This window comes from Saccopteryx bilineata, chromosome 2 (assembly GCF_036850765.1).
Source record: "Saccopteryx bilineata isolate mSacBil1 chromosome 2, mSacBil1_pri_phased_curated, whole genome shotgun sequence".
In the NCBI taxonomy this organism is placed as follows: Eukaryota; Metazoa; Chordata; class Mammalia; order Chiroptera; family Emballonuridae; genus Saccopteryx; species Saccopteryx bilineata.
The window spans coordinates 358,394,920-358,678,385 of NC_089491.1; the positions used below are offsets into that span (position 1 = coordinate 358,394,920).

At 47.7% G+C, this 283,466-nt stretch overlaps 5 protein-coding genes, 1 long non-coding RNA gene, 2 other non-coding genes and 1 pseudogene across 12 annotated transcripts; 4 read left to right on the forward strand and 5 right to left on the reverse strand.

Moving 5' to 3' along the window:
* Positions 1-1,382: 1,382 nt before the first annotated feature.
* CYB5D2 (cytochrome b5 domain containing 2) lies at positions 1,383-18,007 on the reverse strand. Of its 2 annotated transcripts, none has more exons than XM_066262977.1 (4): positions 17,418-17,988; positions 11,183-11,323; positions 5,388-5,574; positions 1,383-2,186 (listed from the first exon to the last, which is right to left on the reverse strand). In XM_066262977.1, the coding sequence occupies exons 1-4, from the start codon at positions 17,665-17,667 to the stop codon at positions 1,970-1,972; spliced, it is 795 nt and encodes a 264-aa protein (XP_066119074.1). In that variant the 5' UTR covers positions 17,668-17,988; the 3' UTR covers positions 1,383-1,969. The 2 variants fall into 2 exon arrangements, with proteins under 2 accessions (XP_066119074.1, XP_066119075.1); XM_066262978.1 differs by having other exon boundaries at positions 2,113-2,238; positions 17,418-18,007.
* Positions 18,008-18,093: 86 nt separating this feature from the next.
* Positions 18,094-151,330, forward strand: ZZEF1 (zinc finger ZZ-type and EF-hand domain containing 1). 2 transcript variants are annotated; one of them, XM_066262972.1, is made up of 55 exons: positions 18,094-18,585; positions 40,901-41,045; positions 45,155-45,349; positions 47,353-47,524; positions 48,479-48,678; positions 50,914-51,124; positions 56,693-56,809; positions 57,439-57,617; positions 59,430-59,528; positions 66,292-66,383; positions 70,091-70,239; positions 74,543-74,654; positions 75,733-75,948; positions 77,018-77,118; positions 78,402-78,571; positions 79,189-79,322; positions 81,294-81,364; positions 82,290-82,404; positions 84,014-84,173; positions 85,120-85,241; positions 85,343-85,465; positions 87,309-87,475; positions 87,558-87,639; positions 88,435-88,636; positions 89,634-89,782; positions 91,462-91,702; positions 94,913-94,992; positions 97,727-97,820; positions 98,654-99,122; positions 99,994-100,158; positions 101,726-101,845; positions 102,716-102,877; positions 105,192-105,321; positions 106,659-106,797; positions 110,717-110,882; positions 111,463-111,725; positions 113,261-113,430; positions 123,179-123,326; positions 125,292-125,431; positions 125,747-126,027; positions 126,757-126,931; positions 128,342-128,474; positions 129,371-129,570; positions 131,379-131,498; positions 132,916-133,107; positions 134,321-134,421; positions 136,113-136,248; positions 136,357-136,716; positions 138,657-138,800; positions 140,257-140,425; positions 141,440-141,538; positions 141,914-142,079; positions 145,936-146,089; positions 146,746-146,817; positions 148,654-151,330. In XM_066262972.1, the coding sequence occupies exons 1-55, from the start codon at positions 18,232-18,234 to the stop codon at positions 148,732-148,734; spliced, it is 8,907 nt and encodes a 2,968-aa protein (XP_066119069.1). In that variant the 5' UTR covers positions 18,094-18,231; the 3' UTR covers positions 148,735-151,330. The 2 variants fall into 2 exon arrangements, with proteins under 2 accessions (XP_066119069.1, XP_066119070.1); XM_066262973.1 differs by having other exon boundaries at positions 125,750-126,027.
* Positions 34,051-34,126, reverse strand: TRNAA-UGC (transfer RNA alanine (anticodon UGC)). Its single transcript has one exon. It is a non-coding gene; the product is annotated as a tRNA-Ala (tRNA).
* On the reverse strand, positions 46,820-47,183 carry LOC136324810 (large ribosomal subunit protein P1 pseudogene; annotated as a pseudogene).
* On the reverse strand, positions 120,698-120,804 carry LOC136327855 (U6 spliceosomal RNA). Its single transcript, XR_010729916.1, has one exon. It is a non-coding gene; the product is annotated as a U6 spliceosomal RNA (small nuclear RNA).
* A 33,307-nt stretch (positions 151,331-184,637) lies between the features above and the next one.
* ATP2A3 (ATPase sarcoplasmic/endoplasmic reticulum Ca2+ transporting 3) lies at positions 184,638-219,732 on the forward strand. 2 transcript variants are annotated; one of them, XM_066262987.1, is made up of 21 exons: positions 184,638-184,901; positions 194,257-194,274; positions 194,520-194,602; positions 195,985-196,089; positions 196,261-196,399; positions 196,679-196,759; positions 196,852-196,937; positions 198,445-198,909; positions 200,909-200,997; positions 201,160-201,262; positions 202,477-202,608; positions 202,999-203,124; positions 204,244-204,462; positions 204,575-204,910; positions 207,633-207,853; positions 208,867-209,069; positions 209,623-209,708; positions 213,723-213,856; positions 214,373-214,490; positions 215,016-215,133; positions 218,264-219,732. In XM_066262987.1, the coding sequence occupies exons 1-21, from the start codon at positions 184,784-184,786 to the stop codon at positions 218,281-218,283; spliced, it is 3,000 nt and encodes a 999-aa protein (XP_066119084.1). In that variant the 5' UTR covers positions 184,638-184,783; the 3' UTR covers positions 218,284-219,732. The 2 variants fall into 2 exon arrangements, with proteins under 2 accessions (XP_066119084.1, XP_066119085.1); XM_066262988.1 differs by having other exon boundaries at positions 218,267-219,732.
* A 1,576-nt stretch (positions 219,733-221,308) lies between these two features.
* LOC136326695 (uncharacterized) lies at positions 221,309-225,857 on the reverse strand. The gene is made up of 3 exons (XR_010729505.1): positions 225,756-225,857; positions 225,059-225,245; positions 221,309-221,551 (listed from the first exon to the last, which is right to left on the reverse strand). It is a non-coding gene; the product is annotated as an uncharacterized lncRNA (long non-coding RNA).
* P2RX1 (purinergic receptor P2X 1) lies at positions 225,809-244,236 on the forward strand. The gene is made up of 12 exons (XM_066263001.1): positions 225,809-225,945; positions 237,211-237,358; positions 237,643-237,714; positions 238,173-238,242; positions 238,490-238,586; positions 238,900-238,980; positions 239,232-239,373; positions 241,344-241,471; positions 241,919-242,009; positions 242,421-242,486; positions 242,804-242,905; positions 243,017-244,236. The coding sequence occupies exons 1-12, from the start codon at positions 225,809-225,811 to the stop codon at positions 243,080-243,082; spliced, it is 1,200 nt and encodes a 399-aa protein (XP_066119098.1). The 3' UTR covers positions 243,083-244,236.
* Positions 244,237-248,002: 3,766 nt separating this feature from the next.
* Positions 248,003-275,621, forward strand: CAMKK1 (calcium/calmodulin dependent protein kinase kinase 1). Of its 2 annotated transcripts, XM_066262979.1 has the most exons (17): positions 248,003-248,134; positions 253,415-253,521; positions 254,901-255,302; positions 256,538-256,585; positions 257,047-257,100; positions 257,507-257,558; positions 257,810-257,943; positions 258,295-258,331; positions 259,303-259,324; positions 260,529-260,617; positions 263,717-263,916; positions 265,787-265,840; positions 266,568-266,641; positions 268,319-268,406; positions 268,615-268,743; positions 270,724-270,827; positions 273,599-275,621. In XM_066262979.1, exons 3-17 carry the CDS (start codon positions 254,943-254,945, stop codon positions 273,669-273,671), a joined length of 1,518 nt encoding a protein of 505 aa, XP_066119076.1. In that variant the 5' UTR covers positions 248,003-248,134; positions 253,415-253,521; positions 254,901-254,942; the 3' UTR covers positions 273,672-275,621. The 2 variants fall into 2 exon arrangements, with proteins under 2 accessions (XP_066119076.1, XP_066119077.1); XM_066262980.1 differs by lacking the exon at positions 253,415-253,521.
* Positions 275,622-283,466: the final 7,845 nt, after the last annotated feature.

Here is a 283,466-nt window from a genome sequence, read left to right on the forward strand (position 1 = left end):
AATTAAGAGTGGAGGGTGTTAGGGAAGGTGTTGAGGTGAAGGCTCAGATCAGGAGACCATGAGGGTAATACAGCACCAGGTTTTATTCCTCATCTGTGAAGTAGAAACACTCCTTGACCCCTCTACTGAACAGAATCCAGGAGGTAATGGGTATGAAACCTGTGAAGTGTAGATTACAGATGACTGGGACACAACCCACTGAAGAAGCTTTGAGCCCCGCCACCATTAAGTTGAGGCTGTTTGTATTGGCATTTGCAGCCTTACCCAAATTTTGATGCTGCGCTAACCAATTATCTTGTTAGAGCTCTGAAACTACCTTTTGCCAAAAATGCCAAATTCTCCCTTTGAAAACACACCACACCTTATTTTTAGTGTTTCAAAGAGAAACAGTATCCTTTAAATTTAAAGAGGCATCTGGATTACCTGGCCTGTGGTGGTACAGTGGATCAAGCATCAACCTGGAATGCTGAGGTTACCGGTTCGAAACCCCATGCTAGCCCAGTCAAGGCACAAACCAGAACTACTGCGAGGTGATGCTTCCTGCTTCTCCCTCCTTCTCTAAAAATCAATAAAATAAGAGGCATCTGGATCTGCTGCATCCATATAAGCAAAAACTTTTCCAACTTCTGGAATTCTGTTCTCTTTTATTGTCACCTCTCACTGCATTGGCCCAGCTCATATCAACTGAAGCAGCTTCTGGCTGTAAATTCAAGCTTGCCTCAGTGAAGCGGTCTTAATATGAGAAATTACACAAGTCAGGGTAACAAGTTAAGCCAGTGCAGAACCTGAAAGTTAGTATTGATGCTTTTTGTTTTTCCTTTTTTTCTGGATGTGTCTTCTGGTTTCTGAGTTGTCAGGGAATGATGGAGTCCCTTTCTGCCAGCGCCCCAACTGGGCCAGCAGCTGATCCGGGCAGACTGGGAATCTATGGGAAGGATGCTATTGGAGTTCAGAGCCCATTGCTTGTCTGTCCAGTTAGTTTTTTGTTTGTTTTGTTTGTTTTTTTATTTATTCATTAGAGAGGAGAGAAAGAGAGAGAGAGAGAAGGGGGGAGGAACAGGAAGCATCAACTCCCATATGTGCCTCGACCAGGCAAGCCTAGGGTTTCAAACCAGCGACCTCAGTGTTCCAGGTCGACGTTTTATCCACTGCGCCACCACAGACCAGGCCATCGTCCAGTTAGTTTTGAGTTGGTCATATTTGTGCCTGTTAATATTTGAGGGCTCTGAAGGAGGGTGGCAAGTAGATCTAGGGAAATAGTGACACAAACAGGCTGACCAGTAGTAGGCAGATTGCCAAGCTCTGGCCTCATTACCAGAATGGTGAGCCCACGATATGGGGTCATGGGCAGTGGAGGGATTCAAATAATTTAACAATCTCTGTCCTGGAAAACGATATACCAATAGGTATTTTATTATTTCATGCATTTAATACTTAAATAACAATAAAAGAGGTACATAAAACTAGATTATAAGAGTTTTAAAATATTAATGAAGAAATATTAAATAATACCTGACAAAAAACAATAAAACTGTTAAGATATTTCCATATTGCTCCTTGATTGGTGTCCTCTCTTGCAAATTTTTTTCACTTATGGATGGAATGAACATTACTGTGGGTGCTTAGAGTACTCTGTTGTGAAGATGAACACAGAGTAACACTTAAAAAAGAGTAAGGAATGTAAATCTGTGATTTCCACATTGGATGGCTGCCCAGGTGCCCACCTTAGAGAGAACCCTGAGTACAAGTGTGATTTTAACAACCGGTTCACCGAACTCAACAAAAAATTAGGTATCAGTTCTGCCGAATTGGTGCAAACTGGCTGAATCCCACCACTGGTCATGGGTCACACTTGTAGAGGCCAGAGTCTTTCCAGACCCTCTTGTTTGATGTTGGGAGCCATCCTTGGGTACACGAGTCAAGGATCCATTAGGCTTCTCTGTGGGTTACCTACATATGGGGCACCAGCTTAGGGTGGGAAGGAGCATGTGATGGCCAGGGATGGGCAGCCTGCATATTCCTCCAAGTTGGGGTGGTCCAAGTCCCCACGATTTCTGTGTGCAGGGTTGTCTGGCACCTGGTCACTAGGGGGACCAGTTGTTCTCACACATACACAGTGGGGCTCCTTGGCACCTGGCTTATACAGCTTCCTGGGGACACCAATCCAGTCTCTGCTCACACCTCCACTGGAGACAGAAGGAAAGGGGACTTCTTAGAAGCATGAACTCATGAATCTGTCTGGGAAGGGGATGGGAGGAAGCAGTGAGTGGAGCCTGGGGAAAAGGAGAAGTCACTGCACTCGCCATCATGACATTCTCCCAAGGTGGTGGTCTGTAGAGTTCAGACTCTGAAACCTTGTGCTCTAACTTCCTCCAGCTTCCCCTGTCCAGGGCATCGTCCTCTTACTGTGCCTGGCCCTTCCCCTGTGCCTTTCTGGGAGGCAGCACTTCCTGCACTGGTGTAACACCTGTGAAAGGCTTTTCCCACTGGCCTGTGAGCTTCTCAGAAGCAGTGTCTGGCTCTGAGTCTCTCCTCCTTCCTCACCACATATATCCTAGTGCTGGGCTGTGTCTTGATCTTAGGGTCTTGGGCACTTGGGTAGGGGTGGACAACTGAGGCAACAACACAAGGCCTAACAATTAGCCTTCTCTGAGAGGCCCTTTCCTGCCCCTTGCAAAGGTGCAGTTCTTGATGTCACCTGGTCCAGCATAGCCTGAGTAACCTCCTGTTCTGGGAAGAAGGAACTAAGGGTACTGAGTTCGGTCTCCATGGACTCACAGGCTTTACCAAAAAAAGAGGAGACTCTTGGCCCTGGCCAGTTGGCTCAGCAGTAGAGTGTCGGCCTGGTATGTGGAAGTCCCAGGTTCAATCCCCAGTCAGGGCACACAGGAGAAGCGCCCATCTGCTTCTTCCCCTCTCCTGCAGCCATGGCTCATTTGAGCAAGTTGGCCCTGGGTGCTAAAGATGGCACCATGGCCTCGCCTCAGGTGCTAATAACTTGGTTGCCTGCCGAGCAGTGGAGCAATGGCCTCAGATGGGCAGAGCATCACCCCATAGGGGACTTGGGTGGATCCCAGTGGGGGCACATGCGGAAGTCTGTCTCTGCCTCTCCAATAATAATAATAATAATAGACTCTTGGAAGTGATGCCCCACATAGGTTCCAGATACTCTGCCACCCAGTCGGAAACCAACCCACTTGTAGCTTCCCCAAGAACAAGGCTGTCTGGTGTCAGGGAAGGGCAGACATGCCTCCCCCTTCTTTCCAACCATCCATCCCATGTCAGTGAGCCTTACTCCACACACACCCAGTCCTTGCCTTCTGCACTTGCTTCTCCCAGTCTAACAATGAACTGGGTGGGGGTGTAGGGGTAGGGCCAAATTCCAGAGCTGGTCTGGAAGAGCTTTGTGGGGAAGGCAGAGCCTAAGCAACTTGGTTGTGAAAGCATGAAGGGGTTACACAGAGACAGAGATGAGGGCTGTGGGGGGCAGAGAGGGAGGCAGGCTCTCTAAGGCAGTGGTTCTCAACCTGTGGGTCGCGACCCCGGTGGGGGTCGAACGACCAAAACACAGGGGTCGCCTAAAGCCATACATATTTTATATGTATTTTCTGATGGCTTTAGGCGACCCCTGTGTTTTGGTCGTTCGACCCCCGCCAGGGTCGCGACCCACAGGTTGAGAACCGCTGCTCTAAAGGAACAAAGTCGGGCATCTAAACCCACACAAGCCTCTGGGTTCCTCTTCTGTAGGACCAGCACTCCCTGAAGCCACCTGCGCTCAGACATGTGCCCCAGCAAGGCCCACGTTTGTCCTCGCTCCTCTCCCTAAAGTGGGCAGGCCAGGTTCTCATAGCACCCCTCTTTCTGGGGTTTTACATGATAACTCTGGAGAAGCTATCTCTTCAAAACTGTTGGCCAGGACGGCCCTGGCCAGTTAACTCGGTTAGAATGTCGTCCCGATACACAGAGGTTACAGGTTTGATCCCCACTCAGGGCACATAACCATCAACCAATGAGTGCGTAAATAAGTCGAACAACACATTGATGTTTCTCTCCCTCTTCCTCTCTCTTTAAAATCAATACAAATAAAATTTAAAAATTCAAAACAAAACACCTGGTGGCCAGGAGAGAAGGAGCTTTCCTTCCTGCTCCCTTCGCCCTGCAGCCCTGAGCTGAGCTGGAGGAGATAAGCGATGGATGTGGTGGCTGGACCTAGAGAACGCAGTGGCTTTGACTGCTCTCATCCACCCCAAGCACCAGCCTCAAGGAGGCCACAAACGTACAGCCTCTCCCCGCAGGAGAGCGACACTTGGATAAGCACCGGCAGGTCCCACCAACCACCCCTAGTAAGAGCTGGGCTCTTACTTTTGGGCCCTTGGACAGAGGAAGGTTTGTCCAGTTTTAGCCTGCCTTTCCCCCTTCTCAAAGCTAAAGGAGATGTGAGGGGCCTGAACTGTATCTGAATCCAGGTTAAAGCAGGAAAAAGATTTTCCCCGCAGCTTCCTCTAACCAACTGGGAATAATCCCTGTGACATCTAATCTAGCTCACCTCAGTTTCTTGTTACAAGAAAGGACTCCTACTGGAATTACACAGAATTCAGTTTTAGGACAGCAATTCAGTATCCCTGCAGTGGCCAGGCCCACCTCCTCAGCCTGTCTCCTACAGGCAGGAAAGATTTGTGCTGACAAATACAAACGGAGGCCCTTGGAAGGACGAATAGGCCAAAGTAAGAAAACAGGACTTCTTCCTTCCCGTTCCCAGGCCAGAGTTCTTCAGCAGGGTCTTTGGGGAATTAAAAAAAAAAAAAAAAAGATGCCCAGATCTCATCCCTAATATTCTCATCCAGTTGTCTAGAGTGAAGTCCCACTATCAGTGATTTTTTTTTTTAAATTGCCCAGGCCCCAGAAGATTGTAACAGGTAGCCAAAAATTGAGAATCACTATATCAAAGCACATATATTTTGAAAAAGTTGCCCTGGGTTAAGAATCAACTCATGGCACCTGACCAGGCAGTGGTGCAATGGATAGAGCGTTGGGCTGGGATGTGGAGGACCCAGGTTCGAGACCCCGAGGTCGCCAGCTTGAGCGCGAGTTCTTCTGGTTTGAGCAAGGCTCACCAGCTTGAGCCTAAGGTCGCTGGCTCGAGCAAGCGGTCACTCGGTCTGCTGTAGCCCCCGGTCAAGGCACATATGAGAAATCAATCAATGAACAACTAAGGAGCCGCAACGAAGAATTGATGTTTCTCATCTCTCTCCCTTCCTGTCTGTCCCTATCTGTCCCTCTCTCTGACTCTGTCTCTCCCACAAGAAAAGAAAAATCAACTCATGGCTTCACTGAGTAACAGACAACCTAGAAGTTGGATTTGGGTGCACGGCAGGCAGCCTGCTTACCTCTTCTGGGAACACCAGAACCGGCTGCCCCTCGCTGAGCTCCACTCCGCATTGCAAGGTGGAAACTTCTGCTTCTCTTTCACTTCCTGTTTATTTGCCTCCAAGCCTTTGGTGATCATGGCTTCCACCTGGGTCAGTTCTGGCGTAGGTAGCCCATCCTCTCCGTAGAACCTTCCTACCACCCTTCCTGTGGTGACAGGAAAGCTGATGTCAGTAACAGTGGGAGGTGGGCATGAAGAGATGCTTAGCTTCTCAGGCAGCTGTAGTAAATCTCCAGTTCCCAGGGTTTCTGATTTCACGGCTACAGCAGCCTACTGGGTACTTCTTTCTTTCTCTTCTTTTTTTAAAATTGATTTGAGAGAGAGAAACATCAATTTGTTGTTCCATTGATCTATGCACTCATTGGTTGATTCTTGTATATGCCCTGACTGGGGATCAAACTCATAACCTTGGCATTTCAGGATGATGCCCTAACCAACTGAGCTATCTGGCCAGGGCCATTGGGTGCTTAAGAATTCATATTGGAGCCCTGGCCGTTTGGCTCAGCGATAGAGCATCAGGCGGGAGTTTGGAAGTCCCAGGTTTGATTCCCAGTCAGGGCACACAGGAGAAGTAACCATCTTCTCCACCCCTCCCTCTCCCTTTTTTCTCTTTCTCTCTCTTCCCCCCTCCAGCAGCCATGGCTCATTTGAGCAAGTTGGCCCATCACTGAGGATGGACCATGGCCTCGCCTCAGGCACTAAAATAGCTCAGTTGCTGAGCAACAGAGCAACGGCCCCAGATGGACAGAACATTGCCCCATAGGGGGCTTGCCAGGTAGTCCCCAGTCAGGGCACATGTAGCAGTTTGTCTCTGCCTCCCTGGCTCTCACTTAATAATATTAAAAAAACCTCACATTGCAGGGACTTTGGCTCCTTCTTTCCTGATGTATCTAACATCTTACAAGATTCCAGATAGAAGCATCCCTTTTGTAGTTGTAGCATGTTCTGTTGAGGAAATTCTAAAATATCTCACTTCCAGACATCAATTCCCTGAGAGCAATGTGTGATAAATTTTTTAATGCTCCACAGTGCTTGAGGCACACAGTAGAGGTTCAATAAGTGTTTGACAAATAAATGGCATACTGTGTCACATTTTTGTGGCTCAGTTCTTCCCCACATTGAATTATTTTGTCTCATATAACTATAAATCAGTCACTTATTGAGCATTTTCTCAGTGTCAGGTGCTATGCTGGTACTTCACTAATATTTTGTTAATCTTCATAACCCTATAGAGAGTAATCATTGTTCCCACATTCATAGGAGAGAGACGGGGGGGAATCTATGAAACTAGTAGTGGGGCTGACCTCAAGCGCATGCTCTCCCATACACCATTCTCTTCTTGCTCAATCCTTTGGTGGATATACTGAGTAGAAACTGGTTTTAGTTTAAATTATTGTCAGCTTTTTAAAGGTCTAAGCTATGGCAGCAGCCAGCAAGTGGTCAGAGAGCTGTAGGCCAAAGCCAAAAGGGAACCAGTTCTCCGTAGGTGCAGGAACTTCCATTTCCAAGCCCTGAGTGTAAGTGGCCTTCACAGGCAGCACCTGTCACAGGGCAGGAGAATCACAGAAAGCACTTTTAGAAGGTTTGATCAGGTAGGACAAAGTAGTGTTTCCTGCCCCGGCTGTGTCAGTCCCTGAGAACTGACTTAGATCGCAGCGGCACTACATTTAGTCATCCAAGATTGAGTTCATCCTCTCAAATTCAACTCCCTATCCAGACTTTTCCAATTGTATTTCCATCACTTTTGGCTTTCATTACTTCGATTAGGATCATTGGATCTCTAATGCCTCCTCCTTCACATCCAAATGTATGCTTCTATTTGTTCATGTCTAATCTATTAGCAAATCTTGTCAGTCCAGCCTTTTAACAACACCCCGATTCTGTTCTTTCCCATATCTACTGCTACCTCACTAATTCAAACTATGGATTACAATAGCCTTCCAACTGGTGTCTCCTTCAGCTCATACCTTCCCACAGTTCTTTCTCCACAAAGAAGCGACCATCTGCTTCTCCTCCCCTCCCCCTTCTCTCTCTCTTCTCCTCCCGCAGCCATGGTTCAACTGGTTCAAGCACATTGGCCCTAGGCACTGAGGATGGCTCCAAAAAGCCTTGCCTCAGGCGCTAAAATTCGCTGGGCTGCTAGCATGGCCCCAGATGGGCAGAGCATTGCCCCAGATCAGGGGTCTCCAAACTACGGCCCGCGGGCCGCATGCGGCCCCCTGAGGCCATTTATCCGGCCCCCTGCCATACTTCCGGAAGGGGCACTTCTTTCATTGGTGGTCAGTGAGAGGAGCACAGGATGCGGATGCTGTATGTGGAGTACTGTATGTGGTGGCACCGCAAAGCACGGCGTTGCTCACGTACAGCACTACTTCCAGTGACGTGAGACACACACGTCACGGCTCCGGAAGCGTGTCATATCACTTGTTACGGCTAGCAGTGACAAATATGGAACAGGACATTGACCATCTCTTTAGCCAAAAGCAGGCCCATAGTTCCCACTGAAATACTGGTCAGTTTGTTGATTTAAATTTACTTGTTCTTTATTTTAAATATTGTATCAGTTCCCATTTTGCTTTTTTACTTTAAAATAAGATATGTGCAGTGTGCATAGGGATTTGTTCATAGTTTTTTTTTATAGGTCTGGCCCTCCAACAGTCTGAGGGACAGTGAACTGGCCCCCTGTGTAAAAAGTTTGGGGACCCCTGTCCCAGATGGTGGATCCCAGTCAGTGTGCATGCAGGAGTCTATCTCCCCTCCTCTCACTTAAATAAATTTAAAAATAAAAAATAAAATACAAACTTCTTATCAAGGCCTCCCAGACTCCACAACCATCTGACTTGTTTGCTTTCCAAACCTCTTCTCAAGCTATCCTCTCCCTCCTGCATGTCAGTCTCCTGCACACTGGCCTCCTTTCTGTTCTTTGACCATGCTTAGCTGCTCCTCACTTGGGCACCACTGTTCTCTCAGCCTGAAATACTCCTTTTTCAGATCACAGTATGGCTGGCTCCTTACTTTCCAGGTCTCAATTTAACGATTATCTCCTTCAAGAGACCTCCCTGACCGACCATCTTCTCTAAAGGTACCACACCCCCAAACGTGCATCACATTAGTTTTATTTTATTCACAGCCCTACCTGGACTTGTCTGATCTGCTTACTTATTTATGATATATCTTTCTCTACCATGAGGTCCCAGCTTAGTACAGAGCATTCATTTTAAATGCTTATTAGAATAAATGAAGGGGTCAGGGCCTTCTAGTCCCAGGCCTGTGATCTATAACTTGGCCTAGCACAAGAATTTCTCCTATAGAGGGTCTCTGTATGCATGGTGACAGGCTGTCATGGTGACTTTTAGACATGAGACCCTAAAAGAGGGCAGTAGTAGTAAAGACAACAAAGGGTTTTAGCAGCTGCTAAATGTGAGAATGTTGGTTGCCATTGGCTGGGTCTTCAAGTCATTGCTGTATCCAGAAAACGAACATCATCTCATTTTCCCATGAGGCCTGGCCATCTGGCTGCCAAGATGGCTTCCTGGTTGTTTTTACTTCGGTGTGCACCCACATAATACACCTTCATCCTCTGACATGTCCTGAGGGTTTCTAGTGCCCTGAAAGAGCCTACCACAACCTCTTCTTAAAGAATGAGTTAACAGAGGGCAGGAACTGCGTTCGGCTCATTCTTGCTCCTCATGAGGACTAGAACCATAGCTTGCCCACAGTAGATATTTAAATATACCCTGACAAACTAAAATCCTTCTGGAGCATCTCCAACCATATATCCCCCTTCTACCCTTCTCCCACATATTAACACCATTCAAACAAGAATACTTCACTTATCTCACCAAACACACCAGTATGACATGTTTGGTCTGGCATCCTTTGCCCACTCACAGGACTCCATTCTTACTCTTTTGTTTTGGGTTTTCTTCTTACTAACCCAGTAAGTAGTGTTTCAACCTTGGTTTGCAAGCTCATGGGAGAAAGGGAGAATCACACCTTCTGAAAGACAGATGGCTAGAGGCCAGTGCCTTCCATGGCAGACATGACTGTGGTCTCAGGAATGAACTGGGACAGACTGGGTGAAAACAAACAAGGGGTGCTACAGGTTGGGGTGACCAAGGCCAACAGTGGTGAGTATGGAGGAGGGAGGAGATGAAAACAAAACTTTAGAGGTTATGAAAAAAGCCATGGCCAGTTGGACATGGAGGGAGCAGAGGAGTTAGTAAAAATGGCAAGGTTCTCAGAAAAGGTAACCCAAGTAGTCATGACAGAAGCAGTCACTCAGGGGCATCAGGGGCAGAGAAAGCACTCTTCCAATTTAGACTTGTTTGAAGGTGAAAGGACACTGACATTCCTCAGGAAGTCAGCTATGTCCAAGTGGGGCTCTAGCGGGAGGCTGCAGCTGCAGCAGATAGGGAAAAGGGATCCAGTCATCCCAGTTTCTTTTTTTTTTTTTCTTGTTTTTTTTTGTGTGTGTCAAGGGCTGACTTTCAATAGATCGCAGCGAGGGAGCTGCTCTGCTACATACGAAACCCCGACCCAGAAGCAGGTCGTCTACGAATGGTTTAGCACCAGGTTCCCCACGAACGTGCGTTGCGTGACGGGCGAGGGGGCGGCCCCCTTTCCGGCCGCGCCCCATTTCCCAGGACGAGGGGCTCTCCGCACCGGACCCCGGTCAGACCCGCGGTGGGGCATGCTGCACCACGCCGGGGCGCGCGCGGCGGCCCGCCAGCGGGGACGGCGGGGGACGACTATCTGAGGCCAACCGAGGCTCTGTGGCGCTGCCGACATCCCAGTTTCTATGACTAACATTTTCTTAGGACACTGTTAGGTATTCCACTTAAGAGGTGAGTTCTGCCCTGGCCGGTTGGCTCAGTGGTAGAGCGTCAGCCTGGCGTGCGGAAGTCCTGGGTTCGATTCCCGGCCAGGGCACACAGGAGAGGCGCCCATCTGCTTCTCCACCCCTCCCCCTCTCCTTCCTCTTTCTCTCTCTCTTCCCCTCCTGCAGCCAAAGCTCCATTGGAGCAAAAGATGGCCTGGGCGCTGGGGATGGCTCCATGGCCTCTGCCCCAGGCGCTAGAGTGGCTCTGGTCGACAGAGCAAAGCCCCAGATGGGCAGAGCATCGCCCCCTGGTGGGCGTGCCAGGTGGATCCTGGTCGGGCGCATGCGGGAGTCTGTCTGACTACCTGTTTCCAACTTCAGAAAAATACAAAAAAAGAAAGAAAGAAAAAAAAAAAAAGAAAGAGGTGAGTTCCCTCATATCTCACCAGTAAGTACCGAGTGCCATGCCCTACACAACCACCTTTAACAAATGTTTGATCAGCATAACTTCCACCTGAGACACAATGCATTAATGATGGACACAAGCTAACGTTTGTCTCCTTAGAGGACAAAACAAGAGGATACTTGTCAAAACTGCACACAAACTTAGGCTTCAAGCCTTCCTGCCCGTGAGCTGAAGCCAGAGGCCTGGAACACAGTGAGACAAGGATGCTGCCATCCAGGAGCTGGCTGACAGGGTGGAGCAGGCCACCACTGGCGCTGGAGCACCAGATTAGGAGTGAGGGAGATGGTGCCCAGCCATTTCCTTCTGGGACTCACTGCCACACTAACAACCAGAGGTCAAGGTGCAAAATTCTTGGGTAATTTTCAGTTTTTAACCTTGAATCTAAGCCCTGAACAATTCTAGTCCCTTAAAAAAAATTGCAAGAAAACTAAGTGAAATCTTTGGAAACGACCTGTGGAATACCTACCAACAAATTCATAGTTCTTCTCATAGAATGACAGCCAATTCTGAAGTGTCAGCATCTCAGAAAATGACAAGTCAGATATATCATCCACAAGGCCTGCTTCGGAGTAGTCCCCAGTCACAAACGCTCTGGACGCGTCTCGGCCTGCAGGAGAGAGGGTTCCGGTAGATTAACTTATAAATCACTGACATCGTAGCAACTAAAGAATCTCTTTTCTGAGAAATATCTGAAAACCCCACTCTCCACCCCCAAGCAAATCTAATCCCCCTCCTCTGTCACAGATGCTTGTAGATCTTGGACACACATTTTGGCATTTATCACATTCTGTCATTTACTTTTAGCAACACTTAATTTAGCTGACCATGTCCCTTGGCTTCTATGATGCTACGCTCCTGGTTTTCCTCCTCCCTCACTAGTTCATTTTCTACCAGCCTTAGAGATCAATTATTGTATACCTCCTCTACTCCATCCACACCCTCCACCTGACAATCTCATCCACTCCTGTGGTTTCAAATAGCACTTCTGCACCAAAGATTGCCTAATTGGTATCTTTAGTTTAGGCTTCTCTAGAGATGCAGAGCTGTATATCCAATTGTCTACTCAGCATCACTTAGATGTATTATAGACATCACAAGTTCAAAATGTCCACAATGAACATTTTCATCAGTACCCATAGGCCCAGTAAACATACTAGTCTAGTAATCCCTAGTTCAGTAAATACTAACCAGTTGCTCAATCCAGAAATGCAGTCCTTGACATCTCCTTTATCCCTTACATCCAATCCGTCCCCATGTCCCATAATTTCTTCCTAAGTAGTTCTTGTATCCATCTTTCTCAATCTACCACTAAGCCAGCCCAGACTGTCATCATTTTTCATCTGAATTACTATAATAAACCCCTAGCAATCCTTTCTACATCCCTTCTCTCCCCACTAATCTATTTTCCATAGAACACTTAAGACTGATATTTTAAACACAAATTGACCATGTTGTTCTCTCTCTTTTTAGTGTGTGTGTGTGTGGGGGGGGACAGACAGGGACAAACAGGGAGAGAAATGAGAAGAATCAACTTTGTTGTTGTGGCACTTTAGTTGTTCACTGATTGCTTTCTCATATGTGCCTTGACCAGGAGGCTCCAGCTGAGCCAGCGACCTTTGGGCTCAAGCCAGCAACCATGGCATCATGTCTATGATCCTACACTCAAGCCAGTGACCCCACACTCAAGCTGGCGACCTTGGGGTTTCAAACCTGGGTCCTCAGCATCCCAGGTTGATGCTCTATCCACTGCACTGCTGCCTGATCAGGCTCATTCTTTTTTAAGTGTTTCCATTGATTTGAGAGAGAGAGAGGAATGGGAGGAGGGAGAGAGAAGCATCAATTCATTGTTCTTATTTGTTCCATTTAGTTGTGCACTCATCAGTTGCTTCTCATTTGTGCCCTGACTGGGGATCAGAGCTGTGACTTTGACTCTCTGGAAAGACATTCTATCCACTAAGCCACCTGGTCATGGCCGATGTCATTCTCTTGCTTAAAAATTTCTCAATAACTTCCTTTTGCTCTATTATAATGTCAAAATTCCGTAACATGCCAGTCCAATCAGGACCCTGCACCAGCTGCCACCAACCATGCCTCGCTTCTGTGCTCTATGACCTCTGGTAACAGCAGTATGTTTTCCTTTTAACACTCATCACAAAGATAATTCTTTGTTTATGTGATACCTGTTGAATATTTATCTTTTCTACTAGTCTGCAAGTTTTATAAGGGAAACATCAAACTCCCTTAGTATTGATTACTCGGTGTCTGGTAGTGCTTGTTCTTTAGTACAATAGTAAGTATTTGACTGAAAAGTCCAACTGATTTTCAGAAAGAATGTCAAGACAATTCAAAGAGGGAAAAAATAATCTTTTCAATAAATGGTGCCTGAACAACTGAATAGCCACATCTAAAAGAATGAAATTAGGTCCTTCTTCATACGATACATACTTAACTCAAAAAAGATCAGCTTGTACCTGACCAGGCGGTGGCGCAGTGGATAGAGCGTCAGACTGGGATGCAGAGGACCCAGGTTCGAGACCCCGAGGTTGCCAGCTTGAGTGTGGGCTCATCTAGTTTGAGCAAAAAGCCCACCAGCTTGAATCCAAGGTCGCTGGCTCCAGCAAGGGGTTACTTGGTCTGCTGAAGGCCCGCGGTCAAGGCACATATGAGAAAGCAATCAATGAACAACTAAGGTGTCGCAACGCGCAATGAAAAACTAATGATTGGCCTGACCAGGCGGTGGCGCAGTGGATAGAGCGTCGGACTGGGATGCGGAAGGACCCAGGTTCGAGACCCTGAGGTCGCCAGGTTGAGTGCGGGCTCAGCTCATCTGGCTTGAGCAAAAAGCTCACCAGCTTGGACCCAAGGTCGCTGGCTCCAGCAAGGAGTTAGTCGGTCTGCTGAAGGCCCTCGGTCAAGGCACATATGAGAAAGCAATCAATGAACAACTAAGGTGTCGCAACGAAAAACTGATGATTGATGCTTCTCATCTCTCTCCGTTCCTGTCTGTCCCTATCTATTATCCCTCTCTCTCACTCTCTGTCTCTGTTAAAAAAAAAAAAAAAAAAAAAAAGATCAGCTTGACTAGGCAGTGGTGCAGTGGATAGTGTTGGACTAGGATGCAGAGGACCCAGGTTTGAAACCCCAAGGTCGCAGGCTTGAGCACAAGCTCATCTGGCTTGAGCACAGGCTCACCAGCTTGAGCACAGGGTCGCTGGCTTGAGCAAGGGGTCACTCGCTGTGTTGTAGCACTGTGGTCAAGGCACATATGAGAAAGCATCAATGAACAACTAAGGAGCCACATGAAGAATTGATGCTTCTCATCTCTCTCCCTTCCTGTCCATCTGTCCCTCTCTCTCTGTCTCTGTCACACACACACACACAAAATTAAATTTAACAGGGTGACACTGAGCAGTAAGAGTACATAGGGCATGACCTGTGGTGGTACAGTGGATAAAGTGTCGACCTGGAACACTGAGGTCGCAGGTTTGAAACCCCAGGCTTGCCTGGTCAAGGCACATATGAGAATTGCTGTTTCCGGCTCCCCCTGCCTTCTCTCTTTCTCTCTCCTGCCTCTCTAAAAATAATTAAATAAATAAATCTAAAAAAAAAAAAGAAAAAGAGTGCATACGTTTCAGGTAAACGTTTCTACAGCTTTTGAATTGTTGATTATGTTGTATAACCATCACCCAAAGTGAAATAATTTTCTGTCACTGTATATTTGTCTCTCTTTACCAAAATTTAAATATAGATTTACTTGGCAATTCGACTCCTAGGTAAGTACCCAAGACAACTGAAAACACACCCCCACAAAAACTTGCACATGAATATTTATAGCAGCATTACTTGTAATAGGCAAATGTGCAAACAACCCAAATTCCAACAAATGATGAATAAGCAAAAGTGGTATATCTATATACAATGGAATGTTCTTTAGCCGTAGAAAGGAATGGAGGAACTGGCTGACTACTCAGTGGATAGAGCATTATCCCAGTGCGCTAAGGTCACGCGTTCAATCCCCAGTCAGGGTACATATGAGAAGCAACCATTGAGTGCACAACTAAATGGAACAATTAAGTGGAACAAGTTGATGCTTCTTTCTCTCTTATGCCCTTCCCCTGTTCCTCTTTCCCTCTCAAATCAATGAAAAAATTAAAAAATTAAAAAAAGCAGCCTGACCTCTGGTGGCGCAGTGGATAAAAGCGTCGACCTGGAATACTGAGGTCGCCGGTTCAAAACCCTGGGCTTGCCCAGTCAAGGTACACATGGGAGTTGAAGCTTCCTGCTCCTCCCCTCCTCTCTCTCCCCCCCCCCTAAAATGAATAAATAAATAAAAATAATTTAAAAAAATTAAAAACAGCAACGGTGGCTCTGGCCAGGTAGCTGGTCGGTTGGAGCATCATCCAGAAACATCAAGGTTGCAGGTTCGATCCCGCGTCAGGATACATATCAGAACCAACTAGTGAAGGCACAACTAAATGGAACAACAAATGAATGCTTCTCTCTCTTCCTCTTAAGTCAATCAATTAAAAAAAGAAAGAAAAAGAACAGAGTTCTGATACATGCTGATACACCATGGATGAATCTTGAAAAATTCTAACTAAAATAAGTCAGTCACACAGACCACATGTATGATTCCATTTCTATAAAATGCCCAGAATAGGCAAATCTTTACAGACAGAAAGTAGATAGTGGTTATCGGGGTTTGTGGGTAGAAGGGAATGGAGAGTGACTGCTAATGGATATGGGGTTTCTTTTTTGAAGGGAGGGTGGTAGAAATAAATGTTCTGGCATTAGATAGCAGTGATGTTTGCACAACTTTCTGACTACATTAGATACCACTGAATTATCCATGCTAAAGGAATGGATTTTGTATTACATCTTAATAAAAAAATAAAATATTGAATTAACAAACAAATGAATAAACCAATTTAATCTGCTTCACTGCTAGACTATGGGCAGTGGGGAGCATGTTATAACCTTTGATTCCTCAGCACCTGGCACAGGCAGGCTACATGGTAGTGGGTCAATAAATGAATGAATAACTGGCACAAAGGAACTTAGCAGACAGTAGAGCACATTGCAAAAGAAATATCACCCCAGAAACGGGTTGTGTTCTCCCACTTGTAGATACAGCCATGACAGCTGCATCAGGGTAGGGCAGGAGAGTGCACCAAAAAGTACCCTCTTCCTGACAGGTAAAATAAAACCCTGGATTCCAGTCCCAGCTCCGCCTCTAACTCACTGTGTAGCTCAGAGGTCCCCAAACTTTTTACACAGGGGGCCAGTTCACTGTCCCTCAGACCGTTGGAGGGCCGGACTATAAAAAATACTATAAACAAATCCCTGTGCACACTGCACATATCTTATTTTAAAGTAAAAAAACAAAATGGGAACAAATACAATATTTAAAATAAAGAACAAGTAAATTTAAATCAACAAACTGACCAGTATTTCAATGGGAACTATGGGCCTGCTTTTGGCTAATGAGATGGTCAATGTCCGGTTCCATATTTGTCACTGCTAGCCATAACAAGTGATATGACGCGCTTCCGGGGCCGTGAGGCGTACATCCTGCATCACCGGAAGTAGTACTGTATGTGAGTGATGACACACTTTGCCACGTCTCACTGACCACCAATGAAAGAGGTGCCCCTTCTGGAAGTGTGGCGGGGCCGGATAAATGGCTTCAGGGGGCCGTAGTTTGGGGACCCCTGGTGTAGCTCTTGGTGAGCCCCCCTGCCTAACTGGTTGAGGAGCCTGGCAACACCAACTGAATTCCTTTTCTGTCTATGCTTCTGTTTCTGAAGTTCTCCCTACATACAAGGAAGTGACTTGTATTTAAGTATGAGAGACAGCTTCCCAGTTTCCCTAAGGTAAGGAACGACAAGTGTAAAGCTAGCTCTGCATTTTTTTTTTCTTTTTAAATCTGGGAGATCGTCATTCCTCTAGGCTGGTAAGACAAAATCTCTAAAAGTAATAAGCTGGTGGTCTTAGTCCAAGTCCTGTTAGTACTTAGATGTGAGGGTTTTAGGCAAATGATATCCTTTTAATCCCCTCAACTGTAAAATAAGGTCAGCAGAATAATCTTAATTTGACATGAGTTCTTTAGGTTTAACATACGCACAGCTTTAAGTGCTGAAGGATTGTAAAGATGACCAGCCTCCTTCCCTGCCCTTTAACCTCATAATCTTTTTTAAAGAAAGGAAGACAAGTGCATCTGTTCTAGAAGCAAGAACTACTCAAGCCAAATGTACCATTCTTAGGGGAAACTCGGGGTAGGGGAAAACTTGGATCCGCACATACTGAGGAGATGATTGGAATCAGCAGGGAAACTCTTGACAGGGGCAGGGTCTCATTCATCTCTGTGCCCTGAGAGCCACGCAGTGTGGCTCCATCTAGGGGTTTCTGTGGGTGGGTCATGGGTAACTAACAAGAGGCGGGCGACGCGTTTCTCCCCGGTAAGTCAGGAAGAACGACGGGACACGACAGGGAGAGGAGGCCAGGAACTGTTGGCTATAGCCACGCCGAGTGACAGACTGGAAGGGTGGTGCAGCTGAGCCCGGCCCCCACGCTGGTCTGATGAATACAGGGAGGAAAAAAGCAAATGAATGAATGAATGAATGAATGAATGAATGAAGGCCGCGCAGGCAGCTACGCGCTGGAGTCGGAGGGGGAAAGGGCGTGAGCCACGTCGCTAATACCTGCGAAGCCGCTATAGTGAGCCCCAGGCTCGTAATGCCTCCGGCCAGAGGACACATCGTAGACGCGGCCGAGCAATGCCAAGTAGAGGCCTGGGTCCCCAGCGCCGCCCCGGTAGCGGGCCAGGTCCTCGGGTATGAGAAGGCGAAAGCCAGCGCGAGGACTCCACCAGCCCGGCAGCCGCGCTACCATCACGGCTGCCGCCACTACGGCCAGGCCCAGCCAGAGGCCGCGCCCGCCCCAACGTAGCATTCAGACGGCCGCACTCCCTCCGCTTCCCAGGTGCCGCCTCTCCGCCCACAACTAAGATGGCGTAGACGCTGGCTGCGACGTCACCGGCGCTATGCTCCCCCTCGTCCGCCTGTCACTGAGGTGTACGGACTTCTGAAGGGAAAGCCTCTGGCGAAAGCTCACTCCCTGGCTCCGGCTCTTTCAGCACAGCTAGTAAACGTGGAAGGATACTGAAGAACTGAGCAGCGAAAGGCCTTCTTGGCTTGCAGGTTGTCCGCCCCCAACAAAGATGGTGGCAAAGGCTGCGGGATGACACAGAATCTGACAGCCGCGCCTTCTCGCAACTCGGAGTTCCACCCTTTGCTGTTCCACGCTTCGGCGAGCTGTCTCACGACAGCGGGTAGAATCCGCTTGACGGCTCCTTAGCGACAGCAGTCCTCGCTTGACGGCGAGGAAGCCGGAAGCCGCAGCCGCCGCCGCGTCCCCTCCCCGTCCCCGCCCGCCGGGTACTGGCTGAGGTTGACAGGTCGAGGCGGGGAGGCGGCGGCGGCAGAGGCAGAGCCGGGAGCCCGGGACCGAGACCCCATGGGGAACGCTCCGAGTCATAGTAGTGAAGACGAAGCGGCACCCGCGGGGGGCGAGAGCTGGGGCCCGCACCAGGACTGGGCCGCGGACTCCGGCATGACCCCCGGCCCGGGCCCTGCCGGACCGGCGCTGCCACCAGCCCCAGCACTGCTGGAGCCGGCCCGGCTGCGCGAGGCGGCGGCAGCGCTGCGGCCCTCGCCGCCCTGCGAGTCTCTGGTGTCCAGGCACCACGGCGCTCTGTTGCGCTGGCTGGAAGAGCGGCTGGGTCGCGGTGAAGAGTCCGTCACCCTGGAGCAGTTCCGGGAACTGCTGGAGGCTCGCGGCGCCGGCTGCTCCGGCGAGCAGTTCGAGGAGGTTAGGGCTGACTGGCGACGGCGGGCTGGGGGGCAGGGCGGTTGCCCCCAAGGGCGGGAGGAGATGGGCTGTGGCTTTGGAGAGGCCAGGCAGGAACCCGTGGAGTCCGCAGGGTCAGAGGATGGAAGCAGGGGGTTGCCGGGACTTAATTTACATGGGGTGCTTACAGCCTGTGCACGACTGGAGGCGGCTACAGATTTCTATAACCGTTTACTTAAAATGTGGGAAGCCTAGATTAGGCCGTTATTGCTGTGAGGAAGTGAACAAGACCAGTGTCTTTGCATTTTGTTGTAGTAAAGATAATTGTGCAGTTGCCGGACGCTTGATCAGCTGTTCTCTGGAGCTTTAGGATCTGGGTCCAGAACAGTTTAAGGGAAAGGAGATGAAGTGAGCAAGAGAGTGGCAGTGAAAACCATTCTGCTTTATTGGCCGTGGAGTTTTACAGAGCACCTTCTGAATTCAGTGTGGGCACCTAGCAAAAGTGGGAGGGGAGTAACATATACTGGAAACACATTCTAAAAGCCATTTTCCTCAGGCAAAAACTAGCTTTTCCAAGATCACATTTGCCTTTAGATCTTTGAAGACCATATTTTAGGCTAATTTAAACCTCCATAGAACCTAAAACTTATAGGCAAATACTAGGTTTCCTGTGAATGCTTGTAATTATATAGTTTTTGGCATAATTACCAACATTGTCTCTATTAAATCATTAACAGCAAGTTGAGCCCTGACTGGATGGCTCAGTTGGTTAGAGCATCGTTCAGAAGCACAGAGGTTGCCCATTCGATCCCCAGTCGGGGCACATAGTAGCAGATCGATGTTCCTGTTTCTCTCTTCCTCTCTCCTTTCCTCCCGCTCTCTCTCACTCAAATCAATACAATAAACATTAGAAAAAAACCCCACAGCAAGTCGATATGGCAACAAAATATTTTCCAGGGAAGAGTTCTAAGAAATTACCTGTACTTCATTTTAGAGTTAAGAGAACTGATCCAGGGTCACACAGTAAATCCTTGGCAAAACGGAGACAGTCATTCAGATCTTTTGATTTTTGTTTGTGTTATCCTCTCAACCCTTCTTGGGACCCTATTTATTTAACTCTACAATGTTATAACAGAAAGGCGTTTAATTTTTGAAAATGAGTAAGCCATCTACAATGTCAATGAAGGGTAAATATATAAAACAGTAACTAACAGCTACTTGTAATGCCATAAAGGTGATGTACACTTTAAAACCAAAGGCTTGTAAAATATTTTAAGTATGTTTTCCTATACATGGCCATAAAATTCAGATAATGTGGTTTGAATGTTTCTTATATTTTCCTTTATTTATTTACTTAAAATCAATTTGTCATTCCATTTATTTATGCATTTATTGCTTGATTCTTCTTAAAAATTTTCCCTTGACTTGAGAGAGAGAGAGAGAGAGAGAGAGAGAATAAAATAGAGAGAGAAGCATCAACTTGTTGTTCCACTTAGTTCCATTTAGTTGTGTACTTACTGATTGCTTCTTGTGCCCTTACTGGAGATCAACCCTGCAACCTTGGTGTGTTGGGATGCTGCTCTAACCAACCGACCTACCTGGCCAGAGCTCTTACATTTTCCTTTTTTTTTAAAAAAAAAAAAAGACCTTTAAGACTTCCCAGCTCTAGAAAATGTTGGTCATATTAGTTAGTGAAAGACCTCCATGTTTTTTTCAGTCACAGTTCCTATTCAATATTATTTTGTATTAGTTTTAGGTGTACAGCATAGTGGTTAGACAGACATATACACTTTATATAAAGTGTTCTCCTTGATATTTCAAGTACCCACCTGACACCATAGATAGTTATTACAATGTTACTGACTATATTAACTAGACTGTACATACCTATGACTGTTCCATAACTACCAATTGGTACTTCACCTTTTTAACCCAGTCCCCTAACCTCCTCCCCTCTGGCAAACATCAGTCTCTTCTCCATATCTATGAATCTGTTTCAGTTTTATTTGTTCTATTCTTTAGATTTTACATGTAAGTGAAATCATATGCTATTTGTCTTTCTCTGGGTGCCATTTCACTTAGCATAGCACCCTTCAGGTCCATGTATACTGTCACAAATGGTAAGAATTCATTCTTTTTTATGGTCGAGTAATATTTCACTGTATATATGTACCAATCTTTTTTATCCACTAGTCTACTGATGGGCACTTGGGTTGCTTCCATATCTTGACTTTTATAAATAACACTGTAGTAAACATAGGGGTGCATATATTATTTTGAATTAGTGTTTTGGATATCTTCAGATATATACCTAAAAGTGCAATTGTTGGATCATAAGGCAATATCATTTTAATTTTTTGAGGAAGCTACACACTGTTTTCCATAGTGGCTGCAACTAATCTACATTCTCACCAAAAAGTACATGAGGGTTCCCTTTTCTCCACACCCTCATTAACACTTATTTATTGATATATTGATGATAGCTATTCTGACAGTTGTAAAGTGATATCTCATGTGGTTTTAATTTGCATTTCCCTGATGATTAGTGAAGTTGAGCATCTTTTCATGTGTCTATTGGCCATCTGTATATCCTCTTTGGAGAAGTGTCTATTCAGGTCCTCCGTCCCTCCCCCCATTTTTTTTTTTTATTTTTATTTTTTTGTATTTTTCTGAAGCTGGAAACGGGGAGGCAGTCAGACTCCCGCATGTGCCTGACTGGGATCCACCCGGCATGGGGGCGACGCTCTGCCCATCTGGGGCGTTGCTCTGTTGCAACCAGAGCCACTTTAGCGCCTGCGTCAGAGGCCATGGAGCCATCCTCAGCGCCTGGGCCAACCTTGCTCCAATGGAGCCTCGGCTGCGGGAGGGGAAGAGAGAGACAGAGAGGAGAAGGAGAGGGGGAGGGGTGGAGAAGCAATGGGCGCTTTTCCTGTGTGCCCTGGCCGGGAATCGAACCCGGGACTCCTGCACGCCAGGCCAATGCTCTACCACTGAGCCAACCGGCCAGGGTCCCCCCATTTTTTAAAAAAGATTTTATTTATTGATTTTAGAGAGAGGAGAAAGAGGCAGGGGGAGGAGCAGGAAGCATCAACTCATAGTTGTTTCTTGTATGTGCCTTGACCAGGCAAGCCTGAGGTTTTAAACCTGTGACCTCAGCATTCCAGGTTGATGCTTTATCCACTGTGTCACCACAGATCAGGCTCCTCTGCCCATTTTTTAAATTGAATTATTGGTGTTTTTTGGTGTTGACTTGTACAAGTTTTTTATAAACTTATCCTTATCAGATGTATCAGCAAGACATTCTCCTATTAAGTGGGTTATCTTTTCATTTTGGTGCAAGTTTCTGTTCCTTGCAAAAACTTTTTAGTTTGATGTAGTCACATTTGTTTATTTTCTCTTTCGTTTCCCTTGAACAAAGAGATACATTAGAAAAAATATTGCTAAGAGCAATGTCAGAAATTTTATTCCCTATGTTTTCTTCTAGGATTTTTATGGTTTAAACCTTACATTTAGGTCTTTAATCTCTTTTTAATTCATTCTTGTGTATTGTGTAAGAAGGTAGTTTCATTTTTTGCATATACCTGTCCAGTTTCCCAACACCATTTATTGAATAGATTGTCTTTATCGCATTGTATGTTCTTGCCTCCTTTGTTAAATATTAACTGACTCTATAAGCATAGGTTTATTTCTGTACTCAGTTCTGTTCCATTGATCTATGTGTATGTGTCTGTTTTTATGCCCATACCATACTGTTTTGATTACTCTAGCCTTGTAGTATAGTTTGACATCAAGATTGCTATTTCGCCTGACCAGGCGGTGGCGTAGTGGATAGAGCATCGGACTGGGATGCAGAGGACCCAGGTTCGAGACCCCAAGGTCACCAGCTTGAGCGCAGGCTCATCTGGCTTGAGGAGAAAAAAAAGCTCACCAGCTTGGATCCAAGGTCGCTGGCTCGAGCAAGGGGTTACTTGGTCTACTGAAGGCCCACGGTCAAGGCACATATGAGAAAGCAATCAATGAACAATTAAGGTGTCGCAACGAAAAACTGATGATTGATGCTTCTCATCTCGCTCCGTTCCTGTCTGTCTGTCCCTATCTATCTCTCTCTCTGACTCTCTCTCTGTCCTTGTAAAAAAAAAAAAGATTGCTATTTCTTTTATTTACTTATTTATTTATTTTAAGTGAGAGATAGTGAGACAGACTCCCACATGTGCCCAGCTGGGATCCACAGGGCAGCCTCTATCCGTGGCTGATGCTTAAATCAGCTGGGCTATTTTTAGCACCTGAGGCCAACATGCTGGGACCAAATGAGCTATCCTCAATGTGTGGGCCAGTGGTCAAACCAGTTGAGCCACTGCCTGCAGGTGGGGAAGAGGGAAAGAAGGAGGGGAGGAGAAAGGGGAGAGAAGCAGATGGTCATATCTCTTGTGTGCTCTGACCAGGAATTGATCTTGGGATGTCTGTACACCAGGCTGATGCTCTATTCACTGAGCAAACTGGCCAGGGCCTCATTTTAATTTTTAAATTCCAAGAATACCCATAATACTTGCTACTCTAGTCCTATATTATGCTATATATGTATATAGTATATTATGAGACAGTGAAACCATGCAAGAAAGCTGTGTGGATCTGTTGAGGGGATTGGCACATTTCCAAATTGTCCAAAAGAGAATGTAGACAAACAGTGTATTATGAGAGTGTCTGGCAGGAATAGAGCTACAGGTGAAGTTTATGGGAGTCTTGTAATGTAAAGCCAAGAAATACTAGAGGTGTGGTCCAGAAATCACACAAAGACTTATGTTATTTATTAAGTCATTGAGCAAATATTTGTTAGGCATTTACCGAGTGCCAAACAAGAGTATTTAACTCCATCAAGGGAATCAAGGAAGACTTACCTGTGAGGAACATTTCAGCTCTGATTTGAAGGATGAAAGCAGACAAGGAGCAGAAGGTGTTAGCAGTGTTTAAAGCAGAGGGAATTGCATGCATGAGTCCAGATAATGGAGAATCTGGAAGAATGGTATGATATTAGGGTTAAACAAAACTGCTTCAGCCTGACCAGGCGGTGGTGCAATGGATAGAGTGTCGTACTAGGATGCAGAAGACCCAGGTTCGAGATCCCGAGGTCGCCAGCTTGAGCGTGGGCTCATCTGATTTGAGCAAAACAAAAAACAAACAAAAAAAAACCTCACCAGCTTGAGCCCAAGGTCGCTGGCTCAAGCAAGGGGTTACTCGGTCTGCTGAAGGCCCACAGTCAAGGCACATATGAGAAAGCAGTCAATGAACAACTAAGGTGTTGCAACGCACAACGAAAAACTAATAATTGATACTTCTCATCTCTCCGTTCCTGTCTGTCTGTCCCTGTCTATCCCTCTTTCTTCTGACTCTCTCTCTCTGTCTCTGTAAAGAAAAAAAAAACTGCTTCAAGGGACAGAAAATTCAGTGCAACAGTAGTTTAAACAATAAAGAAGCTTCTTATGTAAGAGGCCAAGTAGGCAGTCCAGGGTTGATATGGCAGTTTCACAGTTATCAAGAACCTGGCTTTATCCATCTTGTGCTGTTATCCTCCATAGGCACTTTCTACCTAGTGATCCAAGTGACTCATTCAGTTGTTACTTTCCACATTCCAACCAGTAGGAAAAGAAAGAGAGAAGGAAAGGCCACGCCTCCTTTCTTAAAGGTATGGCTCCTATCCCATTGTCCAAATCCAGTCACATAGCTGCAAGGGAGCCTGGGAAATGTCCTTATTCCATGGCCATATCAGCTAAAATTCAGGATTTCATTACTGAGAGAGAAAATGATTACTGGGTTATTTAAAATAAAAAATTTTTAAGCTAGGGAGAGAGAGAGACAGACAGACAGGAAAGGAGATGAGAAGCATTAATTCTTTGTTGATTCACGTTAGTTGTTCATTGATTGCTTTCTCATGTGTTCCTTGACTGGAGGGCTCCAGCAGAGCTAGTGACCCCTTGCTCAATCCAGCAATCTTTAGGCTCAACCCAGTGACCATGGGGTCATGTCCATGATCCCATGCTCAAGCTGGTGAGCCCATGCTCAAGCCAGCAACCTCAGGGTTTCAAACCTGAGCCTTCAGCATCCCAGGCTGATGCTCCCTGTCCACTGTGCCACCGTCTGGTCAGGCCAGATATGATTAGCAGTGTTTTACTCATGTGGGTAGATCATAGATTACAACAGGAGAAGAACAAGGTTAGAGAAGTAGGCAGAGATCAGATTATGGAAGTTTCTTGCATACTTTGTTAATTAGGAGTTTGGAAACAGTGAAGTTTTAAATCAAGTGCCATAATGGTTGTGGCTGTCTTGTAGGAGAATCGGGGACAGGCGGAGAAGGGTCAGAGTAGACCCAAGCAGATCAGTTAGGAGGCTAGTATGACAAATTTGGGATAGGAAAGGTTGGGGCTTGGGTTGTTAATAAAATTTAATGTTTGATGACTCTTACTGGTTACCACTGGTTATTTGTTTTTATTTTTATTTGTTTTTTTATTTTTTTTAAATAATTATTTTTATTTATTTTATTTTATTTTTTTACAGAGACAGAGAGAGAGTCAGAGTGGGGGATAAACAGGGACAGACAGGAACGGAGAGATGAGAAGCATCAATCATTAGTTTTTCGTTGTGCATTGCGACACCTTAGTTGTTCATTGATTGCTTTCTCATATGTGCCTTGACCGTGGGCCTTCAGCAGACCAAATAACCCCTTGCTCGAGCCAGCAACCTTAGGTCCAAGCTGGCGAGTTTTTTGCTCAAGCCAGATGAGCCCGCGCTCAAACTGGCAACCTCGAGGTCTCGAACCTGGGTCCTCCACATCCCAGTCTGACGCTCTATCCACTGCGCCACTGCCTGGTCAGGCTTATTTGTTTATTTTTTAATTAAGTGAAAACAGGAGAGGCAGAGAGACAGACACCCACATGCACTCCAAGTGGGATCCACCAGGCAAGCCCTCTATGGGGTAATATTCTGCCCATCTGGGGCATTGCTCTGTTGCTTGGCAGCTGAGCTATTTTTAGTGCTGGAGGCAGAGGCCCTGGGGCCAACTTGCTCAGCCAATCAAACCATGGCTGTGGGAGAAGAGAGTAGGGTGGAGGGGAGAAGCAGATGGTCACTTCTGTGTGCCCTGACCAGGAATTGAATCAGGGACATCTACCCACCAGGCTGACACTCAACCACTGAGCAAACTGGTTATTTGAAGAGAATGGTTCTGACTCAGAACGAAAGCTTAGCCAAGGTTTAAAAACCTCAAAATCATCTCACAGTTGTAGTCCTGTTTATATTATATTATAAGTAAGGAATAATTATATTGGTAATAAAAAATATTAGCTATGCATTTGATTCTGGCTTTAAAAATAAGTCTGTGTTTGATTTGATTAAGTACACATTTCTGTGTTTTAGTTAATTCCAAATGTAAGGTTCTGAAAATGTGTTTTAATAAAATTTAAGCATTTTTGTAAAATAATAAAATGTCTTTATAGAGGCAACTAAAATGATGAATTATTTTTCGTTATTTTACGAGAGCTAGCACTATGGAGCGGGTTATTATCAGTGTACATTATTTATTATTGTAACACTAAGAGTTTCTAAGTTATACGTGTTGGTTCTTTGGGTTCCTAATTTGCATTGCTTTTCATGTCCACCCAGCTGTCTTGCCTTCACATTTCTGTGACCATAATTGCTTGAGGTGGTGTCCTAAAGAAGTTCTTGGATTTGTTCCATGGACCAAAGTCTGAAATGTTATCATTTTATAGTACAGCATGCCTTTTCTCATGGTAGGTGTGGTCCGTGGAGAAGGACTCTGGTTTGCTCACAGGGAGCAGTGTTTAATTGACTCCTAGGTAGAAGAAAAATAGAGTTAAAATTAAATTCTTATTGACATTAGAGATTAGAGATTAGATATTGTGCTTTTAATATGATATGCTTCCAGAAAAATCATGTGGACTCCAGGGCAGAAAAACTGCTGAGCGCAGGCTGATAGCAGATGGCTTTAAGATAGCGTCAATGTAGGATACACCCAAACCTTAAGAATTTTTATGGGTTTATTTGAGCCAAACTGATGACAGTTGCCGGGAAGAGCAAATGGAAAATGGCATTTTTACTGCTTATTTTATACATCAGAATCAAAGGGGGAGAGGAAAAGAGTTACATGAAATCTATTGTGGATAAATTAAGGAGGCAGGAGATAGAAATCTGGTATTGGATAAAAAGTAACTATTTTTTTTACATAGGCAGGTATTGGATGGTGAAATTAACATGACAGTAACGGGCTTTATGGGCATTGCTCTATTGGTTGTACCCTGAGGGGTCTGGAAAAGAAAATTACTTTTACTTTTCAAAGGCATGTTACTCTTATATTTTAAAAATATGTTATCAGGTATGTATTATAGATGCAAAAAGACAACAGGCTCAAGTAAGGTAAACATTGACCTTTGTTAGGGAAAATACTGCCTCAGGACATGACTACCTGTCAGAATCTGCTTTTAGTTAGAGAGTTTTAATTTTGATCTATCCTCGGTGGTTTTTTAGGTCTCTTGAGTTTGTAAGGCTGCCTTGTAGGCCTCCCCTGTGCTTGTCAGGTTTCGTCTGTGGCTCCTTTTTTGTCCATAGTAGGAATTTAATATGAATAGGCCTTAATTTATTAATTTGCCAAATTAGCATTGGTGCCTGCTTTGTGAAATTTATTGGGTTGTAAACCCTGAGGGAAGGACCATTTTTATTCATTTATTGTATTAGCAGTCTTGGCTCCTAGCTAGCACTCAGTGTTTTCCCCCATAGTGCCCTCGTTTTAATTTTTTTTTTGTTTTGTTTTGTTTTTTGTATTTTTCTGAAGCTGGAAACGGGGAGAGACAGTCAGACAGACTCCTGCATGCGCCGGACCGGGATCCACCCGGCACGCCCACCAGAGGCACGCCCACGAGGGGGCGATGCTCTGCCCACCAGGGGGCGATACTCTACCCCTCTGGGGGGTCGCTCTGCCACGACCAGAGCCACTCTAGCGCCTGGGGCAGAGGCCAAGGAGCCATCCCCAGTGCCCGGGCAGTCTTTTGCTCCAATGGAGCCTTGGCTGCGGGAGGGGAAGAGAGAGACAGAGAGGAAGGGGGGGGGGGGTGGAGAAGCAAATGGGCGCTTCTCCTATGTGCCCTGGCCAGGAATTGAACCCGGGTGCCCCGCAAGCCAGGCCAACGCTCTACCGCTGAGCCAACCGGCCAGGGCCCCTCGTTTTAATTTTAACAGGTTGGATATGGTGTAGTCTTCATTCTCCAATCTCATATATTATAGTCAATCTATAACCTTTTCATAATTTATTTCTTGATGTTGGAGGAATCAGTTAAGTATAATTTTAGTGAAAATTTTTATCATGTTGGAAGTATTAATCAAATAATTTAAAATGACTCCGAGCCCAAGAACCATGCAAACATAAGTACACAATTGTTATTCTCTACTCCAGTGGTCCCTAATCCCCAGGCCATGGACCAGTACCGGTCCACAGAGAAAGAATAAATAACTTACATTATTTCCATTTTATTTATATTTAAGTCTGAACAATGTTTTATTTTTTTAAAATGACCAGATTCCCTCTGTTACATCCGTCTAAGACTCACTCTTGACGCTTGTCTCGGTCACGTGATACATTTATCTGTCCCACCCTAAAGGCCGGTCCATGAAAATATTTTCTGACATTAAACCAGTCCATGGCCCAGAAGAGGTTGGGGACCACTGCCCTTCAAGACAGTGTGAGATGTCTGTATGCGCAATAAAGATGAGGCAGGCTACAGGCATTGCTTACCCTTAGCTCAGAGCCCGCAGGGCCCCCACTGCCTGAGGAATCCTCTGAATGAGTGGGAGCCCACAGGCTGGCCTGTCTCCCTGTCTGAGCTCATCTACCTCTGTCCCCCTGCACAAGCCCTGTGCTCTGCCCAGTGGAATACCTCCCTTGCCCTGCATGTGGACCTTGCTTTACTCAGTTCTTGCCTTAGTACTGTCACCTGGCCAGGACCAAGACTTTCCTGTGGCATAGTTCTGATGGCTTGTATATAATGGTGTTTCTAGCCCCACCTTTGAGGATTTTGTTTCCTGTTCTGTATAGGTCACTGTCACTTGGCACTTAGAGCACACTGTGTGATCTTGTTCTGCAACTAGGCTGTGACCCCCCCCCCCCATACTACTCTAGCACACAGGAAGTCATCAGTAAGTGATGGCCATAAACGGTGATGAGGCAGTTTAGAAGAGAAAGATCCTGGGTGAACTATAGGTTATTTTGGCCCTGGGTGCTTTGCTGGGGGGTGGGGAAGATGGTGGTATTGGCTTCTTTTGGAAAAATTCATGATCTAAGAGAACTATGGAAGAAAGGTCATATAAGGTCATATCTATTTTGCCTTTTCCTTATTTCTAAAATGTCACTTCATCATGGACTATCTTGCTTTAGAAACTTCAGTGTCAAATACTAGCCTGACACTTTGGTATTTCCACAGCCACGTCCATTCACTGTTTCTCCTGTATGTGGGAGTTTGCCTTCTGTTTCTCTCCCCTTCAGCCCTTTGCTCCATCCTAAGCCCTTCTCACTTTCAAGGACCACAGAGAAGCATTTACTAGTAGCATGGAGTTTGGGAAAGGCTTCATGAAACCAGGGCTTGAGAGGCTGGAAGAATTTGCCAGGCAAAGGAGAAAAGAGATACAGTTGTTCCTCGCCATATCGCAGTTCACTTTTCGTGGTCTCACTGTAACGCAGATTTTTAAATTGTATATATCTAATTTTGTATCACGTATTTTTCCCTATTTGTGGGATTTTGTGGTATATAGGTATTTTTATATATTTATTATTTTAATTATTTTTGTGGTAAAATAAGCATTTTCTAGCCTAAAAAATTGAAAACAATAAAAAATATAAAAATGTCAATTAAAACATCATTTAAGTTGTATATTCACTGGTGAGTACCCATATAGAATTTTATATGTTGTTAAAATTAGGTAGGTTTCAGAGTATAGAAAGTGTTTAAGAGCATAGGAAATATTTATAAGATGTGGGAAAGGTTAATAACAGTGTGGGAAAGGTTTATAAGAGTGTGGGGAGGGTTTATAAAGCCTTCAAATATATATAAATAATAAACATAAGGTCGCTACTTCGTGGATTTTCACCTATCATGGGGTGTCAGTCAAATAAGTTTGTAAATATGATATATATGTTTGCTCGCTTATAGTTTGCATGGGGTGTGGGAGACAAGCTGTAAGCTGGCAAAGTCATTATAGCCTAAGATCTTTTCAAAACTAAGCTTTTCCCCACACCCTTGACTGTTTCATGATAGGGGGTGGTGCACTCTTATGAGGAATCCCATTTACGCCTCAGATAAGTTGCTTTGTATCAGAGACTTTCTTATTTATATATTGGCTTAAAGGCTATAATTTCTACACTATAAGATAAGGCAGACCAGGGGCACTCTCACTCAGATCCTGTCATCAGCATTGCAGAGAAGAGGCAGCCAAGATGGTGGAATGCTGAAGTAGAAGCCAGTTTGTGCAGAGAGAAGGAGATGGGGAACAGAGGTGAATAAGGTTGGTGAGGTAGAAACCTTTGATTCTAGGAATACTCGGATGAGTCAGTGGTTTTGGGAGCCCTGACTGGAAAGGGAAGTGTTTTCCCACTGTGTGTATTTTCTTGCCCACCGGGTGCAAGCTAGGATTAAAGATAATGGCCCACCAGTTCTTGGCTCCGTTGTTTAATTACCATCTGTCTGAATCAAATGCGAACCTGCACAGGCCAGGCAGCTGTGATGGTGGCTGTGGCTACTGGCTTTACATGGGGGTTCTGGAACCTAACCCCTGCAATAAACGAAGGACCACTGTATTCCATTTGAGAGGTATACCATGTGCAAATATGTTGAGGTGAGAAAGAACATGGCAGATTGGGGGAATGATACCCCTTTGGCACCTAGTCTAGAGTCTGAGTTGGCTTGGATTTTAGTAACCATTGCATGCAACCTGTTTCCTCCTCCGTTATGCCTTGATTAGTATAGCCTTTGAGCACATTAACTTTTTGGATAATCTTGTCACCTTAATTAGAGACAAAAGAATACTGAGATCTTTTTGCTTTCGATCTCTGTCCCTCATCCTACATTTATGTTAGAGTTGCAATTAAGCAAGACACATGGAGACAAAATACCTCCACAAGGCAACTTTAGTAACTTCTGCAGAAGGGTGCGCTGCTGCTAGTGAAAGCTGGCCAGCAAGCATGTGGGCAAGGGGGTAGGTTCTGTTTTTATCCCTAATGCAGGCCCTAGGCTGGGTCCTGCCCCCTTGGCTCCGGTGTTGACCGTATAATCTTACTTTTAACTGGTTGGCTAGTTTAAATGGCTTCACGAAGGGAGGAGGGAAAAGTGGGGATAGAGAAACCAGATGAAGAAGAGGGTTGGGGAAATTCCTGTTGAAGAAAAAAACATGAGGTAAACTGTTTTTCCTTCAGTCCCCCCTATTCTTAATATGTTTTCATTCTTTTCTTCAAACTTGGTAAGCAGAAGTTGGCTCTGGTCATCGGTGTTCATTAATAGCATCTCAAAGTAAGGGGGAGGGCTCTGCTTCATTATGGCTGTTTTGATCAGTCTCTGAATTAGGCCTTGAGCATATGGGATGATGCAGCATTCTATAAGAATCAAGACTTCAATAACAATTATTAGGGCAGTGACTACAGAGGTACTGGTCCTTTCCATTTTCCAAACCATTGTTCAAGTTTTCAGCTAATTCATCTGTTAGAGTTGTCAGTCCGTGTAAGGCTTTGGTAATGGTACCATCAGGGGCTGTGTTATTGGAGATGTAGGTACAATGTTGAGTTTCAGTCATAACACACACTCTACGTTGCTCTGCTAGTATCATCTAGAGCTAGTCTATTCTCCCAGGCCATATGGCTGGTAGAACCAAACTGTTCTGCAATTTTCTTAATCACATCCCTACTGTAATTGACAAATCTTTGTTGATTATAATATATAATATATAGTTTATCCAATTTACATTCTTGTTTATGGTTACTCACCAGAATAAGGCTGATTTAAATCCAGCTACAATTTGATTCCATGCCTTGAACTTGTTGGGAACCCACTGTGGAACTCCAATAGAGCGTGTGTGTGTGTGTGTGTGTGTGTGTGTGTGTGTGTGTGTGTGTAAGGGTCGAATGACTCTCTGGTAGTAACCATACTCCTTTTGCTTTGCCTGTTCTGTGACAAGTTAGGAGGGGAGGCAGGGGAAGCAAATGCCAGGGTAAAAGGGATGGCCAGTTATATTGGGGAGCAAATGCTGCCCCAGCTAACTGGTAAAGTCTCATAGATCCTTGTCCCGTAATACCACCAAACGTCAGCTCTGGGGATTATAAGGGCAGATTGATTTGTCAGCCCTGTAAACTGTCAGCTTTCACTTTACTGAGTTAGATTTCCTACAAAGGCCAAATTGTACCCTCACCTTGAGAAGCATGAAGAAAAATTGGCTGTAGGAATAGGCATTCTAATAGCCCTCGGGGGCTGACCTGCAGGGCCTTTGACCTCAGGAAATAGCAGCAATAACGACTGACGTGACTTGTTTTACCAGGCAGTAGCATGTCGGAACAGGGCTACCATGCAGTTCAGACCATCAGGGACCAAGGACCACCCAAGTAGAAATGGGACTAGCTGAGCCTCTGGTCTTCCTGTAGCACAAGCATAACAGTTACTTTTGTTTAGGGTGCTGACAGAATATTTGATCCATTCTATCCAGGAATTTGCATCTTGGTATCCTGTTTCTATTACTCGGGTTTGTTTTATATTAAGTGAGAGGCAGGTAGGCAGCAAGACAGATTCCTACATGCGCCCCTACCAGGATCCACCTAGCAGCCCACTGGGGGTAATGTTCTGCCCATCTGGTGCTGCTGCTCTGTTGCTCAGAGCACCTGAGGTGAAGCCATGGAGCTATCCTCAGCACCTGGAGCCAACTTTCTTGTACCATTTGAGTCATGGCTGCAGGAGGTGAAGAGAGAGATGGAGGAGGGGGAAGTATGGAGAAACAGATGGTCTCTTCTCCTATGTGCCCTGACTGGGAATTGAACCTGGGACTTCCACATGCCAGGCTGATGCTCTACCACTGAGCCAACTGGCCAGGGCCTGGTAGGGTTTGTTTTAAACCCTTCACTTCTACTATGGTTACTAGGTAGAGAAAGGCTTGGAGGGCCCCCTTTTCAGTTTGGAGTCCTAGTCCTACTTTTACCATTAAATCTCTTCCCAATAAATTGGTCCCATGTCTAAGTTTACAAGGGGCTCTGGGTAGGACCCATGGGAGTAGAAGAGCCTCAGACACTGCTATTCTTCGTTGAACATCAGGAGGGGAATCAGGTTTTTCTCTTTATCCCATTCTGGGCCTTCTTTCTTAAAATGACCAGACTTTCTACATTTAAAGCATTTGTTCTCTCCCTTTCCTTCTCCTTGCCCTAGTCAACTTGCATTTTTCTCCTTCCCCTTTTTTCACCTTTGCTCACTTTCTCAGTTCCTTCCCTCTGCACAAACCTTCTACAACCTGCACAAACCTTATTCTCTATTCAGAAATAACCATCTTTCAGAACAACTTACCTTCTTCCTTTTCCTTTCAAAAGCATCTTCGTATCTTATACCTTTTATCATTAAAACTATACAGTTTCTTTCTAATTAATCAGAATTCTGTTTCTAAAACCCTTAACTTTCAATGAGGACTAAGTTAGTAATTAGCAATTTTAGATGGATACTTTTATGAACTGTGGATTAAAAAAAAAAAGATGGGGCCATGAACTAAACCTGACAAACTCATGTGAGCCCTGCAAACTTTTGAGACCCAAAGTAAACACTCAGGGTGGTCTAAATCAAACCCTTTCAGCCGAAAGTAGTTCACAGCAGGCAGTCATTTCCTAGGGAGGGGTTCCCTCTCAACAAAGGTCAATGCTCACCTCCACTCAAGCCTGTTTGTTGTCCTGCACCTACAATAATGTACCTGATAACATGCTTTTGGAATGTGAGGGTCTTTTTTTTTCTTCTTTTTCCATCAGACCAGACATCCCACCAGAGCAGAAGCCAACAGATCCCCCCATTGTTACTGTTATGTGAACCATTAACTGCTAACTTTGCCTTGTTCTTCCCTATATACTTTACTTTTTACCCAATCCCTTTTTTTTTTTTTTTTTTTTTTTTGCATTTTTCTGAAGCTAGAAACAGGGAGAGACAGTCAGACAGACTCCCGCATGCGCCCGACCGGGATCCACCCGGCACGCCCACCAGGGGCGACGCTCTGTCCACCAGGGAGCGATGCTCTGCCCATCCTGGGCGTCGCCATGTTGCGACCAGAGCCACTCTAGCGCCTGGGGCAGAGGCCACAGAGCCATCCCCAGCGCCCGGGCCATCTTTGCTCCAATGGAGCCCTGGCTGCGGGAGGGGAAGAGAGAGACAGAGAGGAAGGCGCGGCGGAGGGGTGGAGAAGCAAATGGGCGCTTCTCCTATGTGCCCTGGCCGGGAATCGAACCCGGGTCCTCCGCACGCAAGGCCGACGCTCTACCGCTGAGCCAACCGGCCAGGGCCCCCAATCCCATTTTTAAATGTGAGGTAACCCAAGTATTTTATTGTAGGTAAAGAGAATCAGAGTTTGTCCTAGAACATAAAGTATATTATCTATATATTGGATTAGAGTGAAGTCTCTGGAAAATTCAGCACTATTCAAGTCAGCTTTTAGTATCTAAAACAATAGGGGGGACTCTCCGTATATCCCTGGGGCATTACTGTCCAACTAAACTTATAACCTTCCCAGGTGAAAGCAAAGAGGTGTTTCTGTCCTTTTATTTTACAGACATGCTCAAACAGGCACTATGTGATTTGATTATTGTTGAAAAATATTGGCAATCCACAGGAATAGCTGGTAATAGATTATGTGGATTTGTAACCACAGGATGTCTGGGAATAACTAACTTATTTATAGCTTTGAGATTCTATATAAATATGTTCTACTGGAAAGTTAGAATTACAAGGGCTTGTACATAGAATTATAAATCCCCCTTTTAAGTAACCTAGTATAATGGTCTTAATTCCAGCTACTCATGCATCAGATCTTTTTTTTTTTTTTTCATTTTTAGAGAGGAGAGAGAGAGAGACAGAGAGGGAGGAAGAGGAGAGAGAGACAGAGAGAGAGAGAAGGGGGGAGGAGCTGGAAGCATCAACTCCCTATGTGTCTTGACCAGGCAAGCCCAGGGTTTCGAACCGGCGACCTCAGCATTTCCAGGTCGACGCTTTATCCACTGCACCACCACAGGTCAGGTCGTGCATCAGATCTTAAAGGATATTGGCAAGTCTTGCCAATATCTATACTGAAAAAGGCCCAAAGTTGCTTTGGAATCTCCTGCAATAAACCTTCAGCTTCAAGATTATTTTCCTTTCATGGAAATTTCTTTAAAATTATTATTTTCCCAATTGGTGCAGTATTTGATTTACTTCTAAATACATTTTACCCTATTAGATTAACTGGGGCAAATTTGATTAACAAAATATATATCACCCCTCAATATTTCCTCCTTAGAAAGGGAAAGGTTTTGATTTAACAGTCATTGGTTGATTACATATTCCTACCATTTGCACATAAGCTTTACTCTGAACTAGGATGCAACTTAGTTGGGTAAGGTTAAGAACAGATAAAGTAGCCCCCAGTATTTACAAGGGCCTCAGCAATTTTCCTTTGTAATGATAATTTTAATTTCTCCTAGTAAGGAGAAAGGAAAATGTCTTCCATAGTCCTTGGGACAACCATATGCTTACTTCTGTTTCCATTATTATACATATATATGTATCTATCTATATCTATATCTATATATATTTATACAGTGGTGCCTTGAAATACAAACAGACCAACATACGAATTTTTTTTAAGACACAAGCTGCAACTTGGTCCATATTTTTTTTCGAGATCCAAGTGAAATTCCGAGATACAAGTCATGATTCGGGAAGCTGCCCCTAGTTGACGTGTTGGCGCATGGGTCCGATATCGGCAGTTTGATATACTAGTTGACTGATTTACGAGCTTGGTTACAGAATGAATTAAATTCGTATCTCAAGGTACCACTGTGTGTGTGTGTTTATTTATTTTTGGTATTTTTCCAAAGTGAGAAGTGTGTGGAGTGTGGGGGGGGAGACAGACAGACTCCTGCATGCGCCTGACCAGATCCATCCCACATGCCCACCAGGGGGTAATGCTTGGCCCCTTTTCTGCTGCAGTCAGAGCCATTCTAGTGCCTGAGGTAGAGGCCATGGAACCATCCTCAGCCCCCGGGCCAACTTTATTCCAGTGGAGCCTTGGCTGTGGGAGAAGAGAGAGATAGAAAGGAGAGAGAGAGAAGTGGAGAAACAGATGGGTGCTTCTCCTGTGTGCCCCGACTGGGAATCAAACCCGGTACTTCCACACGCCAGGCCAACGCTCTACCGCTGAGCCAACCGGCCAGGGCCTGTACTATATATATATTTTTAATACCATTTCAGTTTCCTATAATTTGTAAGGTGACCTGGCTTTTTACAGTGAAAACAGACTCCAGACTACTCTACAAGGGTTTCTCAGCAAATCCTATTTAGTAATTGTTGCTTGGCTCTTAGAAACCAGTAAATATATTTTTTGGAATAAGTCAGAGCAGCCAGGACCACATGTTCTAACAGTTAAAATTTAAATTTCTTTGCAAACCCACTTTGGCCACTTCAAGCTGAAAATTTTCCATTTCAATAGATACTTGAAAGTTAACCTGCAGGATTATTAACAGAAGGCTGGTGTCCTTCGTGCTTGTCAACCTTAAAGGTATGATTTCCCATGTTAATTTTAGTTTTCTTTGTATATCTGCAGAGTCTGAAGAAATTTCTAGGGATATTGTGTAGTGGGTTCAAGTGTGCTGGTTGTGAATTGAGCTCCAAGGGAATTGCACCTCCCAAGTCTTCTCAAACCCTCTTACTTGTCTCTTCTCTCCCTGTCTGCCTAATACAGCCGTGAGGACTCCAAACGCTGGGTAACCAACCTTCATGTGCGCATTCCCAGATGAGTCAGTTATTCAATTACAATTAAATTTGGAAGTCCCTGTGGGGCAACCTACACATTATGAGGAGTAATGCCCTCTTGACACCTGCACAGAGATTCTTATTCACCTAAGAATACCCAAGATTTGAGCTGAAGGGAGGAAGTGCCCCTTATCTTTGGAGCTGAACGAGTTCATGCTCTCATTTATCCAGCAAAGGTCTTCTTTGTTCAGACTCACAGTTAATAGTTCCAATTGAAAAGGCCAAAATTAAAACCAGCCGTCCATTATTTATCCCCTGTCCTGCCTTAACCTAGGTCCTCAAACCTTAACCTTTAGGTTCATCTTGAGGATTTCCAAAAACAGCTCAACTAAATTAATTTTAAAAATTCTTACAGGTTTAGAAGTTGTTTTACATGGACAGAACATATTTCATTAGCAAACAAACATATCTTCAAAAGATATAACAGAGGTAACAGGAACCTTTTTTAAACCCAGGCAAACATTTAAGAACTTTAAAAAACATTAATTAAATTAAACTAGTAGTAGTATTATATGCTTTTCTAGACCACCAGGTTAAAAAAAAGTTTGGAATAACTTATATTTTACAGCATTATTAATAGTTGCAGAGAAGGCAAGACTCCTTATCTGTCCTTAGCGGCTTTCTAGGATGACCGAAATGAAGGGAGGGGATGGGCTACTGAACTGCTGCTTGGATTTTATTTTATTTTATTTTATTTATTTATTTTTTTGTATTTTTCTGAAATGAGAAGCAAGAAGGCAGAGAGACAGACTCCCGCATGCACCCAACCGGGATCCACCCAGCATGCCTACTAGGGGACAATGCTCTGCCCATCTGGGGCGTTGTTTACAACTGGAGCCATTCTAGCGCCTGAGGCGGAGGACATGGAGCCATCCTCAGCGCCCGGGCCAACATTGGCTGAGGGAGGGGAAGAGAGAGACAGAGAGGAAGGAGAGGGGTAGGGGTGGAGAAGCAGATGGGCGCTTCTCCTGTGTACCCTGGCCGGGAATCGAAGCCAGGACTTCCACACACCAGGCTGGAGCAAACCGGCCAAGGCCTTAAAAGTGCCTTTTTTTCCCTTTACATTGAGGTCCTGGCATGACCCCTCCCATTTTCATAGTCTGCACAGTCCTGACAGGTGTTAATTCTCCTATTCTCAAAACTACAACAGGTTTTAGACCTCCAGGAAGAGGCTTTAAGATATTTAAATAGCCTGGGTTGGTTTTTTTTCTAAGTTTTACTGTCTGGAAAGAGGGGTGAGATCTTTCCCCACTTTGAATTATTAACTTTTTTTTTTCACATAGAATAGTAAGAATTTCAGACAGATGAGACAGACTAGAGCTCTCAAACTGAAATTGATTCCTCCTGTTTCACAGACCTGAGTACAGTTTCACATACAAACAAGACAATTACAGTACAGAGACATGAGCATGACACATAAATAAAACCTGCAAAAACCTAATAGCGGAGTTGCTACTTGGCCCTTAACTCTAAAAACAATGAGCACAGCCCAGTAATTAGTATGGCAAGACCTTACAGAGTACAAAACCAAGAAACAAGTTGAGGATCCAAAATTCCATTGTATTTAAGTTTAAATGAGCACTCCCTACATATTCTAATTTAAAGCAAGGATGCCCAGAGCATTTGAATACAGGAATGAAACTATTTTATTTAGTTCAATATTAGGGCCGACATTTGCAATTTTGCATACAAGAACTTACTTTAGGTCTCAAAAGATCCACATCTTGGCTCTCCTAGGTTGATATCATTTGTTGCTTCTTTTTCCCCATCATTCAGAGATTATCCCAGTAACTGGGCATTTGGCCCAGTGAAACATTGGGAAGTTTCTTTCCCTTTTGTTTGGTACCATCTTTGTCTCTAGTTGTTATCTTAGAGGTGCGACTTCCTATCCTAACTGTGACATGACTTCTGAGAGAGGCTCAAAACCCCTCCCTGGAGGTTTCTTGCATTTTTGTCATTTTCTTCATCAGTCTCCAGCCACCCCCCTTATGGGGATGTTGGGTGCCTCTTAGCAATTAGTGGGTAGGTATAAACCCCCATCTTGGATCAAGCATTGCCTGATACCACCTTAAACCATGTGAGGTCACCAGAAAACTGTGAATCGGATCAGGACACTCCACACTCACTCTGTGCTTCAGCCCTACACATGCACACCACCTCCTGCACCTCTCCCCAACCACCAAGGAGTTCTTTGCTGCACCTGCAACTTGTCTTACCTTGGTCCATGCACGGAGTTGCCTGGTCGCCACAGTATCACCTTTTAGGGCCCCTTCTCCTCATTGCTGAGAATCTGGGGTTCATTCACTACCTGGGATGACTCATCCCTTTAGTCGAGGGCCACTGCAAGGGAGCAATGAGATGTGTCTCCCTCAATAGAGGGCCAAGACCCATCCGGAAGGGAATGGAGGAACCCCCAAATTGTTAGAGTTGCAATTAAGCAAGACTCGTGGAGACAAAATACCTTGGCAAGGCAACTTTAATAACTTCTGCAGAAGAGCGTGCTGCCGCTAGTGAAAGCCAGCCAGCAAGCGTGTGTTGGGGGTGTGTGTGAATTCTGTTTTTATCCCTGATACAGGCCCTAGGCTGGGTCTTGCCCCCTTGGCTGGGTGTTGACCATACAATCTTACTCTTTCCCAATTGACTAGTTTAAATGGCCGTGAGAAAGGGGAAATGGGGATAGAGAAACCAGATGAAGGGGGTTGGGGAAAATCTTATTGAAGAATAGAACATGAGGTAAACAAGTTGTTTTTCCTTCATTTATGTCCTTGGTTTTTAGAACCAAAGACAAGGGGTTGTATATGTTCCTATTCAACTTTGCATTGTTAGAAGTCTGTGATGAAAATGGGGTATTTGTGTCAGTCATGAAAATTCAATGAGACATTTCCCATGAAACCTCAATGAGACATTTCTATATTTCATGAAGGAGGAAAATAAAGAAAAGGAGCAGGAACTTTAACAAAGAGAGAGGATTACTTAGAAAAGAAGGCAGAAGACTTCTAAAGTATTTCCTAGTGAGGGATGTCTGTGAGTGAGTGTATCATTAGAAGGAAAGAAGCCACTGATGAGGGAGGATTTGAGATCTGGGGAGAGGGGAATAGGACGTCTTATAGGATGTGAGAGGGGGTGGGGTCAAGAGCAAAGGAGGGGGCAACATTGCAGATTAGATAGAAGGGGAATGCCTGCACTGCTGCTGTGCTCTCACTCACTCTGTTGGGCTCTGTTCACATGTTACTTACACAGGCAGCAGCCTGTGAGTTTGGTAATACTTGCTTCATCTTTCAGATCAAGAAGCTGAGGCTTATGGAGGTGAAGAAATCTTTATAAAGTCACATAGCCAGTTAGTGACAGAGCAGGATTCAAACCAAACCCCATACTGTACCCAGTTCCCCAGAAGGCCCTAACATGGGTAGAGTGCAAGTTAGATTATGGTTAAATGTCAGTGAAAACAGGTCTGTGAAGTAGGTAAATCAAGGTAGCTGTCATGTCAGAAGAGTGTTTAAAAGGAAAAGCCTAAATAAAGGTGAGATGCTACTCTAAGCCAGTTCTATCTAATTCTAACTTTGTATTTAGCACCTTGTAACCAGTTGAAAAATTCTGCATTGGTTGCTTTCTTCTGAAATTATTTAGGGGAGGGGAGAATACTCTCTCAAAAGAGGTGAGATGATGCAAAAAAAAAAAAAAAGGTGAGATGATAAAATTGTATATACATGTAATAATACTTATTATATACATACATTCTGCAAACACAGTGATTTGCTCTCCTGAATTTATTTGTTCTTTGAATTACATATGTGGGATCTTCCTGCAACAACAAGATAATTGATCTTAAGAATTGTAAAAAAAAAAAAAAAAAAAAGCCTGACCAGGCGGTGGCGCAGTGGATAGAGCATTGGACTGGGATGCAGAGGACCCAGGTTTGAGACCCCAAGGTCGCCAGCTTGAGCACGGGCTCATCTGGTTTGAGCAAAAGCTCACCAGCTTGGACCCAAGGTCGCTGGCTTGAGCAAGGGGTCTGCTGAGGGCCCGCTGTCAAGGCACATATGAGAAAGAAATCAGTGAACAACTAAGGTTTCGCAACGAAAAACTGATGATTGATGCTTCTCATCTCTCGCCTATCTTCTCATCTCTGTCCCTATCTCTCTCTCTCTCTCTGACTCTCTCTCTGTCTCTGTAAAAAAAAAAAAAAAAAAAGAGAGAGAAAGAATTGTAAAAAAAAATTTTCTTTACAAAATTTGGAGTGGACCTGATTTTCTTGTATCTCTTTTTTGTAGGCCTTTGCCCAGTTTGATGCTGAAGGTGATGGTACAGTTGATGCTGAGAGCATGTTGGAGGCCCTCAAGAATTCCAGTGGAGCTAATCTACAAGGGGAGTTGAGCCACATCATCAGACAACTGCAGGCCTGTTCTCTTGTCCCAGGTAAGGCCCTCAACTGAGTGCCGAATGCTAAAGAGCACTCCCTTCGAGCCAACTTGATCTTTGCTATACTCTGGGTTGTAAGTAGACAAGCTTGTGGGCCCCGTGAAATAGAAGAGCTTCATGAGGAACATGATCTGATTTACTGTTCAGTGTACTCATCTCTTTCGGCCCCCAATACAATGATGGCTGAGCAGTTCTTCCATTTTTATGAACTTTTGTCATGAGACTACCTTTCTTGTGGCTGTCTTTATTTCACTCTCTCAAGAGGCCTTTTCTGGCCCCTATTGAATGTTCTCTTAGCATCCTGCATTTTTTTTTTTTTTTGCAATATACCAGCATTGTAATTAGCTAATTAATCACTTATTTGTTAATGCTTGTCTTTACTCTCTCTCTCTCTTTTAATGTCTATTTTATTGATTTTAGAGAGAGAGAAAGGTAAACAGAGAGAGAGACAGGAATATAAATCTGTTCCTGTATGTGCCTTGAGCAGGGATAAAATCGGCAACTTCTGTGCTTCAGGAAGATCAGATAACCAACTGAGCTATCTGGCCAGGGCTGTTTTTACTCTTATACTGTGAGCTCTGGGAAGTCAGGGACCTTTTCTTTTATTTCTGCTGTGTCCCCACATTTAGCACATTTTTTGGCACATGGTTGACAGTGTTTTGTTTTGTTTTTTTTAGAAAGCTTTCACTCTGAAGTTTAAGAATAAAAATAGCTTGAAATTAAGTGATACTTTTTCTACACCGTACATTTGGAAAAACTTTGCCTTTTTTTTTTTTTTTTAGTGAGAGAGACAGAGATAGAGAGGGACAGGCAGGAAGGAAGAGAAATGAGAAGCATCAGTTATTCATTGCAGCACCTTAGTTCATTAATTGCTTTCTCATATGTGCCTTGACTGGGGAGGCTCCAGCCAAACAAGTGACCCCTTGCTTTAGCCAGTGACCTTGGGCTTCAAGCCAGCAACTTTTGGGCTCAAGCCAACAACCATGGGGTCTGTCTGTGATCCCACACTCAAGCTGATGAGCCCACATCTAAGCTGGATGAGTCTGTGCTCAAACCAGCGACCTTGGGGTTTCAAACCTGGGTCTTCTGTGTCTGAGGCTGACACTCTATCCACTGCACCACCGCCTGGTCAGCTGTCTTATGTTTTGTATGTTTTTTTTGGGGGGGAAGGCTAAGAAGATAGACTCATCATGATAAAATTGCCTTTTATTTTTTCCCAGAGAGAAAACAAATTTGAAAGGAATAAAAAAGAACTTTTCACCATCTTTTTAGTTTCTGATTATCTTATATAAGAATTTTTTCTGCTTTGTGTGTTTGGTGTCATAATACTTAGTGTAGAACCAAGATGGAGCAGAGACAGAGGCAGATTTGATAGATACATACTTATAAATCTGTTGCCCTTAACCTATCTGACTTACTGCTGAGAATGTATTAAGCTAGGAAAGGATGGTTTCTCTACAACGAAGAATGCATATTTCCATTCTTCCTCAAATTGTCTTTAGTTATATAATTTTTATAAAACATTATAGATAGCCTATACGTGTTAACTTTTTCCTACTCTCATGGCAGTTAAAATTATGCTTTGAGTTACGTTTAGCTGCTTTATATCTTTGTATTTACATATTACTCCCACTTTTGCATTAATAGCTTGTGACAGCATTAGGAATTTTATTTGGACACCTCAAAGAGATGTTTTGGGAGGAGAGGAAAGAGGGTGCAGAGACCAGGAATCCATCAACAAATAATACTAAGGAGTCGTTTCTCTGGGTGACTTTAGCAAGAGGGGGAGATGAGGTTAGAAGAATTTGGGGTCCAGATCCCAAGACACTTACATAGCAGGGTCATGACTTCAGACTTTCAACTCACAGTGTTCTATCAACACCCAACCTAAAAGAATTGTTTTATCACAATCTTAGGACAAACCTTAGTAGACTAGGGTCACCTCTGTGGTGGGGTTTCAGCTTCCCAGTCCCTCTTTCTAACCCAGGCTGAAATTTGTTCCTTTTATATCTCATTGCATTGGTGTTTAGTGTTTAAAAGAGAGATGGCACCTTTATTGAATTCATTGTTTGTTTCAGCATATGAAAAAATATTTCCTATTACAGAATCAGTCTCTTTTTTCACTTGGGTTCTGAGCAAATCAGTGTATGAGCAGTGTCATAATATGAGGTTTGGGCGTTACGAAAAGAAAAACTGGAGAAGGAGGGCAAGGGATGGCATCTACCTTTGAGTCTTGAGAGGTCAAACCACTGTCTTCTGGGTTTGCCTAGGGGGCATAATCAAAATGAGTAGCTTCAAGTGCAAAATTTCTCCTCAGCTTCACATTTTATCTTAATAACTATTGCAGCATTTCATCCACTCTAATATATGTTTGTTTTACACATAAAAACAATTTCAAGTACAGACTTCTGGAGTTTTGCTCTGGGTGTTGGTTAGGTTTGTGAAAGTTTATCAAGTGATACAATTATAATGTGTGTACTTATTGTTCTATATGTTACAATTCATTAGAAAGTGAAAAAAGGGCCTGACCTGTGGTGGCGCAGTGGATAAAGTGTTGACTGGGAATGCTGAGGTCGCCTGTTCGAAACCCTGGCTTGCCTGGTCAAGGAACATATAGAAGTTGATGCTTTCTGCTCCTCCCCCACTTCTCTCTTTCTTTCTCTCCTCTCTAAAAAAAAAAAAAAAGGTAAAAAAAGAAAAAATCCCCCCAAATCTACGAGTATATCTGATCTCCAGAAAAAGCTGCCTTGTTTCTCCTCTCTTCACTTAATCCTAACCCTCTTCTTGGTTATGGGCATCTAAAATCAAGTAATATTACTGTAGGTTATGGAGACCCATAAAAGGATTTTAAACAGGTGTAGACATGGTCTATTTTATGTTTCTGTAAGGATCTCTGGGTTATTGTCAAACAAAGGGCAGCGTAGGGAGCCATGTGGGAAATCTGGGTAGGTGAAGGTCAGAGCCTAGACAGTGTCCAGAGGGAAGGGCAGATGGCACAGAGTCCAGAGGAGGCACGTGGGAAAGAGAAAACTCAAATCGTGGAAGGAACACTTGAAGGGAGTGCAAAGGGGTGTTCCCAGGCCTACCCTTTTTTTGTTGTCTCGGTGTGTCACTCGAACCTCATGTTCCTCAGTTGCACAACAAGGATGCCAGTACCTTTTCTGCCCTCCTTGATCCTCCCCAGCCTTTCTGTGAGACCCAAATGAGATGAAATGTGTGGAAATACCTGACAAACTATAAAATGCCATTGGAAATTGTGGTCAGTGTAGTGGTTGTGTTATTATTATTGTCTTATTTAGCTTTACGTATAAAAGCTTTTATGCTTTTATGCTCTAGTGTGAAAAGCTATTCCTAGCCCATATTCTATATGTAAAACTTCTTTAAAAACTTATAATAATTATTTATTTACTTATTTATTTCAGATTTTTATTATTGATTTTAGAGAGAAGAGAGAGAAAAAGGAGGGTGGGTTGGAGTGGAAAGCATCAGCTCATAGTGTCTTCTTACATATGCCTTGAACTGGGCAAGCCCAGGGTTTTAAACCAGTGACTTCAGTATTCTAGATTGATGCATTGTCCACTGTGCCACCACAGACCAGGCAAAAACTTATAGTTAATATTTAAGTGCTTGTAAGTTTTTGACGTTTGGATTGAAACAAATAATCATTATTCTAAGTCTTCTAAAGTTCTACTGAATGCAAATGAAATTATTTTTGTGTAAAAGATTTTGTTTATTGACTATAGAGAGAGGAGAGAGAAAGAGAGAAATTGGAGGGGATGAGCGGGAAGCAGCTTCCCGCATGTGCCTTGACCAGGCAAGCCCAGGGTTTTGGACTGGCAACCTCAGCATTCCAGGTCAATGCTGTATCCACTGCTCTACCACCAGTCAGGCAAATGCAAATGAAATTAATTTTTAAAATTGAGATTACCACTGGTCATTTCTTAAAAACTTGTTTAGAGTTTTAAATGACTAAAGTTGAAAATATCAATGCAGATTTTTAATGGCTGCTTTTAATTTAGCCAGTTCAGCTAGGCCACCAGGCAGGGGATGTGGAAACTATTGTGGTGGGTTCCTGCAAACAACAAAAATAGATTTTGTGTGCTTAGGTTTCATAGACATATTTTCGGAGTCCAAGGAGGGCCTGGGTGTTCACTCGTCAATGATACTGCGCTTCCTGCATCGCAATCGGCTCTCTAGTATGGTCATCCCCTACCCCATGTTGGACCACTGCAATAACATGTGCACCATGAGGTCTTCTGTCCTGAAGGAGGCTCTGGAAGAACTGGTACAGAAAGAAAAGGGTATGTGTGTGTGTCGGAGTGTCCTGAAAATGCTCTGTCATCATTTCTTTTAAAAGTAGTATTTAGTAACAGGATGAGCCACCCCTTCTCCCTGCCTTTATTTCTTAAAATATAATAGTGACCAGTTTGTCATATAAGAAAGTGATCTACTCACTCTTACTTCCTTCTTCCTCCCCTCTTCTCCCCACTTCCCTCCCCTTCTTGCTCCCCCTTCCTTTCTTCTTTCCTTCCTTCCTTCCCTTTTAACACACCGGTTTCTCGTCATTCAGGTGTCTGCTCAGGTGTGACTTCATTACTCTATCTAATTAATGTCCCCCACACCCCATCCCCCACCTTTCGGTTGCTATCACCTTTGCAGGTCTAATGTTCTAAATTGCACTTACCATTATCTAAAGTTGTAGCATTACTATTTACTTGCATTTTGTTTGTATTGTTCACTTCGTTACCCTTAGCACCTGGAACTGTACCTGCCACTTAATTGGTACTCTATGAGTAGCTGTTGAATAAATGAGAGAAACCACTACAGACTCACTTAGTAATGGCAACAAAAGTTGATAATGTGAATAGTCAGGCCTGTGGAATAGTAGAGTCCAGTAAGTGTGGGAATGTAGCAGCAGACATAGTATTACAGATCAGATGGCAAGATGAATTAGTCAGTATATGGGGTAGGACAACTGGTTAGCCATTGGAGAGAAAAATAAAACTAAGTTCTTAATATTCCCTCAAATGAATTTCAGAAATTTGTCAAATTCAGCTAAAATGAAAACTTTTAAGTATAAAAACCCTGACAGAAAAACCTTTCTAAGCAATACAGGAAACTCAGAAACTATAAAAGATTAATAAATGAGACTATGTGCAGATTTAAACTTATGTATAGCAAAAAGTATAAACAGTAAAAAGACAAATGACCTTCTAAGGAACAAAAATATATTTTGTAACATATTATGACAGACTCAATTTTTTACTAACACTGACCTTGGGCAATTACTAAATTCTCTGTGCCTTAGTGTCCTCATCTCCAAGTGAATTAAAAATAGAACATGTATGGAAAAGTGCCCAGCTCACAATAAACACTCGGTAAATATTACCTATTATATATATGTATATACATATTATATAATGTATGTAAACTATTTAAATTGATAAGAACACTTGTAACCTGATGGGAAATAGATAAGGATAGATAGGACCAGCTAGCTCATACTCAGAAAAATAAAAACAAGTGGCTTAAAACTATAATTAATTATAAGTATAATTAAAGACATGTAAATTAAATTATAAATACCATTTTCTTCTCTTGGCGTAGTTTTACAAATATATCAATCCTTCACCAACTTCTGGTTTATATGGGTTCTTTGGACGGAGGTTTTAAGGAACTTTTTTTTCCCCCTATGGCCAAGTACCAGTCATATTTCTGTTAGATTTTTTTCCCAGAGTTCAGCTTTTTATTGAATGTGTTACAAAAGAGATTTAGTCATAAAGACAAAAACCTATTTCATCATTAGACTCCTCAGATTCTTCTTTCTTGGCCCCCACTTTCTTCTCCACACCTTGGGTGCAGTGGTGGAGAGGCAGGACCTCCTGCTGGTGCAGCACCAGCTGCTGGGCGGATCCACTGCAGATGAGACTCCTGATGTTGAGATTGGCCAGAGCCTTTGCAAATCAGCCTGGCCAGTAAGGTTCAACACTTAGTCCATCTACTTTAATAAGACATTAATCTTATCCTCTGTCACTGTCACCTCATCATGATGCCGATGATGGCCAAGTAGATGGAGGCGAGCTCTGAGAGGGAGGCCGTGGTGTGGGCAAGTGTTGGGCAAGCGCTGCCTGGCATAGTGCTGGTCGCTGGATGAAGTGAGGGCCTCACCCCAATTTGGCCTTAGCTTCCTTGGAAGGACCGAGCACCTTATTGGCAGCTGGGGAAATGGGCTAGATATTTTAAATACCCCCTTTATTCCCTTTGTGAAAGAGATGTCATATGGTAAATCTGGTTTTCCTTGCAGAAAGCCCTGGAGATCTAACTAGAATCCCAGAGATGGATAAACTCAAGTCAGTAGCAAAGTGCTATGCTTATATAGAAACATCTTCCAACCCTGCAGACATCGACAAGATGACAAATGGAGAAACGTCATCCTTCTGGCAGTCAGATGGCAGTGCCCGCTCACACTGGATTCGGTGGGTGGTATGATACCAATTTTTGAGTGAAAGTTCAAGAAAATTACCTGTTTTCTTTCTCTTATCCTATCAATGTGTTCAAAATTTATATTTTAAAATTTTAGAGTATTTTCTACTTAACTGCCTTGTGTTTTTCTTATTGTGACTATGAAGAATCAAGAATCAAGTAAAGGGAATCATGTAATGTTATTGTAACTTGGTTCATATAGTCATAAACATAGGTAATTTCTTTACTTGGCATTTTAAAGGAGAAAATAGCATTTGACTAATATTTTATGATACTAATTTCAGATCTTTTTCACTAGGTTCTTAGGAAAATTAGTATCACAAGGGCAAGTACTTTCTAACAGCAGATATAGTTTCACTTTTTAAGCTTTCTTTTATACATTTAAAATCTGTAAGTCAACTAAGCTGACTACTTTAGAAAAGGAGGAGAGAATGGGATGGTCAGGAATCCGGGAGTGGTATTGATAACAGTAAACTCTAATATTTCTAGAAGTTCTGAAGCTAATATCTTAATTTTTATCTCTTCCTTTAGAGAATGGGCTTTCAGTTGGTAGAAACAGAAATAATTGTCATGTCTTCTCATAGAGGATATATATGGCTTTTAACCATCTAATTTATAGATGAGGAAATATCCTTAGTTATTTGGAGACAGTTTAGAATTTACTTCCTGCCAGGTAGAAGGATTTTGTTAGAATGTTCTATTGTACTTCCCTGCCTGTACTGATAGCTAAAAGTGAATATAAGATTAATCTTGTAGAGAAATGAATTTTAGAGACTTGGGGAAGCCATAGGGACTTCGAAACTAATAGCCAGCATTTCAAGTTAGGTGGTTTTAGGAAAATCATCTTTGGGAATATCAAATATAAGTTCATGGAGATGAAACTTGTGGAACCTGCCAGTTCTCAGCTTACATAAATATTTGTAGTTTCTGTTCTCCATTTTTTCCAGTTTAAAAATGAAGCCAGATGTTGTGCTTAGGCACCTATCCATTGCAGTGGCTGCTACTGACCAGAGCTACATGCCACAGCAGGTGACAGTAGCTGTGGGGAGGAATGCCAGCGATCTTCAGGAAGTCCGTGATGTGCACATTCCTAGCAATGTCACCGGCTATGTGACACTGCTGGAAAATGCCAACATCAGTCAGCTCTGTGAGTCAACCAAGAGGCATCTTGCCCTTTTAACTGAGGGGACTGGGTGGGAAGAGGGAAATAAACTCTTTTAGTAGGAAGATCTCTGAGGTATAGAAGCTGTCAGTTGTTTGGAGATTTGATTTGCTTCTCATCATGCACATGAAATTATTTCATCTGTTCTCTGTTTTTAAAAGTTATAGAAAAGCAATAAAGCCATTTTTAAATTAAGAATATTTATTCTTGTTTCTTACTAGAAAATTAGAAAAATATGGATTAACAATGATTACTCAAATTCCCCCTCCCAGGGGTATTGTCACTGTGAATTTGTTGGTGTGCATCCTTCCAGACCTTTTCTTGTATTTGTGTATTTACATGTGCATGTGTGTATGTGCTTACACACATATACATATACACACATACATATATATACATTTTTAAAAATAAAATATATGGTTGTATATATATATGTATTTACTTCTATCTCTATATATATATCTTTTAACAAAAATATTGATACTCCATACATGCTCTTTGTAATTTTTTAACATGTTGTCATATCATATATTCATGCACACCTTTATTTAGTGTTGTAAGAATATGCCTTAATTTTAACCAGTCCTTTTAGTCTTGGACATGTAGGTTGTTTCCATTTTTATACTATTATCACCTTGCTTTACACATAGCACTTTGGAAATAATCACAATTCTGTGATTTCTTTCCAGGCTTATTTCATTCAGAGAGCCGGAATGCTTCATGTTTTGTCTCATTTCTTCTAATGCTTTCCTGGGCCAAAAGAAGTGTTCTTACTTTGCTCAAAGGAACTGAGGCCTAGGGAGGTAGAGTCTTTGTGTCTCACCCCTAGGCAAAGAAGTAGTTAAGCTTGTGGAATAGAAGCTTCCTCGCTTATACTGTGGTGGTCTTTTCTCTAAGTCTGTCCTTTTTAACTTCTCACCTTCTCCTCTCCAACCCAAATAAGAAATTATGACAGCTCTTAAAAGTAAGCCATGCCTTCGCAGTGGATAGAGCGTCGGACTGGGATGCAGAGGACCCAGGTTCGAGACCCCGAGGTCGCCAGCTTGAGTGCAGGCTCATCTGGTTTGAGGAAAGCCCACCAGCTTGAACCCAAGGTCGCTGGCTCCAGCAAGGGGTTACTCGGTCTGCTGAAGGCCCGCGGTCAAGGCACATATGAGAAAGCAATCAATGAACAACTAAGGTGTTGCAACGCACAACAAAAAAACTAATGATTGATGCTTCTCATCTCTTTCCGTTCCTGTCTGTCTGTCCCTGTCTATCCCTCTCTCTGACTCACTCTCTGTCTCTGTAAAAAGTAAGCCATGCCTTTGTCACCTATTTGGACTTGATTATTAAAAAGAAGTTCTTACAACTACTATGATCTAGCTACTATTTTAGAATTAAGTCCAAAATTCAGAACTCAATGAAAAATTCTAAAAATTTTCTTACCACATATTTATTTATTTGTATTTTTCCAAAGCTGGAAATGGGGAGGCAGTCAGACAGACTCCCACATGCGCCCAACTGGGATCCACCCGGCATGCCTGCCAGGGGGCGATGCTCTGCCCTTCTGGGGCGTTGCTCTGTTGCAACCAAAGCCATTCTAGCGCGTGAGGCAGAGGCCATAGAGCCATCCTCAGCGCCCAGGCCAACTTTGCTCCAATGGAGCCTTGGCTACGGGAGGGGAAGAGAGAGACAGAGAGGAATGAGGGGGGAGGGATGGAGAAGCAGATGGGTGCTTCTCCTGTGTGCCCTAGCTGGGAATTGAACCCGGGACTCCTGCACACCAGGCCGACGCTCTACCACTGAGCCAGCCAACCAGCCAGGGTATCTTACCACGTATTTAATAAGAATTTTTAAAATGCTCTATGTTAATAAGACTCATAAATTCCTGAGGAGTTTTGTGATGTAAAGATTTAAGACACCCTTAGTATTTTTAAAATGACTTTATTGGGGTGACACTGGTTAACATAATTATATAGGTTTTAGGTGCCCATTTCTAAGCCATCTGAATTTTGTACATTATTCCATAATTCCTTAGATTGGTCAATGCTCTTTTGACAAGTTTATTATATCCTAGCTCCATTGCTCACATTATTTATTTCTGGCATCAAGGAATATCTTCAGAATTACTTTTGAAATGTGAATTACTATTTTGCTCTTTTTTTTTTAGTTGGGAGCCTAGCTTTGCTGAACTGAAGAAGTTAATCCAATACTGAATTTGTTGTTTGCGCTTGACAGATGTCCAGATTAACATAAAGCGTTGTCTTAGCGATGGATGTGACACTAGAATTCATGGTCTGAGGGCTGTTGGCTTTCAGAGAGTTAAGAAGTCTGGGGTCTCAGTCTCAGATGCTTCTGCAATATGGTATTGGTCTCTGCTGACTTCTCTGGTGACGGCTTCCATGGAGACAAATCCTGCCTTTGTCCAGACAGTGCTGCGCAATACTCAGTAAGTCATTCTCTCTGCTTTCCAGTTATGGTAAGGTGCACTCAGTCTCCTCTAACCCGATAGGGGCTGTTCGTGAGCACCCTTTGATCATTCTGATCATGGAGACTTAGTTAACAGCTTGGCTCCACATGCTGTGTTGTTTCCTGTTTATGCCTTCAGCTCCAGTGCATTCTGTTTCTTATCCATTGGGGAACAATTGCTCACATTTATATACACTTCATGTTGGATAAAGCACTTTCAGCTATTTTATGTTATTTACTGACTTGTATTGTGAAATGTACCTGTAAAAATTATCTTTATTTTATAGATGAGGATATTGTGACCTTCCCTGAGTATATGAACAATCAGTGATAGACCAGTTTAAATCTAGGACTTTGGACTCCAGAGTCCAAAGAGGGCTCTTTTCACTAATGAGTGAAATCTTTTTTAAGGCTACTAAACTAACATTTTTAAATGTAGAGTACTTTTGAAAATTTTCTTTTAAAAACCTGTTAGGGAAAAAAGACCCCGTAGTAACATACAAGGCGAAACAACCAGCTTCACTAGAAATGAAGTAATGAAGTATTGGTATTGTATAAGGTCTACCGGAAAGTTCTGTTCGTTTTTGTAATAAAACAAAATACAAATTTTTCTTACCGTCAATAAACTTTATTAAATAATATAATTGCCATTATTATTAATGATTTCTTGCCAGTGTGAGGGCAATTTGTATATTCCATTTTTTTTTTTTTTAGAAGATACTTTATCTTTTATTTATTTATTTTATTATTTTTTTTCTGAAGCTGGAAACGGGGAGAAACAGTCAGACAGACTCCTGCATGCGCCCAACCGGGATCCACCCGGCACGCCCACCAGGGGTGACGCTCTGCCCACCAGGGGGCGATGCTCTGCCCCTCCGGGGCATCGCTCTGCGGCGACCAGAGCCATTCTAGCGCCTGGGGCAGAGGCCAAGGAGCCATCCCCATCGCCCGGGCCATCTTTGCTCCAATGGAGCCTTGGCTGCGGGAGGGGAAGAGAGAGACAGAGAAGAAGGAGGGGGAGGGTGGAGAAGCAAATGGGCGCTTCTCCTATGTGCCCTGACCGGGAATCGAACCTGGGTCCCCCGCACGCCAGGCTGACGCTCTACCGCTGAGCCAACCGGCCAGGGCCAGCATCAATTCTTTGTTGCAACACCTTAGTTGTTCCTTGATTATTTTCTCATGTGCCTTGATGGGGTAGGAGGTGGGGGGTCGCTGCATCAGAGCCAGTGACCCTTTGCTCAAGCCAATGACCTTGGGCTGAAGCCAGCGACCTTGGGCTTCAAGCCAGGTTTGGTTCATTTGAGCTCAAGCCAGTGACGATGGGGTCATGTCTATCATCTCACGCTCAAGCCAGAGTCCTCTCACTCAAGCTGGTGAGCCCACACTCAAGCTGGATGAGCCTGCACTCAAGCTGTTGACCTTGGGGTTTTAAACCTGGGTCCTCTGCATTCCAGGCCAGAGCTCTATCCATTGCATCACCACTTGATCAAGCAGAATTCTTCTTTTTGTTGTTTTGATTGATTGATTGATTGGAGAGAGAGAATCATCAATTTGTTGCTCCACCCTTATGCATTCTTTGGTTGATTCTTGTTTGTGCCAACTGGGGATCAGACTGCAACCTTGGTATATCTGGATGATGCTTTAACCAACTAAGCTAACTGACCAAGGCTGAAAGAATTCTTTTTCTCTGTAATTAACAAATATTTTGCGAGGAGGTACTTTTGGACTATGTATATATCCCTTTCTTCATTAAACTTTGTTGGTATGAATGCTTGATTCCTATTTTATTTATTTATTATTAATTATTTAATAATTTGTTTGCAATTATTCCCATATTTGGCCAATGGAAACCCTTTCAATCTGGTTCAGGTGTTCTTTTGACATGTCCTAATTATTCTTGAAGCACTTCCTTACTTTCAAGAACAAAATATTCCAGACTTATCTTGAATGTTCCCCGCTTTTGTCCTTTAGCCAGCCATTTTTCTAAGGCGTCGTGGTCCCTTTTAGTGGAGAATGGTATTTAGAAACTAAACTCATTGCTTTTGGGGTGTTGCTTCTCTCAGGCCCTCTCTGTGGACACAGGTAGGAATGTATGTTTGTAGCCCTGGCTGGATAGCTCAATTCATTGGAGCTTCGTTCCAGAGCACCAAGGTTGAGGGTTCGATTCACTGGTTAGGGCACATATACAGGAGCAGCTCAATGTTCCTGTCTTTTTCGCTCCCTGCCTCTTTCTCAAAGACAGGAGGGAAGTGAGGGAGAGAGGGAGGAATATATGTTTGTATATAAATAATACACATGGATATACATGTACACATTTATACCTATGTTTATTTTTATATCTGAACACTGAAAACTAAGTTTATACTGATACTTCCAATTCTAACCCAGCACTACGGTGTTCTAGTTTTCTCCCTTTCTGTATTTGTAACTTCTTCTCTGATAGTGAAAATCCTGGCTGTTAACATTTCTGATATATTTACTTTTAAAATCAACCCCCTTATAATAAGTCTCCCATCTCCCAGCCCTTGTCTGGATGCCTTCCTCACCCCATTCCCACCCAATACCTTTTGTAGGGCTGCTGGTGTGGCCGCCCTTTTTGTCCTTGAGCTAGCTGGCCCAGTGCTAAGTCATTTTCTTCACCCTGCTTGGCGCTTACCTTTTATGCCAGGCTGTCCCTTTGCACAGATAGCATTTTCATCCTGCTCAGTCCCCCAGTCCAGCACCCCATTATGGGCCACCCTGGCACCCCATCCACCCAAGTGCACATGAGTGCCTACAATGTACAGCCACACTTTATGGATTGAATTTTTAGGGAAGGGAAGAAGAAGAGCATGCTACCTTATTTTTATGAAGATAAGGGAAGTTGTTGAAAATAGGTATATTTAAAGTTTATATTCCTAAACATTTATAATAGTTCATTTGCCATGGTATTTTCACTCATAACTTTTAAATATCAGTGATCTAAAATTATTTAAAAAGTTAAGAATTATTGAAAAAAATCAATGAGGAAAAATAAGTGAGAGAAATAATATTATGAAACAAAAGTATTTACCTGTATTAGTGGAAATAAATGTAGTAGACCATTGCATGCCACTCATTGCATTCAGTCTCATTGATCAACTGCATTTTAGTGTAGCTGCCCTACTAATGCAGCTCACTGTATAGAGAGGAAACTGACATATTAACCTTGCTGTGCCTGACCTGTGGTGGCGCAGTGGGATAAAGCATCGACCTGGAACGCTGGTTCGAAACCCTGCACTTGCCCAAGGCACATATGGGAGTTGATGCTTCCTGCTCCTCCCCCTTCTCTCTTTCACTCTCTCTCCTCTCTAAAGTGAATAAATAAATAAAAACTTAAAAAAAAAAGATTTAACCTTGCTGTATTGTCTGTTTTAAAATGTGGAAATAAAATTGTTTCAGGGATTCTTATTACTGTTATTATAAAATGGCTATGAGTTATAAAATTTTGAACTTTTTTTTTACATTCCTTCAAGTTGTTTGTGATACGCTCATCTAGCACAATTGCTGGCACAGAGTAGGACTGAGTAACTTTTTTGTTGCATAAATTTGTTAGATGACTGCTAGCCCAGAGAAGGTGAAGATATTGGGGGATTCATAAAGATAAATGTAAGAGAAGACAAGAGAGAAACGTTTAAGTAGACATTAAGATACAAAGGGTATGACTGGTGATGGCACAGTGGATAGAGAGCATCAACCCAGGACACTCGGTTCCCCAGTTTGAAACCCTGAGGTTGCAGGCTAGAGCACAGGCTCATGGGCTTGTGGGCTCATGGGCTCGAGCGCAGGCTGGCTGAGCATGGGGTCATTGGCTTGAGTGTGGGATCATTGACATGATCACAAGGTCACTGGCTTGAGCAAGGGTCATTGGCTTGGATTGAGCCCCCTGGTCAAGATATGTATGAAAAGCAATCAGTGAGCAACTAAAGTAAAGCAACTATGAGTTGATGTTTTTCATCTCTCTCTTTCCTCTCTCTCTTCTTTCCTGTTTTTCTCCTTTAAGTCAATTTTTAAAAAAAGATAGAAAGGTCAAGAAACACAAGCAGGAATAGCCTGACCTGTGGTGGCGCAGTGGATAAAGCGTCGACCTGGAAATGCTGAGGTTGCCGGTTTGAAACCCTGGGCTTGCCTGGTCAAGGCACAAATGGGAGTTGATGCTTCCAGCTCCTCCCCACCTTCTCTCTCTGTCTCTCTCTCCTCTCTCTCTCCTCTCTAAAATGAATAAATAAAAATTAAAAAAAAAACACAAGCAGGAATAAAGAAGGTGATAGATGCTAATGTTTACTTGAAAATCAAATTCATGATACATCTTTAGAAACCATAGATGTTAAGATCATATGTGTATGATGATTTAATTTAGTTATTTCTTTTCATTTTTCTTATTTATTTTTATTTTATCTTCTTTTCCAAGTGAGAGGAGAGAAGATAGACTCCTACGTGCGCTCTGACCAGGATCCACCGGACAACCTCTGTCTGGGGCTGATGCCCTGCTTGTCTGGGGCTATGCTCACAACTTAGCTATTTTAGCACCTGAGGCAGAGGCTCCATGGAGCCATCCTCAGTGCCTAGGGCCAAAGAGCTCGAACCAAGCAAGCCATGTCTGTAAAAGGGGAAGAGAAAGAGTGAGAGAAGGGGAGGGGGGGGTGGAGAAGCAGATGTTGCTTCTCCTGTGTGCTCTGGCCGGAAATTGAACCAAGGACATCTGCATATGCTCTACCACTGAGCCAACTGGCCAGGGCTGACTTATTTATTTATTTACTATTTATTTTTGACAGAGACAGAGAGACTCAGAGAGAGGGACAGATTGGGACAGACAGACAGAAAGGGAGAGAGATGAGAAACATCAATTCTTTGTTGTGGCTCCTTAGTTGTCCATCAATTGCTTTCTCATATGTGCCTTGACTGTGGGGCTACAGCAGAGTGAGTGATCTCTTGCTCAAGCCAGTGACCTTGGGCTCAAGCCAGTGACCATAGGGTCATGTCTATGATCCCACACTCAAGCCAGCAACCCCTCACTCAAGCTGGATGAGCCCGCGCTTAAGCCAGCGACCTCAGGGTTTCCATCCTCAGTCCTCTGTGTCCCAATTCGACGCTCTATCCACTGCACCACCACCTGTTCAGGCCCAACTTATTTATTTTTAAGATGAATTTTTTCCTGCACCACAAACTGTTATTAGCCCTGGGGTCAGGTTTTCTAAGAATTCCATGGTTTATCTGTAGAGTGGATATATCTTTTGCTTACACTGTTGAAAATAAATACGTGATTCTAAGAAGTTGAGTAAGTGAAGGAAATGGAACTAGAAGAACAGGAGGGAGGAAGGGAGGGAGGGAGGGAAGGAAAGAAAGAAACCTTATTAAACTACTTGGCACTATGACTGCTGGGGAAAAAAGGGTGGTTTATGTGTACTGTGTTCAGTTTGTTTATAAGGGATTAATCAAGACAAGCTTCTAACAGTTTTTTTTTGTCTAGTATATTATGAACTTTATTTTTTGCCTGAGTTTGTCTTGATTTTATATTTTGCACTTCTAGGAAGGCACTGCAGCACATGCCTCCACTTTCCCTCTCACCAGGATCTACAGATGTCTCAACTTTCCTGTCTCCCAATGTGCTAGAAGAAGTGGACAGCTTCCTCATAAGGATAACTAGGTAAAAACCAAGGTTAATGAGGTGAGGTTTGTGAGGGATAGAGGGCATATATGCTTGTTAGACCTTTTAAAATATATATATACTTATATATAAATAATATAAAATATGTAATATATACATATATAATCTTTTAAAGATCACCACTAAAAATGGTTGTGGTTCATTTTATTTTTAGTTACTGAAAAGCCTGATTGCCTATAAAAGTTTCATTGTAATGTTAAAAAGGCAGAGAAGTGTGATGAGTAGATCTAGGATATGCTTTTAGAGCTAGAAGGAATACATCCTTAACACTCTGGCCAAACCAAATCATTACCCAAACCTTCTTAATAGCACAGACTCATTGCAGCTGCTTATTTTTGTTTTGTAAGATTTGACTTGTTAAAATTGATATTATATGTATTACTTAATACTTACAGATTAAAGTTACAGAAGTGAGGATTTAATTACCTGATTCACTGGGTTGACTTAGTTTTTCTTTAGTTTAAGGATTTTGAAAAAAGTATTTCTGATAAGCATATCAAAAACACATGGCAGGTTGACTGTACTTCAGGTGATCAATCACACAGGATTGCACTACCTGGGTTGTCTCGTGGTTTTAAGAAGTGAAGTGTTTTGCTCTCTGTTTATAGCTCCTGTTCTACTCCAGAGGTGGAGCTGACTCTTCTGGCTTTTGCACTTGCAAGAGGAAGTGTTGCTAAAGTATTGAGCTCCCTGTGTACTGTCACTGACCACCTGGACACACTCTATGATGCCTCATCCCTCATCACATCCATGGCATCAGTTAGGCAGAACCTACTCCTTAAATATGGTAAATGACCTAGGTGTGATGGACAAATCATAAAACCGTTGTCCATGTGGGACTTTCAGGCAAATTCTTATCTTTCTGGGTAGTTTTGGACTGGGTTGTTGTAGTTATACCATAATTCCTGGATGAACAGATCCTCTTTGGCAGGGAGAAGGGGGATGTTGGTTCATTTATGGCAGTATCAGCAGGAGAGGACCTGAGTACCCACTAGGCTGTACTTCCAGGATTTACTGGCCTAATCATTTCCATTTGGCCACAGCCATCTTTGGTGAAAACCAGGAGTGTCTCATTGTGTAGACCAAGAGGGTTGGTAAATTGGAGTACTACTCATTGGAGGAGGGAGGGAACTAGCCCTGACACAGGGCAAAGGTTCCTTGTCTTAGAATGCATCCGTATGATGGCTGGTTGGAAGGATATATGGATATATATACATACATGCCTGCCATCATTTCCCCTCCTGGGCGATCCACTTACCTCTTTGCCCAGAACGGGGCCTCCTGATCCTTCTCAACACAAATGACTGCAATTGGCATATGAAGAACAGCTTACTTACCAGTCAGCCTCTAGTGCTGAAGTTTCTGTCCGCAAAGTATGGTATTATATCCCAAACTCTTCAGTAATAAAAGCATCACTGGGATGTTTCTGCCATGATAATTGTACCTTTGCCTTAATGTCAGCTAATTTATTTTATGTTCAATTTTTAAAGTCAGACAATTGATGTCTTATAAATTCAGTCCCCCCCCCCCAAATTTGGGAAGGTCATTTTCAGGAGGAGGGGCTGTAGCAGGTATGGCTGGATGGAAGGGATATGTAGTGTCTAGAAAACACTCTTCAGAAAAGTTTTCAATTTGGATCAGTGGTTCTTTGGGCAGGGAGCACTGGATAGGGAGCAATACTTGAGGGATGTTCATTATTGGTAATGTTCTAGTTCTGAGTTAGGTTAGAGGTTAATGGTATTCATTATATTGTTAAAACAAAGAGAAAAAGAAAAGTTTCCAGATCATTTTAGCAAAAGTTGATTTTTATAATTCTTAAAACTTTCAAAATTTGCCTAGATATGCTTTAAAGAAAAACCAAACCCCTTAGACATTATTTATATATTTAAATGCAGTTACAGTAAAAATTAATTATTGGCTCCAAAACAGTATTTTGGTAATGTTCCCACCTCCAAATATGTTGAGTCTATGGTATTACTCCCTATCTTACAGTGTGCTTTGTTTTTGAATAGTGGTTATTCTAGAGCTCTTCTTAAAATCATTTAGGGAGATAAGCTGTACTCTGTCTTTCAGAAAAGCACAAAAGATAGTGTCAACTGTTGTCTAACATTACTTTTCTGTTTTAACTTTTATTTTATTTTATTTTATTTTATTGTGGCAGAGATAGAGTCAGAGAGGGACAGATAGGGACAGACAGACAGGAAGGGAGAGAGATGAGAAACATCAATTCTTTGTTGTGGCTCCTTAGTTGTTCGATTGATTTCTCATATGTGCCTTGATGAGGGGGTGGGGTTACAGCAGACCAAGTGACTCCTTACTCAAGCCAGCAACCTTGGGCTCAAGCTGGTGAGCTTTGCTCAAACCAGATGAGCCCACGCTCAAGCTGGCGACCTCGTGGTCTCGAACCTGGGTCCTCTACATCCCAGTCCAACGCTCTATCCACTGCGCCACTGTCTGGTCAGGCTGTTTTAACTTTTAAATGGGTAGATGTTTAGTCAGCAGTCTGAGTGGCCACAGGCACTCCATTTCCTTGATGTGCACGCTAGCTTTCATTTTTTCTGGTAATGGTAGCTTAACGCGTTCTGTTTTGTTTGATCAGGTAAGCCTCTCCAGTTGACTCTGCAGGCCTGTGATGTCAAAGGGAAAGAAGAGAAATCAGGACCTGAAAACCTCCTTGTTGAACCGTGGACAAGGGATGGTGAGTGGTGGGTCTGTTTCCAGGGAATGAAAAGGGCCACGGTGAGCTCACTAGATGTTTCTGAAGTCGCAGCTGGTCTGAAATTTTCAGGACATGCAGTTGTCACTTCAGGCTGTCTTTTACTGGGCAGTGGTCCCAGAGCATTTGTGTGGTTTCTTTATTACAACGTTGTAATCTGCTAGGTGTCAATCACCAAGTAACAAAAGTACTTGTAAGGAACAAAAGTACTTGTAAGCCTTAGGTTTTGAAAAGCAAGGACTCTTCCTCTTGGGATATAAAAAGCTACCTCTTAAAGTTTAGATTGTCCTTACATTATGTTAAAGTATTAAGAAACTCAGTGGATCAATAGCACTATAGAGCTGAAACATAATTTTAAAAGGTTATTTCTAGATATGACCAACATGGCATTTGAAGTGTGTGAAAGGAAGGCTCACTACTTCCCCAGTGTCAACATGATAATCACTGATGTACTCTTCAATGTTGCGGTAGACTTTTCTCCTCATCCAGGGGTGTGTTTGTGAGTCTTTTCCTCATCCATCTTGTTGGCCAGCTGATTAGTCTCCTGTATTTGTCCCATTTCCACTATTCTGCTTTGAATATCACCAATTCAGTAAAGGAAGTGGAATGTTACAGCAGTTTTCAAACATTGAAAGGAACTAGCTTTGTTGCTTTGAATTTGGTTTCCCCTTGGCTCTCCTCATAGCAATACAGACCTCATGCATTCTCAGTGGTCCCCTCTTCTCTGTCCTGTTTCCTGTATTCATTCTTAGTACTAGAGAAGTAAAGACCTAGAAAAATGTGCTTTTCCCCATTGCACCTCCTCTACTTGGTAGTCTTACTAAACAGTAGACCAGTGGTTCTCAAACTTTTTGAAGTCGGGGCACATTTAAAATCCAACAAATAATTGTAGGTGCACTATATACAAATTTCTGAGAAATATGTTATAATAATTCAGATATTAAAGAAAAAAAATATAAAGTCCAAGCATGCTTTTATGGTAATTAGACAAAATAAATACGACAAAATTAAATTTATTCTGACATTAAAAAACATTTTTCTTACATTTTTTGAGTTATGCTTTTTAGAATTCGTAAAAAAGAGGGGTTGAATAATTTAAAAAAGACAAAAAAGTTATGTTTTTACATATATAGATACATTCTTAGTAAGATTTAGTAAATTTGGCATGTCCTGGCACGAATGTGTTAAGTTTTTTCATTCTTGTGTTTATGAGAAACATGAGCCTGATATGTCCTAGTTATTTCTTCAATGTTTGGGCATATATTTAAAAGGCAAACTCTTATTTCCTCGTCAATACTTTGAAGAATTCCTCTCTTTTTACTCTTTAATTGTGGAGTGCAGCCTGACCAGGCAGTGGTGCCGTGGATAGAGCGTCGGACCGGGATGCAGAGGACCCAGGTTCAAGACCCTGAGGTCGCCAGCTTGAGCGCAGGCTCATCTGGTTTGAGCAAAGCTCACCAGCTTGGACCCAAGGTTGCTGGCTTGAGCAAGGGGTTAATGGTCTGCTGAAGGCCCACAGTCAAGGCACATACGAGAAAGCAATCAATGAACAACTAAGGTGTCCAATGAAAAACTGATGATTGATGCTTCTCATCTCTCTCCGTTCCCGTCTGTCTGTCCCTATCTATCCTTCTCTCTGACTCTCACTCTGTCTCCGTAAAAAAATAAAACTAATTAAATAAATAAATAAAAAATTGTGTTGAGTGCAGAAAACCCCTACCATACATATCATCTTAACTTTACACCAAACAAAGGCTAGAAGAAACTTGCCTCCAGTCTTTCCAGGGAACACAGGGTGTGTGTGTGTGTTTGTGTGTGTGTGTAAACAATCCAGCACCACAGCTTAACAGCCTTTTGCAACGTAATTAGGCAAGTGAGGTGGGGGGTTGGGCAGACTGTCAGCTTACAGCCAATTCCCCACACCCCTGTCCCCCAAAAATCTAAACTCCAAAATCCCTGTTGGTTTTTTTGTCCCCAACAGGCACATATTTCTCTGGAATAACGTAGGGCACATCTGGAAATCTTCTAGGGTGCACACTTTGAGAACCACTGCAGTAGATTCTTGCAGTAGACAGTTTTCCTGAAGTCTTTCCTGAGCAGTTCAGCCTCTGCAAAGGCATTTTCTGCACTGCATCCATTGCCCGCCTACTGAGGGCCACCGCAGACACCTGCATCCAAAGTAAGGTTGGGAGGAAATGGTGGCAGTTCTTTGCCCTTTCCCCCACCTCCATACAGTAAAGGCAAGACCACTCTGCCAAAGGCTCTCTGCATTTTTCCTTGACTTTCTGAAGAATTGGGATTTTTGTTTCTGGAGCATATAAGGCAGAATCTTCTTGAAACTAGTATGGATTTTTTTATACTGTATTGTCATCCACTAAATATTTTCTCTTTTATTTTATTTTGCTTTCATAATCATTTCAAATCATGTCTCTATTCTTTCTTTTTGAGGATTTTATTTATTCATTTTTAGAGAGAGAAAGAGAGAAAGAAAGAGAAAAGGAGGAAAGAGCAGGAAGCATCAACTCCCATATATGCCTTGACCAGGCAAGCCCAGGGTTTCAAACCAGGGACCTCAGCATTCCAGGTCGATGCTTTATCCACTGCGCCACCACAGGTCAGGCAAGGGTTTTATTTTTTTAGAGCAGTTTTGTGTTTACTACAAAATTGGAGGAAGATACAGAGATTTCCCATATATTTTCTATTCCTACAAATGCATAGTTTCCCCAATTATTCACATTACTCACCAGAAAATTACATGTTTTTTAACCAAGGATGAACATTATGGACACATCATAATCACCCAAAGTCCATAGGGTTCACTCTTGCATTTTTTTTTTTTGAGAGAAAGAGACCGGAAGGAAGAGAGAAACACCAACTCATATTTACATAGGGTTCACTCTTGGTTTGAGCAAATTTATAGTGACACATAAAATATTACACAGAGTATTTTCATTCTTTTAAACAACAGTATATGGGTTTTTAACATTTCTAAATCTGAAAGGACCACAATTTTTTCTGTAGCGATTAGAAGCAGTTGCCAGCTCTCTGGCTCCTCTGACTTGAATACTTTGCTATTCCTGTGTCTTATCTGCCTCCTCTCCTCCTTGGGATGGATGGATTTTGTGAATGAGTAGTTTGTGGATTTGTTATTTGGTTGTGTGTGTGGGATGTGAATGAGTGTACGGAGGAGATCCAGTTTTTCTCCGGCACCGGCACTTGCTGCACAGCCATCACTGTCTGTGTCTTGTAACTCCGGGTAGACTTTGTCCCTCTTGCTCTACAAAAACTGAGCCTGCGGACATAGGTGGGATAGGAGAGAGTGCTCACAGCCAGAACTGTAGCTTTTAAGAAGTGATTTGTTTCTTCCCCTTATAGAGGGAAAACTTTTCACTAATATGCTGTAAGTTCCCCAACTGCCGGAAGTATCAGTTCTGACAAGTGCCCCGCGCTGCCCAGAGTGCCAGAGAAACATGGACACTCAGAGGACTAACTTTTCTGTAGGCCAAGGCCACTGGTCTGGTATTTTAAAGCTAGAAGGGTGCTGCCAGTATTAATGAAGGGGTAGATTTATTAAATTCCTTAAATCTGTGATTGGTTATTTTTTCCTGGCATTTTAAGAGCATAAATTGGGAAGGGGGCATGGTGTCAAAACAAATACAGCTGTAATTATCACAATTAGACAAATGAGCTGGTTTTTTCCAAGGAAAGGAAGCACAAAGGTTTTATTTATTTACTTTTAAAACTCTACTTATTTCCTTATATCTTTATTTATGTATTTGTTTTTTTCCCTTACAAGTACATAAATGTGTATTTCATGGCAATGTTATTTAAAAAGAATGTCAGCTACTTGAAGACTAATTAAAAGTGCTGACTAGTCAGTTAATTTCTAGGCAGTACTTTAGCCTTTACAATAGAATTGATTGGATAGAGGCATCCCAACCCCTGGGAAAGTGACAGTTCAATAACTTATGTCATTTTACTATTACTGTTTAGTGGAATTTTTGTGATTTTCTGCCTATATAGTTTCTTTAAATTGTCAACAGAATTACTATTTGGTAGAATTAGATCATATAATAGCTTCTCTGTGTGAATTAGTAAAGACTTCTTTGGATTTAATTTTCTTGGTGATGGTGACAATTTTTTTTTTATTTTTTTTTTTCATTTTTCTGAAGCTGGAAACAGGGAGAGACAGTCAGATAGACTCCCGCATGCGCCCGACCGGGATCCACCCGGCACGCCCACCATGGGGCGACGCTCTGCCCACCAGGGGGCGATGCTCTGCCCATCCTGGGCGTCGCCATGTTGCAACCAGAGCCACTCTAGCGCCTGAGGCAGAGGCCACAGAGCCATCCCCAGCGTCCGGGCCATCCCTGCTCCAATGGAGCCTTGGCTGTGAGAGGGGAAGAGAGAGACAGAGAGGAAAGCGCAGCGGAGGGGTGGAGAAGCAAATGGGCGCTTCTCCTGTGTGCCCTGGCTGGGAATCGAACCCGGGTCCTCCGCACGCTAGGCCGACGCTCTACCGCTGAGCCAACCGGCCAGGGCCGATGGTGACAAATTTTGCATGTAGTCTTATGGAGGTTCACCTCCACAAATTTTTGTTTTATTGAATTCAGTGTATTGAAATAAGAAGCATGAAACTGGCCCTGGCCAGTTGGCTCAGTGGTAGAGCAAGCATCAGCCTGGCATGCAGGAGTCCTGGGTTCGATTCCCGGCCAGGGCACACAAGAGAAGCGCCCATCTGCTTCTCCACCCCTCCCCCTCTCCTTCATCTCTGTCTCTCTCTTCCCCTCCCGCAGCCAAGGCTCCATTGGAGCAAAGTTGGCCCGGGTGCTGAGGATGGCTCTGTGGCCTCTGCCTCAGGCACTAGAATGGCTCTGGTTGCAACAGAGCGATGCCCCAGATGGGCAGAGCATCGCCCCCTGGTGGGCATGCCGGGTGGATCCCGGTCGGGTGCATGCGGGAGCCTGTCTGACTGCCTCCCTGTTTCCAACTTCAGAAAAATAATAAATAAATAAATAAATAAATAAATAAATAAATAAATAAATAAAAGAAGCATGAAACTGGTTTTAGTCTTTTCATCTTGATAAGGCAAAATGGTTGAGAGCAATCATGGTCCCAGGAAGAATGATTAGTCCTAACTTTAGCAGGTGTGTGAGTTATAGCATTTCTAGAGGTTTGAAAAAGATAGCCTGGGGTCTACCAGCAGACATTTTTGTGAATTATTAAAGGTAGTTAATAACAAAAAAGCTACACTGAGCTCCTACAGATATAAAATGAACATGTCAAACTTTTTATTTATGTCATTAATTAGTGAAGGAACCAGTAAGATGTTATAAACAGTTCAAAGAATTCATAAAATACACATAGACCAATAAGAATGCTGATAGGGGCCCTGGCCGGTTGGCTCAGCGGTAGAGCGTCGGCCTGGCATGCGGGGGACACGGGTTTGATTCCCCCGGCCAGGGCACATAGGAGAAGCGCCCATTTGCTTCTCTACCCCTTCCCTCCTTCCTCTCTGTCTCTCTCTTCCCCTCCCGCAGCCAAGGCTCCATTGGAGCAAAGATGGCCCAGGCGCTGGGGATGGCTCCTTGGCCTCTGCCCCAGGCGCTGGAGTGGCTCTGGTCGTGACAGAGCATCGCCCCCTGGTGGGCGTGCTGGGTGGATCCCGGTCAGGCACATGCGGGAGTCTGTCTGACTGTCTCTCCCTGTTTCCAGCTTCAGAAAAATACAAAAAAAAAAAAAAAAAAAAAGAATGCTGATAGGAATTTTTTTTTTTTTTTTTTTTTTTTTTTTTGTATTTTTCTGAAGCTGGAAACAGGGAGGCAGTCAGACAGACTCCCACATGTGCCTGAACCGGGATCCACCAGGGGGCGATGCTCTGCCCATCTGGGGTGTTGCTCTGTTGCAACCAGAGCCATTCTAGCGCCTGAGGCAGAGGCCACAGAGCCATCCTCAGTGCCCAAGCCAACTTTGCTCCAATGGAGCCTTGGCTGTGGTAGGGGAAGAGAGAGACAGAGAAGAAGGAGGGGGGGAGGGGGGAGAAGCAGATGGGTGCTTCTCCTGTGTGCCCTGGCTGGGAATCAAACCTGAGGCTCCTGCACGCCAGGCCGACGCTCTACCACTGAGCCAACTGGCCAGGGCCGCTGATAGGAATTTTATATATATATATAATTGGTCAGTACTCATAAGGAATAATCAGCTGCATTTCCATAGAACAGAAGTTTTATTTTTGTGGATCAGAATGATTTGCATCACTGTCATTAGTCTACAATTTAGAGTTGTAAAAAAGCCCAGAGATAATGAAAGGTGCAGATAACCCAAAGAGTTGCTACACAGAACACCCAGCAATCTTTTTTTTTCCAATTCAAAGTCTTTCACAGTCCTTTCTCAGTCATGGTTTTAGGAATGGCTCAGAAAAATAATTGTCTAGCCTTTTGTTTTTTTGAATTTAAGTCACAATTTTTATAAACTTTTTATTCCTGTATTTTTACCTCAGAGCAGGGCTAGCTGTATGGTTGAGATGATTCTGCCCTGAGGAAGTTGTACCTGGGAAGTGGGCTGTTACCTAGTTTGTTAGTGGGGTTGAATCTGTACAGAGGAGACATTTTTTTCAGATTTCCATGAATTTACCTGATGAACTGGTTACCCCCTACCTCAAAGCATATGGTTTGTTTTTGTTGATCTTGGTTCTTAGGGTTTTAACAACTGAGTCAGTCATCCTAACTTTAGTTTTTCCTTTTTGCAGGTTTTCTTACAGAGACTGGAAAAACCAGAGCAAGTACTATTTTTTCTACAGCAACTGAATCTGCCTTCCAAGTTACACAGATCAGAATTATGGTAACTCTCTTGCTACCTCTTTTAAGCAATGTTACTACTGTTTTGTTTGTTGGTCTGCTTATATTTTTTCTAAAGTGAGAAGTGGGGAGGCAGAGAGACAGACTCCCACATGTGCCCGACCGGGATCCACCCGGCATGCCCATAGGGGGTGATGCTTTGCCCATGAAGGTCATTGCTCCATTGCAATGAGAGCCATTCTAGCGCCTGAGGCAGAGGCCATGGAGCCATTCTCAGCGCCCGGGCCAACTTTGCTCCAACTTTGCTCCTTGGGTATGGGAGGGGAAGAGAGAGATAGAAAGAAAGGAGAGAGGGAAGGGTGGAGAAGCAGATGGGCACTTCTCCTGTGTGCCCTGGCTGGGAATCAAACCTGGGATTTCCACAGGCCAGGCCGAAGCTCTACCACTGAGCCAACCAGCCACAGCCATTACTACTGTTTTTAAAAACAGGATTACAGTTCGGAGGTCCATATGATTGGTTTTTCACTGAACATTTAATGATTTTTCTTTGGCAGGCCTGTAGCAGAGGGCAGGCACAGAGGTGAATAAATTGTTAAATCTGTGAATGGTGTTAATATAAGGATTGAGAAAAGCAAAGAATCATTTTTTGGGATACAGCTCTCTAACTTTTCCAGGACTTAATATTTTTTATTTCTCCTGTACTTTCATTTGGGGCATGTTTCTTTTTGGCCCATTTTGGCTGACCAAATGCTTTGTTTCTGTATATTAAGTAGATCTGTTAAATCTCCCGGTCTTGGTAGGGTGACCTAACGTAGTTGATGTCCTGTGGTACTCGGTACATTCTCCTTGATAACATGAGGTAGGTGCTCCAGGAATGTCCTTTGTGTGGGTTATGCAAGCCCTCCTGATGTAGTTGAATCTTGATTGCTGTTGGTCTGTCTGTGGGTAGAGTTGACCCTCAGGCTGGCTGACTGTGAGGATTGATCCCAACCCAACCACAGTATATGAGCTGCTGTGCAGGGACTGACACCATGAAGTGGAATTCGTCTCAGCAAAGTCAGGTGTCTGCTGAGATCTCCCTCTGGGTGTGCTGCTTGTGGAGCTAACTGGGTCATGCTCTGATGTGGTCTGAAACCCACCACTTGACGTGTTGGTTCTGGAGCCTCTTGGGAGGGACTCTAGTGCAGGTCAATGTCAGACACTGTGACCAGCTACAAAGCGATCTGTGATTGGTGGCTGCCTTAGATGGGCCTGGGTGTGTGTGGGAAGGGCCAACCTATGTACTGAGGCCAGCTTCCATCGGTATTGAGCCTGGGGCAGGTCAGCAAAAGGCCCAAGATACCCCGAGATCTGGTTTCCAGCTGCTAGCTGCCTGTTAAGCTCAGCCACTGAAAGAGCCACTGGTGATATGCTAGTTCCCTGAGGTAGGTTCAGGTCCCCAGGTAGAGATAAGTGATGTTGACCTGGTTGATACAGATTCAAAGTTGGCACCAACACTGGGTCTGTGGCCATTCAGCAGAAGTCTAAGGGTAAGGGTACCCCAAGGCTAGGCGCTACCTGCCTGGGGACTGTGAACCTTTGTAGCGAGGTGGGGTCTCAGGGAGCCATCAGGATGAGGCCAGTAGAGTTCATCAGGCTAAAACATATTATGATTTGGCCATGTGGAGGGATACTGTGCACAGGAACAGTGGCACCAAGTCAGGATGCTTGGGGAAAATTGGCCCTCACCTGAAAGCCACATGACTCAGTCTCTCCCTGTGTGTTTGACAACAATCCCTGTCTTCCCAGACCTGCTCAAGAGCTTTCCAAGAAAGACTGCAGTGGGCCTGGGCTGCTCACAACTAGCTGATTCTTTGGCAGGACATGAGCTTGGCAGGATGGGGCCACAGTGAGATACGAAGGTGGAACCAGTGGATCTCCCCAGGCCAACACCCTATGGAGGGGAGTGCTCGCCCCTGGAAAGATGGCACCTGTGGGTGGTTTGGGAGGACTCAGCACAGGGACAATGGTGGCTATCTCTAGAGCCCTCTCCCCAAGACCACACAACCCATTCTCTCCCTGACTGTCTCTAGTTTACTTTGAACTGTCGTTCTTTTGCCAGAGCCCAGGGTAAGTTCCTGAGAACAAGATTTTGTGTGTTAGCCCTTTAAGAGGGCATCTAAGATTCTGATGGACAGAATGCCTGCTGATTTTCATAGCTAGATATTATGGGGATCTTATTCCTAGCTCTGGTGCTCTGGGCTGGGAAGCCTAGTGTGGTGTTGGGACCCCTTGCTCCTTAAGAGGGATCTTTGCAGCTGAAATATCCTTCCGGATTCTCAACTGCTAGGTGTGGGAGCAGGGCCAGCCCTTTTTGCCCTTCCTACCAGTCTCAACATGGCTTCTTCCGTATGTCCTGTTATAAAACTTCTTTTCAGCTAGTTTTCAATTTGTTATTCGGTTGATTTTTCTGTAATTTAGTTTTATTATTATTATTATTATTGATTTTTGGAGAGAGGGAGGGAGAAGCAGGAAGCATCTACTCATAGTAGTTGCTTCTGTATGTGCCTTGACCAGGCAAATCCAGAGATTTGAACCGGCGACCTCAGCATTCCAAGTCGTCGCTTTAGCCACTGCACCACCACAGGTCAGACCTGTAATTGAGGTTTTTTTTTTTAATAATTTTATTTTTTTTAATGGGGCGACATCAATAAATCAGGATACATATATTCAAAGATAACATATCCAGGTTATCTTGTCGTTCAATTATGTTGCATACCCATCACCCAAAGTCAGATTGTCCTCTGTCACCTTCTATCTAGCTTTCTTTGTGCCCCTCCCCCTCCCCCTTTCCCTCTCCCTTTCCCTGCTCCCCCCATAACCACCACACTTTTATCAATGTCTCTTAGTTTCACTTTTATGTCCCACCTACGTATGGAATAATGCAGTTCTTGGTTTTTTCTGATTTACTTATTTCACTTTGTATAATGTTATCAAGATCCCACCATTTTGCTGTAAATGATCCGATGTCATCATTTCTTATGGCTGAGTAGTATTCCATAGTGTATATGTGCTATATCTTCTTTATCCAGTCATCTATTGATGGGCTTTTTGGTTGTTTCCATGTCCTGGCCACTGTGAACAATGCTGCAATGAACATGGGGCTGCATGTGTCTTTACGTATCAATGTTTCTGAGTTTTGGGGGTATATACCCAGTAGAGGGATTGCTGGGTCATAAGGTAGTTCTATTTTCAGTTTTTTGAGGAACCACCATACTTTCTTCCATAATGGTTGTACTACTTTACATTCCCACCAACAGTGGATGAGGGTTCCTTTTTCTCCAGAGCCTCTCCAACATTTGCTATTACCTGTCTTGTTAATAATAGCTAATCTAACAGGTGTGAGGTGGTATCTCATTGCAGTTTTGATTTGCATTTCTCTAATAACTAAAGAAGATGAGCATCTTTTCATATATCTGTTGGCCATTTGTATTTCTTCCTGGGAGAAGTGTCTGATCATGTCCTCTTCCCATTTTTTTATTGGATTGTTTGTTCTGTAATTGAGTTTTAATTCCGATTTGTATTTAGGAGGAGAAGGTAACTTCCACCGGCTCTGCTGCCATATTGGATCTCTCAGGACTTAATGTATTTGAAAGATCATTTCATTGGTTTGCTTTTGCTTCAAGCTATTTGAAGTTAACCATATTATTTGGAAACAAAACCACAGAAATTTGACCCTCTGCTGTACTTTATCTAAATCTCTCTTTCCAGGTTCGACGTGGTGGCATTGGTGCCCAGTGTGGGTTGGTGTTTGCCTATAACTCATCATCTGATAAATTTCATGCAGAAGAACATTTCAAAAGGTTTGAAAAATATAATAAGTGGAAGCTTCAGGAATTCAGGCAATTTGTAAAAAGCAGGTAAGAAAGAGAATAAAATCTTTGTAGTTAACAAGATTGTATACATTCTTACTGGTAAAATATGCCTTCTTGTCTTTATAGAAAAGGTTTCCCTAATCCACCCTCAGTGTCCATGAGCATTCATTACTTCTAACAGCATATCTGAAGATGTGTATTTTAATTTATCCACAGACTCTTACTCGGCCCCTTCTGTGACCAGGCACATGCATTTTCAAGATGGTTCGGTAAATGATTCATGCCTGAATTGTGTGTAGCCTGAAGTCTTTAGTCTTTATTGCTTGCCACTGGGAAATTTACCCATACTCCAACCTTCTTCCTTCTATTTATGCTTATATTGAAAATATTTATTAAGCCCCCACTATGTGCTAGACCTGTTGCTAGACACCATAATGAGCAAATTGGCACAGTTGCTGTTCTGTGGAACTTCCTGCTTAGCTTAGAAACAGAGGATAAAACTGGTAGCATCATAGTATTATGAATACCTGGTAGGAAAAGGTATGGTGTTTTGGGAGCATGTGGCAGAGCACCTGACCTGATCAGGGAAAACTTCCTAGAGGAAGTATTGTTTATGGTAGGAACTACGGGAGAGTTAGAGAGAATTAGCCTCAAGAAGAAGTAGAGGGAGATGGTCTTGAGCAGAGAGAAGAACAGATTTGAGAACTCAGAAGTGAAGTATGGCATGGCCAAGGACTGACAGGTCCCATGTTGCTGTGGTCTGCTGTGAGGTAGAGAGTGGTGAGAGATGAAAGCCGAAGAGCTAAAGGTCTTTCTCTCTCTGTTTCAGGGTTTGGACTTTATCCCTAAAGCGCTGGGCGGGGTGGGGACAGGCAGTGGGTGGAGAGTGTTGTGTAAGAAGAACTAGATCAGAGGTGTGTTTTAGAAGCACTGCTCTGAATCATGCTGGCTGTGGTGTGGGTTGGAGGAGGGTGAGCATGTAGTAGGACAAAATGGAGGAGGCTGTCACTGTCTCTTAGGAGGCCAGAGAGGTGTGGGTGATCTCAGCTAGAGCAGCAAGAGCAGCATGGGAGACATGTGGACTGATGGAAGAGACCACTAGAAGCCAGTTCAGCTCAGTTACTGAATGTAGACCTGGAGAAGGAAGAAAGCTTAGGTGTTAATGAGTCCTGGGGTCTTGGCTTGGCAAGGTGGGAACATTGGTAGTCTTTCTGTGAGATAGAATGTACCTTGGGGAAAGTAGGTTGGTGAGGAAGATGGTGAGCTCAGTTTTGGTCCTGTTGAATTTGAGGTTTTAGGAAACCTTTGAGATATTCAGTAGCTAGTTGGTTAAACAGGTTAGGTGCCTGAAAGAGACATTTGTACTGAAAGTACAGATATGAGAGACATTTCGATGATAATTTAAAACAAATTAGAAGAGCTCGTTCTGGAATAATGTGTGGACTTGGAAGAGAAGTGACCTTAGGTCAACATACTGAGAGGTACCAGCATTTAAAGGGCAAAAGAGAGAAGGAGGCTGATAAAAACAGCCAAAGCAGCAGCAGAAAAGCTAGGGATGTGTCATCATGAAGCCAGGTTAGAAGAAGTAGGAAGTGGGCAGTGATGTCAAATGTTACCCAGGAATCAATAAGGTCAAGACCAGGAGTGGACCTGTTGGATTTAGCTACAGAAATCTTTGGGCAGTTGCCCGCTTACTACAAAATTCATGGACCTGAACCCTAGACTTATGGTTTTTGCTACTATATTACGAGGTGCTAGAGGTAACAGAAGTCTTTAACTGTCATCCAGTACTGTACCACTAAGCTCTAATGTACAAATGAATCACCGAGGATTGTGTTAAAATGTGGAACTTGATTCAATAGTTCTGGGTTGTTTCCCGGCCTTGGCTAAGCTCAAGTGATTCAGTAGTTCTGGGTGGGGCATGAGACTCATTTCTGACAAGCTCCGAGGTGACCCTGATTCTCCCCATCCATAGACCATACTTTGAGTAGCAAGGACCTGGAAAATTCCCTCTCCGTGCTCTAATTCCTTTGGTGGCATCCCTAACAAATGGTTGTTCAGCCTCTCTAGAATACTCTTCATGATAGAGAATTCACCTCACTTTAGTAATTAGAATATGTTCAGTTGAAATCTATCTTTGTAACCTGACCAGGCAGTGGCGCAGTGGATAAAGCGTTGGCCTGGAATGCAAAGGACACAGGTTTGAAACCCTGAGGTCACTGGCTTGAGTCCAAGGTTGCTGACTTGGGCAAGGGGTCACTCGCTCTCTGTAGCCCCCTGGTCAAGGCACATAGGAAAAAGCAATTAATGAACAACTAAAGAATTGATGCTTCTCATCTCTCTCTCTTCTTGCCTGTCTGCCCCTCTCTCTGTCTCTATCTCGCTTTAAAAAAAAACAACTACTTTTGTCATTTCAACTTGGTGGCCTTAATTCAGCCCTCTTAAGGAAAATGGTCAACTCTCTGTCACTCCTAATATCTCCCTCTCATCACACAAATATCTCTTTTATAAAAGGTGTTCTTTTAAAATAATAACTAGACATTGCAGGTGTTTTTAAGCAGCTATGTCCTACCCTTGGGACATATTAAAATAGGCCCTTTTCCTTTAACCTGCTGTCAGACAAGATCTCTCACATCTTATATAGGGTGATTTTTTTTTTAACCTTAATGTAGGTCTGTTTGCTACTCCCCTGCTGATTTCAGCCTGAACTACTCTGGATCCTGATTTGGTCGGCCTAAATATTATCAGTATTTTTCCAGTTTGGAAATCAAAACGTTCATGTACATGCATCTGTCTTTTTGCCTTTTTTTCCTGCCCCTCTGTTCGGACAGTGGTCAGTCAGCGTGCTCCAGGACTGGTGGTTTGGCTGCTGTATGCACATAACAGTACTAAGCCCTGGCTTTCTTTTCTCCACCTTGCCAGCTGTATGGTGGAGTAAACAGGGTTCTTCTCTCTGCTTTTTGATACCTGCCAGTTCTCTGTATCTCAAAGATTTCTTCAAAGTAAATTTTAAAATCCTCAACCATAATAGTGATGAAACTCATTGACAGAATTTGGGGATAAGACAGAATACCAGCTGTCCTGGTGGTTTTAGGGTTGTCTATATTGTGAAAGTTTTATGCTAAGAAAGATATATTCAGAAGAGAACATTTTTTCCCCTCTGTTTTATGTTCAGAGATTTTTGTTTTGTTTTTTGTTTTTTGTATTTTTCTGAAGTTGGAAACGGGGAGGCAGTCAGACAGACTCCCGCATGCGCCTGACCAGGATCCACACGGCATGCCCACCAGGGGGCGATGCTCTGCCACAATCAGAGCCATTCTAGTGCCTGAGGCAGAGGCCACAGAGCCATCCTCAGCGCCCGGGCCAACTTTGCTCCAGTAGAGCCTTGGCTGCAGGAGGAAAAAAGAGAGAGAGAGAGGAAGGAGAGGGGGAGGGGTGAAGAAGCAGATGGGCGCTTCTCCTGTGTGCCCTGGCCGGAAATCGAACCCGGGACTCCCGCACACCAGGCCGACGCTCTGCTACTGAGCCAACCGGCCAGGGCTTCCCTCTGTTTTAGAACTTACTCTGGGTCCTTTGTCATTTTCCTCTTCTTGCTATAAATTCCTGAGTTTGCTTTTTTTACCCATACGGAATACTCATGTGATGCTAGCTTGTTAGCTATATCACAGACTAAATAATATAAAGTTTTAGAACTATAACTTGAAAAGAGTGCCTTTTCTCTGTTTTAGTTATTTAATTCCTGAAAAGGAGTACCATTCATGTGTCCCATTTTTACCGAGAAGTGGCACACAGTTGTGCTGCTTTAGTTGACACTGGAATGCTTTCCTGCAAGGACTTTTAAGGAATAGGAAAAAATACTGAGAGGCTCCTGAAGGCTGAAGTTTTCCCTTTTTGGAGCTCCAGAATCTTAGAGCTCCCCAGTTTACCCTTCAGTTGTTGCAAGTGGCCCAAACCTCAGGCTGGTCACACATACATTAGCCAGGAAGACAGAACTGAACCTGCCTCACCTTTGGCTCTTTCCAGAAACACACATCAGCTGTTTCATTGTACCTTACTCCTGAGAAGCTCATCTAAGATGTTTTGACTTCATGTCTCATTCTTCAGATAAGCCAGTTATCTAGAAAAGTTAACTTCTCTTTAGTTCTCAGATTATATTTGGAACTGATAATAATTCTTATTTCACAGTTGAGGAGGCTGAGAAATGGAGACGAAATGATCACAAACTACCTATATGTTAATTGACAGGCCATATAAACAAGTTAAATGTCACTTAGATGGTGCTTTATTCATTGGACCCTTGAGAAATTTAGGAATAGGAAAATGTTTGTGATTACCCTTGTGTTTGCAGGATCGGTTGCTCATCTGATGACCTTGGAGAGGATGATCCTATTGGCTGGTTTGAGCTAGAAGAAGAGTGGGATGAAGCAGAGGTCAAGCTGCAGCAGTGCAGAGTTGCCAAAGTAAGCATTCCTGAGCCACAGCCTCCTCTTATTGGCCCACTCCCCTCCTTTTATTCTGTAGGTATTCATCGAGTGGTTATTGTGCACCAGCCCGTGCGAGCACTGGAACCCTCAAGGTGATCAAACATGATTATGACCCTCAAGGAGTGCTTGGTCTAGTGGGAGATACAGATGTATGTGACACTGTGATATGGACTGCAATAAGGGGATACACAGGGGACTCTTGCAGCCCAGAAGAAAAATATTTAACCTAGCCTGGAGTTCACTAAGGAAGGATTCCCAGGAAAGGTGGTGTGATGCCAGGTACCGAAAGCTGATTAAGCAGTCATCTTTAGCAAGGCTAGGATGTACGGAGAAAGGCAGCTCAGGCTGAGAGAATGGCGAGTACACAGGCATAAATGCAAGAGATGTGTTTCCATAGCTTTGAAATTGTCTGGTTAATTTTTTTAACCTTTAATGTAAATCTTAGTAAGATGCTTAAATAGAGAAATAAGAACTATCTTTGGGATTTAAACATAGTAGTAGATACTCAGTAAATATGTATGCAGTTGAATAATATTGGATTCTGACAAGCCCTCAATCAAGGAGCTTTCACTGTAAGAAGCAGATAGTTTGCTGCACAGAAGTTGGGTTTTGGAAAGGGCTTTAACTTTGAGCAGACGAGGCTGTGTCCTGGGTACCCAGCACATGGGTTGCGTATATCAGTTGGGGACTTTGAGACGATTCCTGAGGGCATTCATGGACTGTTTCTGCCATATATCTGATTTCTGTTCAGAATGACTGTGCCACAGAACAAATACCCTTCTCTTATTTATCCTGTATTAGTCCTGTTTTTGCCTTGAAGAGGGAGTAATGTCATTTCTCTTATTGTGATCTTTCCCTAAACCAGACTTCATTCAGCATTCATACTGTCTTTTTTCTGTTTGTTGTAGATGCTGGACTTATATTTGTGTCCCCAGTGGTATCTCATAAATTGTTAAAGTTATATGAGAAACTTCCCAGAAAGGCCTTTATCTCCCTCCCATCAATATCCAGGACTTTTGAATTCTTCACCTTAAATCTCTTTTGTCCTTTCTAGTATTTGATGGTGAAGTTCCTCTGCACCCGTCAGGAGTCAGCAGAGCGCTTGGGAGTACAAGGCTTGAGCATCAGTGGGTACCTGCGGCCTGCGAGAGCAGAAGCAGCACAGAGCATCATCTGTGCTCACTGCAGAAAGGACGTGGAGGAGAGTGTCTGTGGGGCCACACTGCTCCTTAGGACCCTTCAGTTCATCCAGCAGCTTGCCCACGACCTGGTAGTGTTTCCTCATTTGTTACACTTGGGAAAATAAATGACAGTGTTCAGAGAAATGCATACCAACCAATGAAACCTGGCCCTGCTGGAGCCATGAGTATGGCAGGCATTGTGCTGTGATGACACTGGAAGGCCAAGCACAGTGGGATAGTCTGCATCAGTCAGTGGAAGACTAAGTGGCATATGCCCATTATTGTGAGGGTTCCTAGAATAGACATACAGATGAATCTTAGAGATCCCCAGTGCTAGAATGGGGAGGTGAAGCAAGTTTACGGGATTTATGTCTTCTTTAAGGAGAATTATTCCTGAACTATAGGTGCATTCTCTTTGTTTACTAAATGCACCCAAATAATGTCAGAAGTTGAAACCATTTTTGTTTTCGATACTGACTTCTACGATCACTAATAAAAACACAGTGACAGCTCACTCAAAGGAAGAGTCTCACAGCCATCACCATAGCAAACATCATTTATCTCAGGAATTAAGTGGTGGCCTCTCTGTGATGTGCCTCAGTGACCACTCCTGATCTTTATTCTGCTCAGGGCACATTCAGAGGCTGGGGACTCTACTTATATATGGTTTGTTTGTTCTTTGTTATTCAAGCTCTCTTATCACAACAGAAAGCAGCAAATGAGAGAGAGAGGCTTAGAAATAGCAGGAGCATTTTATAGCAGAATTGGTCTTTTAGCCTACATTCAGGGAAGGGTCCAAATATACTGGAATATAGTCTTGGGCAGTAATCGTCATCCAATAAAGACTCATTTATGTTTGGGATGTGGTGTTTATGCTGTCAGGTAGTCTCCGTGTGCATGTGTGTGTGTATGTGTAATATGTATAGATATATTTACATACATATGTATGCCACATACACACACATGCATATTTTAGAAAATTTCATACCAAAAATAGTTATTCACAGACTTTTTAGTAGTTAAGAGTAAGCATCTATTATATGAGAATTTTACCCGTGTGGCTACCTCATTTCTTAACAATGAGAAGTAAATGAACCATTAGGGTATATCTCTAAATGCATTTTTAATTTTATTTTTCTGGTCTTTATACTTTTTTAGGTGCAGCAGAAGGAGAGTGGCTTAAAATATAAATCTTTTCTGGACTTCACGGGTCTTGATTTGCAGATCTTCTGGAATTTTTACAGTAAATTAAAGCAAAAGTAGGTCAGAATTTGTTATAAGGTGATAATCATATAAACACAACTGAAGACACTGAGCTTTGCTATTCTGAATGGACAATATTTTTCTAAATTTTTTTACTTCCTACTAGTTTATTATTCTGATTTAAAAGAATTGGTTATTATGGAATTTAACACCTAGTTATAGATATAACAAAAAAGTAATATTTTATAGAAATTGTACGTTTTTATAAACCATTTTATTTGAGCAGTATTTTCTTTTTTTTTTTTTTTTACAGAGACATAGAGTCAGAGAGAGGGATAGGTAGGAACAGATAGACAGGAACGAAGAGAGATGAAAGCATCAATCATCAGTTTTTTATTGCAACACCTTAGTGGTTCATTGATTGCTTTCTCATATGTGCCTTGACTGCAGGCCTTCAGCAGAACGAGTAACCCCTTGCTGAAGCCAGCGACCTTGGGTCCAAGCTGGTGAGCCTTGCTCAAACCAGATGAGCCAGCGCTCAAGCTGGCGACCTCGGGGTCTCGAACCTGGGTCCTCCTCATCCCAGTCCGACGCTCCATCCACTGTGCCACCACCTGGTCAGGCTTGAGCAGTATTTTCACAAACGTTTTCTTATTTGATTATCCTTAGGCCCTAGCCAGTTGGCTCAGGGGTAGAGTGTGGGCCCGGCGTGTGGATGTCCTGGGTTTGATTCCTGGTCAGGGCACAGGAGAAGAGCCCATCTGCTTCTCTACCCCTCACCCTCTTTCTTCTCACTATCTCCCCACCCTACCCCCTCCGTCCTACAGCCATGGCTTGATAGGAGCGAGTTGGCCCCAGGTGCTGAGGATGGCTCCATGGCCTCTGCCTCAGGTGCTAAGAAGAGCTCGGTTGCTGAGCAACAGGGAAAGGCCCCAGATGAGCAGAGCATTGCCCCCTTAGTGGGCTTGCCAGTGGATCCCAGTCGGGGCACATGCAAGAGTCTTGTCTCTGCCTCCCCTCCTCTCACTATATTTAAAAAAAAAGTGGATAATTATCCTTACAGCTTTGTGGGATGAGCAGGTCGATTATTACAGCAGTATCCTCGTTTTACAGATGAAGAAACAGGATTAGAAATGTATTTCCTTGCCCCACTGTGGGCAGAGTCAGGTGGGTCTGACTTTGCAGACTACCTAGTACAGTATTCTTTTCATTCCACCTTCATTCCTCTGGGTTGGTGTTCTTTTCACTGAACCTGGTGCCTAGAGGAGAGTCTTTGTAGACTGTCTTTGGAGGGTAAAAGCTGCCTTTTTGCTCTCTGATGTTCTTTATCTTTCTGTAGCCCGAGAGAAGAATGCATCTGTGCCCAAACCCTGCTTTTGCAGCTCCTGCAGAGCTGCTTCTCTGTGCTGCAGAGAGACTCCCCGGCTGCCCCCAAGGACGCAAAGACTCCCCGCCAGAGCCCTGGGGAACTGGAGGCCGCCAAGGAGCTCTATTCGCACTTATGTGATGGTAGGGATCAGTGTTTTCCCTAGTGTGGTCCTGTGCTAGTCCCCTGCAGGGCCCCTTGCTATGGGGAGCAGGGTTCCTGTGATCATGCAAGCACAGGAAAGGGATCCTTCTTTGGAAAATGAGTGTTCCTTTTGATCTTCTTTTGAATCATTATTTTGAGTTCAGTGTTCATTCTATAGCAATAACTTTGTCCTGGTTTCTGATATATAGTTGTGTCATACTGAGAGAAGTTATTATCACACTCTTCAGTCTTACTTCAGCTAAGACACTGGGAAGAGTATGGTAGATTGAGGGAGAGATATTATAATAATAAATTGAGAATAAAACACATGTGATCATGGTAAGTTATTAAGTCTTTGCCAAGTTGTGCCTCAAAAGGAAAGGGAAATAAGGAAATTAATACTAGTAGTTATAATCTTTATTTAAGTGTAAACAAACAAAAAATAATTTTACTGCTTAGCCTGTACAGAAATATTTCTTTGCTCTGGTATAAACTACAGAATGGAGAGTAATGAGATTATAGACTAGTTAATGTAGATACACACATATATAAGTATATAGAGAGTAAGTGAATAGATGGAATATGTTAAAGCTGATTCCACTGTTTATTTTGCCAGTGGTGGATAGGGTGGATGGAGACTCTGTGCCCATGGAAATACTAAAACAAGAAGTCAGGAATACCCTTCTCAATGGAGCTGCTGTCTTCTTTCCTGATCGACAGACCCAGCGGACCCATCTCTTCACCCTGATGGTACTTATTTATGTTAAAAGTATAGATCAGGGTCCCCAAACTTTTTACACAGGGGGCCAGTTCACTGTCCCTCAGACCGTTGGAGGGCCAGACTATAAAAAAAACTATGAACAAATCCCTATGCACACTGCACATATCTTATTTTAAAGTAAAAAAACAAAATGGGAACAAATACAATATTTAAAATAAAGAACAAGTAAATTTAAATCAACAAACTGACCAGTATTTCAATGGGAACTCTGGGCCTGCTTTTGGCTAATGAGATGGTCAATGTGCTCCTCTCACTGACCACCAATGAAAGAGGTGCCCCTTCCGGAAGTGTGGCGGGGGCCAGATAAATGGCCTCAGGGGGCCATGTGTGGCCTGCGGGCCGTAGTTTGGGGGCCCCTGGTATAGATGCTATTCCTGATAAATATGACATTTTAGAAGGCCTAGCCAGGCCTGACCTGTGGTGGCGCAGAGGCTATAGTGTCGACCTGGAACTCTGACATCACCAGTTCGAAACTCTGGGCTTGCCTGGTCAAGGCACATATGGGAGTTGATGCTTCCTGCTCCTTCCCCTGCCCTTCTCTCCTCTCTCGCTTCCCCTCCCACATCTCTAAAGTGAATAAATAAAATTTTTTAAAAAGAGAGAGAGAGAAGGCCTAGCCAGTGCTGTAGAACTGGGAAAAGAAATTTTCAAAATAACAATTGAAAACAAAAACAAATAAGAATTATTTATTAATATGGTTATAGATTATTTTTTATTGCCTGTGTACATAAGCATCTGATAGAATTACTACTAACAGTTTGAAAATTAGATATAGCATCTTGAAAAGGCATTCCTATATGCAACGGCTAATTAATAAATGTAATAAAACTACTCTGTGTAATGCATAAAAGCCTATAAAAAATAAAGGACAGAACAAAGGAAGCATAAAATGTGGTTTCCAGTGCCAGAGGTCTTCAGTCCGGTTGAGAACACCTGCCACAAGGAGAAACTAAGCCCATGTACACTTAGAAGAGAATCATGTTGAGGCTAAATGATTGAGAAAGGTTCCAGAGAAGAGGAAAGAGCTTTGGTTATATTTCAACTGTCTGAAAAATTTGCATATCAGCAGGGTCCAGTTTTCACATTTTGAGTTATAATCTTTGACAGCGTCCCTGACCTGACCCAGTGGACTATGGGTGGAGCTCAGTCCTATCCTTTTGCCAGAAGAGTTTAGTAGGCAGCTGAGCAAATAATTTTCTTACTGGTGTGTGTCCCATAGTGAAAAACAGAGAGTACATATGACCCCTTGAGTGACATTGCTGTCTATTAACAGAGCAGCTCATTCACTTTCCATTTGCTCATCCCTCTGACAGAAGTGGTAAGGGTTCTGTTTTTCCTTCTCCTTCTGATGATTTAAACAGCACTGCTGTTGTTTGTAACCATATCCTATCTCTCCCACCTTCCTGTGTCAGTCAGGGCCCTGGGTCTCAAATTCCCCTCAGTTTCTTGCATAGCAGTAGGAGTTCAATTGAATTAAGAAAATATTAAAGTACTCCCACTATAGCCTAGTCGTTCCATCAGGAGGTATGATTTCTATAATTGCCACCATGGGCCGTTCTTGCTTATATAGAGAAAACCCAGATTCTGTTTAAAAACAGAAAGTTCGCAAGAAATGCACCCGGTCCCTGCTCTTTCCTTTTGCAAATGCCTGCTCAGTGATAAAAAAAAATAATATACATCCCTTGGAGATAATCATCTTAAATATTTGCATCAAGCTTTCCTGCAGGAAAACTCGATGTTAACTTTAGCAGTGAACAAAAGTAAGCCTGCCATCTTCTGTTTAGATGAGCTTTATGCCAGGTGTTAGGTGGGCACTCTGAGGTAGTTTACCAACCCTGGCTTCCTCATGCTTGGCAACAACGGGCAGTGGCATTTTGTGCTGTTGTAAGTCATTGGAATGTCATGGAATAGATTTTCTGAATGTACAGTTTCTTTTCTAGAAAAATGTCACTGAGCAGGAACACAAGCAGTCCCTGCAGCTCACTTTCCGCTCACTGTGCACATATTTTAGGTAAGTTTATTAATTATTTTCAACTGCTCAATATTTTAAATCTTTTCAAAGTGTATCCTTTTTTTCATGTGCTTTTGGAGTAACCAGATTCTTCCCTCTCTGCTCAGCCAGGTTTCTGGAGTGAGATATCATGTGTCACAGGAATGACTAAAGTAGTGGGAGAATAATAGTATTGTCCAGAGCTTAATCTAAGTCCCAGTTATTATAAGACAATTTAGAGTTGAACCCACTAAGGATTTCTTTGAATACTTCATTTTCTAAGTAATCCTTGAAAACAAAAACTGAAGTCCTGTGCTGAAGTCTAAAAACCCAATTACTTTAAAAGCCAACTGCAGAATGGTAGCTTAGCAAGAAATATGTGCCAGAGGGGATGGCTTGGAGGGTTCTGCATGCTTGACTAAGGGGCTTGTAGGCTGCATTAGTGAAGGTTTAGACTCTTGAAGACAGAACTAATAGCCTGAGCTATTTCTGCAAATCAGACTGTGCTTGATGTGGATGTCAGACTTAGAGGGCTCTATGAAATGTGTTCAGAGTCGAGTATCAGGGATGATGAAAGAGGTCTAGGTTGTCATGTGAAGAACCTTTGAAGATACAGGAATGATTAGCCCAGATTGTCAAGTTAGTAATTATCAGGTTAGGTGTATTTTTTATTGGCGGTCAAAGTGATTTATTCATCAGATACATTCCTCGGAATCTCTTCTAAGGACTTGAGGATTTATGGGCCCATGCTTACATAAGGACAGATGTGGACTGACAGTGGCCCACACCCTGCGGGGCCATGACTTTTTTCCTGACCCAAATTTCTCACATCCCATTGAGCTGACACTGAAGTCTTGCTAGGTTCTTTTCTGGAATCTTTTAATATAAAAAGCATGTAATTCCACTCCCTGAAACAAGGTGTCATGACTAGTTTGTGTTCTTTCAGTGATAAGGATCCAGGCGGCCTTGTGCTTTTACCTGAGAAGAGCGACCTGGCTGATATGAATATCAGCGAAGTATTGGCAGTCATGAGGACGCTCCTCTCTGTTGCTGCTCGGGAGGTAACTGAGAGCTGCTCTCTGTTCTCTTTGCCTTATGCTTTTAGGAGCACATAATACAGCAGTCATGCCTGATCAGGCAGTGGCGCAGTGGATAGAGCGTCAGACTGGGATGCGGAGGACCCAGGTTCGAGACCCCAAGGTCACCAGCTTGAGCGTGGGCTCATCTGGTTTGAGCAAAGCTTGGACCCAAGGTTGCTGGCTTGAGCAAGGGGTTACTCAGTCTGCTGAAGGCCCATGGTCAAGGCACATATGAGAAAGCAATCAATGAACAACTAAGGTGTCGCAACAAAAAACTGATAATTGATGCTTCTCATCTCTCTTCGTTCCTGTCTGTCTGTCCCTGTCTATCCCTCTCTCTGACTCTCTCTCTGTCTCTGTAAAAAAATAAATATATATATAATAATACAGCAGTCACTGTGCCTCCCCATTTAGCCCTCCTTTGCAGTATGCATGTTACTTTGATCCTGTGACCATTACATATGAGGTTTCCCAGCCTGCCTTGGCTCCTAATTAGCCAGCTTCTGCAAATAAATGAGGAGACACTCCTGTGACATGTTTTCTTCACTCAGCAGCGTTTTTGAGATTCATCCGTGTTGATGCATGTGCACACAATGTTTCCTTTATGAATATGCCACAATTAATTTATCCTCTGTATTTTGGAGGGTTAGTTAGGTTGTTCCCAGTTTAGGGTAATTACATAGCAATTATGATATGAACATATCTTGTGATCTTATGTGCAAGAGAGTTTATTCCTGGATATCAGGTGACTGACTCTTCAGAGCAACACCTGAGAATAAAGAAGATGGTTAGAGAGCCATAGGGGAAAAAGAATTGTTTTTTAAGGTGGAATCGATTTGACTGAATGCTTAGGTGAAGGAGCCAGAGAGAAAGGGGATTTGAAGATGTGAGAGGGAAAAGCGATAATTGGTGGAGTCAAGTTCCTGAGGGACAGAAGGAGCCTTATAGTGATAGTGTAAACACCATTTGTGAAGGTTCTGAAAAGCTAAGGGCAAAAGAGGTTTCATGATATCTCTTTCTTGGTCACTTCTGGGTTGAAGGCTCTTTTGTGACCATTCCCCACTTCCCTAGATTTTTTTTTTTTTTTTTTTGCCAGTGACAGCTGCTGTCTTAAAAAATGCCCTTGGCCCTGGCCAGTTGGCTCAGTGGTAGAGCGTCAGCCTGGCGTGCAGAAGTCCCGGGTTCGATTCCCGGCCAGGGCACACAGGAGAAGCGCCTATCTGCTTCTCCACCCCTCCCCCTCTCCTTCCTCTCTGTCTCTCTCTTCCCCTCCCGCAGCTGAGGCTCCACTGGAGCAAAGATGGCCCGGGCGCTGGGGATGGCTCCTTGGCCTCTGCCCCAGGCGCTAGAGTGGCTTTGGCATGACAGAGCGATGCCCCGGAGGGGCAGAGCATCGCCCCCTGGTGGGCAGAGTGTTGTCCCCTGGTAGGCGTGCCGGGTGGATCCCGGTCGGGCACATGCGGGAGTCTGTCTGACTGTCTCTCCCCGTTTCCAGCTTCAGAAAAATTAAAAATTAAAAAAAAAATGCCCTTGGCTGCAAACAGTGAATGGCCTTGTTGTAAACACTTTCTCTTTGTTTCCTCCCTTGTAGTGTGAACTGTTGATGCTCAACAGGGCCCAAGCAGAGGTTGGCTCTGTGCTCTTCTCTCTTTTCTGGTCCGTCCAAGGCAGTCTGCTCTCCTGGTGCTACCTGCAGCTGAAGAGCACAGACCCCGGAGCCAAAGAGCTTGCCATTGACCTTATTGAAAAATGTGAGTTTCAGAACAAAAATCCATGAAAACAGAGAGGTGTTTGGGTTTTGACTCTATGTATGTTCTCACTTTTTAGTACTTATTCACTGAGTGTGCATATGGTTTTCTTTTCATAATACAAATCAGATTTAGTTTGGGGTTGTTTTGTTCTTCTTAAAATAGAATTCTGTAGCATATCTTTTTGCCCAAAGTTTACTGTCTGAATGTGGTAGTATGCATAAGTTGGGTTTTTTTGTTTTGTTTTTTATGCCTAAGTTTTTAAAGGTGGGGTTGGGTCATTTCACAGCCTATACATTTCCCTTTTAATCAGACAGCACTCCTAGATGATATACTCTTTAGTAGTCCATCATCCTTGTTTTCATCAAGTTGTCGAAAGAGGAAAGTTTCAAACTTTTAAAGTCTAAGGTGTGTGAGGACTGTGGTGATATTTGCTGATTACCAGAATTACTCAGATTCATGTCCCATAAACCCACAGACAATTATATGTAAGTCAGCAGGTTCTGAGAAATTGTATGTGGAAAATTTCCATCAAATTTGGTCTCAGCAGCTGTGACAAAAATTGCTTACACTGTTGAGCCCTGCCACCTAAAGCTTGTCCCATTGTGTGGCACACCTAATGATGGGCCCATTGTAGTAAACAAAGGGAAATCAGCAGTGGGATTGGTCATCGATATGACTTCACCTACAGAAATGATGTCTCTACCCCTTTGAACAGAAGCAGAAACAAAAAAGTAAAATCAAATGAATTATTCACTTTAAAGGTACTCTTGCTGAGATTTGCACTGCTTCTCTTGCCCAGAGGAAGCATCTGTGTGACACTTCATGGTCTCATGGTCTTTCTGATGTGGACTCTCCTTCACAGCTGTTGTGATGGCTTGCCCTTGATGATGACCAAGGAAGTGATATTACAACCCTGTAAAATATTGTTTTCTTTATGTTTTGGTAGATGTGGAACAGTTTCTGGCAAGCATGAGAGTGATTTTGGAATCCCTTTTGTCACAGTATAGTGGAAAAACCATAGTAGAAAAATTATGTAATTCTGTGTTTTCAATGGCAGCTCGTCAACTGGTAAGACAGAGTGGCAGCCATTTTAAAGGGCAGGTGGGGGTTGGTGACCTGTATCCCCCAACAGAGCCTGAGGCGGACACTTTTCATTTATCTTCCTTTAGGTAATCTTTCTGCTGGACTTTTGCCCTTTAGACATTTCCCACTGCACACTCTTAAGGGAATTCAGTACCCTAACAGAGTTGTTGAAGAGGCTCTGCAGTGACCCTGAAGGAGGACTGAATAAGGTAACTCGTGTTGGCCCTTGAACCTGCTGTGTATCCCCTCTTAGGAGTGATGCAACCATACTTAATGAAACCTACCATGTGAAACCTACCATGTGTACAGATTTACATGGATGAATAAGTTGCGTCTAGAGGACCCCTTATATATATATATATTTTTTTTTTTAGGTGAGAGGCAGGGAGAGAGTGAGGCAGACTCCCACATGTGCCTCATCCGGGATCTACCTGGCAACCCCTTCTAGGGCCAATTCTTGAGTACCAAGCTATTTTTAGCTCCTGAGCTGATGCTCTCAGGCCAGCAGAGCTATTCTCAGCACCCAGGGCTATGCTGGAACCAATGGAGCCACTGGCTGCAGGAAGGGAACAGGGAAAGAAGGGGGAGGAGGAGAGAGAAGGAAAAGCAGATAGTTGCTTCTCCTCTGTGCTCTGACCAAGAATTAATACCAAGATGTCCATACGCCAAAGTGACACTCTTATCCACTGAGCCACAGGCCAGGGCCAACCCCCTGTGTTTTATCAATGGTTTTACCAACAAGGATAAATGCTAGTTTGAGTTGATTTGATGCTATCAGTGATTGAAAGGAGACACAGAGGAAGCTGTGCATAGATTGATTTCATCATTTTATAACACATTGAGTTATATAAAAAATCATGTAAGTCAATAACTAGACTAAATAACATGTAAGTAAATAACTGAGGACCCCAGTTCAAAACCCCGAGGTCGCCTGCTTGAGCATGGGGTCACTGGCTTGAGTGTGGGTCATAGACATGACCCCATCGTTGAGCCCAAAGGTCACTGGCTTGGAGCCCAAGGTCTTGACTTGAGCCTAAAGTTGCTGGCTTGTGCAAGGGATCACTGGCTCAGCTGGAACCACCCCTCCCCCCTCATGGCACATATGAGAAAGCAATCAATAAACAACTAAAGAGTTGATGCGTCTCATCTCTCTCCCTTCCTGTCTCTCTGTCCCTGTCTGTGTCTGTCTGTTTCTCTCTCACTTAAAAAAAAGAAAAAAGAAAGAAAGCCTGTTTTAAAGGTAAAAAGGCAAAGACTAAATTTAAAAAGGGGGATGAGGGAGGAGAGTTGATGGGCTCAAATTTGCCAAAGGCACAAATAGGATTTAAGGTTTTTAAATTTCTAACTCAGTGCTTTTTCCACCATAAATTCATGCTAGTAGTGATTTGTAAGAAATAGTTCTGTTATAATTAGAAAATAAAAGCTAATTACAGAATCATTACAGTACAGTAAAAACCACATGTCTACTCTGCTGATTGGTAAGTGCATGATGAGCTATATACATAGGTGAGAATGTCAGGTGTGTGTGTGTGTATTTTTTATTTTTTTATTTTTTCCTGAAGTGAGAAGTAGGGAGGCAGAGAGACAGATTCCCACATGCGCCTGACTGGGATCCACCCAGCATGCCCACTAGGGGGCAATGCTCTGCCTATCTGGGGCGTTTCTCCATTGCAACCAGAGCCATTCTAGCACCTGAGGCAGAGGCCATGGAGCCATCCTCAGCACCCAGGCCAACCTTGCTCCAATGGAGCCTTGGCTGCAGGAGGGGAAGAGAGAGATAGAGAGAAAGGAGAAGGTGAAGGGTAGAGAAGCAGATGGGCACTTCTCCTGTGTGCCTTGGCTGGGAATTGAACCCAGGACTTCCACACACCAGGCCAATGCTCTACTGCTGAGCCAACCGGCTAGAGCTGTCAGGTATATTTTTATCCTTTGTGATGATCTGTAGGGATGTCAAAGACTGTCTGAATCACTGACACAGAAAACACAGTCTACTGTGTATGGCTGGATATAAGTGATAAAAACCTTTCTTTCTTGACTCGTTTGTTTGCATAGCTGGATGTAGAGACTTGGCAACAGGAACAGCCAGTGGTGTTACATACATGGACTAAGGAGTCTGCCCACAACTATGAAAATAATTGCCATGAGGTGTCTGTCTTTGTTAGCCCAGGGGCAACCTATTTTGAGGTGGAATTTGATGAGAGGTGTGAAACTGAAAAAAGGTAAAACTCACATTTCTTTTTTCCCAAGCAATAACACACCAAAATTGAGAGAAAGAAAGTGATAGAGATTATGCTTTCACAGGTATGATTATCTGGAATTTACCGACACTAGAGGTGGTAAAACACGTTATGACACAAAAGTTGGCACTGATAAATGGCCGCAGGTGAGTGGTATTCTCAGGAGAGAAAATGCTTCCTGCATCAGGTCTTTTCCTTTTGGCATCCCCCAGAGGGTAGTAGGTGTATGGTCTTTGAAGAGATGCATTTATATTATACATTTCTAAAAGAAAGAATTTATATCAGATTCTGCAAACTACATTCTGTCACCTGTTTTGTAAATAAAGTGCTTTTTGAACACAGCCATGCCCACTGTTTATGTATTATCTATAGCTTGAGTAGTCAAAACAGAGATTTATAACCCAGAAAGCCTAATGATTTACTATCTGGCTCTTCATAGGAAAAGTTTGCCAGCCCCTGCTTTTATCACAGTGTCCAGAGTAAATGGGGAGTTGTGATCCTTAGTAAGAAGGGCCAGTGGGTCCAGGAAGGCCCAGGCGTGGTAGTGAAAACCAAGAGCCCACCTCACAATTAGGTTTGCATGATCTCTGGGGCAGGAAGATTCTGTTCTTCACTGTTGACCTTGCCTCTGCTGTCAATGGTGATGGATGGGAGCAAAGAAATGGACAAGTGTGAGCTCTGGCTGAGTAGGCAGTGGGCAGGTGTGTATCAAGGTTTAGAAAAGTGATCAGCAGTTTTTTCCGACTTTGCTTCTTCTGTTTTAATCCCCCATTGTACATATCTTCTTTAGTAGCTTCGGTGGGGGTGATAAGATATAATGGTGAAATTATAACCCAATTTTAAGTTTAGATTTTTTGAGTCATGAAGAACATTCTAATTTTTTACTGAAATGCTGCCTTCTCAAATCAGTTTGACCACATCACTTTTTTGTTTGTTTCTAGAAAGTGACCTTTAAGGCTGGTCCTCGGCTACAGTTTCTCTTTCACTCTGACAGCAGTAACAATGAGTGGGGCTACAAATTCACTGTTACTGCATATGGCCTACCTGATGTTGCTGTGTCTTGGGGGTTGGATTTGCAGCTTCTCGTCTCCCGACTGATGGGGCGCCTTGCTTCCCAGTGCATGGCACTCAAGTCTGTGCATCGTAAGTCTGCATGCCCATCCTTCCCTTCCTGCTGCAGCCACGTTGACGAATCAGGGGGTACTCTCTCTGGTTAAGTTGCCTCCACACAATGGAGGAGCAAAGGTACTGATAAAATTCCCTTTCGGTTTCCTTTAAACCGAACCATAATAAAATGTCTGACACCGCGGCTGAGGAAAAGTGGGGAGGGAGCTGGTTTTTAGCAGCGCATCATTTCTTTTTCTGTAAGTGAGTTGTATACTGCAACAAGAAGGTAGAGGTATGGGATTAATTCATTTTATATCCCTTTATGTGGATAGTTATGTAAATATGTGAATGTAGATCTCGTCTTAAAGTGTTTTCTTTAACTTAGTTATGAAATTCATCCAAGAAATAAAAATTACATAAAATAAAATTTTTCTAGAGTACTTTATATCATTTTTTGAGTTTTTCTGATTTTTGAGTTTTTCTGATTATAAAAGTAAAATATGTATAGAAAAAGTATATAATGGAGAAAAGCCATTCTTAATGTTTGGTCCCAGAGATAGCTATTAACATTTTCATTTATTTCCACCTAGTTTTTTTCTATTCTGTTTTTTCTATGTCTATTTCTAGTCCCCAAGGAGCTAAGTTTTAGAGTAACAGACATAGAAATAATTAAATATATGATAGGTATTTAGTTATTATTATTATTATTTTAACTTCAGTTTACAAATTGTGACCATTTCCCCGTAATTAAACATTCCTACCCCACACGCAGTTTTCAGCTTGCTGTGCAGATTAGTCATTTCAGAGCTCCCTGTGTCCGAACTGTCCTGGAAGGGCACCGTTCAGGCCATCCATATGGTTTGGGTCCATCTGGGGTACGTTCATGAAGTTTACAGTTACATTCTAGTAAACGTGGGTGAATTCCTCCAAGACTTAATAATGTCCGAAGTTTTTTAAACCTTTTCTTTATCAGTTCAAAGATTTTTAGTATAGTAAGGAAAAAATGGAGCTCTCATAAACCTTCTCTTTCCAGATTTAGGAAGTAACATGGCAGTGCCTCAGGCAAAAATGACATTAGTCCTAAACTCCCCCTTGTGGAAACCTGTCTTCAGGCATCAAATCTGTCCAGAGTTGGGATTAGGAGCAAGCTGGCCCACTCATCCACAACAGGATAGTAAGGAGGTATGTACTCTTCTGTTGTCTTTCTGTTTGGAATGGAAAATGTTTACTAATAGTTAATACTTTAAGTTATAAATGTTTGTGTTTTTATCTAATCACCCGCTATAAGCTGTTAGCTCCTTGAGGGCAGAAACTATTTCTCTTTCATTTGGTGTCCCTGCTGTCTACCACAGGGGCCAGTGTGTAATGTGTGCTCAGAAATAATGAATGCATAATTCTTTAGTGCTCAGTCTATCTTGATGAAGTTATTAAATAAGTTTAGTCTATTTCTAGTCTCCATTGAGTTAAGTTTTAGAGTAAATGATTTATGTTGTACTGTTTGTTCTCCGTGGAATGGTAGCACATTATTTAGGCTTATAGTATATAAAACACTAAATAGGTGTTTTTTATCTCTCCTTCCCCCTTCTCTGCTCTACTAGTTTTCCTCCCTCCTCCCCTCTCCCCCCACCCCCCCCCCCACCCTCAAGTTGTTCAGTTAATTGTTGAATGCAGGGACTCCTCCTCTCCTTTACTTCTCTGTTCAGTTTGGTCCCTCAGACTCTCTTCTTTTGATGCCTTGTTAGCGCACTGTCTTCTCTCACATCTTAACTGCTACATCCGCCTCTTACTGACCTCTCTTATTTCTCGACTTCTCTAAAGGGTAGGCTTAATTCAGACTTTCTTCGCTTCCCCACAGCCCACCAGACTCCATCCTCTCTTCTCTCTTCTGCTGTCACTTCTGTGTGAGTAGTTCCTAAATGTCAGTGTCCGGCTCCGGTTCTTCTCCCAGACTCGTCGTGTACCTTCATCTTCCTGTTAGGTATTTTCATTTTAGTGTTCCGACTCCCTTTAACTCAGAAGTGTAAACCCAGGATGTCCCCCTCCCAACTGCACACTCTATTAGCATCATTATTGTTTTCCTGGGCACTGAGCCGCTATTCCCTGGCATCACCTTATTCCACCTCATTCTCCCCTTTCTATCCAGTCAGTTGCAAGCCCTATGGATTTTTCCTTGTGATGTTCATCTTTTTTCATTCCCTCTGTCTTCATCTTTATCAGGCCCTCATCTTGCACTTGCATTGTTACATTGGTACCTACCAATATATTTTTTTAAATACTGCCTTATCTTGTCATTCCACTGCCAAGCACCATTAATGGCTCCCCATTGCCCACAGGGAGAAGTCTAAACTCCTCAGTGTGACAGTCAAGGCTCTCTACAGTCTCCTTTCACCTTACTTATCTGACTCTAGTTCCCACCACTCCCCAGCTGAGACTTCAGGCCAGGTCAGTCTCCCTGCTGACTCTTTAACTTCTGCTAATGTTTATGTTCCTCAGGGCCAAACTGCCCAATCTTCACGGTCCAGTCCAAAGCCCATTTCTCCAGAAGGCTTTTCTCAATTACTTTAACTTGCCAGGAATTCTCTCCTGTGAATTCTCAGCAGTGAGTGTCCCTTCTAGGCATTTGGTACTTCATAATCTTTTGCTTTATGGTAATGCCAGTTTTAATGCTTTTAATGTTTTGTTTTTGTTTACCTTTTTTTTTTAACCCATATACCTGTCTGATCTCCCCGAAATAGATTTGAACTTCCTGAGAGTATGCACTGTGTTTTATACTTTTGCTTTGGCCTAGTAGGTGTTTAGTAAACTTTATTTTTTGAACAAATGTCTTAAACGTGATGGTTTTGTTGTTGATGTTGTTCCAGGTTAAGAACATCCCTGATGATCCCTTCCACCGTTTTCTTCTTGAATTTGCACAGTCAGATCCTGCCCAGAACTTCTGTGGGCCATATTCAGAACTTTTCAAAGGATTCATACAGGCATGTAGAAAACAGGCCCCAAAGACAGATATAGTTGCTGGTTCCACTATTGATCAAGCTGTGAACGCCACCTTTGCTGCTCTGGTGTATCGCACTCCAGGCTTATATGAGAAGCTGCAAAAATATGGTAACTTATATTACAGGGAATATTTTTAATCCGAAGGCCAATTGCTAAGTTTTAAGAAAGCTTATCTTAAGTGAATAAGATATTTTGAAATATAAACCTATTTTAATAATTATAGACTTGATCTTGTTAGGTCTACTTTGCCAGTCAAAAGATGGATGATCTATTTATAGTTAGCTGGCTGGAGTATATGGCAAGTAGCCTTGAGTTTCCTAACTAGCAGGTAATCTGTCTTATCCAAAATTCTAATGGAAAACTACCAAGAAGTTTAATGGAAAGAAACCTTAACTTGGTTATAGTACCAGCTCAAAAACTAGAAGTTGTGCAGCTTCAGGTTAATCAGACAGCCTTTCTTGCTCCTTAGTATCCTTATCTGTAAATGTTTAGATTTGATGAGCTCCAACATTCTAACAAATTCCAATTTAAAAAATTGTTTAGGTAATTGAATGTGTCCATAACTAAGGAGAAAACTGTTGATGTTCTTTAGACTTGCAGCTTCTTTTTGTAGCACCATCCCTGCTCGGCTTCCTTTGTTGACAGCCTGCTCCACCATTTCTTTCTGCCAGGGATACTGTCTCTGTGTATGTGCTGTGTATGTAGCCTGCGGCCTGACAGGGCCCACAGTAGGAGAGTCTTTCTCCATTTATAATCCTTCAGAGGAAAAACATTTCAGACCCTACCTAAAGATGAGGTATGGGGTTTTCCCAAGCACTTTGGCAGGGTTTGTGTTCTTTTCATGGTGCAGATGAAGTAAGTAGGAACAGATACCTCCTTCCATAAGAGTAGGTAATTGACTGTTGCTCTTATTATCATTATTATTGATATTAATATTGAAATGATTATAACTGCTACTGGTATTGCTGAGTTCTTTGCATCTCATATTGCAGAATTTATTTCCTGATTTCCAAAAATTCTTGATTACTCCCTCAAATACTAATATCTCCTTTAAGAAGTTCCTCAAATAAATAAAACTATACTAAGACATGAGTAATTTATGGAAACAACTGTCTTATGGAAGACTATATCTCTACTGGGGAATGGGGGACAACATGACCTGTATGGTTTTGGAAAAAAAAAATTCAGTGTATGTTTCATAATATAATTGTAGTTAGAGAGCTGGACGATCATTGTTACCTGTGGGAACTTTCAGTAGAGGGATAAAAGCTTTGTGAGTTAAAAGCTGAGCAGCAGAAAGTTTCCGACGGGGGAGAGAGTTCTGCAGTTCCTCTTCAAATCATGTTCATATATCACATAATTATTTGCAGTAGAGAATTAGAAATATTTTATTGAAAACAGGTTTTTCTGAGAATACCTACCATTGTTGCTTTGAAGAAGACATACTTGGTTTCGGTTCTTTCTATTCCTGACTTTAAGGGCAATTTGTAAGTTCCTTAAGACTGAGCTAGAGAATGGTCCTTGTCTAGCTAATTTGCTCATATTTGTCTAAAAATTGGTTATCCTTTTGGGTTAGAAATGTATGGAAGAAGTTTCCTAACTAGACTAATAGATACGTGAGGCCAGGGACCATATCTGTTTTTTTCAGTATTGTATTCCTAGAGCCTGATTTAGAGCCCAGCATATTCTAGACATTCAGAAAATATTTATTGCATTACACATTGGTTCAATAACATCTTCACACTGTTCTAGTACATGTATTATCCTTTGGTTTTTAGATGAAGAAAAAGGGCAGGTCTTTCTCTAAAAATTTTTTTTGTCATTTTTCTAATTATAAAAATAATACCCATTTGTGTGGAAACTTAAAAATACAGAAAAGCTTAAAATAATTATCAACTATAATCTCACCACTTTGAGAACACCTGTACTACATTTTTCTATATATCTACCTAGCCTTTTATCCAGTTATATTTATGTATGTATATATGTACACACACACATGTTTATGTACAGGGTAGGGCCAAAGTAAGTTTACAGATAGTAGTACATGAAACACAGAGTTTATTCCTGTATTATTATTTATTAACTTATTATTATTATTCAGTCAGAGGAGGGGAGGCAGAGACAAATTCTCACATGTGCCCTGACTGGGATCCACCCAGCAAGCCCACTAGAAGGCGATGCTCTGCCCATCTGGGGCATTGCTCCATTGCTCAATAACCAAGCTCTTCTTAGTGTCTGAGGTGGAGGCCATGGAGCCATCTTCAGCATCCAGGGCCAACTCATTTTAATCGAGCCATGCCTGCAGGAGGGGGAGGGAGAGAGAGAGAAGCGAGAGGGGGAGGTGTGGAGAAGCGAGCCCTGACTGGGAATCGATCCCGGGACATCCACATGCCGGCTGACACTCTACCACTGAGCAAACCAGCCAGGGCCAACTATTATTTTTCATACAAACAATTGTAAACCTACTTTTACTCCACCCTATATATGTTTCTTTTAATTTAAAAATTAAATTTAATTATGTTGTGTTTCTTTTTGTTTTTTGATTTTTGTTTTTTTACAGGGACAGAGAGAGAGTCAGATGGATAGATAGGGACAGACAGACAGGAATGGAGAGAGATGAGAAGCATCAATCATCAGTTTTTCGTTGCGACACCTCAGTTGTACACTGATTGCTTTCTCATATGTGCCATGACTGCGGGCCTTCAACAGACTGAGCAACCTCTCGCTTGAGCCAGTGACCTTGGGTCCATGCTAGTGAGCTTTTTGCTCAAGCCAGATGAGCCCACGATCAAGCTGGCAACCCTGGGGTCTCGAACCTGGGTCCTTCCACATCCCAGTCCAACGCTCTATCCACTGTGCCACTGCCTGGTCAGACTAATTATGTTTTTAATATATATTCTTTTTAAATAAGACAACTTCATTTATACCGCTTTATAACCAGCTTTTTTTTACTTAATATATATCATGAACACTTTTTCATGTCAATCATTATCTTTTACTCCCTTTTAGTCTTTTTTACCTTTAATATTTTTTATATCTTCATATTTTTATTTTTAATATTTTACTAACTTTAATAGTATGTTCGTTTCACGTGTTGTCCATTTGAAAAAAGTTAGTTTGAAGTAACACAGAACTCATTACAGCTATTTGTGGCTTAATTTATCACTTTTTCTCCCAAGCCTCTTTTAACCACCAATGTGTGCGTGTCAGAGAAAGAACTTTTCTGTGGGTTAGATTAGAAGGTAGTTTATGCTTAATGTTGCAGTAGTGGTTTGTGTTAACTGAATGCAATCTCTTGGTCTCTCTTTTCCCCAGTAAACAGTGGGGGCAAGACAGCCCTGACTGAGGAGTTTGCACAGGTGTATTCCTTGGCAGATGGGATTCGAATATGGATGGTAAGATTTTCCTTTGCATGTGATTTTTATAATTTTCCCACCATAATATCATGAAATTTATTTATTTTTGATATTGTGGAAGTTAGATGAGTAACTCTTCTTAAGAATACAATTTTAGGAATATTTTTTAAACAAAAGTTTAGTGATGTGAATGAATGTAAAATAATATAGAACCCTTGAAATAATAGTTTGGTGAGTGTTGAGACTGTTCAGAGTAGACAGGATTCAGTTGAGCCCCTTACATCCTTAGTAACCCCAAAAGGCACCCTGTAGAATCTCTGGACCAGAGGGAAAGCATTCCTTTAGATACTGGGCAGCCACTTGTGGTTTAGTCAGGGGAGAGGCCTTTCTGCATTTTAGAAGAGTGATTCTGCAGCATTCTTTGTGACAGCAGTAAACTAGAAGATCAAGGTAGGAGAATGGACAAAAAGACTGTATATTATAATATTATATACTACTATATTATAATGTAAAATGATAATAGCAGTACTATACCACAAGGAAAGTGAATGAAACAGAGCTATATGTATCAGCATGGATGGTCTCAAACATGATGGTGAGCAAAAAATAGTAAATTGTAGAAGAATGCATAGGTATATATTCCTTATAGAAAGCTTAAACACCAACCAAATCTATGTGTAATGTACATAAATATGTAGTAAAATTATACAAATGCATGGAATTGATAGACACAAAAATCAGAAGAATTATTTTTATTTCTTGGGTATGGAGATGAATACCAAAAGTCAGTATTCTTTTTTATATATTGACAATCATCTTAAATATTGTACAGTAATTGGGAAAATAATCTTTAATTTAGTAGAGGATGGATCATGAGATTGAAAGTAGGAGACTGTGATCATTAGATGAGAATAGGCTTCTGCTACTTAGATGATAAAATAATTAGACTTTGTGATTGTTGTGAGTGGTGAACAGAAAGATGAAATTTAGGACGGTTCCCATCTTCCTGGTTTGGGTGACTTGGTGGGTGACAGAAACACTGACCAGGATAGGAGAGATGGTCTTGGATCTGAGAGTGGGCAGGTTAAGTTCATTTTGGGACATGTTGAGTATGAGGACATATTCATTAGCTAGGGCATCTAGCTGGAGAATTTAGTAAATATGAAAGCATCTAAATGGCTGTTGCATCATGGAAATGTCAAGGTTGAGATAGGAGAACTTCAAATCATTGATAATAGTTTTTAAAAAATGTATGAGTTTGCCTGACCAGGCGGTGGCGCAGTGGATAGAACGTCGGACTGGGAAGCAGAAGACCCAGGTTCGAGACCCCGAGGTCACCAGCTTGAGTGAGGGCTTATCTAGTTTGAACAAAAAGCTCACCAGCTTGAGTCCAATATCGCTGGCTCAAGCAAAGGGTTACTTGGTCTGCTGAAGGCCTGCGGTCAAGTCACATAAAAAAAAAAAATGTATGAGTTTATCCAGGAGCACACAGCCTTGGACAGAATCCACAATAATTGAAACATACTTGGTGTCCAAAAATACTGAACAGATAGATGGAAGTCAACATGAACAGGATCTCTCTAAAAGGTGTTGTCGGCCCTGGCCGGTTGGCTCAGCGGTAGAGCGTTGGCCTGGCGTGCGGGGGACCCGGGTTCGATTCCCGGCCAGGGCACATAGGAGAGGCGCCCATTTGCTTCTCCACCCCGCCCCCCTCCTTCCTCTCTGTCTCTCTCTTCCCCTCCTGCAGCCAGGGCTCCATTGGAGCAAAGATGGCCCGGACGCTGGGGATGGCTCCTTGGCCTCTGCCCCAGGCGCTAGAGTGGCTCTGGTCGCGGCAGAGCGACCCCCCAGAGGGGCAGAGCATCGCCCCCTGGTGGGCGTGCTGGGTGGATCCCAGTCGGGCGCATGCAGGAGTCTGTCTGACTGTCTCTCCCCGTTTCCAGCTTCAGAAAAATACAAAAAAAAAATTAAAAAAAAATTAAAAAAATAAAAGGTGTTGTCATCAGAATGGCAGGAGGATACTCAGAAGAGCGTGCTGACAGAGAAACCAAGGCAATAGTAGTTTAAGAAATAGAGTGTCTGCTAGTCAGCTATCACATAACTGTTCAAGTAAAAAAGATTTGGCAGTTGACAAGGCACATTGTAGATTGTGCTTCTGGTTTAGCATAGGATAGACTGCTGACAGTTGGACAAGATGCCAGCTTTCTCTCCAAGATTTTGGTCTCATAAATCACACATAGCCTTTTGCCTGGGTTGTCAGCACTGTGGTCACATTGTGACCATTGCCTGCATTGGTGCTAGGAGCACCATCCTCTGTCTGGCCATCTAGGCATCACTTAGAGGTACCCCCTCATTCAGGGTAGAATAAGATCATATCTGAAGTCAAATTTTGCCCCAGCCTCTGTAGCACACTGGATGTGTGAAGCCCCTTCACTTTTCTGGACGTCTGCTTTATCTGTACTGGCTCAGGCTTAGACAAGGGCACCTCCAGCTCCAGTGTTCTAGAATTTTTTAAATAATAGAGTCATGGTACAAACCCCTCCCAAATAACACATAGTTGAAAAGAAGGTAGTTTTGCAGATACACCTTTAGACAGCTTCGCAGCCTGGATTACCTCTAGGACTAACAAAAACAGCTGTTCTGTGTCCTCATCAGCTGAACAATGACTCCATGATCTCAGCATTGTGTGCTTTTGAAATAGTTTGCTGTGGCCACCCTCGCCACCATGTCTGACAGCCTAATTATGTGGCTCAAATCCTCCCCCCCCCCCCAGTTAGAGATGAAGCAGAAGTCCCTGGTGAGCCCGGGGAACGAGGCAGAAGACAAACGTGGGTCAGAAGCTGCCGAGGTGAACCCCGAGAGCCTGGGTGAGTGCGCTGACTCCAGTGTCATTACTGCTTCACACAAAACCAGCAGCCTGCCTTCTCTATAGTTTACTTGAAGCTGTGTTGACCTAGGGAAAATCACATGGGCACTTAATGTAGTTTGCAAGGATGTAGAAACCTTTTTTACTGCATTCTAATTCCCTTAGGAGGCGTCAGGTGCTTTTGGAATTCCATCTTGTGTGTTTGAAAAGTGTGCTGAAATTTAATAGTCAGTGATATTAAAGGAATTACTGTTAATTTTTTAATGATATCATGATTATATTATTTTTTAAAACTTATTTTTAGCCCTGGCCAGATAGCTCAGTTGGTTAGAGCATCATCCGGAAGCAAAAAGGTTGCCAGTTAGATCCCTAGTCAGGGCCCATACAGGAGCAGCTCGATGCTCCTTTCTCTCTCTCTCCCTTCCTCTCTTGCTAAAAATCAATAAAATCTTTTTAAAAGCTTATTTTTTTTTAGAGAAATATACTGAAGATTTTATAGTCAAAATAATGTGATGCCTGGAAGGTGCATGGTGGTGGGGAGTGGGCAAAACTAGCCTGGCCTTGGGAGAGGACTTTATACTATCCTGCCTATGGATATGTTTGACAGTGTTCACAATAAAACTTTTTTTAGTGTGCTGATAGTGGTGAAAAGTTCTTGGTTTTTATAATGAGGTAAAATTTGATTGTATTCTGTAGGTAGATATGTATATCACTGTATTAATGGAGGTATTTCTTGTCCGAAATTATAGTTTATATAGATAATTTTCTATCTAAAACTAGGAATAAGTTTAATTTTGATTTATTTTCATTATCGTTTTTGCTTTTTGCATTTAGCAAAAGAATGTATTCAGAAGAGTCTTCTGTTACTAAAATTTTTGCCCACGGGTGTAAGTTCAAAAGAAAACTGTGACAGGTTGGTGACTTCAGATGAAACTGATCATCTGCAGCCACTTGACAAGCGCCAGAGGACAAGCTCTGTGGTGGAAGAGCATTTCCAAGCCTCAGTGTCACCCACCGAAGTGACTCCCCCTGCTGCGGGAGACAGGAGTGCTGGCGTGGATGTCCCGCCGAAGCTGCTGCCGGGCAGTGGCCCTCCTGCCACAGAAGTGTCTTCTGCTGCGGCTGAGGAACCCTCATCACCTTCCACTCCCACTCGGCGGCCTCCCTTCACCCGAGGGCGACTCCGGCTGCTCTCCTTCCGCTCAATGGAGGACGCCAGACCTGTGCCCACAGTGAAAGAGAAATACCCCATGCTGAAGGATGTCATGGACTTCATTAAAGATCAGTCACTCTCCCACGAGAGGTGAGCCAGGCGTGACCTTTCCAGCTCTTTCTTTTCTCGAGCCATAGGTCCCTAGTCTACTCAAAGGCTTGAAACTCATGTTAAAAATAAGAAAATACTACTTCAAGGATAGATCAAGATTTATTTTAGAATGTTCAAGGAAAATAATTGGTGATTTTTTTCTCCTTTTCAAGAAATGTTTTTTCCCTTAAGATTTGTACATAATACTGTACATGAATTATATCTCAATAACATACTGTTAGGATAAAGAAATATTTCTTTTGGTAGTTTCCACTTACAAATTTGCCTTATATTATTAACCCTGGGAGAAATTTAGAACTTGATATTTTCTGTCAAAATTATTTGCCATTAAGCCTACATCTCTGGAAATATTTTATGTTTTAATTTCCTGTCTTAAGAATTAAGGCTTTCTCTCTTTGGGGAGGTAAAGATATCAAGGTTTTGCTTACCACTGTGGTGGTGCAGTGGATAAAGCGTTTTGACCTGGAACACTGAGGTCGCCTGTTTGAAACCCCAGACTTGCCCAGTCAAGGCACATATGGGAGTTGATGCTTTCTGCTCCTCCCCCCTTCTCTCTCTTTCTCCTTTCTAAAATAAATTTTAAAAAATATATCAAAGTTTCATTTTAAGTAATTTTTTCATGTGGGTTATTGGGCTTCTGAACAGGTGGTGTGAGCTGATTTGTAATGCTGCTGAGTAAAGACTAAAAGTAGCAAACGATTACTGATATCCTACCTGAGAGATGTTTCTGATACCTCACAGTAGTATTTCTGTGGTATTAAATGGCCTCAGAACCTGGGTGGGGGTATGTTTTATTTCTGCCCCAGCTCAAGAGCTTTCTGGGTGTTCCTGACTTGAGTTCTGTCTCCAGTGTTGTAAAGGTTCTTTCCTTGAGAAAAGCCCAAGCCCAAAGCATTCTTGAAGTCCTGAGGATCATTCAGTATTGTGCAGAATCCCTTGGGCAGCCTCATTGCTTCCATCCGCCTTATATTCTTTTTCTGCTGGAACTTCTGACCTGCCAGAAAGAGTTCACCAAGTAAGTACAAATTACAAATCTGCAAGGAAAACAAGCAGGGGGTGTTTTAAAGCAATCTTTGTCTTCTCTAACTAATCATTCTATCATTTCCATTAAGAAACAAACATGTTTTTGGTCAATTATTCTCTCATCCTTAGGAAAAATGAATTCTATTTTATACTTTCAGTAAGGAATACCAGGAACATGTTTATTTCTTCTGATGAGTCTATCAGCTTTATTTTACCAGACAGTTTATATTATGTTTCCTATTTCCCTATATTCATTGTTTGACTCCTGGAGGCTACAAGATAAATTTAATGCTCATTTATAATAATGATATTAATCTAAGTACCTCACAAGGTCATTCTAGTATGCACTCAATAAGTACTTTCTGAGTTTGACTATACCAGGTACTGTTCTAGGTATTGTATATACAGACTGCAGTGGATGAGGAAGACAAGATTCTTGTTCTACTGGGGAAAGAAACTCCTAGGATTTTGGCCATTGAGTGGATGGTGATGCATTTTACTGAAAGGAAGAGTATGAAAGAAACAAGTTGAGGTGAAACGCAAAAGTTTTATTTTGGCTGAGTTAAATTTGAACTATAGTACTTCTTTCACATCCAAGAAAAGGTATAAAAAAAATAAGAGATAAGAGCCTAAATTTTTGGAGAAAAGCTAGGAGTAAGAATAGAATTTGGATACTATCAGCATGTTGATGATATTTAAGGTCTTGTGTGGTGCTTCTTCCAGGAACACTTAGCTGTTTTGGTATAAGATTTCTTAGGCAAGTACATGAAAGGAGGGGGAAAAAAGCAAGGGAGTTGGCGATTTTTAAGGTGTAATTGACCATGAACTCTAGCTGAGAGCAAGGAGAAAGCATGGCAGGTACAGTAGATAGTAAGCGTGAGGCAGCAGCATGGGGTGGGGCTTCCTGGAATTGAAGATGCTGTTGTGGGAATCCCAGAGCCAGTTAGCAGGATAAGAGGTCGTGGTCAGAGTAGGATGCTCTGGAGTGAAGATTTCAGACATAATGACATAATGTCTAATGACAAGGCCAAGAAAGTGACCATTAGGCTGGTATGGCTAAGGGGATGTTTGAGAAGATCACTGGAGGTGAAATTGGCAGAGAATCCAGGGACAGAGGGACTGGAGCATCATTCCCATGGTGTTGAAGTCTCCAAGGTAACAAGAAGCAAAGACTGAGCTTGGTGCTAAAGTCATCAATGAAGGGAGGCAGAAGGGTGGGCAGTCCCTTGACTCTGTACAGAGGATTAAATGAGATGATTTGTGAAAAATACGTAACACATTATCTGGCACTCAGGCAATGGTGGGAGGGTGGTTTTTATATTAATAAAGGAAGATTGATAGTATTTCCATACTCCTTGGGCAGCCCTCTTGACCCAGGCAGATGGACTCTCTTAATGTTTATCTGTTATTTCTTGAAGTTATTGTATTTGTATTTACTTAAGTTTCAGTGCCCTTTCATTCAGCTTGCTTCTTTCTTACTCTTTTTCATGTAAGGAATATGATTATTAAGTAAATGATGTTCTGACAATTAAGTGATTGGTGAATTCTTCTGTTTCTAGTTATTTTGGACACTTGGAAGGCTGTGGTGCAGATCTCCACAAAGAAATTCGAGACACTTACTATCGATTTGTTCTCTTTTTGGTCAAAGCAATTAAAGGATTTAATAGCACAAATGACAGGTACTGGATAACTTTATAATTTCTAGAGAAAAAATTATTTCTGCTTTTTCTGACTTGAAGTCAGTGTTGAAAATGCAGAGAAGTACAAAGAGTGAAATGAAAATAACCCCTAATCTGGCCATCTAGAGCTAATTGCTAATGACTCATTAGAATATTTTCTCCCAGATTTATTTCCTGTATGATGTGTACAGTGTTTCAAAAGTGGTTGGCCCTTGGTTTATCTAAGGATTTGTAACATTATTTTCAATTTTTAATATATTATGTACCATTTTGAAACAACTAATAAAGCCACTCCCCAGTCTTCTCCATAGTAAGTGGTTTAGAAACCTAAATCAAATGGTTCTTCTCTACACCTAAGTCGATAACCTAAGTTGGGGCTGGCCTTCTCTTGCTATTTGTTGAGAAGTGATTTTAACTACTCAGCCCTTTACCATCAAACATCCCCTATGCAGTGATTTTCAACCTTTGTTTCTCATGCACTCATAAACTAATTACTAAAGAAAAAGGGGCCCTGACCTCTTCTTCCTTAGTAACTAATTTATTTGTGCCATAAGATGAAAATGGTAGTATTTAGTCAGGGGCACTGACCTTAGTAATTAGTGTGTGTTTGTGCCATGAAAAAAAAAAGGTTGAAAATCACTGCCCTATGGGATTAAGAAACCGTCTTAATGGTGTCTCAGAAGGTGGAAACCTTATGCTGTGCTTTCAGAACTCTTTTGTTTAAGCTGTCTTTTAAAGAGGGAACCCACACCATCAATCTGGAGTTCCTTTGTGCTTTCCACTTCCAGCCAAACCAGCTTCTGACTTGCACTGGTCTGTTGTCTCTGTTGGTGATATACAGCTTTGATTTTGCCCTTTGTGCCTCTTTAGGTCCTTGCTGCCTGCCTTGTCCTGTGTTCAGACAGCCCTGCTTCATCTTTTGGATATGGGCTGGGAACCCAGTGATCTCACCTTCTTTGTTGACATTCAATTACCAGATCTCCTCATGAAAATGTCACAAGAAAATATAAGTGTGCATGACAGTGTGATCAGGTAAGAACAGTCCCACGCTCGCAGTTCCTAAAGTAGAGTGTGAAATACAAGGATTATAGCATAGGGGTTCAGGGCATGGACTCTGGAGCTAGGCTTTCTGTGTAATAGCCTAACTTTGCTACATACACGCTGGATGACCTTGAGCAAGTTATTCACCCTCTCTGCCCCTCAGTTTCCTCATCGTTAGAGCTAGAGATAATAATGGCACCTACCTCACAGGATTGTTGTGAAGAATAAATGACTTCTATTTCCCAGTGTTTGGACCTGTAAGTTAGGTGGTGGTGGTTGTATTGTACACTTGGAAGATGAGGATCTTTTGCATTTTTGGAGACTCTAGGATAACTTGTTAAATTGGAGAATTCTTTTATGTATTTTTTTGTTATATGTATATGTGGCTTTAGCCACTATAACTGCTTGCACATTATAAGGACTTAAGGTATGAGTGAAAATGGTATATGAAGGTTTTTTCTTTCCTTTTTTTTTTTTTTTTTTTTTTTTTGTATTTTTCTGAAGTTGGAAACGGGGAGGCAGTCAGACTCCCGCATGTGCCCGACCGGGATCCACCCGGCATGTCCACCAGGGGGTGATGCTCTGCTCATCTGGGGCGTTTCTCTGTCACAACCAGAGCCATTCTAGCACCTGAGGCAGAGGCCATAGAGCCATCCTTAGCACCCAGGCCAACTTTGCTCCAATGGAGCCTTGGCTGCAGGAGGGGAAGAGAGAGACAGAGAGAAAGGAGAGGGGGAGGGGTGGAGAAGCAGATGGGCGCTTCTCCTGTGTGCCCTGGCCAGGAATCGAACCTGGGACTCCTGCACGCCAGGCCGATGCTCTACCACTGAGCCAACCGGCCAGGGCATCTTTCCACTTTTAATGAGTGTCTTTCCTAACTGCTCAAGTTGCCCATTACCACTCATGGGTAGAAATGAGAAGAGAATGGAATAAGAAAAGCAAGAGGAGAGAATTAGGATGAAATAAATGAATGAGTTAACACTGGAATAGTTTTCACTCCGCAGAGATATTCTGAGGAAAGGAGGTAGAATTAAAGCTGTCTCTGCTTACCAAGCCTCAGCCATTGCTTACTGCCAGAGGGTGCTCTTGGCTGAGAGCAGGACACAGCACGGTGCATCACACAATGGCTTTTCACCTGTCAGTCCGCTCATTGTTTCAAGCTTCTCTGCACCTATATGATAGATAGAGTCAGTCCTTGGGGTGGGACCAGATCCTTGCTCCCCCAGCCCCTGATAGCACCTAGCCCAGAGCTAAGATTTGAGCAGGCCTAAAGTCAGTTTGTCAGAACACACAAATGAACAAATGTGTGTTTGTTGGTCATTTATTTTGTGTTTGCTGTCCAGCAAGTCATTTTGTATTTAAAATTCTGGTTGCTAAAACTGACTGTAAACCGCCTGACCAGGTGGTGGTGCAGTGGATAGAGCATTGGACTGGGATGCAGAGGACCCAGGTTCGAGACCCTGAGGTCGCTAGCTTGAGTGCGGGCTCATCTGGTTTGAGGAAAAGCCCACCAGCTTGAACCCAAGGTCGCTGGCTCCAGCAAGGGGTTACTCGGTCTGCTGAAGGCCTGCGGTCAAGGCACATATGAGAAAGCAATCAATGAACAACTAAGGTGTTGCAACGCGCAATGAAAAACTAATGATTGATGCTTCTCATCTCTCTCCGTTCCTGTCTGTCTTTCCTTGTCTATCCCTCTCTCTGAAAAAAAAAAAATAAAATAAATAAAGTGAATAAATTAAAAAAAAAACTGACTGTAAACCGAAATAATAGAGATTTATAATTTTGCATCTAAGGAGCCCATGGATTATCTATATGAGACTCTATTTGAAATGAGGAAACTGAGGGGCGGGCCTGAGTGTTGTGTCAAGGTCTTGGCAGCAGCTAATAGGAGAGTCAAAGTCCCAGGTCTCCTGATTCCCTTCTCAGGCTGATACCACTAAGATATGCTGAGCATGACCAAATCAGACATTTTTTAAAATCACTTTATTTGGCTCCAGTGCCTGGCACATAGTAGGTTCACCACAAAAGGCTATGAAGTAAAATCATGCTGTGTAGGTACAACCTTTTAAGTTCTAGTTCCTCACCCAATGTCTTTTGCCCAGGAAAGGGCACCTCCCTTTTTACTGGTATATATTTACCAAACTACCAGAAAATCCTGGGAGTTTTCAAAGCAAATTGACCTCTTCCCCTCAGAATTTTCTAAATACCTCATAAGTTTTAGACCCATAGGACACAGTCTACTAACCAGCACCTCCCTGCATTGTTGGGAGAGGCATGCTTTTCTCTCTTTGTGTCCTTCTTTCAGCCAATGGAGTGAAGAAGATGAGCTTGCTGATGCCAAGCAGAATTCAGAATGGATGGATGAGTGTCAGGATGGCATGTTTGAGGCCTGGTATGAAAAAATAGCCCAGGAAGACCCAGAGAAGCAGAGGAAAGTAAGACATTTCACCTAGAGTAATCTAAAGGGTTGCTAGGCGTTCGGAGAGGAGAGGCGGCCAGGGGAGCGCCAGCAGGCTGTCTCCTGAGAGGGCTCAGGGGCAGACGTACCTTAGTGAGTCCGCTGTCACTGAATATGGTCTTTACCCCGAGGGGCCTCAAGTATTGACTTGACCACACTCAGGGAGTGGCTTCCTCCTATAAAACTAGACTCGTAGAAAATTGGTTCAGTAGGTGCCAATTTATTAATTTACAGTGAGAAGTAGAATTGCTGAATGCCTTGGCCTCTCCTGTAGGTAAGCACCATGGGAAGCCATGTTTCAATCAGAAGGTTGCCTGGTGAGCATGGAAGCAGCCATTTGTACATGGACCCAGAGTTTTGTGATTCTGAGGTGTAAGGCACTAGGCTCAGATAGCCTGCATGTCAGATAGCCTGCATGTCCATCTCTCCACGTTAGATGTTTATCTGTCATCACCACATCAAGCCAAGCATCTGCTGCCTCAGATCCATTAATTTCCCTCGTATTGCATGCCTACTATGTGCCAGTTACTTTGCTCATATAGCACTTCCATGGTGTTTGGATGGAGCATGCCAACTTGGCCTTTGCAATGTTTCTCTGGTATATGTTAATACCTTACTGGGAACCATTCTGTGTGACTTGGCGTGTTTGTTCAGATCTACTACTATATGGTGACTTAATGATTCATCTCCCTTATTTCCAAGCTATAAAGATAAACTGTGGCCCCCAGGTACTATCCAGTAAAACACTTTGTTTGTTCATGAAACAGTGCCCTTACTATTTCCCCAGAAAGTTTTTCTTTTTAAGTGCCAGTAAACAATGCTTCTTTTGCAGTGTTTTCTATAACTATGAATACTACTCTTGTCCAGCCACGTACCCAAGCCAGATATCTGAGTGTCATTCCTGACCCTTCCCCATATCAGTCTGCCTCCTTAATACTCCCTTTCAGGGACCACCCTCTAGCTCCCTTCTGCCTCCTGTAGAACTTGTTATTATCTGGCATGCCCTCCACCCAGCCATACCTGTTTGTCCCTCAGGTCACAATTGAGGAATTAAAAAACCTAACACCTATTGATGTCCCTCTTCTGTGTTCTCTAGGCCGCCTGAATATGCCTTTCAAAGCCCTTATTATACTGTACGGTGTCATCTCTTTGCTTGAGGGAATTCCTGACTAGACACTAGACTCCTTCATGTCTTAATCCTACCACCTGGTACAATGCCTGTGATATCTTAAGTACCTGTGAAAGGATGAATTAATTAATGAATAGTGGCCATATCAGAAAGTCTGTGGTAATTATGTTTATTTCACCTTACAGATGCACATGTTTATTGCTCGCTACTGTGACCTGTTAAATGTGGACATCTCTTGTGATGGGTGTGACGAGATTGCCCCCTGGCATCGCTACCGGTGCCTGCAGTGCAGTGACATGGATCTCTGCAAAACTTGCTTCCTAGGTAAATTTCACAGTCTGAGTATGCCATACCCCAAAGTAATCATCGTTTCTATTTTCTGTGATCTTGTCCTTTTTTAGACTGTCACTGTACTAAATGAAAATACTGCCTGTGTTATTCTTTGACTTGTTGGCAAATTTGAGCTTACCTCCCCAGCTGAATCATATATTTCCGAGCTGTTACCTGACCTGCTTTCATCTTCTAATGTGCTGTATGTAGGCATTTGATAGATACTCATGACCAATGAATGGACTTTCAGTTAAGTTTCTAAGAAATTAGTTTTCCCTTTGAATCATGCATTGTTTAGAAGTAGTAAGATACACACACATAGACAAAACAAACTTCAAAAATTCTTGAAACTCTTCCTTGACCAGGGCGATGGCGCAATGGATAGAGCATCAGCTTGGGACACTAAGGACCTCGGTTCAAAACTCAAAGTCACCATTTTGAGCACAAGGTCACTGGCTTGAGCATGGGATCATAGACATGACCCCATGGTTGCTGGCTTGAGCAAGGGGTCACTGGTTTGGCTGGAGGCCCCCAGTCAAGGCACATATGAGAAAGCAATCAGTGAACAACTAAAGTGCCACAACTATTGCTTCTCATCGCTCTTCCTTCCTATCTGTCTCTCCCTGTATCTCTCGCTCTAAAAAAAAAAATCTTGATACTCTTGACTTAAAGGTGCTGAGGTCCCTGGCCAGTTGGCTCAGTGGTAGAGCATCGGCCTGGCGTGCAGGAGTCTGGGTTCGATTCCCGTCCAGGGCACACAGGAGAAGCGCCCATCTGCTTCTCTACCCTTCCCCCCTCCCTCCTCTCTGTCTCTCTCTTCCCCTCCTGCAGCCGAGGCTCCATTGGAGCAAAGTTGGGCCGGGCGCTGAGGTTGGCTCTATGGCCTCTGCCTCAAGCGCTAGAATGGCTCTGGTTGCAGCAGAGCAACGCCCCAGATGGGCAGAGCATCGCCCCTTGGTGGGCGTGCCAGGTGGATCCCGGTCGGGCGCATGCGGGAGTCTGTCTGACTGCCTCCCCGTTTCCAGCTTCAGAAAAATACAAAAAAAAATGTGCTGAGGTAAAGCAGATTGACAGTATTGAGCAGTTGAGTGCTCTTTGTATATGTGGCCTGGTCGTAAAGATGCAGCCCTTTCCCTGGAAGCAGTAATAATCATAGCAAGAGACTGGGCAGGTCTGTCCTAGAGTGTGCGTACTGAGTTACAGATGAGCAGTACAGATTATTCAGGAAGAGTTTAGAAGTAGAAATATTACTGTACAGGCTGGTAGCATGTGGGTTCTTGACTTTGTCCAGAATTTTGAGAGTAAGTTTATTAAAGTTGGAGACAGTGAAACAAGGAAGGGTCTAGAACAGAAAAAGCAACAGGAGAGCCTAAGAGGGACTGCTTTGGCTCTCTAGAAACCTATGAGAAAGAAAGGAGCCTACACTGGGGAGTCAGAGAAAAGGAGGCCTTGGAGACAGGTTCTGAGGGTTGGCCCAGGATGAGCTGCCGCTGCCCATTGCTACCCTAATTGCAATTCTCAGTGAAGACCCTTAAAGTTTAGGAGACGCACATCTGTGGGGGAAGATAAGGGGGAAGGGGAAAAGAAAAGGTGCTGGCATGCTGGATCCTTTGTTTTGAGGGGTTTTTTTTGTTTTTTTTTGGTTTTTTTACTGAGACAGAGAGAGGGATAGACAGGGACAGACAGACAGGAACAGAGAGATGAGAAGCATCAATCATTAGTTTTTCGTTGCGCATTGCGACACCTTAGTTGTTCATTGATTGCTTTCTCATATGTGCCTTGACCATGGGGCTACAGCAGAGCCAGTGATCCCTTGCTCGAGCCAGCGACCTTGGGCTCAAGCTAGTGAGCTTTTGCTCAAATCAGATGAGCCTGCGCTCAAGCTCAGGGTCTTGAACCTGGTACTTCCGCATCCCAGTCCGAGGCTCTATCCACTGCGCCACCACCTGATCAGGCTTTAACAGATTTTTTTTTTCTTTTTTTTTTAAATCAGAGAGAGGGATAGATAGGGACAGACAGACAGGAACGGAGAGAGATGAGAAGCATCAATCGTTAGTTTTTCATTGCAGCCCCTTAGTTGTTCATTGATTGATTTCTCATATGTGCTTTGACCGCAGACCTTCAGCAGACCGAGTGACCCCTTGCTCAAGCCAGCAACTTTGGGTTCAAGCTGGTGAGCTTTGCTCAAACCAGATGAGCCCGCGCTCAAGCTGGCGACCTCGGGGTCTCGAACCTGGGTCCTCCACATTCCAGTCCAACACTCTATCAACTGTGCCACGGCCTGGTCAGGCTGTTTTGAGGATTTTTAAAGACTGCGAGTTTAGGAGGGATTTCAATAGAATATTCACCAGCTTTTCCATGTAATTTTTTTTTTTAAGTGAGAGGTGGGGAAGCAGAAAGACAGACTCCTCCATGCACCCTGGCTGGGACCCACCTGAGAAGCCCACTAGCGGGGGATGCTCTGCCCCTTGGGGTCCACTGCTTTGTTGCTTGGCAGCTGAGCTGAGCTATTTTAGCACCTGAGGGGAGGCCATGGAGCCTTCCTCAGCGCCTGGAGCTCGAACCATTTGAGCCATCGAACCTGGGACTGGCATATGCCAGGCTGACACTGTACTGCTGAGCCAGCCGGCTAGGGCCCTCATCAGCTTTTCCAGGTGTGTCCTTTCAGGGTGTGGTCTTTACTGATTGGTTAGCCCCAGGTCAGGGAGTCATTAGTCTTTGTAGATGGTCCTGGTGTTGCCCACCTAGGCCTGGAGCTAAACTACAACTGAGACCTAGATGTTATTTCAAGGGAAGTGGCCTTCAGTGTTTGGCTGTAAATTTCTTGGCCAATTTGTTCAACTATTTGTTTCAGTTTCCTCATTCTACTTGCCAAGGAATTATCTTCTTACTAACCTGCCTCAGTAGCAGTCACTGCTGCAGGGAAGGCTTGTGGAGGAGGTAGGGTGTGCATTGATTTTCAAAGAAAGTTAGAACTGAGTGATGTGAAAGAAACATGGAGAGTGATTCCCATCCAGAGCAGAGCAAGTCCAGGACCAGAGGAGTGTGCACCTGTAGTATATTTACATAGACATGCTCAAGTGTCCAGCTGAGTGAAGTATCGAGACAGGTGGGAATCAGACTGTGGGACCCTGAGATACTAGGCTAAGGAATTGGAATGAGTCTGTAGACAGCGGGGAAGGTTTTTCAGGCGGGGGGTTAACATGATCAGAGCTATGCTGGAGGGAGTTTGGTTCTGTCCACATAAAAGTTTCCCTTAGAAGTCATAGTAGTCACAAGGCAATTGGGGCCTGGACTAGGTTTGTGACAATGGGAAGAGAAGTAGGTCAGATGTGAGGAGCAGTGAGCAGAGTCTATGACAGTGTTTGGAGACCCACTGGACTCAGAGGAAGAGGAAACCAGAGCAGTCAGTCTCTTTTGTGATTGCATTCTTTCTCACTCACTGGGTCTGGGGTTATGAAGTCTGTTTTCACCTCTAATTCTGGAATGAAAATGAAAGAGCAAAAACCTGATCACCCCTCAATACTTAGTTCCAGGAATACACAATAGATGCTTAATATTTGTCAGAGGAGGGGTCATGGGAGATAGCTCCCAAATTGGTAAGTGGACTTGTTTCTGCCAAATGCTGGTCATAATGGAAACTGGTAATCTATTTGACCAGACTCTGTGTTGCACTGGAAAAGGGGGTCAGACCACAATACCATTGATAAGAAGTTCTGTGCCGAGAATATTGTTCACATATGCTCGGGGCTACTGGGCAGAATGCCCTGGTCTCTAGAAGATGCCTGTGGCTCCCGATGTCTCAGCAGTGAATTGGGAACAGCCGTGCTTTTGGGGTTGCTTTAGGTTTGGAAGCAACCCTCCTAAGAACACTTTGCCCAATCCACCTCATACTGATATTTGTTTCCTCCAGGTGGGGTGAAGCCTGAGGGCCACGGAGATGACCATGAAATGGTCAACATGGAGTTTACCTGTGACCACTGCCAGGGCTTGATCATAGGCCGGAGAATGAATTGCAATGTGTGCGATGACTTTGATCTTTGCTATGGATGCTATGCAACAAAGAAATATTCCTTTGGGTATGTCTCAGATGACCTCTAACCCTGCTTTCTTCGGCTATTTCTTTGGTATTTTCTAATAATAAAAAAATTTTATTATAAAAAATTTCAAACACACCCACAAGTAAAGAAACTAGTACAGTGAATCCCATAATACCCATTACCTAGACTCAGCAAATAAGACTTTGTTATGTGTGCTTAGCTTATTCCTTCCTTTTTTTTTATTTTTTAAAATATTTTCTAGCAAATTACAGACCTTAAATCATTGCTTTTCTACTTACTTCATATCGATCTCTAGAAATTATGGGCTTTTTTCAGATTACCAAAATGCTATATAGCTATACCCTGCAAAATGTCTCAATAAGGAATTCTTATATCTTCTGGTTTTCATAGACAGTCTTCGGGAGTTGTGAAATCCTGAAATGATTGTACAATGTTTGTTCATTTTTCTGGGTGAGGGCCCCTGCTTATCTTTAAATTTTCAATACTCGTAGCCTTAGAGGTAGTGAATGCTCTCTGTGACCGTGCAGTGTTCCCCTGAGGCCCTATTCTCTGGGAGCCTCACAAAGGTGTGGGCCTTCAACTTGTCTTGCCTTTGCAGCCATTTGCCTACCCACAGTATCACGGCCCACCCAATGGTAACCATTCGGATCAGCGACCGGCAGAGGCTTATCCAGCCCTACATCCACAACTATGCCTGGCTGCTCTTTGCTGCCCTGGCTCTCTACAGTGCCCACCTGGCCAGCTCAGAGGAAGTGGATGGTGAAAAGCTAGACCCCCAGGCCCGCAGCAGTGCCATTACCCTGCGGAGCCGGTGCATGCAGCTTGTCGGGGACTGTCTCATGAAGGCTCACCAGGGAAAAGGTAATTGTTCCTCATGCATGGAAACCAAAGCATCTGCTAATGAAGGAAAAGCCCCAGCCGGAGTGAAACACTGCTGTGTTCAGAGGTTACAAAATCCAGTCATCCACACCATGTGCTCACCCTGCTATGGAACTTGATTTAAAATTCCCAGATGCATTTAAGAGAAATGTTGGCATTAAAGTAGCATTTAGTTTCTCTAAAATCGGTCCACATAGATGTAAAATAAATTAATAATGATACTTACCTCGCAGGGGAGATACCATGATCACGAAGGTGGTTTTTCCAGGGCGAGGCTTGTATCAGACTTAACTTTGCCAAAGGAGTTCAGCCCTTTATTTTAAACCTGGATTCTACACACAAATGTGTTCTAGATGAGATCTATTTATAACTGAAATAGTTTGACTAATAAAATGTCTAGATGATTTTGACTTGACTGAGGGGTGCTAAGGAGAAAATATCATGAATGTTAAAATTTTGAGACATTTAAATTCCTTTCAGAATAATGTAAACCCCATTCTAGTAAACATTAAGGAACCAGACCTATCAAAGGTCACAAGAGGTCAGTATCAGTGCTTCAGAGCTATTTTCTATCTATTTACCATTAGGAATTTAGAACTGCAATTGTGTGGGGCTACTTAAAAATGTTAATGTTTATAATTTTCTATGCTTTTTTTTTCTTCCAAGTGAGAGGAAGGGAGATAGAGAGACAGACTCCCCACATGCTCCCCGACTAGGATCCACCTGGCAACCCCTGTGTGGGGCCAATGCTTTGCCCATCTGGGGCCACTCACAACTGAGCTATTTTTAGCACCTGAGGCAGAGACTCCACAGACCCATCCTCAGCTCCCAGGGCCCACATGATCGATTGAACCAGAACCAATCAAGCCACAGCTGCAGGAGCAGAAGAGAGAGCAAGAGAGGAGGGGGAGCAGGAGAGGTGGAGAAGCAGATGGTCGCTTCTCCTGTATGCTGTGTGACTGGGAGTTGAACCCGGGACATCCACATGCAGGCCGACGCTCTACCACTGAGCAAACTGGCCAGGGTATGAGTTTCCCTTTTTTTTTTTTTTTTTTTTTACTTTTATTAATTTTTAGAGAGGAGAGACAGTGAGAGAGAGAAAGAGAGAGAGAGAAGGGGGAGGGAGGAGCAGGAAGCATCAACTCCCATATGTGCCTTGACCAGGCAAGCCCAGGGTTTTGAACTGGCCACCTCAGCATTCCAGGTCCACGCTTTATCCACTGCGCCACCACAGGTCGGGCCCAGGGTATGAGTTTCTAAAGAGGTGATTCTATTTTATCTTTTGTCTTCTGTTGTTAATAAAATATAGGTAGCCCTCACTATCCAAACTTCTGGTGTCTGAAATCAGGAGCAGAATAGATTTGGATAGCCAGGGAGGTTTGTACTGAGGACTCCTTGGCTTGGTTTATAGAGAATTCAGTCATTTATTTCCATAAAGTAGCAAAGTGATATGGCATTTACAGGAAATCACCCTTCTTAAAAACTTGTAACCATTCTCTTATTTGCTTCCCATGCAGCTCTTAAAGCTATAGCTCTTCTTGGTGTATTGCCGGATGGTAACTCGACTCCAGGAAATCAGGTCCCCCCAGTCACTGTGCCCTCCCGCACCTCAGAGGAGCAGCTAGAGAAGGAAGCTCTCCAGGTTGTGGAGGAACTGACAGGTGCAGGCCCTTTTGTGCACTGCAAGGTAAATAATAATTCTTGACTGCGCAGACTCACAGGTTGAACTCAGAGAGCCACTGACATGAGGGAGTAGAGCAAAGAGGTTAAGGGCCCAGACTTGACCCAGATTACCTGGGCTCAGATCTTCCCTCTGTCAGACCTTGGGCATATTACTATAGCCTCTTTGCTTTAGTTTTCTCATCTGTAAAATGGGTGATAGTAATATGTATTCCATAGGGTTGTTGTGAGGATTTGCATACTTATACACATTGAGTTAATGTATGTAAAGTACTTAAAACAGTGCTCAGGTAATTCCATATCAGTGCTAACTACCGTTAACCTGCCTCCTTGTAGTTTTTTGTAAGGGTTGAACAAGATTATGCACCTGAAGAGATGAGCTTCTGGCCCATGGTGAATACCACATGTGTGAAGCTATTTTTATATTCAGCCAGCAAATAGGGGGCACCAAGTGGTTACTGTTACCAGGTAGACACAGTTGTTTTCATATACTTGTAGAAATAGAACAAAAAGCCTTTCTGGATCCAGGTGTCACCTGCGTTAGTGACATTAAAGATTGTTTTGTGAGAGAGCCCAGCATACAGCTTCTGTGATTCTACCTCCAAAGCAGCGCTGATGCTGCCAGGGCCCCTAACATGTCATGTTAACTAGTTCAGGATCACCCACTAGCCCACCCACTCTTTGGTTATAGCTCATTTGAAACCCATTGTCATTTAAAGGAAGACAAAAGCAGAGAGAGCTAGCAAAAATTTGAAAATTCTATTGGCTTCTTTCAGCCAGAGAGCCAGCACAAGAAAGGTGACATAATCTTCAAGCCTATCTCTCAGGTGTCAACATTTTTGACCCCCAAATCCCTTCTCCAGGCAGATTTTGACCACCACAGATTATGGTGGGGCAGAGAAAACATTATCAGCAGAGACAGGATAAATCGCTAGTGCTCCCTGGGAATAATTATATCTTCTCCTAAGCTCCCAGCATCATATATGCTACCCATGAGCACTGTGCTCTTCTTTTATCTACTTGTCATTTATATCAGAATGGATTTGGTGAATATTTTTATTCAATGGATTAAAATCTATTACTTTTCATTATTTATTTTGATGCTAAAATTATCCCTTATTTGGTCAGCTGTCTTTTGTGTCCTTTTGATGTTTCTATTAGTCTTTGAGCACTTCCTTAATTTTTGAGGCAGAAGATGTTTCAGGCTTATCTTAGGCTTCCCCTGCCTAGAGACTAGCATCAACTGTTTTCCAAGGAGTTCCCAGAGTATTCTTTTTTTCCTGGGGTGTCCCTACCCTTTGGGTCCCCTTCCCATCAGCATCTGGGTATACCCAGGGTATCTATCCCCTGCTCAGTCTCTTCTTTTTATTATTAAATTTTTGAATTTATTATGTTAACATGGATTCAAGTATCCCACTCAATATAACACCTGCCCAACAACATGCCCCCCATTAGATCCCCTTTGCCCCTCTACTCCTGACCCCCTCCCCCCTTCACTCTGAGATTTGCTGTCCTGTTATTTGTACCTATGTGTTATGTATATATAATTTCAGTAATCCCTTTACATTCTCTGATCCCATCCCCTCATGCCCCCTCCCTCTGACAGCTGTCCTTCTGCTCCCTGTGACCCTGCCTCTTCCTCTATTCCGTTCCTCAGTTCACCATGTTCATTAGATTCTACATATATGTGTGGTCATATGATACTTGTCTTTCTCTGCCTGGCTTATTTCACTTAGCATAATAAACTCCAGGTCCATCCATGCCATCACAAAAGGTAAGATTTCCTTCTTTTTCATGGCCACATAGTATTCCATTGTGTATATGTACCACAACTTTTTTATCCAGTCGTCCACTGATGGACACTTGGGCTGTTTCCAGATCTTGGCTATTGTAAACAATGCTGCAATAAACATGGAGGTGCATTTCTTCTTTTGAATCAGTGTTTTGGGATTCTTAGGATATATTCCTAAAAGTGGGATTGCTGGGTCAAAAGGCAGTTCCATTTTTAATTTTTTGAGGAAACACCAGACTGTTTTCCACAGTGGCTGCACCAGTCTGCATTGCCACCAGCAGTGCAGGAGGGTTCCCTTTTCTCCACATCTTCACCAGCACTTGTTGTATGTTGATTTGTCAATGAGAGCCATTCTGACAGGTGGTGACGTAGTATCTCATTGCGGTTTTAATTTACATTTCTCTGATGATTATTGATGTTGAACCTTTTTTTTTTTTTTTTTTTTTCATTTTTCTGAAGCTGGAAACAGGGAGAGACAGTCAGACAGACTCCCGCATGCGCCCGACCAGGATCCACCCAGCACGCCCACCAGGGGGCGATGCTCTGCCCATCCTGGGCGTCGCCATGTTGCGACCAGAGCCACTCTAGCGCCTGAGGCAGAGGCCACAGAGCCATCCCCAGCGCCTGGGCCATCTTTGCTCCAATGGAGCCTCGGCTGCGGGAGGGGAAGAGAGAGACAGAGAGGAAAGCGCGGCGGAGGGGTGGAGAAGCAAATGGGCGCTTCTCCTGTGTGCCCCGGCCGGAAATCGAACCTGGGTCCTCCGCACGCTAGGCCGACGCTCTACCGCTGAGCCAACCGGCCAGGGCCTATGTTGAACATTTTTTGATATGCCTCCTGGCCATCTGTATGTCCTCTTTGGAGAAGTTCTATTCAGGTCCTTTGCCCATTTTTTTTTTTTTTAAACATTTATTTTTTTTTTTAAGATTTTATTTTATTTATTGACCTGTGGTGGCGCAGTGGATAAAGCATCAACCTGGAAATGCTGAGGTCGCCGGTTCAAAACCCTGGGCTTGCCTGGTCAAGGCACATATGGGAGTTGATGCTTCCAGCTCCTCCCCCCCTTCTCTCTCTCTGTCTCTCTCTCTGTCTCTCTCTCTCTCTATCTGTCTCTCCCTCTCCTCTCTAAAATGAATAAATAAAAATAAATAAATAAAGATTTTATTTATTCATTATAGAGAGGGGAGAGAGAGAGAGAGAGAGAGAGAGAGAGAAGGAGGAGGAGCAAGAAGCATCAATTCCCATATGTGCCTTGAACAGGCAAGCCAGGGTTTTGAACCGGCAACCTCAGCATTTCCAGGTTGACGCTTTATCCACTGCGCCACCACAGGTCAGGCCCTTTGCCCATTTTGTAATCAAATTGAATTTTTTAATTGAATTTACCTTCCTAGTGTTGAGTTTTAGAAGTTCTTAATAAATTTTGGTTATTAACCTCTTATCAGATGTATTAACAAATATGTTCTCCCATTTTGTGGGTTGTCTTTTTATTTTGTTAATGGTATTTTTTGCTGTGCAAAAGCTTTTTAGTTTGATATAGTCCTCTTTGTTTATTCTGTCCTTTATTTCACTTGCCAGTGGAGCTGTATTGGTAAAAATATTGCTACGAGAGATATCAGAGAGTTTACTGCCTATGTTTTCTTCCACAATTTTTATGGTTTCATGGCTTACATTTAAGTCTTTTATCCACTTCGAGTTTATTTTTCTGTGAATGGTGTAAGTTGGTGGTCTAGTTTTATTTTTTTGCATGTACCTGTCTAATTTTCCCAACACCATTTATTTTTATTTTTATTTTATTTTTTTAAGTTTTGTGGGGTTTTTTTTTAATTTTTTAAATTAATTTTAGGCCTGACCTGTGGTGGCACAGTGGATAAAGCGTCAACCTGGAAACGCTGAGGTTGCCGGTTCAAAACCCTGGGCTTGCCTGGTCAAGGCACATATGGGAGTTGATGCTTCCTGCTCCTCCCCCCTTCTCTCTCTCTCTCTCTCTCTCTCTCTCTCTCTCTCTCCTCTCTCTCCTCTCTCTATAATGAATAAAATCTTAAAAAAAAACCAACCTTAAAAAAATTAATTTTAATGGGGTGACATTGATAAATCAGAGTACATATGTTCAGAGAAAACATCTCTAGGTTATTTTGACATTTGATTATGCTGCATTCCCATCACCCAAAGTCCAATTGTCTTATGTCACCTTCTAACTGGTTTTTTTTGTACCCCTCCTCTCCCCCAACCCCTCCCCTCTCCTCTCTCCCCCCACCCCATAACCCCCACACTCTTGTCCATGTCTCTGAGTCTCATTTTTATGTCCCACCTATGTATGGAATCATATAGTTCTTAGTTTTTTCTGATTTACTTATTTTGCTCAGTATAATGTTATCAAGGTCCATCCATGTTGTTGTAAATGATCCAATGACATCATTTCTTATGGCTGAGTAGTATTCCATAGTATATATATACCAAAACTTTTTAATCCACTTGGACACTTGGGTCCACTGACGGACACTTGGGCTGTTTCCAGATCTTCACTATTGTGAACAATGCTGCCATAAACATGGGGGTGCATTTCTTCTTTTCATATAGGCTATGGTGTTCTTGGGGTATATTCCTAAAAGTGGTATAGCTGGGTCAAAAGGCAGTTCGATTTTTAATATTTTGAGGAATCTCCATACTGTTTTCCACAGTGGCTGCACTAGTCTGCATTCCCACCAGCAGTGCCAACACCATTTATTAAAGAGACTGTCTTTACTTCATTGTATACTCTTTTCTCCTTTGTCAAATATCAATTGACCAAAAAGGTGTGGGTTTATTTCTGAGTTCTCTGTATGCCTGTTCTTAAGCCAATACCAAGCTGTTTCAATTACAATGGCCTTGTAGTATAACTTGATATCAGGAAGTGTGATACCTCCCACTTTGTTCTTCATTTTCAGGATTGCTGAGGCTATTCAGATTCTTTTTTGGTTCCGTATAAATTTTTGGAATATTTGTTCTAGATCTGTGAAGTATACCATTAGTATTTTAATAGGAATTGCATTGAATCTATAGATTGCTTTGGGTAATATAGACATTTTAATGATGTTTATTCTTCCTATCCATGACCACAGTATATGCTTCCACTTGTATCTTCCTTGGTTTCTTTTTTCAATGTCTTATAACTTTCTGAGTACAGGTCTTTTACTTCCTTGATTAAGTTTACTCTTTGGTTGTTTTTTTTTATTGCAATAAGTGAAGGGGATTGTTTTCTTAGCTTCTCTGACAGTTTATTGTTGGTGTATCAAAATGCCACTGATTTCTGATTATTAATTTTATATGCTGCCACCTTGCCGAATTCATTTATCAGGTCTTAGTAGTTTTTTGACTAATACTTTAGGGTTTTCTATGTACAGTATCATGTCATCAGCAAATAATGAAAGTTTCACATCTTCTTTTCCAGTTTGGATGCCTTTTATTTCTTCTTCTTTTTTTTTTTTTTTTTTTTTTTTTCTTTCATTTTTCTGAAGCTGGAAACAGGGAGAGACAGTCAGACAAACTCCCGCATGCGCCCGACCGGGATCCACCCGGCACGCCCACCAGGGGGCGACGCTCTGCGCACCAGGGGGCGATGCTCTGCCCATCCTGGGAGTCGCCATGTTGCGACCAGAGCCACTCTAGCGCCTGGGGCAGAGGCCAAGGAGCCATGCCCAGCGCCCGGGCCATCTTTGCTCCAATGGAGCCTTGGCTGCGGGAGGGGAAGAGAGAGACAGAGAGGAAAGCACGGCGGAGGGGTGGAGAAGCAAATGGGCGCTTCTCCTATGTGCCCTGGCCGGGAATCGAACCCGGGTCCTCCGCACGCTAGGCCAACGCTCTACCGCTGAGCCAACCGGCCAGGGCCTTATTTCTTCTTCTTGTCTGATTTTTGTGGCTAGGACTTCCAGAACTATGTTGAATAAGAGTTGTGAAAGGAGGCACCCGTTTTTTTTCCTGATCTTAAGGGATTGCTTTTTTTTTTCTTTCTTTTTTTTTTTTTTTTTTTTTGTATTTTTCCGAAGCTGGAAACGGGGAGGCAGTCAGACAGATTCCTGCATGCGCCCGACCGGGATCCACCCGGCACACCCACTAGGGGGCGATACTCTGCCCCTCCGGGGCGTCGCTCTGTCGCGACCAGAGCCACTGTAGCGCCTGGGGCAGAGGACAAGGAGCCATCCCCAGCGCCCGGGCCATCTTTTGCTCCAATGGAGCCTTAGCTGCGGGAGGGGAAGAAAGAGACAGAGAGGAAGGAGAGGGGGAGGGGTGGAGAAGCAGATGGGCGCTTCTCCTGTGTGCCCTGGCCGGGAATCGAACCCGGGACTTCGCACGCCAGGCCGACGCTCTACCACTGAGCCAAACGGCCAGGGCCTTTAAGGGATTGCTTTTAATTTTTGCCCATTGAATATGATGTTGGCTGTCAGTTTGTCATATATGGCCTTTATGTTGAGGTATGTTCCCTGTATTCCCACTTTGCTCAGAGTTTTGATCATGAATGGGTGCTGGATTTTATCAAATGCTTTTTCTGCATCTGTTGAAATTATCATGTGGTTTTTATCCTTCATTTTGTTTATGTTATGAATCACATTTATTGATTTGTAAATATTGTACTAGCATTGCCTCCCCAAAATAAATCCCATTTAATCATGATGTATGATCTTTTTAATGTATTGCTGGATCCAGTTTGCTAATGTTTTCTTGAGAATTTTAGCATCTCTGTTCATCAGGGATTTTGGCCTATAGTTTTCTTTCTTTGTAGTGTTTTTACCTGGTTTTGGAATGAGGATAATGCTTGCCTCATAAAATGAGTTTGGACATCTTCCCTCCTCTTGAATTGTTTGGAATAGCTTGAGAAGGATAGGAGTTAGTTCTTCTTTGAATGTTTGGTAAAATTTGCCTGTGAAGCCAGGACTTGTTTGCTGGGAGTTTTTTCATAACTGTTTCCATTTCATTTATTGTAATTGGTCTGTTTAGGTTTTTTTATTCTTCCAGATTGAATTTTGGAAGATTGTATGTTTCTAGGAATTTATTCATTTTGCCTAGTCAGTAGTCAGCAAACTCATTAGTCAACAGAGCCAAATATCAACAGTACAACGATTGAAATTTCTTTTGAGAGCCAAATTTTTTAAACTTAAACTATATAGGTAGGTACATTCCTTATCAAGGTAGCACCCACATGTGGTATTTTGTGAAAGAGCCACACTCAAGGGGCCACAGAGCTGACCACTGGTAGGTAGTATAAATTTTTGGCATATAGATTCTCGTAGTATTTTCTTACAATCTTTTGTACTTCTGTGGTGTCAGTAAGTTACTTCTCCACTTTCATTTCTAATTTTACTTATTTGGGTCATCTCTCTTTTTTCTTGATGAGTCTGGTTAAAGGTTCGTCAATCTTATGTACTTTTTTAAAGAACCAGTTCTTGGTTTTATTGACCTTTTGTATTTTTTTTTTTAGCCTCTATGTCATTTATTTCCACTCTGATCTTTAAAAATATGAAGCTCTTCATGAATTTGCATGTCATCCTTGTGCAGGGGCCATGCTAATCATCTCTGTATTGTTCCAATTTTAGTATATGTGCTGCCAAAGCGAGCACTGGCTTAGTCTCTTAAGAGCTGGAGTTCCCAGCACTTTCCCCACAACAGAACTTGAATGTCCCCACTATGATTGTAATAAGGACCATATCCCATTTGGGCCCTCAGGTACAGATCACTTGTTTTTAAACTCCCTCGTGTTTCTAGCCAATTCCAGGCCCCATTAAGGGTATCTTCCTTCCCTTCCTCTCTCTAGTGACTACTTTTTGTTTTTTTGTTTTGTTTTTGTTATTGTTTTTTTTTTTTGTATCCCTCTGAAGCTGGAAACGGGGAGGCAGTCAGACAGTCTCCCGCATGCGCCCGACTGGGATCCACCTGGCACGCCCACCAGAGGGCGATGCTCTGCCCATCTGGGGCATTGCTCTGTTGCAACCAGAGCCATTCTAGCGCCTGAGGCAGAGGCCACAGAGCCATCCTAAGCACCCAGGCCAACCTTGCTCCAGTGGAGCCTTGGCTGCAGGAGGGGAAGAGAGAGACAGAGAGGAAGGAGAGGGGGAGGGGTGGAGAAGCAAATGGGCGCTTCTTCTGTGTGCCCTGGCTGGGAATTGAACCCAGGAATGCTGCACACCAGGCCGACGCTCTACCACTGAGCCAACCGGCCAGGGCCTGTTATTGTTGTTTTTGAGAGAGACAGAGAAAGACAGACAGGCAGGAAGGGAGAGAGATGAGAAGCATCAGTTCTTTGTTGTAGACCTTAGTTGTTCATTGATTGCTTTCTCCTATGTGCTTTGACCTGGGGGCTCCTTCTGAGCCAGTGACCCCTTGCTCAAGCCAGTGACCTTGGGTTCAAATCAGGTACCTTTGGGCTCAAGCCAGTGACCATGGGATCATTTCGATGATCCCACACTCAAGCCAGCAACCTCGTGGTTTTGAACCTAGGACCTTATCATCCCAGGCTGATGCTCTATACACTGCGCCATCACCTGGTCAGGCTACTTTTTGTTTTAAATAACCAAGAAACTAACATCAGCCAGAGGCATCAACCAAGGGATTTTATCTATAAGGGCCTCGGGCCAGTAATGAGACACCCTTGGGTGCCACTTGGGAGTCCTATGACAACAGGAAAGATCAGGAGTAAAATGATTATCCAGAACTTTGGAGTTATATTGTTTTCACAAGGTGCCACATGGTACAGAGAATATGGGTGTTGGAGGTCTTTTCAAAGGGGACATTTTACAAGGCAAATGGTCTGCCCAGTCCCCTTTTATGACAATCTGGTTTTTTTGTTTGTTTTTGTTTTTGCAAGAAAGAGAGAAAGAGACAGGAAGGGACAGATGAGAAGCATCAACTCATAGTTGTGGCACCTTAGTTGTTTATTGATTACTTCTCATATGTGCCTTGACAGGGGTGGGGACTACAGCTGAGTGAGTGACCCCTTTCTCAAGCCAGTGACCTTGGGCTCAGCAGCTACCTTTGGGCTAAACCTGTAACCATGGGATCATTTTGATGATCCCATGCTCAAGGCAGCAACCTCGCAGTTTTGAACCTGGGACCTTAGCATCCTAGGCAGATTCTCTATCCACTGCACCACCACCAGTCAAGGACAATCTTAATAACCACTTTTCTTAGGAGGGTATTGAGTGTAGTATTGATTTTGAGGTTCCAATATCCAGAGAGGGGCTGGTAAGTGGCTGCCAAAGGGAAATGTCAGGCTCTTCTCATGAGGGTTTGGTGTACAAAACTTCACCTTTGCGTTCAAAGTGTCCTGCCTTCCCTGACTTCTTGGAGCTGGGGTTCCTTCACCATGCACAGTAGGCTTCCTGTGTGATCTGCTCTTCATGTATAAACCTGTGATGACAGGAAAAAGCATCCTGAGGGCCCAGGTAGTGCAAGTGGTTTTGGGGTGATGCTGAGTGGGTCCTGAAGAAATTCAGGCTGAGGGCTGTCACCTTGCTAATCTAGGCAGCTAAGCACCAGACTTCTGAGCCCAGAAAACCCTTGCAGCTCTTCTGAGGGCCGCCTTGACAAGTCTTGTTGCCGAAATGAAATTCTCAATAGTGTCAATCAGTTTAGTATGCCAGAAGGAAATTCACACCTTTGTTTCTTCCTTCATCCCAAGAGGAGAACTTTTCATACTTGGCTTCTAAAAGCCAAATAGAATGTACTATGGATTTTAATAGAGCCACTGCTCATGTGACTGTAGGCTCTGACTGCGGGCCATTTGGAAGATGTTTGATGGGATGTGATGCAGTGATTACTGTCTTAGAGTATGGATTTATCATTAGAAATGAAGGACATTTTCTAATGGAATTTAGAAGTATTTTAGTCTGTGAAGACTGATTGGTTAATGATTTTAAGTGTTGTGTTATAATATTAATGAGCAAACTTTTGTAATAAGAAACCTCAATTCTTTCACACTCACCATTTTGTTTTTAGGGAAAGAGTGGTCATAAGGAAGCCACACCTTCGGATTGCAAGCAGATAAATAAAGCGGATGAAAGTGTGTCATTAACGAAGGATTCTTTATGCCAGACCCAAATCTCAGACTCACCTGCAGATGCCAGCACACCTGCCGGCCTTTCAGGTAAAGACTATGTGACTGTTCCCTTGACCTCTCTCATCTTGAAATGCACACATACTCATCCCTGAGCTCTTGGTTGCACAATTTAAAATTGGCTGGCACTGACCTGTGGTGGCGCAATGGATAAAGCATTGACCTGGAACACTAAGGTTGCTGGTTTGAAACCCTAGGCTTGGCTGGTCAAGGAACATATGGGAGTCGATGCTTCTGCCCCCCCCCCCTTTATATTCTCCCTCTATGTCTTTCTCCCTCTCTCTCTCTCTCTCTCTCTCTCTTTCTCCCTCCCTCTCTCTAAAATGAATAAATAAAATAAAAATAAAGTTAATAAAATTGGCTAGCAAACTAAAGGTGCATTATTCCTTAGTTCTGTGTCAAATGGTACTGATAATATTTATATTTTGAAAGTCATCTTTCCTTCGCTTTGCCTGCTTTCTACCTTGTTTATTTCCTAATTTACTGAGTGCCTTCTGTGTGCCATGCACTGTGGAAGACCCTGGTGATGAAACAGGGGCCAAGTCAGACAGACAGACACGTAGCTCCTGCCCTCCTGGAGCTTAGTCTGGGAGGGTTTAAGACAAAGGTGCAGGTAACTGTAATTTGAGGTGGAATGTGATTCTGTTCAGAAGAGAGGGGTAAGTGGTATTAACAGTGGCTGGTATCTAACTGGAACAGGTTGTATTCATATAAAGCCTTTAAAGGAAGGGCTTCGGGGGACTCTGAAAGTGCTAGGATCTGCTGTGGGGAAGGGCATTCAGAGCCGAAAGAACATGATCAAAGGCCCCTGGGTGGAAAACCCCCAGACAAATACAGAAGAGACATCCCTTAGCAGGTGTGTCGGGATGGAGGGGAGCGCTGGAGAGGTCCGTGTGCTGGGGAGGCTTCACACATCCTCCTAGAGATAGCAGTGGCAAGGTCAGAGCTGTGTTGTGGGAAAATTGATGAGCTGGAGATGGAGGTGTTGTGGGCTCATCTTCTGGCAGCTTAGGGAGGCAGGGGTGAGCTCCTGGTATCCTGTCCTGTCTTTGGGGCCAGCTCTCAGAAGGGACTGATGCTTATCTCTGCAGTGTATATAATTCTAAGTTCCAGAAAACAGCCTGACAATCCATGTCAGTCCAGGTCATCAAAGTCCCATGTTAGCCCAGGTCATCAAAGTCGACTCTAGTCTGATTCCACTGAGGATCAGCATCCTGGTTCACATATAGCTTCTTCAGTCATCAAGTATTGATTGAGGACCTGCCATGTTCCAGTAACATTTCTAGGTATCTGTACACATCTCTAAAACACACACACACACACACAGAAAGAAAGAAAGAAAAAGGAAAGGAAGACAGACAATGCACAGTAATAGTAATGACATAGTATGTTAAACAGTAGTTAAATACTGTGAGTACAGAAGAGCAGGGTCAGGGGAATGGCGGTTACAGAGGGATGGGAGAAAGAGTGGGAAGGCTCTATATTTAATATCAGGGGTCCCCAAACTTTTTACACAGGGGACCAGTTCACTGTCCCTCAGACCGGTGGAGGGCCGGACTATAAAAAAAACTATGAACAAATCCCTATGCACACTGCACATATCTTATTTTAAAGTAAAAAAACAAAACGGGAACAAATACAATATTTAAAATAAAGAACTAGTAAATTTAAATCAACAAACTGACCAGTATTTCAATGGGAACTATGCTCCTCTCACTGACCACCAATGAAAGAGGTGCCCCTTCCGGAAGTGTGGTGGGAGCCGGATAGATGGCCTCAGGGGGCCGCATGCGGCCCGCAGGCCGTAGTTTGGGGACCCCTGTTTAATATGGTAGTCAGGGTAGGCCTCCTTGAGCAGACATGTTTAGCAATAGGTTTTAAAGTCCAAGCTTTGTTCTTTAGTGGCACAGTGAAGGACAGTGCAGTGGCTTACTTGCCTCATTGTACATATAGAGAAGCTGGAAAAATCTAAAAGTTTGGTATTTTACAACTCAGATGCTGAAAATTTAGAAGTGTCATCTCAGAAGCCCACCGAGGAAAAGGCAGTTACTCCAAGCCCTGAGCAGGTGTTTGCTGAGTGTTCACAGAAGAGGATTTTGGGATTACTGGCAGCCATGTTACCTCCCTTAAAGTCGGTAAGAGGCCAATGGCATTTTCTTTTAAAAAGAGAGGTGGTGTTATACATAGAAAAAGAAGTTTTTGTAAACCATATACTGAAGCTAACTGTTAATAGCAGTCATCTGTGTATCCCTGAGGGTAGGATTATAAATTAGAAGTAGGATTATAAGAGGATACCTGGGAATGTTTATTTTACAATTGATTGCATGTAAGCTATTTGAGAAAAACACTGAGTAATTCCTTTGACCCTAGGCCAGCTGAAAATAAAACATGAGGGAATGGAGTCTTTAATTGGTGTTTTTGTATTGAACTGATTTTTCTCCCTCTTTTAGCAGGATCCCACAGTCCCCCTGATAGACCTGGAGCACGTCCTCCCACTCATGTTTCAGGTTGTCATCTCAAACGCCGGCCACCTAAATGAAACCTACCACCTCACCCTAGGTCTTCTTGGCCAGTTAATCATCCGCCTTTTACCATCAGAAGTAGATGCAGCAGTGATCAAGGTCCTCTCAGCCAAACACAACCTGTTTGCTGCAGGGGACAATTCTATTGTGCCAGATGGCTGGAAAACCACCCATCTGCTCTTCAGCCTGGGAGCTGTGTGTCTGGACAGGTAGCTACCCCCTCTCTACTTCTACCTGGGTATTCATTTCTTTAGGTCAATGGTCTGCTTATTGATTGATTTCAGTGTGCTTCAGTGCTGTTGTCTGGGAATCTGTGGTGGAAATAGAATTAGTTTTATTGGCAATGCTGTCAGTAGACATTAAACTATGCTTAAAACCCACATTCAAACAGCTGTGCAGTCTGGGCCCTGTCTGCTGATTCAACTCTCTGGGTGGTTTTTCCCTGAGAGCAGTAAGTATAGGTTTTGGAGTTGAAGAAAATAGATCTGTTTTCATTATAAAAGTAATGATCATAATACCAAATTTGTAAAACAGAAATGAAGAATAAAGATCACCCTGGCTTATACCCATATTAATGCATCTGATGCTATTTTAATATATTCCTTCCAACAACAACAAAAAAAGAAGGAAAACTAAATTAAAATAAAAATATATATATTTCCTTCCAAGCTTTTTTCTGTCATAAATGTACACAAGCTCAACATGTGTGTAACTTTTTATAGAGATTTTTTAAAATGTAGGCTGAATTTATATACAAGTAACATCTTGATTTTTATTCCCCACTTACCATTATATGGAAAGCATCATTCTGGTAATTTTTAAATAACTAATGAACAGCTCTTTGGCATGCTTCTGGGTTTGCCCTGGAGTGTAGTGAGCTTTGCTGGGTTGAGCTTGGATCCTGTGCATAACCACCTAATGGAGCTTTTGCCTTCCAGCCGGGTGGGTTTGGACTGGGCATGCTCCATGGCAGAGATCCTGCGGTCACTCAACAGTGCCCCGTTGTGGCGTGACGTCATTGCCACCTTCACTGACCACTGCATCAAGCAGTTGCCCTTCCAGCTGAAGCACACCAACATCTTCACCCTGCTGGTGCTGGTCGGCTTCCCCCAGGTACATCACTCTGTGGGCCTGGCCACCTCTTTCGGTCTTCATCATACACATCAAAGTCTCTATAGCATATATCTTTGGAATTTTTTTCCCCTCAGTTATATAATTTGCTTGTATAATACTGATATAGTTTCAAGATTATGGGATGGTTTGTTTAGCTTGCTTTTTTTTTTGTATTTTTCCGAAGCTGGAAACGGGGAGAGACAGTCAGTCAGACTCCCGCATGTGCCCGACTGGGATCCACCCGGCACGCCCACCAGGGGCGACGCGCAGAGCCGCCACTCTAGCGCCTGGGGCAGAGGCCAAGGAGCCATCCCCAGCGCCTGGGCTATCTTTGCTCCAATGGAGTCTCGGCTGCGGGAGGGGAAGAGAGAAACAGAGAGGAAGGAGAGGGGGAGGGGTGGAGAAGCAGATGGGCGCTTCTCCTGTGTGCCCTGACCGGGAATCGAACCCGGGACTTCTGCATACCAGGCCGACGCTGTACCACTGAGCCAGTTGGCCAGGGCCTTTTTTTTTCTTTTTTACACACACAAGAGAGAGGGACAGACAGGGAGACACGCTAGAAGGGAGAAAGATGAGAAGCATCAATTTTTCATTGCAGCATCTTAGTTGTTCATTAATGGCTTTCTTATATGTACGTTGTCTCAGAGGGGCTCCAGCAGAACAAGTGACCCCTTGCTCAAGCCAGCGACCATGGGGTCGTGTTTATGATCCCATGCTTAAGCCAGCGACCTTTGGGTTTCGAACCTGTATCCTCAACATCCCAGGCCAACGCTCTATCCACTGCGCCACCACTTAGTCAGGCTTAACTTGCATTTTCAACAATTTAGTTATTTGATTCATTTTGTTAGCCAGTAGTTGGCTTTGAATAATAGTAACTGTAATATAGTAAATTACAAAGCACTTCAGAATACAATTGTTTTTCACTTTGGCATTCATCCTGATCTCATTTTTAATCTTTATATCTCTCAACTGGTTGGGACAAAGAGGATTTGAAATCATGGCTTCTTCATTCAGCAAAACACTTAAACTAGTTCTGTGCCAGGCCTCTGTCGGGCTCTGGCCTTGGAGAGGAGAAGAACCCTATCCCTGAGTGCTTGTTGAAGTCAGAGGCACAAGCAGAAGGTGCTGGACTGTTGTCTTACTGAGTACTCTTTCCTGTCTCTCTGTGCTATTTTTTTATTATTATTCATTTTAGAGAGGGGAGAAGGTGAGAGAGAGAGAGAGAGAGAGAGAGAGAAGAGGGGGAGGAACAGGAAGCATCAACTCCCATATGTGCCTTGACTGGGCAAGCCTAGGGTTTTGAACCAGTGACCTCAGTGTTCCAGGTCGATGCTTTATCTACTGCACCCCACAGGTCAGGCTCTGTGTGCTATTAAGTTGTTTTTTCTGTCTCTCTCTTTCATGTTCTAGGTTCTCTGTGTGGGGACCCGCTGTGTTTATATGGATAATGCCAATGAGCCACATAATGTGATCATCTTGAAGCACTTTACTGAGAAAAACAGGGCTGTGATTGTTGATGTCAAAACCCGGAAAAGGAAAACAGGTCCCAAGCATAATTATTTCTTTTAAAAATGGGAGAAAGCTGTCTCACCTCTGCATATTCTGAAATCAATGAAGATACCTTGGTTCTTGCTGCTGTGTGTGGTTTATTTACAAAACAAGTTACGGATCCCTGAGCTTCTTTTTCCTTCTTTGAAACAATGATTATTGGGATAAATTTGAAGGCCCTCTCTACCTCCCTTCTCCCTTCCCTTTTCCTTCCCTCTCCCTTCCTTCTTCCTCTATCCTGTCACCCTCTCTCTCCCTTCTTTGTGGCATTCTACCCCATAAATTTTAGTTGCTTTGATTTCCTGAACACTAACCTCTGTCTCCTCAATTCATTGAGCTGCTGGACTCTGCTTGCATTTTTACTACCTGCTCTGCAGCCTAGAAATTATCTCCAGATAATGAGAGCTACTGGAGGGCTCGCGTGGTTTATACCCCTTCTCTCAGGGATCATAGTCCTGTACCACATGTTGTCCAGTGTCTGCAAACCATTGTTTCATAAATTTTTAGTGTTCTGATTGTTTGAGGTAGAAGAGTAAATTTGATCCCTCTTTCTTAGTCTTGCTTAAAAGTGGAAGTCTCTCGTGTACTGCATTTAAGAACTTTCTTTAACCACCTTTATCTTATTTTTGGAGAAACTTGTTTGTGCACAGTAGTAGGAATGTGAATTTCCTCTTTCAGTTGCATGGTGACTAGGTGGCCCAGTACCATCTTTGCACTTACCTGCAAGCTGGGCTTAAAAATATTGGCTAAGTTTGAAGACAGGAGATTTGTGTTTTGGGGGTTGTGGTTCTTGCTTCAGCAAGGCACATTATTGAGGAAGAAACTTATAGCTGCAGGAGGCATTAACTGTACTTTTGGTGCCTTCTTTTCCCACCTGACATCATCCTGCAGTGAAGGACTACCAGCTGGTCCAGAAAGGAGGAGGACAGGAATGCAGTGACTCTCAGACCCAGCTGAGCCAATATTCCCAGCACTTTGCCTTTATCGCCAGTCACCTTCTGCAGACCAGCATGGACAGCCACTGTCCTGAGGCAGTGGAAGCAACTTGGGTCCTGTCCCTGGCCCTCAAAGGATTATATAAAACACTAAAGGTAATGGTGAACCTCTCCCATTTGCTACCTAATCTGGCTATGATTTAACATCTACAGGGCATTAACTAGAAGGAAATACCATCTAATTTCAATGGATGCTTAACCATAAGATTCTGATTATTTTAAGAAATGGTTGGGGCCTTGCACAAGAATAACTTTAAAGAAGAAACATAATTTTCTTGATAATTGGTTTTCTGTAGTACTGTTTTATGGAACCAGGCACTACTGCCTAATGGGCACATAACCTTGGAAGATTAAAAGAAAAATGAACCATAAAAATGAGACTAAGAGACATGGACAAGAGTGTGGTGGTTACCAAGGGTGGGGGGGGAGGGAGGACATGGGAGGGAGGGAGGGAGAGAGTTAAGGGGAGGGGGAGGGGCACAGAGAACTAGATAGAGGGTGACGGAGGACAATCTGACTTTGGGCGAGGGGTTTGCAACATAATTTGATGACAAAATAACCTAGACATGTTTTCTTTGAATATATGTACCCTGATTTATTAATGTCATCCCATTACCATTAATAAAAATTTATTAAAAAAAAAAAAAAGAAAAAAAAAAGAAAAATGAACCAAATGTTTTCTCACTTCCCTTGGAACCACAGCTCTTTCTGGTTCATCATCAGAAAAGATGAAGGAAAAAGACAGGGGCTAGCATCCTACAGGGTCTTTAGCAGTAGGTTTGTCCGTTGGGGAGGGAGGAGGCAGACAGGTTAGAGCTGGGCGATGACTGGTGTGGGGATGAGAAGCCTTAGCTTATGGGAACTCAGTTCTTCTGCTCTCTGAGGGGCATGAATGGGGAGGAAGGGATCACTTTCAGTATGGCCTTCCCAGCAGAACTAGTCATAAAAGAAGGATATCATCTGAAAAGTGTGTAAGTTACTTGACTTTGGCAGCACTGGCGAGGAGGCATGGAAAGTATCAAGCACCACAGTGAGGCCAGACTAGATGGCATTTCTGCTCTGGTCCAGCCCTGAGTTTGTAGTTTTAGGATTGACACTACACATCCGCTATTTGTTGATATCATGGCATTTACCACAACCTGCTATGGTTTTGGTTGTTTACATTATAGTAGGTAAGAGAAAATAAACTTCCTGAGGGCACAAACCATTTCTGTCTTTGAATCCTTTATTCTGTGAAGGTTTTGAGCACCAAGTGCCAGATGGAACTGAGTATGTAGTTTTGAACTAGAAAGCAGGTCCCTGCTTTTATGGAGCTTACAGTCTAAATTGTAAGCGAGACAGCAAGAAGCCTGCAAGGAAAACTATCATGAGTCAGAAAAAGCCTTTCTGAGAAGATAAAATTTGAGGTGATAGATAAGGAGTCTAGGCAGAGCATTGCATTCTGGGAGAGTAACAAACTCCAGGAACAGGCATGGTTGTCAGGGAGCAGAAAGAACACCTCCAGGGATTCAGGATAGTGTAGAAGAACCAGACTGGACTACAGAAGCAGGCAGGGAGCCTGTAGGACCTTGTCAACCATGACTAGGAACTTGGATTTTAGTTTAAAGAGCAGTGTGAAGCTTTTGGAAGGTAGCAAATAGATGAGGAACGTAAAACCACTGTTCTTAGCAGCATAGGACTTAGCACATAGAAGGTACTAGGTTTCAGAAATATTTGTTGAGTGAATGAACAGATATAGGTTATGGCTAATGTTCAGAGTTTTACCCTTCCTGCTGACTCCTCACTTAAGGGTGACCTTGGGCCACTGGCTGAGACCAGTTTCTGAAGGAGGCTTGTTTCTCCCTAGTAACCCTTACCTTCCTCATTCTGAGGCAGTTGTAAAGCATTCTTTTTCTGTTCGGCAGACTCATGATTTTGAAGAGACCCATGCTACCTTCTTTCAGACTGATTTGCTGAAGCTGCTGGTGAAAAGGTGCAGCAAAGGGACTGGCTTCAGTAAAACGTGGCTGCTCCGGGACCTGGAAGTAAGGGATAAAGGTGGCCCCTCCTGCTGCTAACTGGTGCAGATTTGCCAGCCTGGGAGTTAGGCTCATCGGATAGTTATAGTTCTTCTTGTGCACTCTCATTCTTCAGTTGTCAAAACTGTCTTACCTTCCCTTTTGGAAATAGGAATATGATACCTGTCCTCCCTTGTCAGGGAAAATGAATTTTTTGTTTGTTCAAAGGACACTGGAATAGAAGTACTTTATGGAAACATTATGTCATGATAATAAAGTGTTCCCTTGAATTATTATTTCCCTTTAAAGTTCCTTTGAGCTAAAATCAGTTTCTAAATCTGTCGTCACTTTTATTTTTGTAGGATGCTAGTTGATAACTCTCATTCTATTACTATCCCCATAGGCCTTAGATTGTTCTTAATAGAACATGGTTCGCTGTGGAGTTTCTGTACCAAGTGCCAGCTTCAGGTCCAGGAAGGGCTGCTGCTCTTTGGGAGTGCTCAGCCGGCCTTTCTCAGTCCCACAGAGGCCTGCACTTGAAGAAACAGCTCGCAGTTGAAACAGAGGATTTGGTTAGGTTTTCAGAAAATATACTGAAACATATTAATTGATAACCTGGAGAAGATTTGAGCTCTTGTTCTTAGGGAATATTTTAAATTAAATGTTTTTATTATTCCAGTAATAGAATCACATTGCAGAAAATTCAAAAAAAAGAAAGAAAAACTCAATTTTACCCCCCAAACACAGCTACCATTAGTATTTTGTGTATTTCTTTATTCGGTTTTTTCTTCTGTATCTGTAATAGGTAGATCGATAGATAGATTGATGATTTAGGTTGCACAATTAGCATGTATTCAGATAAATTGAGGTAACCTGATAACCATTTTTCTAATTTGTTAGTTTTCATAACCATCATTTTTAATGGTTCCATATGATGTGTACAGGTGTTTCAATTTTTTGCCATCATTAATGCTTCATGAATATAACTTTTTATGTATTTTACATTATTCCTCAAAGATGAGTTACTGGGTCAGAGACTACGAACATTTTTATAGTTCGTTAGGTAAATAATTCACCTTCTTATATCATATGCAACCATTAAAAATTGTGGTTATAAAAACTAGCAACTTAGAAAAATGTGTATCAGGTGATCTCAGTTCACCAAAATGCATTCTAAAAGGATAGTATCAATTTAAACTATCAGGGACAAAGTTAATAAACACAAAGTTCTCTTATAGTTTTAGTTAGCATTTATTTGATTACAAGTACAATTGAACATGTTTTCATGTTTCTTTACTAATTTTCTATTCTTTTTTGTGAACTCTGACATCTTTTAAAAAGTTAAGTCAAATAGTTTCTACCCCTTGAGGGTTAAAGATATGTGTAATCGTCTTACCTACTAAACACTCACTTTCCTGCCCTGCATAAATTTCTTTCTATGTAGATTTTGTCCATCATGCTATACTCCTCAAAAAAGGAGATCAACACCTTGGCCGAGCGTGGAGACTTGGAGCTAGATGAACGAGTGGACCAAGAGGAGGAGGTGGAACGGTCAGTCAGCAGCCCAAGTGAGCCAGAGCAGAAGAAACTAGACCCTCTCGAAAGCCTGGATGAGCCTACCAGAATTTGTTTCTTGGTATGTTCTTGGGTCATGGTGTGGGCAGAGAAATAGAATTTAAGGAATGGATTCTTTTTGGCTTGGATCATGGTTTTACCCTCCACATGAAAATGCTTCAGTCTGATGTCCTGAAAATTTACTTCATAAAGAATTAATCTGTCTGACCATGCGGTGGCGCAGTGGATAGAGCATCAGACTGGGACGCAGAGGACCCAGGTTTGAAAACCCAAGGTCGCTGCTTGAGTGTGGGCTCATTCAGTTTGAACCCATGCTCACCAGCTTGAGTGCGGGGTCACTGGCTTGAGCAAGGGTTCACCTGCTCTGCTGTAGCCCCTTGGTCAAGACCATATGAGAAAGCAGTCAGTGAACAACTAAGGTGCCATAACAAAGAATTGATGCTTCTCATCTCTCCCTTCCTGTCTGTCTGACCCTATCTGTCCCTATATGTCCTTCCCTCTGTCTCTGTCACACACACATACACACACACACACACACACACACACACAAAAGAATCGATCTGTATTGTACAGCACGGATTCTGAAGAATGGAAAGGCCCTTACCATAGTAGTTCTTAATGTTTTTGGTTCATGGACCCAAAGGCTTTAGATCTTTTCTCCTATAAACTACACATTCAAATATACATGTAAAATCTGGCATGTAATTTCCAGGCCCATCCATAAATCCCCAAATCAGTTTCTCAGACATACTGTTTTACTTTCCCTGGATAATCCACTGTTCCTCAGATTGATATGAACATGGGTGAGGGCTTGAGCTCAAAGGGTCTAACTATATGAAGTGTAAACAGTATGGGATGGATGTCAGAAAAACAAGTAGAGTTTTTTAAAAAAAAAATTAGAAGAAAGTACAATATACTTAGATTTATGTGCCAGTTGTCTAACTTGAGTGTGAGGTAGCTACAGAGAAGCTAGCAATGAATATAGTGTGGTGGATAATTATTGACTATTAGGGTTGCATTCTGTTATCATATTTCTTTTGGTGCTTCTATGTTTTATATTTTTCCTTTGAATTTAGAATAGTAATGCAAATTTTACAATCCATGTTTTAGGGCTTATAATTTTATATGCTTTAGTTCCTCATATGATGTTCTTAAATTATAACCTGTGCTAACTGGATAAAATAATTATTTTATCACTTTTGAGTTTAGATTATGGATAATATGTTAGAGCACATTACATTGTCTCTCTACCACTTCCTCTCCATGGCCTGCAGATGGCTCACGATGCCCTCAATGCCCCTCTGCACATCCTCCGGGCCATATACGAACTGCAGATGAAAAGGACGGATTCCTTCTTCCTGGAAGTTCAGAAAAGGTAAGGGGCATTTAGATGCAGCTGAAATGTAGTGAGTATGAGAACACGTGAGGGCAGAACGTTATTAATCTCCTCAACTAGAGCTGGAGAAAAACTCCTGATAGGCCAAGAAGCAGGAGTGGAACTGGCTTTTAGTTCTTTATAAGCTGATGTGAAAATTGGCTGTACTGCCTGGCCAAGTGGTGGCGCAGGGATAGAGCATCAGCCTGGGACGCAGAGGACCCAGGTTCGAAACCGGGAGGTCACCAGCTTGAATGCAAGCTCACCAGCTTGAGCATGGGGTGGCTGGCTTGGGAATGGGATCATAGACATGACCCCATGGTCACTGGCTTGAGCCCAAAGATCACTGGCTTGAACAAGGGGTCACTTGCTCTGCTGTAGCCCCCAGTCAAGGCACATATGAGAACGCAATTGTTGAACAACTAAGATACCACAACAAAGACTTGATGCTTCTCATCTCTCTCCCTTCCTGTCTGTCCCTATCTGTCCTTCTCTCTGACTCTCTCTGTCAAAAAAAAAAAAAAATTGGCTGTGATATACTGCATGGATCATCTTGAATTGTGTTGTATGTTCCTTTGGAAAAACTTACATTTACAGTTTGCTTCTTAGAGTAAACTCATTATGGATGTAGAAATGGAGACAGATACCAAGGTTTCTCTTGTATATTAGTCATCCCAGGGAGCAAGCAATGCAGAGTGGATGCAGAGCCTTCTTTTCAAAAGTGTTATTTTGTTTGTTTATTACTTTACCACTGCATATTCATGTATTTTCTTCAAGAATTATTATAAAATTAACAATATTTCCTTTCTCTTGGACAGGAAATTCAGAGCGAGTTCTTGGGCCCAGCTTTTAAATTTATGTAGAACTTTAGCTATCTGCAACTAATATCCTCTATCCCCATATCCTAGTTTTGACTTCCTATTCTAATTTATATCCAATTCCAATTTGATGTTTTATTTTTTATTTCGTATTTCTATTTTCCCGTACATATTTCTTATATATTCTCTCAAATCCTCTGTGAGATGAAGCAGAATTGCATCAGTTAGGGCACAGCCTAATAAGCTGCTGTAACTAAGAAACTCAGAAATGTCATGGGTCAAGGAAGATAGAATTTGTTTTTCCTCTGAGGGAACAGTCTAGGGGTAGACAGCAGTCCAGGGTGAGTGGGCAGCTCTCTTCCACAAACTGACCCACTTTGGTCTCATCTGTGTGGTCAGAGCTGACTCACTCACACCACCTCTCTGTTCCAGTGCAGAGGAGAGGGGGAAATGGGGAAGGGAACGCCTCCTTAGTGCACTTGTCTGAGGGTGGGTTTTAGAAGTGGCACATATGACCTCCCTAGCCTCCCATTGGTAAGAACCTAAGTTCTAGCTGCAAGGGGGCTGGGAACCATGTCTCTTGCTGGCTGATTTTGTATCTTGCTAAAACTTCAGGGAACTTTGTTCTAAAAGAAAGGAGGGATGGATCCTGAGGGACAATTTGCATTCTCTGCCACAAGGCATATATGTGCACATCTGTGTGCATGAGTATAAATGAACTGTGAATCTAGCTTGCAAAATATGGAAAGTAACAGTGTAATTGTAAAGTAATGGAAATAACTCTGATCAACATTTCTGACAAGTTTCACTGCAGGTTAAACTCTTGCCTTGCTAGATAACTTAAATACTCAACTCTGTGTTTCTTCTTTCAAGATTTGATGGCGATGAGCTCACCACAGATGAAAGGATACGGACGCTGGCTCAGAAGTGGCAGCCCAGTAGGAGTCTGAGACTGGATGAGCAGAGTGCCAAAGCCGTGGATACAGACATGATTATCTTACCGTGCTTGGTATGTCGCCTCCACCTTGGAAACAAAATGTCTGTCCCTGACTCCCACCCTACCCCCAATTGTGAGAAGGGTAGGCCTCTGTAATGGTGGTGGTCTTTGGGTTTGCAGTCCCGGCCCACACTCTGCGACAAGGCCACAGCTGAATCCAACCCCGTGACCCAGAAGCTGATCTCCAGCACAGAGAGTGAACTGCAGCAGAGCTACGCCAAGCAGCGCCGTAGCAAGAGCGCCACCCTCCTGCACAAGGAGCTGAACTGCAAGAGCAAGAGGGCTGTCCGGGACTACCTTTTCCGTGTGAATGAGGCCACAGCCATCCTGTATGCCCGCCATGTGCTCGCATCCTTGCTCGCTGAGTGGCCTAGGCACGTGCCAGTGAGTGAGGACATCCTGGAGCTAAGTGGCCCTGCCCATATGACCTACATTTTTGATATGTTCATGCAGCTGGAAGAAAAGCACCGGTGGGAGAAGGTAATTGAGCAGGCCAAGCTGGTCACTTCTCCCACTTGCTCCTCCTCTGTCCCTTCCCCACCCCCACCCCCACCCCCAGTGTTTGAACAAAATTTCTCTAGCAAGTGCCTTTGGGAGTGAGCTTACCTGTGTGGCTTTAGGACTTCGAGACAGGTGTGAATGCAACACAGGCAGGATAGGGTCACTGTTGAACTTTCCCAAGTACTGGCCTAGAGCTGAGTTCACAGCCTTAGGACAGACTTGGTGCTCGGAATAATGACCCCATGAAACCTGTCTTTGCAGTTCTTCCTTTTTGTTTTCACACTTTGGAATCTAACTCTTTTTGTTAGCCTGTCTCTTCTTGTGTCCCCCAGCATCTCACTTAGTGTGAAGCCCAGGGGACAGGATTAATTACAACTCTGATTCCCTGTTTCCATAATACAGGAAGACTTCCAGGATGGTTTGTGTCTTCTCTTTTCAACCATCTTTCCTAAAATGTCTACCTCAGGTCAGATACTGTGCCAGCACTTACACTTGTGTTGCATTGCAATCCAGAGGTGAAGAAATCAAGCTGGGAGGCTTCTGCAAGGCTTCCCGCTTCCGGGCAGCAGACATGGGGCTCATCTGGGTCTGCAGTCTCTTAAATCCAATGCTCTGATTTTAGGTTCAGTTTTGACAGGTAGAGGCCATTTTTTATTTTATTTTATTTTTTTTATTTTTATTTGTTTTTGTATTTTTCTGAAGCTGGAAACGGGGAGGCAGTCAGACAGACTCCCGCATGAGCCCGACCGGGATCCACCCGGCACGCCCACCAGGGGGCGATGCTCTGCCTATGCGTGGCGTCGCTCTATCGCGACCAGAGCCACTCTAGCGCCTGGGGCAGAGGACAAGGAGCCATCCCCAGCGCCCAGGCCATCTTTTGCTCCAGTGGAGCCTTGGCTGCAGGAGGGGAAGAGAGAGACAGAGAGGAAGGAGGGGGGGGGGTGTGGAGAAGCAGACCCCCTGTGTGCCCTGGCCGGGAATCGAACCCAGGACTTCCGCACGCCAGGCCGACGCTCTACCACTGAGCCAACCGGCCAGGGCCTATTTTCTTTTTAAATTAAATCTTCAACTTGGTCTTTTAAAGCAGTGCTGGGTTAGCTATCTTTCACAGGTCTCGAAGCATCTCTTCTACCTCCTACTGTGTAGACATGAAGGATCCACATAGCAGAAAAGGGTTTAGAACTCAGGGACCCTAGGTACTGTCTCTGGCCAAACTAGAAAGTTTTATCACCACCTTCCCAGTTTCCAAATGCAGGTAGTAAGCCATACTTAATACCTTCTTCATCCATATCCTATCCTCTCGCTACACACCTACACGCATGCGCACACACAGTACATGTGGATTCATTAGAATTTATCCTCTAACCCTTAATTTACCTATCTCATTAGAATACCACTCACTTCTAAGTCCCTGAGATCCTTTTGCAGCCTCACAGCCTTGGAATGGCTGGCATGTCACTTCTCATTTGGAAGTGATAATAGGAAGGAATTTAGCCCCTGCTAGTCACCGCCTTGAACATGCCCTCTCCTTATTGTTGCCCCATGGAGCTGCTAATCCTGTACCTCAGTCTGGGCCTTTATTCCATTGTGCTGTAGTTGTGTATCTGCATGTCTATGTCCCTGCTGGGCTCAGGACTCTTCAGGGACCAGGACCCTCTCTGGTTAGTCCTGTTGGTTCTTTCAGACCTCCTTCAAGAAGAATTGTTCTGAAAGTGCTGCAGTGTCCTGGTTTACAGCAAGGGCCCCTTCCATTGAGAGCTGGCTGGTAGGGTGGCTTGAGGGACTAGGGGCAGGGTGCAGGATACCAGCCCCTTTGGATGGGTCTTGGGTTGAAATAGACTCTCCCTTCTTCCTGAAGGGGCAGCTCCACAGCCCTGCCACTGGCAGGCCTTGACATTCCCTGCCTCGTGTCCCACCAGATCCTGCAGAAGGTGCTCCAAGGCTGCCGAGAAAACATGCTGGGGACCATGGCCCTGGCTGCCTGCCAGTTCATGGAGGAGCCAGGAATGGAGGTGCAAGTGAGAGAGTCGAAACACCCATATAACAACAACACCAACTTTGAGGTAAGACCCAGGGTTGGCCAGGCTCAGCCAGGCTCGCCCAGCCTCAGCTGTCAGGACCCACAGGGTTGCTGGGAGCAAGAATCTCATTGCCTCCCACAGCAGCTCTTCCCCTCTGGTTAGCCCTCACTGGGAAAGTGCTTAGTGAGTCTAGCTGCAGTCTGCCTCCCTAAAGCCTGAGATCTTGTACAACCAAGTGTTCTCTTACCCTGACCTTGTTTTAATAGAAAACAGGGGGCCACTGGCCCTGGAGGAAAGTGTACTTTTCCTACAGCAAGGTCCTTGGAGTGGATCCTTGGTGTCTTCCAGCAGTGGGTCTGAGTGTGGGTTTGGGTTCAGCCCTTACTCTACCTATCTCCTGATGACCTGGCATATCTTGGGGACTACACCCCTTTGTATAATGACTCAGAACTGAAAGGCCTTATCTTTTCCGTCCTTAACTTTGTACCTGGACAGGGGGAGGTAGGAGTTTGCATTTCTTTAGCCCTGCTCAAATGTTGGGGGTGGCAAGGCATACACTTCTGAGGGGCCAGCATCCTATCACAACAGTGGTGGATGACAGAGAAACTTGTGTAGAACCTGGGTATTGCTCAGCTGAGATTTTGTTTTGCGGAAATGTAAACCTCCTTACTTTCTTCCTTCTAACCTCTCCGTGTTCCTGGGTCCAGTCCAACTCCCCCAGCCCTGTGTAGGCACATCTAGTGAGTTACCAAGTTCTACCCCAAAGAGGATCACCTTATCTTCACCCTGACTCTCCTCCCCTTCTCTGGCCTCCTCACTCTTCCACTACTGGCCTTGCCACAGCCTGGCCTGGCTTCACACCAGCTGTCAGAATGTTCCTCGCATGACACCAAACCTGAGGCTTTCTCCTGCTTACGGCTTTTCCAGGGCTCTTGCCACTCAAAAGTCTAAACACCTTATTTAGTGCACCAGGCTTTCACATATGTTCCTGCCAGTCTCTCCAGGGTCACATGTTACCCCTGTCCCACCGCCCAAGAGTACCAACTCACAAAGTTCACCCTTTATCCTAGCCATAGCTCCTTGCTGTTCCCTAAACACATCAGACTTTCCAGAGCTGTTCCATTTGCCTGAAGTGTAACCCCATACAGTCATATCCCCTTTTCACCTTGTTTCCTGCCAGTTGTCCTTTTCTGACAAGCCCCTCCTGTCCTCATCATTCTTCAAAACAACCCAGACGTCCTTTTGCTGTGACTCTTTCTACTCTCCCCTTCTCCTCCAAGTGAAGCCTGCCTGCCATGCCCCAGTCTGCACAGGTGTCGTTCCTACTGTGTTTGCAGCCCATGCGCACACTCCCTGTTTGGCTAGGCCTAGCTCCTGGCAGGCAGGGTTGGGACTCACTCATTCTTATAGCCCCAGTTTCAGTCACAGGACTTAGCATGAGGTAAGCCCTCAGTTACTGACCAGTAATGACAAAAGTGTTCTCATTTCCCCTCCCTAGGATAAAGTCCACATTCCTGGTGCAATCTACCTCTCAATCAAATTTGATTCTCAGTGCAATACAGAGGAAGGCTGTGATGAATTAGCCATGTCCAGCAGCAGTGACTTTCAGCAGGATCGACACAATTTCAGTGGGTCTCAACAGAAATGGAAAGATTTTGAGCTTCCAGGTATACTTAGTTATCTCCCCCCCGCCTCCGCAAGAGAGAGAGAGAGGAACAGACAGGGACAGACAGGAAAGGAGAGAGATGAGAAACATCAATTCTTTGTTGCGTGCCCTGGCCAGTTGGCTCAGTGGTAGAGCGTCGGCCTAGCGTGCGGAGGACCCGGGTTCGATTCCGGCCAGGGCACATAGGAGAAGCGCCCATTTGCTTCTCCACCCCTCCGCCGCGCTTTCCTCTCTGTCTCTCTCTTCCCGTCCCGCAGCCAAGGCTCCATTGGAGCAAAGATGGCCCAGGCACTGGGGATGGCTCTGTGGCCTCTGCCCCAGGCGCTAGAGTGGCTCTGGTCGCAACATGGCGACGCCCAGGATGGGCAGAGCATCGCCCCCTGGTGGGCAGAGCGGGCCCCATGGTGGGCGTGCCGGGTGGATCCCGGTCGGGCGCATGCGGGAGTCTGTCTGACTGTCTCTCCCTGTTTCCAGCTTCAGAAAAACGCAAAAAAAAATAAAAAATTAAATTAAATTAAAAAAAATAAAAATTAAAAAAAATAAAAATAAAAAAATTCTTTGTTGCGGCACCTTAGTTGTTCATTGATTGCTTTCTCATATGTGGACACTGGGGAGCTCCAGCTAAGCCAGTGACTTTGGGCTCAAACCAGCGACCTTGGGCTTCAAGCCAGCGACCATGGAGTCATGTCTCTGATCCCCTGCTCAAGCTAGTGACCCACACTCAAGCTGTTGAGCTCACGCTCAATCCGAATGAACCCACACTCAAACCGATGACCTTGGGGGTTCAAACCTGGGTCCTGAGTGTCCCAGGTGAGTGCTTTACCCACTGCGTCACTGCCTGATCAGGCTATACTTGCTTATATCGACTCTTAATGTTAAGTTTTAAATGTAATACAAGGGAAATTATAGGAGGATTTAAAACCAGGTTTATTATATTTCATCAGAAATGCCTCATTTGCTGTCATTCCCTGTTACTGCACTGTCCTGACCTGTCTATGATTTTTGTGTGACCCAGGTGATACTCTATATTACCGCTTCACCTCTGACATGAGCAACACTGAGTGGGGCTACAAGTTCACTGTGACGGCTGGACACCTGGGCCGATTCCAGACAGGTGTGTGCCTCTCTCTTGCTGTTTGCATAGCTCCCTGTCAGGGACACACTGTGGGTGTGCCATTATGTCATTGATCTTTGTTAAAATCAAAGCAGCTACTTTTCTCTAAGAATTCCACAAATTTGTCTCACAAACCCCACACTTGTCACTCTTGAATATGTCTTAGTTGGTTAGTTGTAAACCTGAATGGCCAGAGAGAAGACCACCTAAGAAAGACACTTGTTCTTTTAGAATTTGCTAGGGCATTTTTGCAAAACAGAAGAAATGAAAATGTCTCTTTGTTGCTTTTACAAAAGGTATAATTTCAGGCAAAATTTAAATGATCAATTGTTATATCCTATTTATTAAAATATCTGTTTTGTGGGGATTACTCAGGATTTGAGATTTTGAAGCAAATGTTGTCAGAAGAAAGAGTTGTACCGCACCTCCCCTTGGCCAAAATTTGGGAATGGTTGGTGGGTGTGGCCTGTCGCCAGACTGGTCATCAGCGGTTAAAAGCCATTCACCTACTTCTGAGGATCGTGCGATGCTGCACCCACAGGTAAGCTGCCTTCTGGCTACGAGTCTTTTACTGGGTATTTATATTGTGACTATCACAATGGCTTGCCCGTTCACTTTTAGTTTTTCATTGCGCGTTGCAACACCTTAGTTGTTCATTGATTGCTTTCTCATACGTGCCTTGACTGCAGGCCTTCAGCAGACTGAGTAACCCCTTGCTGGAGCCAGCGACCTTGGGTTCAAACTGGTGGGCTTTTGCTCAAACCAGATAAGCCCGCGCTCAAGCTGGCGACCTCTGGGTCTCGAACCTGGGTCTTCTGCATCCCAGTCCGACGCTCTATTCACTGTGCCACCGCCTGGTCAGGCTGTTAGTGCTTTTGTTGTCTTACATTTTTGCCTTAGTTGACACTGGGCTCATAAAGATATGTTCCTATGTTACCTTCAAGAAGTTTGTTTTCCTTGTCACATTTAGATTTACAATCAATGTGGAATGAATTTTAGTAAATGATAATTAGGTGCAGGGGTTAAAATTAGTTTTTTTCACATGGGTCTCTACTTGACTTATAAGGACACTCCAGTACCATCTTTGCCACAAAATAAGCACCCATATGTGCATGGATCTGTGTCTGGTCTCTTATTCCACTGGTCTTTTTTATTATCCTTGTGCCAGTATCACACTGTCTTAAATCCTGTAGCTTTGCCTGACCTGTGGTGGCACAATAGATAAATCATTGACCTGGAATGCTGTGGTTTCCGGTTCGAAACCCCATGTTTGCCTGGTCAAGGCACATAAGAGAGTTAACGCTTCCTGCTCCTCTCCCTTCCTCCTTCCCTCCCTTCTCTCTCTCTCTCTCTCTCTCTCTCTCTCTCTCTCTCTCTTCTTCTCTAAAATGAATAAATAAAAGAATTGTTTTTTAAATCTTGTAGCTTTATAGCAGATTTACATATATAATAGTACACATCCTTCAGCATAGTTCTTCATCTTCAATACTGTCTTGGCTATTTTTAACCCTGCCTGACTACATAAATTTTAGAATGTTTATTTCTTTTTTCCAGATTTATTGAGGTATAACTGACAAATAAAATTGTAATATATTTAGAGTATAGAATATGATGACTTGATAGATATATACACTGTGAAAGGGTTCCTGCCATCGAGCTAGCGCACCTGTCACCTCACAGGGCACAAGGGTTCACTCTTTTCTCCACAGCCTTGCCTGCATTTGTTATTTCTTATGTTTTTTTATAAGATCCATCAGGTGGTATCTCATCATGGTTTTGATTTACATCTCCCTGATGATTAGTGATACTGAGCATCTTTTCATGTACCTGATTGCCATTTTTATGTCTTCTTTGGAAAAATGTCTGTTTGGATCCTCTACCCAATTTTTTCCTCTACAAAGCCTTTCCTGTTACACAAATATTATCCACATTTTCTTTCCATTGACTTTTCCAGTTCCCTAGAACAGTCAGTTCATCCCTTTACTAGCAGATCCTCTGAACTGAGACCCAACAAAGAGTACCATCAGGTCTACATATTGCATCATCAGAGGAACATCACCACGGAAGCAGCAGCAGTCATGGTTCTCTTAATACAAACACCCAGACTCCCTAATTCACATGTAAGGCATTTAGAAGTATTGTGAGATCTACTTAAAAGATAATAGAAAATGAGCCTAAAATCAGTATTTAAAAAGTACTCAACTCATTTTACTTTGAATCTTTGTTGTAAAATCCTCAAAAGGATACAAACAAGTAGAATAGCTTTGTTTTGCTAATTTAGAATCAGCTTCATCAGCTTCTATTAGGCAGGTGTCTCAAAAGAGGACATTCTGGCATCAAAGAACTGCTGCCACCAGGATGCTTTGCCCGTTTTTAAATTAGGCTATTTAGTTTTTAGTTATTGAGTTGTATGAGTTTCTTACATATTTTGAATACTAACCCCTAATCAGATCTGTGGTTTGCAGATACTTTCTCCCCATTCAGTAGGTTGCCTTTTCATTTTTCTGATTATTTATTGTTTTTGCTGTGCATAAGCTTTTTAGTTTGGTGTAGGTCCACTTGTTTATTTTCATTTTTGGCATCAAATACAAAAAGCATTGACAGGACCAGTGTCAAGGAACTTATCCTTGTTTTCTTCTAAGAGTTTTATAGTTTCAGATCTTACATTTAAGTCTTCAGTCCATTTTGAGTCAGTTTTTATGTATGATGTAAGACGGGTCCAGTTTTATTATTTTGCACGTTGATATCTAGTTTTCCCAATACCATTGATTGAAGAGGCTGTCCTTTCCTAATTGCATATTTTTGGTACCTTTGTCAAAAATTAATTGACCATATGTGCAGGGGTTTGTTTCTGGGCTCTCTATTCTGTTCAGTTGATCTCTTTGTCAGTTTTTAAGCTGATACCATACTCTTTTGATTACTGTAGTTTCATAATATAGTTTGAAATCAGGAAGTGTGATAATTCTAGCCTTATTCTTCTCAAAATTTCTGTAGTTGTTCAGGCTATTTTGTCATTCCATATGAATTTTAGAATTATTTTTTATATTTCTGTGTAAAATGCTATTAGAATTTTTAATCTGTACATTGCTTTGAGTAGTATGAACATTTAAACAATATTAATTCTTTCAATTCATGAATATAGAATATCTTTCCATTTATTGGTGTCTTCAACTTTTTTTTTTTTTTAATTTTATTTTCTTTGTTGTTCTTTTTTGTTTGTTTTTTTGGTTTTTCTGTATTTTTCTGAAGCTGGAAATGGGGATAGACAGTCAGACAGACTCCCGCATGCGCCCGACCGGGATCCACCCAGCACACCCACCAGGGGGCGATGCTCTGCCCCTCCGGGGCATCGCTTTGTTGCAACCAGAGCCACTCTAGCGCCTGGGGAAGAGGCCAAGGAGCCATCCCCAGCTCCCGGGCCATCTTTGCTCCAATGGAGCCTCGCTGCGGGAGGGGAAGAGAGAGACAGAGAGGAAGGGGGGGTGGAGAAGCAGATGGGCGCTTCTCCTGTGTGCCCTGGCCGGGAATCGAACCCAGGACTTCTGCACACCAGGCCAATGCTCTACCACTGAGCCAACTGGCCAGGGCTCTTCAACTTCTTTCACCAGTGTTTTATAGTTTTCAGTGTAGAGATCTTTCACCTCCTTTGTTAAATTTATTCCTAAGTATTCTATTCTTTTTAGTCTATTGTAAATGGGAATTTTAAGTGAAAGGAGGGAGAGATTAAAGAGACAGACTCCCACATGCCCCCCAACTGGGATCTACCTAGAAAATCCCGTCTGGGGCTGATGTTCAAACAAAGCTATCCTGAGTGCCTGAGGCCAACATTCTGACCAATCAAGCCACTGGCTGTAAGAGGGGAAGAAAGAGAGAGAAGCAGGGGGGAAGAGAAGCAGACAGTACCTTCTCATGTGTGCCCTGTCTGGGGATTGAACCTAGGATGTCCATACACCACGCTGACGCTATATCCACTGAGCCAACCGGCCAGGGCTGTTTACTGTTGTTTTTAAGGTGGTTATACAATATTGTGAATGCAGTTTTCTTTTTTCATTTTAAATTTTATTTTATATAAACAGTTTTATTTTTTCACTTAATATTTAACTTGAAATTTTTTTTCATTCTCATTGGGAGTTCTTTTTGAGAGCTATTTTTAGAAATGCGCAGTTGATGGACATGAATATGCTTCAGGACCCCCTGTTTCCTTGGAGTCCTGTTTTGCAGTTTTGGTTTTGCCCCTTTCCTTTTTTGCTAGTGGTGAATATTTTTTGGCTACTTTTTAGAGGACTATCTTGTAATAACTTTAGATGTGGGGGAAGGGAGAGTCCTAGCTGCAGTTCTCATTACCTACCATCTGTCTGACATGGTCCTCAGTAAACTGACTCCACTTCCTCCCACAGCGACCTCTGTGACCTTTCGCTGTTAAAGCCCCTGTGGCAGCTCTTCACCCACATGGAGTACAGCCTGTTTGAGGACGTGACACAGCCAGGCATCCTCCTGCCCCTGCACCGTGCCCTCACCGAGCTCTTCTTTGTCACCGAGAACCGCGCGCAGGTGAGGGACCTGCCCCGCCTCTTGCCCCAGGTATCTGGGCCAGGGCTCAGCACCACCACGTACTTCTGTTACTTCTGCTGCCCTGGCCGGAGGGCAGGGCTCAGACCCCAGCCCCATCCCAATCCCTGAGTGTGTATGGTTGAGGTTTCTGCTGAGCCACATAGGGAGGCTGAGGGGCTGCAGTCTGAGGCTCTTACCTCCCAGCCTGGGCAACACCTAGGATGCTTATTTTATCAGGCCTAAGGCCAAGGGAAAACTGTGTGGACCAGCACTTGACAACAGTAAGTTTTAGAAAATAAAACGGATGGGTTCTTTCTTCTTCCTCCTCTTTTTCCCTCCCCTCAGCACAAAAGACTTATTGAATATGAGAGATAGAAGGGCCTTTCAAAGTTCTTGAGCTTATCCCCCCCTCCCCCCTCATTTTATACATGAGGACACTGATCCAAGGAGGGGTTCCCCACCCTGTCACCCTGGGCAGAGCCCCCTGGAACCAGCACTTGGCTCCTTCCAGCCCAGCTCCTTCCATGGCTCTTGAGTGAGGAGGTTTCTGTGAGGTGCTGGTGGACTGAGCGCCCATCACCCACTCGAGGCTTCTGTGGTTGTGGGTGGGGGTCTCCTAGGTGGCCTGTGAAAGCTGCACCCTGCTCTCTCCACAGGAGCTCGGCTTGCTGCAGGATTACCTGCTGGCCTTAACCACTGACGACCACCTTCTCCGCTGTGCAGCTCAGGTACTCTTCCTCTCGGAGCCGGCCTTGGGCGGCTGCCAGCCTGCGGGGGCTGTCCCATCGCCCGGGCCAGGACAAGAGCCTCTGAGCTTGGGGCATGCATACAGAATCCACCCAGGGTTTACACGGAGCACCGTTCCAATTCAGTCACTTCCTCCTGGTGTCAGAGAGCAGTTGAGGCCCATTTATCAGTGTCATTCATATTAAACTGTAGAGTCAGAAGACACTAGCAAGAATTTGTGTCTTTTAAACCAAAACAACCAATGCCTTAAATTTACAGTTTGGCAGATCCCTGAAGTTTCCATAGAGTTAGATTTCAGATATTTTGGGATGTAACTTTCTTCCCTGCTAGGAGAACTCCTCTGCTGACAGCCGTTTGGTCTCAGGACTCCTTTACACTTTTAAATTATTGAGGATCCCAAAAAGCTTTTGTTTATGTGCATTATATATATTGAAATATACCCTTGGAAATTAAATTAGATTTGAAATTTAGAAATTAAGACAAAAATTTTAAATGTTTACTTATCAATTTGTTTTAAAAATAACCCATTTCATGTTAACATGAGTGACATGTTTTGTGAAAGGCAGAGGGGTGGCATTGTGTTCCGTTCTTGCAGCTCTCTCTCTTCAATGTCTGCCTTAATAGAAGACAGCTAGAGCCCGTGTCGGCTCCTGTGCTCACTTGTATTACCACACACTAGCCTCTGGGAAGCTCCACAGTATCCTTGTGAGAGTATGAAAGGGAAAAAGGCAAAATAACGTCTTAGTGTTATTGTGAAAATAGTTTTTACTATCTGAACGGGTCTCAGGAACCCGCAGTCCCCAGACTCCATTTTGAGACCCTCAGGCTCACAGACTTCTGAATATCACAGAGCACGTGGTCCCACTGCCGCAACGGGCAGATAGGGGCACTGAAACTCGGAGAAATGAGAGATGTGCCCAGGGTCACACTCAAGTGCGCATCTGGCAGGGACTCCCAGCCAGGGCTTCCCGCTCTTCCTGCCAAGCTTTCTCAGTGAACTCTTCCTCCAGCAAAAAAGGGTCAGATGCCTGCTTAAAAGCAGGGGTCCCCCCCATCAACTGTGGAAGAGTTTGTGTGAATTCTCCTGAAACCTGTAAGCAGAGTAAAAACCCCTTCCCCTCCTAACAGATGTCTCCCAGCACTGCCACCACTACCCCCAGCTGTGTGACACAAAATGAAATTTTGAGATTTGACCATTTTGGCACTGAAAGCTCAACATTGCATATCCCTATGGGCTCCTCCCTTTTGCCTGTGCCCATGTCCCACTCCTCACTGTCATTCCAAACCCTCCCCACAGCCCATCCATTTTGCTGGACCAGTGCTGCCTCTTCCTCCTCCAGCCAGTCCTCCACTCCTGCTGCGCTGAGTTTGGAAACCAGCCTCGAGCTGGCTCCAAGGCACCCACTTTCCTAACAGCCTCCCAACATTGCTTCCTGGTCCCCAGCACTGGCTGCTCTGTCTTCCCTTCTGCACCTCTGTGCTGTTCCCTTTCCCTAAAGAACTTTTCCAGACCCCCACCCGCACCCCCGCAGATAGTGTCCTCTGTGTCATGGAGCCCCCCAGCATTGCACCTGTCCTTCTCTTAGAGCAGTGATGATTTCTGCCTTATATGTGAAGTCCTCGTGCGGTTTCAGTAGCTTTTGTCTCTTTCTCCAGACTCAGGTTCTCCCTCCAGGTGAGGGAAACCATATCTGACTTCTGTCTTCCTTGCCCCTGCCCCCCTCAAGTGCTCAACTAAGGGTGGTGTTCAGCCAGCACATAAGGAGCTGAGCAAGGAAATGGTTCTGGTCACTGGTAATGACTCTCTCTCTCCTCAGGCTTTGCAAAACATTGCTGCTGTCAGCCTGGCCATCAACTACCCAAACAAGGCCACCCGCCTCTGGAACGTCGAGTGTTAGCTCTCGGTATGGTGTGCATGGAACCAGCTCCTCTGACCGCAGGGATCTTGGTGCAGATATCTGAGCTCATTCAGGAAAGGTCCTGTAGGGTCAGTGCCCGGCTCTCCTTGAGCTCCCACGTCCACTCCAATCAGAATGCCGAGCAGCCACATCTCCAAGAACTTCCCGTGTCCCAGGCTAGACACCTGCACACACCGTAGCATGTGAGAGTAAGCATAGCAGTGCAAAATTACTCAGCAAGGGCTGGCGTGAGGCCCTGGAGAAGGTCGTTTGGAGACCGCCTTTCTCCAGGGCTGGTCCCTGCGGCAGCCACAGGCCAGGGAAGACCTGGAAGCAGCCTCTCTGGAAAGGTTCTCGCAGCCGCGCTGGAACTGCCTGCACCTGGCCTTCAGGTGAAGATCGGCCCGCATGGAGCCGGTCTCTCTCAGCAAGGCCTCCGGCAGCAGCACCAGTCTGGGGCTCCTCTCTTGCTTTTGCTTCCTGAGACTTGGTAATCCAACCCGAAACTGGTGAGAGCCCGCCTGCCACCACCTGGTCCCCAGCATTTAGCACGGGACTGTGTGCCATGCCAGCTCCCCAGCCACAGCCTCCCAGAGAATCCTCGGTGAGAACAAGTGCCCTTGGGAACTGCCAGCAGGCTGCGTGGGCGTCGCTCACGCACTGGCTCCCAGCACATCCAAGTTTTTTCAGTTGTTGTTTTAATATATTTCAGTTTCCACCTCATGTTTTTAGGACAGAACTACACTACTGACTCCCTTGAGAGGGCCTCAAGGGAATGACCAGTGGGACAGTCATTCAGGGGACAAACTGGTCTGTGTGACAGTAGAACTTGAGGAATCTCTCTAGCTTCTGTACCTAAAGAAACTTTTGAGGTGTTATCAGAGGAGAACTTATTTTAGAGGCAAAACAAAACAAAAACCACATGATGATTTTATTTCTGCCCCACAGTCACAGTAATTCAGCACTTCCACCTCTGGGACTCTGCGTGGTTATTTGGCTATCACTTGTCTAGCAATAATTACATTAGTTCTGATGAATGCTGTTTTCTTTCTTTCTTTCCTTTGTATGGTGTAGTCTTGCCCTGAAGTGCTGATTATTATCCTCTTTCCAAAGCCACACTCTGGCTGGTGAAGCTGGGTTGGCATATAGGCTGTACACAGCCTCAGTGGGGCTCGTGGGCATGAAGAATGCCTGAGGCTGTGCAGTTTAAGGGCAGGTGTTGGGCCTCAGCTGGTCTCACCACCCAGGACCAAACTCAAGGAAGGCTCGTAGCCAGGGCCAGGTTGAGCGGGTCAGCACTGCCATAGGCCCCAAAGCCCCCTCCGCAGGCTCTGCACGTCTCTGGATTAGAAAGGCCGAGGATGACAGGTCTCACTGCAAGAGCACTCTGCCTTCTGGGTCAGGAGGCCAAGGGGTAGCGACCTCCTGCAGCCCTAGAGTTAGGTCCTCAGCCAGACCCCAGCTGCTTGGGGAGACGTTGTGGAAGGAAGAATCCAAAGGAGACAAACCGAGGGAACAGGTCCTGAAACTTGGTGACCTGAGGCTCATGACCCTGACGTCAGCAAAGCCCAAGCCTGGCCGTGGTGTTAGGATGTGATAAGACAGGTGCCACTGGCTTGGTAGAAGTGTTTCTTTTCACATCTTTTGCTCTGCCTGCATTCTCAGAGGAGGCCATACCTTCTGTAGCACCCAGACCCAAATAGGATTCACAGTGAGGAGGGAAATCCCAGAGAACAAGAGGTCCCCACCGAGGGCTCAGACTCACTGATGGACCCCTGGAAGACAGACGTGGAGATGGTGCAGCTCACTGCTTGACCTTGCTGTGCTACCCACACCCCTCCATACCTCAACTGACTCGTTGTACAGTGGGGACCGGCAGGCAGGGCAGGGCTCACGCCCCTCATGGCAGTTGCCACCAGCTTTGCTTCCCATCGTCCCATCAAGAAGATAAATTGTAAATAAACACGGGGCTCCTCACAGCTTCTCTATATATACCACTCTTATTATTCTGGTCTCTCTATACTTAATTTGCATAGAACAAGCCGAAGTTTTCCCTTCACACACAACTGCTGCTCTCTCCTGGCAAGGCCCTCCTGGCCTGGCATCTCTGCATCCCACCCTGCCTCTGCTTCCAGCCACTGGGTGGCGCTGCCGAGCCAGGCTCTGCTCTCCTGGCGCTCCTGAGGCTGGTGACTCCCTCAGCTCCTGGTCCGCAGCTGGTACCAGCAGTATCTGACCGAACATTTCCATCAATACCAACATCCCTTCGATCCTTCTTGGGAGGCAGGACGGCCTGGGATGAGATGGAACTGGCAGGAATGAAGACGGTATGGAAACATGTGCCTAATCTGTAAAGAAACTTCTGTTCCAAATCATGTATAACAGACACTGTCCCTAATGAGAAGTGACTTATTTTTGTCATCGTCTTTAATTTGTTTTCTTACGGGTTTACGATTTTGAATTTTTCCTATTTGGTTGAAAGAAACAATTTTGATTATATCAGCTGAGTTCAGCCTGTAAAAAGGATGTTAAGGTATGGGTAAAATATGCAAATGAAGAGAAATATATTGTACAAATTCTATATAAAAAAGTAAAATTGTGTGTGGGCCTTTTTTTCCTCCTTCCCCTCCTTCTGCCTCTCCTGTGAAGATTATACTTAAGAGTTTTTACCAATCCCAAACTGATAGAAATTCTAGAATCTCAAGGCCTCTGGGTTGAAAGGAATCAGAAAGGTTCTAGGCTCCCGGCTGCACCTCCCACCATACCTGAATAAGCCTGGACTGCAGGCCTGTCTGTCCCTCTGCACAGCTGCTCAGGTTCACGCGTGCTCTCATCCCCAAGTCGGCCCTCCCCAGCCCATCCCCCCACCCCCACCCTGCTCATCTTTTACCTCCTGTGGCACACAGGACACAGTGTGCAGCCAGCAGAGAGGAGGAAGACAGGTTCAATCCTGGGCCTGCTGTTCCTTAAGCATCTTGTCACGTGCTTCTGAAACTTGCTTCTCACTAAATACAGAGCTGGGCCTCCCCTTGGGTCTCGACTTCCTCGCTCAATTCTCTAGCTGGCCACTTCTTGCTCAGCATTCCTGACACTGAGGGCTATCTCTTGGGAATTAGAGAAGATAGACTTTTTGGTTGGGGCTGGACTTAACTAACCTTCATGGCCTATTCTGTCCTGACAGCATCTGACTGACACATCCCCCTAAAGCCCCCAACTGCCTTGCCTTCCAGGGAATCCTAGGAGGCCGGGACAGCCTCAGCCCTCATGATCCCTGAGACCAGAAGGAAAGCTGGTTGGGCCTGAGGCTCAGCAGAACTGGATGCTTCCAGGGCCTGTGCAACCCCAAGTCTCTCTCTAGGTCCTAGTGATAACATTTTAATCCTCTTTCACCTCACCAAGGGCTTGAGAACCCTGGGCCTTTACTCTGAAAAGTTGGTCAGGAGAACCAGGCTGTTTGGTCTATCTGAGCCCGGAGCTGCTGATAAGAGTGACTGATTGCTTGCTAGAAATCAGGAGCAGAGGTGTGAAGGTTACCTGCTGAGACTAACTCACGAATAAACAATAGAAAGCTGCAAAGGTCAAAGGTAATTAAAAAAATTTTTTTTTAGATTTCTTTTATTCATTTTAGAGAGGAGAGAAAGAGAGAGAGGGGGAAGCGGGAAGAGGCAGAAAGCATCAACTCCCATATGTGCCTTGACCAGGTAAACCCAGAGTTTGAACCAGCGACTTCAGCATTCCAGGTCGACGCTTTATCCACTGCGCCACCACAGGTCAGGCTCAAAGGCAATTTTGAATGGAAGGGAAGGGAAACAGTTCAACCAGCCGAGCTTCCTCATTTCAGAAGAACTAGAAGCTATGAGAGGTCAGCTTGGAGTCGCACAGGAAGTGGTAGCAGAGCCAGACCAGCTCAGTTCTGATGCCCAGCCCCAAAGCTGTCACCACTATGTGCAGGTGCTCACTCACTCAATAAATCGGCAGTATGCTGGGTGCTGGAGCTGCCCAGAAGCCACCTGGTCAAGATTGAGGCCACAGCTACACATGGCCCAATGTGCCTGTAGTGGACCCTCTCTCTCACCTAGCTTCCCTTTCCTACACCCTCCCCTACTTCCTGCTAACATCCAGATTTTTGCAGGTGGTGACTGGAGGTACTTGAATCTCAAGAAAGGACCTACTACCTCATGAGGAAAGTCATGATCAGTTTAAACCATTCTCAGTAACCATTTCTACTTGCTGGATGCTCAGTTTCCCGGCCCCCATACCTGTGCAGCAGCATACCTGTGCAGCCCGGTTCTGGCTGGAGAGAGTTAAGCTGAAGCCCAGGGGAGGTTTTGGGGAAGGCAGCTATCTGGCTTTGTTCCCTTTGACTGTGGTGGGAGAGCATGCCACATGGCCCTCCTACGGCAATCTTGTCACCCTCTGGGAAACGGGAGGTTGTAGGAGCAGAAGAAGAGTTTAGACTCCTTAATTACATTATTTGAACACTGACCCCTAGAACTGACAACCTGCAGGTGTAGGTTAGTGTGTGTGTGTGTGTGTGTGTGTGTGTGTGAGTGTGTGACAGAGACAGATACAGAGACAAAGAATGTTTGTTGTCGGGTGATCCTTTACAACTGAAAGAATTTCTGTCCCAAATTTATGCAACAATTTGGCTCCAATAGGTTGAAAAACTGTCACAGTTCTCTGTCTTATCACAGTAATAGGAACAGTATATGGAAGAGTAAATACATACAGATTCCTGAAATCAGAAAGGCCCCAACAGTGTCTAGCTGAGCCACAGATAGCATCAACCTGAAGCAATTACCAAGACCTTTTTTTTCTTTAAAACCTATTTATAATAATTTATTGATAAGAATTCAGAGTCCATATAGCAGCTTACCTTTACAAAATTACCACATGTTTAATTAAGTCTTACTGTATCAAAAAATAATACAACTATCTGGAAAAGGACTCTAAAGGCTTCTTTCTTGTCTGACCGTATGCCTTCAGGAGACTGACACTTCCTATACTTTCTTCTCTTTCTTAGAGATTCTTGCATCTGCACCTTGGCTCCTGTTCAGTGAGTTTCCGCAATAATTTTGGATTATTTTGCATTGCCTGAGTTCCCAGGGTCTGCTTCAGTTGCACATTAAACCCACTCCAAACTAACTTAAAAACAATTTATTGATTTACAAAACTGGAAGGTCCAAGAGTTGCATCTGGCTCCAGATTCCAAGGGCTCATGATGCCAGGTCAGTCTGTCTGTCCCCACCCACCATGTCCACTCCCTCCCCGCCACTCCCCTGCTCTGCCTCCCTGTTGGGTTCTCATGACAGTGAAAATGAAAAACCAGGTGATGGTTCTCTTCTCCTTTTGGACCTGAGTGCTGACCACACTGATTCCCCAGTGGAGAGGGCTTCTCACTGTCTTCATGTGAGGCTTCCCTAAGTTGTTAACTGATGTTTTCTAGCTATGATTTAGCTTAATGTTTAAAAAACTACTTGGGAGACCCATGAATTTGCAAGTTGTCATCCCAGAACTGCTGAGCAACACCACATCCATCCACAACAGCGAGGCAGAACAAGTGCCTGGGAGATGCCCACACACCCTGTGAGCCACATCAACACATCTGCTCAACCACTTAGCTACCCTGCCGGATAAGGTGCCCCAGAATATGGGGGCAGCTGATCCATTAGTGTAGACATTTATCACGTAAGTGGAGAGAAACAGCCCCAAACTACCAATTCAAAAACAAACAGGTGAAATGGAGAAGAATGAGCACAAGGGTACAGAGCAGATGCAAACAAAGTCATGGTCATTTGGTGTTAGGCATTGTCACTCAGGAACAAAATTCAACGAGGCCAAAAGTCATTTTATGTATCAATATTTTCTATGTATAGTTTAATTTGCAAATTAAAAAATAACACTTTTCTGCACCAAATCCCACAAGAAGTTATATAAGGCAAAAATTGCTAGAAATGTGTGGAGAATTGGGCAAGCTATAAAATTGCTAGAAATGTGTGGAGAATTGGGCAAACCATAGTAATGGGAAGTACCATCTTTCTCAGTTACTAGCAGGTTATTAAAAAAAAAAAGATGAACAGCAGCGTTGTAAGGAAGCTTTCATGACAAAGCTCCCCTTCTCCAAGACTGACTGTGGAGGAAGAATGTCCTGAGAGGAGGGGCATTTGACGCCTGCATCCTGTCCCTGAGGGTTCCCTTTCAGGTGGGGGTGTCTCAGGAGATCCTGAGGCCATGTAATGCTGGCTTGCGGGCCCTCTGCTTCCTTTACCCTGCAGGCTGGGTGTGGACAGACCTTTCCTTTGATCTCCACAACACACAGCCAAGGCTGGGCTGAAAAGCTTGTCAAAGTTCATTTCATCAAGGCAGAACAGGCAGGGGTCACAGCTGAGCCAAGTCTACTGCAGGTGATCAGCTAGCTCTTGTCATAGCTCAGGGGCTCCCCACTGAGAGGACATGCCCTCCACACACACCGGTGTGCCCTTCAGGATTCAGGAGGGCGAAGGAATCGCCTTTCCCACAGTCTGAAGCACTCAGACCAGCCTCTGTCTCAAGTCCTCACTCTCTCCCAGGTCCAGTTCTTCCCAGACCAATGGGCAGTGGGAATGCCCAGTTTATACAGGGACACTGGTCCACCCAACTTTACTTCATGGCACCAACATGCTGGCTACGTCACAACACGGTTACCACCATCCATCTGTACAAGAGTCTTACGGCAGCAGTTAACCACTGATCTGGTAAGTATGGGTGTGCACCTGTGTTTGTGTGTGCGTGTGTGCATGCTTTGTACCCGCAGAGAAGGCCTTCTATTTTAGTGCTCATGGAAGATTCCTAAAAGTGGGTCCTATTTCAGGTCATTCTATTAGATATGCTGGACATTGTGTCACTTCCCAAATAATCATTTTAAGGGAGCATGACCTCATTCCCAGCCAGCTGGAGGGGTGAGCAAGTAATCATTCCTTAAGGCCACATAGGTGATTGGACCAGGAGTGAACACCTGACCAAGCTATCGCAATCTGGTCCTTTTGGAAATACAGGTTTTAGGAGACCAATACTGTGGTGAACTTTGGATCTAAGGAGTTATGTAAAGTTGGGGCTAGTGGTCATGTTGGGCCATGCTCAAGCAAAGGAAGCTCATCTGCAGGGTAGATATTGGAGAAAAGAAAAAAGAGGTCCAATAATGATTCACAGCCCAAGAGTAGCTTCCTGTTTCTTTTCTTTCTTTCTTTCTTTCTTTTTTTTTTTTTTTTTTTTTTTTTGACAGAGATAGAGAGAGGGACAGATAGGGACAGACAAACAGGAAGGGAGAAAGATGAGAAGCATCAATTCTTTGTTGTGGCACCTAGTTGTTCATTGATTGCTTTCTCATATGTGCCTTGACCGGGGGCTACAGCAGAGTGAGTCACTCCTTGCTCAAACCAGATGAGCCCGCGCTCAAGCCAGTGACCTTGAGGTTTCGAACCTGGGTCCTCTGCATCCCAGTCCGACACTATATCCACTGCACCACCGCCTGCTCAGACCTGTTACTTTCTTTTCCTTTGAAGTCCAGCTACTGTTTCTGTATTTTATTTCTGCGAGAGTCCCCCTTTTTACTTGAGTGGATTTTCTTCTCTTTATTTTCCTTTTTATTGAATTTATTGGAGTGACACTAGTTAATGGTTAGCTGGTCTCAGGTGCACAATTATACAACATATCTATCTCTCTGTACACTGTATTGTGTGTTCACCTATGAGAGAGTTTTCATTAAATATTTTTTGAAGCAGAAATTTGATAACAGAAATATTCTGAAATTAGATAGTGGGGATAGGGGGACAGCATGGTGAATATATATACTAAATACTACTGAATTGTGTTTCTCTTTTAAGATTACACATATATCTCAATAACAAATTTAAAGCAGAAATTGTATGCCGTAAAACCAGATGTTATTAACAAAAGGTTTAGAAACCCAACCATGAGGGTTGGGAGGGAGCTATTCTTAGGTCATTCTTTAGTGACAAAAGAAAGTCAAAACTGCAATTACATATTGTTTTTAAGTTAATGATAGTGAAGAAATATATATATTTTAAATGTGTGTGTGTAGTGAGTAGGAGTAGTCAAAGTTTTGTTCTAGGAAAATTTTAAGTAGAAGTGCATTTTTTTCTAGTATAAAGAAACTAGAATTAAATGAACTAAAATTTTATGTCAAGGAGTTAGAAATCAAAAAGGAAAATAAACATAGGCAAGATAACAAAAAGCAATAAAAGAATACCTAAAAAATAAAATAATGAATTATGCCTAACTTATGGTGGCGCAGTGGATAAAACATCAACCTGGAATGCTTAGGTTGCCAGTTTGAAACCCTGGGCTTGCCCAGTCAAGGCACATATGATAAGCAACTACTATCAGTTGATGCTTCCTGCTCCTCCCCTACCCCCTCTCTCTCTACCTCTCTAAAATCAATGAAATAATCTTTTAAAAAATATTGTCTGACCAGGTGGTGGCACAGTAAACAGAGCATTGACCTAGGATGCTGAGGACCCAGGTTTGAAACGCCAAGGTCGCCGGCTTGAGCACGGGCTCATCTGGCTTGAATGTGTACTCACCAGCTTGAGCGTGGACTCACCAGCTTGACATGACCCCATGGTCGTTGGCATGGTCCAAGGTTGCTGGCTTGAGCAAAGGATCACTGGTTTGGCTGGGCTCCCAACCCCCTCTGGTCAAGTCATCTTTGAAAAAGCAATCAATAACAACTAAGGTGCCACAACTATGACTTGATGCTTCTCATCTTTTTCATTTCCTGTCTGTTTGTCCCTGTCTCTGTCTCTCTCTCTCTCTCTCTCTAAAAATAATTAATTAAATAAAATAAAACAATGGATTAGAAAAAAAGCAAAGTGGATGAGTGTGGGTCCCAAACATGACCCACCATCATTCCTACGAATAGCAACCTGGTCCCTCTCTTTGTGCTAAGGGTGCTGGCCCTGAGCTGCTCCTTAAGCAAGGGAAGCCTCTTGTAAGAACTTTTTTTTTTTTACAGAGGCAGAGATAGACAGAGACAGACAGACAGGAACGGAGAGAGATGAGAAGCATCAATCATCAGTTTCTTGTTGCGCGTTGCGACTTCTTAGTTGTTCATTGATTGCTTTCTCACATGTGCCTTGACCGCGGGCCTTCAGCAGACCGAGTAACCCCTTGCTGGAGCCAGCGACCTTGGGTCTAAGCTGGTGAGCTCTTTGCTCAAGCCAGATGAGCCCGCGCTCAAGCTGGCGACCTCGGGGTCTCAAACCTGGGTCCTTCCGCATCCCAGTCGGACGCTCTATCCACTGTGCCACCACCTGGTCAGGCAGAACTTTTTTTAAAACAAATTTTTTATGAACTCTAGGATTTATTTAAAAACATTTTGTTTTTTAGATTTTATTGATTTTTGGAGAGAGGGGGAAGAGAAAAGAGGGTAGTGAAAAAGAAGAGGGAGAAACAGGAAGCATCTACTCATAGTAGTTGCTTCCTTGTATGGGCCTTGGCCATGCAAGCCCAGGGATTTGAACTGGCAACCCCAGCGGTTCAGGTCGACACTTTATCCACTGCGCCACCATAGGTCAGGCCTCTGGTAAGAACTTGAGTGAGAGCCTCACCACTGGAGGCCCATGGATAGCTAGGCATAAAGACCTCTGCTCAACAGGGACAATGGCAATGAGCATAATAGCAAAGACAGAAGCCATACAAGAGACTATGCAAAACAACTTTGTCTATACAAAAGTTAGAACTATTGCGAAGGGGAGGAAAGCTTGTAAGCATTTTGAATTGTATTTGAAAACAAAATAAATTTTAATTCCTATGTCATACTTTACATCATTATAAATTCCAGAGGGGAAATATACAATGGGCTAATAAACAGATTAAAAATATGTACAGTCTTATTTGTAATTGGAATGTAAATCCATTGTCTTATTCCACGAGACTGGCAAAAACTAGAAAATTCTACCACACTCAGAAGGCTTGCACGTTGGTGGGAGTGTGAACTGGTGCTACCTTTCTGGAGGACTGTTTGGCAGGATCTATCCAAATGCTGAAAGCACTTACCCTCAGCCCAGCAATTGCACATCTAAGAATTTATCCTGCAGAAACTTTAGGACGTGTGCTCAAATGTGTATTGCAATGTTTACTGCAGCTTGTTCGTAAGAGTGAAAAACAGAAAGACCTAAATATCCACTAATGGAGGATCCGATAGCACTACTCTCTAGTAAAACTATTTTTAAAACACTCTACCATTTAAACTCTCTGGATATAGTCCTGAGAATGTGCAGCAAATGAAGAAACACTTAGCTGAGAAAATCTATTAAAATTTGGTAAGAACAGAGAGAGATAGATAATATCAATAAATAGAATTTATTTTAAAATAACCAAGTGGAAATTCTGGAGTTGGTAAGGATAGTAGCTGAAATGAAAATTTTACTCAAGGGGCTCAATAGTAGATTTGACCTGGCAAAAGAGAGAATTGGTGTACTTGGAGATAGATGGATGGACAGTATGCAGGTCGAAGGACAGACAGAAAAAAAAATAAAGGAAAATAAACAGAACCTCAAAGACATGTGGGACACCATAAAGTAGACTTGCCTATGTAAAATGGGATCACCAGAAGGGGAGGAGAGAGAGAAGGGGGGAGAAAACAATATTCAAAGGAGGAAGGGCTGAAAATTTCCCAAATTTATTTTTAGAAACCAACATTTTCAGGAAGTTCAATGAAGTCCAAGTAGTATGCATACAAAGAGACCCGCAAAAGACGCATCACAGAAAAAAAGCTGAGAGTCAAGTAAAGAACCTTGAAAGCAGCAAGAGAAAATGTATGTGTCATTGAGAAGGGAACCCCAATAAGAATAACAGCTGAAAGCAAGTGACACCAGATAGTAATTTGAATCCATCTGAAAAGACATAGAGAACTGGTATAGGTAGTAATATAAATATAAAACTGAATATAGATGAATTTTTTCCCTTTCTAAACTGACTTAAGCATCAATAGTATAAAATGATATGTAATCATGTATTGTTAGGCCTATTGCATGTAGAAATGTTATATATATATATTTGCCAATAACAGGAAAAGGAGATGGGTGGGAGCAAAGCTATGCTGGGCTAAGGAAATGACTCCAGATGGTAAGTCAAATCCACAGGAACAAATGAATGAAACCAGGAATTATAAATAAAAGATTAATATAATAAAAGCTATAAATATATACTTGCTCTCATCTTCTCTCAGATTCCTTAAATGTCATAAAAATATGTAAAGTAATAATTATAACAGCCTGTTGTTGGGTTTGTAACATTTATAGATGCAATATATATAACAATGATGCCACAGAAAAGGAGGCAGAGGGGAAACAGCTATATAGGAGTAATGTTTCTATATGTTTTCGCAGACATTAGAGTTATCAGGGGTCCTCGGGTTATGACACAGTTTCGTTCCTATGACAGTGACATAACCTGAATTTTGGTGTAAGTCAAAACACACCATAACCTAAGTCACTTACCTATCCTACCACAGTTGTAAAATCATAATCTAGAACATGAAAACACAACTGAGCCTCAGAAAAAAGAAAAGGACATAAATATACTGTACTGTATGTACACTGTACTGTAGTAACAGAAAAAATAAGTATTAAAAAATTCCTTACCTTTATTCCTGTGGTTGGCTTGCACACTGGAAGGGACATTGCAAGGTGGGAGAGAGTGACCTACTGGGAGGAGGAAGCTGGGGAGGCAGGAGAACCTGCAGAAGGTGCTGGAGATATGGGGTCAGGTGAATCAGGATTGCCTAAGGAGCATGCAGGAGATGCTGGAGATGATTCTACCTGCACTACAGGTGTTTCATCTCAAGAAGCAGCTGATGTGGAGGGTACAGGATCTGTTGCAGGCCTCTCTACTTTCCTAAAGAATTGTTCCTGGCTAGTCTAGAAGATTGATGACTTCATCTTCCAAAATCTGCCTATAACATCCATTACAATTGAAATGCTCATGTCTCAATTTTAAAGTTTTTATGGGACTGAGCATTGTAAGCTCAAAACTTCATATGTCGAGACTGTCATAATCCGAGGACCCCCTGTATTATAAATCTGAAATTGATTCTGTTAAGATAGATATAGACCTGTGGTGGCACAGTGGATAAAGCATCAACCTGAATAGCCAAGAGAATCTTGAAAAAGGATCAGAGAACTCAAGCTCTCAGTTTCAGAACTTATTACAAAGCAACAGAATTTCAAGAGAGTGTGATACTGGTATAAAGCTAGACATACAGATCAGTGATAAACTGGAAAAATAGCTACAACATGTACAACAAACAATTGTTTTCCATAATCTAGAAGGATCCCTTACAAATCAATAAGGCAAAGATCAACCCATCAATAAAAATGGTGAAGTGAGAAACTGACAAGTCCCAAAAGAAAAAATACAGAATGACCAATAAGCAAATGATAAATGCTAACCTGCAAGAGTAATCAAAGAAATGCAAAAAAAAAAAAAAAAAAAAAAGAGGCAACTGTTTACCTACTAGAAATTGCAGCAAGGATTTTAAAAAGCTGCACATGGGTGGGTGTGGATCACCGGGCCCTGCAGTGCTGGTAGGGAGCCAGCCTGAGCCTCCCCTTTCACTGTCCAGAGAGGCCTCAGCAGCAACGTTAGAGCTTTAATGGAGCAAGACCTTAGAACCCAATGTGCCCCTTCTGGAAATTCATCCGTGGAATAATTGGCCAACGTGCTGAGGTGTGTCTTTTCTGACACTGAAGACCTTGAAAACATCCACATAGAAACTTTATTAAATAAGATGAAATACTATGTAGATGTTTTAAATAATATTGTACATGTGTATTTATTAACATGTAAAAATGTTCACAATATATTACTTAGTGAGAAAACATTATAAATGTTGACAAAAAAATTTTTTACCTATAGAGAAAAGTCTGACAAAATTTGCAGTAAAATATTCACATTGGTCATCATTGGTGGTGAAATTATGGGAAATTTTATTTTATTTTTTGCTTATCTGTACTTTGAAATCTTTTCTACAATGTGTAGTACTATATAATAAAAAAGGAAAGTAAAGGTTTTTTTTTTAATGTTCTATTGTGAGAGTTTGCTTTTTCAATTTTTGTTTTTAAATTTGTCACAGGGTTTGGCTTTCTGGGCTCCAGGCTGGAATATGCGCCGGTTTCCTGCTTGGGGAATTGTGTTTTTCCAGGTTGCCTGAGAGGCACTGGGAGTTTGGAACAAACAGGAGCTGCCCTTTTCTCACAGAGCCCTGACTCTGGACAGCCTCCTGGCCTGTGTCAGCACACTGCATGGGCACTGAGCCCCTCACCAGCCCTGCTGCCCTGGGCAGGCCTCAACCCCACTCTCCACTGAACCGGGCATCCTGGCCTTTGTATTTCATTCCACCTGCGTTTATGTGAACACTGCAAGCTGAGCCTCTGCTCTTGGTATTTTCCCTCCTCTCATAGAACTTTTTCTCTCCCTGTGGCTCATTTGGCAGTGGCAGGCATGTGGCCCAGACCTGACCAATCAGAGCCTTCTGGTTTTTTTTTGCTACAGTGACTGGTCCAGGGTTGGGCAGGGGACCCAATTCATTCCAATGAAACTCGGTCCTGGGACTTCAGCGGTAACTATGAAGAAAGAAAAGTTCTAGCTCTGCTGGGGTTGCTGCGAGAAGGGAGCAGCAGCCTGGAGTTGCTGGTGGCCATCCTGCAGCCCCTGTCAAGAGCCTAACAACGAAGTCCACTGATGTTTTGTTTCCTGGTGTCGCAAACCTGAGGCCAGCTACCCTGGGCTTTTCAGTCACATAAACCAAGAATTTCCCAATTTTGCACAACCACTCTGAGATGGCTTTTTGTTTTTTGGGTTGTTTTGTTTGGTTTGGTTTTGCAGGGTGACGAGAGAGTGAGGAGCATCAACTCTGTAGTTGCTTCACTTTAGTTGTTCGATTGCTTCTCATATGTACCTTGCTGTGCCACGCTCTATCCACTGCACCACCACAGGTCAGGCTGAGATGGGTTTTTGTCACTTGCAACCAAAAAAGACCTAACTAATTCAGTGAACTAGGAGGCAGGTGCTGTGCTAGGCCCAGAGACACAGTGCTGATAGGGCAGACCCAGTCTCTTCCTCTCAGAATCTATAGCCCAGGGAGGTCCAGGCTTCCTCCTGGCTGCTGTCCCTGCCTGCGGTCTCCCTAACAGCCTGCCCAGCAAGCCAGCCCTCTGGATCCTTCCAGCCATAAAGTCCTGCAGGTTTTGGAAACTTTCCCACACAACTCCCTCATTGAAGAGCAAGAAGTTGCACTCACATCGCCCCAAATGCAGGACTTCAGGTTCCAAATTCTTAATAGCTTCCATGGTAGCTTAAATTTTATGTAAATTTTTATTCTCTACCATTATGTCTTAACATCAAAGCAGTGCTCTCTCCAGAAACTTTTGGGTAATAGTAAAATACACTCTGTTTATCCTGTGACATTTGGACACTAAACCCTTATTAGATATATGACTTGTAAACATTTTCTTCCATTCTTTGAACTTTTTCTTCACTCTCTTAATTGTTTCTATGGTGCAGAGTTTTTAATTTTGGTGAAATCCAATTTCTTATTTTTTGTTGTTGCTTCTGCTTTTACTATAATATTTAAGAAACTAATGTAAAATTCAAGGTTATGAAGATTTACCCATTTTCTCTAAGAACAGTTAATTTTTATTTACTTATTCATTTTAGAGAGGAGAAAGAGAGAGAGAAGGGGGAGAAACAGGAAGCATCAACTCCCACATGTGTCCTGACCAGGCAAGCCCAGGGTTTCGAACCAGCAACCTCAGCATTCCAGGTCGACACTTTCAACACTTGATCTACTGTGCCACCACAGGTCAGGCCAAGAATAGTTAATTAAATTTTTATTTATTTATCAACTTTACAGAGAGAGGAAAGCGAAGGAAAGAAAGAGAAAGAGAGACATCAATTTGTTGTTCCACACATTTATGCATTCATTGGTTATTTATTTATTTATTTATTTTTGTATTTTTTCTGAAGTGAGAAGCAGGGAGGCAGACAGACTCCCACATACACCGGACCGGGATCCACCCGGCATGACCACCAGGGGGCGGTGCTATGCCCATCTGGGGCATTGCTCTGCTGCAGCCAGAGCCATTCTAGCACCTGAGGTGGAGGCCATGGAGCTGTCCTCAGCACCCGGGCCAACTTTGCTCCAATGGAGCCTTGACTGCAGGAGGGGAAGAGAGAAATAGAGAGAAAGGAGAGGGGGAAGTGTGGAGAAGCAGATGGGCGCTTCTCCTGTGTGCCCTGACCGGGAATCAAACCTGGGACTTCCACACGCCGGGCCAACATTCTGTTGCTGAGCTAGCCGGCCAGTGCTTCATTGGTTGATTCTTATATGTGCCCTGACCAGGAATCAAACCCACAACCTTATCATATCAGGATGACGCTCTAACCAACTGAGATACCCAGCCAGAGCCTATGAATATTTAATTGTTGTATGTGGTAAGGGTTCAGCTTTCACTCTTCTGCATGTGGGTATTCAGTTGACCAGACACACAGACCCTAGGGTAGGTGTCTCCCAGTTTCCCAGCAAACCTTGATGGGAGGGAACACACACCATTTTAGAAAAGATAGGTCTACTAAATGCCAGATGCAATTCAGGCCAGGATGGTTTGGATCTGAAAGGATAGGAAAGGACAGATGAGGAGAAAGGAATATTATGGCAGGACAAGAAGACAAAGCAAGAAGGGGAATGAACTGGGGAGGTGGGAGGGCACTGAAATGAGGGGATCAAGATAGGCGAGCTGGCTTCGGGAGGGGAGCCCCCCACCGAGCAAGGGGAAGGTCAGCTAAGCCAAGAGCCCAGAGGCTGGGGCTGGGTGGGGTGAGGCTGAGACAGGACTGAGGAGACAGGAGGGCTGGAACCTGGGGCTCCTCACTCACGCTGCCTGTCCAACTCTGGGGATATGAATCCTCAGAGGGTGACAAAGGCTTAAGCATTAAGTAGCTCCCTGACTGTTCTCAGCTCCTGGGGAAAAAAAATCGGTCCTACCTCTCACATCAAAACAATGGATATCAGCATTTCCAGGCAGCACAATGCAGTGAGCAGGCCCAAGAATTCACCCACCTGTCAGGGTTCATTCAGTTCCCAGATCTACCATACTCGATTGTGCGATCTTGGGCAAGTCACTTCACTGTTCTGAGCCTCTGGGCCCCTGAGCCCGTGGATAAGCTGTCAAGGATGAACACCTCAGGGAGAGTAAAGAGACTCAAGTCATCCAAAGTGCTTAGACTACGCCCCACACATGTTGTATGCCAAGGATCAGTTCATATCTTAGGACAATTGAGGAGCAAGTGCCCAGGATGTTTAATGACACTTATTTACTAATTATTTCCATGCATATTACTATTATTGTTATTTTACAATGCTACAGAAGACCCAATAAGGAGTAGGATTCGTCTCTTGGCGTTTTAACCCAGTCCTGCTCCCAGCTGGGGACAGGAGGTCAGGGCGAAGGCCGCGCTATCAGTTTGACCTGAGCTGGCTGATTGTGGGCTTGGTCAGGAGCCAGCCGCCACAGGAAGTGTTTGCTGTTGGGACTCCCCGACCTTCAGCTCTGGGGCTGCCTCTCTGGGAGGAGCCGGGGCAGACCCTTCTCCGTGTGGGTGCTTGGAGCCTCCCAGCTGCCACCAGGCTGGCATGTGACCCATTTTACGGCCTGGGAGTCATCTCCAAGGGCAGGTGACTTGCTCAGGGTTTTCTGCATCTTTCTGGGGAAGAAACCTGTTCTGAGGTGGGCTCTCTGCACCCTCCCAGGCAGCAAGGTCTAGGTCCAGAGGCCCGGGGAGTCTGAGCTGCCTGGTGTCAGCGTCCCCCCCACCCTACTCCCTGCAGTCACATTCTCTGTTTGGCCACGGGCGTGGGCTTGGCAACACCTCCTTGAGGGGAAGCTGGCATTGTGTTCTCAATGGCCGTTTGTGGAAAAATCACACACAGAGAGCCGAGTAAACAGAGAACCGGGGCCGCCACCATGGGAACCGCCGGGTGGAGGTGGCAGTGGAGGCCAGGGCAGGGAGGCTGCGGCCTGGCCTACACTCACACTGGAGCCAGGAATCTGCCAACACAGACCTGGAGGGCCCAAGGGGTGGCCTGAGGAGGGCCCCAAATTCACCCGGCGAGCCAGGGCCAAGGCCCCGGGCAGCACCCGGACTCTCAGCGCTCACCACTGGGCCCCCTGCTCTCCCAGCCAGAGGCGCTGTAGAGAAACAGCAGGAATTTCAGTTTGAACTATCATTGGGAGAAGGACTTGGGGACAGCCCACATCGTTCATCTTCCAGACCTGACCTCAAAGACGCCCAGAGCAAGGAGCCATGAATACTCAGGTGGAACTGGGTGTAGTTCAGTACTGCTTTGGGCTGCTTAGTTACAGCCCTTCTCAATCCCCAGGGAGACGCTAGTGTCTGGGAAACCCTGGCACACCGGATGCAGGAGCGGATGGGCAGGGTCAGCTCCTCGGAGGTATTTACATTCGGAAGGCATTAGAATCAGAAAGCTTCAGTGGAATGGATAAAACTGATGACATGACGACACACCTCTTGTCCTCCCTTACGAAGGGCCAATGAAGGGGCATGTTTACAGAAATGGATGATAATTCATTTTGAAGTTCGAACTGGAAAGAGGCAGGCAGTGGCTTTCCGAACTGTGCTTCCTCCTGAGAGCTGTAGCCACATGTCTTTGGCAGTGGCTGGACCCCTGAGCCCTCTCAGGGCTTGGGGATAGTGTCGGTTTGGTCTAAGAAAGTTACTACTTCCAGTTTCTAAGACTAATGAAAAACATTTCCCTCAAGAGTCTCCCAGCCTCTTGTTCAAGGCCACGGGCCCGCATCATCCCATCAGCCTTTGTCCCTGGGCAGCGCCCACCCTTCGCTGTCGTCCCGCCTTCCCCGGTGGTCTGCTCTGCTGCTGAGGCTCCTTGGAGTCTGAGGCCAGCCTGTAGCCTCCTCCCCTCATCTCAGGCACTGGCAAAGCAGCTCAGACAGACCTGGCGCACTCTCAGCGCCCCTGAGGAGGTCCCTGACCTGCCATGCTCCCGCAGCAGAGGTGGCCCTCCATGTTCCTGCTTGCTCGGCACCCTTTTCTCCAGCTTCAGCAGCTGGACTGTGCTTTGGGGAAGCAACCCCGGCTCAGCACCTTGTGTTGACCTCTTCCCCTGCCTGCATCGCCCACCTTCAGTTCAGGGCACATGACTCCATGTAGCCAATTGGAACATCACAAGGATTGGTCCTATGGGAGCTCAATATGACACTCAAATCAGGGGATTTTTTTTTTAAATAATTTTATTTTTTTAATGGGGCGACATCAATAAATCAGGATACATATATTCAAAGATAACATATCCAGGTTATCTTGTCGTTCAATTATGTTGCATACCCATCACCCAAAGTCAGATTGTCCTCTGTCACCTTCTATCTAGTTTTCTTTGTGCCCCTCCCCCCTTTCCCTCTCCCTCTCCCCCCTCCCCCCGTAACCACCACACTTCTATCAATATCTCTTAGTCTCACTTTTATGTCCCACCTACGTATGGAATAATGCAGTTCCTGTTTTTTTTTTCTGATTTACTTATTTCACTTCGTATAATGTTATCAAGATCCCACCATTTTGCTGTAAATGATCCAATGTCATCATTTCTTATGGCTGAGTAGTATTCCATAGTGTATATGTGCCACATCTGCTTTATCCAGTCATCTATTGACGGGCTTTTTGGTTGTTTCCATGCCACTGTGAACAATGCTGCAATGAACATGGGGCTGCATGTGTCTTTACGTATCAATGTTTCTGAGTTTTTGGGGTATATACCCAGTAGAGGGATTCCTGTGTCATAAGGTAGTTCTATTTTCAGTTTTTTGAGGAACCACCATACTTTCTTCCATAATGGTTGTACTACTTTACATTCCCACCATCAGTGTATGAGGGTTCCTTTTTCTCCACAGCCTCTCCAACATTTGCTATTACCTGTCTTGTTAATAATAGCTAATCTAACAGGTGTGAGGTGGTATCTCATTGCAGTTTTGATTTGCATTTCTCTAATAACTAAAGAAGATGAGCATCTTTTCATATATCTGTTGGCCATTTGTATTTCTTCCTGGGAGAAGTGTCTGTTCATGTCCTCTTCCCATTTTTTTTATTGGATTATTTGTTTGTTTGTTGTTGAGTTTTATGAGTTCTTTGTATATTTTGGATATTAGGCCCTTATCTGAGCTGTTATTTGAAAATATCATTTCCCATTTAGTTGGCTGTCTATTTTGTTATCAGTTTATCTTGCTGAGCAAAAACTTCTTAGTCTGATGTAGTCCCATTCATTTATCTTTGCCTTTACTTCTCTTGCCTTTGGAGTCAAATTCATAAAATGCTCTTTAAAACCCAGGTCCATGAGTTTAGTACCTATGTCTTCTTCTATGTACTTTATTGTTTCAGGTCTTATGTTTAGATCTTTGATCCATTTTGAGTTAATTTTAGTACAGGGGGACAAACTGTAGTCCAGTTTCATTCTTTTGCATGTGGCTTTCCAGTTTTCCCAGCACCATTTATTGAAGAGGCTTTTTTTTCTCCATTGTGTGTTGTTGGCCCCTTTATCAAAAATTATTTGACCATATATATGTGGTTTTATTTCTGGGTTTTCTATTCTGTTCCATTGGTCTGAGTGTCTATTTTTCTGCCAATACCATGCTGTTTTAAATCAGGGTATTTTGATGAAATTGTTGGCAAGGAGAATCTCCTTCCTCTGGAATGGACATGTAAGTGGGAAGATAGGTAGAGTGCTGGCAGCCATTTTACCACCACGAGGAAAGAACCCTCTTGAAAACAGACACCACAGAGGAAATAGGCCAGAGATGGAGAGAGAGAAATTCCTAAAGGTGTAATTTGAGAATCCTTGATTTAGTCATTTTTGAAGCCATCTCTTCCCCTGGACTTTTCAGTGAAATGAATCAATTCTCCTTTTGTGCTTCAGTCCATTTAAATTGGTTTGTGTCCCTTGCAATTCAAAGAGACTCGAGCCTGACCAGGCGGTGGCGCAGTGGATAGAGCGTTGGACTGGGATGCGGAAAGAGACTCGACTGGTCCACCATGTCCAGCCCAGACTCTCCTGGGCCCATGGGGACCTTCTTTTTTATTTATTTTATTTATTTATTTATTTATTTTTTTCCGAAGCTGGAAACGGGGATAGACAGACAGACTCCCACATGCGCCCGACCGGGACCCACCCGGCACACCCACCAGGGGGCGACACTCTGCCCACCAGGGGGCGATGCTCTGCCCACCAGGGGGCGATGCTCTGCCCCTCCAGGGCGTTGCTCTGTCACGACCAGAGCCACTCTAGCGCCTGGGGCAGAGGCCAAGGAGCCATCCCCAGCGCCAGGCCATCCTTGCTCCAATGGAGCCTCGCTGCGGGAGGGGAAGAGAGAGACAGAGAGGAAGGAGAGGGGGAAGGGTGGAGAAGCAGATGGGCGCTTCTCCTGTGTGCCCTGGCTGGGAATCGAACCCAGGACTTCTGCACGCCAGGCCGATGCTCTACCACTGAGCCAACTGGCCAGGGCCTTATTTCTTTTCTTTTTCTTTTTTAAGATTTTATTTATTATAGAGAGGGGAGAGAGAGAGAAAAAAGGGGGGAGGAGCAGGAAGCATCAACTCCCATATGTGCCTTGACCAGGCAAGCCCAGGGTTTTGAATTGGCAACCTCAGCATTTCCAGGTTGACTCTTTATCCACTGTGCCACCACAGGTCAGGCGGGACCTTTTGTATAACCCTCCCCTTTCTCTGGAAGATCCCAGGAATGTGGCGGCTTCCTGCTGGCCTCTATCGGTCGCTCCTCACTTAGACTAAGGGCTGGGGGGACCAAGGAAGCTAGGCCAGAAGGATGGAGGCAAACCATCCAGGAAAGGTGCTGGTGGGCAAGAGCTTGTGGAGCTGTGGGAGCCAGGGCAGGACAGTCACCTGGTCCCAGGGCATGAGGAAGCCCAAGCTGCAGCTGGGGAGATTTCATGAGGCCCTGAGATGAGTGAGACTTAAAGGGCTCGCGAGACCATCCTGTCCAGCTGCTGCTGTGCTGCCGAGGTGATCGAGGCCAGAGGGGCAGAGACTCCACAGGGCAAGGGGCTGAGAGGGACTCTTCTACTCAGAGATTGTAGGGAACAAGTGAGGCTCCAGCTTCAGCCTCCCCACCTTCTCCATCCCCTCCCCATCCCCATCCCCACCCTCAAGCCCATGCCTGCTGCTATCTCTCTGTGGAAGGCTTCCTTTGTGAAAAAGTTTCTGCCTAAAACAGCGTGAAAACATCACAGGCCTATACATTCCATTCCCAGTCACTATGCAAGAGGGGAAACTGAGGTCCAAAGAGGGGCTGGGATCTGCCGGAAATTGCACAGCGGTGTGGTCCCAGGCGCAGACTGGGCCGGGCATCTCCTGCTCCCGGGCTGGAGGGGATAGGGCAGGCAGCTGCTGTCATGCGGGTGAGGGCCAGCCATCTGACCAGGTGTCTGTGCATCTGTCCCCAGGCTGGGAGGGGTCAGAATGTTCTGTTACAAGTGCTCCTAGTTCCCCTGGAGAAGGAGCGGCCTCAGAAAAGAAGTCAGGCCTAAGACTGGTGGGACTTGCCACAGCTCACACAGTGAACAGGAAGCCTGGAAGCAGGGCTGAGCCCTGGCTGGGCCCCTGCAGTTGTGGTTCCCGGAGCCCTAGCAATGCAGGCTCCCGGTGATGGTTGGTGTGGGGTCTTCCACCCTTCCCAGCCCCCTCCCTTCCTCCACAGCTCCTGCTCTCATCCTCCCTCCAGGTCAGGGGTTGAGGACTTTGTTCAACCTCTCCTGGGACTGAAATGGGGATTCACAGACATTGGCACAGTGTCCACCTGTCAGCTGAGGGCAAGGGCACCCCTGCCCCCGATAAGGCCCTCGGTTAGAATTTGCCCCTGGGAGGACCAAGGACCTTCTTCAACAGCTGCCGGGAGCCTCCCCCCCCCAACCCAGCTGCCCATCCAAGCCAGGCCATGCTACTGAGAAGCCAACACTTCGGTCCCGCAGCCTGCAAGGGGATCCCCCACCCCAGGGCCCCCTGTCAGGCCGGCTGCGGGTAGACTGGGCCTGTGGTTCATCAAGCTGTGCCCACGGGCAGGGCTGGCAGGGCTGGCAGGGCAGAGTCCATGGTGCCCAGACTTAGCCTAAGGTCAGCACTTTGCTGTTCAACTTTGGGGCTGAGGTCAGGGCTTCGTGATGCGAATTCACTGACATTTGGTTTGGGCCCTGGGAAAGATCCAGGCTCTGCTCAGGAGGCCGAAGGAGGACACGGCACACAACCTGGGCCTGGGCTGCTGAAACCACACTGATGTCCTCCTGGCAGCAGCTAGACGGGCGCTGGCTGGGCGGTGATGGACTGGGGCTGAGGGGGTGGGAAAGAGGTGGGGAGAGGTCATATTTTCCAGTTGAGAACAATCAGATTAAAGGGCATAGACTGTGCTGCATGGGTCTAGATTGCTTTCTAGAAAGATATGACCAATTTAATGAGTACATCCAAGACCCTAGCAGTACACTGTTTCCTCCCGTCCTGACAGGACTGTTTTATTGTCTTCACCTGACTGTTAGTGTAATAGGCTCGTAAGGAAGCCCTCTCAGGCTGTGTGCACTTATGTTTCTTTCATCGTCAGGGAGAGTCTTCACTTTCCCCAGCAACGCCCCGCTGCGTGTGCCTCTGGGGGTGCCGGTCGAGCTGGGGCCAGGTCCCGACATTGCCACACGTGAGCAAGAGTGTGTGGCTGCTGCCAACAGCGTCCCCCTCCCACGTGGTTCCTAATCTGTAGCTGTTCTCTTGACATTTATGGCAGAAAATGTCATCACACACACAGGTCATGTGTTCCTTTGCCCTCCTTTATTGTCTCGCTGCCAGCACCCCCTGTTTCGTCAGTACTGGAGCCCTCGCCCCTTTGTGTGGCCTGCCTGGCATCTCATCTGGGGGAAGGTCCCTGGCCTTCCACCTCGCGTGGCATCTGTGCAACAGTGGGGGGAGGGCACTAAGGTCAGATACCTGAGGTTCTATTGTATTGTCATTTACAGGGTGAGGGACAGAGCCACAGCCTTCTTCCCCACTGCACCCCCATGGCCTGTGCTCTTAACCTCCACACCACCCCACCTCCAGTTTAAAAAGAAAAAAAAAATCCTTGATTTGGAATATTTATATCCCAGAGCTAATCAGAAAGCCTTGGGGGGGCAGGACCCCAAATGGGATTCATACTGATTAGACGTTGCCCTTTATCACAGTTTCAGACCCTCCCCGCCTTCACTGACATTTAATGTAAAATTCAGCCGGCTCCTGAGATGTTTCACCTCAGAGCCTGTGTTAACTCCAGGCTGGGACATCGCAAGAAGTCACAGGAGGGTGTAGGGTAGGGAACAGAGTTAGTTCGTTCATAAATTAAGACTGTAATTAATCACTGAGGTTCTAAGCAGGCTTTGTTTCTCCCTTTTCCTTTCTTTGTTCTCCCGAGGAGAACTGGGGGGCGGGGAGGGGCAGCCCCTTGGTCTGCTGGCTTCTGCCCAGCTGTGCCATCTAGCTGGGGTAACTCTGTCAGGTCTGGTTCAAACACACGCCTGGGTTTGTTTCTTCCACCATTCCAAAGCCAGAGCACAAGCAAAACCTGAGGGTGAGTGATGTTATCCTTGAAACCCTCCAGGAACGGATAGGAAGCCAGATGCCCTCACCTGTCAGACTGGCTTTCCTGCCAGGCCTGGGACAGTCCTGGTGTCTCCAGTGAAGCCACACCCAAGGCCATCTTTTTGTGTGTGTATGTTTTGGATAAAAGCTTTTAAAATCATCTCTCAGAACAAGAAGTCTGGATGTAGGTCATCTCTGGCTGTTCTGCAGCTCAACAGTGCCTCCTCTGCCCACCTCCTTCCCCTTGGCTGTCCTCAGGATGTGGGCTTCACATCCTCAAGCTGGATGCCGCATGGCCACAGAACGGCTGCTGCAGCTCCAGGTATCATTAGTCTTCCCAGGCAGGTAGCAGGGAAATCATGGCTTCATTCTCTATTTTATGCAGGTAGCCCCCTTATACCTCATTGGCCAGAAAGTGGGTCTTGTTGCTGTCCTCAGTGGCCAAAGAACTGGGAAAGAGGACAGGCATTGCTGTGATTGGCTTAAACTAGTCATGATTCATGTACTGGGCTGGGATGGTTTGCTACCTAGAGAAAGTCAGGACTGTTAGCAAAAAGGGGGCACCTATGTGGGGTAGTCAGCTAACAATGCTGTGTATTTTCTCAGTGAAACTCGAAACAGTCCACTGAGGTGGGGCTTAGTATTCTTCCCATTTTACAAATGATGAAACAGAGACTCAGAGCCATTTAGTACCTTGTCCAAGATCACATGACTGGGAACAACTAGAGGTGTAATCCTGGGTCTGTCTCTGAGAGCGCGCTCTGAGAATGTAGCCACCACAGGCCGTGAGCCTCCTGGGGGAAGGAACCACGTTTTCTTCACCTTTGTATTTCTACAGCGTCTTCCAGTTGATGGAGCCCCAGTTGCATTCATTTGAAGACAGATTTGTTTAGTTTTGATACTTGCTGTTTTGAAATATATTTTAAAACCAAGAGAGTACAAACTGGCCAACACTACCTTTAGAAAACACACCTATCTCTCCTCTTGCATTGTTTTCCACGTACCCATTCTGGGTTCCTAAAGTTCTGGGAAGAATTCCAATGTAAATATCACCAAGGATGGAAATTTGGGGGAAGGAGAGGGGGGTGAAAGAATAATTGAGGCCCTGAGAGTGTCAGTTCCTCGTTAACCATGGAGCCACGGAAAATTCTTTGTTTCTGCCTGTTGGCTTCTTGCCTCCAGGATCTGGGAGGGTATTGCCCTTGGCCCACTTCCTGGTCAGGTCACAGATGGTTGATCAGAGCAGGGGTGTCTGGGAAGCAGAGGACAGGACCAGACTGGGTCCCTGGGAGTGGATGCAAGAAAAAGATGGGTATCTGTGGCCCAGTAGGCCCACTCTGACCACTCTGCATACTCTAGTTCACTTAGCACTCATAATGACCTGTGGAATTGGGACTACTATGTTTCCCATTTTATAGCTGAGGTAACTGGGATTCAGAGTGGTGAAGTCACCTGTCCAAGATCACACAGCAGAGTTAAGATTAAAAACCAAAGCCCATGGACTTCTCAGGTGGAGTTTTTTTCCCCAGTCAAGGGTAATTACTATCTTGGGAACCTTGAAGAGAGTACTGAGGGCATGTTGAGGGCCAAGGGGGTTCCTGGCCCATCCTCAGAGCTTTCACCAGGCCACTTGACTCAGTGATCACGAGCAGGAGCCTTGAGTCAGAGCCATGTTAGGACCTTAGCCTTGTACTGTTTAGGGACCTGAGGCAAGGGATATGCTACTCTTCTTTCTACCCATGACACAATGGTTAAAAGCCTGGGCTCTGGGACCAGATGGCCTGGGTTCAAAGCGCTACTCTCCCATGTACAAGTTGTGTGGTCCTTACCTCATGGCACAACTCTGTAAAGTGGGAGCACAAGAAAATCTGCTCTAAAGGCTGTTTGTAAAGATTAAACGGTGCACTCAGCCCAGTGCTCGGCACCTAACAGCACTGAGGCTGCATTAGCTATTATTTTATACCCTCAGAGCATGTGAGGTGCCCAAGGCAGACCTCCCCTTCAGGATACCAACCTCCCCTCCTACCCAGCAGCTAGATTTGTGAACAAAAGTCCCAGAAGGGCCTAAACTGATTTGGATATGCCAATGAGGTGGGTGTGACTCCAGGAAATTAAAGGCAAATGGAATGCAACTTGCAAATGTAGGCATTTTCATGGAGAGTAGTTGATGGAAGCCGAGGACTGAGCCCCTCTGTAGCTCCCCTCCCACCCCCACTCCCCCTACCGTGGTCCAGAAGGCCAGCACACCCAGCCACTCTGAAGAGACCACACTCACTGGTCACACAGATTCCTGGGTCAGCTGGGCCTGGGCTGGGTCTGCCATGTCATGGCCTCAGGGAGGGAGTCCAGAGAAGTAAAAGACATGCAAGGTCACCCATAGGGCTAGCAACAGGGCAGAGAGCCCCGCCTGTGTGTCAGCCCGCGGGCTGACCACGTACCACGCATCAGGTGTCTTGGGCCCAGTGCCCAGCTCTGGGTACCTTTGCCAACTTCCCTAACCTCTCTTGGCCCCACCTGAGGATGTGAAAAGGACCCAGAGTACTGGCACTGACCTGGAGAGAGGGAGCGCACAGGCTCTGGGCCACAATGACAGGATATCCCCGGGGAATTGGGCTGGCCGCCACGCAGGGAACACCAGGGCGGAGACCTGGCACCACTGATGAGAAGCCTGAAAGGGCAGTGGGGAGGGAAGGCCAGCATAGCCCGGGCCCTGTGTTGTAAAGCACAGGCCAGGGTCCTCATGGATACCATGACTACAGGTAGTGAGGGGCCCACAAAGAGACCTGAGTTTTTCCTCTGCCCCCAGCCCAGGAGTCAAGGGCAGGCCCAGGTCTCCAGCCACTTCAGCCTGGTTTCGCGCCTGACTGGGCAGTGTGAGCAAATTCCTACCAGGAATCTCATGAGCTCCAGATACCATCTGTCCCAACCTCACTGCACAGAGACCCTGGGTGCAGAGGGCAGAGGTCTTTCTCAGATTCTGTGCCCAGGGTAGTGCCCAGGAGGGCCCAGCCTTGCTTGAGGACTTGCCCAGCGCCCATTGCTCAGCGCCAGGCCTGGAGGCACCCTCTTGGTGAGGCTGAACCAGCTGCCCCTGTTCTCACACACAAGGGACAGGGACAGCACTTCAGGCCCATGGACTGACCAAGGCAAGCTTTGCCCTCAGGTGCCCCCAGGCCAAAGGCCTTCCCCACACCAGGAAGCAAGTTTCAGATCTCCAATTCCTTTTCAAGTCATGCCTGAGGTTTACAGCCTGGTCTGGTGTAACCATTTACAAGGCAAATAGGGGTTTTGTGTTTTATCTTTTTACAACCCACTACCAGCTGAGGCCCTGTGGGCATACCGGTCAGGCATGGCCTGGAACAAGCCCCCTCCCAACCAGGCAGGGCCTCTTACCTCATTGGCCAGGTGCTGAGAGGCACAGCCCTAGACTAACAGAGGGAGTATGCTTTGGGGCCAGATATTGTAGCAGAGAAAGAAGCCCAGAGCTGGGAGGGAATCCCACCCACTGTGTGACCCTGGGCAAACTGCAGCCTCTCACGGGGCCTTAAACCCCTAGGCATACAATAGGAGTGTTAAGACTGATATATCCCTTAGGTAGATATATGTTCACATCTCGTGGATATGATTATACTCATTTAGTCTTTCACTTTCCAGTATTTGCACCCTATTTCCTTTTCTTCTTTTATTGCACTGGCTAGAAACTTGCTCATTAACCAATGTTTTTGAGAGTCTAGTAAGTATCAGAGCAGGGGCTAGGCACTGAGATAAAATGAAGAGTGCTATGGACTCAGTTTTGTCCTCAGGAGATTCCCAATCTAGAGGGAAACTTTATAATAATTTGAGATGATTTAAAAGCAGCTCCTGTCCTGGAGGGACACGCAGCTTGGATGTTGCAGATGAGGATTCAGGCAAATACAGAGAAGCACAAATGCCGGGTCTCTCAGGAGGCTCCCATTTCAGGATGTTACAGATTCAAGGTCTGTATGCCCAATGTTTCATTTAAATTTTTAAAAATTTATTCATTTTAGAGCCTGACCAGGCGGTGGCGCAGTGGATAGAGCGTCGGACTGGGATGCGGAGGACCTAGGTTCGAGACCCTGAGGTCGCCAGCTTGAGCGCGGGCTCATCTGGTTTGAGCAAAAAGCCCACCAGCTTGAACCCAAGGTCGCTGGCTCCAGCAAGGGGTTACTCGGTCTGCTGAAGGCCCGCGGTCAAGGCACATATGAGAAAGCAATCAATGTACAACTAAGGTGTTGCAATGCTCAATGAAAAACTAATGATTGATGCTTCTCATCTCTCTCCGTTCCTGTCTGTCTGTCCCTGTCTATCCCTCTCTCTGACTCACTCTCTGTCTCTGTAAAAAAAAAAAAAAAAAAAAAAAAAAAATTCATTTTAGAGAAGGAGGAAAGAGAGAAGAGCAGGGAGCATCAACTCCCATATGTCCCTTGACCAGGTAAGCCAGGAGTTTCGAACCTGCGACCTCAGGCATTCTAGGTCAACGCTTTATCCACTGCGCCACCACAGGTCAGGCACCCAGTGTTTCAAAAGGCCAATATTTAAAACGTCAGAGTCTGGGTGGAGTAGGGAAAAGTTTATTGATCTAGAAGGTGTCTGCTTGCAAAGATGGGGTCTTATAGCTTCCCCAAATCTATCTTAAGAGAGCCCAGAATTCAGTCTTCTTTTATGTTCAGGGAAGAAAAAACGGGCGAGATGGGCAGTATGTGACACCCAGGCACTAACAGAATCCAAGGAAGAGGGGCTGAGTTGGGGGAGGGGTCTCTAAATCTCTTTGTTCCCCAGTCCCTTGACCACTGCTGATCTGAGTCAGTCTGGAGGCTTCTGTAGATCTTTGCCAAAAGCTCCAGCCTCAATCAGAATTCATCTAATAATTAGCGTATTTATTCCCTTGAAGGCAGTGGGAGAAATGCAGGCTAGATATAAGAGTCACTCTGTTACAAGGGGTCAAAGAGGACTTCCTGAAGAAGGGGGCATTTGAGCTGGGCTTTGACGAGTGAGGAGGGTTTAGACAGGAGCAGATGAGAAGAACAAGTAGAGGTAACAGCATGAGCAAAGACCAGGAAGGCGGAAATCTTGGAGCAGGGATGGGGAAAACAGGTCAAAGTGACTGAAGTTCAAGGTGCTGAGGGGGCAGGGCTGAGAACCTCATCTTAATTGGGAAGACCATAGGGAGCCATGGAAGACACTTGAGCAAGAGAGTAGCAACATGGCTGCTTCAGGAAGAGGAATCTGGTAGCAGCAGCAAGAGGAGGCAGGCCAGGAAAGAGCAGGCACACCCTCACATGATACACTCCCCCCTTCCTGAGGTCCAGCGGGTGTCTCTGTCCACCACTGGGAGGGAGAGGACGACTTCCTATCTTCAGCCTGGCCTAGGAGATAAGGGGGCAAGGACAGGAAGTTGCCTAAAGAAGCTGAGAAGTGAGCAGCCTGGCCGGAGGCCCCCACTCCAGCCTTGTGCAGGCGTTCCTGCAGAGGTGGATGCACAGGGAAGGAGGCCATCGGGCCAGGTGTCCCGGGCCAGTAGAGGGGTCCTGGGTGCCTGCTCTGTCCTGCGGCTGACAAGTTTCTCCTTCCCCAGGCCCTCGAGGCCAGTGTGCTCCCCTTCTCAGGGAGCGGCTCTGGAGTGTTTCTGCCTTTGCTCAGTCATTCAAACACCCTCCCTGACATCTCCTGGGAACCGAGGTGAGCTGGGCCAGGTGCCTGCCCTCGAGGTTGTGGACAGGCAGTGAACCCCAGGGTGCTATGGGCTTGATGGGATCATAAGGGCTACAGGAGCCCCGTCGGCCTCAGGGTTGAGGGGCGGCTTCCAGGCCTTAAGGACTAGTAGGAGTGAGCACTGAAAGCAGGGCTGCTCCCGCAGAGGGGACAGCCTGCGCAAGACCTTCCCATGCGCAGCAAACTCGAGTGGCCCCAGAGTGGCAATGTGGAGGCAGGAAGTGGTGAGGACGAATGGTGGGCTGAGAAAGCTGACACCTCCTGAGGGCCAGGGCTGAGGGGAAGGGAGAGCGGGGGTCGCCCTCTTTGAGGACAGGGTTGGAGGGTGGCTCCAGGCCAGGTGGGCCCCTAGGACCGGGAGAAGTGTGGAGGGGGGTGCGGCAGAGACTTGCTCAGGAGTCCTCAAGCCCGAAATTTCAAAATAAAAGTACTTGGGTTTGGGGTCCCCCACCCTGACCAGCTGGGAGCCAGTCTTCCCTGCCCTCCTCCAGAGGGAGACTGCTAAAGTGGGTGGGCGGGGCGCTCCGACAGTGGACAGCAGGGGCGCTGGGAGCCTGGGACACCTGCCCGTGAGTCCCGATGACCCTGGGAAGAGGAGGGAGATTCCCGGGTTTCTAGGGCCATTTGCATCTCGAGTCAAACCCATTTACAAACCAAACTGGGGTGAAAGAGTAACCACAGCCTGTCTTCTTGAAGGATGGCCACTGCCTGGACCACTCCCCCTGCCCACCCTGCCTTGACATGACAGCTAGTGAAACTGAGGCTAAGAGACGGGCAGGAACCTCCAAGGCCTCAAGGCTAACTTGACTTTGCACAGGCTATTCCCTCGGCCTGGAACACCTTTCCCTCCCTTGTTCCTTCAGATTTCAGCAAAAGTGTCACTTCCTCCAGGAGCTGTCCCCCACCTCCCCGCCTGGGAGGCATCTCCCCGCCCTGCCATGTGCTCTAGGCGCCACTGACCGCCCTGCGGTCTGTTTGTACCTGTGTTTGCTTGGGATTAGCGACTCTTCTTGGGAGTGAGCTCAGGGAGAAGGACCATCGCTGCAGGGCCTGGCATTGTGCCCCTGCAGACTGGGTCCTTGATAAATGTTTGGGAAGGAAGGAAAGAAGGGAGGGAAGGAGGGAGGGAAGAAAAGAAGGAAAGAAGAAAGTAAGCAATCTGTGACAGGGTTAGAACCCAGATCTTCTGCCTCCAGCCCTCCCAAACCCAGGCCCTGCACCTGTCCCCTGAACTATTACTGAAGACCCTTCCCTAGGGCAGCGGTGGAGCCCCGGTACAGCCAGGCTATCCTAGTGTCACTCCCTGGCCTTGGAGGAGACTGTCCTTGCCCTGGCCACCAGGGAGTTCCAGCTGAAGCTCTGCCTTGGCCTTCCTGGCTCCCTGTCCATTTGAGTCCCATTGTCTCTCTGGGCCTCAGTTTCCCCTTGTGTACAAGGGGGAGGTAGGCGCTGATCTATGGGGCTTCCTTCAGAGACAGTCAAAAGTGTGCAGGGAAGAGTGTGAGCACACAGGTTGGGGTAGCCAAGGAAAGGAGCTTCCAAAGTGGGGAGAAGCTTTAGGGAGAAGAGCTGCAGGAGCCGTCGGCCAGAGAACAGCGTGAACAATGAGGGGAACTAGGGTGTGCAAGGCTAGTCTGGGGCAGCTTGAGATCAGCTGGTCTACATATGGGTAGGAGCCAACTGGTAAATGGCTGTGATCGCTGGATTGAAGAGTTTGGACTTTGTCCTGCTGCTAATAGGGAGCTCAGGAGGGTTCTTGAGCAGAGGAATAAAGTAATGACAATACCAGCTCAGTTGGGCAATCTTCATATATGGAGGTAAGTCAGAGGCAGAGAGGCCAGGAACAGAAGGTCCAGCTTGAGAGAGGAGGTGGGGCTGAGGTCAGGTGGTGACATTAGGCAGAAGGCAGGGGCAATGGAGCATGCAGGAGAACACCTTTCTCTGCCCAGTCAGAACTCGACTGACCTTGTACGTTGGGAGGGACTCCCAGACAGGCAGGCTGCTGGGGTACTTAGGAGACTGGCTCTGGAGTCAGACTAGCCCGGGTTTGAATCCCGATGAGTGCCCTTGAGCATGTCACTAAGGCTCTTGGAGCCTCTCAGAACCTTTCTTTTTCGATGAAATGGGGACAGGGCTGGCTACGTAATTTGCAGGGCCCAGAGCAAAATGGAAATGTGGGACCCGTCTAAAAAAAGGGAAAACGTGCCGTTAAAGATACTAAAATACAAAACTTTTCCTCTTTTCTGCAGTCCCTCCTTTACTGGCTTTAGTGTTTTTCTTATTTGCTATTTAATCTTCTAAGTAACAAAAAATTCAAAGTTTAAATTATTAACATGAATTTTACCATTCATTTTTATTTTGTGAAATAAAAGCAATATTAAATATTAAAAGCAATATTAAGCCTGACCAGGCGGTGGCGCAGTGGATAGAGTGTAGGACTGGGATGCTGATGACCTAGGTTCGAGACCCCGAGGTCACCAGCTTGAGTGTGGGCTTATCTGGTTTGAGCAAATCTTACCAGCTTGGACCCAAGGTCACTGACTTGAGCAAGGGGTTACTCGGTCTGCTGAAGGCCCGCGGTCAAGGCACATGTGAGAAAGCAATCAATGAACTAAGGTGTTGCAACAAAAAACTGATGATTGATGCTTCTTCTCATCTCTCTCCGTTCCTGTCTGTCTGTCCCTATGTATAGCTCTCTCTGACTCTCTCTCTGTCTCTGTAAAAAAAAAAAAAAAAAAAAAAAAAGGCAATATTAAGAGCACTTCATATGTGTAGTCACTAAAATTACACAAATTGTATTTCGTAGCCTGTCACACATGCATATTTTGTTTTGACCAGAACCGTGGGAACGCTGCACAGCTCTTACTCACATGTTTTATTTCACTTCTTTTTTTTTATTTTAAATGATTGATTTTAGAGAACGAGAGACAGGAACATCTATCTGTCTGCACTCTGACTGTGGATGGAACCCACAGCCTTTGTCCATCGAGGTGATCCTCCAACCAGCTGAGCTATAAGGCCAGGCTACTTCACTTCTTGATATGCACACATCCTACCCCAACTCTACTGCAGGCTTACTGGTGGGTCAGGAAGGACTGAAAGGACAGGGAGCTCTCGGGTGCCCTATCTTTCCCTTTCCTTTTGGGCATCATTTTTAATATAAGTGGTTGGTGAATTCAAGGAAATAACGTGAGTAGCGTGGTTGGTTGGAGCATCATCCGGATACACCAAGGTTGCAGGTTTGATCCTTGGTCAGGGCACATAAAAGAATCAACCAATAAATGCATAAGTAAGTGGAACAATGAATCTCTCTCTCAATCTCTAACTGACACCATATGGTATCTTGTCTCAATTTCTTATTTCACATAGACTTCTTTTCCTCCCTGCTCTCCCACCACTATATTTCAGGTGATGTTCATTCTAGTGCTCTAACTCTGGTCTTAGCACCCATGGTCCTCCTGGGTCAACGCTTAAAGTTTCAAGCGAGAGTTAGGTAGGCTCTGCTCATTTGCCTATGGCTGAGTGAGTCCTCATCAGGGCCCTTCCTGTCTACCCAGCTGGAGTGCGGGAGGTTCCATGGCTTCCCTCTTCAGCCCCAAACACACAGCTACCTGTACACACCTCTACCTAGAGTCCTCCAGACCCTTCACACTCCACTGGGTCCCCAATGCACTCCTTGACTCCTCTCAGGACCTCAACCTGCTGCTTCTCCACCTCAGGGCTGAACCTCTCACCTACTTGTTAGTGAAGCCAGAAACTCAGAGGTTGGCTGTGACTCCTCACTTCCTCTCATCCCTGAATCTAACCCATTACCAGGTCATGTCCATCGTGTCCCCACTTGGCCTTCGTCCAGATCTTCTCATTTTTTTCCCAGAAATATGTGGGGTTCTTTCAGCTTCTGCTATCTCGCTCAATTCCTTCCCCACGCCAGCTTCTTAAAGGAAAATCTGACCCCATCTCTTTATTGCTTAAAAAGCCTGCAGTACAAATCCAGACTGTTATTGGACAATCAAGGTTTTCATTGTCCTACCCCTATGTCTCTGATATACCCTCCCAATACTTGTTCTCATGCTCCTTATGATCCAGTCATATTAAGGGATTGAATCACTGTTTCTGGCACACAGCTGAGGTTTCCCACTTTCAACTTAGGCGACTTTTTCTGCCTGCAACACCCTTATCTTCATGTGTCCAAATCTTTCCAGGGAAGAGCTATCTGTCTCCCCACGCTCCATCTGGCCCCCTCAGGTAAGGTGGGCAGGCATGCCAGAGAGGTGGTAGGTTCTGCCACCATCTGTCTTGTGAGGGAGTTAGAAAGAGTTGGGTCTGGGTGCCAAGCTTGGAGCTCTCTGTACATGGCAACTGGAAGGTAGGGAGGATAGACCTGTCCTTTGGGCAGCATGCCTGTGACCATGTCACCCTGGCCACCAGCTGTTTGTCTAGATACAGACGGAGGGCATAATTGGGGATACACCAGCAACCAGACAGGTAGTTTGAGTGTGAAATGACTGTGTGTGATTCTGTGGAAGCTTGGAGGCATGCCCAGAAGTTGTCATGGGGGCAGCCAAACAGGTGGGCAGACTGACAGGTGTGTGAGCCTGCCAGGTGGGACCACAGTTGTTGGCAGCTGTTGTCGTGCCTTTGGTGGTTTGGAGGCAGAGTGGGGTGGAGTGGGGTGGAGTGGGCTGGAGAAAGGGAACATAAGCTAGCCTGCCAGAGCAAACAGGCAGGCCTTCTGGCTCTGCCTTCTAGCAAACACCCTGACACCTGAGGGTAGGGTGAAATGGGAGAGGCTTGGGGTTAAGGTCCCTGGGGCTGCACAGGGGAGCCATTCCCCAGGATGTGTATGTGCGGGAAGAGGCACAGCTGCTAGAATGCCTAAGGCTTCATTTTTCTGGGAAAGAGCTCTAGCAGGGAGCTGTAGGGCTCTGTCTCCACCTAGCCCTGGCTAACATTTTTCCTGGCAACTGAGGAATACAGGTGGGGCTGTCCTTATGGACCACAGTGGTGTGAGAAGAAAGGGACAGGGTGGAAATACCAGGGATATTCTACTTGAGATCTAAAATGTCAGGCTGGAAGGAGCCACAGCCAAAAAACCAGCAGCATTCCCTACCTCCATGGTGCAGGCTGAGACCCAGCTGAGGTCCTGGGAGTCAGAATGGATGACCATCGAAGGCAGCAGAGGCTTGGATCATTCTGTCCACCCAGGTCATCACTAAGTGTCTCTGTGCTCAAAGAGGCATAGCAAAGGGAAGACAGAGGAGGAGCACCACATCCCTGTCCTGGAAGGAGGAGGTCGGAAGCTGTTAGCGCACATAGTTTGGGTAGGTCTCAGCTAGCTGGGGCCAGCCTGGAAGCTGGGATGTGTGCGTGTGTGTACGCATGAACACACACGCACACACAGTTGCAGTATCTGGGAAGGCTTGCTGGCTGCAGAGGCACTGTAGGGTTTGGGGTTTGAACAGCTGGCTGGGTGGGCTCAATCTTGGAATCCATGACCTGGTGTGCCAAGGTGGATCCCAGAGACTGAGGCTCTGGACAGCAGAGGCCAAGTGGTGGGGGTTAAGATGGCCAGTGGGGTGAGACAGGCTGGGTCTCTCAAGATGGAGAGAATGCCAAACAGACTGTTCTCTCTGTTCCTCCTATTGGCAGGGTGAGTGCTTCTGCCTCCCCACAACTTACTTAACTGCAGCCCCTTCTTCTGGCAGCACTGGAGAGGCTGGAGCTCAGGGTGCACTGGAGGGGGGTTCCTCTGATGCTCCCCTCCTTGGCAGGGCCACTGTCCCTGGGGACCCAGGCCAGCGGCTTCACCCCACCCCTCAGGTGTCTCTAAGGAGCCCCACCCCCCGCCCAGGCAGTTACATTTCCTGCTGGGGTGAGGATGTGCATCTAAGGTAACAAGACTGGTTTACTTTCTTATATACTGGCTCATTGTTAGAGGTTCTTGTATGAGGAATAACCACTAATCTATAGATATCTGGAAAAGAAAGAAGAAAGCACGAACGTTAAAAGAAGAAAACATCAAGTAATCTCCTCTGGAGGAGAAAGGTTTATTCACAGGCCTTCTGGGTTCCTCTCTAGGGTCTGCAGAATTTGAGTTGGGGGTAGGAAGCCCCTCTATGCACAACTGCATTTTGCAACTTCCCAGAACACCGAAGGATCAAAAGAAGAGCTCAGAAACCCCGTGCTCCGAAGCCCGCCCGGCTCTTGGCCCTTGGAGGCCCCCAGAACTCTTGCAGAACACAAGCTAAGTCCCCTCCGGGCCACTGGCCCTTGGCTTCTCCCAGCCGGCGGCCTCAGTTACCTCTTCTGCAGAATGGGCCGGTGGCCGGGCCTCTCTCTGCCCCTGGACGCTGCGGGGGCGGGGCGGCCGGTTCTGAGGGCGGCCGGAAGGGGTGTGAGTGCGGGGGCGGGCTCCTCGCCGCCCCGCCCCAGGGAGGCAGCCGGGGCGCAGCATCCTGGCTCGGGCCTTGGCCGGCGCTGTCACTGCCGTCGGGGGAGGTCCCAGTGCAGACATGGCCTTGCGCGGTGCCCGTTCGGGCCCGAGCCCCCAACGCTCCGCACAGTAGCCCCACGTAGAGGCGGCCTCGACGGTGCCGACGACGCAGACGGCCGGGCGGGCGGCATGGAGGCGGCGCACCTGCTCCCAGCCGCCGACGTGCTGAGCCACTTCTCGGTAACTGCTGAGGCCGGGCTGAGCCCAGCGCAGGTGACCAGCGCGCGGGAGCGCTACGGCCCCAACGGTGAGACCGCGGGCCGGGCCGGGGCAGCGGGAGCCGCGCGCGCCGCGGTCTCAGTTTTCCCCCAGCACCGCGGCCGCGGAGCAGCACCCCTACCCCCAGCTTTCGGCCCCCGCAGGAGGGCAGGAAGCAAGGGCTCCGGAAACCTCTGCAGATACTCCTGGGGCACCGGCGAGGCTGCGCGGCCACCTTTGCGGCGGGTGGTGGGGTGGGCGGGTTCCGGGTTCGGGGACCGGACGCCAGGCTCCCCTCCCCGTTTCCCTCCTTCCAGCCGCAGGGACCTGTACAGTCCTTCCAGGCTTCCCACCTCCACCCCGGCCCCATCCACTCTTGCAAGGCTTAGCCCACCCCCACCGGCGGTCAGCGCGATATATCCCCGAGCCGCGCTGCAACCCAACCGCGTCGTGCAGGTGCACACACTGAGTTCGGTTGGCGGGAGACCAGCCAGGAACTCAGGCCCAGCCAACCAGCCTGTCCCCAAGGGTCTCCCCTGAGAGAGTTCAATAAAACGTTCAGAAGGTGCAGCTTGTCCGCTGGCAGCCTTGGGGCCCCCACCCCCAACCCCAGGTCTTCCTCTTTCTGCTACCCGAGGCGGATGTGGCTGGCGGGAGTCGATGGGGGCTCTGAACTGCAGAGGCAAGAGACCTACCCCCCCCCCCCCGGGGGTGACAGATTCAAGGCCTCACTTAGGGAGTTGCCTGGGGAGGCCTTTCACTCCGGGGTGACCCAGATTGGTGCCTGCCCATCTCTGGGCAGGGAGGGAACCTTCAAGCTGTTACAGTCTGGGTGGGAGAGGTATCATTTCTTCCTCATCTTAGTGTGGGGTTCTCCATCTGCCAAAAGGCACAACAAATGCCAGGGACTGTCCAGTTGCTGTCCCTAGCACATTTGGAGGCCCTGTGATCGTGGAAGGTGTAGAGGACCCCTCCCCAAGTGGCCTGCAGGCAGAACTTTCCACCCCTTCATCCACCTGCAGAGTGCTGGAGATCCAGGTGGAAATGTGCCCTCCATCCCTTAGTGCGTCTTGCACTTGTGTCCTTTAGGGACTTGGAGCCTCATTCTTTCAGGGTTCCCAGCCAGCCAGAGGGGAAGGTGCTCTGGCCGGAGTGTCTCACTGCTCCGAAATGGCTAAAAATTACGAAGAGCTGTCAGAAAGGGAGTGTGGGTTTTGTATTGCTGTATAAAAACCACCTCTTATATAAATATTATCTTTCTGGAGCAGAAATCCTTTTTCAAAAAAAATAGTTGCTATATTTAGTTGCGCTGTGGGAGGAACTAGGGAGATAAATATTATTTAATATCCCCCATTAGTGACTTGGCAGGGAGGGTGTCCTCGTTTCAGGACAGCAGGCTGCAGGGCCTGTCTCCGACCCTGGCGTGGGTGGAGGTCAGGGAAGCAGGTCTGAGGGTCCACAACCTCTCTGTGCTGCTGTGGCCTCCCTCTGTGCCGCTGTGGCCTCTGTGCCGCTGCGGCCTCCAGCTTGAGAAGTTTGGGAGTCCTGACTTCCAAGGGAAACCGGAGACCCAGCCCTTGGTTCTGCCTCCAGAATCACACAGATTCTGCCCTGTATGACTCTAGCCAACACTGTTCTCCTTTCTAGCCCCCATGCTTTGGTTGGGTCCAGCAGAAGGTGCCTGGCTGGGGAGGAGGGAGTCCCTAGTTCCTCCCACGCTCTTTTGCCTGGGCGAGGTGGCCTGGCCACTGAGCATCTGTGTGAGATGAGAGATGAGGCTGTTGGTATGGTGTGTAGGTCCACAGAGGTGGATGTGCATGGTGTGTATGTGGGGGGGTGCATCAGGGTATATGTATTAGGGAAATTTAGGGGGCTATTAATGGCTCCTCTGTGCTTTGATAGTACATTTGGAGTAGCAGTAATTAGAAGCTAATGCTCACTGAACACTTACTATGTGCCAGGCACTGTTCTTAGCACTCTTCATCTCATATTTTTTCCTGAAAACAACTGTTATCGTATCCATTTTACAGAAGAGATAATTGAAGCACCAGGATGGTAGACAACTTGCCCAAGGTCACAGAGCAAGTGGTAGAGCTGCTGCTGGTTGGCTGTCCCTCTCTGGGCCTCACTTGTCTGTACAAGGGGCTCACGGTTTCTACAGGCCCTGGGACCCTGGTGCTAGAAGTTGGGGTCAGGTAGGCAGGAGCTATTCCACCTGTGCCCCCCAGCCCCCGTGGAACCCCAGAGGGCTCTTCTCTCGGGTCACTGATGGCTTTTCCTCAGGAAGCATTCTAGGGCTCTGGAAGTGGTCAGTGAGGAGATAGATGGAAGCTGCCCCTTCTCGCCTCACCCTCCCCTGCCCAGCTCCTGCCTGAGGAGGCGGCGTGGGTGTTCTGTAGTTTCTACTGGCAAAGCCTCTAGGGTGGCGCTGATAGGGGTTTGGACCCTAGCTCTGCCCGTTTTTAGCTGTGTGATCCTGGATAAGACTTTGCCTCTCTGCACCTAGTTTCTTTGTCCTAAGAGAGGTTACAATAGGACCCATGTCACAGCGTGGTTTATGAGAGTTCATGTACAACAAACCATCTGTTCTTGTAGCAGAGGAGACTGGGCCTGGCTTTGGGCCAGAAGCTGGGGGGGGTAGGCCTGACCTGCAGGTGGGGGGAAACACCCAGGGCCTAGTGTCCCCCCAGGAATCTACGCACCTGCAAGGTCTTTAGTGCTCAAAACCACAAGGAAGTCATTTGCTTAAGTCCTGAAGTTTGCAAATTCTGCCAGGGGAGGCGAGGGCTGGGGACTCTGCCCTCCTACCTCAGAGCTGTGCGGTCTGTGAGTATACCAGCCAGGAGTCCCCTGTGCACAGCAAACACTGCCTGTCCCAACCCTGGCCTAGAGATGTGTTCCCTGAGGCCCCAACAGGACAGTGAGGGCGCAGGAGGTTCCTTGCGCCTCGCCTCTTGTGAGCCTGACTTTCCCTGCGGGTGCCCAAGGCTCAGCTTCCTTAGGGCAGTGGGGATTTCTACAGCCTTTAGATTTATTTTTTGAATTAAAAAAAAAGTGTACATACAGGACAACATTCAAAAGATAAAAAATGTATACAGTAAAGTCTTCCCAGCCCTGTCCCCAACCATGACTCCCAGTGTCCCCGTTTCTGTGTCTCCTTTCCAAGATATTCTACACATGTACACATCCGGATCTGTGATTTATGGTCTTTTTTACACAAAAGGGTGGATTGCTAGTGCCGTTTCACCCCTGCTTTCCATGTGACAATCACTCTGGGAGATGGTGCCCTGGGGAGCTTCCTTGGGCTTCCTAGTGGCTTTGCTGGGCTTCACCGTGTGGCTGTTCCAGCATTTCTTTACCTGTGCTTTTTTTTTTTTTTAATTTACTGATTTTTGGAGAGAGAAAGGGGGGGAGACAGACAGAAATATCAACTTGTTCCTGTATATGCCCTGACCAGGGGTCGAACCCTCAACCTTAGAGTATCAGGATGATACTCTAACTGAGCTATCTGGCCAAGGCTTCACCTGTGCTTAATGGTGCTTGGGTTGTTCCACAGCCTCTGCAGTCACACATGTTACAAGGCATATCCTTGATTCCATGTCATTTCACACACTTGTGAATATCACCGAAGGATGAATTCCTAGAAGTGGAATGCTGGATAAAAAGGGCGTGTGCATTTTAACTTTTGACAGTTTTTGTTAAATTGTTCTCCATAAAGTTGCACCAACTGACCAAGGCAGTGCATTATTGGACATTTTAATCTGTGCCAATCTGATAGAAAAGTGTCCTCTTGTGGTTTTACTTTACATTTCTCTGCTTCCAAGTCAGGTTGGGCTTTTCCCCCCATATGTTTAGGAGCCATTTGATTTCCTTGTGTCCGTGAACAGGCTGCCCATCACCTTTGCTGGACGTGAGGCCAGGCAGGAGGCAGACTGCGTCAGGCAGGCCAATACCCGAGGGTCCTGGAAAGCCCAGTGGTGTGGGTGGGAGTGAGGGAAGCTGGGAGAGAGGCTGGGATGGGGCTGGAGCCACTTTCCTGGGCCTCTCACAGCCCATCTGCGCAGTGGGTATGACGGCTTCGGCTGCCAGGTGGGAGGGATGGTCCGAATATAGATTCCTGCTAGCAGTGTCGGCTCTGGTCGAATCTCCTGCCCTCAGCTCAGGCCCCGAATGGCCACTGGAACTCTTGGGAAGCCCGCAGAAACCAGGCCAGGAGGAGTGAGGCCAGTCAGGGGAGGAGGGAGAGAGATCTGAGTTGCCAGCCTCAGGCAGACTTTCCCTGTCCTTGGCCTCCACGTCCTGAGGAGACCCCTCAGGGCCTTGCAGAGGTGAAATGACTCTTGAATCTGAGAGTGCGGGGCTTGTCTGCAGGGATTTGGAAGCCCCAAGTCTTTCCGACTTCACTCTGGTTTTCATGCCCTTGTTGGGCAAATTGAGCATCTTCCAGGGATAGCATTAGGTCCGCCCCCTCAGAACTCTCCATGCCGTGGAACTTCCTGAGACAGGGCCAGCTCTGTCCACAGCACAGCTGGTGCGCTGATGCTGAGCACAGCCTTCGCGGGTTTTGTAGTTCCAGATCAGCTGTGCAGGCTGTGGACCCCGTAGAGCCAGATGTGCTTCCCAAGGCCCCCTGCAGTGCAGGGACAGGTTGTCCACTCTAGGTGGGCCCTGGAGACCTGGGTAGGGCCAGGTGGGCTGGGCGGGGCTGCCCAGGTAGGGCCTCTCCCTTATTCTGCAAGTGACAATTTAATTGCTTTGTAAATTTACTTTGAGGAAGACCTTGGTGAGCACTTGCCTCTCCCAGCTGGAACTGACATTTAGAAGCTGTAATACCAGTTTTCAATGTAGGGAGAAGGAAGGAGTCAAGAGATGGGAATTAGGGAAGCAGGTGGTGCTTGGATCCTGGGGGCAGCCTTGGCTCTGTACCTGCCTTCTCCTGGGCCCTGGGCTGAGTAAACAATTCTGCAAAGCTCTGTGTGGACTCAGGGATGACTCAGCTCCTCCCTGCCCTGAGTGTGCTCCAGTCAGGTGGGGCAGCCCCTGTACTGATGACTGGTGAGAGGAGGGCCAGGTGACCAGGGGAGGGAGGGGCTTTCCCCCTGGAAACCTTCCTGGGAGGCTGGGGTTTAGATGAGGAGATGCAGGAGGGTACCCCGCACATGGCCCCAGCAAAATCTTGGAGGGGGAATGCCAGGGGAGGCAGTGGCGATCCTGAGGCATCTAGCTTGGCTGGCTGGTGGCCGTATCTCGTATGTCTGAGATACGGGAGTAATTCTGGAAGGGCAAGCTGGGCCAGATCTAGGAAGGCCTTGAAGGCCATGCTCGGGTTGGTCTTTATTCTGCAGGCCAGGGAGAGCCACTGAAGGTCTACAAGCCAGGCAGAGACAGGGTCTTTCATTCATATATAGATTTTTATTGAGCACCTATGCATTGTTCCAGGTACTAGGGACACTGCACTTAACTAAGTCCTGCTGTCATGGAGCTTACATTCTGATAACTATCGTTCTGGCTAATATTTATTGAGTGTGTATTGTGTGCTCTGCATATTCTGAGTGTTTTATGCATAGCATACCATTTCCTCTTCATACCGCCCTTATGAGGTAGTTACTGTGATTTTCCCCATTTTGCAGGGGGGGAAACTGAGTCACAGAGAGGTTCACAGAATTACCAAGAGATAGAACAGGATTTGAACTGAAGCCCTCTGGACCAACTCCTTGCTCTAAGCCACGAAGCTTCTCTGATCACATCCTCTTTTGCCCCCCAGAACCCACAGGCTAACTCACAGACTCCTGCCCCCAGGCCAGCCCCACACCAGGCATCTATGGGCGTGGGCTCTCTCCGTCTGGCAACAGAGACCCAGAGTAGAGGTCAGCGGGGAGGCCATTAGTGAGAGGTCCAGAGGTCTACTATTCCAGAAGAACGGGGAGTTGCATGCCCCTGGGCTGGCCCAGTCGGGACCTGGGAAGGAGCAGTACCTCCTGTTACTGCCTTTGCCTGTGTGACCTGGTGGATGGCACCAAGAGGTGGACAGGGTGGGGCATTCTCCCCATTTAACAAGTGGTGTCTGACAGGTGAACTGGCTCAGCCCTCCCCGCCACTACATAGCAAGGGGACCCGGCATCTTGCAGGGATTCCTGGAGAGGGGTTGGGAAGGTGCTCCATAGCCCTGGGACTCGGTCACATAAGAGGAGACTTGGTCGTCTAGGGTTTTGGCAGGCTTGGAGTTTGCAGCAGACCAGGCCTGTGCTGGCAGGGCCTAGTAACCTCCAAACAGCCCCTGTGAGCACAGCAGAGCTTTAGGACAGGGATGATTTTAGTTGGTGGCTCTGGGGCTACAACAGAGGGATGAGCCAGTTGATGGGATGAGACCATCCAGTTCAACAATAAGGACATGGGACACCAGGTGTTTTCAGGTGACCTTGGTTGGGGGAAGTAGAGAGACCAGGGTGGGAAGGCAAGACAGCCTAGGAGTTAGTGCAGGACATCCTGAGCAGGGGGCTGAGAGCCAGACTGCCTGAGCTCAAAACCCTTCTTGCTACTTCCACTTCCCAGCTGGGTGACCAAGAATTAGTCACTCAACCTCTCTGGGCTTCAGTTGTCCACTCTGTAAAAAAGGAATAATAATTGTATCTTCCTCATGTTTGAGAATCACAACAGAGTACTGCACACAAGGAACTAGCATGGCATCCGGCACACTCAGCGCTAATACAGGGTAACTGCTGCCCTGCGTCATGGAGCGCCTTCTCAGGCACCGGCACCCAGTGCCTTCCACCTGGCACACTCAGCGCTAATACAGGGTAACTGCTGCCCTGCGTCATGGAGCGCCTTCTCAGGCACCGGCACGCGGTGCCTTCCACCTGGCACACTGCTTGGTACACACCTGGTGCTCAGTAAGGGGCTCTTATTCATGTTAATGATAATCTTCACAGCAGCCCTTCAGGGTAGGGTGGACCCCCATCTTCCGAATGAGGCCCGTAGCCCCACAGGGAGCCAGCTGCTCAGGCAGGACTAGAAGCACATGTATGTGCCTGTGTGAGAGCAGGTGCGAGGTCGGCTGTGACCTCCTGCCTGGCTGAGCCTCCCCCAGGGACAGTGGGTGAGGGTAGAAGGGGAGCGCTGTGGTAGGAGCCAGGTTTGGGGAAAAGGGGAAATCAGTCAAGATCAACTACGCTCTGCTGCTGTAACATCCGCCAAGTCTCAACGGCTTAAAATAGTAGAGGTCGTTTCGCACTCACTCTGTATGTATGCATGTATGCCAGTGGCAGGTGATCTGGGGCTCTGCGTCTCCTGCACTCTGTGAGGCAGTTTCACAGAGCAGACACCGTCTCATAGGTTGCTGGTTTCTGTGGCAGACGGGCAAAGCTCTTGCCTGACCTGCGCTGTCTAGTACGGCAGCCCCTAGCCGCATGTGGCTGTTTAAATTTAAATGAATGAAAATTAGGTAAAATTTGAAATTTAGTTACTCGGTCACACTAGCCACATCCGCAGTGCTCAATAGATACCTGTGGCCGGTGGCTACTGTGTGGCACAGTTGTGGGCACTTCCATCGCCACAGAAGTCCTGTTGCACGGCACCCTTGTGGTGCCTCCCACCAGCAGTTCAGTGCAACAGGCTGGTCCTTCCTTTCACCAGTCACACGGGGGCTGGGAGGTGCCGTCTTACTATGTACCTGCAGGTGGGAGAGTCAGAAGTACTGCAGGTTCTCTGCTAACGTCCACAGGTTCTTGAAACTGGCAAAACGATATATAACAAAACCATTTCTATCACAGGCTGCTTGATAGAAACAAGGATTAAATTCCGGTGGCATTTCATCAACATTACAACGTAACATTGAACCAAATGGCATTCGAGGACCTGCTGTATTTGGGGGACAGCATAATGGCCACCAAAGAATGGGTCCTGGGCCAGCTTGTGGGTCAGAGAGCAGAAGCGGGGACCCATGCCGAAGGGTGTGGGAAGAACTTGAGGGGTAAGGGGAAGGTGTCTCGAGGGAGACTAAAGCTGGTCTGTTGTCCCAGGACATGCTTCCCAACCCCAGGCCTTGCTCCTGCCAGAAAAAAATGCCCTAAGGAATAAGGTATTCTAGGGAATATGAGCCTGACAGAGGGAGGGGTCAGGGAGACAGCAGGAGGGGTTCAGGTGAGACTTCTAGATAAAGTCCCTTTGGTCAGGAGCCCTGAAGGTACCTGCGGAGGTGAGGGATTTCGGAGTCTCCTGGGTGGCGCAGCAGGAGCGGCTGTGTGCCCTGAGGTCAGCACTGTTCTGTGCGGAGGCTGGAACGTGGCTGAGGCGACCTCTATAGGACCCTACTCCATGGGAGAACTGGCCCAGAAACCAGGCTTGGCCCTGCCCCCGCCTTTCCTGTTCACTTCAGCTAAATAGATCAGAAGGAAAAAGTCTGTTTGATTTTAATCTCAACTCAGGACACTGGAGATTACATTTTCCACGGAAAATGTCAGCCGTTGTCCTAAAATAGGACTTTGGCGAAAATGCTAGAAAGTGTATTTTTAGGTTATATGTTTCCCTGCTGGATTCCTGAAGTCCAGTGGGCTGCCTGGTACTCTGCATGGGTTAGCTGCCAGGTGCAGACCCCAGACCTTCCCAACAGGTGGTCTGGGAGAGGGCTCCAATGGGAAAAATGATTGGCAGGTACTCAAGCCAAAAACAGGTGGACAGTGCAAGGACCTGTGTCAGGAAGGAGGAGGAAGAGAGAGCCAGCCTGGGGTGGGGCCTCAGAGTGGGACACGCTCCGGCGTGATGCCAGTGCCGCTGGCCTGGAGTCTGTCCTCGGAGGAGCAAGGGACAAGAGGAGGCAGGGCTTGGTTAGGCCGGGCCACTAGGCGCTGAACCGTGCAGGGCTCCTCAGGGCCTGCCTGCTGGCTGCTGGGGTCGCATGCTGGGGACGCCCCGGGTGGGGTGGAGCGCAGAGGGCGGGCTGTGCTGCAGACCTCATCCTGGTGGTCCTAGAGGAGCAGGTGTGTCAGAGGCAGCCCAAGCCCCCTGTTCGAAATTTGAGTGGTGAGGGTGGGAGACATTGAACAGGACAAGGTAGCCATCTGAGAAAGAGCCGTGCAAGGCAGCTACCAACTTGCTGTGTGGCTATGGGGTCCCTTATTTTTGCTTACTTTCCCCTCTAGACTGAAGGGCCTGGAAGGGCTTGTCCTAAGGTAAGCCAGGCCACACCAGACCTTCCGCAGCCAGAGCGGGGTTGGGGGTGGGGGGTCCCCCGCCCGGGCTTAGACCATCCATTCTGTGATGGCAGAGTGCTGTGGGGCATGTCCAGACCCTCGCCGTGGTCCAGGTGGGCAGGGAGGGAGGGGCTGCTCAGAATCCTCCAAGGCCCCACTGCATAACCCAGTCATCTCTTGTCTCCTCATGGCTCCCGTGACTGCTGGATCCTGCAGAGCTCCCGACCGAGGAAGGTGAGGCTTGTGCTGGGGTGGGCGGCGAGGCCACTGGGTGGCCTGAGACTCACTGGGGCCATTCACTGTCATGCTGTGTCCTCCCCTCCCTGACAGAGTGAGGCCTTACTGAGCCCCTGAGCTCTGCCTCTCAAGGCTCTCCCTCTTTGAATGGGAGAGAGGGAGTAGGCCAGGTGGTCTTCGAGGGTGTCCTGGTTCTGAAGGGGGTCGGGGGCCCGGGTCTCACACCGTGTTCCCATTCTCAGGAAAGTCGCTGTGGGAGCTGGTGCTGGAGCAGTTTGAGGACCTTCTGGTGCGCATCCTGCTGCTGGCCGCCCTGGTCTCCTTTGTAAGTAGGTCCCCTATCCCACGGCATCGGGCAGCCCGGTGGGAGGAGGGGAATCGGGCGGTGCTCAGAGCCTCAGGCTCTGGGCACAGGGCTGTCCTCTCTGCTATTGACACCCCTGGGCCCTGCCCACCCCTGCCTTGCTCAGATGTCAGCGTCCCTGTGAACCCTCGCAGCCCCCTCTGTGGACCCCACTCCCATCTGTCCGCCCTGGCTGTCAGAGCGTCGGCCCTTTCCTGTCTTGGCACAGGCGTTCTCAACCTCAGCACTGCTGACATTTGGGACTAGATGAGTCTTTGTCTGGGGCTGTCTTATGCACTGTGGGATATTTAGCAGCATCCCTGGCCTCCATCTACCAGATGCCAGTGGCACCACCCCCCCAGTTGTGACAAGCAAATCTCCAGAGGTTGTCATATGTCGCCAGGAAAGAACAGCCCCTTTCTGTGGCTCCCTGTGCCCCTCAGAAGACTTTGGACCTTAACCTCTTGCAACCTTCTTGGGGCTGCTGCTCCCCTTTGCTCTTGCCCCACCCCTGCTGCCCAGATTCTTCCTGGACCCGCACGGCCATGGGGCTAGGGTGGGCTGGTCGGGAGGGGCCATGGTTGTCATCAGTGACTGAGCAGCAGGGACCCAAGGGTAATGCAGGCAAATGGCTGCCCTGAGGGTGGACAGGATTCCTGGTCCTGCCCTGTGCCCAGCAGGGGCCCTGGGTGGGACCGACTCTTCCTCTCTCACCAGCTGTGTCTGGCTCCCCTGGAGACTCACTGTCCTTGTGGAAACTGAGGACGTTTTATCTTAAAATGGCTGAGCCAAACGGGTGCTGGTACAGAAGGACATACTGACACAGTAGAGGGACTGACAAGTGCCCAATGAGGCCAGGAGATGGGAATGAGATTGAACTAGGTCCCCTGCCTTCAGGCCTGGGCTCTGGCTGGAATTGTGTTTCTCTGGCCATCGGACTTCGAGAGTGAGCCTCTATAGCAGGGTCATCCGGGCTTGTTAAATCAGACGGCTGGGCCCCACCCCTGAGTTTCTGACTCAGGACATCTGGGATGGACCCCCAGAATGGCATTTCTAACAAGTTCCCAAGGGTGATATGGGCACACTTGGAAAAGCCACAGCTAGGCAGACAGTGAGACCCGCAGCTGTCAACTGCCCCACTCCCTAAAAGTTGGCACGTGGGACTTGGGCTGTGGCGGTCACTGCCTGCAGAGGCCGGTGTCTAAGCCTAGGCCTTCTCAAGCAGCCCCCTCCAAGCCCAAGGCTTCCCAGGGGTATCTTCCCCCAAAGCAGGGGAGCAGACAGGATACCCAGGGCACAAATGAAGTGATGAGCAGACCCTGGCCCACAGCGTAGCCCAAATTCACCAGCTTTGATCCCGGCAGGTGCTGGCCTGGTTCGAGGAGGGCGAGGAGACCACGACCGCCTTTGTGGAGCCCCTGGTCATCATGCTGATCCTTGTGGCCAATGCAGTCGTGGGCGTGTGGCAGGTGGGAGACATAGGGGTGGGGCTGGGCTGCTAGGTGTGACCTCTACCTGGTGCTAGAGTCCGGCAGGTCTTTCTGCTTCCGGCTCCACCCCAACCCCCAAGGCTGTGACTCTAGGAGGGCGGCCTGCTGGGGCCGGCAGGGGCTGACCACTTTCCACCTCGTGTTCTGCAGGAACGCAATGCCGAGAGTGCCATCGAGGCCCTGAAGGAGTATGAACCTGAGATGGGCAAGGTGATCCGCTCCTACCGACCTGGCGTGCAGAGGATCCGTGCGCGGGACATCGTCCCTGGAGACATTGTGGAAGTGGCGGGTACGTTGGGGGGTCTCTTCCTTTCATCGTGTGATGCTAGCGAGCCCATTCCTCTCTGTGCGCACATCTTTCTGGTGGTATATGTAGATCTCTCCAAAGCTATTCGGCCCAAACCCTGTTGGACAGGTGAGACTGTAGGCCAGGGGACAGGGTCCACCTGAGGGATCAGAGCTTAGGGCCCCACTTCACGGCCCCAGCCTTGGGGCCTCCTGGCTTTCCCTGGAACCTGGGGCAGGGGTACCCAAAGCCACACTCGGCCGAGCCATTCTCTCTCCACAGTGGGAGACAAAGTGCCCGCTGACCTCCGCCTCATTGAGATCAAGTCCACCACACTGAGAGTGGACCAGTCCATCCTGACAGGTGAGGCCCTGAGGCTGCACTGAGTGGGGGCCGGGCCAGCACCGATGGGTGTGTCTTCACATGGGGCTCCTGACTTTTGATTCCATGACCAGGTGAATCTGTGTCCGTGACCAAGCACACAGATGCCGTGCCAGATCCCAGAGCTGTGAACCAGGACAAGAAGAACATGCTATTTTCTGTAAGTCCTTGGGCCTTTGCCTGGAATAACATTTATATGAATCGGTTAAAGCTCTATAGGGAAGAACCTCATCAATTATGGCCAATATATACAAATTCATAACGTAAAATAGTAGCTTGTGTTTACTGAAGGCTGTGCCCACATTAATTTATTTACACCTCACGATGGCTTTTTAAATATGCATTTTCTAGCAAGGAAACAGTAGCAAAGAGGTTAAGTGGCCCCCAGTCACACAGCCAGTTGAGTGGCAGAGCTGGGATGTGAATTTAGACATTCCGACTCCAGAGCGTCTCCTCTTACCTCATAGGCTTATCCTGCCTTAATCTGCAAAGGGGTAGAGTTTGCTTACAGTCATTCAACAGAGAATCTAGAGGGAAGAGCATTGCTAACGTGATGGAGGATGGCAGGAATTTCTCCTATGGGAAAACCAACCCCCCAAGTCACAACACCAAGCCCCCTAGCTCTTTTCAGGGAGAGAGATGAGTTCACCCCTGGTAGAGTGACCTGCCCTGTGGCCTCAGAGGGACTTAACTAGTGATGCTCACAGGCTGCCCGACAACAGCCTGAAGCTGAGCACGGAATTCACAAGGATGGCTTGGGTCAGTCAGCAGTGGCCCAGGGCACAAAGCTTTAATGGACCAGAGAACCTCCCCAGAAGTGAACCGGAGCTTTTCCTAAGGACTGTGCCCTGCCTAGATGCAGGGAAGCCTTGCGGGGTGGGGAGGAGGATACTCAAAGGAGCATGCTCAGGAATCAGGAGCTGTCACTAAGGAGCTTTTTGAGGAGGATGCCCTGGCTAACTGCAGGTCATTTCCTTAGCTGAGGGGCCTGCAGGTGGGGGGCGGGAGCTGCGTTCTCAGTGCAGAAGAGAAGCTGAGGCGGCCACCAGCACCCACCCTCTCCAGCCTCAGCCCAGTGCACCTGTCTGAAGGGGTGCTAAATTATTAGCCTTCTTGGAGCAGCTGTGTCTTGGGCCTCTGATGGACCATTTTTCAGAAGAGGACACAGAGGCTCAAGGCTGGCTAGCCCTTACAGTGGCCTTTAAAGTCCTGACTTCTCAGGACTTTCCTGGGGCCTTGGGAATGGATGGACTTAAGATCAAGTTTTCTGGATTCTTCAGTAAATATTTATGGGTGGTTTACTGGGGCTCACAATCAGTCACATTCCTGCATGGGTGCATTGTTTACGGATATTTTGATGGGTTGGTGCTATGCTGTGCTGGTTGATCATAATGTCAGTGTTGGTCTGGTGCTTGCTCTGTGCCCGGCCCCATGCTAGGCACTGGGGGATAAGCTGCACCAAGTCCCTGCTTCTCTGAGCTGACACTATCCTGGGGACGACAGCAATAACTCAATACTGCATAGTTGCATAAGTCCAGGAACACTAAGTGACATGGAGTGAAAGAAAACCAAGCAGAGGAAGAAGAGCCCTACTCTGGCCTGAAAGAGTCAGGGGTCCCAGGCCCTTGAGCGAATGCTAAACAGCTGTTCCCTCATCCCTTGGCCAGGGCACCAACATCGCATCTGGCAAGGCGGTGGGCGTGGCAGTGGCCACAGGCCTGCACACAGAGCTGGGTAAGATCCGGAGTCAGATGGCGGCCATGGAGCCAGAGCGGACACCATTGCAGCAGAAACTGGATGAGTTTGGGCGACAGCTGTCCCGCGCCATCTCCGTGATCTGTGTGGCTGTGTGGGTCATCAACATTGGTCACTTTGCTGACCCAGCACACGGCGGCTCCTGGCTCCGAGGCGCCGTGTACTACTTCAAGATTGCCGTGGCACTGGCCGTGGCTGCCATCCCTGAGGGCCTCCCAGCTGTCATCACTACATGCCTGGCTCTGGGCACACGGCGCATGGCCCGCAAGAATGCCATTGTGCGGAGTCTGCCTTCTGTGGAGACCCTGGGCTGCACCTCAGTCATCTGCTCTGATAAGACAGGCACACTCACCACCAACCAGATGTCTGTCTGCCGGGTCAGTGTCCACGGCCAGCTTGGGGTCCCACTGGTGTTGCTGTGTGATGCTTGCTTGACAGGCTGAGCTCCTCACTGGGTCGCTCCCTGGCTTCTTTTTGGCTGGGGATGAAGGAGAAAACCTATAGGCTGCCCCATGGTGGGGAACAGTCAGGGTTTCATGAGGCAGAGCAGCAAAGTCTGGCTGGACATGTGTCTCTAGGACCTCTGGTCTGTAGGATTCTGGCAGGTCATTGTCCATCTGTGAGCCTCAGTTTCCTCATCTGACACTTGGGTGTGTAAGCCCTGCCAAGTAACCGTAAAGGACACAGGAGGAGGTCAAGTACAGCTGTGAGGCATCTGAGCCAAGCTGGGCCTAGACTCAGGTTCTGTCCTGCTTTGCCGTGACTCTCTGTGGTCAGTGCCTGTCATCAGATATACCAGCTCCAGTAACCTGGGAAGGGCCAGGGCAGGAATTATTCATTCCCTGGTACTTGATCCCAGATCCTGGGCCTGCTGCTCACATGCTCCATGGATTTTGGCTGAGACTCAAGCAGGCCCATAGAACAGAAGGGTCGGTGGGGTGGATGGTGAAGGTTGTGGATTTGCCACCCGTCTCTGGATCCCCTGTCGGTCCTGTCCCAACCCTGCTCCCACAATCTGCCCACCAGGCCTTATACTCAGGCTCTGTATCTGAGACTTTAAAACACTATCAAAGCCCATCAGAGGCTGTGGCAGGGAATGGGAGCACCAGCAGCTTGACTGTTCTGTAGCTCCTGACTCGCTAAAATCCCTAGTAGGACTTCATTTGAACAGAGTGGTCCTTGACTGAAATAAAGACATGAAAAGCACGTTACAGGGAAGTTGTAGAGATCTTACGTGCTGGATGATGGGCTTCTCAGGGACCGTACTGACTGGAGGGCTGCCCCTCGGAGCAGGGAGGAGAGTGTGAAGTCAGGGACATTTACTGAGCCCCTGCTGGGTGTTGGGCTGGCCATTGGTTTGGGAATGTGCAGTGAGGAAGTTTCTAGGAAGCAAGAACTGTCTCCCTGCCAGAGCTGGCTGACACACAGGAAACGGGCCGCTCTGGGAGGGGAGAGCTCCCATCTGTGAGGTGCACAGGTAGGGACTGGGTGACCCAGTAGGCATTGCCGGCGGGCGGGAACTCACTCTTTGCAGACATTTTTGGGCAGGAGGGGTCTGCGCCCCAGGACAGGGTGTGGGTTTCCAGCCTTGGAGACCAGGAACTCATCTCATCCCCTTAAAGGGAAAGGAGGGGCAGCTGGATGCTGATTACACCTTCTCCCCAAGTTACCAGTACAGGCTCAGATGCTCTGCAGGGTCACGCTGCACGATGGGCAAGGACCCAGACTTCTTGCCCCAGTTCAGGCCTCTGTCAAGCTCGGAGCTGCCCCCAGAACATTGAAGTGTCTTGTAAAGCCCTCAAGTGGGGTGGAGGGGGGTAGTCTAACCTGACCAGACGGTGGCACAATGGATAGAGCGTCGGACTGCGACGTGGCAGACCCAGGTTCAAAATCCTGAGGTCACTGGCTTGAGCACAGGCTCACCAGCTTGAGCCCAAGGTCGCTGGCTTGAGCAAGGGGTCACTCGGTCTGCTGTAGCCCCCCCCCCCCAGTCAAGGCACAGATGCAAAAGCAATCAGTGAACAACTAAGGTGCGGAAAGGAAGAATTGATGCTTCTCATCTCTCTCCCTGTCTCTATCTGTCCCTCCCCCCTCTGTTACACACACACACACACACACACACACACACACACACACACACCCCTCAGGGGTTTAGAGCCAATGGACAAGTCCTAACTGAACACACCTGGGCAGAGCAGAGGGGTTCCACCTCAGCCCCACGCTGTATTCTTATACTGCATCTCCCTGCGCCCGTGGGAGGGAAGGGCGGGTGCTCTAAGGGGGCCCACAGGCACCCAACTTGGGATCAGACTGGCTGCCCAGGGAGGAGGGAAGTGAGGACCCACCTCAGCATGCCCTTGTACTCCCCATCCCCAGATGTTCGTTGTAGCCGAGGCAGAAGCTGACGCCTGCCGTTTGCATGAGTTCACAATCTCTGGCACCACTTATGCTCCCGAAGGCCAAGTGTGAGTGGTGGGCGAGGGTGGGCGGGGTTCCCTGGTGGGCAGGGCTACGTAGGAAATCTTTGAGAATTGTCCATTGGCGAGGCCTCTTGGGGGCGGGGCCAAAAGGTGGGCACATTCCAGGGGCTGGGCCCAGGCTGGTGTACTGACCGCCTGGCTCCTCAGGCTGCAGGGAGAGCAGCCCGTACGCTGCGGGCAGTTCGATGGGCTGGTGGAGCTGGCGACCATCTGTGCCCTGTGCAACGACTCCGCATTGGACTACAACGAGGTGGGTCCCCACTCCCTTTGATGATCTTCCTAGTGCCCAAGCTCCCAGGACAGACTCTTTGCCCAGTCTCAAAGCTCCCCGAGTTGGTGGTTCCTGCCCTTCTGGAGTACCACACCCCAGAAGCACTGCCACCCCTCCCTGTTTCTGGACTGGATTTGGAACCCTGCCTTGGGGAGCTTGGACTGTGGGGGGGGGGGCTGTAACATAAGGGCTGACGGGCCAGCTGTGCTTTGAGGGGCAGGACCCTTAGGGTGGGTGTATAAAACAGAAGGCATGGCCCAGAAAAGGCCAGCAAACCATGATGTGATTTAGGCGTTGACCGCTCTTCCCTGTGGCTGGAGCCGTGGAATGGAGCATGCAGGAGGGTGTTCCTGACTCAGCCATACCACGTCAGGCCCAACGCCAGGCTGGGCTAGGAGATAGCCCCTGAAGCGTTTTAAGCAAGGAGGCAACATGGTCAGATTTAAATTGGAAAATATCACTCAGGCTTCTGTGTGGAGGACAGATCAGACAGGGCAACATGGGAGCCAGCAGCCAGGGAGCCCTATGTGGTCATCCAGGCCGGAGGAAGATGGGAGAAGGCATGGGTCAGAGAGAGACTTAGAGCCCAAATCCTGGGACTTGGTAACTGGCTGGATGAAAAAGAGGGTGGAGGTCAGGGTTGCTCTGGTTGCTTCCAGGCTGGGACTGTCACCAAAGTGGCAAATGTAGGGAGAGGAGAGGCAGCCTGAGGGTCCCCAGAGAATAGTTCAATGGGCAGCAATTGGAAGGTGGGCATGGAACTCGGGAGAGACGTCTTGGCCCGCTGGGCACTGGCAGTCATGAACACGTGAAAAGTGGTGGCGGCAGGAGGCACATGAGACCTCAGGGAGAGAAGGTGGGAGCAAGATCCAGGCAGCAGGGCTTAGGAGGAGGAAGGAAACTGGGGAAGGAGCCTGAGCAGGAGCCAGCAAAGAGGTGGCAGAGGGCAGGGAGGGTGCAAGGCCATTGGTGTCTGGAAAAGGGAGGGTCGGAAGGGAATGTGAACACCAGTGCCAGGCACCACCCAGCCCCTAGGTAAGCTGGGCTGGGAAGGGCTTACGATTTGGTGCAAAGGAGGTTACAGGTGACTCTCTGAAGGAGCTCCAGAGGGCAAGGAGTGAATGGGAGGTGAAGCTGGGAGCCCCTCTGAGGGCCACCCTACCTCTCACTCCCTGCATCCTGTGCCCTGCTAGGCCAAGGGCACGTATGAGAAGGTGGGAGAGGCCACAGAGACAGCCCTGATTTGCCTGGTGGAGAAGATGAATGTGTTTGACACCAACCTGCAAGTGCTGTCCCGGGTGGAGCGAGCTGGCGCCTGCAATGCTGTGAGCATGGTGGGGGGTTTAGGCCACAGTCACGCGGCTGGGCCTGCTGGGGCGTCTGGAGAAGGGAGAGAGGAGAATGAAATCTTGGGGGGCCTCTGGGAGGAGGAAGGACCTCAGACCCTGGTAATACTTGGCTAGGAAGAAAAGAGAGGAAAAGACTGGGTGTGGTCAAAGATGGAGTTGGGAAGTGCACGTCATCGTCAGAAATTGATAACTTTTTGGCATTTCTGGGGCTGGAAAGGAAGATGGGGGCTTCAAAGGCCAGGGTCAGGGGAGGAGAGACATCATCCCACAGGAAACAAGAGGCTTGTTCTGGGGCTGAGCAACTGGTGAGAAAGCAGTGAGTCTCTGGCTCTGCCCCTCACACCCTGACCCACTTGGGCCCCACAGGTAATCAATCAGCTGATGCGAAAGGAGTTCACCCTGGAGTTCTCCCGAGACCGGAAGTCTATGTCGGCGTACTGCACACCCACCCGCACTGGCCTGCTGGCCCAGGGAAGCAAGATGTTTGTGAAGGTGGGACCTGTCTGACTGACCTGGGGCCTCTGCGTACCTGGGGTCCCCGAGGGTACCTGGTCTTTAATCCTTTAAAGAGCCAAAGACTGCAGCTGTGGGAGACTAAGGGAGGTGTAAGGCCCACTGACAAAGCAGTGAGTCCAGAACGAGGGTGCTCAGCCTGCCTGGGGGAACTGGGAGCAGGATCCAGACTCAGTGGAGGTAAAGCCAGGGACAGGAGCCGAGCCTGCCCCTTGCCGTGGCCCCAGCTCTGAGAGGAGCGGCACTGCCTCGTCATAGGACCTTGGGGTCACCCAGCCTCCTCTGTGGGGTTCAGTCTCCCCATCTGAATATCAGGGGCAGGCTAGAAGGTTTCAGAAGCCCTTAACCTTTGACTGGGGGTGTAGAGGTGGGTGGTGCCTGTGTTTGGTGCTTTTTGTTCCATCCAGAGAGGGAAGGAGTTAGCCCTACCCAGACCTCTGACCGCAGCACCTCCTGTCGTTGCACCAGCACCTGAAGTAGGAATCACAGCCCTGACTTCACCCTGCAGTGGAGGCTTTGGGCCCTTTTGAAATGAAAGGCTTCTGCATGGGGAGCTTGGGCTGCTTTGAACACTTAGCATTGCCTTTGGGGGAAAGAGAAGGCACTGATAGAATGTTTAGAGGCTGTTATCAGGCGTGAGGTGAGGTCCCTGAGGAGCCTACCACCCCCAAGGCACCTTCCCAGAGCCACACCCACCGCATCCTCAGCATGGCTCTATCTCTGGTGCCCAGGCAGGGCCCAGCCTGCCTCCCGCTGCTGAGCCCTCTACAGAGTTGGGATCCCAGCTGCACCAGGCTGGCAGGCAGGCAGGCCTTGCGGGAGGGCTGTCACCCCTAAAATACTGCAGCTGACTTCCCAGGACAGGCTGGTCAGGGAAGGGTGCCCCCCTTGGGCGGATGTGACCCGACCCACATATTCTTCAGGTGTTCTCACAGTGGGGCCCACTTGTTCCCACTCTGAGCTTCCAAAGAATGGATTCTGTTCCCTGCCTTGCTGTGTGTCCCCTTGGGTGGCCTTTCCTATATCTGGGGCCTCAGTTTCCTCAATTGTTTTGGGGGGATCCTGACTGATGGAGTTGCCTCTCTCCCCATGCTTCAGGGGGCTCCCGAGAGTGTGATCGAACGCTGTAGCTCAGTCCGAGTGGGGAGCCGCACAGTACCCCTGAACACCACCTCCAGGGAGCAGATCCTAGCCAAGATCCGGGATTGGGGCTCAGGCTCGGACATGCTGCGCTGCCTGGTCCTCGCCACCCGGGATGCGCCCCCGAGGAAGGAAGACATGCAGCTGGATGACTGCAGCAAGTTTGTACAGTACGAGGTGGGTGCCAGGCAGGGCCCCCAGGCTGGAGCGTGCATTTGCCCGCAGCAGCTGGGCAGGCAGCCTGTTGAGGATGGCCCAGGCCCCACCTGCATATACCCCCTCTCTGCAGATGGACCTGACTTTCGTGGGCTGCGTGGGCATGCTGGACCCTCCGAGGCCTGAGGTGGCTGCCTGCATTGCACGCTGCCACCAGGCAGGCATCCGTGTGGTCATGATCACAGGGGACAACAAAGGCACAGCTGTAGCTATCTGCCGTCGACTTGGCATCTTCAAGGACACGGAGGACGTGGAAGGCAAGGCCTACACAGGCCGTGAATTCGATGACCTCAGCCTTGAGGAGCAGCGCAATGCCTGTCGCAAGGCCTGCTGCTTTGCCCGTGTGGAACCTGCACACAAGTCCCGCATCGTGGAGTACCTCCAGTCCTTTGACGAGATCACCGCCATGGTGAGGCCACTAGATGGGAGCCTGGGGGAGGTCGTGAGGAGTGGGGGGAGCACTTGCCACAGGGCTTGGAAAGAGCAACCCGTGAACATCTGCCTCTGCTTCATTCTTGGTTTTTTTCAACATTTTGTTACAAAAATCTCAAACACAAAAAGAAATTGAAATAATTTTGCCTGTATATCTTCCATCTAGATTCTACAAATATTTTGCTGTACTTGCTTTACCACATACCTATCCAACTGTCTACCCTTTTTTTTTTCTTGTGGGAGAGACAGAGAGAGTCAGAGAGAGGGACAGATAGGGACAGACAGACAGACAGGAAGGGAAAGAGATGAGAAACATGAATTCTTCGTTGTGGTTCCTTAGTTGTTCATGGATTGATTTCTCATATGTGCCTTGACCAGGGGGCTACAGCAGACCGAGTGACCCCTTGCTCGAGCCAGCGACCTTGGGCTCAAGCTGATGAGCCTTGTTCAAATGAGATAAGCCTGTGCTCAAGCTGGCAACCTCGGGGTCTCAAACCTGGGTCCTCCACATCCTAGTCCGACACTCTATCCACTGCGCCACCGCCTGGTCAGGCCCATCTGTCTATCCTTAATCCATCTTTTTTTAAGTGAGAGGAGGGGAGACAGAGAGACAGACTCCTGCATGCACCTGGACCAGGATATATCCAGCAACCCCATCTGGGACTGATGCTCTGCCCATCTGGGGCCGTGCTCACAACCATGCCTGAAGCAGAGGTTCCACGGAGCCATCCTCTGCACCCGATGCCAACATGCTTGAATCAGTTGAGCCACTTGCTGAAGAAGAGGAGAGAGAAAAGGGGGAGAGGGAGGGAAGGAGAGGCAGATGGTCACTTCTCCTGTGTTCCCTGACCAGGAATAGAACCTGGGACTTCCATATGCCTTGTTGATGCTCTACCACTGAGCCAACTGGCCAGAGCCTAATCCATCTTTTCTTAAATGCATTTCAAAGTTGTAGACATCAGTACAGATCACACTTTATTTTTTATTTTATTTATTTTATGTACTTGTTTGTTTGTTTGTTTGTTTGTTTACAGACAGACAGGGACAAGCAGACAGGAAGGGAGAGAGATGAGAAGCATCAATTCTTCATTGTGGCACTTTAGCTTTTCATTGATTGCTTTCTCATATGTGCCTTGACCAGGGAGCTCCAGCTGAGCCAGTGACCCCTTGCTCAAGCCAACAACCTTTGGTCTCAAGCCAGTGACCATGGGGTCATGTCTATGATTCCATGCTCAAGCCAGCAACTCCAAGCTCAAGCCGGTGATCCTGGAGTTTCAAACCTGGATCCTCAGTGTTTTAGGCCGCTGCTCTATCCACTGCACCACTGCCTGATCAGGCTGATCCCACTTTTGACCTAGACCTCACCCCTGACCTGGCAATTATTAATATTGACCTCCAGCCTAACCCAGTCTTTTGCCTTCACTTAAATCCTGACCTGTTGTTCAGCCTTGACCTGGATAATGAACTAGGCACCAACCTTGACTTGATTGCTTAAAACTTTGTTCTTGACTTTATTTTTGACCTTCACAAAGAAGGTCCCTGACCTTGACTTTAACCATTTTAATCTGATTCTTTACTTTTATTTATTTATTTATTTATTTATTGTATTTTTCTGAAGCTGGAAATGAGGAGAGACAGTCAGACAGACTCCCGCATGCGCCCGACCGAGATCCACCCGGCACGCCCACCAGGGGCGACACTCTGCCCCTCCGGGGCATCGCTCTGCTGCAACCAGAGCCACTCTAGTGCCTGGGGCAGAGGCCAAGGAGCCATCCCCAGCGCCTGGGCCATCTTTGCTCCAATGGAGCCTTGGCTGTGGGAGTGGGAGGGGAAGAGAGAGACAGAGAGGAAGGGGGGGGGGGGTGGAGAAGCAAATGGGCGCTTCTCCTATGTGCCCTGGCTGGGAATCGAACCCTGGTCCCCCGCACACCAGGCCGATGCTCTACCGCTGAACCAACCGGCCAGGGCCTGATTCTTTACTTTTAGCCCAACCCTGATATGGGTTCTAGTTTTGACTTGGACTTGGACCCTGACTTGATCCCTGACATTGATCTTGATTTCTCCTAACCCAATACTTTATGGTGACCGCAACTTTGATCTGGCTTTTAATCTTGACTTTGAGTAACCTCCAACTTCAACCATAACATCACTCCTGATATTGACCATAGCCTTGATTTGTCCTCTGACTTTGACTTGACTTCTACCTTAATCTAACTTTAATCTTGAGCCTGAGTCCAGTCTTGGCTCTGACCTTCATCTTGGCTCCAACTTTCACCTTGACTACAATACTTACCTAGCCCTTGACCTCTGCTACAACCTTGACCTCATTCCTGATTTGACCTGAACTTTGTCCCTAACTTCAGTTTTATCTTCTGCCCTACTTCCAAACTAAATTTCATCCCTGCACTCATCGTTGACCCGCCCTCATTCCCATCCCACCTCACCATCTTCCCCAACCTAAGACCTGATCTGCTCCTCAGCTTTGTCCTTGTTCGCACTTCTTGCCTTCAGTTTAGCCTCATTCCCAGCCCGGTTTCTAAGCTCATGACCTCACCATTTGTTCTGTTCAGTTGGGGACAGTTCTGTTCAGTCTGCTTCCTTGGGGACAGCCTCTAAGCTTGGTGATAGGCTGAGTTGAGAGGAGTTGGGGAGGTAGAAGGAACTTTCTCAGGTCTGAACCCACCTGACTTGGCCTCCAGACTGGAGATGGCGTGAATGACGCCCCAGCCCTGAAGAAAGCGGAGATTGGCATTGCCATGGGCTCCGGCACAGCTGTGGCCAAGTCAGCGGCAGAGATGGTACTGTCAGATGACAACTTTGCCTCCATTGTGGCTGCGGTGGAGGAAGGCCGGGCCATCTACAGCAACATGAAGCAGTTCATCCGCTACCTCATCTCCTCCAATGTCGGTGAGGTCGTCTGGTGAGGCCTCTCCCCAGTCCTCTGGACCAGCTCTGCCAGGCCCAGGGAAGTGCCTGTTCCTGGGATAGGCCTGCAGGGATGGAGGGACATGTGATGCCCTGGCTGGGGCCTTGCAGGGTCACACTTCGGGTGGTCCAATACAGGGACACCTTGTTCTTCTTGAGGCCCTGGTGTGCCCCAGTCCCTAAGGAGATAAAAAACTAAAAAGTCCCCTCATCCTTTAGTTCCCAGCCCTAACCTTTACACTTTCAGAGTCACACAAGATGGGAGAATTAGACCACCTTTGGGCAGTAATGTGTCTGTGTGTGTCCATGTAGTGTACATATGATGTGTGTACCTGCGTGAGAAGTATGTGTACGTGTGTGCGTGTGTGTTCTGATGCATCTTTGGGTGTGAGTTCAAGCACAGAGGATTTGTGTAGGTGTGTAATTGTGTACATGCTTAGGTTCATATGTGAAAGATGGCTGTGGGGAATGGTGAACACACATTTGTCTAGACACATGTAAATTCTCCATCTCTGCACGTGGGGGCAAGCGTGTCGGTGTTTGCTTGTGTCTGTGAGATTATGTGGCCCATTCAAGGTCTTTGCTCATGTCTGTGAACAAATGTGTAAATGCTTAGGCATGCACTGCCCACATGTGTATCCCCTAAAGAGGAGGGTGTCGGGAGTGAATGGTGATGGATAAAGACTTGACTTGGGGGTGAACACAATACTGTGAACAGAAATGTGTTGTAGAATTATATACCGGAAACCTTTGTAATTATGTTAATCACTATCACCTCAATAAATTTACTTAAAAAAGATAAAATAGAGGACTATATCCGAAATAGGAGAGGCCTGAAGAGCAGATATGTCCAGGCTCCAGGGCTGGGACTGGGGGAGGCAGGGGTGGCTCAGTGTGAGACCGAGTTGCATATACACATCAGAACTAGCAGAGCAAGGCAGGCTATGGAGCAGAGCAGGAGCTGGGTCCTCCATCTGTGGGGGCTAGAGCCTATGACTCTGGTTCCAGCATCTTCCTCACGGCAATTCTGGGCCTGCCTGAAGCCCTGATCCCTGTGCAGCTGCTCTGGGTTAACCTGGTGACAGATGGTCTCCCAGCCACAGCCCTGGGCTTCAACCCACCGGACCTGGACATCATGGAGAAGCTGCCCCGGAACCCTCGCGAGGCCCTCATCAGTGGCTGGCTCTTCTTTAGGTATCTGGCTATTGGAGGTAAGTGGGGGCCCCGCCCTCAGTGAGGTTTCGGGAGTTTCCTAAGACCCTGTGGCAGTTAGGCTTGCAAATCGTAGACAGGATGACTCAGCCTGGCTTATGCCAAAAGTAACTGAAAAGGCTAGAGCATGCCTCAGGCATGGCTGGATCGGAGCCTCAGACAAAAGTGTGGCATATTTGGCTCTACCTCAGCCCCATGCTTCTTGTGGTGGCGGAAGGGCTGTTGCAGCTCCAGACCTCCTGCCTCCTTTATGACAATCCCAAATTTGACAGAAGAAAGAGCCTATTATCCTACTTCCTCCATTGTATGATAGAAGTCTCAGGCCTGTTCTTATTGGCCCAAATTGGGTTACCTGTTTATCTCTTAGCCAATCACTGATCGCCAGTCACCGCCCACCACTGGCACTGAGGGTCGGTGTCTGAAGACTGCACGGCCTAGAGAAGGAGAGGGTGGTTCCCTGACAGAAATTCAGGGCATTATGAGGGAGGGGACTTGAATTCCAGAAAACCACTGTTGTCCTCTGTAGTTGGTTTCCTCTCGCCCTCCCTGCAGTGTACGTCGGCCTGGCCACAGTGGCTGCTGCCACCTGGTGGTTCCTGTATGATGCCGAGGGACCTCACATCACCTTCTACCAGCTGGTGAGCAAGGGACAGCTGAGGAGTCTTGTTGGGGTTAACTCTGAGGTAGAACTCACAGCCGAGTGGGAGTTTCTGGGAAAAGGGGTCCAGAACCCTGTGGTTGGCCCATGGCTATCTCTCCCCACCCCCACGCACACATAGAGACATTCGCCACCTGAAGTGCCAAGCTCAGAAGCCACAGGAGCCTGACCAGGTGGTGGCGCAGTGGATAGAGTCAGACTAGGACGCGGAGGACCCAGGTTTGAAACCCTGAGGTCGCCAGCTTGAGTGTGGGCTTATCTGGTTTGAGCAAAAGCTCACCAGCTTGAGCCTAAGGTCACTGGCTTGAGCAAGGGGTCACTTGGTCTACTGTAGCCTCCTGGTCAAGGCACATATGAGAAAGTGATCAGTGAACAACTAAGGTGCTGCAACAAAGAATTGATACTTCTCATCTCTCTCCCTTCCAGTCTGTCTGTCCCTATCTGTCCCTCTGTCTGTCTCTGTCACATAAAAAAAAAGGAAGAGAAGAAGAAGAAGAAGAAGCCATGAAAAAACTAGAGAGAACAGCCCAACCTTCAAGCCAGACAAGAGTCTGCCTCCTCTTCCTGTCATTTAGTTGGGGGTGGGGGTGTGACTCAAGGGGCATAACTACCCACAAATGTCTTACCTTTATTGAGGAAACGCCGAAACATTGCAGGCTCAGAAATATGAGCCCCTCAATAATGGAACTTCAGGCAGAGGGTCAAACTGAAGAAATCAGGAATTTGCCAGCCTCCCCCCCCCCCATAACTAACATGCTTCTCGGGGAAGGGACCACTGATCTCTTGAAGTCCGTTGGCTGACAGATACCCTTCACGGGGCTATCGTAGCTCAGCACAGCTCTGGAAGAAAGCAAGGAGACCCTCAGCTCTGTCAGTCTGTCCCTCTGACTGAGCAGCCAGTGTATCTCCTTTGCTTACAAGAGCTTTCCTGGCGTTCTAGCAAAGCTAGTTGTGGGCCAGTGACCCCTTGCTCAAGCCAGTAATCTTGGGCTTTAGGCCAGCATCCTGTGGGCTCAAGCCAGCAACCTTGGGATCATACTGATGACCCCATGCCCAAGCTAGCGACCCCACGCTCAAGCTGGTAAACCTACACTCAAGCTGGCTGAGCCCGCTTTCAAGCCAGCGACCGGGGGGTTTTGAAGCTGGGACCTCAGTGTTCCAGTTCGATGCTCCATCCACTGCGCCATCACCAGTCAGGTCCACTCTGTCTTTATTACCATCCTTCATACTGCAGATCTCAAATGTTCAAGGACCAAGCCCCACCCCACAATCTTCTGACCCCACCCTGATATATCCTGCTGGCTATCACCTCTGGGATAGCCCCAGACCTGTAACACTCACCAAGTCCAAAATCAAATCTATCACCTTTCTACTAAATAATCTCCTCCGTCTGTATCTCAGTTTCACTGCATACCTGTCACCCAAACCAGACACCTGATGGTCATGCGAGGCACACACTACAGTCTCCAGTCCCCTTAGTGCTACCTTCCCAGCAGTCCTCTGGTCATCCCATTTTTCATTTATCCAGTTGGTCAAGTAATGGCTGTTAGGCACCAACTCTGTGCCAGGCACAGATTACTAGGGCTGTGGCAGTGACCGAGCAGGCATCGGCTCTGCAAAGAGCGATAGTCTGGCGAGGGAGAGCCATGGAAATGGGCAGTCTCAATTCAAGGTGACAAGTGCTTGATCAGAGAAAAGGCAGGTGGCTGTGGGACTCAGAGGTGATCAAGGGTTAGACCTAAGGTAGAACTTTCAGCTCCAGTTGGAGTTTCTGGAGAGGAGCCCAGAGCCCCATGGTTCCTGGACGAAGCTGCTAAAAGGCAGCAGAGCGGTTCAGAGCACAGAACATGGAGTCTGGAGCCGGCCCGGGTTCCCAGCCTAGCTCTATCACATGCTAGCTTTTGTGACTTTGCACAGGCTATGGATAATGGTCCCTATCTCACAGAGCTATTGAAAGGAGTAACTAAGTACCTGTAAAGTGATTAGACCAACACAGCACATAGCAAGAGCTGTGTAAGTGTTAAGTTATACACTTAATCCAGAAGGGCCTTGCAGGATAAGGTAAATGGGAAATAGCCAGGGAGGCACAGGAAAGGAGTAGGCAGAGCAGTGGCTTCCCCCCAACAAAACAGGGGCTCCCAGCGGACCTGTTAGACCAGGGGTCCCCAAACTTTTTACACAGGGGGCCAGTTCACTGTCTCTCAGACCGTTGGAGGGCCGGACTATAAAAAAAAACTATGAACAAATCTCTATGCACACTGCACATATCTTATTTTAAAGTAAAAAAACAAAACAGGAACAAATACAATATTTAAAATAAAGAACAAGTAAATTTAAATCAACAAACTGACCAGTATTTCAATGAGAACTATGCTCCTCTCACTGACCACCAATGAAAGAGTTGCCCCTTCCGGAAGTGCGGCAGGGGCCGGATAAATGGCCTCAGGGGGCCGCATGCGGCCCATGGGCCGTAGTTTGGGGACCCCTGTGTTAGAGTTCCCACCCTTAGCACCTTATAATTAACAATTTAGGAGGCCTCACTGTGACCTATGACCTGAGTATCATGCATGCACGGCAGGTGCTCACTGGTGAAACCCAGAAGGTCTAAACTGGGCAGGGTATTTATGACAAGAGCAACAGATCTATGGAAACATCTTGATATGATCCTGTTGAAATTTCTTCCTTGTGCACATGTGCATAAGGATCTGAGTGTGCATGTGCCCAGGTGGGAGGTGTGCGTTGCATGTGTGTGCGCATGTATGCATACGCCACTACAGTCTGGGAGGGCCCAACTGAGCAGAGCACTTGGTTTTCCTGGCCATGGGGTGGGTTCAAAGTTTATGATCAGCACCAAATAAAAACATGTACTTGTCCAAAACCCTGGAGCTTGCTTTTTGGAGAAAATCTTGCTGTTGATTTAACTAAGACTCTCCATCTTTTTATTAAAATAAGAAATCTAGCCAAGCCATAGTTGTTTATAATTTTTCATATCCTGCATGAAAGAGAAGAGGACAGTGTCAGTGGCCCTTTCTGGCTGATAGAGTCCCCTCCCCCGCAGTTCTGCAGTGTGGGAACATGGAGGTCAGACTTCCAGTCATTTCACAGGTTTCTCTTTGAGGGTTATTTTCACAGCATGTGGCCCAGTTTCTCAACCCCTTAGCTTAAAAGACCTCTTCAGTTCAGAGGAGTCTCCAGAGGACAAATTTATGGTCCGGGACAAAGGAGCTGTTTAATGGTTACACATGTTCGCCCGTGCCCTGTGATGTGCAAGAGAATAAGCCCAGTCCTCAGGCCCGGCCTCAGTCCAGCATCTTATCACCCGGATTCTGTGAGCCAGGCTGAAGGGCGGGAAGAAAACTCCCCCGAGGCTGAAGGGGTGAGGGCCACTTCCTTATCAACCCTGAGAGCTTCTTGTTGATTAGATAGAAGCGGGATAGTGAGACTGCCTGGCAGTTCATTAGTCATGTCCGAAGCAAAGGGCAAGTCTGGCAGAGCCCAGTGTCAGTGCCGTACATGGAAGGAGGCGTGAATGAAATCCATCTTAATAGTGTTGAACAGGGCACGTGTAGCCCTGCTCTTCTACCCACCAGAGGAGAACTCTATGCAAGCATGGTTTTACCGACTGGTTTTCCTATGTGTTTATTTATTCAGTGTTCTCAGTCACTACTCCCACTCCAGGAAGAGCCTGGCCCCTCCCCCTGATTCCAGGGCCCCCTGCTGTACTCCCCAGCCTAATGCCCTGCTCTCTCCGTCCCACTGTCCCCCTGCCCCAGAATGGTCTGCCCTTCTCCCCGGCACAGTGCTGTCCATCTGCCCCCATCTGGGCTGAGCGCCCTTCCCTCAACCCACCCCGTGCAGCGTGCTGCTCACTGCTGGTACTGAGTACTCAGTGTGGGCCGGGGGGTGGAGTGAGGCTTCCTTCTTCCCGCACACCAGCGCCTTCCCTGACCGCCGTTCTCCCTGCCCCCGCCTGCCCCCACCACCGTACCCTCAGAGGAACTTCCTGAAGTGCTCTGAAGACAACCCGCTCTTTGCCGGCATTGACTGCGAAGTTTTCGAGTCCCGCTTCCCCACGACCATGGCCTTGTCTGTGCTGGTGACCATCGAGATGTGCAACGCTCTCAACAGGTGGGCCGGGCTGCGGGGCCTGGAGCTGGGGGTGAGGGCATGGGGGCTGAGGCTTCAGAGTAGGGAGCTAAGGGTCAGCTGGGGCCCAGAATTGGGGTCAGAGGTGTCTGGTATTGCTCTATGAGAGTTAGGATGTCCAAGTTTGGGGGCTGAGAGTCAGGGACTTCAGGATTGGGGTCTGAGGGTCAGGGTGTCCAGGACTGGGTCTGAAGATAAAGAGTTTTAAGTGTCAATGAGGGCCAGAACTGGGACCCAGAAGACAAAGGGGTCTGAAGAAATAGAGGGGCCAGGATTGGGTTTGAGAGATGGAGAAAGGGTCCAGGCCACTGGGGGCCGAGCAGGCAGCTGTGACACACCTCTACTGCCCTGACTTCCCAGAAGTGCTCCAGTCCTTAGGCCCAATCAGGGACATGCTGAGGCTCAGGCTACGCCCTGCACCTCCACATGGGGCATATACGACCTACAGTGGGGCGGCCTGCGGCCTGGCCCAAAGTGAGTGCCCTGTACCCTGGGCAGTGTCTCAGAGAACCAGTCGCTGCTGCGGATGCCACCCTGGCTGAACCCCTGGCTGCTGGCGGCGGTGACCGTGTCCATGGCCTTGCACTTCTTTATCCTGCTCGTGCCGCCCCTGCCCGTGAGTCTGGGCCCTGCCCTGCCCTGCTCCAGCTCCGGGGTGACAAGGTCCCAGTCCTCTGACAGACAGCCAGGGCTGGTGGCTGGGCCGTCCTGAGCCCCTTTGTGACGGGAGCACCTGGAGGACTGGGAAGAGGGAGGTGTGAGATGTTCACTGAATGAAGCCTGTGCTTGGACCATCCTCCATGTGTGTCCCCCACTTTCAGGAGCCCCCAGATTTCTTGGGGAACAGAGGAGGTGGGGAATCTCCCAAGGCTGGGGCAGGAGGAAAGATGACCTCCGTTCTTTCCTGGTGCAGAATCCCTCCCACTACCCTATGGGACCAATGGGCCTTTGTCCTGTGGGTGAGGACTGGGGAGGGCACTTCAGGCAGAGGAAGTGGGTCGACAGAGATCTGAAGGGGGAACCGTAAGGGGCGTCTTGGATGCACTCAGGAAGAGTCCTTTGCAGCCTGCCTGGGTGGATGAAGCAGGAGGATGGCGGGGGCGGGGGACAGTCCTTCCTTTAACCACACGTCCCCCTGCAGCTCATTTTCCAGGTGACCCCACTGAGCGGGCGCCAATGGGTGGTGGTGCTCCAGATATCTCTGCCTGTCATCCTGCTGGACGAGGCCCTCAAGTACCTGTCCCGGAACCACGTAGATGGTGAGTGACAGGCTTCAGCCCCTCCCACCCCGCCTTTATCTGCCAGCTGGCTGCAGTGAGCAGATGGGGGGTGCTCCTGACTCACCAGGTGAAGGACATGAAGGGGCTCTGAGGTGTCTGCAGGGGGTGGGCCCTGGGTTCACCGGGCAGCCAGGTGAGCACTGCTCAGGCTGCTGCCTCGCTCACCTCACTGCTGCCACCCGGGACGGTCTCTCAGGTATGGAAGGGGCAGCCACTGACCTCCCAGACCCCAGACGACACTGGGCTGGCCTCTTTGGTGCCACCTTGTGGGTGGGTAAAGGTGGAATTATCCTGTTTCTGAATTCACAGCTCTAGGTCTGCCTTACTTCAGGAATGGAAGACAGAATGGCGGGGGCTGGGCTGGGGGCGGCATGTAGAGGAGCAGTCTGGGGCATGGTGTCCGTCTGCCTGCTTCTGCCAGAGGGTCGCAGAGCGGGTGAGAAGATGCTCACGGTCAGAGCAGCCCGGAGAGGGAGGAAGCAGGGGCGAGAAATTCCCCGTTCCTGGGAGTTGGCTCCAAGGAAGTAGCCCCTTGGCCAGACTGCTTCAGCGTCTGGGTTAGAGGCAGCAGTGGCCCGGCCTGCCCTGGGGCGCTGGGTCCCTGAGAGCCACCTCTGGCAGGAATGTCTCCCGGCCCCAGGGGAGGGTGCCTGGGAGAGCTATAAATAAACCCTGTGCCTGTCATTCCACGGGGACCAGGCATGCAGTCGGCCCCCATCTCCCACGCTGGCCAGCCCTCCTGGGTGCTGCAAGTATTTTATTTAAAAAACTGAAACAAGTTGTGTGTGTGTGTGTGTCTCTCTCTCTCTCTCTCTCTCTCTCTCCCTCTTTCTCTCTCTCTCTCTCTCTCTCTCTCTGGAGCAGGCCCACCACAGTTCTGTCCAAAGGGTGACCTAGCATGTTGGGGCTGGGTGAGCACAGGTGGGTGGAGTTGGTGCTCAGCTGAAGCAAGGCTTGCTGGCGCCTGCGGGTGGGGCAGGGGGAGCCGAACAAGGCATTCTAGCCCTCGTGTGGTTCTTTCTGGCCCACCCTCTGTGGACACCCCTGGGGAGGTGAAGAGAGGGAAATAGGTCTGCAGCTCCATCCATGGAGCCCAAGGCATCCGGCTCTGGCCAGGGCTCAAGGGTGGTCTACCAGGTAAGTCTCTGGCCCACTCTAACCACACTGGCTCAGCTGGGAGGCCAGCCTCCTGGGGATGTGGCTAGGTCCGGCAGCTCTCTTGTCCTCAGAAGCCTTCCCGAGCTGCCACAGCTGCCAAAGGGGCTCGGCACATTTTCTTCAGGAAACTTAACAGTGAGAAACTTTCTTGGCCAGTAGGGAAAGTCTGTGTCTTGGGCAAGGGCACTGGCTTGGCTAGCTGGCTTGTCCTAGCACTGTCTGCGGGACAGTGGGCCCAGGCGGAGGCAGCGGAGCCCCTCACTGGCGGGGAGGGCTGGGGCAGGGTTGCGGTGGGTCCTCTAAAAGGTGGGGTTTGATGGGGGTTTGAGAAGGGAGCATGGAGCCCAGTGGAAGAGGGACAGGTGAGCGTGGCTTGGCACCTCTAGTGGGGCTGGGGCTTGGAGTGCAGGCTGGAGAGGTGTGATCAGAGGCGGGGCAAGGCCTCAAATACCAAGATAGGGACTCTGGACATTATCCTCAGGGCAGTGTGAGCCACAGAGGGTAGAAGCACAGGAAGGGCTGGGGTGACCATGGAGGATGGACGGGATGGGTTGAGACTAAAGGCAGGGAGGCTGCTGAGCTACACTGAGCTGGTCAGGGGAGGAGACACTGAGTCCCAGCCCAGGGGGAGCTGGTCCCAGGAAACAGCTCCACCTCCACCATTAACCTGGGATGTTGACCTTGGTCCTGGAGAGGTTTGGCTTTAAAGGGTGGTGCCCTGCTGTCGCTAGAAGCCCTGACAGCTCTGCACTGTGCAGCTGCAGTCCCTGGGGCCTCCTCAAGCCAGACGGCGCGGGGGTGAGAGAGGGGACCCTGTTATGTTCCCAAGACAGTCTGGTGGCCTTTTAGGGAAGTTTTGCTGAGGCCTGATGCTCATGGCTTCCCCTTTGATTTATGAGGGATGTGTCCTGGGGAGAGTTGTGGATCCTGGGTCAACCCCAGGGCGTTGAGGGGGTCCTCTCACCCCGCCCTCTGGCTCTCCCCAGGTGTGACTGAGCAGCTGTCAGGCAGAGGCCTGCGGGCTGGGCCGGGCTGAGGGGAGGGGAGGTGTGGACAGGCCTGGGAGGCGGGCTTGCACTTTATTCTGAGTCCAGTGGGGAACCATCCAAGACACTGATGGGCTGCATTTGTAGCGTGATGCCAGGGGCAGGAGGGTGATGGTGAGGTAAAATGGAGGCTAAGGCCAGGGCTGAGAGGCCATGAGGCCTAGGGGCAGCTGGGAGAGATGAGCTCATGAGATGTAGGTGGTAAAATCAGCAGGCCTGGGTATATAGGATAGTGGAGGCATCAGGGACGCCATCGTGTCTAGATTTCATGGTGCTGGATGTGGTTCTTAATAGTAAAAACAAGAAGAGCCTGACCAGGCAGTGGCTTAGTGGATAGAGCGTCGGACTGGGATGCGGAAGGACCCAGGTTCGAGACCCCGAGGTCACCAGCTTGAGCCCATGGTCACTGGCTCGAGGAAGGGGTTACTCAAACTGCTGAAGGCCCACGGTCAAGGCACATATGAGAAAGCAATCAATGAACAACTAAGGTGTTGCAACGCGCAACGAAAAACTAATGATTGATGCTTCTCATCTCTCCATTCCTTTCTGTCTGTCCCTGTCTATCCCTCTCTCTGACTCTCTCTCTCTGTCAAAAAATAATAAGTAAATAAGTAAATAAATAAATAAAAACAAAAAGACACGATGCATTGGGATGGGCTGGGGGTTGATGGAACACGGAGTGCAGGGGGTTGGGGGACACCCGGGGGAATGTGTTCGGGCAGCACCCGGGTAAGATATGCAGGGCGGCAGCTCGGCAGATGCAGAGGGGCTGGGGGTCCACTGCGGGATGCCGTGGGAGGGGAGCGCTGTCGTGGGAGAAATGGAGGATGGAAAGGCCAGAAGGAGCCAACCTGGAAGTGTGCGCTCATCATACACGTTAACACATTCCCCGGTTTCTCTTCCAGAAGAAAAGGACCACAAGTGAGTGCTGGGAGTCCAGTGGAGTCTCCAGCGTGTACCTCAGCCTGACGGTGCCCGAGCATTCGCCCTGCGCCCTGCCCTGCCCGCCACCGCACTGGCCTGCTTGCTTGCTGAGCCCTCTGAGGCTGGAATGGCCACCCCCAGTCCAGTTCCACTTGCCTGGGGCTCTGTACGTCGTATCTCTGGGACTCTCCTGGGAAGCTGGCCTCCGAAGCTCTGGCCTGGGAGAGGCCTGCCCAGAAGCCCATCCAGAGACGCAGAGCCCTGCCCCTCCCCCAAATCCACAAGCACTTTCTGGAGCCTGCTCCCCCTTGCTTGGAGGCTGGGCATTTCCTTGGTGACAGGCATCTCTGTACTAAAAGGGGACTCCTGGAGGCGAGTCTGTCCAGCTGTGACCTCTTGCTTACTGCCTGGTTTGGGACCTGGTCAGCTGGGAGTAGAAGGGGGGGACATCTGGGCCCAGCTGTGCACAGCAACAGCAGGCAACCCCGCCATGCACTCTGTTTTGCTTCCACAAAGTCGGGTCATGAGGGCTTAAGCCTCTTTCTGTTTATATGTACAGGGAGCTGAAGGGTCAGAGAGAGAGAGACAGGATTGGGGGAAGGAGGCTAGGCAAGGACCCCCTTTCCTGGGAGACAGCAGCCTCGCTGCCTCTGCTTGGCTCACTCCTGGACTCAGGTTTTGTCTTAAGCCAATGACAGACGCCCTCTCTGTCTACCTAGTCTACCAAGAGGGGCCGGGTTTGCCCTCCACATCCCTGGCAGTTGAAACCCCCGACATTCTTGGGTTCCTGACAACTGTGGCCTACCAGCCCAGCCCTGTGCTTGACCATCTCATGGTCTGCACGGCGGGGTGATTCTGAGTCCCTGGACTTAGCCTCACTCTTTGCCCCAACCCCACACACTGAGCTTGAAAGGGTGTCACGCAGAATGGCTAGTTACGAAAGGGCACTTCCTCTCCCTCCCTTTTCTTGCCGGAGGAACCCATGTCCATGTGGAGTGTGTCAAACAAGAGGAAAAGCGTTTGATGGACAGAAATGATCTTTTAACTCGGCTTTTGCCCCTTTGACAAAATTTAGTTGTAGAAGAAAGCAGTGAGTAAATGACTGTGTCCTCTCCCTTCCTACAGAGTGTACAAAGTGATTATTTTATATGTAAATCAAGACTCACATTGCTGTCCTGGTCCTCAGCCTGCCTTGCAGACAGGTGGGCCCCAGGTTCTGCAGCGCCACCCCCACCCCATCGGGTTCTGGAGGGGTGGAGAGGAGCGGAGTTGGGCGGGTCTCCTGGTGCCAGCGCACTTTCTCTGCTGCTTTCCTGCTGGGGGGAGAGGGGTGGGAGACCCCAGTGGGAGCAGATGGGGACCGGACCCTGTTCCCACCCGCTAGCCTGCAGTTTGGTAGAGAAATAAAGGTTGAGTGCCTGGGGCACCGGAGGACCCTCAGCGTCTGTGTTCCTGGAAGGTGGCCCCACCACCTGCCCTCTGGGTATCGACCTGGGGTTCCGCTGGACCCACTCCCCACCCCGGGAAACCTGAGCAGACGTCTGGGGCTCCCACATCGCCAGCCAGGGATCCTTGTCGTCCTCTGAAACCGGGCGCAGGAGGGGCACTGACCTCCCAAGGCACACCGGACGGAAGAGGCAGCACTGCCTGCTCCTCCCAGGAGCAGCACTTGACTATGCACGTGTTCACAACCTTTACATAAATTTAAATTTACACGTCACCACTGAGAAAGCTGAGGCTGGGAGGGGTTCAAAGCTTGGCCCAAGGCAGAGCTGGGCCAGGAGCCTGACCATCAGGGGCTCCTGCGCTGCACAGAGGGCCCCAGCCTTGGCTGTTCTGTAGGTTGTGTCTCCGAGTCTCGCTCTGTTTCCTTCCTCTCGAACCCCAGGGTGCCACCCACTACCTGCCCTCTAAGCCCAGCTCAAATGTATGTCTCCAAGGCTTCTCTCTTGGTTTACACTGTCTGGGGGGCCTTTGCCAGGTTGCTTGAGATCAACTTCTGCCTCACCCAGGTGGCCCTGCCCCCTGGGAGGAGGGTCTCTGGGGAGGGAAGAGCCATGTTCTCACGTCCCCTTGTTACCCTCTAGAGGGCAGACTCACTGTTGAAGGTTCCGTATCTTTTCAACGCAGGCGCTGCCCACACAGCCAGCAGCAGGATTGACTACATACTTTTGTAGGACTCTGTAAAATGAAAATATTGAGACCCTTGTTCAAAAATTAAGAATTTCATAACAATGACAGCAGAGCCTTAAACCAAGCACTGAGCCTTTCTGAGCACAGGCTCCTGTGTGACTGCATGGGTCACACATCCATGAAGCCAGCTGGAGCTGAGAAGACGGGGCCTGCCTTTAGGAACTGCCAGGGTTTAGTTGGGATGACGGGGCAAGATCGGGGGCATAGAGCCAAGGGTGGGCAGCAGAATTCTCCCTTCTACAAGGTCCATCTAGAAGACCTCTGAGATCACAAAGCCTTTTTCAACCTCATCTCCAGGGCCCTCAATCATCTCCATGAGATGGATCAGGCAGGGGTTAGGGCTCATCCTACAGACAGGCAGCCCGCAGTTCCTGAGAGTCTGACCATCTGGCTGGCCACATCATGGTGGATGGACAGCGCATGGAGCTAAGACAAGCTAGGGGGCTTCCGTAGAAGGTGGGCCGGCTTTGGTGCTCCCAGCCACCACTGGGGCTCACGGCCAGGCTGGCCTGAGTCTGGCCTTGTCCAGCCCATAGCCTGGAGCTCGGCAGGCCAAGATGGAGCAGCCAAGGTAAACAGAGGTTCCCCACCTCAGCACCGCTCGCCAGGGGCAGGAGGGAATTCCAGGGCCAGCCCCAGCACGCTTCCCACTGGCTCAGGAGTGGCAGCTGCCAGCATGCTCACGGCCTTCCTCTGCCCGCTTCAGCTCCCCACGCCCCCGGGCCACACCCTCACAGGGGCAGGAGGGACCCACCGGGGGCTGCACTGGGAGAAATGGGGGGTCGAAAACAGAAAACGAAGACATACGTCTATGCAAGACCTGAACCCAGGTGTCCATAGCGGCTTTATTCATCATAACCCTGAACTGGAAACAGCCCAAATAAATGCGCACCAACAGGGGAGGGGCAGACAGCAGTGTGTCCACACAACGGAACCCTTCTGGGCAATGAAAGGAGCGAGCCCAGAGATGCAGCAGCAGCAGCAGCAGCAGGGGCATGGGAGGCGCTTCAAACCCGGGGCTGAGTCACCGAAGCAGACGCAAAGGCAGTGAACACTGATTCCACCTCCGTGAAGTTCTAGAAAAGACAAGACAAATCTGTAGCTCGCCAGGGGCCGGGGGCTGGAGAGAGTGCTAGCTGAGGGCAGAAGGGAACATTCTAGGGTGATGGGCAGGGGTTACATGCATTTGTCAGAACTCAGCAAACTGTGCCTAACATGCATACATTTGAATTGTATATAAAGTATATAGCTCATTACAGTTTGATTTAGAAGAAAAGGAGCCGGAGGCGGTGTGTGGGGGTGGGGGGGGGCACACAGTTACTATGTGGGTGCCAAGCTGTCGGCATCCTCAGTAGATGGGGAGGACACCAACCTCCTAAGGGGTGCTCAGTGTTCCTAACCACATCCCAGGGGTAGGAAGAGGCCGGGGGCCAAGAGGAAGTGGCCCAAAGGCAGCAGAAGGGGAGGTGGTGGGAGGGTGATGCCTCAGATACTCAGGAGAGGGGCTCCCGCCAATCCCGGCTCAGAGCAGCAGGGGGTAGAAGAAGCCGGAGAAGCCATGTAAGGTCTGGGCAAAGGGGCGAAGTCAACCTTGGGGGCCACTGCTGCAGCCACACCACAGATGCCTACTCCCCAACTTCCTAGACAGTCTACATTGGGGGGGGAGGGGCAGGGCCCTGTTCCAGCGGCCTCTGGTGGGCTTTGGCATTGGGTGACTCCCTGGGACACCAAGGGAGGCCCAGATGGTGTGGGGGGTTGGACTGAACTCTATAGGCAGAGTTGGATTGAACACCTGCAACCTTGGAAACTCTCAGTGGCTACAGAGACCCCATTGGAGCCTGTGCAGACCCCCTGGAGGCCTGGGCTGGCCTCCAGGATAGGCACAGGCCCCCTCCACACTCCACAGAGCCGCTAAATTTAGCCAGGCAGGGGAGGCTGTCCTGGGGCCGAGCGCTTGCCAGCACAGCCTTGTCTCCCTACAAGGCCCGGCCAGTACCCAGGCTGGCCACCCGGCCTTTGGGCTTATAAGGCTGGTCTGGAGAATCCCAAGTGCTGGAGTCTTGGGGTGGGCACTGGGCCAAGCTCTCAGACTTTGGGGAGTCTCTGTCCTGGCCACCAGCAGGCATAGGAACTACTTGCTGTGTGACCTTGGGCAAGGCACTCAACTCACAGAGCCTCAGTTTCCTTATCTCTGTAAAATAACATTCTGGCACCTACCTCATGGGGCTGTTTTAAAAAAACCTATCGAGTGCAAAGACACTGTGTCCCTATAAACTCTTACCCCCACCTTGGCCACCTCTGGGCCGCCCCCTCCACAATGCCTAGAATAAACACAGGTGTCTGTCCCCAGAATGCTGGGGTTGGGTCCAGGGGCAGGAAAGCACAGGCCTCGGATGGAAAGGTGCATCTTAGAACTAATGAGACATTGACCTTATCAGTTTCTCTTGGGGAGTTATTAGCAAGAAAAGAGATTTGGGAAGAGAAAAGTAATTGCTTTTATTTCTTTTTCTTTTGGACACACTTTGGATGTGATAACAACCCCAATGAAACAGTCCTCCCTGCCAGTTTGTGTTTTGATTATCAGAGTCAGAACTGAGGCTAAGAGCAGCACATGTGTGCACCCCAAGCAAGTCTGTCTGAGCGGCTAAGGCAGGGGTCCCCAAACTACGGCCCGGCTCGCAGCCGCATGCAGCCCCCTGAGGCCATTTATCCGGCTCCCGCCGCACTCCCGGAAGGGGCACCTCTTTCATTGGTGGTCAGTGAGAGGAGCACATTGACCATCTCATTAGCTAAAAGCAGGCCCATAGTTCCCACTGAAATACTGGTCAGTTTGTTGATTTAAATTTACTTGTTCTTTATTTTAAATATTGTATTTGTTCCTGTTTTGTTTTTTTACTTTAAAATAAGATATGTGCAGTGTGCATAGGGATTTTTTCATAGTTTTTTTTATAGTTCGGCCCTCCAACGGTCTGAGGGACAGTGAACTGGCCCCCTGTGTAAAAAGTTTGGGGACCCCTGGGCTAAGGGGACCCATTGGAGCCTGTGCAGACCCCCTTGAAGGCACGGGCTAGCCTCCAGGAAGGGCACAGGCCCCCTCCACACGCCACAGAGCTGCTAAATTTAGCCGGGCAGGGGAGGCCATCTGTCTGTTGGTCCATCTGCCCTTCAGCAAGCCTAGATCCTTGGAGGAGAAGGAGAAGCAGTGAGGTGGGAAGGAGAGGAGGAGGTCATGGTAATGGTGTGGAAGGGACAGGCACTGATTGGAGAATGACTGCCTGACTTACTTCCCTTCTTCTCCCTCCCCCTTCCCTTCTCTCCCCTTTCCTTCTCCCCCTTCCTCCCCTTATTTAGCAACTGCCACCCTCCTGAGCGTGGTGTCCCCGTGGGGATGTGTGAGTGGACACAGAGATGGCTCAGACACAGTGGCAGCATCCACCCGACTCCCCATTGCAAGCTGGTCATATCCTGAGGCCTGCTGTTCCAAGTGCCTTAGGGTCAGCTGGGAAAGGGACAGGCCCTTTTGTCTGGGGTCAAGACCAGGCTGAGGAGCTGTGGCCACCACAGCTCTGGTCCCAGCATCTCTGAGTTTTTTCTTAGAAAAGCCCAGGATGTGGTTCTTACTGGCCCCCTTGAAGGTGGCGTCGGACGGACCGCTGAGCTCGAGATTGGCAGGAATGCAGGAATTCTGTGTGGGGTGAGGCTGATCCGTCTGACGGGGGAACCGACCCGGGGTGCTGGAAGGGGCCCTTGGTCTGCCTTCTGTGGGGCCCCTGGCTGTCTAGCAGTGGCTCTACTTGGACAGGCAGCTGGGGTTCCCAGCCCAGGGCCTGGCTCCCTGCCCGGGACGATTTCCTAGCTAAAAGCCTGCGTGCCAGGAAGAAGACTCCTATCAGCCTTCAGAGTGAGGCAGCTTGGACTTGGGGACAAGGAGGCTCTGAGGACACCCAGGCTCATCTCATCTTCAGAGGAAGCCCTAAGGACACTCAGCTTAGATTGAGGGCCAGCCAAAGAGGCTTTTCTGCTTCAACCAGGTCCTTCATACAGCCCAGGGTGAGCTTGGACAACTCATCTCTCCTTCCTGAGCGCCACTGTCTTTATCTGCAAATGAGGTGGGGTTTGAGGGAGGCCTCCAGCGCTAAGGGTTCTGAGACCTGATAAGGACCCCCACCCCATCCGAATCCCAGGACCCCTGCCTTCAGGGCCTGGGGTGGGGTTGAGGGCAGAGACTGCAGAGGGGCTGTGCCCTAAGCTCCGTAGTGGCTTCAAGTTCTCTGAACTCAGTATTGTCAGCCATTAGGGAAATCCCATTATTGTCCCCATTTCACAGATAAGGAAGCAGGCTTGGAGAGGACACATAACTTAGCAAAGCCCCCAGAGGCAGCAGGTGGCAGAGCTAGGCATGTAACTGAGGCCCGGCCGATGTAAGGCCTGCCCAGCTGGGTCTTAGGGAGCCCAACAGTGATGTGTGGCAGATGTGGCCCTTGCCCTGTCTGGGCATCAGCCTCCCTCTGCTCATCGCGGGGAGGTGGAGGTGTGGCTGGGACAGGGCAGATGGTAGGAGAGGTGGAAAGGGAGATGCCAACCTGACGCTGAGGGTGACTGGGCACAGGCCAGGCTTGGACTCGGGGACAGTGGATAGAAGGCGGCCTACAAAGACAATGATGGGGGGTCCTGCCGTCGGCTCCGGAAGTGTCAGGCAGTTGGACCGGAAGCAGCCCTCCTTCCTCTTCTGCCCTCCTGGCTGTAGGCCCCAGGGGCTGGACTCCCCACCTGGGGAAGAGGTAGGGTGGGGAGGATGTTTGGATATGGGGATGGGTCCCTGGTTTGGGGAGGGCTCTATCCTATAGCCGCTCCACCCAAGCCCTGGCCAGAGCCCCCAGTCCTGTTCTGCCAGGTTCACAGGGGGCTGACAGCTTTATCTTTCCCTTGTGATGGGTGGCCTGTGGTTTCCTGCCAACAGCTCCTGTTTCCGGAGGCCAAGCAGGGTCCAGGCGGAGCCAGGAGGGGCAGAGGGGGTTGGGCCTGGGTGGCCCTACCAGCCCCGCCCCTATCCATCTTTGGGAATTTATTTGTCCACAGGCGCGGCTGTCCAACAGTCTATTGCCTGCCAGGGAGCAAAAGCTGCTCTGGCATCCAAGGATTCTCCCTCCTAGCCCAAGAGCCTCCAACTGACCTCTGACTCCTGACCTCTGACCCCACCTGCCCTGCCCTGCCCTGCCCTGCCCTTTGTGAGGCGCTGGAAGCCCCTAGAAACTGCTGTGAACGAGGGTGTTTGCTCACCTAGAGAGCAAAGGCTGTGCAGGGGCTCAGCGATCAGCCGCGGGCAGGCCGCCATGGCACGGCGGCTCCGGGAGGAGCTGGCTGCCTTCTTCTTCGAGTACGACACTCCCCGCATGGTGCTCGTGCGCAACAAGAAGGTGGGCGTCATCTTCCGCTTGATCCAGCTGGTGGTTCTGGTCTACGTTGTTGGGTGAGTCTAGCCCCCTCCCTGCGACCCTCTTATACCCAGGCCTGTCTTCCAGGCTCTGGGACGCCCCCCATCACTCCCAGGAGCCCCTCTTCCTCTCCAAGTGTTGTCATCCTTCCTGACAAACCATGGCACTGTTGAGAAGGAATGCAAGCCTGCTAACTCACTGTCGAGCTGGGGAAACCGAGGCACAGAGAGGCAAGCAACGCCATCCTGGGTCTTCCGGTGAACAAGATGCAAAGCTGCTGGGTTCTGAGGAACTGACACTAGTGACAGTTCCCTCAAGCGGTGAGTGGCTTTGGAGGCCAGGGCCCCAGTGAGCCACAGCCAGAGTCCCTCTACCTCTGACCTCCTAGCTAAACCAGGCCTGTACTGAGAGAGGCCACACCCTATCCGACAGGCCCTGCTCCCACGGGCCCTGCCTGAATGAGGGGCATCCTGGGATATCTGAGATTTCTGGAGGAGAGAAATCCTCAAATTTGAAACACCTGATGCCTTAATGGGAGTCTATCAGGCAAAGGTTGGAGGTCATTCTGGTCTCAGGGATGACAGCTCCTTTCTGGACATCTTGGGACCTATCCCATTGTCCCAGGAGTAAGGGACAGAAGCAGGGTGGGACTCCTCTGCAGCCTGGATAATTTGGCGACCATGCAAAGGCCGTCTTCCTGAAATCAGTCTGGCTATCCTGGGGGCCAGGGCTGGCCTGGCAGCGGCTTGTGTGAGCACACGTGTGTGTGTGTGGTATGTGGATGCATGTGTGTCATACCCAGAGCTCTCTGTGGGTGCATGTGCCCTCATGTGTTGGGGTGCCCACATGTCCATGCCCTGTGGCTGAGGTAGCTGGGTGCCTAATGCATGTGCCCCCTTGTGGGGGGCATCATGTCTACTCACAGGAACTCTTCAGAGGGCTCTCGGAGGCCCCAGGGCCACTGAAGGGAGCTCAACCCCTGCTGGGGAGTCTGGGGTGGCTGGCAGCCTCCACCTGACTTTGCTGTGTGATTCTGAGGCCCCTGCCCCTCTGGTCTCCATGTCCCCATTTTTGTTGCAGGGCCAAACCAGGACTGTTGACTGGAGCCCAGGCTGGCTTAACAGAGTCCTGTTCCCCCAGGACCTGTGGCATCCAAAACAGCCTTCCCTCTGCCCCACCTAGCCAGGCCCAGGGAATGACACCTTTCGGCTTCTTCCTCTCTCCTATTCATAAACCAGTGTGACATCTACAATGTCATTTGAGCTTGTGAGGGAGATTGAGGCTCAGGGAGGAGCAGTGAGGTTTCCAGGTCACCCAGTGAGTCAGCCGTAAGTCCCTGTCACAGGGAGGCCTCCTGACCGCTGGGCCTCAGCTCTGCCTTCCCCTCTCCCACCTTACAAGGACTCCTATCTAATGGAGCACTGGTGGTGTGATGCCTGACCCGCGACAGGCCAGAAACTGCACCGTGAGACGGGAGACGTACTTCTGACCCCGCAGGGAAGAAAGACTTCTCGCGCTCACCCCTCACCCGGAGGCTGGGAGAGTGTTGTCCTCACTCTGACCCTGATGGCTCCCTCTGTCTGCTTTTCAGGTCAGCACTGGGAGCAGTGTCAGGGCCTCCTGTGTGCTGATCACAGACTGTCAGAGGGGAAGGGACAGCCCTCCCACCCTACCCTGTGCAGCATATGCCTCAAGCTACCGTTCAGTCCTGAGCACGGTCACTCCAGTGACCTCGCGCCCTCCCTCCTTCTCCCCCCCTCCAAGAAGCTCTACTCAGTTTCTAAATAGATGTGGTCTCCTTGGCATCAGTGAGGCTGAGAGACACTGAGTATTTAGCCTGGATCTCGCCGCTAGACAGAGGCTGAACCAGGATTTGAATCCAACAGTGTGGCTCCAAAGTCGGCCTCGATATCCTGGAAGGGAAACCTGTTTAGGGAGGGAGACTGACCTCCCGAGTCACTGAGCAGAGCCAGGAATGCAGGGTCCCTCCCAACACCCCTCAGTCCCACCCTCAAGTCCAGCCTTCTGCTCCTGCTTGGGCTGTGACTCCTGCTGTCTCTGGCGCCCTCGTCTGGTCACTGCCCACAGCTGCACTGACCCCTCTGCTAGGAGCCCACTGCTACACCCTGAAGCCAGCCTGGATTTGGTCTTATTCTCTCAGTCCTCAGTTTCCCAACTGTTCCACCGAGCAGGGGTGGGGGAAACCCTTCTAAAGGCATTATACAGAGTTTCAACAATTTCTCTTTCCCAAGTAAGGACAGCAGTGGTGGGATTCAAATAATTTAACCGGTTCTCTGCCCTAATGACTGTTTTAAGTATATATATAAAAATATATACTGAAAGGTAGTTTATTATTTCATGCATTTAATACTTAAATAACAATAATAAAAGAGGTACACAAAACTAGATTATGTTATAAGAAAGAGTTTTAAAATATTAGTTAAAAATATTAAATAACACCTGACAAAAAAAAAGAATAAAATTGTTATTTAAGGTATTTCTATATTGCTTCTTGATTGGCATCCTCACTTGCAAATTTTTTCACCTATGGATGGAACGAACATTACTACGGGCACTTAGAATACATTGTTGCGCAGATGAATGTTAAAAATGAATAAGGAATGAGGCCCTGGCCGGTTGGCTCAGTGGTAGAGCGTCGGCCTGGCATGCGGAAGTCCCAGGTTTGATTCCCGGCCAGGGCACACAGGAGAAGCACCCATCTGCTTCTCCACCCCTCCCCCTCTCCTTCCTCTCTGTCTCTCTCTTCCCCTCCCGCAGCCGAGGCTCCATTGGAGCAAAGATGGCCGGGCCCTGGGGATGGCTCCATGGCCTCTGCCTCAGGCGCTAGAGTGGCTCTGGTCGCAATAGAGCGACGCCCCAGATGGGCAGAGCATCGCCCCCTGGTGGGCGTGCCGGGTGGATCCTGGTCAGGCGCATGTGGGAGTCTGTCTGACTGCCTCCCCGTTTCCAGCTTCAGAAAAATACACACACACACACACAAAAAAAAAAACCCGAATAAGGAATGTAAATTTGTGATTTCTACATTGGGCAAGTGCCCAGGCGCCCACCTTAAAGAGAACCCTGCTTGCAAGTGCCATTGTAACAACCGGTTTGCCGAACTCAACAAAAATTAGGTATCTAATTTTGATGTGAACTAGCACTAATGGGCTGAATCCCACCACTGAAGGACAGACTTTATTTTTTTTAAAGATTTTTATTTATTCATTTCTAGAGAAAGAGGAAAGAGAGAAGGAAGGGGGGAGGAGCAGGAAGCATCAACTCCCATATGTACCTTGACCAGGCAAGCCCAGGGTTTCAAACTGGTGACCTCAGTGTTCTAGGTCGATGCTTTATCCATTACGCCACCACAGGTCAGGTAAGGACAGCCTTTCTTTAATTACCCTCCCCCGACCCCCCCCCACACACCTCTGTCCAAGGCTTCTGGGTGTTACAGGGGGACAGATGGGGCATAGGAGAAATGCCAGACTCTCGACACCAGAGACAGGGCACAGCCCAGGTAGGGAGTGGGCACCCATAGAGACAGAACTGAACAGAGGGACAGACACTGGAGCACAACCACTCAGATGAAGAGACAGGCTTTGAGACTTAGGAACAGAGAGAGAGAGGGTTACTGAGACAGAGGCAGACAGGCTGAGATGCTGAGAACCTGACAAGCTTCCGAGGCGGGGAACTGCAGCTGTGTTCTCCGTCTAGCGCACTGTTCCAGGAAGTCCAGGGCACGCGGAGGGAGCAGGTGGGCCCGAGATCCTGGCAGGCTGAGCAAAGATTCTTTGGGGCTGACATTGTGGTGGTTAACCTGTAGTTAGAGCTGTCTGCTGTGCAGTAATGAGCTCTCTGGAACTGGAGATGTGCAGGCAGGGGGCTGTCATCCGTGATCTAGCAGGCCTGTAAAGGGGTGCACTGACACATGTCCCTGCCTGGGGTTGTTCTGGTTGGGGAGGATAAGGATCTTTCTCTGGCACACAGGAGCGTGGCACACACATTCCTAAGGGGAATTTGTGAATGTGCTTGGGGAGGGGAGGCTGGAAAGGCTTCCTGGAGGAGGTGACAAAAGTCTGGGGGCTTTTCCTCAGCACCCTACCCGGCCTCTTCTCTTCTCACCTCAGTCCTTACCCGTCTCCTGCGCCCCCACATAGAGCTCTTGAAATCATGTGCTTCTGAGATTTCCAAATGGATCCTGGAGCATACCGACCAGGGATAGGGACAGATACAAATTATTGCCGGGAGAAACGTATCTGGAGACATTTCTACGACATCCTTTCTGTGCCTGGTGCTGTGTTGGGCTCCATGGGACAGGGGTGGGGTACAGGGTGGGCAGAAGGAGAGCAAGGAGGTCAGGATGAATTAGCCAGAACTCCTTTTGTTCCTAGAGACAGAAACCTGATCAAACCGTATTTAAAAGGAAGAGTGGAGATACTGATTGACTTAAGTAACTGAGAAATCAATGCAAGCCTGATGACCTGTGGTGGCTGGCGCAGTGGATAAAGCATTGACCTGGAATGCTGAGGTCACCAGTTCAAAACCCTGGGCTTGCCTGGTCAAGGCACATATGAAAATCAACCAAAAAAATCAATGCTGGCTTCAGGCCTGGCTTGATCCTCCACGATGAGGCCTGAGGCCACGGGAGGAGCAAGTCCTAACTGTCTCACCCAGGAGATGAGGAGCTCAGGTTGGCCCCCTTTGGGTTCTCCAGTGAAGTTAGCCAGAATCTTCTCTTCTCAGCTCTGTCTTCCGCTGGCGAGCTTCATGCTCAGGCTTTATTCTTAGGCAGGTTCTCCATCCTTCCTCGAAGTGCAATATTGCCCCCAGCAATTCTACACTGATATTCCACCAGTTTAGCCTCCCCTGGGGCACAAAAACATCTCCAGAGTTTCAGTAAACGTCCTGGGTCCAACTCTTACTGGCCTAGATGGGGTCATGTACCTGTCTCAGAACCAATCATTGTGGCCAAGGAAATGGATGCGTTGATTGGTGGAGCCCAGTTGTATGTGCACCTGATCCCAGCACTCCTGCTAGAAAGCAGAATGTGATCAAAGGTCCTGGGGCAGGAAAGGAACAATGAAAGAGTCATTAGGGCTATGCTGGGGGAGCATGAGAGGAGCCAAGGGAGAGGAGGTGAGCAGGCGCCACTGGCTCCGGCCTCTGAACACTGGGCTGAGGAACATGGCCTGTCTCCTGCAGACCGTGGGAGCCGTGGAAGGGTGTCTAGCAGGGGAAGGCCTGGGGCAGACAGTGCTGGGGTGGGGTGGAGGCCAGAGGCAGGACAGCTACGAAGGCTCAGCAGTGATAAAGGAAGAAGATGAGGCCAAGGCAGAAGCAGTGAGCATGGAAGACAGAGGTCCTCATCCTGGCAGGCCCTGCACCAGGGTGGCCACTGCTCAGCTTCTGCCCAACATCGCTGCAGGGGGAACGCGTGCCCAGCATGACCAGAGTTTCCGACTTGTTCAGAGTAGTGGGAACTTAGAATTTATGGGTGAAAGGAACCTCTTGGTTTGAGTGAGATTGGCAACTCATTCAAAAACTTAAAAACACAAATTGTCAGCCTGACTTGTCTGTAGACTGCATGTTGGTTAACCTCCGAGCCCCCAGTACGGGCCCAGCTCTGACCTTAGTCTCTTCTGACTTGGAGTTTGGTCTTGCCCCTCCCCAAGTCTGTTCTGCCCACAGCATGTGCCAGGTCTGGTCCACTCCTGCCTGTGGCCCATGTTGTACCCTGTGCCCCACCAGGCACACGACCTGTCCCCCGACCTCCATGCCAGAGCTGCCCCGGCATCACCCCAGCATCTGCCCCAGCTCCTCTCAGCCTCTTACAGTAAACCCCTCTGGGTCCTCAGAGGAACGCCAAGAGAGGACAGGAAAGATGGAGAGACCCAAAAAATGTGGGCACGAAGACAGGGAGGGCGTGAGAATGATGCCCAGGTGTTAAGCCTGGGAACTGAGTTGGTCTAGTGCAGGGGTCGGGAACCTATGGCTTACGAACCAGATGTGGCTCTTTTGGTGGCTGCATCTGGCTCTTAGACAAATCTTTAATAAAAAAAATAATAGCCCTGGCCGGTTGGCTCAGTGGTAGAGCGTCGGCCTGGCGTGCAGAAGTCCCGGGTTTGATTCCCGGCCAGGGCACACAGGAGGGGTGCCCATCTGCTTCTCCACCCCTCCCCCTCTCCTTCCTCTCTGTCTCTCTCTTCCCCTCTCACAGCCAAGGCTCCATTGGAGCAAAGTTGGCCCGGGCGCTGGAGATGGCTCCATGGTCTCTGCCTCAGGCGCTAGAGTGGCTCTGGTCACAACAGAGCGAAGCCCGGATGGGCAGAGCATCGCCCCTTGGTGGGCGTGCTGGGTGGATCCCAGTCGGGCGCATGCGGGAGTCTGTCTGACTGCCTCCCTGTTTCCAGCTTCAGAAAAATACAATAATAATAATAATAATAATAACGTTAAAAAGATAAAACATTCTCATGTATTACAATCCATTCATTTCCTACGGCTCATGTTCATGGTTGTGGGTGGCTGGAGCCAGTCACCACTGTCCTCCAAGACAACAACAAATTTTTATTGGATAATGCTTAACGTACACAGGTCATTGTATGGCTCTCACAGAATTACATTTTAAAATATGTGGTGTTCATGGCTCTCTCAGCCAAAAGGGTTTCCGACCCCTGGTCTAGTGCCATCCTTCCTGAGGGTACCAGAGAAGCAAATTCTGTGGGCCAATGAAATATTTAGGTTGGTTCTGTTGAAATTTTGCTTTGAGATATAATTTACATGCTATAACATTCATCATTTAAAAATATACAATTCACTAGGTTTTAGTGTAATCCCAAATTTGTGCAACCATCACCACTATCTAATTCTGGACATTTTCACTACTCTCCCCAAAAACCTGCCTGTGCCCCTTAGCTGTCACTCTCCATTCCCCCTCCCACACTCTACTTTGCTTATTCTGGACATTTCATATAAATAAAATCATACAATATGTGGTCTTTTGGGTCTGTTTTTTTCCACTTAGCATACTATTTGTAAGGTTCAGCCATGTTGCAGAATGTACCAATACTTTCTTCCTTTTTATGGAATATTCCCTGTGCGCATACACCACATTTGTTTATCCACTCACAGGCTGGTGGACATTTGCTTGTTTCTGCTTTTGTTTCTCATGAATGATGTTGCTGTGAACACTCATGTACAAGTTTGTGCATGCCATATGTTTCCAGGTCTCTTGGGCATATACCTGTGAATGGAATTGCTGGGTCAAATGGGAATTGCATGTTCAACTTTTTGAGGAACTGCCAGACTTTTTCCAAAGGGTTGACTGAAGTTTGAGGTATCTGTGGGATGTCTGGGACAGGAGGCAGGACAGGGGAAGGAATGTGTGTCGCAAGGCATTGGGCGACGTAGATATTTATGTAAGATCCTTGAGTGCAGACTTTTGAGTTGTTTTGTTCACTCTTGTATTTTTATTGCCTAGAACAGTGCTTGACACATAGTAAGGGCTTGATAAATAAATATTTATTGAATGACTAAATGAATGTGTGGAACTGAGTTTCGGGGGAGATAAAGAGTGGAGCTAGAGCCCTGGCCGGTTGACTCAGTGGTAGAGCGTCAGCCTGGCGTGCAAGGGGTCCCGGGTTCGATTCCCGGCCAGGGCACACAGGAGAAGCACCCATCTGCTTCTCCACCCCTCCCCTTCTCCTTCCTCTCTGTCTCTCTCTTCCCCTCCTGCAGCGAGGCTCCATTGGAGCAAAGATGGCCCGGGCGCTGGGGATGGCTCCTTGGCCTCTGCCCCAGGCGCTAGAGTGGCTCTGGTCGAGACAGAGCAACACCCCGGAGGGGCAGAGCATCGCCCCCTGGTGGGCGTGCCGGTGGATCCCGGTCAGGCGCATGCGGGAGTCTGTCTGACTGTCTCTCCCCGTTTCCAGCTTCGGAAAAATACAAAAAAAAAAAAGAGTGGAGCTAGAAACCTGGAATACAGTGTGTCTGTGATGGCTCACACGGGTTCTGCGTGGGCTGGGAGTGGAGGCCAGGGCATGGGAAGATGGACATTGAAAGAATCGGTGAAGGCAGAGTAAAGACAGTGAAAATAGGGTTGTTTATTATGTGCCCATGTGTGCTAATTTCTTTAAAGGAAACTCACAGGAACATCCCCCAAACAATTAGACTCTTCTTCCTGGGACCCTGCCCACTGCTCATGCATGATGGGCCTTGCTTATAATTGCTGAATGAACAGCATCTTTGTGCTAGGTGGCATCACCTCGTTTTGCTGAGAAAGCCAGGGCTCAGAGAGGTTTAGTTTTTTGTGGGTTTTTTTTGGTATTTTCCAAAGTGAGAAGTGGGAAGAGGCAGACAGACAAGATTCCCGCATGTGCCTGACTGGGATCTAACTGGCATGCCCACCAGGGGGCAATGTTCGGCCCTTCTGTGGCGTTGCTCCGCTGCAATCAGAGCCCTTCTAGTACCTGAGGCGGAGGCCATGGAGCCATCCTCAGTGCCCGGGCCAGCTTTGCTCCAATGGAGCCTTGGTTGTGGGAGGGGAAGAGAGATAAAGGAGAGAGGGAAGGGTGGAGAAGCAGATGGGTGCTTCTCCTGTGTGCCCTGGCCAGGAATCAGACCTGGGACTTCCACACGCTGGGCAGACGCTCTACCACTGAGCCAACGGCCAGGGCCGAGAGGTTTAGTCTTTAGCCAGAAGCCACACGGCTGGATACCTGAACATATCAGCACTGGCAGTGCTGATACCTGAACCTCAGCCTCTGTGCCCCAGAGGCCTCTTGGCCATTCCAAGATGTGGCCTCTCCCATGAGGGACTGTTGGAGAAGAGCGACTCATGATAGGGTTTTGCTGAGAAGGACATAGAAAGAGAATTTCTGGAAAGGGAGGGACTTCTAAACATGCTGGTGTTTTTGGCATCAGGTCCCCACGGTGGCCTCCCAGAGTGGTGACAGCAAGGCTGGGTCAAGGCTTTGAAGGTGTGGGTCTGGCACCATGGTCATTCTATCATGATCAGAAGTGAAGTCATTGATGCCAGATTTTTTTTTAAAGATGTTATTTATTGATTTTACACAGAGAGGAGGTATAGGGAGAGGAATGAGGAGTATCAACTCATAGTTGCTTCACTTTAGTTGTTCACTGATCATTTGTTGTATGTGCCTTGACTGAGCAAGGCCAGGGTTTCGAACCGGCGAACTCAGTGTTCCAGGTCGATGCTCTCTGCACTGCACCACCGCAGGCCAGGCCAATGCCAGATTTGATTTTTCCCATTGATCCCCAGGGCTGACAAACCCAGGGCAGAAATACAAGAGCGGCTGCATCAGCCCCAATGTTTGGCCTCTGTGTGCCTCTGCTGCCTGCCCTCTGCTCCCCACTTCTGGTTCTTGATAGACACTGATGCTCAGCAGAGGGGGGCAGAGTCCTGGGCTGGCGGCCCTGAGTCTGGGGTCTGCCTCTGACTCAGAAAAGATGTTCCCCAGGCCTCAGTTTTCTCATCTATAGTATATTGTCAGGAATTGATATTAGGCAAAGAGAGAAATGAGGCTGACGTTGAGGATCGGGGTGCCAAGAGAGAGGCCAGTGACCTCTCCTGCAGGGAGCTCAGAATATGAAGCAGGTTCCACACCACTTCCCAATAGCTCTTTTGAGCTTGAGCATAAAGCCAGAGGCCATCCTGGAGGAAGAAATCTAAGGAGGGTGAGGGGAATAGGTGATGCTCCACTTTCCCTTATGGGGCCGGAGGCAGTGAGACAGGTTCAGGACACTGAGAATAGGGAGCCTTTGTCATGCCTCACCCAGGGGTCTGGGACCTGCAGGGGGCAGTAGTGACCATGCTTAGACTTAGAGGTGCCCGTGGCTTGGCTCCAGTGCCAAGACGGGGAAGGACTTGAAGAAAGAGGAGTGCACTATGGGAAGTGAAAGGAAGACATTGGTGGGCTGCCTTCCTGGGGCCTGGATTAGAATGACAGGTCCTAGAATGCTAGCGGTGACTCTGGGACGAAGAGGCCCGGAGAATTCTGTCACCAAGCTTGAGCTCTAAGGCACAGGAGAGGGGCTTTGAGCTCCACTTGGACAAGGGCGCTAAGGGCAGAGTGAGGGGTGAAGGGTGCATAAAAGTATACCTGCCCACAGTCGGACCGGCCCATAGGTGTGCTCACAGATTTGCCCCCGGGGGAATCAAGGCTCCACACTCTGATGGGCACTGTGGACGCACGCACGCACGCACGCACGAAGAGTTACATGAATCACCATGAAGAGTCTGCCCTTGAGGGAGAGAACCACACTCCAGAGAGAAGCGTTTCAGGACTTTTAGGTGTAAGCAACAGAAACAGAATTTAACTGGCTTAAATAAAGGAAGGGAATTTATTAGCTCATGTAACCGAAAAGTCCAGAAGTAGATTTTTCATGCTTTTAGGTATGGCTGGTTCCAGGGGCTAAAACAACACTGTAGGAGTCTCCCCCTCGCCAGTTCCTGCCTGGCTGTCCTCCAAGTTGGCTTCATTTTCAAGCTTACTCTGTGAGGCAGCAAAAATAACTGACCGTAATCTTGGTCTTGTAGCCACTTTGCTTAGCCACCCAGCAAAGAGGATATCTCTTTCCCAGTAATTCCAAGAAAAACTCTGGCCTCATTGCAGAAACTCCATGTCATGTGTCCATCCTTAGCCCCATCACTGCTGCTAGGGTGAGGGAACAAAGAGTGGCAAGCCTTGATCACGTGCCTGCCCCTGGGGCTAAGAGGGAAGTCGCCCCGCTGAAACTGCCAGATGGAAAGTGGAGAACCCAAAGGAACAGGGGTTCTCCATGCTGGGAAGAGGAGGCCAGAATTCCCCAAGAAAACTGGGAGGCCTCCAGCCTGAGCCACTCCCACAGTGGCCTCAACTGGGGCCAGATGCTCCCAGGCTTTCGGCCTTCACGCTGTGCCGTTTCTCAGTGGGAGGACCTCGGGGAGGAAGGAGGACTCTGAATGAGGATTAGGGTTCAAGAAGCTTGGCTTTCAGGCGCCAGCAAATTTTGCTCTTGGAAAAGGATCTGAAAGAGGCTTTCAGTGGTTCTCCTCCCTGGGAGTTAGTATTTTCATAGTGAGAAGAATGGTGGAACTTCAGGCCCTGGCCATTTTGGGGAAGCAGGTGAGGCTCTCCAGCCTCCAGCCCAAGATGCAGCTTTAGAAGCAGAGAGGCGCTCAGAAATGCATCTGGGAGGGAAAAGGAAAGGACTTGACCTGTCCAGCTGGTACCAGAAATGGCAGTGGCACACATACCCACATGCCATCCTTGAATGACCTCCCTGCTCCGAATTCTCTGCAGGTGGGTCTTCGTCTACGAGAAGGGCTACCAGACCTCAAGTGGCCTCATCAGCAGCGTGTCTGTGAAACTCAAGGGTCTGGCTGTGACACAGCTCCCGGGCCTGGGCCCCCAGGTCTGGGATGTGGCTGACTACGTCTTCCCGGCCCAGGTGAGCTAATTTAAGGATACACCTTCCACCCACAAGGTCTGGCTCCCAGCTGGGTTGGCCTCTGTCCCATCTCCCTGTGGGACCAGTCAGCTCCTATCTCTCCCTGGGCTTCGGTTTCCCTCACTGTGAGTGAGGGGCAGAAACAGCCCGCTGCTGCCATCCCACTCTGAGCTCATGGGGCATGGAGTGCCGTGCTGCATGTCACGGGGGTTCTGGGAGCTGCCGGGCAGTGCTCGGGTTCTTGGGGCTGCTCTCCCAGCTCAAGTCCTGCCCCTCACTTCCAGGGGGACAGCTCCTTCGTGGTCATGACCAATTTCATCGCAACCCCCCATCAGGCCCAGGGCTACTGTGCAGAGGTGAGGACTGCTACCCATCCCTCCCTCTCCAGCCCGAAAGGGAAATTAACATGGAAGAGGAGGTCCCCTTGGGTGTTGAAGATGGAGCTGGATAGGCTTCCTGCAGGGGCCCAGTGGTGCAATTTCAGCATGGGTTTACATAAAGTAACAGGCCACCAGTGAAGGTGCTGAGGCTCCCTCCCAGCTGGGTGCCAAGGAGGATGCTGAGCTTCTATGCCTGCTCCACCTACAAGCCCCAACCTTTCCACCCCCTGCCAGCTGGCATCAGCAATGGGGCAGCTGGGCACGAGCCCAGAGGGTTCCTAGGAGGGCTCTGGGGGAAGGGTCCTTGAGCAAGAGTCCCCCCAAAGGCCTCTGAGACTCTGCCCCACACCCTCCCTAGGGCCCTGGGGGCGGGAGGGGCTCCTCTCAGGATCCTAGCCAAGGGGCCTGGGGCCAGCTGCTCTCCCCTCCCCCAGCATCCGGAAGGGGGCACATGCAAGGATGACAGCGGCTGTACCCCGGGGAAGGCAGAGAGGAAGGCCCAAGGTAAGGCCGGCCTCCTCCGACCCCTCCGTAGCCCCTTTCAGCTCCAGACTTCCTCCACCAGGAAGCCCTTTCTGCCCTCTCCCCTCCTGTCATCCTGACCTTGGGCTGCCTATCCCAGCCGTGTTTCTGTCCCCAGGCTTCTGCTTTTGTGTGCCTCATCAATGGGGACTCTTAGGGGTGGGGCCTGGGGGCCTCCTCTGCACCCCCACCTTCGGGTGGGCATCCAGGGGTTTCTCCACCATTCCAGGCATCCGCACGGGCAAGTGTGTGGCCTTCAATGACACCGTGCGGACGTGTGAGATCTTTGGCTGGTGCCCTGTGGAAGTGGATGATGACATCCCACGGTAACGCCTTATCCTTCCAGGGAGCTGAGAGCAGGGTCCCCAAGCCCAGGCAGGGGGGCATCTGGATCGTATCCTGGAACAGATACCCCACCCTCTCTCCATCTGCACAGCCCAGGCCAAAGACCCCCGGCCCCTGATCAAGGGACCTGAGAGTCCACCATCGCAAGATACCCACCCTCTACTCACCCAAGGCCACAGGAGGACCCTACAGGCTCTCACACCACCCCCTACACCTACACACACCACGCCACGCTGGTGGGTGGGTGCGCGGGCACTCCTGGGGAAGGTGGTCAGTGAGTATGGTCTCCTTTAGCCCTGCCCTCCTCCGAGAGGCCGAGAACTTCACTCTCTTCATCAAGAACAGCATCAGCTTCCCACGCTTCGAGGTCAACAGGTTCGTGGGAAAAGTGGGCACATATGTGGGTGGCTCCCTGAGGCTGCTCCTGCTACTCTCAACTGCCTCTGTCACCCTCTGCTCCTGCAGGTTTAGCTCTGGAAGTGGGCCCCTGGGGTGGGCTGCCCTTGGTCTCTAAGGGCTGTGGAAGGGGTTTTCCTGGAACCCATGAGGGACCCATAGAGCTTCAGGGCATGGTGGGCACCCTCCCAGCTGGCAGACTGCTGCCGCCAATGCCCTCTGCTCTATAGGCGCAACCTAGTGGAGGAGGTGGATGCCACCTACATGAAGAGGTGCCTCTATCACAAGATCTCACACCCACTGTGTCCTGTCTTTAATCTCGGCTATGTGGCAAAAGAGTCAGGACAGAGTTTCAGCACCCTGGCTGAGAAGGTATTGTACCAGGCGGGTGGAGAGGGCTGGGGCCTGGGATCATCAAGCCCATAAAGGCTTTTCAGGCTATTAATCCAGCTGCCAGCCTCCCTGGTGTGGGACAAGTATAATGGATTTATCCCCTAACATTGGGGAAACAGGGTCAGGCCTGCCTCTCCTCAGGGCCTGGCATGCACCCGGCACAGAGGAAGTGCCCAGAATGAATGGACGTGGGCAGATGTTGTCACCTGGATGTCTGCTGAACTCTCACTGTTCTTAAACTAGTAGATAAAAGCCCCTTGAATCCCATGGCCCTTGGTCCTGAGAAATCCTGGGAATTCCAGAGGCCAAGACCCACACAGTCAACCTGGGGTTCTGAGAGAAGCAGTATCTTGTAAGGAATATAGACTTGTCTGGGTTCAAATCCCATCTCTGTCCCTATAAAGCAGGGGAGTCAACCTTTTTATACCTACCGCCCACTTTTGTATCTCTGTTAGTAGTAAAATTTTCTAACCGCCCACAATTCCACAGTAATGCTGATTTATAAAGTAGGTAATTAACTTTACCTTATAAAATTTATAAAGCAGAGTTACAGCAAGTTAAAGTAATAATAATTACCAAGTACTTTATGTCGGATTTTTGCTAAGTTTGGCAGAATAAATCTTTATAAGACAACTTACTATAGTTAAATCTATCTTTTTTATTTATACTTTGGTTGCTCCGCTACCGCCCACCATGAAAGCTGGAATGCCCACTAGTGGGCGGTAGGGACCAGGTTGACTAGCACTGCTATAAAGCGCAGGACCTCAGACAAATCTCTTACCTTCATTGTGTCTGAGCTTTTGTGCCTGCAAAGTGGAGGCAGCAATAGTATAGGAGTGGGACAGCACTTCAGTGCCACCGCCACGTGGCCACCTGTGTCTGTGTTCCCATGTGGTTGTTATTATCCTGTTCCTGCGTCATTTATTCTGGGATGGAAATCAGCCCCTTTTCTGTGACATCGTGCACATACAAAAATTCACAATGCATTTGTCTAGAATAGGGGTCAGCTAACTTTGTCTTTAAAGAGCCAGAGGTATTTTCTGCTTTGCAGACCACATGGTCTCTGCTTCAACTACACAGGTCAGCTGCTAAAGCAGCCACAGACAATAGGTAAACAAAGGTGGCCCTTGGACCTAGTTTTCCCACCTCTGGAGGAGGTTTACACTGTAGTGACGCACAGGACCGGAAAGCTGAATGTTAGGGCTCCCTATCCCTGAGAATCTCCATGCCACCCCCCCTAGGAACTTCTCACCCACCACCATCCTCTATGGGTATTGGCGTACCACCTAGTTGCCCTGCTCCGACCATGTCCGGACCCTCCTGTTGCTCAGCCCGCCCCTACCTGTCCCTGATCCTTGCCTAGCCTGAAGGAGCTTTGCTTTCTCCAGTTTCTTCCTCCGAACCCAAGTCTTTACAGACTCTCTCTCTAATTCAACAACTATTCACTTGCCTCCGCACTACGGCTTGTGCTAGAAACTTGGGAGTCAGGGAATGAAAGACAACCCCACCCTCATGGAGCTTACAGCCTTCGAAGAAACGTATTAATAAATAATCAGACAAAATAAACATATGATTAAAAGCGACAAATGTTCCTGAAGAAAACACAGAGGGAATGACAAGGGACAGATCTTAGACTGGGTTGGTGGTCAGGGCAGGCCTTGTAGGGGTCACAAGCAAAGAACGAGCAAGAGCCAGCCTTGTGGGGAGCAGGGGGAACTGCGGGTGCGAAAGCCCCAAGTGGGTGTGTTTTAGAAACTGTCAGAAAGTTGGAGGGTGATGGTTGGGAGATGGGACAGCAAGGGTGACAGGACATCGACCCTGAAGCAGTTTCTCAGTATCGCTCTTTGAGCCAGATAATGTCCCCTCTTCAAGAGACTACGGGCACCACCTGTAAGATAGTAGTGTACTGACACGGAAACCCCGGCCCTCACATGCCTGTGTCCTTGCAGGGCGGGGTGATAGGCATCACCATCGACTGGAACTGTGACCTGGACTGGCACGTACGACACTGCAAACCCGTCTACGCGTTCCATGGGCTGTATGAGGAGAAAAATCTGTCTCAAGGCTTTAACTTCAGGTGCCTGCCAGGCCCCCACCAGTGTCCCCTTCCCTGGAGTCCTGTGGGCTTTTATACCCCCCAGAACCCTCAGGGCAAGCAAGTATGCCTGGGAAGGGAGCAGAGGAGCCTGGGCAGCTCCTGTCTTCCTGGAGTGACCGAGCAGGGAGCCAGCAGAGAAAGGTCTTAGAGGCCTGAGCCCCACCCCTGGCTCTTGGTCTCCTTGAGGCCGACCCGGCCAGGATTGGCTTGGAAGATTGCTGCCACCGGGAGTCAGGGTGAGGGTTCAGTAGAGCATTTCTAGAGTGAGGCCTGGGATCCTGCCTGTGGCTCCCCCTCTATAAAGTTGGGGTCGGGGTGGGGGCTGTCCTCACGGACCTCTGAGGGCCCCTGCATTCCTGGTGCTCTGGGATCCTGACCCAAGAGGCTTCACCATCATCTCCCCTGCAACCCCACCCCTTCCCCAAGGTTTGCCAGGTACTTTGTGGAGAACGGGACCAACCACCGGCACCTCTTCAAGGTGTTTGGAATTCGCTTTGACATCCTCGTGGACGGCAAGGTGAGTGTCAGTGTGCAGGGCAGCCAGCAGAGACACACTCCCGGGTCCTGTGAGCACCTACTGGGCACCTGCAGTTACAGACAACAGAGAGCTGTGTGGACCTCATACAGCAGCTCTCCTAATAACATATGGGCTTGGGTACTGTTGAGGGTAGGGCTTCGAGCCTCTGGCCACACCTCCCCCACTAATCTCACGGTGCCCAGGTAGGCAGAGCCAAGATCAAAACCCAGGGCTCCTGACCAGCAGCTGAGTCACGATGTAGAGCCGAACCCCAGGCAGTGGGCTATGGGGCCAGCTGACAGTGCAGGAGGATGCCCCCTGGCCCCAGGCCTGGCCTTAGGGCTTCTGAGGAAGACTTGTCCAACTGGGCCCTTCAGACTGTTACCCCTTTTCTCACCCCCCTTCCACCAGGCTGGGAAGTTTGACATCATCCCCACAATGACTACCATTGGCTCTGGGATTGGCATCTTCGGAGTGGTAAGTGCTGGGCACATGGGGTCACTGTGCTGGGGTCAGTCTCTCCTCTTCCACATCTTAGTAGCAGCAACAAGTGTCTCACCCCATAACTTGACTGTAACTGTCCATCCTCACTGAGCCCACCCCAGCTCCCGAGAGCCACTGTATGTCTGAAACTGAGGCCCAAAGCTAGGGCAGGACAGAGGTGCGATGGGGCAGTCTCGGTCCCCCAAGGGGATCTGCAGGGTCTCAGCCCCTCCCAGGACCTGAGATCTGCGGAGGGCAGAATGCAGCCAGGGTCACACAGTCAGTAAGGATCCCCATGCTCTGGTCCCCAGGCCACGGTCCTCTGTGACCTGCTGCTGCTCCACATCCTGCCCAAGAGGCACTACTACAAGCAGAAGAAGTTCAAGTATGCGGAGGACATGGGGCCAGAGGTGGTAAGAGAACTCTCTGAGTCAGGCCCTTCAGAGGCCTCAGGCCCCTGTAACTCTGGTGAAGAGTCAGCCATTCCCCTGAAGCTGACTTTTATCCCCCCAATGCTCACACAGGGCGAGCGCGACCCTGCGGCCACCAGCTCCACCCTGGGCCTGCAGGAGAACATGAAGATGTCCTGACCCTCAGCCCCGGACTCCTGACTAGACGCAGCAGCATGAGGCTTTAAGTGGGGGCTCTGGTGGGGTCCCAGCCATGGTAGAGGGGTCTGCTCAGGGACTCTCCTGCCCTCTCAGCTAGGCAGACACTAGCTTGCCGGCAGCTCAGGGTGGACACTGGGAGAGACCTGTGCAATTCTGAGCTTTGGCTCCAACTCTGCACCCTGCCAGGAGACCCTCAGCCCAGCCCAGCCTCTCCCGCTGCGGAGGTGCTGGGGCCGGCGGGGCCCCGCTCACACTCCTAAACTGGAGCTTCGTGCTTCCCTCTCTGGGCCCTCCATCCCCCTGTCCGTGCCTAGGCATGTGCTGTCCCCTTTGACGGCCACTAGCCACGGGTGACTATTTAAATTTAAATTAATGAAAATTGAATAAAATAGAAACTTGTACCTCAAACTAGCCATATTATAAATGCTGAGTAGACACATGTGGCTGGTGGCTGACATATTAGACAGTACAGAATATTTTCAGCCCCACTGAAAGGTCGATTGGAGAGCTGTGCCTGAGCCCTGTTTCTCATGGGCCTCAGACTGCTGCGGGGAGCTTATCAACCACACAGGCCCCTGGGCTGCCCCAGACCTCGTGACCCAGAGTCTCCGAGGCTGGCCACATGAACTGCAAGGGCAGCAAGCTCCTCAGGCCGTCTTAAGGACCTGCATTTAAAATGTTCCTGATCAGCTATCAGACAGCCTAGGCCAGCATCACCTGGCAGGTGCCGGTAGTGAGCAGGTGTGTGATGTGCTCACAGCCACATAGAGTTTTGTGCACATGCCCCCGATGTGCACACTCACTTGAATGCACGTCCCCCTTCTATCCACACTGTGTACTGTATTTGAACAGCTAGGGCCCTGCTAACACACCCATCTGAACACACCTACACCCCCAAGCACAACCCCCTGGTCCATACCATGTCACGTCCATGGGAAATGCTTCTCTCCAAGTGTGTCAGGCCAGGACAGCCCCTTCAGCTGTGAATTCTTACTCAGCTACCTCTGTTCAGGTGGGAGCCTGAGCAAAACGCTGGGCTCCCTGCCTGTGGCCCAGCCCCAGCTCCCAAGGCCTGCCCAGCTCTGCCTGAACACAAGGTCTGGGGAAAGCAAGGGATGGAATACAACAATAAAAGAAATGAGGACAAACCCCTCCTGTGCTTTCTTCCCAGCTCTCTCTGAAACTCAGAGTCCCCATCTGTGAACTGTGGGGTTGAACAGAGTGATCTCTGAGGTCCTTCTGGATCTATTGGTGGGTGGGAATGAGATGACACTTTGCCCTGAGCCTAGCAGGGTTAGTCCTGGGGGTTGGCTACCTCCATCCATGGGCCACTGTCCTGGCAAAGCCCTGAACACTGGAGCTCTTCCCAATCCTCCACAGCCCCTCCCATGCGGTAGGAGGCCTGGCACTGGGACAAGCAGAACCAACCTCAGGAGTATCCTCATGGAAGCAGAGGTGAGGAAGGGGCCAGCGGTCCCAGGAGGGAGCTCTGAGGGAATCCCAAAGAGGGCAGGAAGGTCTTCAATGAAGACAGTGTGGAAGGATTCTCCAAGGGCCCTGCTGTGGGCATGACCGGCAGCCTGGGCCGGGTCTCGGGGCACCCCCATCACCATGCTCCGTCTAGACCAGTGCTGTCCAAGAGTAATAATGAAACATTTTCCATCTGTGCTGCCCGATATAATAGTTACTAACCACATGTGGCCACTGAGGACTTAAAATGTAGCTAGTGCAACCAAGGAATGGAATGTTTTAGTTTACTCAGTTTTAATTCATTTAAATCACCACACACGGCTAGTGGCTACCACGTTGGAAAGCACAGGCTTGCAGGCCCTTGGCCTTCTGCCCTCCTCCCCAGCCAAGAACCATACTTCAGATTTTACAAGACAGGAACTCCCTCTCCTTCCCTGTCTTCCTTCTGCAGACACACCTGCTTTTGCATCTCCTGAATGAGTAGAGGGTTCCTCTTTTGTATCCAACCCTTCTACCCAATCCGGAGAGCTCCCCAGCAAAGGCTGCCTCTCCCCGCTCCCACTCCTGCACTGGCTCCCCTCTGTGCCTCATCCTGTAGCTGTCAGGATCTCCGCCTTCACTGCTACCCTTACAGAAAGTCCAGTCTACACTTCCCTCTGAGTCCAACACTCCGCAATTAGCCCCCAGCCCCACCCTACCTCTAGATGCTCTTGCCAAGTTACTGGCAGCCTTTGTTTCCAAATCTGAGCAGACACTTTAGCTGTACCCTGCGTGGCCTGTCCACCTCCGACACTGTTGACCAAGTCCTCTTTTGTTGAAAGGTTTCCTTCCAGCAGTTTCTAGGACTGACCCTCTCCTGATTTTCTAGCCAGCCAGGTGTGCAGGGAAAAGACAGGTTTCAATTGCAGCCCTGCCTCTGGTTACTGTGTGTCCTTAAGGCAAGTTGCTTAACATGCCAAGCCTCCCCTGTGAATCAGGGATAATAACCGCCTCTACTCAGGTTGGGATAAGATATAAAAAGTGCTCAGCACAGAGACTGGCACACGGTAGTGCTCTATCCTCTCTTTCCATGGTGGAGTCACCAAGTGTCCTGATATCTGCTCTCTCTATAGTGATGCAACCCATGGTTCTTGGCTGAATATGGAGTTACTGAAAATGAAAGCTGCATTTCCCAACCTCCTCTTGCAGCTATGTCAGGTCATGTGACTAAGTTTCAGCTAATGAAATATATGTGAAATTGTCATGGGACACCTCCTGGGAACTTTCCTTAAAAGAGAGGTGGTATGGATCCTTTGCCCTCTTCCTCTTCACCTTTGTCTTCATCCCACTACCTGGAGTGCGTATGTGATGGCTGGAGCACTAGCCACCATCCTGAACCACAAGGATAAGTGTTATACCCCAGAGGTTGCTGGAGCAGTAAGTGGAAAGAGCCACATCTGGAAAGTGTGTGTCCAGCACAACTGACATACCAGCCCAGGACTGTCTTCCCTGAGGCTCTTATGTGGGATTTCTGTTGCCTAAGTCAAAACTGCTACAGAAATCTTTCCGCCTTAAAAGCAAATGTTCTGTCCTTGGCCCCTGCTTTACTGCTCTGAGTTATGGCACCCTTTCCCATTGCTCTACATACAACTATGGGTACTTTCTGACAACTTCCAATATTGTTTCTCTGGCCAAGCCTCCTTTCCCGAACTCCAACCCCACATATCCCACCCCCTAATTACCATATCAATTCTTTTGATAAACGTATTTTGATTTTTTTGTGCTGGGTTAGTCAGGCACAGTCCCTGCCCTCAAGGAGCTCCCAAGAGGGGGAACAGGCAGATAAACAGATGCTCATTACAAGGAAGTCCCTGGGAAGGGCTGGTAACCCACACTGGGCAGTGAGGTCAGAGGGAAGGGTTCCTGGCAGTGGCGTATTGAACCAAGCCCTGAAATGAGTTAGGACTGAGGTTATGAGGTATGGAGGGCTTAATTGGACTTACATTTTTTTTTTTTTTTTTTGCAGAGACAGAGGGAGTCAGAGAGAGGGACAGATAGGGAGGGACAGACAGGAAGGGAGAGAGATGAACAACATCAATTCTTCGTTACAGCTCCTTAGTTGTTCATTGATTGCTTTTTCATATGTGCCCTGACTGGGGGGAGGGGGCTACAGCAGACCAAGTGACCCCTTGCTCAAGCTAGCGACGTTGGGCTCAAGCTGGTGAGCCTTGCTCAAACCAGATGAGCCTGTGCTCAAGCTGGCGACCTTGGGGTCTCAAACCTGGGTCCTCAGCACCCCAGTCCGACACTATCCACTGCGCAACCGCCTGGTCAGGCTAATTGGACCTATTCTTGGGATACTGGTGAACCATGGAAGATTTCTAAGCAGGAGCTCACTAGTTGGACTTGTTTCTAAAAGATTGCTCTGGCTGCCAGGTAGAGAAAGCCGATATGGGTGGGGTGGTAAAGCTGGATAGGGGTGGGAAGCTAAAGAGGCTGCTGCCACAATCCAGGCGCAAGATGTGGGTGGCCTGAGCTAAGGGAGGGGCAGAGAGGTAGAGAGAAGTGGCTGGATTCCAGGGCTATTATCGAGGCAGCATGGGCAGGGCTTTGTGATGGACTGGTTGGGGCAGGTAAGGGTCAGCCTACGGTGACTCCAGATTTCTGAATCCAGATTGAGACAGAAACACAAGAGGCCAGGTTTGGGGGAGTGATATGGGGCTCTGTCTCAGGCGAGTGGTAGCGTGAGGTGCCAGAGGATTCACAAGTGGAGAAAGCATATCTGAACAGGATTTCGCCAAGGGGGATGTGGGGGAAAATTCCCATAAACAGACACTTGAAGGTCAGGCTGTCCTGTAGAGTACCCTCCATTCCTCTGGCTCAGCCAGGCCGTTCCTACCGCTTGCTCACAGAGCCCTTCCCCAAATATGAAACTGTTTCTGTCCCCCTTACCCCCAAGCCAGCAAATGGCTAAACTGCTGACTACCATTCAAGGCCTTTCTCCTGGCACTCACCCACGACCCCATCCTTTGTCGCCAATCTTGCCTAGACCCTCCCCTAGTACGCACCTCTCCTCAACCCTCCGCCCCCCGCACCCGGGAGGGGCGCTCTTTCCCCAGCCAGCCCGAAACTGGAGGGGAGAAAGAATTTTCTGGGGGAAGCACCCCTACTCTCCAGGCCCCGCTAGGAAGCCCAGACCACGGCCTGGAGGGATTTGGGGGTACTCCAAGCAGCCTGCTTCGGGGCGTCGGGAGCATAGCAAGGCCCAGACCCTATCCCGGAGAGGGCCCCTCCGGAACCGCGGGCCGGCCGCGGCCCCACCCCTCCAGGAGGGCGGGAATCCCTGGCTTTGATTGGGCGGCTCCGGGGAGGCCGCGCCGTCTGACCAATGAGAGAGGGCCCGGCGCGGCGGCGGGCGGGGGAGAGAGCGCTGCCTTGGGGAGCCGGCGCTGCTTGGAGCCCGGGCACCCGCGGTCTGAGCTGGGCGAACCCGGCCCCGGGAAGGCGGGCGGGGCAGGGCGCGCGCCGCGGGAGCGAGCCTGGCTGCCCGCTGGGCGGTGAAGACTGTCACCCGGCTCCGAGGTAGGGGTCTTCATGGAGACCTGTATTGGGGAGCTCGAGGGGACGAACGCCTGCTGGGAGCCTTCAGGGAAGAGTGGTTTGCCAGGCTGAGTTTACGAGGGCAACCGGGACGTTGACCGTGCGGTGATCCTTATCCCTTATGTCTGGGGGGCCGGGTCTACGCGGTTTCTCCTAGAACCTGCTTCTGTCTGCGCCGGCAACAGGGGCCGCATCTAGGCGAGCGCTCCGCCATCTGCGTCTTTTCCCCAGCTCAGGTCTGCGGGACTGCGTCCATGGCCGGCGCACTACCCTACCCACCTCCGCTCCAGCTCTTGGTGGGAGGCCGTGTCTATGCGGTGTGGGCCCAGACGGGTGCACCCACGTGTGGATCTGCGTGGAGCACTCCCACACCGTCCTCCCCTGAGTCTTCCTTCAAGAACTGGGGTCGGGGGGGGAGGCGGGGGCGGCGCTGAATGGGACGGATGAGGCGCGTAGCTTTAGCTACTCTGCCTCGCCTGTCTGGGGCGGGGTGGAAGGGGATGGAGGGGGCGGTGGAGGCGGAGGCGGGCGCTGCGGTTTCTGGGGCCAGACTGGCACAGAACTGGTGGCTCAGAGGGCGCACACGTGTGCGGGAACCTGTGTGTGGTGTTTGGAGGCGGGTGTGGTGTGTGTGTGTCACGTGGGCAATGGAGTGTGCCTCTGTGTGTGTGTGGGGGGGGGGCGTGCATTTCAGGGATAGAGTGGTGTGTGAAAGCGAGTTACAGGGACATTGGCATGTGTTTTGTTCCGGAGGGGTGGTGTGTGTCTTGAGGGCACAGGTTACGTCACAGGTCACAGGACTGCACCTCAGTGGGTTCGTAGGGCGTTGAATATCTGCCAGGTGGGCCCAGGAGTTCAGGAGGAGTACACAGCTTGTGCCCTTGAGGATGCCAGGGGATATGCACTTGCCTCCCCCATAGCCCTCACTCCATTCAGCACATACAGGTTGAGCACCCACTGTGTGCCAGATTATGCCCTAGGCCCACAGACCAGTGACACCCTGGTCTCTCACCTTCCTCCTTGGTCTTTCACCCTCAGTTCCCACAGCAGGCAGAGGTATCATTTTAAACCTCATTGGACTGAATCATTCTTCTGCTCAAAACCCTCCTCTGGCTTTTGAGGCCCTTCTGGTTTCTGTCTACAACATCCCTCCACCCCTAGCCAATCCCTGAATCCCAGCCAGGAAACACTGTCTGTCATGCACAGTGTAAATTTCCATTTTCTTCCCCTCTGAAATATTTACTCAGTGGTCATGAAAGAGCTTAAATGCTACCTCTTCCAGGAAGCCACCCTTGAGGCCAGGTACAGTGAATGACAGGGCTTCGCATTCAGGTGTAACTCTGATGGCCATCGGGTACCTGTCACATGCTGAACACCCCACTTCAGCCCCACTGGCCTCCTTGCTGTTCCTCAGACAGAGTGAGCACTGTTCCACTTTACAGCCTGTGTAGCTGCTGGTTCTTCTGCCTGAAATGCTCTTCCCAGACATCCGCACTGCTTGTTCCCTCGCTTTCATATTCTGCTCAAATAATGCACCAGAAAGGCCTTATCCTGACCACACTGTATAAATAACATTCCTCAGTCCCTCACTCTTGATCCCCCTGCACGAGTGTATTTTTCTCCGTAGCATGTACCACTTGACATTTCATCTGTTAATTACAAGCTTTCTTTTTTTTAAATTTTTATCCCCAGTAGAAATAAAACTGAAGCAGGGACTTTATCTTTTTGGTTCATTGCTTTATTTCCCAGCACCCAGCACGTATAGCAGTTGCTCAGTTAGTGTTTGTTGCATGAATGAATGATTCTGGATTTGCATCCCAGGAGTCTGTGTCCCTGGCTGCTCCCCAGTCTGTGAGCCCCCAGTCTGAGGCTCGGTCTCCGGCCCTTCTGTCCTCCAGATTCAAAGTTCCTGGTCTGGAACAACTGACCATATTTGCATGATAGAGACATTCCCTCTAGTAGCTGGTGTAGAGGATGGGGTGGGGTGCAGTTGGGATGTGAGCTTAGAGGTGGGGAGACCTGTGTAGCTGAAGCAGTTGGGAAGGAAAGTGGAGGCCTGAATTTGGACTTTTAGAGGGGATCAACATCTTCAGCAGTGGGGAGATCTGGAAGGGCTCCCAGAGATGTCTGAACTGTCCTCTGGCAACAAAAGAGGGAGGTGTGCTCTTGACAGCCCAACCCAGTGTGCAGTTCAGGGAGCTGCGAGTAGTAGAGAGTAAGGTTGGGGTCAGGGGAGCGAGGCTGGGCAGACGGGAGAAGGTGGTCAATGAGGCGGGCTCCTGGGTTTCTGGCCTGCGAGAACTGGGAGGATGGTTGTGCCATCTCTGCGATGGAGACAGAGGAGATAAAACAGACTTGGAAGGCATGTTGAGTTAAATAAGGGCCCTGTTGAGTCTGAGCTGCCCAGGAACACGGAAAGGAAGAGACCGGACCGGAGGCGCAGACCTAGTGTGGGGGGGAGGAGGTGCTGAGGTGGAGGGTCAAGCCTGGAGACTTTCAGCCAAGGTGCACTGAGGCTGCGCTGAGGGTTCCCGTGCAGGCTCGGGCGGGACCCACCTTGGTTCTTGGGGCCTCCCCAGGGATGGTGGAAGAAGGTGTCCTCGCAGCAGGCATCCTCAAGCATGACTTAGCAGCAGACGCCTGGGCCTTCCTTAAGGGGACTGAGTCATCCCAGGCAGAAGCGGGAGCTGCCAAGGGTACCCAGTGCTTGGGCCATTCAGACACTTGTCAGGAGCATAAACACAGCTCATCAACGTCAGGGCTACCTTCTGTATTAGGCCTGGGGGGCTAGACCACCGTACAGCTTTCCCTTCTGGCTAGTCCTCTGCCAGTCAGGGCCATGTCCTCTCTGCGTGGACTGTAGTTGGTCCTCTGCTCAACCTGGCCCTGACATTCACAGCAGCCTTCCAGCACTCGGAATGAGGCCTAACTGCCAGAAGTCATCCAGCCAGGGCTGCTTGCCAGCTGTGATGAGAGCAGGATCTGCCTGCTTATCCTGTTCCGGGCCTTCTCGGAGGGACCCAGGTGGATAGGACACAGCCTAAGGGAAAGGCCTGGCCAAGCAGAATCTGGAGCCAGAGGCTGCACCCCTTGGGAGTAGCCAGACGTCGGGGGGATGGGGGCCATAGTCTGGGGGGAGGAGTCTAGGGGGTAGTGGGTCGGGCCTCCTTGGGGCCAGGGGACAGGTATGGGGTTGTACTTTGTATATTAAGGCTCTTGCTCGGTGGCTTCCTGACACCGTCACATCCCAGTCCCACATTGCTCGGGCACGAACTCTTCGTTATCCACAATCTTACCCACTTCCTTTTGTAGCCCTGGGAGTTGGCAGGACGGTATCCGTTTACCTGATTCACATAGGAGGGAGCTGAGGCTCCAAGAGACTCAATGACTTGAGACAACACAGCCCTAGCCTGCGCGGACAGCACTGGTGTGTCTTTGCCCAATGAAGGAAGACCTGAGTGTGACTAGGCTAGACCCTGGAGGCTCCCCAATGCCCAGAAGAGTCCTTGTTCTGCCCTGGGTCTGGGTCCCAGCATGTCCCGTGTGACCCCTAGTTATCTGCTGAATCAGTTTCTACAAAGCATCTACGGGGGCCTAAGCTTGGGGAGGGCCTTGAGAGACCCCCTGGAGGATTTTCCAGAGAGGCCTGGGACCTGCCCAAGACACACAGCCAGCCCCGCGGGCAGCCCCAGGCTGGTGAGTAGGTGATGGTGTGGGAAGTTCAAACTTGATCTGTGTTTAGGTTCCCATGACCCCCCCAGTGCACATGCTCACACTTATACACCCATATAGACCACATTGATAGATTTCTGCGTCCATGTAGACGCGAGCCTATGTGTGAACCCCTTCTCTCTCTCTCTCTCTCTCTCTCTCTCTCACTCTCTCTCTCACACACACACACACACACACACACACACACGACACACGACACATGCTGTCACTCCTGGCCTAGAGCCCTGCCCATTCACACACATTCTCTCACGTGTGGACATATGTACTCACATGCACAGCCTCAGGCACCAGGCCCTGTCGCCTGGACACGAGACAGGAACCTGGGGCCTCCCGGGCTGCCTCCTGCAAGGACGTGCTTAGTCACCTGAATTTTCTCCAGGCGGGAGGGAGGGTGGAGGTCTGACGTCAGCCCTCCCAGCCGCCTGGTGCCGCCCGCACATCCATCTGGGCCACAGCGTGTGCCAGGCAGTCACAACAACAGCAGCACAACAACTCCTTTTTACGGGCTTCCTTTGTGGCGGGCCCAGCTCTGAGCCCCCACATGGGTGTTCACTCCTTTCCTCCTCACAAGCACTGGCTCGGGGAGCTGAGGCTGCCAGTAAAACCCCATTCTGCAGATGAGGAAAACCCAGGCTCATGGCGCAGTCATCTCCTGTGGGCTTGTAGCCAGAAAGGTGCAGAGCCTAACCCAGGTAACAGGGCCCCAGGGCGAACTGGAAGGCTCTGTCCTGACTTGCTGTGTATTCCCAGGGCCATCTCTGCCCTTTGCTGGGCCTCTTTTCCCCTCTAAGAAAGGGAAAGGGAGATATATGAGGGTGGCCTCTGGCTAGGGTAACAGCTTCAGGGAAATAATGCAGATTTTATGCTCTAGGACAGCCTTTGCCCTCTGTGGGTAATGGCTCTGTGCCTTGGTGCCTGTCCCAGACTAGAGGGCAGGAACTCCCAACACTGGTTTATTCCCTGCTGTGGCTGGGGCCTTAGGCTTGTTGGGGGTCCCTTCTCTGAGGCTGATTTCCCATCTGTCTAATGGGGATAGGACTGTAATGATCACCATGGCAACCACTCATTCATTCAACAAATACTTCTCAAGCTCCTACTCTGTGCCAGGCACTGCTGCAGACACCAATGATCTTATGGAGACAAGGCAGACCAGAGCCCTAACGTGTCGAGTTTAAATTCTGGTGGGAGATAAAGGGCCTGCAGAGTGAGGGGGCCGGGCAGCAGCAGGGTGGCCACCTACAGGGAGGGGTGGGATGTGTGGACTCCCTTCAACTTTGGCTTCTTCCTTCCTTCAAGGGGCCTGGTTCCCAAAGCCTCCCTGATACCCAGTCACTGCCCCCTTTCACCTCTTCCAGGGAGGCCTCTCTGATGCCCCAACCCTAATCACTCCTCCATCACCTCCAAGGAGGCCTCCTTGATGCTCTAGCTTCACCGGTGCCCCCCCTCCACTTCTCTGGGTGCAGCCTCCCTGCCTTTTCCGGTTACCCATCTGTATTCCCTCCCCCCTTCCTTTCTGCATGTCAATATCAGCTCCAGCACAGCACGGCTTCTAGTCGCTCAGCAATCTGTGTGCCGGGCACGGGGGTCTGGAACACACCGCTACCCATGATCCATCTCCAAGCCTTGCTGTGGCCCTAGTGAGTATGGGAAGGGGACGCCTCACGTCCATAGTACAGGTGGGGAAACTGGGGCTCAGAGTCAGAAAGGAGCCTGCCCAGGGCTCCACAGTTACTTGGCAGGCAGGACCAGAACCCAGCCCAGGCTTCTCTGCAGCCAGTGGACTCTAGGGAGCCCTGCCTCCTTGACATCTGTCAAAACAAGGTGATGGGAGAATGAGGCGTGAAACAGAGACCCGTTTTCTCAAAGTCACTGTATGGGGACTGAGGAAGTTACCACCAGGCAGGAAGAGCAGAGGGTCAGGAGTCCACTCACTTCCTAGTTTTGAGAGGATGCCTAGTTTGGCCCGGGGAGGGGCATCGAGCTGAGGTGGCAGCTGTGCTTGGCCTGAGGCAGAAACTGAGTCCCAACCTGAGTGTCAGGGTTCAGCCCAGGACGATGATCAAGGATGAGGGCTAGGGCTGGAGTTTGAAGGTTGATTTGGGGTTCAAGTTCTTGATCTCTGGCCTGGTTTGGGGCTCAGACTGGTTTGGGTTTCAGGTCAGGGGAAATGTGGCCAATATTTTGGCCACACGAATAAACTGGAAGGAAAAACCAGGAAAAATAAGGAATGGCCTTTTAGTACAGTGAAGTCTCTCTTGACAGCCATCAAAGCAGCAGCCCCTCCTCTGATAGACCCTATCTTGGTCTTCAGCTCTGCTGGGGCAGAGAAATAAATAACAGGACACTTGGCCTGTGGCCCTGGAGAGACCTCCCTGGAGGAAATGAGAGGCTGGAGCCCCAGGGAACTCTTCTTGGAAGCAGTGAGAGGGGTTTTGGATAGGGGGCTAGAATATCACAGAGGCCTCCCTGGAGGAGGTGAGTGGGCCTGGAGCCTCACCTCAGGGAGGCCTCTGCATTACCAGTGCCTGGCTCAGCTTCCAGGCGGCAATGGCAATGGCAGAGTTGGAAGGCTCTACTGTCAAGGGGTGGGGCTGGTGAGTCACTGGGCTGTCTGCTGGATCCCGGCCTGAGCTGACCCTAGCCTCTGTTTCTCCCAAGGTTGCTAGGCCTCCAGTGTTCTGCCCATGTCTGTCTGTTCTGACTCCAGAGTATCAGATTCTTCCTGCTTCCCTGTGAAGCCAGAAAGGCAGATGTGAATATGCCTGTTTTACAGATAGGAATACTGAGGTCTAGAGGGCTGGTGTGCAGCAACAGAGCCAGATGATTTCCTGGAATTTCGTCAGTTAGTAGAGACAGGCCCAAGTTTGGATATTGGCAACCCAGGCAGAGTGAATAGGCAGGGCGAAGCATGGAGGTGGGATGCCTAGAGTTGTGGCCACAATGGGCAAAGGGCCTAGAAATTTGACCTCCTTGCTCCATGGCCAGAATTGAAGCATTTTCTGCCCTCATTTCTCAGGTTCCCAATAAGGCTGCACAGAAGACCCCGTTGACTGTGGCAATGGAGGGGGGCCCAGCAGTCTGCTGCCAGGACCCTCGGACAGAGTTGGTGGAACGAGTGGCTGCCATCAATGTGGCTCGCTTGGAGGAGGCAGATGGCAGCGCAGGGCCTGCCAGGAATGGTGTGGAACCCCTGCCACGAGCCAGAGCTTCCTCCCTGATCCCTGGCAGTGCTTCGAGGCTCCCGCTAGCCCGGCCCAGCCTCTCAGCTAGGAAGCTCTCCCTGCAGGAGCGGCATGCAGGAAGCTGCCTGGAGGCCCAGACCGGGCCATACACCACAGGGCCTGACAGCTGCGTCTCCCCACGGGCCTGGCGGAGGCCCACCATCGAGTCCCACCACGTGGCCATCTCAGATACAGAGGTTTGTGAGGAAGAACTAGGGGGTGCTCATGAGCTTCTTAGTAGTCCTTAGTTTGCATACCCCCAGAGTTGAGGAGCTCACTACCTCATAATAAGTCTTCCTCTCACCCAGGGGAGCTCCATCTGAGCCAGTCTCTGAGTCCTATATAATCCCACCATTCCTATCCCCACCCAGTCTAGGCTTTGGAAATAAACCCCTCCATTGTCCCTTAAGAAGTCCTCTCAGAGATTTATTTTTTTTATTTTTATTTTTTTGTATTTTTCTGAAGCTGGAAATGGGAGAGACCGTCAGACAGACTCCCGCATGCGCCCGACCGGGATCCACCCGGCACGCCCACCAGGGGGCGATGCTCTGCCCCTCCGGGGCGTCGCTCTGTTGCAACCAGAGCCACTCTAGCGCCTGGGGCAGAGGCCAAGGAGCCATCCCCAGCGCCCGGGCCGTCTTTGCTCCAATGGAGCCTCGCTGCGGGAGGGGAAGAGAGAGACAGAGAGGAAGGAGAGGGGGAGGGGTGGAGAAGCAGATGGGCGCCTCTCCTGTGTGCCCTGGCCGGGAATCGAACCTGGGACTTCTGCACGCCAGGCCGACACTCTACCACTGAGCCAACCGGCCACGGCCTCTCTCAGAGATTTGAAGACAGACACAATGTCCTCCCACCCCAAGACATCCCCAGTTTGAACTTCCACCTCTAATCCTACCTCCTCTAGTCTGCTCTGACTCAGAAGCTGCCAGCGTGTTTCCAACCTCTGGGCTCCCCCTGGCTCTGTCTTTGCCACTTAGATCTGAAAGTGAATTTCAACACTGAGCAGTCTACAGGCTTCAGAGGCTGACTTTTCATGGCTGAGCAAGGGCTCTGGTCTCTTGCCCCTCTTCTCATCCTTCTTGTCCATGCAATCTAGGTCTCACATTCAGCTGCTTCTTGAAATACTTGCTCATGGGTGTCTTATAGATTTGAGTCTCCCAGACCCCAGCATCCAGGCAGAAATAAGGGCATTTTTACTTCACTATTTCCTAGAGAGCAAAGCATAGCCATGGCTCCCTATTCATGAGGCTTCTCTTGTCACTTTCAGTGGTGTTAACACCACCAAGTTTCCCTACCCCAACTTGAAAGGTTGATAAGACCTGGGGTCTGGGAGTGAGGGGCCTGGCGCCAGGATTGATCCCTGAACAGGCTCCTGACATGGGAGCAGTGCTGCCTCTGGATCAAGCTTTACCTGATGCTTCCTCTTTTCTCCCAGGACTGTGTGCAGCTGAACCAGTACAAGCTTCAGAGTGAGATTGGCAAGGTAGGACCAGGGCAGGCCAGGAGCTGTGGGAACTTCGCTTGGGGCTTTCGGAAGGCAGCCTGTCAGGATCCTCTGCTTGGTGCAATCCCTTCTTCTCTGGGAATGTGTGACAGGGACAGGAAGGCCCAGGTCTGGGAGTGAGGAAAATTTTGTCTTCTGTAGGAAATAACTGGTGTAGGTGGGGTAGATTAGAGATGAGCCCTGATTCCTGACTCCCCAGAGTTTTTGATGGAAGACAAGAAGGGACTGGGGGAGGCACAGAGCTGCACTGAGCCAGGCAAGGGCAGTTGCCAAGGCGCAGGGGCCCTTTCTTCATCTGCCTGAAATTTATGCACGTTGGTGGTGGGGGTAGAGATGGGATGCAGGAGGAGGGGCTGGAGCTATTCAAGCTCTCCTTTTCCTGAACTAGCCCTGGGGGAGGCTGCTCTGTCCGGGCAGGGCTGACCTGTGTCTGTTCGCAGGGTGCCTATGGCGTGGTGCGGCTGGCCTATAACGAAAGTGAAGACAGGCACTATGTGAGTGTGGGGATCGGAGGGAGGCATTGCCCAGCTGGGCCCTCGAAACCTGGGGGGGGGGGCAGAAGCTGTTCTGGGAAGACAGAGGGCAACACAGCCACTGAAGGGGGTGAACTCCCTGTCCCTAGGGGTATGCAAGGAAGTGAGCTTCTTGACCCTGGGAATATGCACTCAGAGGCTGAGACCTCTGAGGGGAGAGCCCCAGAAAGGCTTTTGGAGAAGAGGGGTAAGGTCTAAACTCAGATGTGACTACCTCACCCAGCTTAAACACACCTAGCCATACCCTTAGTGCCGATGGCAGGTGCCCCCTGTGCCTTTCTGGCACATAGTGCAGTCCACATGTAACCAGCCTGTTCTATCCCCTGGTGGCTGCACACAAGTGACACTTCTGTCCCTCTCTCCTCAGGCAATGAAAGTTCTTTCCAAAAAGAAGTTACTGAAGCAGTATGGCTTTCCACGTATGTATCTATCAGGTCTTGTGCTTGGGGGCTGGCCAGGGAGCAGAGGGTAGCAGACTCAGTCCCTAGCTAGTTTGTGTAGGACTGGGACTGGAGGGAGGACAGCATGCACAGAGGCCTGGGTGGACATGTGTTTGGTGGGTTGAGGACAAGACCATGGTCTTACAAGACTTTTGCTTGAGGCTGGTTGCAGGGCCACGGTGAGGCCCAGACTCCTGAAACAGGGGTTTGGCTCCCCTTCCTGGCCACAGGTCGCCCTCCCCCGAGAGGGTCCCAGGCCGCCCAGGGAGGACCAGCCAAGCAGCTACTGCCCCTGGAACGGGTATACCAGGAGATCGCCATCCTGAAGAAGCTAGACCACGTGAATGTGGTCAAGCTGATCGAGGTAGGAGGTGGCGGTGAGTGGGCGGGTACTGTGCCCTGGGCCTATAGAGCACAGACCCAGGGGTCCTGCTGAGAAAGCAGATGTGGCTGAGGCCTCCAAGGACACACTTGGGGCAGGGACTGCGGGGAGGCTTCGGGGGGGGGTCATCTCAGGCTGCTCTGGGATGTTCTCAAGGCCTCGCTGAGGGTAAGCATCAGATTTCTGAGGCCTCATCTGTCTGTGCCTGTACAGTTCCTGTTCCATTGTCTGGGATAGCTGCAAAGTATACTGGGGGCCCTGGGGCTGGTGAGGACAAGGAGGCCTGGGGCTGTCACCCCAAGCCCTACCCCCATGTCTGCTCCTTCTGATCAGGTCTTGGATGACCCAGCTGAGGACAACCTCTATTTGGGTGAGTGACCCAGCTCATTCCCAAAGCAGCTTACCTGGGGTTGGTCCACGGGCTACTCGGGGACGCAATGGCCTTCAGGGGGCAGGGAGGAAATACATGTTCTCCAGCCCTGGATTCCATTGCCCAGCCCTGCTGAACGAGGCTCAAAATATCCTGTTAGATTCAACAGATCTTCCCAAGCCCCCATTCTGCTGATCAGAGACAGTGGGTTGGGTAGAAACAGGAAGCAGGCTGCATGATGTGGGTTCCCAGACTCTGTCTAATAGCTCTGTGCCTCAGTTTCCTCACCTGTAAAATAGAGGATAATAATGGCATCTACCTCATGGGGTTGATATGAGGAATAAATGAGTTATTATATGTAAGACATACAGGCGGATTTAATGGCAGGTGCACCAGTCGCACGCCCTGGGCCCCGGTTTCTGAAGGGCCCCTCAAAACCTCAACTTGACACTTTTTTTTTAATGAAAGGGGGCCCAATATTTTCTTCTGTGCCCGGGGCCTCAACTGACTTTAATCCACCTCTGAAGACATATTAGCTATTAATGCTAATTTTAAATTAAGTTCCTGGTTCCTGGTTCCTGGCTGAACTTTACAGGCCCTCAGGAGAGGGGGCAGAAGAAACAAACACTGACTTACAAATTAGAGGCCAAGGCTTCAGTGTCCACTCCCTCTCCTACCTGCCGATCTGCTGTGACTTTTAGGAAAGTTTCTGCCCCTTCTCTGAGCCTCAGTTATCCCACCATTGCCCCAGAAAAGGGGTCCGTGCTGAATCAAATAAGGCAGGTTTATAGTAGATCCCATTCTTACCCATTTACCTCCTCTGATACTGTGGGAACCCTGTCCTATCCCTCCCTCAAGTATGTCCGGATGCCTGCCTCCTCTCCCACCCTCCAGAACAGGGAGGGACCTTGGCACCGCCTGCTCTGCCAGCCTGGCTGCACCTTACCTTCTTTTCTTTTCTTTTCTTTCAGTGTTTGACCTCCTGAGAAAGGGGTGAGTTCCCCATTCCAATCAGGCAGGTCGAGTCTCATCCAGACCTTCCTTTCCCTTCCTGTGTCCCTATTCCTAGGGTCAGCTACTCTAGGAGAAAGCAGAGGCCCAGGCCCTGCCTTTGGGAAGCTCTGGTGGACAGTTCTTGGAAGGCTGGTGGAGGTCAGTGAGGCAAGCATAGTCAGGGAGGCCTCTGGAAGAGGGGGTGGATTTTGAATCAGGCTTTGAAGATCTGGAAAGAAGATTTTGATGGAAGAGAGGGAGAAGAAAAGAGTGTTTCTCAAGAAAAAAATGTAAGAAGGGATTCACTTCTTACCTATATTCAAATCCCGAAGAGTTCTTTCAGCTTCACAATTTCGTGAGTTGGATGGGTGAGACTTCATTTCCTCTCATTTACAAGAGGGGAAGCTGAGTTTCAGAGGGGTTAAGTGGCTTGCCCAACATCACACAGCAAGTCACTGATGAAACCCAGGGTTCTGACTCATGTCTGCCTTATTCAGCTTTCTCGGGATATTTGTAGAGCAGCAGACATGAAACAGCGGGCATGGGCCTGGATGGATTGGAAGCCCTAACTGCCAGGGCCTTGAATACAGGCTGTGGTTTGTCTCTCTGCCGAGGGACTTCCTAAAGACCTTTGTGGGGAGGGGGCAGGCAGTGGTGTCCCTTTAAGACTCAGGGGCTTTCAAATGTTTTGACCTCCATTCAGAGTGAGAAATATGTTTCACATTGCCATGTATATCTGTAACTGAAACCAAAGTTTTACAAAACAGCACATATCATTATTGCATGATATACTCTGATATATTCTTCTTTATTAGAAAAAAGCATTTTGAGGATTCAGCTTGAGGTAGTCATCTACTAAATTGATTTCATGACCCGAGGGTCATGCAGTTGAAAAACATTGCTCTATATGGCATCTTTTCAATTGTTTGATAATAGATAATTAAGTATTTAGAAGAAGGAATATCAAGCCAATCTGAAATTAAGATAAAGCTAATTTGAGATTACAGTGATTACAGAGATATTTGTGTCAATGTGTGTTTTTAAATTTTCATCACATATGGGAGGAAAAAGCTAATATCTTGAGTTCTGGGGACCTGTTTGAGCATAGAGAGCTCCCAGAAGGTCCCAGCCTCTGTTCCCTTCACTCACTATCTGCCTTTACTCAACCTGATTCAGCTGAACACCCTCTCCCCTCTCTCCGCAGGCCGGTCATGGAGGTGCCCTGTGACAAGCCCTTCCTGGAGGAACAAGCTCGCCTCTATTTGAGAGACATCATCCTGGGCCTTGAGTACTGTGAGTGAGGAGCTGCTTGCCCCCTGCCTTGAAACAGGGGAAGGGGACCCTGGAATGGGACACCAGAGAGGGCAGAGCCCAGGCTGCGAACGCTCTGAGCAGTTGTTGTCAGTCAGCCCAGATCTGCCAGTCAGCTTCAGTTGGGGGTGGGGTCATAGACATGGGGCGGGGCTAAACCTCCTGAAAGGAGAGGAGAGAAAGGAAGTGGTACCCACTTCATCTGGCTTGTGCCAGGTCCTTCATGGGACCTGCTCATCAAGTCGTTCTGCGCCCTGGATGTTGTCTCCTTTGCTGAGTTCTTAGCCAGGCTCAGGCTCTCTACAAGGCCTCAAGAGATGTGGGAAGGAGATTATGTCCCGCTGCTCCAGAGTCTGTCCTGCCATGGAGCCTGTGGGTAGTGGCAGAGCGAGTTTACTGTGAGGAGCCCTGAGGTGATGAGAGCTCAGGGGGGAGGATGTTAGCACAGCCACCATCTCCAAAATTCCTTTCTTCACTCATTCATTCAGTTTATTTATTCATTTATGAGTACCTACTAAGTGATGACTGGGGGCAGGGAGGTGACAAGAACCCAGATCGACCTTAAGGATCTCACATTCTAGTAGGAGGGACAGGAATCTAAGCAGGTAGATGATGCAGTGTAGTGCCTGCCGAAGCTGGGGAATCAGAGGGGCTGTCAGAGCACCGAGGGACCACGGGAGGCTTCCTGGAGGATGCCACCTGTGACCAGGGTGCTGGAAGATGAGTAGAGAGTCGCTGGCCAGCCTTGAGGGAGGGATGGGAGGAAGTGCAGCAGGCAGAGAGAGCCGCATGGCAGAGGCACGGAGGGGAGCTGGCAGATACTCTTGGAGAATGGAGAGAAGTTCAATCTCATTGAGGCACAAGGTGGGGAGAGTAGTGAAAACTGATGTACAGAGGCTGTTCAGGCCACACCGTGAGGCTGGGAATGCCTCCACGGAGGACCTGCATGACTTTATTCCGTCAGCGCTGTGAACCGCCGAGGGCTTTGAGTAGGGGAGAGACGTGATAGGATTTGCATCTTAGAAAGCTCTGTCTAGCAGCTGTGTGGTGGCTGGATAAAGGGTGAGAGGTGACCAGCTGGTTCGGGAGGAGGCTGGTGCTGTAGCCAAGTGACAGATGGTGAGTCCTGGATTAGGACAGTGGCAGTGGGAGGAGACATGAAGGAGGTGGGATAGCCAGCGCTGGTCTGGGGAGGACCCGCAGACTCCTAGGCTTCTGGCCTGGTTTGGGAGCAGGAGTGGGGCTCGTCTATCTAAACTGTTAGCTTGGTTTGTCAGGAGCATATTCTTTCCCCAGGGGGACAGAATGAGGACCCAGTTGAGGTGACAGGAACCAGGACTGTCTTTATCTTAGTTGAGCCACTCCAATGCCCTCAGATTAATGTTCTTTGTGTATATATGGGAAAACTGAGGCACAGAGAGAGGAAGCCTTTGCGGAAAGTCCCTAGTCAGGACCTTGAGGTATAGCAAGGGGGCATTTTACCCTGGGTGTGGTCACCAGTGGACACCACCCTCTACCAGCCTGTCTTCCACCCCCTTCCTATCCTGGGACTTCTCAGTTGAGGGTCTATATCCCGTTCTCTATCACCCCACCCAAAAACAACAACAGCAGCAACAAATAAGCTAATTCCGTCTGACTTTTGCGTAAAGTCTCATCAGTACCCAGGTCATCAAGGTGAAGGGCTTCCTGTGTGGACTGGTGAGTACCAGGGGCCAGACAGGCAGCTGAATGGAGGCACCGGGTGCTGAGGACCTGCCTCGGGATTCTGGTCCTTTAGAGGGGGAACTGAGCCCAGTGAAGGCTCTAGCCGGCCAGTGCAGGCCTGATTCTTATAGATGAGGCCAGTGCAATGATACATAGATGGGGCCAGTGCAATGATGCAGGTATGAGAAGCAGTTGGATCTGAAATATATCTTAAGAGGTTGGTTCCATAGGACTTGCTGATGAATTGGATGTGGGGTCTGAGAGAGAGAGACCTGAGCAATGGGTAATATGCTTAGCTGAATGGACAAGACCAGAGGAGGAGAGGAGGGATGGTGGTGGGATTACGGACAGAGAAATCAAGTTCTGGATTAGATGTGTTCTTGAGAAATACTGAAATATATATTGAGATGTCTACTGTGGATAAAGACCCTGGAATTCAAGGAGGAGGCCAGGGTTTGAGATAAGAATTTGAGACTACTTGCCATGGTCAAATACACAGCCCCTAGAGGCGTCAGATCCCTTGTGTGCGCCTGGTACACATGCAATCACTATAGACCATTGATTTCGTTGTTGTTATATAACACTCATTCCCTAGGCCCCCAGCCTTCCTCTACGCCTCTCCCTCTCCTGCTTCCCTTTCCATCTTTCCCCCTCTCCAACATCCTGGGGACTGTTGGTCCAGGGGAAAGGACTTACTGAGTGAGGAGCCTATAGTGGATGGCAGCTGGGTCTCAGCGTGAGCTACCCATGTCTTCCCAGCAGTGCTGAGCCCAGAAAGCAGGGTGGGTTCCCAGCCTGGTAGAGAAGGTCGAGCCTTACCTAGCCATGTTCATCCCAGCAGTCCTCAGACCTTGGGTGCCCTTTCTTTCTGAATCTCCTTCAGCCCAGAGCCATAGGGCTGAGGCAGTACCTCTGCAGGATACCCCCCAATCCCACCCTCAGCCCAAGGGGCAGCAGCATCTCTGACCAGGCTGAGTGGGGGATGGGCGGGGGAAAAGATTTAATGGGCTTTGGGACTGCAGACAAACAGTGCTCAGGTGGTGAGCCAAAGATGGCCTATGAAGAACTCTCCTCCCCCAGTTTCCTCTGACCTGCCCCCTGAGCACAGGTGCCCTGACTGCCACGGAGAGAGCACTGGACTTGGAGTCTAAAGGCTCCTGAGAGTCCAGTTCTGGCTCTGCTGCTGGCTGCGTGGGCTGGCCTCAGCGCCTTCACTGCCCAAGTCCTCTCCTGAGGTCCTCCTGAGAAGGGTGTGTGTGTGTGGGCTCCTCCTCACCTGAAGCTTGAGACAGGCTTCCCCGGCCAGGTGGGGGGTCCGGGCAGCAGCCCCCCGGCCAGCAGTCCCCTGGCCAGGGCTCCAGCTGCCTCTCTCTGCAGTGCACTACCAGAAGATCATCCACAGGGACATCAAACCATCCAACCTGCTCCTGGGGGACGATGGGCACGTGAAGATCGCCGACTTTGGCGTCAGCAACCAGTTTGAGGGGAACGACGCTCAGCTGTCCAGCACGGCTGGGACCCCAGCATTCATGGCCCCCGAGGCCATTTCTGATTCTGGCCAGAGCTTCAGTGGGAAGGTGGCTTCCAGGGCCTGGGCTGGGTTGGGAAGGGGTGGGGGAGCTTACAGTGAGGCCACATGTCCAACCTGAGAAGGCCAGGGTCCTTGTGTCTCAGGGGTGAACACCGAACACAGTCCCCTTCTTCACATTTATCTCTCCCTAGAGTCCGACAGACTTCCCAACTTTGGCCTCTCTTGTGTTCCAGCAAAATGTCCCCATGTTTCTCATGCCAGCTGCTCTGTGTTGAGTCCTGGACTGTGCTGGGAAGCAGGCAGAGCCCAGACAGCCCAGTGCTCTGCCCTTCTGGGGACGATGGACAGGGCAGGGAGTGCGTGTGTGGGAGTCGGAGGCCGCCCTCAGTCTTCTTGGACACGGCAGGGCTTGAACTAGGCTTTGAGGAATGGGGAGGGTTTGAGGAGGAGGTGGAGCCCAGAGAACATGTCAGATACCTTAGAGGCACAGGGTTGGGGCGCGATGGGGCTTAGGCAGCCTTAAAGCCTGGATGTGTGGGCTTTCTTCTGAGTGACAGAGGCAGTGAGCGAAGCGTTCTGAACAGGGGCTGCAGGTCAGGGTGGCACTGGCACATGCTTGTCCTCGCCGGCGGGAGGCCACTGCCCGCTGTGCCCTGCTGAGGAGTCAATGACCAAGACGCATTTGGGTGCATGTGCGGGTATGGAGCCCAAGAGAGAGGTCAGGAGCGTAGATGGAGATTTTGTATTTAATTTTTAATTTTGATATAATTTCAAATTTACTGAAAAATTGCAAGAATAGTACAAAAAAACTCACATGTATCTTTTTACACAGATTCACCATTATTGACTTTTGGTCCTATTTACCTTTTCACCATCTCTCCCTATATTTACATGTACGCATATGGCATTTTTCTGAATCATTTGAGAGTCAAGTTGGAGACATTATCCCGTTTTATCATTAAATGCTTCAGTGAATATTTTTTTAAGAACAAGAACATTTCTCTTACATAACCTCAGTACAATGATAAAATTAGGAAATCTATCATTGATAAGAGACTATTATCTAATCAACCTTATTCATATTTCACCAGTTGTCCCAATACTGTCCTTAAAGCTTTGTTTTTTTCCAGTTCAGGATCGGATCCAGGGTCCATCGCTTAATTCACTTGTCACATCTCTGGTGTCCCCTTAATCTGGCAGAGTTCCTTGGCTTCTCTCTCTTTCCTGACCTTGACATTTTGAAGAGAACAGGCCTGTTATTTTGTAGAATGATGTCAGTTTGCATTTGTCCGGTATTCCCTGATTGGATTCAGATGAGGCATCTGTGGCAAGAATATGTAGGTTGAGATTTGAGAATCATTCGCATAAGAGAGAAAGCAGGTACCCGGAGAGGAGGAGGCGGGGTTCCAGAAGGGGAAATGGAGAGAGAACACGTGTTAGAAGGGGAGCGTGGGGGAGCTGGGAAGAGCTGTGGAGGTGATCAAGGACGAGAGCCTTGGCGTGGATAGGCGCTGTTTCTGGGGTCAGAAGGAATGTATGGTGGCTTCTCCAGGGGATCATTAGGACTAGGGACGGTGAGCTCGTTACTGGGGTGCATCTGTATGATGAGGACAGCAAATATGACCCTGTAGATGAAGGAAGTTTTGTACACATTGAATTGACGTTGTGTCTGGTTTGGGCCTGTTCCAAAGAAACTTTGAATCCCAGAAGGGCAGGGGCTCTGTTTGGGTCATCCCTGTGTCCAAGTGCTCAGCACAGAGTCGGGCATGGAGCAAGGGCCTGGGAGTGTTTGTTAAGTGAATACATGACTGAGAAAGGAGGTTCCCTGCACACCCTCTCAAGTAGCCCACCGGAACTGGCTAGGCAAGGGGTGTTGGTTCATTTTGGGGGACTGATACGAGCTGTTTCCTTTCTAGGCCTTGGATGTGTGGGCCACGGGGGTCACGCTGTACTGCTTTGTCTATGGGAAGGTGAGTAATGGGTGGGCAGGCACCATGGGCTGGGACCAGCTGAACCAGGAAGGATGACAGGAGCAGGTCCTTCCTTTGTGTCCTGAAGTAAAAGGACATTTTAAAGAGGCCGCTTGGCTCAGAGAAGACCAAGAAAAAGGAGGCTTTTCCCATTTTCCCGTTTTTCTTAGTCCCTTGGTAGGGGAAGGAGGCCTGGGGCTGTAGACATCCCACGGGCAGATATAGATGGTGGAGTCACGACCTCTCCAGCCAGAGTGCTCCCGATCCTTCGGTTCCCTTGATGCCATTCATTCATTCGTTCACTCAGTCATTCATTCATTTAACAAGTTGGTTTTGACTCCTGCTCTGAGACAGCCTGGGCTTTGGGGACACACCCAACACTGACTTGGCTGAGATCCCTGTCCTCAGGTGCTCCCACTCTAGTGACTGCATTGAAGGGCAGGAGGGAACCTCAGTGAATGTGTCCCCAAATTCCAGGCCCTACGAATGGAGGCCTGTTTGTAGGGGGCTGTCACACCGGTGGGTACATCCAGCCTCATGATTTCCTTAATGACTTATCGGTTCTGTCAGTGTTTGTTGATCACCTACTGTGTGTCAGGTTCTGAGCAAGTTAGATGAGGTTACTCCTGACTAATGGGGTCCCAGAGCTTCCTCCGTGCCCGGAGAGGCGGGGCCAGTCTCAAGTGAAGGCGGCCCTGGGCCTACATCCTTTGCTTCTCACCCGCAGTGCCCGTTCATCGATGATCACATCCTGGCCCTGCACAGGAAGATCAAGAGTGAAGACGTGGTGTTTCCTGAGGAGTGAGTTGCCCACCAAGGGGCTCCTGCCCACCCCCAGGGAAGCACATCTTTAGCAGAGCTTTTGCCCTTTGAAGGCCCCACCCCCCGCCTGCAGATCTGGAGGTGGGATTGCTGTTCCCTGGGAGGGGCCCCTGAGCAGATAGAGAGGTGGGACTGTGGAGCAGGGTCCCTGAGACACGTGGGTCGGATGGGTCTCATCGTGCAGATGGAGCTCTGAGGCTGGGAGTTGGCAGGGGTGACTGATGTCACACATTCACTTTGCTCCTTCACTGAAGGCCTCTATAGAGGCAATGGCATCACCCCCATGCAGACCTTGGACCCATATGGAACCTTCACCTCCCCCATATGGGGTGCTCGGGAGCTTCAAGATGCCAGTATGCTGCCCCATTTCACAGATGGAAAAGTGGAGTCTCTTGAAGAGAGTTATCAGTGGGCCTGGCATTTGAAGCCAGTCCCTCCTCCCTCCTTTCCTTTGTGACTGAATTGGTCTCAGCCCAGAGTGACTGTGCTGTTCATTCAGGCTTCTTCAATAATGATGTTGGCTACCACAGCTTCTTAGTTTTCAAGGCCCTTCTGCCACCTGCTCAGAGTGCCCAAGGCCACAAACTAAGCTGGGAGTTGTCCTCAATGACCTCTGATCCCCTGTGCCCACTTCCTGTCTGGCCCCCAAGCCCTCTCAGTTCCACCTCTTATATGTCTCCTGGCTGGATTGCCACCTGTGCACCTGCCTGGGTCAGGTCACGCCCAGTCCAGGCACCACAGTCAGGCCAGGCTGACCTCGATAAAATATAATAAATTTCACCCTATCTTCTGATTAAAGTTTTTACGAGGCTTCCTGAATTCCACAGGCAGAGGAATTCAGGACATTCCAGAACCTGACATTCCAGAACCTCGGAGTTCTGCCGCCACGTGGCCTCCTTGCCCGGCGGCACTAGCCCGCTGGGTTCCAACCCTCCCTGTAACTGCCTGTGCCCCGTGCCTTTCCTCCTGCAGTGCTCCCTGCCGGGCCGTCTCCCCGGCCCAGGCCCTGTGAACGGGATTCAGTGTCTAGGACAGCAGAGGGAACCGAGGCCAGCAGTCCAAAGAGTGGGTTCCTTCCCGGCAGGCTTGGAGGGACGGGCTCCCCAAGAATGTTGGTAACAAAAGGGCAGAGACGTCCAGGCTGGTGTGGGGCTGAGGGTCCTGGTTCCCCTCCCCCTGTGCCTCTCCTCCCTGCCCGCCCTGCTCTGGGCAGCAGTGTCCTGACCCACTCACCTCTCTGGGCCCTGGTCTCCTCTGTCAAGTGAGACTCTTTCCTGGTGGAGGAAAGGATACGGTGGTGAGCGGCAGTAAAGGTGTCCTGGTGTCCAGACAGTGACTCTTTTCATGTTATCCTCACTGTCACTGCTGCCCGGGAAGGGTGTCTGGTGCCCTGGAACTCGGTGTCTGTGGTCTCTGCCTCCGGAGGGAGACTGCTGTACTTCCTTCTCAGAAAGAAGGCTGTCCATACACTTATGCTGAGACTCCCTCCTTCCACCTGGGCACCCGGGGGCTGTCCCGCCTGCTGTCTGAGAAAGGAGGGTCGGGCCTCTGCCCTGGGTGCTAATCAGGGAACCCCTGGAGCAGAGTGGGGAGGGAGAGGTGGGAGGAAAAGGATCCTCATCAACCATTTCCCCCTCATCTCCTTCCTTTCTTTAGGCCAAAGGTCAGTGAGGAGCTCAAGGACCTCATCCTGAAGATGCTGGACAAGAACCCCGAAAGGAGAATTGGAGTGCCGGACATCAAGGTGGGGAGCTCAGAGGGCTTGGGCTGCGACACAGCCCCCAGGCCTCAGTTTCTCCCTGTGGAGAGCCCTACCCCGGGACATACATGCGTTGGGTTTGAGGACTTTGGGCTCCCTCAAGGTTATTGTTAATGAAATGCCCATGGGTCCTTTGCTGACTGGGTCTCTGTGCCCATGGCCCTGACCCCTCCCTGCCCTCCTGACTCCACAGTTGCACCCCTGGGTGACCAAGAATGGGGACGAGCCCCTTCCCTCGGAGGAGGAGCACTGCAGCGTGGTGGAGGTGACCGAGGAGGAGGTGAAGAACTTGGTCAAGCTCATCCCCAGCTGGACCACGGTGGTAAGAGACTGAGGGGCATTTGGCTTTTTTCTCCTGGAAGGCCTGGGGAGGGCATGGCCACCTGCCTGAGACTTGCTCTGCGAGAGCCTAAACCCCCTCTGGGGGTATAGTAGGCCACCTGGTTGGCCGGCCTCGGCCTCGATTCTAGGCCACTGAGTCCACTGTTTTGCTGGAGGCCCATGGGGAAAGAGGCCGCATAATTCAGCCTTGTGGTGGGGAGACCAGGAGGCTTGGTGAGGAGAACGAATGACTTAAAGAAACAGACTGCCTTTGCTAAGTGCCACCGTTCACCATAACTAGAAGCATTTTCTTCCTGCCTGCCTGCCTTCTCTCCTTCTTTCCTTCCTCCCTTCCTCCCCACAGTTATTGAACTAGTTTCCAGGTACTGCACTAGGTGCCAAGGCCTAGAAAGCCTGCGTTGGAGAAGCGGCCCAGGGCCCCCTGCATGTCGGTTGGGCACCACCTGTATACTGCTTTCATTCTCCTCTCCCATTGTAGTTTTTCTCCTCTTCCTCTGGACGTCTTCCATGTTAACAGTTGGAAATTATTACTGTAGCCCCTGATGGCCATTTGGAGGTTTTGGCAGCTGTGAGCCATGGCCTGGCCTTCACTGAGGCATTGCAGCGAGTCCCAGCGAGCGCAGGGCAGGGGAGAGCTGGGCGTGCTGTGGGTGGTCAGGTCTGCTGGGTCCAGGTCCGGCTCGGCCTGTCGGCTTGAGTCCTGTACTCGGTAGAGCTCCGGGGCTCTGTGGGGCTCCTGGAGCCAGTCGGCTCTCACAGGGTCCCTGTGGCCACTGCCCTGGTCTTAGCTACCGTCCCCTTTCTCCTAAAGTACTGTTGTCACTTTGCCTCCCCCCTCACCTTCACCCTTAACCAGGGGGTCCTGGTGACCTGACCATGTCACTTCTCAGCTCAGACTCTGTTCCCATATCATTGAGAGTAAAAGCCACTTAGAGTAACTGCCCTGCAAGACTCCACATGGCCTGAGTGCCCCCATATCCCCTGATGACCTCATCTCCTGTCCTCCCTCCGTTTGCTCAGCTCCGACCACATGCGACATAAGCTGCTGCCTGCAAGGTCCAGGGCCTTTGACCTGCTCCTCCCCTCCCAGGATGCTCCTGCCCGGCCACCCACAGGGCCCGTACCTCACTCCCTCCAGGTCTTTACTCCACAGTCGTCTTCTCAGCGAGAAGTGAGCCTTACCTATGGTTCCAGCTTCCTCTGTCATACCTTATCCTCATCCTTGTTTTATTTTTTTCTCTGTTAGCACTAATCATTAACTACCATCCATTTGCCTTATGTATTGCCTGTCCCACCAAATAGAAGATAAGCCCCATGAGGGCAAGAATTTTTGCCTTAGCATGTATCACCTGGGCCTAGAATAGTGTCTGGCATATAGTAGGTGCTCAATAAACAGTTGATTGATTGAGTGATTGATTGAAAGAATAAACAAGTGAATGAACCCTTGATGCTACGCATGTGTGTGTGTGTGAGTTTGTGCGTATGTGGCAGGGGCCTGGAACTGTCCTTGTGGTAGCAGGAGGGACAAAGTCAGAGAGCCAGGGTGCAGCAGCTCCTCCTGGCATGTCCCCTAGGCCACTGCACAGCCTCCTCTGTGCTGCCTGGCACAGCCTTTCCTCTGCTCCATCCTTCCCACCTCGCCAGAAGGCATATCCCACGCCCTCAGGATAAAGCCCCACTTTCAACCTGGCATCCCAGATGCCTCATGGTGTCCTCCTGGCCTCTTAGACCCCATGCACCAGGTGCCTCGGGTTCCTCCCAATTCCCAGTATTCACCCTCCACCAACACCCTGCACTCTTGTCTGCCTCTGCTGGAATACTCTGCCCCTCTCTGCCCATGGAAAGGGAGCCTCCGCAGGACCCAGCTAGCGCTGCTCCCCGGGAGTCAGAGCAGAGGCTGCCAGCGTGTTTGGAGCCTGGAGGCCTGCGCTCCTCATGCTGACTGATGTGTCCTGCCTAGATCCTGGTTAAGTCTATGCTGAGAAAGCGTTCCTTTGGAAACCCGTTTGAGCCCCAAGCGCGGAAGGAAGAGCGGTCCATGTCTGCTCCAGGAAACTTACTGTCGTAAGTACTGATGGGCTGAGACAGGCAGGGCTCTCCCTGGGGCTGGGGGCTGCTCTCACTGTCACTGGGCTGTGCAGGCTGATGCCAGAGCCTGGGGACTTGGCTGGCCCCATCTGTACCTCTTTCCTCAGCCCATGGCAGCCTGGTAGAGGTTTGCAGATAGGCCTCTTGTCTGTTCCTCACAAAAGGATGGCTTGGCTGTGGAGGGAGGGCACTTTTGACAACTCTTCCTGGCATGGGGTAGTGCTAGCAGCTGCTTTCCTGAGCGGCCCATGCTACCTCCAGCCATTGCTGAGGCCGTGTGCCTAGTCAGCGCTGTGTAAGTGCTTGTTCAGGGAGTAAGCCTGGGCAGGCCAGCTGACTGGGCCAGGGAAGAGGAACCCTCCTTTGCTGAAGCCTCCCTGCTGTGAACCAGGCATGTGCCTTTACCACCTGCTACAAGAAGTCAGAAAAGTAGTTCCCCAAACCGCTGAGAACCTCATCTTCGGCTTGTCCATCTTCTCCCAATAAATAAGAGTCAGTTGGGGATGCCAACAAAGTCTGCTGGAGTTTTTGCAGAGACCTGCAGACAGAAAGCCGTGAGAGGGTCCTGGGCCTGCATATGGCCTGGGAAGTCAGTTGCTTCCTCTGGCCTGTGAAGGGAGCTGTAGGGAGGAGGAGTTATGTCTTCAGCCTACCGTGTGGAAGTGTGCTCCACAGAGAGGGAGCGCCAGACATGGCCTACGTACCTCAGCCTCTCAGAAAGAAGTACTTTTTTTTTTTGACACAGAGAGGGACAGATAAGGACAGATAGATAGGAAAGAAGAGAGATGAGAAGCATCAGTTCTTCGTTGCGGCACCTTAGTTGTTCATTGATTGCTTTCTCATGTGTACCTTGACTGGGGGGCTACAGCAGAGTGAGTGACCTCTTGTTCAAGCCAGTGACCTTGGGCTCAAGCCAGCAACCTCTGGGCTCAAGCTGGATGAGCCCTTGCTCAAGCTGGCAACCTTGGGGTTTCAAACCTGGGTCTTCCACATCCCAGTCCAATGCTCTATCCACTGCGCCACTGCCTGATCAGGCAGGAAGAAGTACTTTCACTTGTGCCATGCAGAAGTGACCCAGAGACTGGTTCTGTGTGAGGCTGCCCTCTTGTAAGTGGGTTCTTTAGACGTGCCGGGTCCCATGGACAAGCTGGTGTCTGCTCCCTGCCAGAGGTTGCTTACCCTCAGGGATGTTCATGTGCCAACCTTTTGCCAAACTTTCTGGTCAGTGAGGTTTGAGGGGTGGGACTTGGGACACGCCTTGGTGTCACTGAACTTCCTGTTCCCTGTCTCTTCAGTGAGTTGGCCAGGGCTGGGGGAGGAGCTTCCCTGTGCTTCTCTAGGACTATAGGTCTCAGTGCTGGATTGGGCTTAGTGTAGGGAGCACATATTTGACATCCAAATGAAGCCACTGTTTTTTTCTTCTTTTCTTCTCCAAGTGAGAAGAGGGGAGATAGAGAGACAGACTCCTGCATGTGCCCTGATCAGGATCCACTTGGCAACCCTTATTTGAGGCCCAAGCTCTGCTCATCTGGGGCCATGCTTGCAACTAAGCTATGTTTATTGCTTGAGGCAGAGACTCCACGGAGCCATCCTCAGTGCCCAGAGCTGATGTGCTCGAATCAATTGAGCCATGGCTGTGGGAGTGGAAGAGAGAAAAGGGGGGAGAGAAAAGGGTGGAGAAGTAGAAGGTCGCTTCTCCTGTGTGCCCTGAACGGGAATCAAACCTGGGACTTCCACATGCTGGGTCGACGCTCTACCACTGAGCCAACTGGCCAGGGTGAAAATGAAGCCACTTTTGAGAGTGAAAGAGGAAGCTATTATTAACTATGCCAGGACTACATGCATAGCCAAAATCTGGACTTCTGGTCACACTAGTTCAGTGCCTGTGACTCCACGCCCCCTAGTGGTGGGTCAGGCTAGTCACAGGCTAAAGACACATCCAGCATCTACCTAGCCTGGCACAGGGCTGGACTGCAAGGGAGGAAGAATACAAGTGAGGAAGGCAATCATTCTCATTTTATAGACATGTTAGTGGGGAAACAAGCCAGTTTCCTTGTATTAAGTATTACGCTTAATACTTTCCAGTTATAAAATTCTAGAATTCTGTAACCCAAGTTTAATTATGAAAAGCAGGTTTTACTTCATAATAGAATCCCAAATTTGTCCTTGATCGACTCTGTGTTTTACATTTTGGGATAATTATTGAAGCTCTACAGTAGAGTTAAATGAGATTGATCCTTTTTTAAGGTATTAAAATTTGTTCATTGGTCAAAAGAACAGTTTTAGGGGGGAAAATCAGATACCAGATACCAGAATCTGCTGAATCCATGACATCATCCCAAGACTGACAGGTATACTCTACCCTGTGCACCAGACAAAGAAAACGTAACACCAGAGCCCCTCTCCTCAGGACTGTGGGGGCTGGTCTAGGCCAGCATGGAAGGCCTGTGGGGTGCTTGAGGACGCAGGGAGGTCAGCTGAGTCAGATCGTGAGAGGCTCCAGAAGCCAGGCTGGGAAGCCTAGACTTCACCTCTGGGCAATAGGGAGCCATGGAGAGTTGCAGGCAGAGGTTTAGGGTTGGGAGACCAATAAAGGGCCACAATGCAGGGTGGTGGGCTTGGGGAAGTGTTTGAGGGGGGTTTGAGAGCCGGTGGGAATGAATGCCTGTGAGTGTGCACTAGAGTGTCCTTCCTGGGCGCGTGTTCTGACCCCTGAGGTCCCTGTGCCCCTTGTGTCCCCTGAACAGGAAAGATGGGTGTGGTGAAGGGGTCAAGAACCTGGAGCTTCCCGGTGTCCAAGAAGATGAGGCTGCATCCTGAGCCCCTGCATGCGCCCAGGGCCACCCAGCAGCACCCTCATCCTGCGCCTCCGAAGGCCCGCTGCACTCCTGCTGACAGCCGCCCCTGCGGGAAGGGGGCTGGGGACTGTGGACCCTCCCCTGGCTCCCCTTCCCCTATCATGCTGCATGACCTCTGCGTGTGTCCAGGGACAGGATGAGAATGTGTAGCATCTGTGGTTTGGCAGGCAGGGCCCCCTTTCTCCTCGTCTTGACTCTCTGGCGGGACCCAGGCTGTGGAGGAGGTAGGTACACATGTTGCCTTAGAAACTCCACTTGGCTCGTTGGCAAGGCCTGAGGCAAGAGGCAAGAAACCAAGATGGCCGGCGGAAGCCTGGCTTCCCAGCACTGCACAGACCTTCTGCTGGGGGCTGAGCAGGCCTGGCTTAGCTGCCACACGCACATGGAGGGGTCTGCCCTGTCTACCTCAGGGGGCTGCTGCCAGGCCTCATGTCTGCTGAGAACATGGAGTCTCTGAGTCTTTGGTGGGTGTTCCTGGGTCTCACTGGGGCAGGGGCCAGTTTTGGAGAATTCAGGTTCATGTTTTGTTGCCTTTTACTTTTGTTTTTAACATGGGGGCAAAAGGGTACAAAGATCTGCTTGGGAATATCAAATGACCTCTCCGAAGCTTTGGGTGTTTGCTAGCGCACCCCACCATTATTTGCAGCCAGGTGAGCTGGACTGACCTCCGTGGATTGTGTTTCACACTCAGCACTATCCAGAGAATGGGCTGAATTAAAGCTCTGAGCAGAGACCTGAACCAGGAACACCACATCTTCCCTGCCCGCATCCCTCCCTCCCTCTGTGGTTCCTCAGAGCCACGGCTGTCAAAGAGACACCAGGGGCCGACATCGACTGAGGACCCTGGACTCACAGGGCTATAGCGTAGCAGAGGCGAAAGTAACTGGAACCCAATCCCCCTCCTACACTGGCCTCCCCATCGGGCCCCAGAAGCTGCGCTCACATTCCTACAATGAAGGACAAGCAGCCCAGGCTGGAGGCCACACTAGAAGTAGGGCTTTGGTGGGGTGTACATGCTGGCAGGTGGCCATGGAGACGGGGCCTTCTGCCACTGCCTCACCCCAGGGACAGTCGACATCAGCGTGCCTAGAGCTGAGCTCTGGAGTGTGTGTGTAGACTTGGCCTGGCTGGAGCAAGCATCATCTCCCTGGGATCACTCAATGGCTCGGCATTCACTGACCAAATGTTCAATGAGATTGACCCCCAAAGAAAAGTAAAGCAGAACTCAGATATCTCCCCCGAAAACGTGGGCCAAACAAAGGATTACAGTCATTGGCATGGGTTTCAGATCGCTGGAGGACTTGTGTTAAGGGAAGGGAGGCCGGGCTGGTACCCGCATCCTACACATCATCTCTGTGCCTGTGGGTGTCCGTCGCGCCTCCACGCACATACACATGTGCGTGCCCATCTGCTGTACACAGCGCACTTGCATGTCTTGCACTAGCACATGCATCTGTAATATAGTCTCTCTGTCTATTTAAGGCTGTGAGCAGAATGTGGCCCAGTGTCAATGGGTCCACATTTCTCCCCGCTCATCTCCACTAAGGTAATGTAACCCAGGGCTTAACAAATAATCTGGTACTGTTTGTAAGAACACTTTTAAAGAGTTCACAGGAGGCCAGTCACAGATCTGCAAGTTCTTTTTTGAGCATCTCTGCACTGGGGTTTGGCAAGGTGGGGTTTCAAGAGGGTGACATCCATCGGACTTGCTCTTGCAGAGCTCAAGGGTGGGCCTGGCTTCATTGCCCAGGTCACTGCCTGGACGGGGTGTTTACCCACCACTGAAAGTTTTGGTTGGCATCATTGTTTTTGAATGTAGCACAAGTGAAGAACAGACTCCATAAGAGTGTTTAAAAAGTTAACTTCTCAGGAAGTGAGTTAAAAACAATAAAAGCCCTTTCTTGAGTTAAAAACAAAACCAAACACTGCGTGTACATTCTGTGCATCTGGGTGTGTGTGCTTTCTCAGCAGCTAGAGATGCTAGCTTTCCTGGAAGGGTCTGAGCAGGACAGTGGTGAGAGGAGCTCTGGGGGAAGTGCGGGGGAGGGAGGGGGCTCAGGTTCCTGAGGGGGTCTCTGCTTGGAAGGACAGGTGTTTGTTTGGGAGCCAATGGGCTGCCCGTGAGGCATCCTGCCTGTTTCACAGGGGCCCAAGGGTGCTGGGATCTGGTTCTTGGGAACTGTCTCCTCCCCCTGGAGTGGAAGTCCCAGAGGAGCCTTACAGGAGTCCCTGTGACATGGGCCCAATGTCCTCCCTGTCCCCCTTAGCTTTGGGCACTGGCATGAGGTTTGGTTTGGTTTTTGTGTTTGGCCCTGCAGCCAGCTCCCTGCTCTTACTAGGGCCCTCCATGGCCAATGGTGAAGTGTCATCATTGAGGTCAGACAGCCTTGAGCTTGAATTTAGACCTTGCCATTTAATAGCCGTGTGACCTCAGCAAGTCATTGGAGGAGTTTCAGTTTCCTTATCGATTGAATGCGGATAATAGCACCTCCTCAGAGTTCTTGTGAGGTTAAATGAAGTTCTTGTGCCAGACATCTGATAAAGTACTTGGCACAGAGTAAGTACTCAGCAAGTGAGACCTTAAAAAGAAAAACAAAGAACTTCCTGCCTCTGGGACTGCCTGAAACCAGCCTTAGCGGCCACGGACTCCGCACATTCTGCATGGTGTTTGCCCATCGGTGGAGCTCCCGGCTGGATGAAACTGGAGACCAAACAGAAGGAGACCAAGCCAAAGGTTGCCTGGCAGGGTGATCAGTTTTTCCATCTGAGAAATGGAATCCAAAACTGCTCCTGCTGGCTCCTGGCCACCCTGTGAAGGTCCCACGAGGGCTGCTCCAAGCCCTCTGCAGAAGGGGTACTGGCAGCTAGGCGGAAGTTCTCCAAACACGAAAACCGATAAGTGGGTTCTTATTCCCACTTCCTGCCCACCACTGAAGTTTCTCAATTTGGGACTCCACCATCTCTCACTTCCTCACTGCTCTCCTGGCCTTGGTCCCCATCCACCCTCTCACCAGCTGCCAGGGTGATCCTGTGCTTACCTGAACATGCCCACCCCTCTCAGAAGCCATCTGTGCTTCCTACAATGCTCAGCCTGGCATTTGAGGCCCCTGCCGTCAGCTCCACTGGTCTCTGGGTGCTCTCCTGACCCATGCCCCGCCCACCCACACCCCGTTCACTCCTCATGCCCCATAGCTCTTTGCACCCACTCCTCTGGACACTGCCCTTCTCCTCCACTTCTTGTCAAATCCGGGCCCTCCCTCCAAGGCCTATTGTACAGTCAGAAAAATCCCTGGGCTCGTTCATTCCAGGAGTTGGTCACCAAACCCTGATCTGGGGTTTGACAGACCGTATCATCAGACTAAGAGGTTTGAATAGGACCATGGTTCATGAGGTCATTTCCCGACGAGGACAACCACTCTAGGAGACAGAGTGTGGTAGGGAAGCCAAAGCCTAGGGATCAGTGACTCGCTCATAGCAGGTCAGGGCAGAGCCAAGCTAGAGCCCAGGTCTCCTGCCATCCACTCACCTAGCCTAGGTGGGATTATTTAATTTAACAGCCAGTTCTCTGTCCTAATGGCCATTTTAAGTATTAAAAAAGATATACCAAAAGGTAGTTTATTATTTCATACATTTAATACTTAAGACAATAAAAAAGGTACACAAAACTAGATCATATTATAAGAAAGAATTTTAAAATACTAATAAAAAATTAAACAATACCTGACAAAAAAACAAAACTTAAGATATTTCCATATTGCTTCTTGATTGGCATCCTCACTTGCAATTGTTTTCACCTGTGGACAGAATGAACATTATTATGGGGCTTAGAATACGCATTTGCACAGATGAACATTAAAAAAGTAAAGAATGTAAATTTGTGATTTCTACATTGGGTGGCCACCCAGGCGCCCACCTTAGAGAGAACCCTGACAAGTGCCATTTTAACAACAGGTTCACCAAACTCAATAAAAAATTAGGTCTCGATTCTGCTGAACTGGTGTGAATGGGCTGAATCCCACCACTGCACCTAGGTCTTCCCATATCAGCCAACAGAAAAAAAAAAGAGCCTACAAGGAAGGACATCTGGGAAGATCAGAAATAGAAGCTACAGAGTAATGGCAGCGTGAGAGATCCTCCTGATCTCTGCCCTTGAAATTTCAACAAATTGAACAACTATAAGGCAGCAAAGGAACCACTGCTGGGCTCGCAGGTGCACCTGAAAGATCTGTGCACTGAATGGAATAAAGAAAGGTGGGAGAGGGTGAAAGGAGGGCAGAAGATGAAATGCATTTGTGGTGGGCTCTGAAGAGGAGACAAACCCGGAGTGACTTTTTTCCCCTCCTCTACTAGACTATGGGGAGGAAGGAAGCTCAGGCTATTTGGATTTTGTCTTAGGGGTACAGAGAGGGAAACCCAGAGTGATTGGGTCTCCTTCTGCTGGGAGGAGTGGTAAGACAGAGGAGCAGAGGGGAAGATAAACCAAAGCGGCCAGAGCACTGGGTCACGGCCAGTGCTCCCACAGTCTGCCTGCAGCCCACACTCAGCAGAGACAGAGAAAACTAAAGTATGGCCACCAGACTCCCAGATCCCTCCTCCCTCACCTTGCGGTCAGGAGAGTAGCAGAGATAAACCCACAGCAAGCTCTCCAGAGCCACTCTCTCCACGTCTAGTCCCCAAGTCTAAGTCTCCAGGTCTATTGAGACCTGGGAAGGAGCACCTAGAAGCCTGAGATCACCATTGCTAGGGCCTTAAAGCTGGAAAGCCAAAGCCATAAAGCCCTCACAACATGCCCCACCCACCAATACAACTGTAGTCTGCCTACATCATTGCAACAGCAGCGTTTCAGTGGAGGACAGTCCAGGAACTTCACAGAGCTAATAATAATACAGTAATACAGCAACGCCTATTGGAAGAAACTTCTCAAAACTGAAATTGATTTGCCTTCATTTTTTTCCTTTTTATTCTTTTATTCTCTTTTTAATCTTTTGAATTTCATTTTCTTTCATTTTTATATATTTTATTCTTATTTTCTTCTGGATGTTTTATTCTTGATTTTTTTGTTTTGATCTTGTTTCCTGTAGTTTTTCTTCTTTACTTGTCATAATTTTTTAAACTTTTATTGTATTTAAATTTTTTTTCTTTAGTTTTTTTTTGTTAGGGTTCTTAACTCAAATGCCACTCTCAAATGCCATCAAGGAAGAAGAAATAGAATACTATGGCTACACAATACAGAGATATAGTTCAGAAAGAAAATAAAAAATCTTCAGAAAAAAATCTCAATTACATGGAAACCTTGGAGTTAAATGATAGAGAATTCAAAATTGAAGTTCTGAAAATACTCAATGAGACGTGAGAAGATACCAAAAGGCAACTTAATAGCTCAGAAAACAAAACAAACACCTCACCAAGGAGATTGAACCTTTAAAAAGAGATGAAGAACTCAATACATAAATTGAAAACTGAAGTAGCAAGTTTGGGCTAATAGAACAAGCCAGATAGAGGAAAGGATCCGTGACATCGAAGACAGGCAACTAGAGATGCTACAGAGAGAAGAGGAGAGAGACTCACAAATTTAAAAAAAGAGAGAGCTCTACAAGAATTGTCTGACTCCATCAGAAAGAGCAATATAAGAAAAATGGGCATATCAGAAGAAGAAGAGAGGGAGAAGAGAATGGCGAGCCTATTCAACAAATGATTGATGAGAATTTCCCAAGCCTATGGAGTTAAAGCCTCAAATCCAAAAAGTAAACAGAACACCAAGTTACTGCAACCCAGACAGACCTACTACAAGGCACATCATAATAAAATTGTCAAAAATCAATGACAAAGAGGCCCTGGCTGGTTGTCTCAGCAGAAGAGCGTCAGCCCAGCGTGTAGAGGTCCTGGATTTGGTTTCTGGTCAGGGGACACAGGAGAAGTACCCATTTGCTTCTCCACCCTTCCTCCTCTCCTTCCTTTCTGTCTCTCTTTTCCCCTCCTGCAGCCAAGGCTCCATTGGAGCAAAGTTGGCTCAGGCACCGAGGACGGCTCCATGGCCTTGGCTTCAGGTGCTAGAATGGCTCCGGCCACAACAAAGCAATGCCCTAGATGGGCAGAGCATCACCCCCTGGTAGGCATGCCGAGTGAATCCTGGTTGAGCGCATGTGGGAGTCTGTCTGACTACCTCCCACTTCTAACTTCAGGAAAAGAAAGTCAATGACAAAGAAAGAATTCTCAAGGCAGTTAAGGGAATAGAAGAACATAACATACAAAGGAAAGCCCATTAGGTTATCATCAGACTTCTCAGCAGAAACTCTACAAGCCAGAAGAGAGTAGACCCAAACATTCAAAGTATTGAAAGAGAGAAACTACCAGCCAAGAATACTATATCCACCAAAGTTATCTTTCAAATATGAAAAAGAAATAAAAACTTTTATAGACATACAGAAGCTGAGGGAATTTATCACCAGAAAACTCCCACTGCAGGAAATACTCAAGGAGGTTATTTGACCAGGTACAAAGAACAAAACAAATCAAATATACAAGTAAAATCTCCAACAAGATCACAATAAAAGCCTGACCTGTGGTGGCACAGTGCATAAAAGCGTCGACCTGGAATACTGAGGTCGCCGGTTCAAAACCCTGGGCTTGCCCAGTCAAGGCACATATGGGAGTTGAAGCTTCCTGCTCCTCCCCTCCTTCTCTCTCTCTCTCCCCACTCTAAAATGAATAAATAAATAAAAATAATTTAAAAAAGATCACAATAAAAACAATGATAATCTGTAACAACAATAACATAAAAGGGGAGAGGATGAATATCTGCAGTAGCAAAGGAGGATGGAGTGCAGGAGCACTCATAAGACAAAGCACTCTTATACATAAGAACATTGTTCTCTTAATAACCTAATGGTAACCACCCATGAGAAAGCCACAACTAAAACACACAGCTTAAAAAAAAAAAAAAAGAAATGGGAAACAAGTATGGAATACCACCAAACAAAAACAACACAGAAACAAAAAAGAAAAGAACCAAATGAGACACAGGGCTACCAGAAAACAGAACATAAAATGGCTATAGGTAGTCCTCAAGTGTCAATAATTACCTTAACTGTAAATGGACTGAACTCGCCAGTAAAGAGGCACAGGATAGCAGATTGGATCAAAAAGTAAAACCCAACTATATGCTGTCTTCAAGAGACACATCTAAGCCTCAAAGATAAAAGTAGACTCAAAGTGAAAGGTTGGCAAACAATTCTCCAAGAAAATAATATCCAAAGGAAAGCAGGTATAGCCATACTCATATCTGACAACCCTGACTTCAAGACAACAAAGGTAACAAAGACGGAGACAAAGATGGACATTTCATAATGATAAAGGGAACATTGCAACAAGAAAACATAACACTTCTTAATATATATGCACCAGACCAGGGAGCACCAAAATATACAAAATATCTACTAACTGATCTAAAAATAGAAGCAGACAAAAACACAATCATTTAACACACCATTGATGGCTTTAGATAGATCATCCAGACAGAAAATCAATAAAGAAATATTGGCCTTAAACGACACACTGGACCAAATGGACATAATAGACATTTACAGGACATTTCATCCCAAAATGTCAGATTATACATTATTCTCCTGTATGCATGGAACATTCTCAAGGATAGACCATTTGTTGGGCCACAAACTAACATCAACAAATTCAGGAAGATTGAAATTATACCAAGCATATTTTCTGACCATAAGGCTTTAAAATTAGAATTCAACTGTAGAAAGGAAATGAAGAAACCCACAAAAAATGTGGATATTAAACAACATACTTCTATTGACCTGGAACATTGAGGTCGCTGGTTCGAAACCCTGGGCTTACCTGGTCAAGGCACATATGGGAGTTGATGCTTCCTGTTCCCTCCCCCTTTTCTCTCTCTCTCTCTCTCCCTCTTTCCCTCAATCTCTCTCTCTCCTCTCTGAAAACTGAATAAATAAAGTCTTTAAAAAATAACAGCCTGACCAGGCGGTGGCGCAGTGGATACAGCTTCGAACTGGGATGCAGAGGACCCAGGTTCAAGACCCCGAGGTTGCCAGCTTGAGCGCAAGCTCATCTGGTTTGAGCAAAAAGCTCACCAGCTTGGACCCAAGGTCACTGGCTTGAACAAGGGGCTACTCGGTCTGCTGTGGCCCCACGGTCAAGGCACATAAGAAAGCAGTCAATCAACAACTAAGGTATCACAACAAAAAACTGGTGATTGATGCTTCTCATCTCTCCATTCCTGTCAGTCTGTCCATCTGTACCTCTCTCTGACTCACTCTCTCTGTCTCTGTAAAAAACAACAACAACAAAATAACAAAAACCACCACCACCAACAACAACATACTTCTAAAAAGTGATGGGCCAAAGAAGAAATAAAAGCAGAGATCAAAAGATATATACAGACAAATGAAAATGACAACACATATATCAAAATTTCTGGGATGCAGCAAAAGCAGTAATAAGAGGGAAGTGTATATCATTACAGGCTTATATCAAGAAATAAGAGAGATCTTCAAGTAAACCACCTACCATCACATCTTAAGGAACTAGAAAAAGAAGAACAAAGGCAACCCAAAGTCAGCAGAATAAAGGAAATAGTAAAAATTAGAGCAGAACTAAATGAAATAGAGAACAAAAACAAAAAAAAAATAGAAAAAAATTAATGCAACAAAGAGCTGATTCTTTGAAAAGATCAACAAAATTGACAAAGCACTGGCTAGGCTCACTAAGGAAAAAAGAGGAAGGACTCATATAAACAAAATCCAAAATGAAAGAGGAGAGATTACCAGAGACATTATAGATATACAACGGATCATAGTAGAATACTATGAAAGATTACATGCCACCAAATTCAACAACCTAGAGGAAATGGATAAATTCCTAGAACTATACAATCTTCCTTGACTGAGTCATGAAGAAGTATCAATAGAAAACCTAAATAGACCCATAAGCAGGGAGGAAATAAAAAAAACTATCAAAAACCTCCCCAAGGCCCTGGCTGGTTGGCTCAGCAGTAGAGCGTCAGCCTGGCGTGCAGAAGTCCCAGGTTCGATTCCCGGCCAGGGCACACAGGAGAGGCACCCATCTGCTTCTCCACCCCTCCCCCTCTCCTTCCTCTCTGTCTCTCTCTTCCCCTCCCGCAGCCAAGGCTCCATTGGAGCAAAATTGGCCCGGGCGCTAGGGATGGCTCCTTGGTCTCTGCCCCAGGCGATAGAGTGGCTCTGATCTCCACAGAGCGACGCCCTGGATGGGCAGAGCATCGCCCCCTGGTGGGCATGCTGGGTGGATCCCGGTCGGGCGCATGCGGGAGTCTGTCTGACTGCCTCCCCTGTTTCCAGCTTCAGAAAAATTCAAAAAAACCAAAACAAAACAAAAAAACCTCCCCAAAAACGAGAGTTCAGGAATAGATGGATACACTAGTGAATTCTACCAAACATTCAAAGCAGATTTGATACCTATCCTTCTCAAAGTCTTCCAAAAAATAGAAGAAAAAGCAATATTCACCAACACATTTTATTAGACCAACATAACCCTCATACCAAAACCTGGCAAGAACAACACAAAAACGGAAAACTACAGACCAACATCTCTAATAAATACAAATGCAAAAATCCTAAACAAAACATTAGCAAATTAAATACATTTAAAAAATAATACAAAAAAATTATAATACATCATAATCAAGTGGGATTCATTCCAGGAGCTCAAGGATGATTCAACATATGGAAATAGATCAATG

Excerpts from the sequence above, each read along its gene's own strand:
- CAMKK1 (XM_066262979.1), top strand. The coding sequence starts at position 254,943 with ATGGAGGGGGGCCCAGCAGTCTGCTGCCAGGACCCTCGGACAGAGTTG. Across the intron at positions 255,303-256,537 it reads TGGCCATCTCAGATACAGAG|GACTGTGTGCAGCTGAACCA; the intron begins GTTTGTGAGGAA and ends CTTTTCTCCCAG. Across the intron at positions 258,332-259,302 it reads TGAGGACAACCTCTATTTGG|TGTTTGACCTCCTGAGAAAG; the intron begins GTGAGTGACCCA and ends CTTTTCTTTCAG.
- P2RX1 (XM_066263001.1), top strand. The coding sequence starts at position 225,809 with ATGGCACGGCGGCTCCGGGAGGAGCTGGCTGCCTTCTTCTTCGAGTAC. Across the intron at positions 237,715-238,172 it reads CCCAGGGCTACTGTGCAGAG|CATCCGGAAGGGGGCACATG; the intron begins GTGAGGACTGCT and ends CCCCTCCCCCAG. Across the intron at positions 242,487-242,803 it reads GGATTGGCATCTTCGGAGTG|GCCACGGTCCTCTGTGACCT; the intron begins GTAAGTGCTGGG and ends TCTGGTCCCCAG.
- ATP2A3 (XM_066262987.1), top strand. The coding sequence starts at position 184,784 with ATGGAGGCGGCGCACCTGCTCCCAGCCGCCGACGTGCTGAGCCACTTC. Across the intron at positions 207,854-208,866 it reads AATGTCGGTGAGGTCGTCTG|CATCTTCCTCACGGCAATTC; the intron begins GTGAGGCCTCTC and ends CTCTGGTTCCAG. Across the intron at positions 215,134-218,263 it reads GTCCCGGAACCACGTAGATG|AAGAAAAGGACCACAAGTGA; the intron begins GTGAGTGACAGG and ends TTTCTCTTCCAG.
- ZZEF1 (XM_066262972.1), top strand. The coding sequence starts at position 18,232 with ATGGGGAACGCTCCGAGTCATAGTAGTGAAGACGAAGCGGCACCCGCG. Across the intron at positions 57,618-59,429 it reads GAACCTACTCCTTAAATATG|GTAAGCCTCTCCAGTTGACT; the intron begins GTAAATGACCTA and ends TTGTTTGATCAG. Across the intron at positions 146,818-148,653 it reads TTCTCCGCTGTGCAGCTCAG|GCTTTGCAAAACATTGCTGC; the intron begins GTACTCTTCCTC and ends CTCTCTCCTCAG.
- CYB5D2 (XM_066262977.1), bottom strand. The coding sequence starts at position 17,667 with ATGCTACGTTGGGGCGGGCGCGGCCTCTGGCTGGGCCTGGCCGTAGTG. Across the intron at positions 11,324-17,417 it reads TCACTATAGCGGCTTCGCAG|GCCGAGACGCGTCCAGAGCG; the intron begins GTATTAGCGACG and ends TCTCTCCTGCAG. Across the intron at positions 2,187-5,387 it reads TTCTGGTGTTCCCAGAAGAG|TGGAGGTGTGAGCAGAGACT; the intron begins GTAAGCAGGCTG and ends TTCTGTCTCCAG.